Source organism: Pezoporus flaviventris, unplaced genomic scaffold, assembly GCF_033815535.1.
Source record: "Pezoporus flaviventris isolate CSIRO_AGI_PZ_B2104156 unplaced genomic scaffold, CSIRO_AGI_Pfla_v1 ptg000005l, whole genome shotgun sequence".
Lineage (NCBI taxonomy): Eukaryota > Metazoa > Chordata > Aves > Psittaciformes > Psittacidae > Pezoporus > Pezoporus flaviventris.
The window spans coordinates 20,485,001-20,762,690 of record NW_026892553.1 but is presented as its reverse complement, the minus strand read 5'-3'; the positions used below and the strand labels follow the sequence as shown (position 1 = coordinate 20,762,690).

Here is a 277,690-nt window from a genome sequence, read left to right as displayed (position 1 = left end):
GCGATATTCATGAGACATTTTACTAAAGGCTCCAGAAAGATTTTTCTCACTCAGATTCTGGGATGTTTTTCACATGCGCTGAACCAGCTGCTGTTAATGACAAATGAGTGCCAAGCGCTTCAGTGACGGCTTGAGATTGTTTTCATAAACGTCTCGATACAACGACCATTAAGTCTGTGGAAATATTTTCCATGGCTAATTTCTCTATCACAATTCATGCGGGATGTTTCCCAGGCTCAGCTGATGCCTTCACTGTTGTGAGTGCATCAAGCTAAAGCCAGCACAGACCAAGGTGAAGACATCAGTGCTGCCTGCAATTAACCTCTTAGACTATGAACTGTTTATCTGGAGAGCAGCAAGGGAGGGCAGGCAGCTCTTGCCGGGGGGACAAGGAATCATCTGACAGTGCAGAAGCTCAGGGGACCGTGCTGGGAGATGGCCCAGACACTGAGCACTGCTGCAGGGCTCCTCTTCCAGGGAAGAGCAGGGTGATGGGCTCCTCGTGCACCATCCGGTAACCCATGGGGAGGAAAGCTGGGTTATGACAGGGGACTCCAGTGTGGCTGACATATGGAGGTCACAGGCTGTCAGTGCTAACACTGGGTAGGGGGGAAGAGGGGGATGAGTACACCTAAAAGGCTTCCCTCCATGCAAACAGTCACCAGTAAACACTTGTTTTTAGCAAGTGCAATCTATTCACATTCTGCTGCGTTAAATTTACATGACAGAATAGCTCGCAGCATTGGATCACTGTGGGGAAAGATGTCTGGAACAGCTCACTGGGAGCTAAGGTCTCTGAATGGTCTGAAAAAGGCCATCCCTTGACCAGTTTTGAGTGGGGTCTTCTTTGTCCATGGCATTTTACCCTAAAGACATCATGCATAGTTAAATCCTCCCCCTCCATTCTTCATCCTGGTAGTCTTGCGGCAAGAGAAGAGATGTAAATCAACTCCTACCCCCTCCCAGTGTATAACATGCTTATCCTTCTGCTCGATAAGCCCCTGAGTAGCCTGGAAAGGAGTTTAGTAAAGGGAAAGATGCTTCTGAGATGTAATCGAGCAGTGCTAGTTTCAGGGCAGGGCTTTGTACTCACGATAACCGGTGGTGCAGCAGGGATGGAGAATTAGCTGCAAGGCAGTAGATTTGCTGGCTGATGGGGGCTATAAGTAAGCACAGCACCTGCATGGAGAAGCTGCTAGAAGAGGCTTCTGAAAACACCTTCCCAAACAAGGTATTTTGCCACCCAGGAGGCAGGAGCTCTCTCCTGTGCTCCCTTCGGATTGAGCCCAGCTCTGAGCAGACCACGGAGCACAGAGGGACTAGGGGAGCACAGGCCCCATCACTGGTAACTCAGCACCACCCTGGCATGGGATGGGTTTGGCGTCCATCCTCCTTTTCTCCTCCGCTTTAGCAGCCTTAGCTCTGCTTTCCTCCCATCAGAAAGCATGAGTGGAGAAAGCTGCTGTGACTGTAGCTCTTTCCGCTCCTCCTAACCTCTGGAAATGAATCTTTATCAGCATTATTGTCAGTCGTAATGAATTCATTTTCATCCCTATCACTAGAACAATTTTTGTGCCTGATAAACCACATTATTTTCACTTACATTTAGAGCTAATTGATTCCCAGTGTTTATTTTCTCCGGAGTAGGAAGAGCATTGCTCATTGCTGAGAAGCAGCTTTCTCCACCCTCAGCACTGCTCTTTCTCAGGGTGGCGTGGTCTTTCCTCTCCTTTCCTAATCAGCTAGGGGCAGATGAAGGCATTGTGGGTTCATATGAAGTGCAAGCTCCTGCTGTGCACAGCCCCGAGGGGCTGCTTGCCGGAGACACGGGGAGGTGATGGTGGTTTTGTACTGACACCCGTGAGACCCCACTGCGTGCAGTTCTGGTGTCCTCAACATGAGAAGGACATGGAGCTATTGGAGTCATGGTTTAGTGTGAGGTGTCCCTGCCCATGGCAGGGGTTGGAACTGGATGATCTTAAGGCCCTTTCCAGCCCAAACCATTCTATGATTCTATGCCACCAATGTCCTCCAAGTGCATAGATTCCCAGTTCCAGCTCAGAGTGTACAGGAGGAGCAAAGATCCCCCTGGTCTCTAGGTGAGTGTTATTAGCCCATAGCAGCTGCACGTACGCTTGCTGTTCTCTGCCTGGAAAGGCATTGTGTCCACGTATGGGAGCAGGAAGCTGAAGACAGATCAAAGACATTGCCCCCAGGCAGCCAACCTTGCAAATAGTGCTTTTTCTTGGCAGGAGAAAGGGGACAGAATGGATGTTGCTGTTGGATGTCTGTGTTCAGGAAAATGGTCTGGTTTCCTTACCCTTCTGAGTCCTTTAAACCCTTGTAAATGTATGGATCTGTAGAACAAAAAAGTGCATTTTTACTTGCTTTCTATATAAGCAGGATAAGGCCTTCAGCTGGAAGGGTCAGAAATGCGAGTGCCATGCTACAGCCTCTAATGGGCAGACACTGGAATCACATCCGAGGCTGTAATATTTGCCAGATGATGGCTTCTCATTTTTGTGCCAAAGAATAGGGCAGAAACGAAAGGAGGGGCACGTTTCTGTTGAAGTCAAAGGGACACGATGTTGATTTTTACATTTCTATAGCAACATTCAAACTGGTAACATGCACCGAGGGATCAGAAAAACAATTATATCAATCTAATATTAGAGATCAAAAGTAAGGCAAAGCAAGGGAATCAAGCGTGTAATTTGTTCATTGTTCGTTTATCAGCCTCCACATGAATATTTGTGTGTCTGAGGCTCGGGCTCAGGGGAGTTACATCCTGCAATCATGGAGCCTTTCTTTGAAAAGGGCTTTTTGCATTCCAAACCAAACAATAACAGCAGCAGCATCCTCCTAACAGCAGTTTTGTTTCCAGCACTAGAGATCGGTTAAGAGAATTAGTGTCTGTCTGAGGCATCAAGCTGTGTGTGATAATGAGATGGGTTATAAATAGCGTCATTAATTCACATGTCCTTCTAACACATGCCACTCCAGTTAATGTACAAATCCCAAATCCCTCAATGCAAAATGCACTGACCTCCTCGTTAAAGTATCTAGTGGCATGAAGCCTGGTTTGCACTTATCTGCTGTCTCTTGCTCCAGAGCAGGAATAATTACAGGGCAGCACTTCTGAGCTAAGAGGCAGAAATATTTCTGGCACTGGAAAACAAGATTTTCCTCACGTCTCATAGAAATCTTATCCTGGTTTGTGTTGGAAGGGACCTTAAAGCTCCTCCAGCTCCAACCCCTGCCACGGGCAGGGACACCTTCCACTGGAGCAGCTTGCTCCAAGCCCCTGTGTCCAACCTGGCCTTGAACACTGCCAGGGATGGGGCAGCCACAGCTTCTCTGGGCACCCTGTGCCAGCGCCTCAGCACCCTCACAGGGAAGAGCTGCTGCCAAAGAGCTCAGCTCAATCTCCCCTCTGGCAGGTTAAAGCCATTCCCCTTGGCCTGTCCCTACACAAGTCTCGTGCTGACTGTTCACATGTTGGGCTGTGTTACAAGGCAGCACATCTCCCTGTGTCCTGCAGGGCAAAGCTGCTTGAGCATCCTCTGAAACCTCTGACAGTCCCACAGCATCCCTTGGAATCTTGCTGCTGAATAAATCTAAAGCTAAATAGACCTTCCTCATCCCTCTGCTTACAGCACTAGCAGCAACCTTTCTGCCAGGGAAGGGCCAGTGTGATGGCAGCTAGGGCTCTATAGAAAGGGCCCGGTACACCTCAGTGTGCACCATTGCTGGTGACCAGCCTTATACTGGAAGGAAAGGCAAAAGCATCCATCTTACTTGTTTTCTTTTCCCACCATTTTTCTGATAGGCCCCTGGAAAAGGGAACATATTCCTGGAAAGTGCCTGGAGAGAACAACTCACAAACTGTTCTTTTGTTCTCTGGCAGCATCACATGAAGCCTGAGTAATACTTGTCCTGTTTCCATCTTAAGGGCAAGAACATGCTGGGTGTTTTCAACAGGAGGCAAACTGCAGCATTATGGCTTTTGTCAGTGGCAGTTTCCATGGTGTTCATGTTCTCTCGGTCTCAGAGTTAGCACAATTTTATTATCTCCAAAGTCACTGCTTAAGTTGGCCACCTTATTAATAAATTAAACTGTTAGTTTTGGGGTTTTCTAAACAATTGAATCAGGAGGATTCTGCTTTGATGGGAGACGTTTAACTGCAAGAGCTGGGTTTAGCGTGTGCTTATAGAAAGTGCGATCAACTGAAATGCCTTGTCTGGAGAGTTAAGGTCCTGTCTGCCCTGTACAGCCAGAGTCCAGCTTCCTGATGGGAAAAGATGCCTTGGATGGCCCCATTCAGAATGAGCTCTAGTTAGCCTGGCTATTGTTTGAAAGAGCTATTACAAATGCATGCTTATGTATTGGAGCAACAGGATGGCAAAGAGTAAATGGGATGGGGGCTGCCTCCAGCTCATCTGCATTTTGGAGGATTCAATTGCTCCAGTCAGCTTCCTAGAGGTTAAGCCATGGAGCCAGAACAATGTGAAGGATCCGCAGGGATTGAGGTTGCTGCTTTCTTTCTAATGACTTTCCTGGCACTGAACTCTGCTTCCTTCCCATCAGAGCCCACAGGCTGCTCCTGTAGCCTCCTGCACTAAGAGATCCTTGCTTTAGAGGGCACTTACTGCAGGATGCAACCCCACAGTCACCAGGCCACTGAAACACATCAGCATTTGCTTGTGCAGAGACAGAAGGGTCAAGCCTGTGGTGCAAATCTCCTTGTCTGGGGTTTTGGGAGGGGGATTCTGCTCTGAGACTGCTTGCCAAGCCCAAATGTCCTGCAATCATGATACTGCCTCAGAAAGCATGAGATGTAGAAAGTCATAGAGCTGGGGTTATTATTATTGTGGTTTTTCTTCTAGGATTTAATTCTTCAGAGAGCACATATTCAGGGTTTAGTCTGAGCTCTTCAGGGAAGCACAGAAGACATTGAGATAGATCCCCTTGTAATCGCCTGCCTCCAGGAGCTGCAGCTCCACTGAGTACTGAGCATCAGAAGAGCTGGCAAATCATGGAGGTTCAGGACTGGCTTGTGCATCTGTGGTGGGGGATACGTTCACTGCTGTGACAAGGAAGCGATGCTGGTGTTGTGCAAGAATATTCTGTGTGGCTCCCAGTGCACGCTTGCAAAAGCAGCAGCAGAAACCTGTGGCAGAAATAGAACAGGGACACAAGGGGTCTGTTTGGGCACCTCTGGGGCTTTGGGTACTCAGGGCAAATGGAGCAGGGAGGGAGCTGGGCTGTGAGCTTGGATTGAGGAGCCAAAAGTCAGCCCAAGTGACATCTCTAAAGCCAGCCTGAATTTGCAAAGAGCCAATGTCTATGAAACCTCTACGATGCCTCGTTATGTAAAATGATTCCCTTTTGAATCTAGGCTGAAGTAGTCTGGCTCTGTGATGGGATGCTGCTGGGTAGCAATGGCTGTGCCTGTGTTCCTGCTTGGTTTCTGCAATGCTGAGATGAAAATGAGTCTGTTTCTTGGCCTGGGACTAAACAGAACAAGTGATTTAATTCCTGTTCTGGCCTCAGCAGTTCCCCTGTGGATTCATTAAGATATTTGCCTTTTCAGTGTTTATAACCTTGTGCTGAGGACAGTAGACTTTGCCATGGGCCTGCCTTTGTCCTCTTCTATTGCTGCAAGCGCTGCCAGTCCTGGACATGGCGCAAAACATAGCTTTTTCTGCAAGAGATTAAATGTGTCTCTTTTATATTGGTAGGTGTCACCAACCAACTGGCCTATAAATAGAACTTTAATGCCTAAAAAAGGTGATAATCACCCTTATACTTGCTTAATAGCGTTTTTTTTAAAGCGAATTACCAAGGCCATATATTTCCTTCTTCGCCTACAGTAATGGGTTCTCCCTGCTGTATTTTATTACCTATTGTAAATTCATTCAAGCAGTATGTTTGCTTTCAGCGAGGTGCCTTCAGTTACTTTTTCTGTGCGGGATAAATTGAGATACATTCTGCCTGCGCCTGCCTTCTTGCTAATGGCATCTATCTTTGCCCCTGAAAAGTTGCAGCTGGAGTTGAACAGGACTTGAGGAATGATAACATCAGAGGGCAGCAAGTTACAGATCACCAGCATGCAGTCAGGCGGCGAGCAGAGGGCTCAGCGAAGCAGCCAGGGCTTTAACAGGGAAGTGGAAAACATTGAGAAATGTGAGGCATTCTCTCATGTTTCCACTGATAAAGTAATAAGTACGTTACAAGAAAATGACCTTAGTCATTTACCATGCCGTCGGAAGGTTATACAGCAGCATATCCCCCCAGGCACCACAGTTTGTCACTGGTTACCACTTTTGCCCTTGGATGTCTATGGATTTATTGCTAGAGCTATAGAAATGTGAATTATGGGGAGGGGGGAGACTTCAAATCAAAGAGATCTCCAGCCCTTTGCTGACAATTCCAAGGCTTAACAAATCTATCTGTTGTGGAGCTCCTGTGAAAGCAGCTTGATTGAAGGCTCTGGTTTCACAGCCATGGGAGTAAGATCATAGAATCCCAGCCTGGTTTGTGTTGGAAGGAACCTCCAAGCTCCTCCAGCTCCAGCCCCTGCCACGGGCAGGGACCCCTTCCACTGGAGCAGCTTGCTCCAAGCCCCTGTGTCCAACCTGCCCTTGAGCACTGCCAGGGATGGGGCAGCCACAGCTTCTCCGGGCAACCAGGACGTGACTCAAGGCTGGTTGCACTGGGCAGTGGCTCTGGGGAGACCTGCCCCTGGTGATGCAATCCCTGTCTTCGCATGTCTTGCAGGAAACCCTACCTGGTGCCCCTAGGTAATGCACTTTTATGGGTCCATCAAGCCCTTGGGTTGTGCTTCCAACTTCAGAAACCCCAGAAGCAGTCCACAGTGGGGTCCTGCGGCTTTGTTGGGATGGATGTTGGCAGATAGCCCATCACACCCACCCTCACTGCAAAGCAGTGTCTGCTGTGGCTCATAGGAGCAGCAGCTCAAATACAGAGCTCATATGGGTAGAAAAGTAGTAATTATTCAGGCCCCCAGCTATGGGGCTGCTTGTGGCCCTGGGACAGGTCATTGGCACTCGATACCCCAACCAGTGCTCCTGCAGCAGTGCAGAGCATCAGCACCAAAACTGTTCTCTCCTGCTCACCCTCCAAACTGTCGTTGTTCTCTCCTCACCAGCATGGTGGTTTATTTAAATGTGTTTAAATACGCCAGGCTCTTTGGGTTTGATTACTGGGGTTTTTAAATAGACAAGGGGGTGATTTTCTCGTTCCAAGGGAGACATGTCACCTTTTAGCTCACGGTTTGCTCTCAGTGCCAGGTTACCAAGCACAGGTAACGAACTGTGCAGTCTTTTAGCAAGGGCAACGGAAGCCTGGCAGGGCTGCTGCTCCCAGGGAGGCAAACCTCTCTTGTCGGAGCAAATGCATGAGGCAAGGGAAGGGAAACCTTCCGGAAGCTTCCGCACCTCTTATGGCACAGTGGTTCAGAACATCCCCTTGGGGATACCTGTGGGCATGGCTGGAATTCCCATTCAAACCTGACTCCTCCCGAGGCCAAGCAGTGTGTTAAAGCAGATGGCGTTCCCGGCTCCCTCCATGAGGGCTCACAATCCATTTTGCTTTGCAAATCTCTCTTTCTTCTTTACAGTGCTGATGGAAGGGCAGGTCTGCATGCTAGAGGGGACCAGAGCACTTGTGGAAGGAGATGCCTGAGCTCTGCTGGGCTGTCCCTGTTGGATAACCATGCTAAAACCTTGCGGGTTTATTCTGTCCACACATGCTGCTGAAGAGCGAAGAGCATTTCCTTGGGAGGTTTTAGCATTCTGTGAGTAAAATCAATTGATTTTTAGATCATGGGCTGAGATTTGAAAGCCAGTTGGGATAGATTTTTGTTTAACTTCCCTATTTAAATAGCTCATGCTGTTTGAATACTTATACTTGCCTTTTTATCAGCTCGCTAATGTTAGTGACTTTTATGTCTGAATCTCATGCCATAAGCAGCTGGCATGTAGGGCTATCAGGAAGTGTTAGCCAACATCTGGTGTAGAAAGAGTCGACGTTAGGGGTTCCCAACCCAAGCAGGGCACAAAGACCTCAGCTCATCAGGTGCCACTGGGACATTTTGCCATTCTTGCCAGCCCTTCCCACTGCTGATCCCTCTTGCATTCGGTGTCTTTTGGGCTTTCAAGAGCACCAGGGTCACTGCTGTGCTGTTGTTGTCTTGCAGTAACTCTACTACTGCTGCAGCAGCTGAGCTGGGAAGGGCAAAGTCACCTCTGATACTTGCAAAGCCAATTAGGTCTCGGTGAGCACTAAACTCACATTTCTCCAAGCCATTCCGTTTTATTGATCAGACACATTTTTGTTTCCAGATTGCTCCCTCTTGGGAACCATCCAGGTTTCCTAGTGCGAAGGACTGTGTAAAATGTAATGATTCAGCACTCCCAGTGTGGCCATCTGTGGATTTTGTTAACCTTGCAAGCTACATTTGAGATGCAAGACAGGGCTTGAAGAGCACCACCATATGTATCCGATGCTCTTCTGAAAGAGGTCTCCAATTTGCATTTCCCTCTTGTCCTCTTTAAAATCAAAACGCATCCTTCACCTCCCTCTTGGTTAAATCCTAGGGTTATTCCTGGAGGGGAGATTTCCAGCATGTCCCGGAGTTCAGCAGCCCAGACAGTGCCTGGACTCGCTCTCCTCCCCAGGATCTCTATCGGCTGGTCAGTTTTTCCCCAGGGACAATGGGTCTCAGCTCACTGAGGAGGCATTTGGGATGAGAAGCTGGAGCTCATCCTCGCGCACAGAAAGCACAGCGCAGCTATGTGCTGTCACTGCTGCTTTACCAGCCCTGTGAGTGCTGGCTCCAAGCACACACAGACATCGCTTGGAGACTCCAGCATGAGCAAAACAACTTTGCTGGCAATTTAATGCCTTTTTGCCCAGGAAAGATATATTCTTTTTGCCTCGACTGAATGAAAAGCTTAAGATCCCAAGGAAGGAAATACAGTGATTCTAGATCAATAGAGAGAAATATACGGTAAATGCTTTAGTATGTTCTGCAATAAAAAGAACCCTCATGCCTTATAAATCCAGGCGCTTAGCTTATCATGTGCATGCAGTCAGCCCTCCAGTATCCACAAGCGGCTCAGCCCAGAGCTGAGCAGGGCTGAAGCTGCATTTGTATGTGTTTCTTTCACTTGGTGAGATATGTTGGACAGAGAATGACTCTGAGAAGAGCCACTGTCATTGCCCTGGACCTGGGTATAGTGTGGGATGCGGGGCTGAGAAAGCTGCACTGGCTCTGTGTGGATCTGGCTTATGCTTAAAACCAGTTCAGCCATTCTCATTACACTAGGTAACACATTAATCCCTCTTACGCTGCCTGCACAGGTTGCCTGCATATAGGGAGCAGCAACAAAGACACGGGGGTGCAGAGTGATGGTTGGAGCATCTTCGTGTGAGGGATCTACATAAATATCTGCAGAGGCGAGAGGACTGAGCTATCTGCAGTTATTCTCTTAACCAAGCTGTGCTTCGAGGCTTGCAGGTTTTCCTTGCTGTTTAGCCAAATAATGCTACAGTCCAGTGAAATCTGGCTGATGGAAACCCATGCTGTCACACAGGGACAGGGCCAGGCACAGGGAGGAAAAGCGATCAGACTACACCACTTCCCTGCACACATAGGCTGGCTGTGAGCATCTCTGGGTGTACGAGGTGAGAATGGTGGCCTGCAAAGTGAAACAAGTGCCTTGCGTTTGGTGTGAGATGTATTTGAGATACTATGTCTTGTAAATCACAGATCCATGGGGACTGGATGTTTAGCTGAGTGGGAAATGGTGAATTACCCCACTTTCCAAGTGCTTTATTTACAAGCCAAGGAGAAGCTGATCCACACAGATTCCTGAGTTCACTTGCCTGATGCTCCCATTCCTCCTTCCAGCAGTTTTTAGTTTCTTTTGAGAAACAACACTTCCAGGTAAGGCAGCAGATAACAGAACATGAATCAGGGGAGGCTTTCTGCTGAATCCATCACATTGCCATGTTTCCAGTTCACCTCCTTGCCTCAGATTCCCTTTGTTCCCACTCCATCCTCCCACCACACTCCCTGTTTGTTCTTTTTCCTCTTGACTGCCCACTTTCACACTCGTTTTGACTTCCAGTCTTTTAATGCTGTATCTGTTCCTTATATTTACTGGAGTTTGACATTCTGTTCCGTGAGTCACCACTGAGGACAGAGTTTGAAGTAGATCAAAACACCCAAACTGGTTCTTCCAGCTCCCTAAAACTGGTTTGAATTGGTGCTGTTTTCCCTTAACAAACCTTTGTGGATCCTTTCCTCCACACACTCCCCCAAAAGATGATGAAGTAAACACATGTATTTATTGCACATGGTGGTTGTATGTGGGAAGGGAGGGGACCCACAACTGCGCTCTTATTCCCTCTGTGTTGGTGCTGAGCTAACACACCACACCGAGTCTGAACCGTGCCCTTCCCCAGAAGGTTGCTCTAATCCTTTTTCTTTTTTCCCCATTAATGTAGCTTTCTAACAGGGAGGAAATCCAGTGGTAGCAAACCCAGTACCCATCCGCAGTTACAGCCTTCCTTGGGAAACGCTGCACGGCAGCAGCACTGAACCCTCAGCACATCTCCGGTCAAAGCATACTTCTCCACACCTTTTCTTCCATCACAGACCTATAGAACCCCACCCTGGTTTGGGTTGAAGGGACCTTAAAGCTCCTCCAGCTCCAACCCCTGCCATGGGCAGGGACACCTTCCATAGAGCAGCTTGCTCCAAGCCCCTGTGTCCAACCTGGCCTTGAACACTGCCAGGGATGGGGCAGCCACAGCTTCGTGATGTATTGGACTTGTTTTCTCTAATACAGCAGGAATAATGTTGGTGCTTAGGGGAATGCACGCTCCCAAACCAGCTGAATTCTCCATGCAGCTTCACTTTAGCAGTTAATCACCTTCAGAAATAGTTCTTAAGCCTCTATATTCTCCTAAGAACATCAGTCTTTGAATAACTTTGTGCTGCGGTGGTGTGAGATTAGATTAGCAAGGATTTCTGTTGTGGTGTCATCGTAATTTTCATTAGCACAGTGAATGATGACAGCTTGTTCTCTGCTCCAGTTGATGTGATTACTCCTCTGAAACCCTGGCACATCTCACTAGCACCTGACATCTGCGAGAGAAAGGTGGGAGCCAAAGCAAGTTGCTGCATGATGCACATTGCTGGGCTTATTTTCTCCAGCAGCTGCTGCAGTCAAGGGTAACGGTCAGCAGAGCTAATGCGATTCCTGCAATGATAAAACAAATGGCTTTTGTGTCTAGTGATGGAAAAATACCATCAAACGCTCTGCTGTGCTGAATTAGCAGCACACCCCTATTTACATTAAAGGTAATGTGGCAGAAGCAGGTGGCCGAGCTGCAGAATTCAAAGGAACAGCAAGCGTGCACCAAGCGTGCATGTGTACATCAAACTGAAGGCCGTATCAGAACAGAAACCATTGCTGTAGCTTGTTAAATGGGAGAGCCTTCTACCAGCAGGGATGACGTCCTGTTCCGCAGCATTCAGCCTCCCGGCAGCAGCTCCGTGCGGGCCCTCGGCAGTGTGCTCCTGCGCAGACATATGTATCCCAACAGTCGGCACTGGGGATGAGTCTGCTCGCAGGGATCCCGGTCCCTGCGGGGTCAGCACGCCCCACGCACTGCCAGCGCTCCGAGGGGCCGACAGGAAAACCTGATCTGCGCTTCCTCCATTAAGCTTCTATTTCCAGCCCTGACAATTATGCTGGGTGACATCGGGCAGCCAGGCTCCATAAAGCAGTGTAGACAAGGCTGTCAGATCAAAGCCGTGGCAGAATGATCTGCCCTGACACTGAGGACACCACTGCTTGGGTGAGAATGAGCCCTGACGCAGCCAGGGACATGCACGAAGGCCCCCAACACAAGAGGGACGTGGAGCTGTTGGAGCGAGGCCAGAGGAGGCCATGGGGATGCTGCGAGGGCTGGAGCAGCTCTGCTCTGGAGCCAGGCTGAGAGAGCTGGGCTGGGGCAGCCTGGACAAGAGAAGGCTCCTGAAGGGGAGACCTGAGAGCAGCTCCAGTGCCTGAAGGGGCTGCAGGAAAGCTGGAGAGGGGCTTGGGACAAGGGATGGAGGGACAGGCCAAGGGGAATGGCTTTAACCTGCCCGAGGGGAGGCTGAGCTGAGCTCTTAGGCAGAAGCTCTTCCCTGTGAGGGTGCTGAGGCGCTGGCGCAGGGTGCCCAGAGCATCAACAGTCTTCTGCTTCCAATAGCTGCTGTGATGGTTACCCATCAGAGGAGGCAGGGAATAGCATTATCCAGCTAATTCTGGTACAGACAGCTCTGGGCTCAGCTAAGAGCAGCCAGCTTTTTGGATTCTCTATCCTCGAGTTACCAAGAAATCTCCTATAAATGGTGGGCGAAGGGCAACAGGAGAAGCCGGGCAGCTCTACCGTGTTACAGGGAAAGTCTGTGTCCAAATGCAGAGTCTAAGGGAAACAGGAAGAATGTAGATGTTATCAAGGAGCTTGGCAAGAGAAGCCTATTAGCATCTCACGGAGCCAATACAACACCTGACAAAGTGTAGGAGAGGAGATAAACTGGAAAGGAAGCCTTGTTAGTACACTGCCAAAACCCATGGTAATGGAAAAAGCCTCGTACGTGGAGCCACATGCGATGAATGTGGCAAGAGAAATCATTAAATGCAAGCCTGCAGAGAAGAGGAGACAAGAAAAGATGCACACAGTGTGAAAGGAGCAGGGGGCTGACAGCACCCCAGCGAGCCAGCAGAAACAAGCTGTGTCCACTGCATTGCCTTCAGGGGCATACCCGGCCCCAGAGCTGAGGAGGAGCCGCAGGGGGGTCCCTGCAGGGAGTCTGGGTGACTTACCTGGGAATGGGTGACCTCCACACCCCATAATGCAGCTCTATCACAGCTGTCCTATGCCAAAGCCCATTGTAAAGCAGAGAGAGCAGCTCAGAATTGCAGGCGGCTGCAGGGAGCAAAGGCAGATGTGAATTCACAGAGAAACCAAAGGGAAAAGAACCTCAGAAACCATATTTTTTAAGACATTTGTTTTTTTAACCTAATACACCAGTCACCTTAAATCCTTGAGTGCCACAGCTCCAAACATCCCCTCCTCCTTCCTCCAGCTTCATGTGCCGAGCATGACATCCCGTGGTATGGAGCATCCCTTAGGTCAGTGCTGGCTGTGCCCCCTGCAACTCCTGGTGCACCCCAGCTGAGTGAGGAGCAGAAAAGGTCTTGGCTCTGTGTAAGTGCTGCTCAGCAATCACTGTTACAGGGATGTGAGTGTAACATCCCCACTGCAGCCATAACATCCCTGTACCATCTACACTGCTCCCAGCACAAACCCAGAGCACAGCCCCATACCAGATCCTGTGAAGAAAATGAGCTCTACCCCAGCCAAACCCACCCGTGGCTGGGGTAGGTCTCTGAAAACAAGTTTTGTTGGGGCTTGCAATGCAAAGGACTCTTCCCACAAGGTTATTTAATACAAGTCCCATGACAACTCTTAACATTGCAAGCTGCTGGCCTGGTTTCTGATAAGAAATGCTCGGGTTTATTTACAGGCTACCATTAAAGAGAAGCTTTGCATCACATTATTGAACTAATATTGCTGAGAATGATGTGACCAGAATAGCTATTTATGGCCATAAATGATTTATACGGAGCCCACCTCCACCCGTCCCCTGTGCTGCCTCGGCTTCATGAATGTTTAAGGTAATGTCTGCTCTCATCACTCGTTCAAGACCAAACACAAGCACCCGGCAGCGTGTGATGGGCAGTTGCTGTTCAACACACAGCACAGGTCTGTATGTGAAAAGGTGATGCCTTCGAGGCTGCTCTGGGGTTGTGGGTTGTGTCGCTCTCACCCACAAGCCTTTGCTTGGAAAGTGAATGCAATATTGGAGCCCTGCTGCTGCCTTTCCTCATTCCGGTACAGGAATGCTTGCTGGGGCAGGTCAGTGCTGGTGGTGCCATCAAACGTAAAGGGAACCTGTTTGGCTCAGCCTCTGGTGGGAGATTCACTGCCCCAGAGGATGAGTGCAAGGGCTGAGCCTTTCAAACCCCAGGGGCTGCGTCGGGGTTTGTCCCAGAGCATATATATTTGCTATATATATAATACATGTATTTGTGCATATGATATATATATATTTTATATATATATATAAATAATACACTTATATAGAAGCAAATCCATTTCCCATACATAAAGCAAATTCTGCGCAGCTGTGTGTCTGTGTTCTTTTCATTGCAACCTCTTGGGCGTACTCCTGGCCCATGGTGGGGCTGTCAAAACCACAGTAACCCGTCCCCGGAGCCTGCAGGGTTTGTGCTGTACAGCTGCTGGGAGCCGCGCGCGGCGGAGGAGGGTCGGGGGCACTGGGGTTATTAATAGTACCTGCCTTTTGGCGTGCAGCTCCCTGGCAGAGCACCGCCCATGCAAAAGCAGTCTCCGTCGTGCACAGCCTGGGTGACGCATTGGGAATAATTCAGCCTGCGAAATCAGAACCGGCTCGAGGCGACGGGGCCGTCACAGGGCACTGTGTCCTGCCACAGCCTCCCTTGGCCTGCCTTACCCGGCCATTCCCACGGCCCTGCTCCCTCCTTGGCCGTGGGGATTCGGGCAGAGCTGCATGGAAATGGCTCTGGGCTAAGTTTCCAGCTCACCTTCCCCGTGCCAGTGAAAGGGAGGGGGATGAGGAGCTTCAGGAGAGGCTGAGCCAGGCATGCTGAGATTTCGGGGCCTCTCCTCATCGCTCAGCAGTGCCTGGGCAGCAGCAGCAAAGCTGGGCACTGCAGAGCCCCGGCTGTGCTCCAGCTCAGCCCCTCCTGGCACCCTGTGCCACGCAGCAAGGGAGAGCTGGTGCCAAAGCAAATGCATTAGCACAGTGCTCTGGCAGCTTGTTCTCTCCATTGCAACTGAGATGTTTGAAAAATATCCCCGGTTTTGTTCACCAGAACGTTGGGAACCTGGGGGAGCATCTCATGGGGAATAATGACAGGCTAAATGTTCCTTCCATTACAGCTGCATCAGTGTGATTACAGAAGGTGGTCACAGTGCAAGGGGAATTTTCTGTCCTCTCTCAGTTCTCCATGACTGGAGACATTAATCCACAAACAAATCCATCCCTCCTTCCAAAAATCTTACAGCTTTCATTCTCCTTCCCTGCTGCAGCCTGCGAGCCCTCAGCTTGCCTCCAATGACTTTTAAAACATCATCAGATGGTAGCCAGGGAGTGTTAATACGCAGGGATGGGTCCTCTGTGCATAGGTTTCCCAACGCAGGGGCTGCCTTCCTCACTACATACACACCAACTACATACTGAAATCCTTGCCTGTAAGATGGTGCCATGCTATTGTCAAGGCAGAGCAGCTGCTGAGCACTGCTCTGTGCAGACGTGCACTGTGCTTCACGTCCCTAAAGCAGCTGGAAATGGGCAGAGGGCCTTCCTCTTTCAGAGAAGGGAGAAAAAGAGCCTTTAAGTGTGAAGGAAAGAAAGACGAGGAGTGGCCAAGGGCAAACGGTGCCCAGGAAAATAATCACCCAAACTTAGGAGACAAGAACCTTGCAGGAAACAGAAAACTGAGCTTGGATAATTTTCCAACTGCTGAAATAGAGCAAGTTCCACACCTGGACCTGGCATCATTGAATTGAAGGTTTGAGTCACATTGACATCTCGCTGCCTAAGCCCAGCCCTCTCTACCCAGAGCAGGGAGCCTGTCCCTTTGCAGTGCTATCCCACTGCAGACATTCCCATCAGGTATCTCCAAGTTGCCCACACAGGATTTACTGCTGCCCTTTTGAACCCAACTCTGATTTCTGAAGCCACAGTACCTCATGCCCTGAAACCCTGGAGGTAAAGCAAGCATCATCTGCCTGCACAGAACTAACACAGCTTGGAAACGCTGCTGCTCCAGCTCTTCAGTCCCACTGAGATGGCCTGGAAATGATGCCCTGTGGCAGTGCTGGGCAATGAGGAACAGACCCAGAGCACCAGGCTGCAACAGGGCAGTTGGCTGTTAAATGGTGCAGCACGTAATTGTCTCCATCATTTCTGACAGCTCATAAAGTTTGTGGCCAGGAGGCCAAAAACTCAAACCCAATACACACAGTTAGTCACCCTCAGTCCATATTTAGGTACCTACCTACATTGCCCACTTTCCAGCTGGGACAGACAGGATTTTAGTTGCAAGGAACTGAGATTAAGCTTAGCAGGATGCCCACACATTTCAGCATCCCACACACTTATACCCATGATTGTTACAACACAGCGACTGGTCTGTAATTAGTACAGGCATTGCCAGAGCTGTCTTTGTATTACTTATGAGTCATGCTGCTAAAATACTCTTTGTTCATTATTCAAGTCCTTTTCATTCCAGTGCCAGCCATTACCACGTTGCAGGCTGCGCAGGACTCCGCCAGGCTTGTCAAAGCCAAGTGCTTTCTGATAGAGATCATCATATTTAATCTGACAAAGAGTTAGTTTACAAGAGGGGGAGATCAAAAAGGTTCATCTCTGCACAAAAGAAGAAAGAACTTACACAGCTCAAAGGAAGGGGTTTTCTCCTTGTTGCTTCTCCAAGCACACACCTACAGTTAGGAGAACCCCTTTCAAACACGGCTTAAATTGTTCTATTGGTTAATTCAATATTTGCATTTCAATACCTTTCTAGTTAACTCGTGAGGAAAGAGGCTCATGAAAACCTCAAATTGAACATGACACTGTAAATCTTTAATATAACATATGGATATACTGGTTTCAGCAGGGAGAGAGTTAATTCTCTTCCTCACAGCTGTACAGCGCTGTGTTTTGGGTTCAGTCCGAGAATAAAGCTGGTAACACACTGATGTTTTGGTTGTTGCTCAGTAGCACTCACCCTAATGAAGGACTGGTCAGTCTCCTGGTTTTATTCCTCTCTCTGTTCCTGTTCTTCTCTTCTTCTCCTTCTCTTCTCCCTTTCTTATTCTCCTCCTCCTTTTCGTCTTCTTCATAATAGTAACAACATAATAGTTACAACAACAACAACAAGAAGTTATTGAACTGCTGTTATCTCAACCCATGGCTTTTACCTTTACCACCCCACCGAGCAGGGTGAGGAGTTGCTGATTGGGGTTAAGCCACAGCTATGGAACAGAGAGGGGAAGATGTAGCTGAAATGTATTATGACAAGCAAATAAAAGCAATATCAGAAAATACCTTTGGGTAGATTCTCTTCCAGGCCACTAGTATTGACTAAGATTTACCTTTTTATTTACTACATTATTAAATCACTGGGTTGGAAAGTCCTTGGGTTATTTCAAACCACTGTCTCATTGATTTCTTACTCCTAAAACATCCTCAATATAAGATTGTCATTCAAGTTGATGACGATCTCTTGATTCCCCTTGGCAGTGGGCTGTCTACATGTTCTTGCTGTTGAAGAGGAACACTGAGAGATTAATTCCGGCCCCAAGATCGGGTCTGGGAGGAAATGAGCAGGGTAAAAGAAAAAGAAATCTGACATCATCAGGAAAGTTCCTATAAAACCCCACAGCCTTCAGGGAGTGCCTTGGCTCACTGACTCCCAGCTTGCACAGAGCCAGCGGGATGCAGGGAACATCTTGCTTGGAGGCTGCCTTAAAGGCAGCACCTTCTGGTGCTTTAGAGTGCAGCCACTATTTCTCACTGCCAGAACGCAAGCTGCAGACAGAGATGCCTCCCCTGAGCCCAGTATTTCATGGGAACGGTGGTTTTCCATTCGGTTAATGTCTCAATCTCACTGTGCTCAGCATTTCTAAAATGTTTTAAAGTTTTCCTTGATTATCACTGTTATTTTCAGGTTTAGCCATATTTCCTAGAGAATTCTTCGTGGAATTCATTGCTTTATGTTTGGGGAAATGCACTCTCAAACGTGTCTCCTTCTGAAGTTGAAAGAGCAGCTCCAGTGTGCTTCTGACATTCCTTGATTCCCTTTCCAATGAGCATTCAACCTTAGCACTGCAAACAGAAACCTCTGCGCTTCCCTGTTTAGCACATCTACCTGGTCAATGTCTCTAACTTCATTATTCTGCTCTATTTTCTACCCCTTTTTATGCCTTGCTCGTTTACTCAGTGTTTCTCTTTAGCCTTTGGAAACCTGCTGGATCCATGCTTCAAAGAGCATCCCTTCTCTTTCCCACATGTGCACCAGAGCTCGAGCATTTTTCCTGAGCCATGCAAGCACTGAAGAAGGGAAAAACCCAACCCTGATACCTGTTGGTGCAACACCGGACCAAGGTAACAAGATTACTGATGCTACTGAAGCCCGAGACAGACTGAAATGTGTTACCTGGGTCAGAGGAAGTCAAACTGCAGTCCAGAATCATCTCTGAATTATTCAGTTTAGCAGTCTAATTATTTCCCAGTTGGAAGGAACGTGGCAGAAGTGCAGCACAGAACGCAATCAAGAAGACAGAAAGAAAACTTCCAAAGCATTAATCTCAAAATTAAAATTAAATTTCTATTTTTAAGCTGAATCAATCTTCCCCCCCCCCCCCCCCCCCCCCCCCCCCCCCCGTGTCATCCGTCTTCTTCCATTCAGTAAGTCCCTGGGTGCATCCCTTTCTGACAGCACAAAAGCTCGGCACTAGAATGTACTTACTGCCTTTCAGGAGAAACCAGACTCAGTGGCAAGCATCACAGACCTGGAAAAACACATCCACATCTGCAATGGCACCAGCCCCTTCTCCCAGATCCAAACCCAGCGCAGTGCCTTGCCAGGGAGCTGAAAAGGCTGGGCCCTGTGCTGCACAGGAACACATGCACGTGGATGACTTGCCCATGCTGGAAGACCCCAAATTCACATCACAAAGGCTGCCAGATTGAGCATCAAGGGTCATGATCCCCATTTTGCTCCCATGTACAGAGAGGGCCTCCTCACGCTGGGAAGGCACCGCTGCACCAGCACAAGAAGGGACAGGGACAAAGCAACCGGGTGGGAGCCAGGGATGTGCTGGTTTTCCTCAATTGTTCTCTCCCTTTTGCAAGTGCTTTTGACAGGTACCACAAGCACGCAGGTTAAAGACCCAGTGGTCACTTTAGGGCATCATTTCGGCTGAGCAAAGAGAAGTAGGTAACCCAAAGGCTCAGCAGCAGGTAAGATCCCAGCTGCTATTCCCAAATCATGGCTAAAGGAGTTTACAATAATGGAAAATAATAACAAACTACTTTTGAGAGCCAGAATAAGCTCCCCTATAGCACTAACAGACAGCAAATGGTAAATGCCTTCATTAACTCATCTTGCTACAGAAGAAATAGGGTTTCAGAGGGAATTCAGAAATCATTGCTTCCACGTGAAATATGTGTGCACTTAATTTGTTGCATTAAACCATGGCTCTGAATGCTGAGGAGCTCTGTGTTAGCCAGATGATGAAAAGGCATCTGCCTTAACTGCTTTTTTCCCCCTTTAACTAGTAAAATATTTCCATTTCAGTGCTGAGATGAAAAGCAAAGTGGAGAAAATCATGGAAGAAATGAAGTGCCCTGTTTTCTAACCAAGGTCTTAGTGTAAAAGAGCTGATATTGCCAGAGTCAGGGCAAAAGAAAATGATGGGGAATTATTCTACAAAGCTTGTTGCAATGAACAGATACAGAAAGAGCATTTTTGAGGAGCATATAGCACACAAGTGGGATTTCAAAACAACATAAGGCACTCACAGATACAGACATACATCTCTTTCATTACCCAGACTGTCAGACTTGTCTTGAATCTAAAAACAAACACTGAAATGGGAGGATGCACAGACTTGGGAAACATGGGTCTGGTTTCCAAAGTTTTCCAGGGATTCAGAAGAAGGCAACTGGGAACTGCAGCCTCAGTATTGGGCCCAGCATTGGCTCTGCACATGGGGAGCATCTGCCCCACTGAAACTCCCTCCAGAAACACGCATGCAAGATGCTAGGCAGGGGGGACAGTGAGGTCAGTCTGAGCTTGCCCAGTTACTTCTGGTGCAGCACAGGAGACATTAAGGACCCTGAGTTTTCTTGCTTTATGCAGTGTCTCAGACACTGGGTTCTGACCTTGCTCGTTTCATGTAGATGTGCCTTTTAAAGTGAATTCTGACTAAAATGTTATTAAAGACTTTTCCCAACTGCTCCTTCCTTTTTCCCCCTCCACACGCTCACTTTGGAGTCCATTATGCCCAACACCTTACTGCATATAAAAATACATTATTGAATTCGAAGTGAAATCAGAAGGGTTTTAATTGCTCAGAGCCTTGGGAGTCCCCAGCCCCATCTGCAGCAGGAATGCATTCAGAGATTCAGCTGCTGGATTAATCCCATGGCTCAATGGATGGATCCGAGGTTCAAATTGAAGAGGCTTGGAATAACCAAGTTACTGAGCCCACGGATCCCTCCGCTCAGTGGGGTCTGCAGGGGCTCTCCCCACAGATATTCACCTGCAGGGGCTTTATTGCAGTCCTCTTCCCTGCATTCAGTGCAGTGCTCAGTGCCCGATCGCCCCACTGCTGTTGCACTGGGTGCGAGGGACCTGCAGCCCCAAATTAAGAGCAATAACTTAATTACTGTGCCAAGGCTTTGAGAGCTGAGAAATGGATGACTGCAGAGTATTGCTTTATCTTGCAGCCTTCTGGCAGTGTTGTAGGCACAGCAAGGGCACCATTCCCAACAGCGAGTGGAAGGGGCAACTGCTATCCACTATTTACTCTGCATGGTTAACACAATATTTGGGGCTCAGTCACACAGCAGCAAGCTCTCTTGGCACTGCAGATATTGCTTAGATCTCCTCCCTGGTGCACTTAACACATGGAGCGGGAGAACCAGCCCTCACAAATGCTCACGTATTAAAGACATAACATAAAGGAGCAGTGAAAACGAATGTGAGGGAGCCCTGACTGAATCCCCTGCTCCTTTGGGCGAGCTTCCAAAGCCTTTCCCTGCCTTGCAGCACTGTATCTTACTGGGAGATGGTGTCTCAGTGAGGTGCTTTGTGCTGTGCTCCGGAGGAGAGAACTCTGTCCCCACAGGAAACTGGCCATCAATATCAGACAAAGTAGGCGTGCGGATTTGTAGCTTCATTACCTGCTTTAGCAACTAGAGGTATCACAAGGAGGAGTTATGAAAGGAGATGAAGGTATGTCTATAAATGCCAAAAATAAGCAGAAAGCCACATTTGTCAGAACTTTTGCTGTAATTAGCTAAATGCTGTTAAAAACAGGATCCTGAGCATGCTATTTATCATTTCCAAACGCCACCCTGGCCGTCTCCTGCTTAGCTGCCACCTCGGAGCAGCCTGGATTTTCTCAGGCAGGAGAAATCAGAACATGCCAATTCATTTACCAGGGTGCTACAGGCTTTGCTGCGATCAAATTGCATCTGCCCATCAGAGCTTCTTGAGTTACAGGAGCACAAGGTAGTGCTAGGGAAGGGAGTATGTCCTAGGAAAAAGTTAGAGAAGTGATTGTGTTGGAAGCAGCCGAGCAGCACGGATAATGAGAGTCCTCCTTAAATATCAGTGGGCTGAGCAGGGACTCTCAGCCCATTGCTGGTGCAGCTCAGCCACCTCTTGCCATTTAGACGTCATCACGACGGTCCCTGTAAGTTTCTAATTGAAAAAATAATGAGGGGCACATAGAAATCCATCACTGGCCTGCACTGGGAAAGCAGCTGGACAAAATATAATAAGGACCTTTGCAGTGTCAAAGGGATATTTCTGACATGGTAATGACTAGTGGGAAGGGTTTATGTTTGTCTCTGTTCTGCTGCCAGCCTAATCAGATCAGCACACTAATAGAGCGTATTTCCCTCTAGCTGGGTTTGAGCTTGCACATGTGTTGTCCCCACTCGGCTTCAGGAGAGGGATGGCAGCAGTTTTTAGGTCCAAATCCTAACCAAGGTCCACAGAGACGTGTGGATGGGGTGGGCTCGCTGCTGAGCCCTGTCACACCCACCTCTGTAAGCTCTGCCTACGCAGAGAGGAGCTACTGCAGGTCCCTAGGCAGAGGAGCTCTACCCTGGGCATGGCCCTGGTGAAATGGGGCATCTGTGTGACCCATTCCGCCCCCCTCGCTGGCCCTGGGCTGCACCAGCCCCCTTGGGCACCCTCCAGCCTTGCACACATGGCTTAAATTGGAAATCCCAGCAGAGCTGATGTGTTTATCTTATTTCGTTTCCCTAAACCACTGCAAACACTGGTTTCATCAAGTACCTTTTGCCAGCCTAATGAAACACCGTTATCATTTGGGAAGGAAAGGCAGATGCACTGCAGATGAAGCCATCCAGGGAAGCACTGGTGACAGCACTGCAGATGCACTTAGGTGCAATCAATTTATGATAACAATGCTTAGCAAAGGAGCATATGTGCCAACCTCCCTGCTTGGGTTTCATTACTGCATCTCCCAACACCTTTAATCCCCACCAGGGCTGGCTAGGAGTATCGCCTGTGGCCAGGCTGATGGGCTGGAGCTGGAGGAGCTTTAAGGTCCCTTCCAACCCAAACCAGGCTGGGGTTCTATGCTGCCTTGGCCTGATTTTCTAGAATACTTGCCTGCCCATAGCTCCTGTTACAGCGGGGGCTGCAGTGTGGTGGACACCAAGAGGCTATTTCATGTACTGCTTCATGGCATCGCTTCGTTAAGTGGCTCAGGATTGTGCTGGTGACTTACAGCCTTTAGGCTCATTGGGTTTGAGAGGGCAGCTCAAGAGGCCACATCCCACTTCGGGTGCTCTCCCTAGTGAGGCTTTCCAAGCCAGCAGCTCCCTCCCTGTCAGGGCCATGCTCAGCACCGCAGGGCAGTGCCTCCCTGTGCTTCATGTCCTGTTCTCCCAAACACCTTTCCATGGGTCTGCTCACAGAGCCCAGGGTGCCCCACACACACTGGGACCTGCAGCACATTCTGCCTCCATCACCCAGGGGTTTCCTAACACAGGCCTGTGCCGTGGTCCCTTTGAATGCTTCCCCTCTTCCCACACTTGCTAGCCTAACCAGCCCTCCAGTATATATTCATTGCACCTAACCACCTGGGTGAAAACTGCAGCTGATGCCTGGAAGCTGGGAATCACCAACGTCATTAAGGGGATTTCAGGTGCTTCATCATCACTTCTGAAGATGAAGCTGAGCTGCCTATTTAGATGTGTAATATTGTGGGGCCACACATAGTGTGGGTATTGTCAGGGGGCACCCTATGGTAGCTACCCCTACAATGTCACATTCATGAAGTCAACGAGGATTTTGCCTCCTGTGATGTCTTACACTAGTCCTAAGCAGAGGAAGAAGAAGGAGAATAAAAGCCCATTTTGCACATCAGCTATTAGGCTGTGTCTGGTCACATCCCATCAGGTGACAGAATGCAAACCAATGTAAGCAGATCAAATGTGACACAAGCGTCATGTTGCATCAGGTTTTAAAGGCGTTGGCAGCCTTTACACCACAAAGGAAACATAACAAGTCCAACCATCATACCTGTAGGCCTTCAAGGTCAAGCAGTGCAGCCGCCCACCCCCATCCACGTGTTCATATTTGAGTGGCACATTTCTAGCTTATGAAATGACCGGTTTTACTCTCTGTTATGCTCCTATTGCTTCCCAAAAGGCACAGAGACAGGATCATAGAATCACAGAATAGTTAGTGTTGGAAAGGACCTTAAGATCATCCAGTTCCAACCCCCCTGCCATGGGCAGGGACACCTCACACTAAACCATCTCACCCAAGGTTTCGTCCAACCTGGTCTTGAACACTGCCAGGGATGGAGCATTCACAACCTCCCTGGGCAAGCCATTCCAGTGCCTCACCACCCTAACAGGAAAGAATTTCCTCCTTAGATCCAATCTAAACTTCCCCTGTTTCAGTTTTAACCCATTACCCCTTGTCCTGTCACTACAGTCCCTAATGGAGAGTCCCTCCCCAGCATCCCTATAGCCCCCTTCCCTGACACAGCACACACCAGCATGGAATTCATCTACTGAAAAATGGGGAAAACATAGAGCCTGTCTCAAAAAACTACAACAAAACCCACCCAAATCAACAGCAACCCTTCTATTGATGCAAACAGGAAGCAGAGGAAGGTCTCCATGTCTCAGTAAATACTTACTGTACAACTGATTTCCCACTAAAAGGAAAAGCATATGGGTCTTGTATTCGGGGGGGGGGGAGAAACAGAGCAGTTCTGTGTAACAGAGTACACAGATTACAGAGGAAGCAGCACTGAGTATCAAGTGCTAATCCCACGTTTGATTTCTTTGCAGTGGTTTCCTCATTTTCCACCCACAATGAAATTGTCACACTCAGGAAAGAGGAAGCCTGATGCTTGCACCAGCAGCAGCACCATGACCCTTTATATGGGCTAGAGCTGGCAGAGAAAACATGGAACATGGGCACCACAGGCCACACAAGGCACTGCCCCTCTCCTCACCCAGATTCCAGAGCAGAAAACAGCTCAGGGTCCTTTGGAGTTCCCTTACCTGTGGCCAAAGCAGTCACTTCAGAGCCACCACACGCAGGAGGTAGAAGCCAGACAAGAGTTCCCCCCACCCACAGCTGCATCTTATCCCAAGTGCTTCCAGCAGCCTGAGGGTATTTATCCTGCAGCGGCTTAGCAGGGTTCTGCCTTTACAGCAGGTCATTGGTGTGAGGTTGGAAACACTTGTGCCACACTAAAAGGACAAGGCCCCGGTAATGCACTCAGTCAATGAGTTTTGTTACAAGCCGAACTTGAATCAAAACTACAGAACTGCAGCCTGACAAAGGGAAGAAGGCAGCACATGGGCAGTATCAGCATTCACCTGCTCAGCAGCACCCACCTGCCTGCTGCAGCACCACCCGGAGGTGGGATTTTGTTTCCTGTGAATGCATCACCTGGACGATTTATCTTCCATGTACTTAATATCCTCCCATGATGTTATGTGCACATCAGGAAAGTTTTCCTTTCCTGGTTTGCATGTCAGGGTGAAACAGAAAGGATGGGTATCCCCGCAGGCGCAGGGATGCTGGGCAGGGATGCTGAGCAGGGAGCTGAACGTGCTTGTCAGAGGTGGCAGGAATGAAAAGGACACTGCTCCAGGACGTGGTTCTCTATAAGCTCTCAGTAACCTCCTCCTTGGCTTTGTGTCTACCCTGTAATAATGCTTCAGAAGAGGAGCCGTGTTTAACACCCCTATGCCACACCACCCATTTTGCTGTGACTCTTGCCTTTCTCCTTGGTGAGAGCAAAGGCTCATCTCTTGCTTCCTTTTATTCCCCAAAGGCTCTAATAGCTCCACTCCTCAGCCAGTGCTGGAGGAAGAGAGCTCATGCAGGGAGATGCTGGGGACAGAGGAGCAGCAGGATAATTGTTGAAGTCGTGTTCAACTTAGATTTCCAGTGTATTAAAAGGGTACCTGTGCTCTTCTCCAGGCTCCCACAGTGGCTGCTGTCAAGGACAGGCTGCACAGAGGAGAGACCCACATGGCTGAGGCCAGTGCTGCCTTTTGTACAGACACTGCAATAAAGGGCAGGAGAACAAACCAGGCACTCTCTCTGAAATGAAAACATATCCTTTTGATCCTTCAGATCGTTGCTCATTGTATGCCTGCAGGTGGACCAAAGCAAAGGTATTAATTCAGTAATGAATCCAGCAGTTTAGCAGTAGACTAAGACTCAAATTGCAAAATGATTCATCTTGGAACCTGTTTATAAGTGAAAAACAGGTATCTCGAGGCTGGCAATCTTTTAGAAGCACCACGGTGACAGATTCTGCCTGATAGGTTTGATGTTGATGCTGAGCGTTGCAGACTCCATCTTTTTAGCAGGTACATTTCTAAATCTAGAGCTGCACTGAGTGCAGCATCCCCCCGCCCCGTCATGGCAACCATGTGGTGCAGCTTGAGGTGTTACTCAGAGTCACTAGCGCTTGAAAGGACAAAGTTAACTGACAAGTGTTCACTCATGGTGTGTCTCAGGGGTTGATACGTTCTCAACCCAGCAGATCCGGGACCATCAAGAGCCTCTGACACATAGGGGAATGCACACAAGTGAGCAGGGACACGTGTGATGGCATTGCCTTCATTGTGGTGGGGGAAACAAGCCACCCCGGCACTGATGCTACACAGCTCCTCACCACCCTCACAGGGAAGAACTGCGGCCTTATACCTAACCCTGTTTCAGTTTGAACCCATCACCCCTTGTCCTACCGTACAGTCCCTGATGAAGAAGGAGTCCCTCTCCAGCATCCTTGTAACCCCTTCAGACACTGTGGCTCCCCACAGCTTCTCTTCCCCGGGCTGAGCAGCCCCAGTGTTCTCAGCCTGGCTCCATACAGGCGGTGCTCCAGCCCCTGATCGTCCCCGTGGCTCCTCTGGCCTTGCTCCAACTTAACTGATGAAACTTTATTCTCACTTTTTAAAATGAAGAATGCCCGAACCGTTTCGGTTGATGATTCGCCTGCCCTGCGAATCACCGAACGGTTTGGGCTGGAAAGGACCTGAAGATCACCCAGTTCCAACCCCCTGCCATGGGCACGGACACCTCACACTAGACCGTGTTGTGCCAAACCGAATTCTTTGGCCCGGTTTCTAAGGATAAATCCCCTCCTGAAAGCTGAGCACAGCCGCAGCAATCCACACTGCCCGGCCGGCTGAAACAAGGCGTCAGCATGGGAGTACCCCGAGCCCACAGCCGTGGGGACGCAAATGAAGCTGCCGTATAATTCTTTTGGGTTGGTTTATCTTTGCCAAGGCTATTCTGCAGTTCTGAGGTCAGAGCTGACATGGCCCCGAGCCAAAGGAATTGACTGCGCTGAGATCAGGTGATATTAGAAGTGACAACAGAACCTCACTGGGAAAAAATAGGAGCATTCCATAACGTATGAAGCAGGGATGAGCCGTTGTTTAAAGTACAGTAGCTGGAATGCTGGGGTTCTCTGTGATGCTGACAAATGGATGCAAGAAAAAAGAGAGAAAAAGGAATTCTGTGTAACAAACATTCTTTCAAAAAATTATGACCAGATCTCTATGAACAAACTTTTAAGGCTGGATTATACAGAATGATCTCACTGGGTACCATATATTAACTGCTGGTTGCCTGCAGTCACACACATCATTTCCCTTTGCCTCTCCTTTCTGTTCAGGCTGCAAATCAGGGAGTGTACCTCACTGTGACCTCATGCCCACGCCATAAATCAGTGGTAGTTGTGCTGCTGAGCTGCTGCACTTAAATCAAGCCCCATGTGTATCAATGAATATGAAACCATGTGGCAGCTCAGCGCTGCGATGCTGACGGGGCTCTGAGGAGCCTGGAGCAGGAGCACTGTACCCTGGTAGCAATTGCATCCTGGCAAGGCTCAGTTTGCTTCAGCTCGTGCAGATCAGGGCTCTTTAATCCCTCCTGGTGATGTATTTACATGCTGCTTTTCAGGGGAGGTCGTGGCACAGGCAGGACACACGATCAGCCTTTCTACAAGGCCTTGATCTTGCAAACTCCTTGCTCAGCGAGACCCTGGCGCGAGGTCCGGCTGCACTAAACCGGGGATGAAAGGAGCATCTCAGGGAAGAGCCCTTTGCTGCCACATCCCCACATCTCGCTGAGCAGAGCAAAGCTGCCGCAGCACAAGCCCAGGCTGCCCAAGAGCAGACATCCCCATTCTCCCAGCACAGCACTCGCTTCAGGCACAGTAACAAACACAGTGCTCGAGCCTGGAAGGAGGCTGGAGGGATCGGGATTTACAGGTGGAACTGGACCCCTGCAAGCACCTCAAACACCAGGTTTCCTGGTGGAACCATTTACCTCTTTCTGAAGATGTAAAGGCACAAACCAAGCTCTGTCAGTGTGGACAGTGAAGCATCCTCTGCTGCAGTGTCCCCATCTCTGCATGTGGGCACACGGCAGGACGGGGCACAGGCTGTGCTCCACCACACTGTGAGCAAGCTGTGATTGACTTGTGCTCAGCCTCGTCTCTCAGAAGGGATTCTTGTGTTGAAAGTACACAAAGACATTTAGTAAACCTCAGATATCTGAATCATAGAATAGTCAGGGTTGGAAAGGACCTTAAGATCATCCAGTTCCAACCCCCCTGCCATGGGCAGGGACACCTCACACTAAAACATCTCACCCAAGGTTTCGTCCAACCTGGCCTTGAACACTGCCAGGGATGGAGCATTCACAACTTCCCTGGGCAACCCATTCCAGTGCCTCACCACCCTATAGGAAAGAATTTCCTCCCTATATCCAATCTAAAACCTGAAGACTAAAAACTTTGCAACTCCACCATTGTGCTTTGCTGCAGAGGAGGGCAAAGAAGGAACTTCTGTTCTACATGATTCAGCAAACGATATTTGTACCTTTCAAAGAGAAATAGTCAATCGTATTCAGATGGGTTAAAACTGTGCTGGAAGTTCTTGTCTAGATTTATCACTTCAAGCAAAAATAGGTTAAAAGTCTTCCTTAAGGACAACAAAATAAAACAGCTTTGAAGGAAAGCAGATGGAACGGTTGTTCTATCAAGCAGCCAAGATCCGTCCACACTTTGAAAGAAAGAAAATACCCAACTTATTTGCAGTCTTTCTTCCACAAGAGAGAGAGGGTTTTGTCTCCAGCTGTAGAGCCAAGAGCTGTTTGCAGTCCATCAGAGAGGAGCTCTGTGCAGACCTGCTCAGCCACACAATCAGTTTCTGAGAGCAGCAGGCTCCTGTGAGGCTGTGTTTGCTCCATTTTTCCCTGGGTGAGAGTTTCTGCATTAATAGTGGTTTTACCAGTACAAGTTACGCACGTACTGATGTGTCAGGGTCTCTTCTGTGGGTTTCTTTCACACGCAAGAGCTCAATAGTGGAAACAGTGGTGCGTGTGCGATGGTCACCTGCTGTGGGCATCAGAAGACAAAGCTGAGACGAGAGAGAAAATAGATATTAGAGGGTCCTGCACAGGTGGATGAGCCAGTAGACAATCTGCAGGACTGTGCTCAATTTGGATCAAGATAGCTGCCGTCAGTGCTTTAAATGGCAAGATTTGGTAAGGGTGCTGGGAAGCGTACTTCCTATGCTGCCCATGATCCTGTCTGAATTCAGCTGATAGCAGCATCAGTGCTTGATGGAAGACATCAGCAGCAGTCCTCAGGTCTTACATTTCCTCCAGCCAGAGCTACTCATCACATACCAGGTGGAGAAGAGCCATCCTGAGAAGAGCACCAGGCACCACACTTAGTCCCTTTTGAGGTCAAACCCTTTGCTCTCAGCCTCATCATTCGGTGCGGTGAAGCAGAGGGAAGCAGTGCTGGCAGTAGGGGGACAGCGTGGCAAGGCACATGAAGAGCCCCAAAGCATGGAGATGCTCCTCAGCAACATCCATTTTCTTCTTCTTCTCATGTCTCAGGGGCCTGCAGCCCTCCCGGGTCCCAGCATGCAGCGAGACTGCATAAGAATCATTTGTAGAGGGATTTGCACTGGGAGCATAACTACGACAGAGAGCCTGAGGGAAGAGGTTTTTGTGCATCAAGGTGATCCAGGATGTGATTTTTCTTCTCTGTCCTTGTTGGAGTGAAGATACAGCAACTGCTTCTATCAGTGGGGAAGAAAACCATGGCAACAGAAACTTAGTTCATCCTTTAATTTATTGCCATCAAGATATTTACCAAGTGCCAGCTCCCTGGGAAAAATGCATTTTTCATCAGTGCTACAAAGAAATTAGCATCAGAAGAATTAATGCACTTAATAACTGTCAAGGAACACCGAGAAATGTGCCTGAGACATGAAGACAACTGCAGTTATGAGCCCCTTCAACCCATAGCACACATCAGCTGACCAGATAAATGTCACTGCAGGTTTGAGTCATGATTTGGTGTCATTTTACATGTAAGTGAGGCGAGGGTTCTCTTTATGTGGCTAACGCTGGAAGCGGCACAATGAATAAAGGGCACAAGCGCTTGTTCGTGTTGCAGATCACTCAGCCTTAAACCTGGGAGAAAGTGGAGGAATTTCCCAAGTCATAAGCAAACACGGCTGGTTTGTCCCCTGAGGAGAAGGGGGGTGGACCCCCTTTAGCCACACAGCCTTGGGACTTAGGCCATCTGCTTCTCCTCAATGCTCCTCTTTTAACTAAGCAAGGAGCCCTGAAGCCATTGGCATTGCCATGAAGGGTCTCCCAGTCAGGAGAGCTCTCATGCAGCACACGAGCCACCCTGCTGCTATTTGACAAGTGCCAAAGCAGCAGCATGGAACGTCCATGGGTGTCTACAGGAGATCCGGGAGCTGGTCTGCAGGGGCTCCCCAACCTGCTCTGTTGCTCCGTTCCCTGGCTGAGCTCCAAGGTTATCCTCTGCTATGCCACACTCCCAGCAGCACAACTCCTCATCGCTTTGGTACCTCCCCTCCCTCCAAAGCACAGCCTGTTAATGTGAAGTGACAGAAAACAAGCAACCAGCTGCTTCTTCAGGCTTTACATCCCTGTCTTGAGAATGCATGTCTTGGTTTTGGGCCAGGGACAAAACCAAGTAACTCTTTTCCCCAACACTAACGCCGAATCACAGCTAATGCATTAAATACACAGCACAAGGGCTTCAAATACAAGATGACTACAGGTAGAATCATCATGTTTCTGTGACTATTTTTGAAGGAGTGTCAGCTCCGCTTTTTCTTTCTGATGTTTTTGATACACTGGATCACCTACAGATAGCAACCCCTCCTGCCAGGCACGTCCTGCAGGACTGAGCCCTGGGGCTGCTTTCAGCACCTACAGAGACTTTAGGAAACCTGGACTGTGATGGAACTGTTTTCCTACCTGGAGCAAGAGCTCGTCCATCCCTTTCTAGAGGATGGTGGGGTCAGATGTCTCCTGATCTGAAGCCAGACTTCCTCTTCCAAGTTACTAAACACCATTCCCTTTCACTGAAGGCTGCATTTCTGACATTCATTCTGGGTATTAATCTGTAAGCTGGTACCAAACTGACCACTTTATTCAGCCTCCTGCTTTTACCAGGGAACATTATTTAGTGCCACATACAAACCAGCATCTTTTCTATGAGAAAAATAGCAACTGATTCATTGTTCAGCTGATGGGAGGAATTACCTCCACCACTGTGTGATTCATCTCGATACATCCCACGCCTGGAATCATGAAGGAATAATTTAAAGTCAACTGAACGCATTGGCAAACTCTAAACTAACTGCAGTGGCTGGGCATTGCCATGGGCTGCTGGGGAAAGCCTGTTTGGTACACATTGCTGAGGGATGGTTGCAGAGTAGCAGTACCGCAAAGATGAAAGCATCCTTAAGGACATGGATGCTGCTCCCTCAGGCAGGGTTCAGTGTGGAAAACCAGCCCCCAAGGGAGAAGGGAGAAAAAGCAGCAAGTGAGAGAAAAGGAATACAGTTTCTATTGTAGGCAATGCAAGATCTGTGCAGGGAGAGTGCCAAACATTGAACTGTTCCATGTACTGATGAGACAGGACAGGGCATGGCAGAGCACCCTGAAATAGCACAAAGCCAAAGACAAACAGAGGACGGGTAACTGAAAGAAAAGCATGCAAGCCAGAAGCAAATATGGGTGAAAGAGAGTTAGAAAAGCAACACCACAAAGCAGATACTCCAGGACCCAGTAACACTGAAAGGTAAGGGTAGTGAGAAGAGCAGCCAGGAATATGACTCAAAGATCAGAAGGACTCGGGTCCCTGATGGGCTGGGGTCACAGGGGTAACTTTATAGACAAATTGTGGGTATTTATCTGCCACAGAGCACTGTTGCTTTCAGGATCCTGCTATGGCCTGGACAAAGGGCTGCATGAGACAATAAGAGTGTCTATTGTTCCCATGGCACGGGTTTAGCATGGGTTTTATAACACTGTTCAGCACAGGCTGGAAAGCATGCCATGGTGCCAAGGGGAAGCTGCCCTATGGGGGCATGGAAAGCATGCCATAGGGCAGCCCTATGGGATGACCCAGCTTAGAGATTCACTAAGTGAATACTCAGAAATGCTGTAATTGCTGTCTGGGATGCAGTATTGCAATAGAAGGGTTTTAATGGACATTTAAGAGCAGCGCTGACCTTTAAACACACATTCTGAGGCTGCACCAGATGATTTTACACCAATTATTTATTAGCATTATAAGTAAATGAGTTATTATCATTCATGAATTCTGTAACAATCAATTTGTTTCTCTGCCCAGAGCCTTCAAGTGCCTATTCCACAATTTCTTAGAGATGTAACCATAGGAACTAAGTGGTTGCCAACATAAACCTTCATAATTAATGATGATGAGCTTTCAACCCATGGAGCGAGGCTGAAATGTATATAGAGACAATGAAACGCACCTCCTGGGCCGTGGGACCCTGAAGGCGGCAGTACATGGGCTGACTGACTGTATGTGACACTCAAGTACTGCCTGAGTGAGTACTTTGGCTCAGCTGTGCATGTTTGGAACTCTCACACAAAGCAGCGTTCTGTGAAACGGAAGCCCAAGGAGGCGGATTTTCTGCCCTGGAAAGCAGAGATCCCTCTGAGCTGTGATAAAGAGCAAAGGCAGCGCCCTGCCCCACTCCTGAGCATCACAGAGGAATGGGAAATGGAAGCAGAGAGCGGCCACAACCGCCTCCAGGGACTGCGCCAAGTCCCTGTCCCAGGGCAGCTGCAGCATTGAGGGGTCGTGCTGGGGGAGGCAGCTTGGAGCAGCCCCCAGCACTGGACCCAGCTCTCCTCCTGCCCCAGAGGAGGTGTTTACCTCTAGATAGCTCCTGTGGGGTCAGACACACAAAGACAGCCAAACAGCTCCTGTGGGGATCCCTCCTGCCCCTTTCACACAGGGATGAATATTTCCACTGCACTGCTATCTGAAGAGATTTGGTTTTAATCGTAAGCATCCGGTGCTGGGGGATCCACAGCCCCGCTGCAGATGATCATCCTCAAGTGGGTGTGTGGTTTCCAAGCAATAACGTGGCTTTTCCTAAGAAACTCTACAGAGACACCAACACTGCATCCCTGGAGGTGATAATTCTATATGCTTCTATACCAGGCCATCAAAGAGCTCTTTTGCTCTTTCTTGCCTATGACTGGGAAGGCACAAGACCTTCCTACATAGGAATTTGTTCAGTAACCCCACAAGTCAGGCTGGCAAACTGCTTTCTTGCCAAGGAGAGAATGTTCACTAGAAGTGAGGTGGGGTGAAGTCAGATTGAGCCTGGTACTATGGGCCCAGCAAGCTCAGCTGTGGCCTCTTCTAACCTGCATTTAAAAGTGCAGCCCAACCAAGGTGCACTGTCTGCTTGCAGACTGGCTCTGCAGGCACAAGCAACCCATCAGGTCTGGTGGAAGGTGTCCCTGCCCGTGGCAGGGCATTGGAACTGGATGAGCTTTAAGGTCCCTTCCAACCCAAACCATTCTATGAATTCCAGTGTGTCCAGCTCCATGTTTCACCCTTTCTTGGTGACCTCTGAGGACTGTAAGATCTCTATTTTCTCCTTCATATTCCAGCAGGAATAACCTGGAGGAATAATAATTTGGCCATATATATTTATATCCTATCAAATTATACTCTAAACAAATGCCTCTGGGTGCAAGAAACCACATTAAAATGTATGCAAACGAAGTTAACAAATGTCAGCTAGAGTCCCAAATACAAACTGTGCTGCTCAGCCCCCAGGCTGGAAATCTGAATAAACAGATGTTCTTTGCACTGTGCCTTGAAGGTGAATTTAACCTTTGTTAGACAAACAAGGGACACCGATGTTGTTTTCTAAACAGCAAGGGTTGATGGCATGTATAAATAAGGCTTGACATATTTTAGGTTAAAGATTTTAGCAAAAAAAGAGAAGCCATAGTATTTCTAGGAAAGGAGAGGCAGACAGGCAGTGCAAGAACACATCAATACATCTAGAGGTCAGAGGCATCCACTGAGAGACACCATCTCCCTGCTTCCATACCCACTTTCTTTGCAGTTCAGGGCCACATCAGTAGGAGGGATGATCTCAAAGCCCCCTTGAAGGAACGGCTCCTCCTTAGCACTGTGTTCCCAACAGGTTTCCAGGGTCATTCAGAGCAAGTTTTACTCTTTCACTTACCACTGAGTTAAGGTTTGGGAACTGGACACGAGTCATTCCACCAGAGATAAACCTTGTCACAAGTACTTTTACACATAAGAAACATATCAAAAGCCAGACCCATGCCCATGATGCGAATATCATAGAACGATAGAACCCCAGCCTGGTTTGTGTTGGAGGGACCTTAAAGCTCCTCCAGTTCCAAACCCCTGCAATGAGCAGAGACACCTTCTACTAGAGCAGCTTGCTCCAAGTTGCTTCCAACCTGGCCTTGAACACTGATTCCATGTTGTTTCCAGAATTCATGTGCAGAGACAATGCCTTGTAAACTGTCTGCAATAAGGCACGTTGCATTAGGAAAGTACAGAGCTATGACTGTCGATTGTCTGATTAAATTCCAGGCTAGGCTTGCTGTAATTTGATTTACTGATGGGTTCTGAGTGAATCACAAACATCTTGAAATAAGAGCCTTGTACGACAACTGTGCACAACGGCACAGAAAATAAAGGCCTTTCCCATGCCAACTGGAAATAAATCCACAGTTATTTAAACAAAGGTATGAATTATTTATGGCACTTCAACAGCACAAAGATGCTGATGCAGACACTATTATAACAGAGGATATAAAGGCAGAAACTAAATATGTGACTTCACCGCCAATAGTTCTGGAGCATGACTAAAGATGCAGTACCTGGTTCACTTCAGCAGACCTTTCCCCCAGCACACAGTGGACAGGAGTTCTATGCTTGAGTCATGGAATCAACTGGACTTCATCACTGTCTTCATACCAGATCGTTTTCATCCTACAGAGGAATCTCTGCTAACGTTATTCTATGGAGAAAGTATCTGTAGAATAAATCCAGGCAGATATGCCCATTCCCATCATAAGCTTCACAACAGTTTCAATGCCTCCCGCTGAAGAAGTCAGCATTTTGCAAGATGGAAAAAAACAAACCCAAGTTGAAAACAATCATAAAATACAAATTTCACAGCCCTTTCCAATGGGAACAAAGCGAGGGCAATTATTCCTTTCAATGCACAGCTTCCACTGCTCTGTTTTGAGTTGTGCTTAAATAGGGACTGAACTCATCATCTCCTCATTTCAACATCTGAAGTAGTCTAAATACAGGGCATTAGATCTGGATCAGAAATCTCTGCAAAAACACTCGTTGATATTTTGTGCAAATTAGAGCTAACTCCATTCTGTACATGGAGCCCTCTGCTCTTCCCAAATGATCTGGAGCAGGAGATATTTCTGCTAAATGGCGGCGTTTTGGCTGCCTTAAGTGAAAGGCTGATGTGAGGTGTAGTTAAATACTGGTTAAAATCAGGAACTAGGCTTGGGTGGATTCGAAACAGAATCCATGGCAAAGGGTGTGAGCTGCACTGCCCTGCTTCAGAGCTCCACTGCTAGAGCTGTATTATTTCAATTATAAGCTGCCCTGCAGCTATTAATAAAAGGACTAAAATTACAACCTGGAGATGTTGCACTTGCTGCACCCGTAGCATTAATGACGGTTTCATCCCCTCTGTAACAGGGCACAACTTAAGCAATATCCTATAAAACACAACTGGACTCTGCACTTGTAAGAGAGGGACTCAGTGCCGGGGTGGCCCCACCATGGTGGAGCTGCCACACTGGAGCACAGCAGCTCAGCATCGTTGCCAGAGGAACTCCTAATGGACTGCACTTGTGGAAGAGGCATCAAAATGTCCCCAAATGAGCACATTATTGCTTTTTTAATGTGCTGACAGTCTGCCCCCAGGTAAACCTCTCGCACACTAATAGTTTTTCTTGGCCAACATCACGAATACAGATTTAGTGTCTTTGCTAAATAAGAGGAACATTTACAATAGCTGCTGGCGAGAAAATTAACCAAGTGAACTCTTCAATTTGTCTGTCCCTGTCTGTCTCCCTCATTAATTTTTTATGGAAATCAAAGACTAATTCTGTCTCTCTGCTTGTAATCGCATTCAAAACATGCTCATGACTCAGTAATCTGCTTATGAACATTGCCGTTCTCTGCAGTCACTCTGCAGACTCCCACACTCGGGCGGGCTGAATGCTCACACAGCTTGCAGTTGCCAACACAGTGTTTTCTATCTTGCTGGTTTTGTCATTTCAGACTCTCCCCTCCGTCCTGGCAGCTGACGGCATGAGCAGGAAACCCAGCAAGCCAAAGTCAGGAGCCACAAGAAGCCATTCGCCAGACTGCAACCCCCCGGTGAGCAGTTTCTGATGGCTTTATTCAGAACCTAAAATCGCTGCTGGTGCCTCAGCAAAACAAGCCCAGCCTGAAAGGGCAGGTGTGAAACCCCACACTTGTAACCTCAGTGAGGGGAAATCTGACCCAGATCCAGTATTTTGGCTTGAGCAAATGCAGGCAGCACGGCTCCTCCGCACACAGAGCGCACTATGAATGAGGTTTAACTGTAAAATTAAACTAGTTGCCAAGATATTGAATTCCTGGGCTGTGTTCAGCATCATAATTCCCTGCTTTGTAGAGCAGGGCCATCCAGACATTATTCCTCATTGTGCCCCAGTCAGAAAGCCTCTGTGGAGGAACCGGGAGCAGGAATCACAGCACCTTCCCACCAGCTACGGGAATAGAAAGCGGCCGAGGTGAACCCACATTTAATGGCAATACCAAATAGAAGAGAGCAGCTTTATTGATTTTGTGCATCACCAGTATATATGCTTTTCCACATTCAAAACACGGACCCAAATCAACTATCCTGCACCATGCAAATGCTCTGTGGACAGCGCCAAGACACTGTTAGGAGAGGCTGTAGCAAAACGGTTTGAGCACCTCTGCCGAAAGCCTTACTCTGTACACAGCAAATGTACATGTATGTATTGCACAGAGCTCTGGTAATGTATTCGAATGTTCGCTCATGCTTCCTGCAATCACAGTCCCCAGAGCATAATATTTTGGAATAAGCTAATTTGTCATATTATCTAAAGAAAACAAGCACAATCTTCCCATCTCCACTCACACAGCAGCGCATAAAACCAGACAGGATTTCGTTATTCCTAAAGAATGAGCCCTACACTGCCTAAAAATAAGCTTTGAGAAGCACATAAAAATAAACACCACAAACATGAACGAGAGAGAATTCTAAATGAGACATTTATTAGATCCAGGAAGGCAAAAGAATAATGAAGCCACGTGTGCCCTTCTCTTCGGAACTGATTCTGTTCAATCTGACATGTTCGTTTTCCTGTGCTTACAGCAAGGCAGGAACTTGCTGAAGAGCTGTGCTGGTGGGGCTGCGCAAGTGGGTCAGAATGACACGTTTCTGCAGCTGAATCACAGCAGGTTTAACAACTACCTCCTGGAGACAGGGTAAGGACCAAAACCACACCACTGCCAGCTAAGCAAAACCTCTCCTGCAAGTTCCTGTGCAGAGCGCGCTGTGCTTCTGCTCATTTACCCCATGCCTTTGCTCCGTTTTGCATTCCCATATTCATCTAGAGCATGCTCATTTTCAACTTCAAAACTGGGTCAGCACACCCAGAAAATTCACGCCAAATTGCAGCTCCTGAGCACAGACAGGCAGAGTTGTCAAAATATTCTCATCCCTGAGTAAATCTGTGCTTCCAGCAAAACCAACAGCCCGGAAAACACAAGTGCCCTGCAAGCTATCAATTAGCCCTCGCATCAGGGTAAGCTTGTGTCAAGAGGAAATGACTCCCATTTTACGTGAAGAAATTCAGCTCTGCTTTGACTTAGCCAAAAGGTCATCTTAGGAAAGACTCCACGTGCCTGCAGAAAGGGTATGCTCTTGCTGTGCTGTTTGGTAAGATCCTATCCCCTCAGCGGGGTATGATTTAATCTGAACATCTTCTGCAATTTCAAAGATTTCCCATTTCCCATCAAGATGAAACAAAAATGCTCTCCGGACATGTTTGTTTCCACAAAACCCACAAGGTCTCCCCAGAGCAGCCCAAAGCTTCATGACTGGGGCAGCGATTTGGATGCTGGACTTCCCCCACCATGCCCTGGTCTCAATCAGATGTAGTGGGATGATAAAGCAGCTCTTCCAAACCTTGTGCAATTGCCTGCCCAAGGCTATTTGCAATTTAGAGGAAAAGCCTGTTTTTCAGGGAATGGGTATTTTCCAAAAGAAATACACCTCCAGACATCATATTGCATAAGGTGCTTGCTGCATCTTTAGGTGAAGCAGGGATTGCCCTCATCCCAAGTGTTCCTGCCAGGCTGTGTACAGCATCAGGGCTGTACGTTCACAGGGGAGGTACAGAGAGGTTTCTGCTCATACAGCTTGTCCTGCACTGGGCCTTGCCATTCCAGCCGGAACATTTAGCTTCCATGTGTTGTTAACCTGCTTAAGGAGCTGGCAGCATGAGCAGGGACCCAGCGTGTCTGGAAATGGGAACGACATGTAGGAGACCAAAACACAGCCGCAAGGGAAAGCTCGGCGCTGGGAGTAGCATGAGCTCTGCTCTTTCTGCAGTCATCCAAATGAGAGCACCTACCACAGACTGCTCCAGCCCCCCCCAAAGGGCTCCACTTTCAGGTAGGGTCCCTGCTCAGCGTGCACTCCTCACCAGGGACACATGCCTAGTTAACAAAAGCTCTGCAATGCTGGTACAACTCACAGATCCACTGCTCTTCAATGAAACCAGTTCTTCCCAACCGGAGGAGCCCACCTCCCCACAAATACCTGCGAGAGACCAGTGTATTTTTCCCCTTGCTTACAGCCTTCTGCTCCCATGAGCCCTTTGCTTCAGAATAACAAGGTGAACCAACTCCCTGAGCTATAACCTCACTAAAGCTGCAGGAAGAAGGCAATGTTTTAAGCTTTTGAAGTGTCTTTAATTTGCAATGGCTCAAATTGGACTTTCTGTCTTTTTTAAGCTTCTCTTACTGCCTCTAATTAAGGAATTCATTGTATTTGGCTGACACACAGAGACGTATTCCATAAAACTGCACCAGAACCACATTTTTTCATGAGGAAAACTGACATCTGCTGGGGTTTCTTTCAGACCCTTGGAACAGATCTAAAGCAAGAAAACAGGGGGAGCACCATTATCTGGGTTATGCTCACCAACCGTGCTTCTTAGCTCCATATCAGACACAGAGCAAGATGGCAATAAGCAGGTCAGCTTTTCCCTTCCTGTAGGTACTCACACAGTGTATGTGTAGTGTTGAAGTCTACTTAGAGGACACGAATCTAATAGTGGGTGACTCAGATGCAGTGATTACATCTTTATCTGCTTCTCTTTTTGCACCTGGAAGCCAGAAGCGAATGAACCTTTTCTGCACAGCGTTTCCCAGCCAGATGAGACAAGAGAAATCAAACCCCACCTCCCTTCACTTCCAATCCAAGGAGCTCTCAAGGTTTCCGGTCCTATGAGGAGACTGAACTCACATGGAATTTGCTCACATGGATTTTCCCACACCAGTGCTATTGGGTGTCATTGGCTGTACGTGGCTCCCAGCCCCAGCCCTGCCTGGCTGGTCTCCAAACAGCTCTGCAACACGCTTTGGGCTGAATGTCATGGGGTAACTGCCTTAGACTCCAAGGGGATTTAATGAACAGGAAAATAACCCTTTGGAAACAGCTCGTGGTTTTCAGGCTGCTGGATGGGGGGAACGTAAATGAAATGCTGAAGATCAGATGATTTAAAGAAGAAAAAGGTGGAATGGATAAACTCATCCCTAACAAGGTACATTTTCTTATCAGACACATACCCCCTCCCATGTCAGTACTGCTGATAGAGCACTACATCCCTTGGTATGGCACACAGGATGGATGGGTCGGAAGAGTTCAGTTCTGAACTTGTACAAAAGATGATGCTGTGTCTATTTTCCAGTTCTTGCCTGTGTTAAACTCCCCATATTGAGATATGCAACGTTTACCAGCATACACATTTGACATTTCCTGCTTTAAGTGAATGAACGCCCATTCCCTTCCTGCTCTGAACTGTTCCAGAGCCTGTTAACAAGGGAAAATAGAGCTGGCCAGGAAAATAAATTACTTTTTGAAGATGACCACAGTGGTGCAGACACAGTTCTGAGTAAATGGATTGAGGAAGGGACGGGAATTGCAAGTGATATGTTTAACAGTACAAATTGACTTTGCATTACAAATTGGGCTTGTGTTATTCAAAGGCATCAGTTTGTCTCGTGTTAATAGTTACTAGTTAATTCAAGTGGTAGTTAATATTCAGTCAGAGTTAGTAGTGAATGCAATAAAAACGAAAATAAATACTATTATTTATATAAATATTATTTCAAATGATTGTTTAATACAAACATTAGATAATGAAAGTCAATAATAGTTGATGGTTAATTCAAGTTACCTGTTTCATGCTTAAGGGACCTGTGTCCCTGGCACCACAGACCCCTACTCTCTCTCCTGCTTTTTCTTTAGCCCCTTCCACAGCAGCAGAGCACGAGGGAGATGGGTTCAGAGGTGTGAGAGCCCCCTCCCATAAGCAGCGGGATGCACGGGGAGGCTCTGCCTGGCTTGTGGCACCTCCGCTACCTCCAGCAATGCCCATTTCCAGGACAGAACCTCCTCAATTTGCCCAGCAAACACCTTTCTGCTGGAGCCCACAGTTTTGGATACAGCACTATGGATGCAGAGCTCCCCTCCTGCTGCCCCATGACCAGGGCCAGAGCACCCAGAGGTGCCTCCCCAGGGCTTGGGTCCCTGCTGGGTGGCAGGTTCCCCCTGCGTGCCCATCATCTGCCTATTAAACCTATTGGTTCCATCATCAGTTTCTCCTGCAAGGGCTGGGCACTGACAGGGAGAGGGATGAAAACACCAAACCATTCCTCCTCCTCTGAAAGGATAAAGGCCAATAAAGAATGGATATTGGCAGGCTGGCATGAATTACCAGAGGGCCTGACATTCTGAAACGTCCAGGCTTTGCCAGCATGCCTGACTGCTTCATGAACACTGAATAACATGACCCAAACACAACAGAAATCACTTGTGTCTGCAGAAATGATGGCAATCCATTCTGCAGTTCATTCAGCCAGCTCTGATCACCGCTTTTGCTTCAGCTGAGAAAAGGCATTAATCTGCCTAATTTTCCTCTTTGTAATTCAGATCAGACAGTCTCCATTTACTAAACGTGATTGATATATTCATTAATTGCACAACATTCATTCCTGACACTAGTTCCGAGCACACAGACTGGAAATAAGTCACTGGGAACCTCTATATGTGGAAGATAAATTATGGATGGTTCAGGGTTATTTTTGAGCTCAGTACCGGAGGAGGATTGAAAGATTGTTTAACCTTGTCCAGTCCAGTTCTTCCCCATCTTACACCTTCAACAGCTGTAAGATATCACTGCAGTTGCATGGCCAAGCACAAAGGCCTGTTTGAATAAATGTACTGCTTCTGGCAGAAAAATTCCCCTCCCCGTATGGTCCATGCTCTTCTGGCCTTATTCCAGTAAGCACAAGAACTCTTTTCTTTCTCTCTTTGAAACAATGATAGCCAGCAAGTGAAACAAGAATGTTTGCAGTACTGAATGCTTGCTTGCTTGTTGAGAGGGAGCATCGGAAGAACTAGATAGCACATAACAGGGGAGAACCTCACTGGGAAGAGGCAGCAGTGGCAGCACAGCCAGCAGCAGAGCCAGGCTCACAAGGAAGCAACACTTGCTCTTTACTAACCCTCACAGGCAGCCAGGACAGGCTGCGGTTCAGATGCACCCTGATTAATGGAAGATTGTTCCCTAAAGCTGATGAATCACTCATCGGGAAACCTGAAGCACATCCAGTTCCATCCCAACAGGAGGACCTTTAGTAGCTGCTCAATAAGCTTTATTACAGTATCCCCTGCAAGTTTTATGCACGCAATCAAAGCTCCAACACCAAGTTCTGCCCATTTTAAACACCTCCATAAAGCAATGCAACGACCTTCACAAAAAAAAGTTAATAAAGGCCAACAATAATCTTCACGTCAGCAAGGCACATATATTAACCATATGCAAATTGCACTGATAAACCTGAAAGGAGCAGGTGGTATCCAGCACTGCACATAGCACTACACACAGTGCCACTGGAGACACTGGGACCAGGGACATCAAACACCCCGACTGCCAGTCCTGCAAGACAAGACATCGGGTAGACATGCATCTCAAGTGGGGAAACTAAATGCAAATGTGCTCATAGGCCCCTTTTTGGCAATGAACGGATCGAAAAGGTAATTCAAATGTCACTTAATTTTTATGGCTTCAACAGCCAAACAAATGCCCTTTCCCAGGATTGGTTAAAACTTCTCTAATGGCAGACAATTAGGAAAGGCATTTAATAAATCAGTGCCAGCCCCTGCCTGCCGGGGGCTGACTGACACCTCCACACAGGTCCTTGCAGGCTGCCCTGCGGATAGATGGAGCTGGGAGCTGTCAGGGGGCACAGGAAGGGCTGTCCCGACGAGGACAGCATCGCAGGTACAGCAGCTCTCTGTTGAGCAGTCTCAATGATAGGGAAGCCCAGCAAAGTCCTCCCTTTCACTTAACCCAGAGTGATCATATAAAGGTGTACAGATAATCCCACAGCTCCTTCACAAAAAGAATGTTTGCTGTATCACTGTATTTGCTCCTGTCTGCCACTAGCAAAGGACCTGTACTCAAATGTCTCCATGGCATTTAACACATTTTGCATCTAGTTGCAACATTCGGCTGTTTCTCTTTGCACTGCATTACAAGCTCACCGACAGAGCAACAAGATCTGCTTCTTTTGTAAGTATTGATAAAACTGAAAATAATACTGTCATTGCATTATTAACCCCTTCTTCGTCCCTGCTCCTTCTCCTGTGCTGTGAGGATGCAGACATCCAACGGAGGAGGTGTTTGAGATGGAGACAGCTTACCTTCAGCACATTGCTTTGACCAGGACCGTGGGCTGAGACCACAAAAGGGATAAATTTCAACATCATCACATCAAACCACAGATCAGACTTAACCTGCTTTATCTGTGTACACCCAGCCACGCCAGAGGGAGCGTGTTACCACCTCGCAGACCCACCAAGGATCATCCCAGGACTAAGCTGCTCTGCCTGCATTCATACCAGCACAGAATCATAGAATCAGTCACAGACTGGTTTGGGTTGGAAGGGACCTGAAAGCTCATCCAGTTCCAAGCCCTTTCAAAGAGCAGGGACACCTTCCACTAGAGCAGCTTGCTCCAAGCCCCATCCAACCTGGCATTAGAAGAGGATGTTACTCATGCATTTCTGGTCCTACATGTTGTCACGTGCAATCCTGCAGGAGCCCATAGGACTTCACCAGTTGGAGCAAGGCAAGCAAGGCATTGTCTCTCCTTTCTCTGCAACCACCCACCCCATCCCACCCCATGATGAGGATGCCCGAGGCAGTTTCTATCTCCGTGCCCTTGGTGACAACAGCAGATCTCTACAGCTGGATGCTGACAGCTTATGCTGAGGTCAGGTTCTGCAGAAACAACCCAGCAGCAATAAGCCTGGGCTTTAGATAAACAATTTCTCATCCTGCCTCTAATTCCAGCCCTTGCTCCACTTAAAGCTGTGTGAGAGGTGACACTGTGGAGTCACAGACTGGAGAGCAGCGGTTCCAGAGGCCACACTGCCTGCGATTGCAGCACAGCCACAAATGATGTGCCTTATTCTGTGCTGCTAGTCTGGTCCTATAATTACATTTCAGACCTGAGTTGCCTGTCAAGGCGAAGTCTGCTTTCCTGATGGTGCTAATTTTCTCTTCCTTTCATACTGAAAAATAATACAAATAGGATGAGAGAGCCTTTTCTTTGCATCTAGGCTGCAGAATTTTAACCTCCAAACTAGGTCAGCTCAGAGAAGGAACATTTAAATTTAATCTGGTACAGTGATTAATAAAGCTGTTATATTGTTAAAGATTAAATGTGGAGGGTTTACCAGAATTATCAACTACTTGGCACAAAGGGTTCCTAGATGATGCTAAGGAAAAGCAGCCAGGATGCAGAGGATGGCAAAGAAAAGAGCCTGGCAGAAGCCCATCAGTCTGAAGCTTTGATATTTTGGACCTCTTATCACTCCCTGGGATTTGAAATTATGTCATCCCATGAATTTAAGAAATTCATCACTTTCCACATCACATATAATCCTAATGAGCAACATCAGAGATAGGTCATGGGTGAGGGAAGCCTTGTAGACTCCACATTAAGTGCAGCAGGGTTCCTATCTCCTGTTGCTAACTTACATCTTTTTAAAAGTAATCAGGAAGTGTAGCATCCAGCCCTTGAACATCAACAAAATTGGGAACAAAACCTTCTCCCTCCCTCCCTTCCTAGCATTCCTGGTGCCTGAAGACACAACCCCTCAGAGTCAGCAGTTTTGGGGTTGCTTGTAAGCAAAGTCCTGTCATAGAATCACAGAGTCTCAGACTGATTTAGGTTGGCAAGGACCTTAAGAACATCCAGTCCCAGCCCCTGCCACGGGCAGGGACACCTTCCACTAGAGCAGCTTGCTCCAAGCCCCTGTGTCCAAGCTGCCCTTGAACACTGCCAGGGATGGGGCAGCCACAGCTTCTCTGGGCACCCTGTGCCAGCGCCTCAGCACCCTCACAGGGAAGAGCTTCTGCCTAAGATTTAACCTAAATCTCCTCTGTGTAAGTCTGAACCCATCACCCCTTGTCCTGTCTTCATTTTGGCGAGGGAGCAGTAAGCCTCAAGCAAAAGACCACTGGAGGTATTTCAGCAGGGCTGCGGCAAGAGGCTGCCCATCAGAGGAGCAGCGAGCTGCACCGCTGTGCCCAGGCCAGGAGAACCCTTGCAGCAGCAGTGTTCCATAGCCCTCCGTGCATGCCGCAGGGTTTGCTGCCTTCTCCCACTCTCTCTGCTGGCTCTACTCATTGCCTCAGCGTGTCAGAGATGCTGAACAAGTGTGCTGGAAAGAGCCTGGAGCTCAGGCTGGCTTCCTGCGAAGCGCACGCCTCCATCAGCTTCAACGGGAAAAGGAGCTGACCTTTAAATATCACATTGCATTAGACTTGGAATAACTTTGAGCTCTTTCTGCATAATGATTTTCAAGTATATTAATTACATACAGCAATCCATGGAGTTTCTGTGTTAGTTCACTGCCTTCTTTCCCCAGACTGATTGTAAATGATCTCCTCCACATCTGGTGGTGCCTGGAGTATGGATGCTCTTCAGATGCTGTCCTCACCTCTTGCCAAGGAGCGGGGGATGTTTTACACCTTGCAGTCAGGGATTTTTGCTACCTTTGTAGATATGTTCTGCAAAGTCTTCAGGTGTTTTTAGGACTAAAATTAAGCCTCTTTCATTTGTGTTTAATTAACTTTTATTTGCTTGACATTTCATTTTTATTATTTTTAAGCAGTCTGAGGTTCTTGGCATTAAAAGCACATGTAAACTAATCCAACTGAAAGACTATCTTCACAAAGGACTTCTTTCATCACGCCACTAGGAATATTTTCCGGGGGAAAGCAACCACTTTCATTACCCTGGTACAACTGACACCATGCAAGGCAATAGCAGGAGGGGAGAAAGGACCTACCGAGAATGTGTAGACACTAAATCAGACACACTCTGCTGCTGATAGAGCTCCTCCAGACAACAGAATGTAGTGGAGTGACTGCAGAGTATCTATTTTGTTGGAAAGAAAGCACTGTGGCCTTTCAATATCTAAAGGGGCTCCAGGAAAGCTGGAAAGGGGCTTTGGAGAAGGGTCTGTAGGGGCAGGCCAAGGGGAATGGCTTTAACCTGCCCAAGGGGAGACTGAGATGAGCTCTTAGGCAGAAGCTCTTCCCTGTGAGGGTGCTGAGGCGCTGGCACAGGGTGCCCAGAGAAGCTGTGGCTGCCCCATCCCTGGCAGTGCTCAAGGGCAGGTTGGACACAGGGGCTTGGAGCAAGCTGCTCCAGTGGAAGGGGTCCCTGCCCGTGGCAGGGGTTGGAGCTGGAGGAGCTTTGAGGTCCCTTCAATCCAAACCAGGCTGGGATTCTGTGATTTATTTCCCAAGTGTTTTAGCGATTTATTTCCCTGATTTTAGCCTGGCTCCCCAAGGGATCAAAGGAGAAAAGAATCTCTGTGCTTCTCCACCTGGTTGATCCCATGCTCCTTCTCCCTCCCTCCCCATTTTGGTCACATTTGGGAAAGGACCCGGTGTGACTGAGATGTGAAGCCTCTTCTGCCTGGGTGGACATCAGTGGCCACACAGGAGCGGGAAGGTGAGCCTGTGCTTCGCCAGGGCTCCCTTGAGAGGACAGCTTTCACTGCAGCACCCCCTCTCCAGTGACCCCATCAGCCGGAGCATGAATCACCCAGGTGGATAAAACAAACAAGCAAATTAATCAACATGAAGTGTAAGCCTGAGGGGAGCGCAGCATCTACTGCTTTGGAGAATGCTACACGTATATAGAAACACATCTGAGAAGCAAAGGAAGAGTTTAGGAGAAACGTTGCATATCATAAAGAATTGGAATCAATGGGCATTATCCCAACACCAGCCTCCTGAAGTGCCCTCAGGAGAGCCAAGGAAAACAGTGTTTTGCATTTACAGATCATTTCAGCCCACAGTGATCTCCCCATCCATTTCAAAGAACTCGTAATTCAGCAAAGAGCGGAATCCTGGCCCTCAGTGCATAGGAAACGTTCTTGCAATGGCCCGGTTGGTATATAGATTACATTGCTTCTTTTTAAATATTTCAACACAGTCTTTGGCTAATGGAGTATTTAATTAAAGAGAAATCAACATTAGTTTTCAATTTATGGAATGCTCTTACCCGGATGGGATGATCCTCGCTGTCTTTGTGCATTTATCACTTGTACCAGACGCGGGGGATATAAATAACACCAGGCTCAGACTGGCGGCACGCAGTCACCCTTCAGCGCTTCAGGATGTTCTGCTGAAAGCACAGTGTCTCTGCAACGCCATCCTCCATAGCAGGCAGCTTCTTCTCAGGGAAATTAAAACCCACTGGGAGATGAGCAATGGGGGTACTGTTGTCATTATTCAGCTTTCTAGACAATGTGGCCTATTTGCATGATAATAAAGTCAACATGCTGCTTCCTGGGAATAGAAAACAATGTTTAATAAGCATCAGGTTTGCAAACACCCCATTTATTCCCCTTTTTAAAGTTAATTTTTGTTTCCATTTCCCATAATCTGATGGAGCCAAAGTGAAAACTGCAATTTGCCAATTCCAACCCCTACTGAAAAGTTATATTCCAGTCTGCATGGATGTGGCATAGAGACGGTCAAACACATCACTGCAGACAAACAGGCTCTTTGGAGCCTTTCTTGCCAACACCTCCACTGGAATCAAACCAAGGGAGCAAACCAACTTTTCCACTGCCTGACAATAACGTCAGACCTCATGAAACCCAGACAAGAGAGCACAGAGGTCAGGATGTCCCCTTGCCAGCACAGCCCCTGGGGTGGGAGTTGGAGCTGAGCTCTTGAGAGTAAAGATGAGGCTTTGAAAACCAGCTTTGGGCACGAGAGAAGACTGAGGTTGATTGGGCACAAAGGGGTTGTCTGGGCCACTGGTGGGATCTGAATGAAGACACATGCTTAAACAGTGGCTTTCAGAACGTGACAAGGCTGACACAGAGAAGGGACGTCCATGGTTTGAGATCCGTTCCAACATGGACCATAGGAAGGAGTCTGAGGCCTCCAGAGCTTCATCCCTCTCCTGGTGTCTGAGACACTGGTGACACTGGTCAAAGTGGAGAATCACACAGGGTCAAGGCAGAGACCTCCACCTAACAGACAGAGCTGTTTGCTCTGGGGGTGCTCACCAGATGATGGAGCAGGAACCTCTCCCAAGGCACCCTTAAGCTTTGGGCATGCCACTTAATGGTGCCACCATCACATGCTGAGGGCTGTCACCCGCCCCGTCATTCACACCATGACATTCCTAACTTGGGCACTGTGAGGTGTGTTTGTTCACCCATCTGCCAGCTGCATGGCCCAGGCGTCTGCAAATCATCTGGAGTCTGTGCCAGCAATTCCAACTAGTTCTTCCTATGCAGCACCTTGGTATTGTCAGCATTGACTTTCAAAGCTTGCAGTGCAGCGTTAACCAGGAGCTGCACTTTCTAAGGGATTTGTGCTGGCTGCTTTCCTTCTCCTCTTTATTTCTCTCGCCTCAGACAGACCTTTGGGAGAGAATGCCTCAGCACAGAAACACTTTGTTTGGGTGCCAACTCCTCCTCGCAGCGGGGTGTAGCCAGAAGGCTCGAATCCCTCTGCCAGAAAAACTCGTTGCTTTTCAGTAGCTCTCAAGCTCCAGCATCCCTCTGGCAGCCAAAGGCAGGAAAAAGCAACCTCACTCCCACCCCAAAGCACTTCATTTCTCCCCTCCACTGCAGGCTTCTATTCCACAAGGCGCATCCCAGCTCAGAGGCGCTGCTCTGGTCCAGCTCTCTCCCCACAGTGTCTCCACACAAGCTGCCTCCAATCTGCTGCTGTGGCTCCAAATGTAGCTTTCAAAATCAAGAGGAAAGCCAAGGCACGGAGGGGGGGTGAGCAGCCCGGCTCCTGCAGCACAGCCAGCCTGCCTGGTCCTCAGCACCGCCCCGGGGGACACGGCTCCCCCGTGCCCCTGCCTCGCTGCCCCCTCGGAGCAGATCTGGCATCCAGAAACAGAAGAGACTTGCTGCGTGCACCTCCTCTGGAGAGCTCTCGAGCTGCTCTGGGCGCAGCGCTCATGTAGGAGCTGGCAGGGCAGCCGAGCCATCGCTTTGGAAGCAATCGGCGGCGGAGGCGATGCTAGAAAAGGAACAGAGCTCCTGTAAGAGCAGATCCCGCCTGGGCAAATGCTGCTGTCAGCAGCGGCACAGAGAGAACCAGGACAAGAAACTTCTGCCTCCCGGGAGGGGTGGGAAGAGCAGGGGCTGCGCCACGCACTGTGCCCCACGGGCATCGCTCAGACGTGGAGGTGACATCTCACACAACAACCGCCCCCCCGAGCATCCCGCAGGCTCTTCCCCCCTCAGGCAGGAAGCAGAGCATTTGCCTTTCTTTTCTGCTTTTTTCCCTTGCCGTTTCTTGCCTGGTTCCCTTTCCCCAGCAAGGAAGCTAATCCGTAACAGCAGTGCATGACATGAGAGGGTTTTACTGCTTGCACCATGGCCCATTTCCAGTCATGGCGCTCTCCATCTTTCTTGTCGGCCCCTTTAGGCACCGGGAGCTGCTCTAAGGTCTCCTGCCAAACAAGCCCAGCTCTACAGTCATCCGTTTTACTCATTCTTTCCCATTATTCTTAATGAACGTCTACACAGATGTTGAAAGACAAGGAAAAGTAGAAGAAAAGAGATCAGTTAAACCTGCAGGAAAGGCTGGGTGTGGGCTTGGTGACCCAAGAAGGGCCCAAGGGGAGAAGCTGAGCCCCAGCAATCTCCCCTAGTCGGGTCCCACAGCCCTCCAAGCCCACAGCCACCACAGCCACTACCTGCGGAGCTGGAGCCGGCGCTGCAGCCTCCTCCCAGGTCGGAGTCAAACTGCAGCTGTTTTCTCCTGGAAACAATGCCACGAGGTTTTCAGTGAACACATCCTCCCGGGAAGGGACAGGGCAGGGAAGAGAAACTGCTCCTGCAGGATAAACATGAACCCCCCGCAGGCATGGGGACTGGCCAGGCCTTCTTGCACTTGCCACAGACTCACTGAGTAACCTCGTGCCGTTCTTCTTTGCTTTCCTTATTTTCTGCTTTCATTACAAAAATCCCTGAAGGAAGAAGGGAGGGGACTTTGGAGCTGGTAGAACACTGATGTGCAGCAGCTCCATCCTGCTCCATCCTCAAGTTTGCTCCCATCCCTGCCTCACCTGACAGCTTCTAGCTGTTGTTACTCTCAGCAGGCACAGGACAGATCCTCCCTCCCAAACCCCTGACAATCCTCCCTGCCCAAACCCCTGACTTCTGAACATCTCCCTAACAAGCCGAGAAAAGAAACCTCAACACATCACACACAGCCCTGATGGGGGCCGTGCTGGGAGAGCGCCCTGCAAACGCCCGCATTTCTCCTCATCAAGTTTGGTAGCAATGTGTTTGCAACAAAACTATATCAGGCCCCAGGAAAGCACTAACACTGCTTCAATCACTGGGGCTCAAGCATCCACCCGTGCAGGGCCAACAGCGCCGAGAAATGGAGCGTGCTGCACCATATTGCGGGCAAGAATGCCCAGCTCTGAGGCGCAGCGATGCAAACCAGCTTGCAATTTGCCTTGCTAAAGAGATCTGGAGATCGCAGTCAGCAGAAACACCAGAGGACAGAAGTCATCTGAAGACCCTTTCTTTCCCCTTGCAGCACGTGGCCCTGGGGAACCTGATGGCACCGCATCCATGCAGCACCAGTAGTCACTTGGGGGCTTGTGAAACTGATGGCGGCTGCAGCCCACCAAGCTCTGGACCCTGTTTGGCACGTTTTGGTTCCCCCCCATTCCCAGGCCCCCACATTTAGCAGATATACCCTAAAACCTCATTGGCAATTAGGGTTTGCACAGTGTTTCCTCTCAGATGTCTCTGGGAGCCAGGAGTGCCTTGGCAGGGAGTTTAAGGGGGCTTTGCCTCTGCTTCATGCCCTCTTTGAGCTTATCCAGGAAAGATCTGGTGTTTGCTTCAATCCTTCCCTCAGCACTCTGGGAGCTGAGGGAATCTCGTGCCAGGTTTGCACCGGGCTCTGCCAGCATCTACTGGTGGTGAAGGTTGTAAAAGCCACACTTTCTTCTCTCATCTCCATTTCTCTGCTGGCAAAATACGGAGTGGGGATGTGCAGCACCAGCAGGACCTGCATTTGCCAACAGACCTTGTTTTGCTTGTGAAACCAGCTTTGAAGCCATGCTTGTGCTCTGCTGCAGCGGCCAAACTCCTCAGCGCAGCCCAAGGTGAATGTCCAGGTCCTGGTCTGCAGCCTCTGGTGGTCCCTGCTCTGTGCTTCCCTCCCTGTGCTGATGGGGAGAACTGGCCTCAGGTGGCTGATTTCTCACCTCACCTACTCCACTTTGCAGCCTGTGCCAGCTAAATCTGCACTGCTTGCAGGTCTGAGAGCAATGGTATTACCCAGCAAAGCCCAACAGGACCCCATCAATACAACCCAAAACACATCATCTTCTCTAAGAAAGGCTCCGACATGAAGATGTATTTGTATTTTAGTAATAGCAGCAAGGACAATTTTAATCAGTTTTGAACAATTCAGTTTCTCCCCTAACCCCTGATTAATGAGCATGAAATAGCACCTACCTTATACCTACGCCCCCACACCTAAGTATGTTAAACAGCCTTTTGATTCTCTCCAGCTTTCTGAGTGTGTGTCAAGCTTCAGTTGAATCCAATTTGTGCTATGAGCAACTGGAGTTATCCTGCATTTGTCACTGTTGGCATTACATTTCTCTTAACCGTAATGAGGTGACACTGAATTATAGAGCTCTTGATCCTGTTTAAACACTGTGATCATCCGGGTGTTAGGACTCTGCAGGAATGTTAAGGCAGTGAAGCTGTACATCTGCCCAGATGAGAAGGCAGTCGTGTTTCCAAGGAATTTCTGACCAGGTAAATTCAATCACAGGTTAAGCCAGAAATGGCGCTCCTGCACTTCCCCTGCAGGCAGGCAGGTGTCTTCTGAGGGACATGCTAAACCCCAAGCAAATCTCAGCTATCAGCAGGAGCGAGACAGCTCTATGGGAAACAGCTTTTGTCCAGAGGCCCTCAGGTCTAGTGAAGCCAAGCACTGAAGGTGGCTACAGGATCCTCCCCGACAAGCTGAGGATCCAGTGGCTTGCTGAAGGTGCAGGGTGAAGCCTTGCTAAACCCCATAGATGGATACCCTTAATTCCAATGCCAACTGATTCCTCCCATCCTTCTCCTCCTACCTTGCGGCAGCCTTGGCATGCTCATCCCTTCTCTGGTCTTCAACCCTCCTTTTCCTGGCACACATGAAGGGCCAGGCACTTGGCTTGGACCATGCAGCCAGAACATCCTATCTACCAAAACAAATGCAAGATGTCTCCAGCGTGATTACAGCCTGGGCTTACCTTGGCGTGCCCACTAAAGGGCTCTTGGCAAATTCCCATCCTCTCCTGTGCTGTCCTGCAGAGGTGGTAACGTGCAGACACCGGGTCCACGTGAGCCAACAGGATCAGGAGCGCTGTATTTTGGCATCCAGATGTAGACATGTTCCAGGGTAGAGACAGAATGGAACATTCTGAGGGCACCTCTGGCCACAAGCACAGCACGTGCTGCGCATCAAACATGCACATGGATCGATGGGGCTGTTATTACCCTTTGTGCCAAGAAGGAAACCCGCGCTGTCTCCTTAACCTAGAGGAGAAGGCAAATATTCATGATAAAGCATCATCAAAACCCCTGCTAAATATTTTAATCAACTCAGTCTTCATATGAAACAGAAGTAATTTTCCCCTCTCAGGGCCGCATGGATGGGTGCACACCGGCTGCCTGATGCAGCAGCAATCATCTGTTTAGGCTGCTTTAGCTTCATGGCTAAAATTCAGCACTTTGACTTCCTGTGCTTCGGAAAGAAATTGTTCTACATTTTTTAAACCTTGAAATAGAGAGAAGCTCGTAACAGCAACAAAGAAGCGTGGGAGGGGGGAGCATTCAGTGCAAACCACAGCCTAGGGTAATCCAGAGGAAGCTTAGGAATGTTTCCTCTCATATTGCCCATTTCTTTCGCTCATTTAAAATCTCTCTTTGAAGATCCCCACAGTCCCTCCTAAACCTTTGTGTTCTCTACATGATGGCTGTATTATTCCCTATCCAGATCATTAAAGCAGGCACTGAGCAGCATGGTACCTAGGGCAGTAGGTGCTGGCTGCCAACCTTCGCCATGAAGAAAACCAGCTATTTCACCCCAACTTAGCTCCTTTGCTTGCCATTGCCTTCTGAATTGCTGATGTGCATCTTTTACCCTGTGGGATCCTCATTTCTCCAGCACTCCCTTGGCTAAGACCTCTGCCATGTGCCTTACTCAACAGCAAAGCAGGGAGCGCTGGTCCCTACCACCCCAGATTGGTTCCTCTATAAATAAATACATCTAAGCTGCACTTTTACTGCTCTCATTTAGTTTTGTTTGATCTGTGCTTGTATTTTCTAGTATTTACCGTGTGCTCATGAACTGTGTCAGCTCTTCCTTAAAAGCATTAATCTCTCTGTTAATCTAACTCAAGGGGGTTTTGTTCTCATCTACCTTCCTACTCCCCTTCCACTGCCAAGCAAACAAGAAGAGTGAGCAGGACCCTGCCCCCCTTTAAATGATTTCAACAGCAGAGAGCCTGGAAACAGACAATCAATCCAAATACAACCTGCAGGACACGTCATTTTCATCACCTTTCAGGCAAACCCCATTTCATTCTTCCCGGTAAATTTGACCTATTGAATCCATGAAACTAGTTGAGCAGTGGAGATAGATGAGAGAGGGAATGCAGAAATAACAGGGAAAATGTATTTTCAGACGGGATACAAAGAAGACATGAAATATCCCATAGCTCTGGGCTGCTTTCAGAGGTGCTGGGTACAGCGAAGCCATCTCAGCCTGACCCCTGTCTGTATCAGGGCTGAGATGACTGAAATGCTGCAGAAGTGGTCGGTATCCCTATTCCCCAGTGCAAGGCACCAACTCGCACATTTATCTTGGCTGTTCCTGAGTGGAAAGGCCAGCATGGAAAATGGGCTACTTGTCTAAGGAGAGCGTTCCCCTTTCCTCTGAAAGACACTCATCAGCCTTTATGTTTTGCTTACCAGGATGGTGAAAAATTCCACTGCGGAATCACAGCTGCTGACAGCCTGAAATGAGCTTCAACAGCCACGGGCAATTAGCAGCCTTCATGTTCATTACCAGGTTCATCATTTGTCATATGACCTGGGTTTTAATTCTCTCTTTGTGAGTGAATCCGAGTACAGATAAAAAACGCAATGAAAACTGAGAAGAAATCCAACCCAGCATCAACAAAACGCTACAGGCTGCATTGACAATAACCAGAAACTGGGCTTTTACACCCCCCTTTCTTTCTCTACAAAGTGCTCACCAACTTTCATCATCTTGCCCTGCTGGGGCTCGGAAGAATGAGGATGTCACGGGATGTATTCCAATTGCATCCACCAGAGCTCACGTTTGCTTTACCATTACTGCTAATTCAAATTTGCACTATTATAAAACACATACTGGAATAGTAACTTAGCCTGGAAAGGATTTCTGGGGTTCTCTAGTCCATCCCCTGCTCAAAGCAGGGCAAAATTCAGAGCAGTTTCTCAGGGTCACACACTCAGAATGAACATTCCCATTAGAAACCCTGTTTTGGGCTGTATTCAGACGGCCATGGACAAGTTTCAGATCTGCAGATGTATTCCCAGTCCAAGCAGATTTTCCACCTCACGGCCATGTTCTCAGCAAGCCTCAGTACAGGTTGGCTGATGGAGCAGGGGGAAACACGAGACTGCCACCAGCTGAGATGCTTTTGGCAGAGATGGGAAAAATAAAGCCCTGAAAGGGGTCTTGCCACAGAGCCTTCCCCACGGGCAGGGACCCCTTCCACTGGAGCAGCTTGCTCCAAGCCCCTGTGTCCAACCTGCCCTTGAACACTGCCAGGGATGGGGCAGCCACAGCTTCTCTGGGCACCCTGTGCCAGCGCCTCAGCACCCTCACAGGGAAGAGCTTCTGCCTAAGAGCTCATCTCAGTCTCCCCTGTGTAAGTCTGAACCCATCACCCCTTGCCCTCTCCCTACAGGCCTTGATGAAGAGTCCCTGCAATCCCCTGCCTGGAAAAGGACCTTTTTTGGCACCTGCATGGCAATTTCCAAAACGCACAAAAACCCAAAATACCCAAAGCAAAGCCAAGCCCTCGGTTTCCTTCAGATGGAAAAAAAACCAACCAACCCCAGAACATTGGAAAAATCACTTTTTCCTGATTTCTTCCCCATTTCCTTTGTACCTTTTATCTCCACCAATGTCCCCAAAGTCAGTTTTCCCTCTTGAGTTTTGCAGCAGTCCCAATCTCCACCACCAGCAGCCAGCCTGGCAGTCCATGAAGGAGGTGAGACTGAGCAAAAAAGCACATTTAGGGCTGCGCCTAAATCTGGATGTTTCCCTGGCAACGTGGAGAACTTGGTACATCTCATGACTTGTCACAGATTTCCTTCTGCAGCATCAGCCCAGGGACCTGCAGGGAACTGGCTGGAAACAGCAATTTCTCCAGGCACTGAACAGCATCTGGGGGCACACAGCCTCCTGCAATGGCTTGTGTCCTACAGAAGGGCAACCAAAGGCCATTACACTTGTCATGCTCCTCATGCCAGCACACAGCAATGCCATAAAGTGAAGAAAACAAAGCAGCAAAGCACAGCTTTAATTCATTTCCACTTGAAAGAAAATACCATTGTTTGCCTTTGAGGATTTGGAAAGCATCAAGAAATGGGGCTTTTGGGAGAGCACAGCCTATGAGAAACACGACCCCCAGATCCTAAAACTGCACAAATGGAAAACTCCAGCATGTCCTCACTAGGAATTACTCCCCAGTTCCCACCGCACAGCTGGGAGTGCAACACCATCTCCTGACCCTTACATCTCAGTGTGAGACCAACTACAGAGAGGCCTCCACCTTTAGTGATGAGTCCTGGCCTCACAGGCGGCAGTGGCCCAGGCAGTGGTGGTAAATGGGTATTTGGAGTCAGCGCTCGCAAGGGAAATGCAAGCGCTGAAACCAAATTAATGAGAAACCAGAAGAACTGACACGATGATGTACAAGAAATTAGCAAAAAGGAATCCAAAAGAAGCTCCTTGGCTGCTCCCACTGAAGATGTTTCAACATATTGTTCTCCAATACAATTCACATTATCAGCTGGCAGAACAATTATCTAACTAAGAGATTAAACCATGATTAAAGCCTAAACAATCTGCTGCACAAACACCTCCTCAGCCTTGCCTGAGCAGAATTTCAATTCCCCGCATGCTTAGTGCTTCACCCATGGGTTTTGCTGGTGCTCAGGGGAGCAGGGTGCCCAGCAGCACCTCTTCCCCTCTCACACGGATCACCATCCATCCCAGCATCAGCAGGAGGACCAGCACTTTGGCTGCATTTCTTTGGCCTGGCCCAGTCCATCATGCAGTCAGCCCATACTGCGTTTCAGGTTCCCGTCTATACGCAGCTTACTTCTCTCCCAGTGCAAAACCCAGGCAAGCCTAAAACCACATCAGCATGTACCCAAGACACAGACTGAAACACGATAGGGCACTCCAGGTATTTTCCTTCGAGATACTGCAAAATTCCCCACCAGTGCCATTAGAAATACGTGCATTTAGCAGACTGAAATGAATGTAAAGAGCACAGAAATTCCATTTTTGGATAAACAGCCTCGTGCCCCAGCAAAACCCTGTCAGGGCCATGCAGGGCACCCGGCTTGGTATCACAGCTGAAACGATGCAAGGATGTCACCACAGACGAGGTGGCATCATTCTTCCCATGGAGAGGCTGCAACATCCCCTGTGTCCAGCAAACAGCCCGCATGGCAGCTCTCTGCGTTGTCTTGGAAAGGACTGATGCATTCAAACAGGAGACGCTTTCCTGCCCAGCCAGCCCCTGGAGCAGAGCAGAGTTTTATAACCCTGTGTAATGAAAGAGCATCCTAATGAGTGATGGCAGAAGGAGACGAGAGCCAGTGCTCCTCCTTGCCACACGCCAGCTGTCCCCGGTGAGGCAGGCGCGGCTGACCTTTGGGTGGACAACAGGAGAATGAGCCCATCCGTTTGCCTGCTGCAGACGAGAGAATGCATGAAATTAGGAGGTTTATAGCAGTGAAATGTCAATGTGCCAACAGGCACTGGTGGCTTTCCACAGGACTCAGCACCACTTTCACAGCCCGGAAACATCACTGCCTTGTGGCAAGAGGCGCAGGCCTTCCAATGGCTCTATTTAAGGACCTGTGCAGCCACCCATCACCATGCTCATCATCGCCTTACCTGCTGCCACACACCCATAGGCAAAAAGCAAGGGTAATCCGTCGCTGAGGGCAATGAGAGATGCAAGCACAACCTGGGCTTACTACAGCTGACTTGGAAACAGCTCAGAAAATGCTGAAGTGTTCATTACCAACCCACTGCTGTGCCATGGGCGCAGCAGCTGAAAACAGAGATTAACCTGACAATCTGCATTCTGATTTATGGCATAGAAATGGCAGGATCTTCGCTTGTTGGGCTTGATAAATAGTTATGCAGCTTGACTTTGCAATTAAATTGTGACGACTATTTATTATATGACTATAAATTGTTTGGGTAACTGGCTATAGTAGGGAGGGATCTGAGAGCAAAGGCCAAGCAAAACAAAACCTAATAAAAATGTGGGGGTTTTACCAGAAAATCAATAGTAATTTCGGCACGCCAGGGGTCACAGCTCTATCTGGGAAGGATTGATCATCTCACAGGAACATTTGGCTGGTTTTTTCTGTTTTCCTGGAATCACCTTCTTTTGGAGAACTGGCACCAAACCGTTAATACATGCTGATTTCTAAATGTTGGGCTTGGCAAATCCCCCATGTAAGTGCAGATCAGGCAAGGGATGGGGAATATATATCTAAATAAACCTGTCCATAAGCCTGCTGGGAGAGGGGAAACACCCCACCACAACATGCCTCATATCCACATGCAGCAATCAAAGCAGCCTGTAATACCTGTTTCCCCACATGGGAATTCAATGCCAGGTAATAAAAATCAATACATCATAGAGGAGGATCTACAGGGCAATTATAGACCTGATTTTGTACCACTGGTGCAAGAAATAACCTGTTAACTTACAGCAATGTGAGGAGACTTTCATGCCCATTGGATGCCAGAAAACTGCAAGGAAAAACTACAGCTGAAGGGAGCAACTACGGAAAATCCTGTATAACATAATGCTGGATGCAGAACTGGGGATAGCTCCCACACTTTTCTGCATTACAGATGTACATATTCATTTAGCTGGATATCCCAGAACAGCAAAGAGAAATGTGAGCATAAAAAGATTTCATTTCTGTAAAGAAAAGCAGAAACATGTTAGGAATGCCTCTGCTTCCTTCAGCACACCCACACTCATAGGCAGCGATCTTCCCCCATGAGGACCACGTCTTGACAGATACAACAGGTTCAACGTAATCTCTTATTTATGTGCAAAAGTAAACAGAAAGAGCTGGGGAAAACTTTACATCTTCTGCAATATTAGCTGTGCAAGTCTAAGGAGTGAGGTTTACATGCTCTTGGCTCATTTAGTGTTTGCCAGGACCACTGAAACCATCACCACACCTAGAGCCTGGAAGCTCTGATTTATGGGAAATGTTTTGAAAGCAAGGCAGCTCTGAGCACTCACCTCTCCCTGGAACCCACTTCTTGAGTCTGGCTGATATTTGCTATTAGAAATGGTGCCTGCCACCTGCTTGAGAGCTCTCCCACCTCTGCCCTTTGCTGCCAGCCACTGGAATTCAGTAGAGAGGAGCCCGCAGCCAGACGAGGGCTTTTTCTTGGGTTCGTTCTGCTGAGAGCTGCCCATGCTCCCTCTGCTCAGGGTGCCAATGGCAATATCCTTTTGCAGCTTGACAAAGCAGTGATTAAATCCAAGTCTGCAATCTAAAGTCAGCCCTCGGCAGCCCCAGCCAGGGCCTGCCTGAACCAAGGCACCACGCACGAGGAGGGATGGGGAAGGCGCAGGCAGGGAGCCCAGCAGCACCTCCCACCCCCTTGGTGGGATTAACGTGTTCCTGTACCAAACCCATCCAAGGGTCTCACTCCCCATGGGCCCTGAACCAGCAACGTTTTGCAGCACAGCCTCAGCTCCCCTGCTCGGCCCCATGCGTTGCCCTGCTTTTGACGGAATCCTGCCTGATCTGTATTGCAGCAGAGGAGCTCCAGCCATGCCCAAGCGGTTTTCCCAGCTCACCCTCAGCAGGGAGGTGTTGGAGATCTAAAGGGGCTGGCAGCGAGGCAGCATCCCCTATAGGGGATGGGGGAAGGAATACATTTGCCAGCTGAACCTGTTCAGAGATGGACAGAGGATGCTGCGCCCAAGGCAGATGCAGAGATACAAGGACTCAGAGGAATGTTAATTTCCTAGCAGGCAGAGGCAGAACCTGCTGCTGTGGAGACAGTGATTATCTCTGCATGAAAAGGGGGGTCTGGGGCTTGTGAACGTCTGGAACACAGCTCAGCAGCCTCTCCAGACACACCACCCACGGCAAATGGGCTGCCAAGAACCAAGCGCATGTTGCAGCACAGCCCTGGGTGCCGAGCACGCCCCGACCCCTCGGGTGCTCTCTGCACCGCTGGTCTTGCACCGGGATGTACATGAAAGCAAATCCACCCGCAGCAAATACCTTTCCCAGGCCACGGTGCTCAAACCCCAGACCTGCTGCTCACCGTCTCCCCAAGGTGTTACTGCTATAACAAAATTAAGCAGTAATTTGCTTCTGTGGGAGAAGCGAGCTGCATTTTATTGCACCATCAGAAAGCATTGACTTGTGCAAAGATGAAAGAGCACCAGCGAACCAGAACGGGAGCTGGGGCTTCTCCAGTGGTTGTGATTCCTCTGGCAGAACCTGGCGAGACAGCAGAGACTGCACTATGCAGGCCAGATTCCTTCACTAATACGTCCCATCCAAAGGCAGGTTTATGAACTTCTATATGTTTTGAGGAGATTCCTACATCCACACTTGCATTATTGTGCATCCTTCTCCTCTTTACAAGCTGAATAGTGCCAATTAAGCTCAAAAAGCTGTGCAAGCTGGATCCATGGGGCTTCAAAATGGTCAGGTTTGGAAAGATGCCTTGCTTTAAACGTATTTGCTTTGCCCCTGTGCACAGAGCTGAAGGTGACTCCGCTTTGCAGCATATTCCAGCTGCTGCTACAATAGGAGCTCCTGAACAAGATGTGTGTGTAGGTACTTCCTTTCCTCCCAGGCCCTGTTTCACGCTCCTGACACATTCCAAGTCACGTTTGTGCATGCCTGAAGTCCCAAGGAGGGATTTTTCAGCACAAGGTTTGCAGGCTTTGCCCTTCACCACTTGCTGCAGAGGTCTGAAGGAATACCTGCAAGGCAGGATTCCAAGGAAAGTGGATGTAGAAACTCCGGGCTCTCAGCCTGCCAACTGGCAAAGCAGCAGGGAAGGGTCATACCTCTTGGCAGGAGTTCTATGAAACACTTCATTTTCAATGAATGGGCACCTTCAGAGGAGAGGGTGCTTCACCAGAGCATCCCCTTTAGCTCTAATGTGAAGGTACCCCACAACAGCCCCAATTGCAACAAATCCCCCAGGGAAACGTGCTCAGCTAGCAGGGCTGTCTGCCTGAAAGGTTATAGGAGGACCTGTACCAACACCAGCAAAGACGAGGTGACGTTAACATTTGGATTAGAGCTAATCCTCTGGAAATAATCATTTATTCAATCAACAAAACAAGATCAGTTCCATTAACCTTGAAAGATCTACAACAGCCACTCGCCAAGCTTCCCATGCACACACGATGAGCTTTAGCACCGGCAGTTCCCAGAATCTGTTTCCTCACTCTATTTTTACCATGAAACAGTGAAAAATATCCTCAGGCCTTTTCACTGCTTTGCTTCCATGGAATGAAATAAATGGGAGCCAATTTTCATCTCGTGCTCATGTTTATCACAGGCTTAACTTCAGCAAAGTGGCTGTTGTTCATGTAAAGACAAGCGGGGCAGCACCAGGGATTGAAGCCCGTGCACCCCAGGTTTTCAGGTACCCAGGAGACCTTCCCAAACCTGGGCATCACCAGGTATCTCTGGACAGAAACCAGCATGGGTTTTGAACTCCTTCTGCCCCAAAACCCACCCTGGACACAGGACTCACTGTGTTCTCAGCACGTGCTATTCCACACTGAACCAAACCCCTGCAAGATGAGAGCCTCTGCAGCAATCTCAAGCTCAGCAAGGCCGCTCCTGGAGCGTGGCCATTCCTAGCACTGGAGCTCTCAGTGACCACCCAATGGAGAAGTGCTGAGATCTTGGATATGACCCATCTTCGTGTGAGCAGCAAACACAGCACTGGAGCAGCTTGCTCCAAGCCCCTGTGTCCAACCTGCCCTTGAACACTGCCAGGGATGGGGCAGCCACAGCTTCTCTGGGCACCCTGTGCCAGCGCCTCAGCACCCTCACAGGGAAGAGCTTCTGCCTAAGAGCTCAGCTCAGTCTCCCCTCGGGCAGGTTAAAGCCATTCCCCTTGGCCTGTCCCTCCATCCCTTGTCCCAAGCCCCTCTCCAGCTTTCCTGCAGCCCCTTCAGGCACTGGAGCTGCTCTCAGGTCTCCCCTTCAGGAGCCTTCTCTTCTCCAGGCTGACCCAGCCCAGCTCTCTCAGCCTGGCTCCAGAGCAGAGCTGCTCCAGCCCTCAAGGAATACACCCACAGCAGAAATTGCCAAGCAAGAACGGTTCAAGCAGAGCCGGTGACCAGCTGAAGGCAGCAGAAGCTGCGGTGTGCCGCTGCAGCCACCCTTCAGCCACACACAACTGCAACAAGTCACCTTCGCTCATACCCCTGCAAGGCAATGGCAGTTAACCACCACCTACGAAGAGGCACTGGAATGGTTTCCTGGAGAGCTGGAACTACCTGGAAAGAGTCACCAAATCCAGCTGCAGAGATGCGTTTGAGTGCTGTACCTGGCACCTGGGGAGAGCAGGGTCCCGAAGGGTGCTTTCCATGACTGGTTCATGGTGATATACAGGAGCTGCCTGCAAACACACGGAAGGAAAGGAGATGTCGTGTGCTGGCCAAGACTTGGCCATGGCACTCACATGTCCAGGTACAAACCAAATCCTGAGGCATGGATCCACAGAGTGACAGGAGCTGAGCAGACTGGGTTTTGGCGCTGAAGTCCAAGCCCAAAGGTCAGCTCTTGGATGCTCAATCCAGCTGTGGCTGAAGCCAAGGGAAGGTTCATTCCGAAGTGCTAAGGAGCAAAGGCTCCTGCTGCTCATATTTATAAACACAGCATTAATGTTTCTGAAAGGTTCATTCCGGGAGCTCCAGAGAACAGCAACAGCAGAAGAAAGCAGAGTGAAGAAGAGAAAGGGGAGGCTGAGTCAATAACAGGGTCTTTATCAGCCACATATTTAACAACTGCATCTTTCCGTGCCGTCTCTAAAAGCAATCTCCCTGCTTTGCTGTCTCTGCAGTTGTGAAACACCTTTACTCTGCAGTCCTCTAGGAAAATAATTAAACTTAATAGAATCCACCCACATTCTAAAGCTGAAATGGAAAGTACTTATATTTAATAGAAACTACAGCTTCTAAATGATTATGCTGTTGAATTTGCATTCTCTTTGCTATTTCAACTGGGGCTTTATTAGAACAGCATTGTTGGCTGCGGTGTTTATCTTTTACCACCATTGTCATGATAAGGAAAACATGGAAAGCAGATGAAAACCAGGGAAAATGTAAAAAGACAGCGCAGGCAGAGGAGGCTGAATATTTGTGTTTAGGAAAAACACCTCAGATCTCTGCAAAGCTCAAATCCCCATTCACCCTCCCTGCGAGCTTCCAGGAAGAGAAAAGAAGATGTGGGATGTTGCTGGCTCATTTCCATGCCAATTAAACATCCTTTTGCTTCATCAGAGAGGAGCAGGCAGCCAGGAGGTGAAACCTCAGCCCTCCAGTGAGCTGTGCCCATTGGCACCAGTGGAAGAAGCTGCTCTTAGTCTTCCTCCATCCTCAGACAGTGGGACCAAAGAGTCCCATTTCTTCCTGTGCTCTCTCCCCTCAGGACTCGCTGAGCTCTGTGGGTTGGACCCGGTGCCAGATGTCTGTGTTTCTCCAGTTCAGATCCCCAGCCAGATTACACACGTCTGCACTCAGAGCATCGTCCTGGGTCTGCATTAATGAACCCATCACAGACATCAACAGGTTGTAACGCTGTGCCCAGCGCACCCAGAGCATCTGCAGGGGCGGATCAGAGCGGGTGAGCCAGGCCCAGGCGGGTGCTCAGAGCCCCCCTGAACCCACAGCCCCGCTCCAGCCCCTCCAGGCTCAGCCATGGGGAGCCGGAGGATAAACTGGTGGGGAAAGCTGAACAGAGAAGGCAACTTGGTCATAACCCCAGTAACCACCCTCTGAGCTGGCACCAAAGGGGTGAATGATTACACAGGGTGACAATGATGCTCTGCAAACAGAGCTGCAGCCTCAGCATCCACATTCCCCTTTGCTGCCGGCTCAGTGCCATTCCCCAGATGCTTTTGGAGAAGCTCCCCAGCACATTCCTTCTCCCAGCCCCAGTGCAGATGCACCTCTGCCTGCTTCCGACAGCACAGCACCATTGCACCCTGTGCACTGCTGTGGAGCTGCTCCGGGAGGGATATGGAGGAGGCAACTTGCCTGGAAATCAGCGCAGTTCAGTGCTACAATGAACTCTGTTTCTGATGAGTACAGGCTTGCTGGGAGAACAACGTGGCCATGGATGAGGTTTTAGGAGAAGGGAGAGGTTTGGCTCGGTGAACTGATGCTTTTGAGAACATCAGCCTTTTGCTCACTGCAGTCATGAGTTTGGACAGATCCCCACCGAAAAGCAAACTCTGATCCAGAACAACACTCACCAGACCTGGAGCAGAGCCGAGGAGAGCAAAATGCTTCTGTCCTGGGGTTCCTGCACTGCGATACACACAAACCATTGCAGACAGCATAATTCAGTTAGTAATTCAGATAGCATCGTTAATAGCAACTGTTTTAATTAACCCTTGTCCAACAACACTGAGCAAAGCACTGCAATAACAACACACCAAGGTTCATGCAGATTAAGATGCTCAAGATCTGCTCAAGCAGGTTGGCATCATCCTGGCAGGACATCCAAAGAGAAGAGGGTAACTGGAACATTTACGCAGAGACACATGAGCTTGCAACTATTAAATGCAAACCTAGCAAAGAGCTTACTAGAAGGGGCACGAGGTTCAGATCAGAATTACTGCCAACTGAGAACATCCCTTCAATGGTTTCTCTGTGCCTGCTGAATGTCAGACTTCAGCCCTTCTCTAAATATATTCCATGTCACCTTGGCAGAAATACTGGAAAGAAGAAAAGAGCTTCAGTACTTGAGGTCTTTCTTGTGCAAGGGCTGCTCCACCTCCACCCCCTTCTTAGATCTGCTACAAAAAGTGGGTCTGCTGAGGGGCTTTGCAAAGCAAAACTTCTTCAGATGCTGATACATGCCCTGGTCTGTGCTTGGTGCCGAGAGGAAACAAGGAGACTTCCCCTTTGAAGTCTTCCTTTGAGCAGGTCGGTTCATCTGACCAGAGGCAGGCTGGCTACTCAGGAGCAGGTTTTGTAGGGGATTGTAATGGCAGAGAAAACTCAAATACCCCATTTCAATGTATTTAACTGACTTGCAGTTATCCAGTGTAATTCATCCCTGGGATGGGACAGGGCACAGAGACACGTGTGCAGTGCCTGCACTGGCCCCAGTCTGCACCAGCAACTGAACTGGGACCCCAGCCCTGTCAGAGCACAAACCTTGGAGAAACGCAGAAGGGTTCAGCTCCTCGTTGTGGTTCCTTTCCATCATTCCAGCATGTGATGGGAACACCACAGGCAGTCCACAGGGTGTGCATGGCCAGGTCAGGTCCTACGGCCCATCTCTGACCTTAGGCAATGCACCAAATCACTCCACTGGTGTGGATAGTGAGATGAGCGAGGGGTTGCCACACGTGGAGGTGATGTCTGGAAGGTACCTTTGATGCAGAGGGGGTTTTCAATGCAAAAAGACCACGTCCCATTGCACACCATTGCTGCTGTCCCTCACCAGGTCCTCGGCTCATGGCTGCATCCACCAGGCTGCAGCCGTACTTTGCTCAGGAGTTTGTGTCCCCTTCAAGGTGAGCTCTTCCTTCAGGTTTAATGTGACCGCGCGGGCATGTTTCTGTGCTCAGAGTCAAGTGAAGCTGATTTCCCATGGCAATGCGCCAGCGCAGGAAACCGATGCACAAGCTCATCATTATCCATGCATAATGCAGAAATTATTTGCATACAGTAAACAGGCCATCATCCTGATGAAGTGTCAAATGAGATAAAGTGCTAATGAAAGGAGAATAGACAAGAGGAGATCATGAGACCGAGAGAAAGCGGGGGTGGGAAAACCATATCCTCCAATGAACTTTCCAAGTCTCTCCAGACTCTTGCGCATGGCAAGAGATGGGCAAACCACCTCGAAGCCCAGCCCCAGGAGCCAGCCCCTCTCCCACATCGGTGTGCAGGACAGTGCAAATACCCCCAGGAGCAAAGATCCATTTCCAGTCCAGCCCAGGGTTTACCTGGGTAGAAATCAGCTCTTTCCAATCAAACCAGAAGCTGGTTCTTCCAAGAGCTGGTAATTCAAGAGACCCATCATTGTTAGAGGTGAAGTGCTGCGTTATGAAAGGCTTCCCCACTGCCTCAGGAGGGCACCGAACCTCTTTGTGTGTATTATGTATGGTGGGATTATTTTAACCATTCATTTCACCCACGTCATTTCACTTCCCAGCCTCGCTCAAGTCTCTTTCGCTCCTACCCTCTGTCTATGAGGGAGACAGAGTCCCCACCTCCAGCAACTGCAGAAGTAATACCCTGTGTTACCAAGAGTGCCCGTTAGCAACATGTTATTCACTGAAGAATAAAGGGAGAAGAGGAGTCAGACTCCGATACCCCAGCACTGGATTCATTCACGTTTTACAGGGAGTGTCACACCCAGGGGAGAAACCCAGCTCTTGCTGAAAGCATGCTATTGGCAAGGGAAAACAAGCAAAGCTTTTTGCCGACAGGAAATGCTTCCCTTTGCAGTGCCCAGGTTCATCGCTATTACCTTCAAAGGTGAATAGTCCAAAAACGGGCTTTTAGCTTTCGAGAGTCAGAAGAAATGTGCCTCATTTGTAATGTGGTTTTATGTAGGTGAACATGTCTGCCAAAGCCTAGGTCTAAGTAGTTTCAACATTCACCTTAAGATAAGCCTCAGAGAAAACAGTGACAATCTCTGTGAGAATGATGTTCTTTAGGGCAATTTTTCAAGGTTTCATTTTAAAACCTTATTTTTTTAATCCTTATTGCTAACGAACCCTTTGGCAGAGCAAGGAACAGTGCAAAACCAAAACAGGCAGCACAATTCCTGTCCTGATTCACAGGGTATGACCCTGTTGCTTTGCGCACATTACGACTGGCATAAAATGAAATAGGACTGAGAAGGTATTACACCTTGTAGTAACTCCTGCTAGACTGAACGAAGACCAAGCAGGGTCTTTCAGGCTCACAGGGCCTATTGGAGTGGTTTATCATTGATTAGGTGTCATAAAAGGCCTGACTTTGCTATCTGCTTCCATTGAAGTGGAAATCAGTGGTATCTGCCCCGACTTGCAATGGATTTATGATACTTCCACCATGCTGAAAGCACAGCTATTATTAACGGCGGGGCAGACGACATCGTCACTAAATACAGGTACCAAAACAGTCATTATCTTTTGATTATATTAGGGTTTGCTCATTTCTGCTCTCACATCAAGAGCAGCAAGGCTGCGTTCAGAGGACAAGGAGAGACGGGCTTGCTTTGTGTGCATTCCTGTCCCTTTGCTTCCTTTTGGAGCAGATAACGCTGCCTCACCACAAAACCTGCTTACAATCAAGGCCTTGGCCTCGCTTTCTCCTCGGTTTGGTTTTTGGGGGGTATCTTTTCCCCATGAATGACTGCCAGGGGGAGCTGAGACTGGGGGAGAAATGCTTCTGCTGCAGTAGCGGGGAGCTGGCGACCGGCACAGCTCGCTCCTTCCCCCTGCTTTATGCATGATAAAAAGGCTCTTTCCTGGTGAAAATGAGGAGAGAGGAGGAGGGAGACAAAGTCTGGAGAAGGCAGGAGCGCTCTGTGATGTAAGAAGAGATTTCAGCACATCAGAATGAAAGACAGGAGCTTTCCAAGTGCATCGCTTCCAGAGAATTACATGGGATGTGGGTGGCTTCAAGGCTACAGCTCCCGCTCTGCCACAGACAGGTTTCAAGGTCAGAGTCTAATTTTACCCTGTGGTATCACACTTTGTTGTGAAGCCGCTGAGGCATGCCTGAACGCCTGCTTCCCAAAGGGAGCTGTGCCTCCCTTTCCTTCCCTCCCTGTTTTCCTGGAGCTGCGGGCAGCATGGGAACAGGGCAATTTGGGATCACTCGGGGACGGCCACACGTTGTCCCTGTGAAGTGTGTGTGGGACATGGTCACAGCCACAAGCACCACTGCCGACTGTCGGGATGGGGTAAACAGGGAGGAATGGAAGCAGAAATCTCTATGGTGGACACAAGCTATGGAGGATGCCATCTCTTAGTCCCAGTTGCCCCACAGAAGCCTCGGCGTGAAACTCAACCACTTCAGTGTAAGGACTAGAAGTGCAAGGCAAGGACATAACAATAGCAGTGATTTTGTGCTCAGGAATTCAGGAGCTGCTCTCCAATGAGCTTGGCATCACCCAGGGAGGAGCACTGAGATGAAATGGGATTTCAGGCAAACTTAACCAAAAGAAGAAAGCAAAGAGAAAGCAAATTGAACGTCACCAAGACAGACCTTGAGGAAGCTGATGCGGATAAACACGGTCTGATGTCTGTTCCTCATAGAGGAAAATGGGGTATGACAGGACCACAGGGCTGGCTGGTTGTGGCCTCTGAAAACTGGTCCACATCAGGGTGACCGGGGTGAGCTCCCGAGAGCAGGGCAGGCAGGGATCTTCACGTACGTGGCTCCTGCCTTGCAGCAAGCACGTGAGAAAACGACTTTCTGCATTCCCTGCCATTCAATCATTCCTTAATATCCACCAATTCCCTCTAATTTCCCTCGTGGCATCCACAAAGCATCCCAAGGAGACACAGGGAGCCCTGTGAAAGAAACCCAGGTAATGTTTTGCGGTGCTTAGAAGGCTTTGTCTGATTCTCTGAAGCATCTCCTGAAATAAATCCTGCTGTTGTTAGTGTTGTTTCTAACACAGCTTGGACAATTCCTTGGGAGTTACTGGTCCTGTCAGCCCTCAGAACAAGAGCAACAAAAGAACCCACCCAAACACAACGCTCTCTTGATTCTGGGAGACTTAGTGAACACCAGCAGAGAGATCGGCGAGGGGCCTGTGCTCACACACATTACGGATAGACCCAGCTGAAAAGAAACAATCGATAATCCCCTTTGCTCACACAGGAATCACTGCTATCAGCTGGGAGAGCTGTGTGGAGCAATTAGAAAAGGAAAAAGGAAGAAAAGGAAACAACGTCCCCCTTTGTTACTTCTGTAGACCACAGGCACGCACCAGTGACGAACACAGTTTGATTTTCCTTCATTTAGCTCCCAGACACAAACCTACAGATCCCCGGGCTGCGCAGAAGGTGCCGAAGAGCTGAACACAGCCCTGCAGCCCAGAGCTGCTGCTCTGCCACTGTCAGCCAGCGTCAGGGTCTGCTGTCACCACCGCCTTCCAAGGGCTGAACGGGGAGATGGACCCTGCAGGGTGCTCCCTCCGCAGTGAAAGGCGCTGAGCATCCCCTGAGCGCCCCGGGCTCGCAGCCTGCACACGCACGGCTTTATCTATGCCCTGCCAGCCCCGTCCCTCCTGCAGCTTACCGGCAGCAATATCCAAGTGATCTCCCGGTGACAAGCTCAGAGACAGGTTTTTTCCCTGCCTAAGCAAGATCAGCGCCAATTCCACCCACCACAATATCGACCGGCGCTGGGATGGGGTCACGCCTGGAGCGGGGAGACAACAGAGAGCTGCAGATTGGAAAAGACAAATTAAGTCTCCATTGACAGCTCTGGGCCGTGGCACAGAGGCAGCTTTTCCTCCTGCGCGGGGCTTTGCGAGGCTCTGCGCGCTGAAAAGAGCAGCAACGCGCGGCAACAAGGACCCCTGGGCAAAGGCAGAGCCAGGCAGGAAGCTGTTGCCTCTGCAGCGGGCTGGAGGAGGAGCAGGGTTTGCTGAGAGCTGTGCAGCCCCCTCGCCCTTCAGCACCACGGGCCGCATTGATGAGCTCGGGGTTTTGGCTCTAATGAAGCCACCAGACCCCCGGGGCAGAGACCCGCTGAGAGCACTGAAGCATCTCAGCAACCAGAAACCATAGATTTTCCTCTGAAACATCCTGCTAAAGCAAACCCTTCGCTAGCTTTGTATTTATCATCTGCACCGAACCTTGTACTTAGCTGCATTAAAATCAGCTTACTCCACACCAGTCCAACCCTGACTGCAATTATGCTGCTGATGGTTATAAACTCTCCAGGAAAGGGACACAAGGTGAGAGCCTCTCCTATAAATCCTTTTACCCCAATCAACCAAGCTTGTGAGCTTACTATAGAGAAAACAACCAGGAAACCAGTATGAGGTTTGCCTGACAAGGTTGCCTTGTCCTCCTTTAGTTTTACTGGTTATGAAGCAGGATTTAACTAAAGATGCCTGCAAGGTCCCTTGCAGACGGCAGAAGTGGCAAGGCAAGAGCTGTAACTGAAAAACCACCAGCAGGCTCACCACTTACTGCCTCAGCGCTGCAAAGGAAAAGCAAGCAGGGTGCGTGTGTGTGCCGGATGCTGGGGGTGCCCGTTTCCCAGTGGGACGTTCCTTGGCCATGGATGGCCACGTCCCGTATGAGTTGCTCAGGAAAGCTCCAAACTGCTCCGCTGTTTCCAGGAGCAAAGCCAGGGGATAGATGTCACTGTGCCTGCTAGTAAATCCCCAGTCACGTTTCTTTAATGCCTTTGGAGCTGGCTCATGAGGATTAGCAGGGGAAGGGCACTTACACTGGGAGGGAGCCTTTTGCATCCCCCTGACAAGTGACCAGGCTCGGCCCAGGGTTTCCCTCACCCTGAAGCGACGGCATGCAGAAAACCCGCACTCCCAGCAGCGCTCCCCATGGATCCGGGTTGGACCCATTCTCATTACATCCTTTCCCCCAGATTGTTCTCCCCCAGATTCCCAGGCTCGTGCAGGACCAGCAGGGCACGCTGCAGGGCAGGCTCATGATGCATGCATTTGCAAGGAGCTCTATTTGTAAGCCATAAGCATAAGGTCAGACCTGCATCCTCCAGGCCGCCTTCCTAAAGCATCCAATCCTCAGCAGCAGCATGGAAAGCTGAGGAATGAGGAGCACCTTGCCAAGCTTTTCAGCAGGGGCTGAGAGCGGCCAGCCTGGCTCAGAAGGGACGCAGAAGCACCCAAAGAAGTGGCTGGGATTTGGCTGCAGCGCTGCCCTCAGCCACAGGCTCCTGCATCCCTGCTTTTTGCACCCAAATCCGACCCACAAATTGCACAGCAGGGGAAGGGTGGGAAGCCAGCCCCAGGAAAGGGGCATTGTGTGGAAGGTAACGGGGTACAAGCAGCATCCACCCAGGAGCCGTTCTAGAACAATCCCACAGCGCAGATAAACTCCAAGGGAGAGCATTTCCCTTTAATGGCCCCTTCATTTCTCCTTCATTGCATCTGAAGTATGCAATAAAAGGAAAAACATTTGAAGCCATAAACAGCCACAGAGAAGCAGCTTGGCATCTCCTGAAACACTGCAGGGCTGGACCCATGGAGCTTCAGGAGGCGACAGGGTGTGGGTACAAAGGAATGGTATCAATGGGCCTGTTCCAGGGGAAACCTCATCATCCTTCGGGATCTCCATCTGAATGAAAACCCCACCCTGGCTGCTCCTCATCACTTGTTCTGCTCCAGAACGCTTGCCTGCAGGATCCATGGTCATCAGCAGGGACCACAGCCCCACCTGGGGAAGTGGAGCTGGTGGAGAGACACTGGGGTGCCTGCAGTGGGACAGGTCCCAGGGGTGTACCAAGAGGAGATGATCGACAAGGAATCAAACCAGTGAAATTCCACCTCCATGAACAGATATAATGCAATAACATCAGAGCATCCCTACCTGAGCTGCACCGCGCTGGCAGAACCTGTATCGGAAACAGCAAGGAACCCCACACTGTGTGTGGGATGCTTCAGAGCCCATCGAGGGCATTAGGACACCTGCCCCACGCAGTGCCTGGAGCAGAGCTGCAGGATGGGAGCACTCTGCTGCAGATGCCACAGCACTGCTAAAGCTCTGTGGGACCAGAAAACTCCAGAAGGGAAAGGTTTCAGATGAGGGTCTCAGTTTCAGGAAGGGCCAGTGCTGAGCTCAGTGGCTGCTTGAAGAACCTCATGTATAGCAAAGCCAGGGTAAGCAATCTCTCTGCCTGTACACGTGGGGCATGGCTGTGTGGGGGACAAACCTGCTCTCTCCAGCCCCAGCAGAGCCACGTTCTGCACGGATCATACACACTGCAGAGCCATAAAAGGCTTCAATTTGAGGGGAAGAACCCAGCCTGGCTGTGCTGTGCTAATGAGCAGTCACTATGTGAAGATGCCAGCATCAAAGTCAAGGGGGAGAGATCCTGGAACGGGGTGTCAGGGAGAAGCAGGATTGAGTTCCCTTTGGCAGGAGGGTGTCTCACAGTATGGCCTGAGAACCACCTAAATGAAACCGGTTACCAGCAGGGTAATGAGGAAGCAGCTGAGCCGGAGATGGAGCAGCTCCAAGCCAGCGGTTCTGATCCCTTGGCTCAGCTCTGCCTCCAGCAGGGAAGATGTCCACCGGCTGCATCCAGCCACACTGAGGACAGGGCTTGGGTTGGGGAGGCCCCGGTGCGGTCAGGTCTGATCTTCTCCCTGCTTTCAGCTCCTCATCTGGTCTGTGCAGGCTCTTGCTGTCACATCTTCCTCTTCCAGCAACAGGGAGATCTCTGTTACCCAAAGCTCCTTCTGCCTCCTACCCTTACACCAGCAGCCAGGGAAACCGGCAGCGAGCCCAAACGGAGCTGCAGTCCCTGACCTGGTGCTCAGGTGCTGGGGACAGGCTCCAGCTCCTGCCCAAGCAAAGCAGGCAAGGAGGGAAGGCAGGAGCAGGAGAGCCCTGCCTGGGGTCATGGAGGCAGCAGAAGCAGTGGGAAGGGGCTGAGGAGGAGGTGGGCACCTCCGGCAGGGATGTGGGTTACAGACAGGGCTTTCTGCCAGAGCCCATCTGCCTGGGTTAATCCTGCTGACTTCTGTTATTAAAAGAGCTTCGGACATCCAAGAAGGGAGCAAACAACACAATTAGCAAGAAAATTAGCCATTGCAACAAGAAGAGCGGATAGGGGAAAGGTAACTCACCGAGATGCATCCACAGGGAAGTCTCCCGTTGGAGCAGGCAACATGAGCAGCTTCTCAGCAACTCATTCCATCTGCATGAGTCACAGTGGGCTTGAAAGCAGGGAAAAAGGTGAAAGTTCACCCAGTCCTAATGGGCACCAAACATCTGAGCAGCCTCAGGACTGGTGCCATGACTACAGTGACATAAACTACGCTGGTTACCTATAAGGTGTAGAGGAAGATGTTAAATAGCATCTACTGCTGCTTTTATTTAGCTGTATGCTGTGGAATAATGCCAAAGTAGGGAAAAAAGAAACAAAACCAAACCAAAGCCAACCCAAAAGACCCGTTGCCACCCTCCAAGTGTCAGTAACCAAGGACATGAGGGAGTTTAACAATGCTATTTAGCGTAGATATGCATTGTGCTGTTGGTTGACCAGGCAGCAACACCTCATTGAACCAAACTGATTCACTCCACATGTCTAATTGGGAGGCACAATCTCAAGGCTGTGATATAATCACTCACTCCGTGTCGGGCTTTCATATGACACAGCGCTGATGACACTCACTTGTGCATGGCAAGAGGAAACGCCAGGGCTGGAATTGCAGCTTCCCTTTCCAGCAGATGTTAGTGCTTATGACAGCCTCGACTTTTGTGTCAGAAATTCACTGATCCTACTGCTGCACGCAGATATCCCACACCAAATCCACCCCAAAGCATTACCCAGTCAGCCCTTGGCAGCACCAACTCGGCGATGCCAGCCAGCCAAAACAGAACAACTTGGATCATCTCCTTTGCTAATTATGCTCCAGAAGAAGATGTAAAGAGGCTCCAATAGGATTATTATGCATGAGTTCATGTTTGTGCACAAATCACCGATTACCTGTAATGCTCTTCTCAGAGAAATAACATTGGAACTGTAAAGCTGACATTTTGGGCTGAAGACTATGACTTCATTTTGCCTTTCAGAGAAATTACCCTTACATTTATGGTCTTATTAACCCATGACCCTGAAAATGGCTGATGATCATCCTGGTCTGGTGGCTGGAAGCAGTCCTTGATCCAGATGACTCAGGGCAGAAGCAATAGGGCTCTGAACCGAATCCTTAACAAAGTGGTCTGGAAAACCACCCCCAAAGGCGTACAGGCACGAGTGTCCCTATTTTGTCGAGGAGAAAAGCTGTCTCTGGAGGATGAACACGTAGAATCTCTTTCCTTTTCGGATTCAAACCCATCCCAGGCAAAATGGGAATGCTAAAAGGGACAGAACTTCTGAAGGTGTTTGTCCAGCAGCATCCCCAGCTCGCCCCAAGCTCGCGACGTTCCTGCAGAGCCATGCAGGGAGGACAAAGAAACAGGGCTCCTGCAAGCAGCACCTCCACCTCCTGGATAAACAGAGCTCAGGATGCATAAAGCCGTGCCCTCTCCTTGGGCTTCGCTCACGATGTGCTCATTGTGCTCATTGCTTTGCAATGTCATTCCCTTTCCAAAGCCCTCCCTCCCCAGCATCTCTGGCTCCCCCCGTGCCTGTTTGGCCTTTTCTGTCGCAAAGTGTGAGGCAGTGACTGCGCTCAATCTCCCAGTGCCTTTGCACTTCTTTAACAGTGCATAATCCGATCAGGACACACTTCTTTGTTAATTAACCGTATTAGTATTTGGCTACTATTTTCTTCTGGACTGCTAGATACAGGAACGCCTTTGTAAGCCCATGGCACACTGCAAATGGCTTTAATTTGTACCCGCCAAGCCCCAGCCACTGTTTGACACTAGGAAGACTACAATGCTCGGAAGAGATTGCTGGTTTTCTGCAGTCTCTTCCAGCAGAGCTGGAAGGAAGCAAGATGAGAGCAACACAGGACAGGTACATCACCAGCTCGTGCTGCCGATGGCTTCGTTGGAGCAGAGCAGTGGTCACCAGGCTCCTCCCCTCGACTGGCTTTGTACACGTGCAGGAAGCCTCACCTAACAGCCATGAGATGTGTAAATCCCTAAATAACCTCCATGTCTCCTCAGAACAGTCCTCAAGCGCTGTCAGGTTCACCAACACACATTGATGCTGAGAGCCTTTGCTTAGGAAGTGGGGTAAGAGCACCTTGTCCCAGCTCGTCTCCTGCTCTGCATGAAAGTGCATCCGGACCCTAAACGTGCTGCTTCCCAATGGCAGCAGCATCCATGTTCTCCTTGACTGTGACATTCACAGCCTTTAACTACAGGTAGTTTAGAATGATATTAATGTCTCCTGTATTATGTAAGGCAGATTAGAGCTCATTTAATCTTGCTCATCCATCATTTATTTAACTTTGCACACTGTCATTCAAAGCAAGTATTTGAAAATCAAAGCTCCATTAAACCTCTCCAATTACCTGTTGTTCTGGATAACTGTTATTACTGGATGCAATAGCTTTTAATGACCGAAATAGAAGACTGCGAAAATAAAAGTATGATTGCTAACCTTGGAGCATCCCCACGTCCTCCTTTTTAAGCAGCTCAGGCCTTAATCCTACAACTTATAAATAAATGATTATTAAAAAGACCAGGAAAACCTGTATAAACAGGCAACTGAGCAATGTCTCCCATCACTGCTTTTGCCTTTTTAAGCAGGTAGGTCTTTCTTCCATGCAGCAAACAGAACGGCTTTGATGTTTCATGTGATGCTGTCACTCAGTGAAAGGCAACTTGGAGTTCAGCACATTCAGCCCGCATGGAGGGTCCAACCTCACAGCTTCTGCTCTCCCACTTAGGGATGTTTTAGAGTGAAGAGTATTAATACAGCTTGAAAACTATGTTCTGAAGAGACACAACTGGGGTGACTCAGTCTTAATCACTTTGTAATTAGATGTGGGTTTAGTAACTTCAAAGTAAGGGGAAATATTGATCTATTTCCATACCATTCTTACTCTATGTCATGCTTGTAAAAACTTCAAAGTGTTTAAAAACCCGGTCTGATTTCATACATCATTAGTTATGGAACTGATGCTTCCAAACAGGAGCCGGAGACAATAGAACCCACTGCCTGCATTTGGCAAGGAGCAAAAGGAGGCAGCAAGAAGCAGCTGCTAACCAGAAATCACCTCCCTGCTTTCCAGAGTGGGAAAAAACCTTGGGATGAGACAAACCGCATGGGCTGCACATCTTCAGGCTTCCTGTTTGTGCCAGGAGTTAGAAAGGAAATCAGATGGATTGAAACCTAGGAAATGGTCGGAGACAGGAGGTGAGACTCAGAAACACACCTGAAACTTGGAGGTGATCTGCTTCTAAGAGAAGATGCTCCCAGCCCAGCTCTCTGGAGGCCAAGGGTGCCTGGTACAGCACCACACAAGTAACTAATGACAAGGCAAAATTGTAAGGCTATGAAACTTCACGGTGCTTAAACACAGGCATCAGCTTAACCCAGGCAGTGTTAACCCAGGCCTGCTCCTTAACATGGAACCCCAGCCTGGTTTGGGTTGAAGGGACCTTAAAGCTCCTCCAGCTCCAGCCCCTGCCACGGGCAGGGACCCCTTCCACTGGAGCAGCTTGCTCCAAGCCCCATCCAGCCTGGTTCATTATGAGTTACCCTTCCCTTTCCTAGCAGTGGCCAACCCCACACCACCCAAATAGCCCCAGCCGCTCTCCCATGGACAGCAGTGCCTGCCCAGCAGAGCCGACCACCACCTCAGCAGTCTCTGGTGCAAAATCAATGCAAACTCCTATGAAGGTCTATGTTTTCCTGTTGTCCCTCCATCACAATGCAATGAAGGAAACCAGACCTTGAAAAGATGCACAGATGAGATCAGATGAGTTACAGGCAATATGAACAAGAAATAGGTGGGTATTGACTAACCTTCTTGCTTAAAGTAATTACTGCAGGCTGCAGCAGGGAGCTGCAGTGTCCCAAATTCCTCCAGCCATATCTCATTGGCCTCCAGCCTGCAAGAACCTTTTCAATCACAGGATGCTATAAAGGCCTATTTGGTTTCATAATGGTGATGAATCTGTCTTCTGACAAACACTGTTTGCTTGCTATGAGAAGGCCCAGCTCAGACAGTGTCAGCTTTATCCATACATTCGTTAGTGGTGTGTTAATCACTCTATTGCTTTATCAATGTTCCCGTATTGGGCAATTACCTCCATCTGAAGAACACTTGCTAATTGTCCCTGCCTGGGAGGCTGGGCATCCGTGATAAATCTCATTAGAACAGCGTTGCAGTGGCTCTCTCAGAACGCAATAATCGGCTCTATAACAGCTGTAACAGGAGCAAACCAGTTCAAAATGCTGCGCTCTCAAGTGTGGGACATCGCGCCCCAGACCATGGCACATCTTTACTTACGAGAAAGCTTCCTGCTGGGTGGGGAATGCGCTCGTCCTCAGTTATCCAGAAGGCAGCACGCAGTGCGATCTGCCTGCTCGGAGGTGGAGCCGCTGGGAAGCCGCCGCAGGAAGCCGCTCCCTGGGGATCGCCTGCAGGCCGTGCTGAAATGGGGCTTCCCGGAGCGAGGATGTCTGTTATGACGATGCTGTTCACAGTGGCCATTGCGGATCCTGGTCCACAAAGCAGCTCTGATGTTCACAGAGCACAGCAAGCTCAGGATCAAGGCAATCGCTGTCTTACAGAGGGAGACATAACATGAAACCTGTATAAAACTGCACTCGGTACCAGGCTTTTCTTCTGTTTATTTTCCTTTACTTTCCTTCCCATTCCTTCTTTCCTTCCCTTTCCTTTCCTCTCTTCTCTCCTCTCCATTTCCTTCCCCTTCCCTTCCTTCTCACCTCCTCTCCTCTGTATTTTAACCTCCCCACACTCAGCCCGGCATCCAGAGAGGGGTGATGGTACCCGAGGTCCTCATCCAGCTGAGGAGCAGAGAGCTCTGGAAGGGTCTTGCTGCTCTGCTCTGCCCCAGGCCCCCGGGGAGGGCAGCCAGGAGGAGCGTGCTTCATCTCCTGAAGAATGAAGGCCTGGGGAAAAGGAATGTAATCAGCGGTGCAATTTGCTTCTAATTCAGAAACTTTGGAGCTCTGCTGCTGTGAAATTGGTTATTATGAAGCAATTCCTACCCGTGCGCCGAAGAGGGCGGACGTGGGGGCCAGGAGCAACTCGAAAGCCACTCCAACAGAGTCATGGCTCTTGAAGAGCCATCAGCGCTGCTGCTCAAGTGCCTTCAGGGCATGTGAGGTACCATCCATCCATCCGTCCCTGCTGCGCTGAGCCAGGAGACCCAGATGGCGTTGGAGCTCCTCTCCTGGGGGACTTGGAGCGTGAGGTGCTCCCGTTTGCCTCCCAGGAAAACCTCACATCTCGCTAATTAAGCAGTGGAGGGAAATGGGGTTTATAAACCTTTAACAGGGTGAAGCTCTGCCTGCGAGGCCTCTGCCCCACAGGGGGCACCAGCAAAGGCTCAGCTGGTGCAAAGGGTTTAGTCCACAGGGAGGGGACAGCAACTGCTGCACTGAGCTCAGTGCTCACCCTCACGAGCTACCAATTACAGCAACAACCTGCATTCATGGTAATGCTCTCCCGCTTACGCCACAGTCACTGCGCTTTCACACCCCACTTACCTGATGGTGGCCACCGAGACAAACGGTGGCTTAATATTAGAGCAGTAGCATCTCTGTACCCCCATGGACCCCAGACTGGAGAAGCAAAGCTCAAGCTGGAGCTCACTGAAGCCCAGATGCCGCAGAAGGGATGCAGGGGAGCGTGGACCAGTGCTTGGCTGAGAGGAGGTGATGGCTTTGCATCGAAAACACAGATTTACAGAATGGTTTAGGTTGGAGGGACCTTAAAGCTCATCCAGTGCTGAGGCGCTGGCACAGGGTGCCCAGAGAAGCTGTGGCTGCCCCATCCCTGGCAGTGCTCAAGGCCAGGTTGGACACAGGGGCTTGGAGCAAGCTGCTCCAGTGGAAGGGGTCCCTGCCCGTGGCAGGGGCTGGAGCTGGAGCAGCTTTAAGGTCCCTTCCAACCCAAACCAGGCTGGGGTTCTGTGATGCTCAGTCCAGGACATGTCTTGAACCCACCTAGTTCTGCCAGCAGCTTCAGCTGCTCCCAGCCTGAACAGTCCTGGGAACATCAAGGAGGAGCCAGAGCAAATCATCAAGTTTCTAATAATGCTAATTATACTATATAATACTAATTGCAACAATACAAATACTATGACAATAATAATAATAAAGACATCATAAGGACCAGCACACTTCTGTCCCGCTGGGTGGGGGCAGTGCCTCAGCATTTGCCAGACACTCGATACCATTTTGCTTTATTACTGCAGAGCATCACCCAGGAGGCGGGCTGCAGCACTCCGAAAGCCTTTCGACGGGTTGATATTTAATTTAAGAATCTAATCTAATTCCTTAGTAGCCTTTCCCTTCTGTTAAATTAACACTTAATTCCTGCCTTGCTGTTTGAATGAATCTGTATCTGTGGTCAGCCAGAGAAGATGAAATTGGAAACTACCATTCTGGGGGTGTTGTGCTGCATGCAAGTAATGAGCACTGTGGGTTTTTACACCATTTTGAACGCATTAATTCCCTTTAATACCACTTCTTGTTGTGTGTGACAACCTCATCGCAACCTGGGGTCGAGGATCACAACCACGGCACACGCAGACACCAGGGGCGACCAGAGGGCTCAGCTCCGCTCCCAGTTCCAGCCTGTCTGCTGCGTGCCCTCCTGAGCATCACCAGCACACAGAGCGATGTCCCAGGCCATCCACACCCTCCAAAACATGATCCGGGAGCTGGTGCCATGGCAGAGGGGCAGCAGCCAAGGGCAGATGTGCCAGATGTGCCTTTGGAGTGATACAAAGGAACCTTTTCTTCTGCACATCTTCCCCTCTTGCTGAGCGCTCCCTCACTCCCATCACTGGGCTCCTTGTTCCTTCACTTCTTTAGGGCTCTCGCACATCCTGCATGGTGCAGCCAGGCTCGACCTTCCCCACCGCTGCTGAGCAGGGTCCTCTCCCAGCACAGGCAGCCCTGCCCCTGCTCGCACCAGCCCTCACCAGCTCCACTCTTCTCATCCTCCGAGCCAAACCCTATGAGCTGATGGATGAGTGACCACCGCACTGCTTCCCTGCAGACCCCACAGCCATTGCCTGCCCTGGTGGCTTGCTGGGATGTGCTCGTTTTGGTCTGTACCCATTCCAACCCAAACCCATTCCCTGAACTCTCTTGCTCGCTCATAGGTGTTATGCACTGGGATGAGTGCTGGCAGCTGGAACCCCCATGCCCCATGCACTGGATTTCATTGCAGCATCTTCCCCCAGGACAGCAGCCTCAGAGGGTAAAGCTTTTCCTCCCCAGCTGTGATCCCGAGCTCCCATCCTGTGGGCAATGCGCTCCAGGGCTCCAGTGGTCCCTTTGCTGCAGGTGGGTGGCACTTGCCCTTGCTCCACATTTGCAACCAGCCCTCAGGGACCATCCCGATGAAGGAGGGTGAGATGGGCTCAGTTTGGCCACCAAGGCACCGAGTTCTGCTCCTGCGCTCCCCAAACGAACAAGGCAGCTTTAATGTGGGGAAGGCAGCTTTAATCCTGCTGGAGGAGAAAACCCAGCAGGAGTTCATTTAGCGCAGCTGGGCAGAGCCCTGTATGTCAGCTCTCAGGCCATCGGTGAGAGCAGCTCCAGGTGGGAATTAACCCATTTGGCAGTTACTGCTAAGGCCCTGGGTATAAGTATTTCAAAGGAAGCATTTGAATCCTTGTTCCTGGTCTTCCCGAGAGATCTCAGCCTCAAGGCAGGCTCCTTTCTACAACGGCAGCTTCAGACCTTCTCTAAGGTAGGAGGGATCCCGAGCTCCAGGGGTCCCAGGCCATCAGATTCATCGGGTACCCCAGGACCATCGGTCTCAAGGGGCTTTCTACACACAGAAACACACCTTTTGTTCTATCGCCCTCTCTCCACTGGTGGAGCTGAAGCTCATTTTCCTTTATGCCAAGCCTTTATCCCTGAACAACACTGTCCTGAGAGAGGACGGAGGAGGACTGTGGAGAGGTTTGTTACCATAAAGTCACAGCAGGCTTTTGCCACCATAACCCACCAGTAGCGTGGCCAGAGACAGTAAATGACGTAAGAGTCTGACGTGGTCCATTAAATACCATTTCAAAGTGATACTCACCCAGCTTGGGACGAGGGCTGGATTTACAGCGGCTAATCCTTTGCAAAAAGCCTGTATATTAGAGAGCAATATTCAGTGCAACCACACATCCTCTTGGTGACCTCGTTAATCTATCCCCTTGCTAAAAATCCTCTTGGCTTGTCTCTGGGAATACAGTAACTCTCATCAGCAAGTCGTGGTTCTTCTTATCTAATACAACAGCACAGACAAATAGACATGGAAAATACATCAAAGGCACTAAAGGGTGGCTCTGTGCCTGAGCAGTAAACCCAATCAAAGCAATGAGCTATTTTATGGTGAGAATATAACAGGGAAAACCCAAAACCACCGCATGCAAGAGCTACCAATGGGACGGGGCTTGGAGCAAGCTGCCCTAGTGGAAGGTGTCCCTGTTTGTGGGAGGGGTTGGAGCTGGAGGAGCTGTAAGGTCCCTTCCAACACAAACCACTCCATGATTCTATGGTCCTGCACAGCTTTCTAAGGGAAGGGGAACCACTGAACAGACCCCTGCAGGTGATCAGCTCTTCAATGGGAATGAGGAACTTCACAGAACCGCGGTTTTCCTCCCAACATTCTTGTCCTGTTTCAAACACAGCAAAAGGGAAATGCTGTTCCAGGTGTCTCAAGTCACTCAGAGCTGGTTTCTTTGCACGGATACCGGCCTGGCCTAAGCAGGTGGTTTATGGAAACAAGCACTTTTGGCAAGTGCTGCTTTTTATCCAAATGCTTTTATTTAGGTACCATCACTGCAGAATTCACTCATTCAGGAGCTATGGAAAAAAAGGCAGCTGCTTCTCATCCTGACGTTGCTGGCTCCAGGTACTACGACGGGTTTACTGTTCAGGGAACAGCCTGAAAATGGAGGTGGAATATCTGCTATTGCACCTCTACAGCTGTGGATGCAGAGACGGAAAGGGTTTCTTACACTATGGCTAAAGGTGTTAATGAGCATCAAGTCATTTCACACTGCATCACAGCAGAAAACACTTTGCAGGTTTGGGCCAATCTCTGATGTTTGCTTTTCACTCCTGCCGGGGAGGTGTTAACTAACGACGCTGTGAACACTTTAATCCAGGGGAGGATGCAAGACAAAACCTCAAAGACGGATTTGACTGAAGCACTGCATTTAATGCACTCTGCTGTGCCCTATACTGATGACAAAAAGACATCCCAAAATCATTCTTCCACTTTAACAGATTATGAACCACTGAAAGAAACCTGCATCGTGGCCAAATGCCACCTCCTGGGCTACCCTCAGGGCTCAGACACAGAACTTTGATGGTTTTGGTTGGAAGGGACCTTAAAACTCATCCAGTTCCAACCTTCCACTAGAGCAGGTTGCTCCAAGCCCCGTCCAACACTGCCACGGATGGGGCATTCATAACTTCCCTGGGCAACATCCTGCCTTCTAACCATCTCATAATGGTTAGGTGGTTAGAACCCACCCCAAGCTTCTTCTGAACGAGGAACACCAGTGAACACCCACTATTCCTTAGGGAACAGTGGAGCTCCTCTTCCCCAGCATACAAACAGCAGCTTACAGCTACATTATCCAACAGGAGCTGCAACTACTTCAACTACTTTTTGGTTTAATTAATACACCAGGAATGGGTTTCAGGGGATTTAAACTCAAGCAGGCTCCAAAATCTTACCTCTGAGCTGGAAAAAAATGTATTAGTAGCACAGGACACCTCGATGACTGAGACAGGGTGAAATGACAGAGCAACATTTCCCATCTGGGGCTTGGCACAGCATCAGAAGAGCATTCTCAAGGTGACAATTCATATCGCCTGGGCTGCTTTAGGAGTATCCCCCGATCACATCTGCAGTGGTTTCCCAGCAAACCAACCTCCCCAGCCAGATATAATGCACATCCTGGGGCCAACGAGGCAGAGGAATCAAACCCAGTGCTCTAATGATGTAGCTCAGACTGAATAGCTGCAGTTAAAAGTTTTATTGAACAAAAGAAGGTAAAACGTGGTAGTCCAAGTCCACTGAGCAAAAGCAGCTCCCGCTGAAGCTGCACCTTGTGCTAAATAACCTTATTAACGGAGACTATACAGAGAACACGTTATGCAAGTTATCTCAACAGCAAAGGAGAAAAGGTAGATTCAATTCAATCCGATGGAACAATTTGGTCAAATTCAGTGGCTTAAGTTAATGTTTCTAGCCCTTATCTACCTATATTCAGTACAGGCATACAGCAGAATATACAACTGCACTGAATTCCCATTAGTTAACAGTGTGCTCCCATGCAAGCGGAAGCCAAGTCCTGAAAAAAATCCAAATTAAAAACCCCAAACATCTTAAATACCTTTTGTTTGAAGCATCATTCAACCGGCTCTGGAAAAACACTTGATGTATGCTATAAAACCCCCCCAGCCTCTGCAAGGTCTGCCCCTGTGTAGTGCCAATAGTTTAAATTCACTTTCTCTCTCCCCCCTGCCTCAGAAACTTCATGCGCTGAAAGCACCCACAGCTCAGGTGGGCAAACAGATATGTCAGGATGACTCTCTGAAGAGAGGGAGGTAGCTCAGGCCCCTTGGCAACCCCCTGTCACAGTTCACATCGATGTGGGTCTACCTCCCCTTGTCACCTGCGGTCAAAAGGGGAAGGAAAAAGGAATCAACTCTGAAATTTGGTGAAAGAACGTGGTCAATGCAAATTTAACTCGCTGGGCTTCCAAATGTCAGCTAGAAGGTACCTCACACCCAATACACAACATTAATAACGTACCTAGTGCATACATTTTATAGACAGTATCTTCTCATTTGTTAAACATTTGGCTCAGGTAAGTACACGGGGGTTTGGAACCACTTGACAAACATTCTAGGCCAAACAAACAGCACAAATAATGTCAGAGTCTTTTTGCTTTCCAGTAACCATACGAAACGCTGTAGGCTAAGCCTAACAGAAACTACTGAGGAGAAGGAACAGACTCCATGATGCAGTGCAGAGGGGTTACTACATCGTAAGTCAAGGGATGTTCTAAGGTGCTGACAGAGGAGACTCTCTGGACGGTGACCCTGTATTGTCCTCCGGGGGGAACACGGTGAGAGTGCAGGCTCGGATGCCGCCGAGGGACTCCGGAAGGTCAAACACTTTGTGCCACTCGTCCTTTTCAGGATCGTATTTCTGAACGATTTCCACCATGCACCGATTATTCCAAGAATATCCTCCAACAACATAGATCTTATTTTCAAAGACAGCAACCCCAACATCACTTTGCCCACGCAACATGGCAGCAATTGGAGTCCACTGGTCTAGAGTCGGGGAGTAATATTCACAGCTTAGAACATCATCATAATCACTGGTGCCTCGAAAGTGATTCCCACCAATGACGTACAGCTTGTCTCCTACAGTACACATGCAGTGCAGACCTCTGACTGTGGTCATCGGAGCTTTTTGAGTCCATTTGTCTGTGTCAGGGTCAAAACACATAAGTTCCTTTTGGAAAGTATCGTGGGTAATTCCACCTGGAGAAATAAAACACATGTTAGAGTATAACTCACCCCCATAAGCTCAGTTCTTAGAGGTCATCCCTTAACATGGGATGAACATACATAGTTCTGGATCTCTGCAGAGATCACTGGCAGAGAGCTCAAACCTCCTTTCAAAACTGAGCAGACAGCAGGTTCTCTGAACACCTATTGCTGCGGTTTGGGAGAGGCTGGAATGAAACTATAACCTCAGTGACATTGGGACCGAGCATATTACAAATGTAAGACCAGAGCAAGTATAGACATCATTCACATGTTGAGATTAAGATGAGAGCTCCCCCTTTTCCATTAGCTCAATGAAAGCAGATTTTCTTCTTTAAAGTATTAATATTACCAAAGCTTCCCAAAACGTTTCAAAGTGGATGTGTTCAATGGTTATCACTATGTGAATGTCCATGCGTGGTGTTGCCACAGAAAAATGTATTCTGACAGTTAAAGGGAATAATTGTTTTGGAATTCGGAGCTGTCATTTACCATGTAAATGCATAATATTAATCTAAACCAACTTCCTCTGACTCTGCAGTCTATCTGCTGCTTGACTGCCTTCATATGAAATTGCAGCACTGCTCATAGCACAGCAAACCTACTGCAACCAGAGACTAATTTTCACTGTCTCCCACTGAAAGAGAAGTCAGGTAAGTACTTGTTCCAGAGAGATAATGTGATCATAGGAATTACTTACCTGAAATATACATTAATCCCCCATACACGGTTCCAGCATGCCCATAGTGGGGTTCGTTCATCTTCGCGACGTAGCTCCATTCATTCATTCTGGGATTATAACATTCCACAGTGGCTGTTTAAAAGAGATGAGAATATAATGCTGTTGAAGCTGGCCTGGCAGTTTGGATTCAAGTGCAGTGGCAGTAATATATTCACGAACACAGGAAGCATCGATGAGAAACACTGTTCAGCTGAGAGAGCGCCAAGGGAATTATTGAGCATTATGTCGAGACATGATACAGGGAAAGCTCAAGCTTTGTCCCAGAGGAGCAAAAAGGAAGACAAAACCCTCTTGCATCTTTGCCTTCCACTTGCCTCATTCCCATTCCCACTTGGCACAGGACCTGCCCTGCGGGACAGCAGTGGGAATGGCAGCGGAGCTGGGGGAGCTCAGCTTTTGAACCCTTGCCTCGGGTACAAGCAGTGTCTGCCGCACAGAGAGGGAACGAACGTCAAACCTATCACCAAGGGGATCAGTTCATCCGGTAACCGTAACAAACCCAGGTCCTCAGCAGCATCCCACCCAGGCCAGGTTTCCTCCTTGGTATCACGCACGGAAATGCCCTCAAAGGGGGCAGCCACCACTGACCTCTCATTGTCCTGCATTCCCTCAGCAACATAGAGCCCATGTATGCAAGTCACCAATTCAAGCTCCCACATTCACTCAAGGAGATCAGTCCTTCACTGAACACTTCTCCTACAGTCCAGCCTCCTTGTCACCACGTTTCCCACCTCAGCCATTTGAAATGAGCCTGAAGCTGCCCTTCACCTGACACACACCTACAGGGAGAGCCAAGTCTGCACAAGGAAAGGTATAAAAGGCATTCAAGCATTCTTCTAGAATGAAGATGTTTAAAGTCAGGCTTCACTTGGAATATTTCGGTGGTTTTCCCACTTGATAACCTGCAGACTTTGCTCCCCACCAAGGACCTGCACAGCCACAAAGCCAGTGAATGCTGGGGACAACCTCTTGCCCAAATAAAGGTATAGGCACAAAGAACCAATCCCATAAATGACACCTAAATTAAAACCATGAGTTGTATTTGTGTGCTGCCATCTCGACACCACATGCAGAATCTGCCCAAAATAAACCTTTCTTGAACAAATTATTTACCCACTGCAATATTCTTTTCAGAAAAGGGAAGCTCCTTTCTACTCTGCTCTATTTAACAGGCAGAAGAAAACAAAGATGGGCAGAAATTCCAAGGACAGAGAAAACCAGATTCGATGTGCAAGTAATTATAGGTGTCCCAGCTCCCCCTGGGAGCAGACCCTGCTGACCTGCTGCTTGCTGCACCCAAATCAACATTCTGTCTGCTTGCACCAAAACAAAGGCATCTTCTGGCCCACAGTGCTTCCAGTCAGGCGCTGAAGTGAGGAGCTTCCATGTCTGATACACAGTGAGTTCAGGAAGAGCAGAGTATGTGAAAAGCAATGGCAAAGCCAGCCACAACCAGATCAACAGGATGTTAATACTGGACAACCACTCAGCTCACTCTGCACTACAGATTGCATTTAAGAGAGAAACCCCCGGCAAAGATCACTTTAGCAAGAGAAGATTAACACATGCAGACGCTGGTACACACTGCTGCCATCACTATCACCACATCATAAAGACTTCAGTTGTCTGAGAGAGGATGACATTGAGTCCAAGATCCCTCACTGTCTGATATGGCTTCAACACTCCCTTGAACACTGCCAGTACACTTGAAGCACAGTCTGACAAAACTGTTTGACACAATCCTGTTTGACACAATCCTGTTTGACAGTATTTCAGACAAACCACCTCAACTCCAACCTCAAATCTACCCCACAGCACAGTGCTGGTCACTCAAGCTGATAAAAGCCTCCTGTTTTCTTTGGTTGTTCATGGAGCCATCTCCCTGTTCCCTTGCAAGGTCATTCCATTGCTGCTTGGACAACATCTCCCTCCACACTGAAAAGGAAACAAGCATTTAAAATTCCAGCTGTTAAAGGTGCCCACCAATTGCAGAGAGTCACGAGGAAGGTCTATACATCATGTGCAGACAGAGCACAGCTCACAGGCACAAAGGAACTGCCACTAGACTGAACCTAAGTGTATGTCCTGTGTGGCAGGAGACTGCTGGATTCATCCTCCCAACAAGCATGAATGACTCAAATCAGCTTTATTTATGTTTGACAGTGAAACACCTGATCTGTTCATTACCATAACCCAGGGAGGACAGCCCTCATCTTAACAGACTAAAGCAACCTCAAAAAGACACAAAGCTTTGGCAGTCCCAAGGGATGCTCAGCCTGCACTCATTTTATAGTACCAGCTGTGATGCTATTTGAGGAGAACAAAGATATTTAGCACTTCTCTGTCAGTAGCTTCTAATGTGTCTTGAGGTTTCTTACAGCAGCACTTAGCAACAACGTGTGATGTCCCAAAGCCAAGGTCTTCATTTTGGTCTATTCTTTCTATAATGCAACTTGCTTCTGTAGAACTCAAAGCCGATTTGATTAAATTAAACAGAGTCCTGAGTAATTCTGTTCTTAACACAGCAAGGAGCCACTTCAAAATAAGGGATAATCCAGTTCCAACCCTCGGCCATGGGCAGAGACACCTTCCAATAGAGCCAGTTGCTCCAAGCCCCACCACAGCTCAGTTCATCTCCAAGATCCATTCACCACAGAGCGACGTGCACCACACGTGTGCACATCCACTCCTCTTTACCAATGAGCCCAAAGTTCCCCAGTGGCACGTGCTGTTCAAACAGCAGCCATTATTGCCACCAAAGCACATCCTGCTGAGGTGGAAAGGGGTATTTACAAGGTTCTCAGAAGTTTAAAGACATGAACACGCTTCTGGGAAGGCTGCAGAGAGGGTCTCAACAAAGTGAAATCGTCATTGCAGAAAATGGCAGGAGAAAAGGAAAGAAAGAAATTCATTTTAGTAACTTTAACCCATTGTCCCTTTTCCATAAGAGCTGATCTTCCGGAAAGCTGAATTCAGGTTTGGGGAATTTTTCTTCTCTAACAAGAGATTGAAATTAGTTTGAACCCAAGGGCAACTTCTTTAATACCTGTCCAACACATATCTGACCTTCTCTGCAAAGCTTGAGAGTTTCTCTCATCTGAAGAGAAGGGGAAGTTGAAGCTGAATTTCATCCTTCGGCTGTCAAGGTTTATGAAAGAAACATGAAAATGCAAAGTGACTTGCTTCACAATTAACAGGAAAACAGAAGCAGCCCCAAATCAAAGCATCAGACAGCTACAACATGTAGCATTTATAGAGTGCTCTTCCCCCCAGAATGATCCAGTGACGTTTCTCAGGGCTGTGGAAAGCACTGCAGCATTTTAATGGGCTTTTTACAGCAGAGTTTCAGACAGGTGATAGATTTTGTATTTTAATTAAAGCTGCAGAAGAGCTGAGGTCAGCAGAATGACACTGCTTCATCTCACTGAAGAAGAGCACTGCACTTGGAGCCGGCTGCACACACAGCACTGCCTCAGGGACACTCTTATTTCATATTGATTTGGTCAGACTTGAAACTTTTTCACAGACACTCTAATAAACCTGCTCTGTTTCACTGGTGCAGGACACAGGGGCAGCAATCTGGTTATCTGCCATCAATTCATACCATTAGCAAACAGCTTGATGAAGGGCAGGTTTTCTGATGCTCAAGATAAAGATCAAGACACATCAGTTTGTACATTTGGTATCCTGTTTGCTGTGAGGATGTAAAGTGACATGTAAGAAAAACCTCAGGATCTGCATCACAACATGGCTGTGTAGAGAAAACAAGTTGCTGCAACACAGTTTCCCTTGGTTTTTGGAAACAGGAGGCATTTTTAAACATCCCATTTCATCAAACATTAGAATGGATTTTCAACTCCTAGCAAACCCAGCCCAGTTTGTGTAGTGGAAGCAATGCACTATGTTTCCTAAGACAGACTGTGATATGATCATGAAACAAAGTGCATGTGTGAATGACTGAGACGGATTCATTAAAATAGTCACAGATGCTGCAGCATAGATTAGGTTCCGTGTTGTTTCTATTAAACACATTTCCCATTGCACTTGAAGATCTCCATGTGTTTCTAACAAATACATCTCAGCAGCAAGAGCTGCTTGCCACAAAGACTTGACAAGACACAGTTAAGTATTGGGCTGAAAGCAGCAAACAAAGTAACATTACATCTGCTTTAGATATAATATTATGCTAAAATCCAAAGCAAGATGACTGCAACATTTCCATTTTAAAGCACAAATTTACAACTGATTGTACACTCCGAGAGCTGACTGCAAATGTAACCCACTATGGCTCTGGAAAACGCAGTGCATTAACACAGAACATCCTCTGTAGACTTCTGTTACATTACAAGTTACCATCTACTTATTCTTTGTTTCCAACCACATTATTTTCCCAAAATCAATGTTTTGGGGTATTTTTTTGTCAAGTAAAACAAATCATCATTTGCAAGGGGGAAAGGAGGCAGCAGGACAGGGTCACATCAACAACTACGTAGTCTCAAAATCACAGGGAAGGTATTTTCAGTAATTAAGAAGTGCAGAATGTCAGGAGAGCCGAGCCTCAGGGATCTGTGACTGACACGAATCACCCAGTCACCAGCCTTCCAAAATGACTACTCCAGAAAAGCTGCACCCTTCACCCACCAGTGAGTTTCAGTCAGGAAGTCAGGATTCACTCAGGACTGAAACAAGTGGGTTTGGTTTCTTAGCTGAAGTCATGATGGGTTTTGTATGCATTTGCTGTACACACACTTACACATGCAGCCACAGCCTTACTGCGTGTTTGATGCTAAAGATGAAGACACTGGATATTACACATCAATACACAAAGTACACGTATCTGGAATTTTTGTTGTGGAAGCCCTCCTGAAATTAACACTAACAGTATCCAGACACATTTCTCTCTGCATTTGCAGTATTTCCAGACAGAAGGTGCCCAGCAGCACCTTCCACTCGTGTCCTCTCCACCCATTCTCAGGGCAGCATAGCATTTCCATGCCAAAGAAGCAAGGGCAGAAGCCATGCTTCGGGAGCAGCACTCACCTAGCTCACCCGCTGCGTTGCGACCACCGACTGCATACAAATGTCCTTTGAGGGCACTTAGGTGGAAGAAGGTGCGCTTCTCATTTAAAGATGCCACTTGCATCCACTTGTTGTAGCGAGGATCAAATCTGAAGACCGTGTCAACCGCCGTCTTCCCTTTTGTGTCGTAATTGCTCTGTCCCCCAACCACGTAAAGGAAGTTTCCGATCACGGCGATGCCATGCTGGTACCTTGGTGCATCCATGGGAGCCAAGGACTTCCATTCGTGGGCCTTCTCGTCATACATCCGGAGCTCCTTGCTGACAACCAGCTGCTGCCTTAGCACCCCCCCCAAGGTCACCAGGTGAGTGCTGTCCGACCGAATGGCAGTTCTCTCTGACTGCATCACCGGCTGCATGTACGGCATCATTTGGTAATTGCTGGCTTCCAAAAGCAAGTTTACACAGGTATTGTCAGTCCTCATGAAGTCCACTGTCTGAACATAGTTAATAAGATCCTGGGGAGTCATCAGTGGAAACCTGATGTTCTTCATCAGCTTCGCAGCGTACTCCATCCGGGGCTCCTCATACCGCAGCCAGCGACAAGCTGCCTTGAAGAGCTCGAGTTCAGTGCAGTGCTTAAGGCTATTACTTGAAAGCACAAAGGCAAGACGTTCAAAGGGGAGTTTCACAAATTCACCAGTACTTAATAACGCCGGGAAGTTCTTCAGGATGAAGTTATTAACATATTTATCCACTTCCGTGAGGTTGTATGTGTTGGCAATGCGCCCAACCTCCACACAGTTTTCCAAGGAAACCTGTCAAGTAAACAGACATAGGAATCAAAACACTTCCTTAATTCGGTGTCTCAATGACAATGTAGAATGTAATGAATACTATAGAATCAGCAGCATTTCAATGCTTCACAGTGCTCAAGGTGACTTACACATGAGCAAATAAATGTTCAATGTGATGTGGCAATATTCATGGCTGCAAGGGGAGACCCAACCTACACCTTCTTTTGAAGGAAGAAATGAGGCAAGTAAAAAATAGCTGATCTATGTTGTGTCAAATGCATTATACAGTGCTGGTACAAAGCAATTATACAGCACTTCATCTTTGAAAAGCTCTGCAAACATCTTTGAGACAGACACATGGAAAATACAGTTAAAGGAGAACTGATCAGCCCAAGGTTACACAGAATAAAGGAAAAGTAGGTCTTGCCATGGGACATTTTCTAACGTTATTAAAAATGCGTTGTCATAATGCAGCCAAAGACGCATTTCAGACAACCTATTTACAGCGTTTAATCCCATGAATACATTCCTTAGAAATGACCAAAATTAGATTTTTAGTAAATCAAGATAGTGCTCTTACAGAATATGCTCAACATTCAATACATGTCAAAGTTCAGGCAAAGGCAGGGATTTTATAGAGCAGTTGTAAATAGCATTATTATTTTTAAATACTCAACCTAGGAGGATTTCCCCTAGAAATACCCAGCACATGAACCACTTCAGCTGTATGGCTCACCCCTCATTTAATTCAACACCTGGGTGACCATCTCTTGGTGACCATCTCTTTCACACTATTGCGGCATCTACCTTTCTTACATCTTCAGCTCCTAAATTTCTAACGTCACTCGGGCCCTAAGGCTGAGGGAGGAAATCGACTGCAGGAAAGGGATATAACTTTAAGCAGGTCTTCCCTGTAGCCAGCCAAGTGATTTCAGCCAGCTTGATGGTACATATGCAGGGCAAGTCCACTTCCAAATGCTTCTTGCTGATTATTGCAGACTTTTAGCATTCAATCCTTATTCTAACCCAAGCCCCATTTACAGATGTATTTTCTAGCCTCTGTGCACATCAATCTTCCTCAAGGTCAATGACTTCCACAACTTTGTGATTCTCATTACATCTGCAATGCCCAAAGAATTTAAGCTTCCAAATCTCATGGTTATTTTTAAAAAGATTATAACAATTGAGGACTATGACCTGACTGCAGCCTAAGGATGCACAAACCTTCAAGTGACCTTCTGGGCATGACAGAGATTACAAGATTTAAATACTGTATAACTCAATCTGATCACTGCCCTTTAATACTACACAACTTCAGGGTCTAATGAGTATGGGAACAGGAGATTTTCTTTAATTCACTAGAAACTGATTTGCATTAGGCCATCCGAGGTCTTCGCTCACACATCCCAAAATGCCTTTAGAAAGTCAAAGGTTCAAATCTTCTTCTTCATCTCCAGGAACAGCAATCCTGTAATCAGGTCCTATCTATAATGAACGTGTGCAGACTGCCAAGAGTTCTTATTACAAAAATATGTGTGCAAGATACAGATGGAAATCATTTTTGTATTGCAAGACAGACCATACTGTTTATATCAAAATACGATGACATCAGCCAGCAGTGACCTATAAAACATTCACTGATGCTGAAGAAGCTTTTTTTACTTTAACTGTTTGAGTCTTCGTCAACCTCATTTCTGTACATTTCAGTTTAGGATTTTTAATTTAGAGTCACAGAACGGTTTGGGTTGAAGGGACCTTAAAGCTCATCCAGCTTCAACAACCCCTGCTACAAGGCACGGACATCTTCCACTAGAGCAGCTTGCTCCGAACCTGGCCAACCTGGCCTTGGTCCACAGTATTCAGGTTGCAGTGAGGCACTTAGACGTACTGCAGGACACATGCCTGTTATGAAGTGCCCAAGCACACACCTAGTTGCTGTATTATCCTCATCATGTTATACTGTAAATCTATGCAATGGAACGCAATCCTGGAATACTTACATTTAAGAAATGTATTGACATTTTATACACAGTCGATGACTGAAGAACACGGTATCAGCAGTTTCTGATCACCCCTAATTCTTAGAAAATTCACTTTATATTGCCTTAATTAAGGCACTGGAATTGTACCACACTCAGGGTTGTTATTTCCATACTATGACTGCAAGTACTCCATTGTGCACTTTGGCTCACTAACAAATGCCAGCACTCACCTCCAATCGAGGTACCATATCAAGTATCTTCTTAAATGTTACTTTCCTTGGCAAAAGTACTATTACTAATTTCACTGTGCTCTAACATAACAATCAATGTACCAGGCTAAATGATATTGCAAAGACTTCATAGTCATAACAACATATACTCTAGAGATTCAAGTCCTGAGCCAAGAAATCATCCTTCATAATGAAATGCAATAGTTACTTTGACTTAAGTATTCAAAATTGGGCAGCATTCAAGTACAATAATGCTAAACACTTAAATACTTCAGTTACTCAAGTGTCAATTTAAAAACCAATAAACAAAAAACCCAACAGTTTGCCTATGCTTTGGTACCTGTGAGAGGCACAGAATGGTTCTCTATGGAAATCAGTCAATCCAGAGCTCATCGACAACCAGAAGGAAGCACTGCTTCTGGAAATCCCACTGAGGTGAATGGGAGGAGTGGAAATGTAAGCCTGGCTGTAGAGCGAATCCAGGAACTATAGATCCTTGCACAGGATGACCTAAATGCTGCAACTGGTCAAACAGCTCAGCAGCTTCAGGAGAAATGAAGGATTTTACATGAACCCGATTTGATTTGGGCTTTGTTAAGCAGAGTTGCTCAGTCACACTGCTCACTGGAACTGCTCACTACAGAGCAGAAGTCGAAGTTCTAGAAAACACTAATAAGCTTTCACAAAAGGACAGATGAAGGCCAGCACAGCGTTACTGCAGCCTGAGAACCCAAGTGCAAAAGCCAAAGGATTTCCGTGAGAAAGCAGATGACTTCATTCACTGCAATTTGAAGGCATCAATTCCTAAGCTCTGCTAAAACTTCACCGCCTACAACATGCTACATAACTGGCCACAGAGCAAAATGAGAACCTTAGAGGACTGCAGTAAATGACAGGCACAGAAAATCAAGCCCTCGAGACCATTGAGGTGTCTGTTTCAGTGACTGTTAGACACTGGAGCACTTCAGATGGTGCTTCAGGGGGTCTAAGTTTAATAGAGCTTGCATTTCCTTGAAATCCTCAATTCTTCTGTGGGCTCCCTTACAGGAAGTCCAGAAATAACAACACAGAAACTTGACCAGCATCAGTCGTACCCTCACATCAGAAAAGGCGAGTTGCTGGTGGCTGGCAGAGCCTTGACGCTGCATCCCACACTCCCACAAAACTGAGACCATTTTGCTCCACCCTCCTTCACCAAGTTCCTGGGACAAGACAGGACTCCCAAATATTGACTCCAAATATTAGCCAATTTGCCAGTTATCATAGAAAGGTTTTTTGCTTGGAAGAGACCTTTAAGCTCATCCAGTTCCAACCCCCTGCCACAGGCAGGGACATCTTCCATTAGACCAGGTTGTCCCAAGCCCCATCAATGATCACAGCAATGGGCTATTTGACAATAGGGGTGCAAATGCAGAACACATAAAAGATCACTTACAAATCAACTACAACATACACCATTCTCTGAAGGTCTCGCTATGGTTTACACAAATTAAGCTGTTACCTTACGCTTATGTTTTCCTTTGTAAATATTTCCAATCTCCTCTTCTGAAGTAACACAGTTATATGATGTTTGACATAAACTGACTTCTATAATCTCTTTAATAATGGACTCCCAAGACAATTAAGCATGTGTCTGAGAATGGTCATGTCAGCTCTTGGATGCTAATGTCAGCAGAAATAAGCTCAAGACTCACTCTGAAAACTCATTTAAATTACAGAAATGCTTCAAAAATGGCACGAAACCAGTAGAACAGGGAATAATCTTTGTCCAACTCAGACATGGTAATTAAAATGACAAAGACCCAACCATTTGCTCACCAACTCTTGTTCCTGTTCCAACAAATTCAAAAGCACAGTCAAAAATTCTTTATACGAGGATGCTGAGAACACAAGCACGCTCACAGCACAAACTTGGCTTTGTACTTCCTCTACACTTACACAGTGGATGAGATTGTGTCCCCTCAGACACTGGTATAAATCAAAGTATTTCAGAGAGAATCCATAAAATTAAGAGAATGATCTTAATGAACCTTCCAATACACAGCGTCAAATCAGACGCTTCTTACTTGAACCAAACCAGTGACTGAGTCAGCATCAGAAGATCAAGAAGCTTCAGAACACAAGGCTTTCCTAAGCAATGAAAAAAAAAATATCCCAAATCACACTATTTAAGAGGAAAGCAGCTCTTTCCCCAGGAAAGCAAAATCAAGCAGGAGCTGCCCTACCCAGTGAAGGGGCAACACAATGTCCCTGGGGCTCATTCACTCCAGGGGAAGGCTGCTCCAAAGCCCCAGTTCAAAACACCACTGAGACTCTATTCCAAGCTGGCACTTATGCAGATGCATCTTCTGGCAAGGGAAAAGTACACTAACACAGAAGCAGCACCGGGAATACCTGCTGCTTTATTTCTCATTACAGATTAGCAGAAAGCTGAATTCCAAATATTATAATTCACATTGAACTCACCAGTTTCCCTGTTCCAGGGAAGGTAAGATTCCCAGTGAGATATATAAGCAATTAACATCTGCAAACCTCCAGGAAGCATTAGCAATAAGGCCAAAGTGTTTTCTCTAGGCAGAAGTGCTTTGACAGCAGAGCAGAGCTCTTACATAAAGTCATACAACCACTTGGGTTGGAAAAGACCTTTAAGCTCATCCAGTCCAACCCCTCCCCAGCACTGCCAAGGCTGCAACTAACCCATGGCAGTGAGGGCCTCGGCTCCACGGTGTGTGAACACTTGCAGGGATGGTGACTCCCTGTCTCACAATCCCTATAATAAATAAAAATGAACAGGGCAACTCTAAACCATAGACTGGACTACACTGGAACTACACAAAACAGCTTTGCAGGGCAAGCTTTTTATTCGCTCCTATTGCGCAAAAGCAATCATGTTACGTACGTATTATTCCTTTAACTACCCGTTATTGGTAGAGGGGAGGAGGAGAGGATTGCTACTTTGCGGCTATCCCCTGCTTACAAAAGCACTTATTTTGGTGATTGTGAAACAGTATTTCCCAGTAGGCATTCAAAGGCATTTTTAGTTCTAGCAAAATATGGCAATCAACATAAAACCCTTACAGATCCTTCTCTCATATAACCAACGTTTCTGTATCATCCCTATAGAGGATACATCATTCTAAAGGACCGTAAGCAAGCTCACTGGTTTACAAAGAAGATGTAAAGATCATCACAGAGACCATTACAATTGAGGGCTTCATTCCTCAAAGCAAAAAGATTTCAAGAAGTGCATTAACAGGGAGCAACAGCACCTTACTCTCCTATTATTTTTATTGTTGTTTAGTTTAACTCACTGAGTAGCTTTCTTATGGAAGGATCTGAAGGGTGAGGGCATCTACTAATGAATCTGGGAGCTGTGAGGATCACCACTGCAATCACACAGAGGAATTAGAAGAATTTTAATGTGATATAATTTATATCAAACTCAAACTGTAAATGCTACTCAGGAGAACAGCTACAAAGCAAGCTTGTCCTCTGTGAATCCAAATGGTGAATTATGGCAAGTTTTAGATTTCACTTGAACTGTTAAAAACCATACTGAGGCTTTAATCATTATAAGTGTGAAACAAGGCATAATTCTTACCCCAGAGATAAGAAACACTTTACAGAAGTCCAAAACAGGTAAAATCTGCAAAAAACTGGCAGCTTCCAGGGTGTCCTGAAGGTTGTCCATGTTAAGGGAAAGTTTTGCAGTATAAATGAAATCAATGATCTTCTTTAGGCCTATTTTATTCACACCATGAAGCTTAATGCACATTAAATCCTGTTCCTTCATTCCTCCTGAAAAAGACATGGAGGTAGTAGGTTGATCTGATCATTTTGATTGAGTTCATCAACTTAGATAAAATCCAAATAGAACTTTCAAGTTCAATTTAGAAGCCCAGATGCCACCCAACCACACAGAGCTGCCTGCAGTCCTGGACCGATTCACACAACTCTTAACATGTTTCAGAGCCACTGCTGGGACAAATCAGGGGGAGCAGCATGTGGTACTTCAACAAAAATCCCCACCTGTGAACATGGCCTTGAAGTAGTCACTGGCAGAAGCCATCATTGCTCTGTGGACTGGGAACACTTCATCGCCATCCCCCGGGACAAGTGTCACATCACAAAGCAAACCTTCCACCCGCAGCTGGTCAAAACCCTGCAAGAAGAGCACAATGCAAAGATCCACTTGATCTGGGAGGAGAGTAGGAATCTCCTTTGTCTCCCTTATGGAAATACTTTGTCACCTTACAACCATAATCTCCAATATATTCAATAATTAATTATTCATTGGAAAACAAGCAATGGCTTGAGCTGGAAGGGACCTTAAAGCTCCTCCAGCTCCAACCCCTGCCACGGGCAGGGACCCCTTCCACTAGAGCAGCTTGCTCCAAGCCCCTGTGTCCAACCTGGCCTTGAGCACTGCCAGGGATGGGGCAGCCACAGCTTCTCTGGGCACCCTGTGCCAGCGCCTCAGCACCCTCACAAGGAAGAACTTCTTCCTTATATCTAACCTGAACTTTCCTTGTTTCAGTTTAAACCCATCACCCCTTGTCCTAAATAAAAATATAAAGTAGAATAATTGTTATTATTTACTAGACATGGCTGAGGAATGCAAAGCACACCGGGCAGCTTCATTCTCCAAGCTGCTGGTAAAAGTGAACCCTTTAATTCCAGGAGAAGTTCCAGGACATGCCTGCCTGTGGGCATTGCCAGCACTGCCTAATGTCCATTATTTTGTGAGGCTTTTTAGGAATTACTGGTCTATTGAGAGGAGCAGCCCAAATTCTGCTGCAGATCCACAGTGACACAAGAGTATTTACATACCTGTAATACCACAGAACTGTGAGTGTTGCTGGTGAAAAACCGCGTGGTCCCTGTCTTCGAAGACTGTAGATGGGCAGAGACGCCCATATCGCTGCTGCCAAGAGACACTTTCATATGAGGATCCTCCTCTTCCACCAGAGATCTGAGGAGATCAGAACAAAGAAGCCTTAAGCCCAAACTCATTGTCATTCAGTGCTCTTGCGTACTAAACCCACAGTCTTCTGGATTGGACTTGGTGATCTTAAAGGTCTTTTCCAACCTAGCTGATTCCCTGAAGCATACATAACAGCACAAGTCAAACATCGGCAGATGACGGACTCAGTCCATAGTGGTCCCCCCTTCAGCTGATCTAGGAAAGTGAAGCATTAACAGCATTAAATTAGCATTAACAGCTAATTAAATTAGCTGAAATGATATCTACCCCATGCACATCGTTTCATTCCTACGTGTGCTTCCACTATTGTAGGATTCTTGCAGGGCCTTCATCCAGAAAAATCCCAGATGGCCAAGGAAAGCTAAAAGATTGAAAGTCTCGTTGTAATATCAAAGTTCAGTAATTTCACTCTCAATGGCTTGTGTTATCTTGCTCAAGTATGAACATAATATATATAGCAGAGTTTCGAGCTGTAACTCTCAGCTAACCCACAACAACTCCTTCCTTAGGACATCCAGTATCCTGCTTCTGCAGGCAACCACTTCAGCATTTTTAAGTTAAAACGTGTTAGTGTGAAGTCAACACTTCTGGTTTTCATGCCAAGCAATTCCTGTCCCCATCTAGATGGGAAGGGCTAATTTTAGGTAGAACTGTTCTGGAATTGCTGCGCTATTTTTAGCCTTCCATTTTAATCTTGAGATGCAAATGAGATTTGTATAAAGAGATCTGCATATGAGAGTCCAGCTCCCCTACGCTGCCACTATTATAAATAGTGATCATCTCCAGAAATATTAACGACAACCACTTCCCGTCACTGCTGTGATCTAATGCACTGTTAGCACTGCACTGTGGTATAATGCACATACACACAAACATTAGCAAACAGAAGCTGCTCATCCACAGACGAGGGCAGCTTCGTTACTCAGAAAGACTCCACATTTCACAAAGGATTCACGGCACTTTGATACAATTGCTGGATCAGATTGTCAAGATTTAAATGTGCATGTTCAGACACTGGCCTCCAAGGCGGTTTCAGAGATCACTGTCAGTAAGTGGCAGGAATGTGCTAAAACTCCCCCCAGCCCATTTACTTAAGGACAAATTGGGGATTTGAGGATGAAAAGTAAATTTCATATTTCCAAGCCCCAAATAGGTTCTGTTTCCAGAGAAAACACAGCCCCCCCCCCCCCTTCTTTGGGAATATGGACTACACAGAGCAGCTTCTGAAACCCACGTTCCCCTGAGAGCACTGATGTGCCTCGTTCAAACCCACAAGGACATAAGGTCAGCTACGTAATGTGCTCAGAACAAATTCACCATCCAACAGCGCACACGGGTTTCAAGCAGGGAGATTTTATGCACACAGACATAACAACAGACTGCAGGAACGAGGGAACATCCAAAGAGCTCTGACTTTGAACGCAGCAACCCTGTGCTCACACATCTGAAAGGAATTCACAAATGTGGGTGTACTGCAGCATGCAAGAACCATGTCCTTTTGGAAACAGAATTATCTACTTTAGAAAGCAAATCCATAGTGTAATTGAAATACTGTTATACAGGCTGCACCTGAGCTCTCCAAACTACCTTTGGCATCCCACAAACGCAGCCAAGGATGGAGCCCTGCAGCAAAGCAGTTGCTGGCTCTGTTCCCTTTGTTCTGGGGTGGTTTGGGGCTTTTCGTTGTTTATTTGTTTTAGTTTTAATCCAATCACATCAAGGGAAGAGCCTGACATAACTTCAAAGGATACCCAGGCTCTAAATCTGTACGCGTCTTTCTGAGGAGAAACAGAAGATAACATGGGAAGACTTGTAAGTGTGGGTGGGAAGGAAGCACAGCTCCAACTAGCCTGGACCTGACTGTGTGCTCCTGAAATGTCAGGTCAGATCACCATTACACCGAGGGGCTTTTCAAACACTGTTTATGAACTCAGAAGGAAACAGAAGATGTACACGTAGGTTAAAACCATTAGGAAAATAACCATACAAGTAAACCGACCCCCTCGCTGTTTGGAGTGGGGGTTTTACCATACTTGCCTATGCCCCACGCTACTTCAGCTCCTGACAGCCAGCAGACTTCCTAACCTGTACAAAGCCCTTCACCAGGATCCATCTGGTCCAAGAACAGCAGTGAGAATGGAAGTGTTGTACCGAACAGGCCACATTGCACAAAACCTCCCAAGCTTTGTCCTCAGTGGTCCTTTACAGAACCAGAGAGTACCACAGATTTCAAAGGACTCGCAGTACTTGTCAGCACACCCTTGACATGTTAGGTGTGGCTACAACATGGCACTTCTCTGCCTCATTTTCAGTCCATCCCAGGCAGTTGTCTTATGCCCACAGCACACACGTCAGCTCAGCAGCTCCCATCTTGATGCTCTCCTGCAGAAGAGATTGCCACAGAATCCCAGATGGGTTTGGGTTGGAAGGGACCTTAAAGCTCATCCAGTTCCAGCCCCCTGCCACAGGCAGGGACACCTTCCACTGGAGCAGGTTATTCATAGCCTTACAGCTTCCCCATTTGGGAAGGCCAAGCACTGTTTTCCATCAAGGGCATTAATCGCACTAAGAGCTGGCGAGAGCGCACTGATCCTGCGATCCAGCCTTGGGACGCTCACCAGGAGTGACCAGTTTGTCAGAGGCTTTGTTCCTCTTTCAGCATTTATCTTCACACAAGCAGAGAACCCATCTTTGTAAGACACAGTGAAAACCCAGCAGCTCCTCCACACCGTGTTGGTACCAGACACAAAGCAAAGGCAACACCCGAGCACTGCATCGCACACAAGAAAAACCCAGAGCTCTGTATTCCAGGAGGATGCCAGTGAGCAACCTGAGAACACACAGATTGACCTGAGTATCTACAGGACTTGTGTCGTTCACTGCTTCCAGTTCTGCAACTATCTCTGCAGGCTGTCTGCAGTGAAGTGTGGAGAAACTGCAGCATGTACCCAGCAGGAGAGCCACTACCCCAGTGACTGGGATGGGACATGAGACCCTGAGCTCAGACCCAGGATGTCAATCCGGCTCCCTCTACCCTTCACTGAAGGCTTCCCCCATCTCTTGTGGGACTGCTATCTGTACCTTCCTGCAAAGGCTGTTGGAAGTATTGGAACCTTCCAGCAAGTACTGACAAATATTTGTTAACTGGCTGGAGTCACAATGGGATGCAAAGACAAACTGCTTTCTAAAGCACTAAGCAAATACTAACCTGTTAAAACGGTCCATATGCACCCAGGTGACCCATGAGGAGCAGGGGTCTCTGGAAACTAAGACAAGTTTTTCCTCTCAACTAGAAGATTCAAATTATGTTGTTGCCATTTTGGATGGAGTTCAGTGGATGAAGGGAATAAAACAGTGTTCAGTGATGATGTTTTCTTCAGAAGTAGCTGAACTCATTCTGATGCAACAGGAACAAGGTGACTGTGAATATTATTAGGAGTTGGTTCATTTACATGGGGAAAGCATTGATCTGTTTGTCAGAGCATAACGCAGCCTTTGAAAGCAAAGGAAGGAGATCAGCCTACAGCTAGGGCTATTTCAGAGTGCGTGTTCTCTGATTTATTTAAAACCCACAGACTTTACATAACTCAGTAAAAGCCTGCCAAAGCCATATTGGCTACACAGTGAATTCTTCATTGGGTGAAGCTCAATAGCTTGTTTTTGAAAGGATTATAACCTTATTTTCTCTGTCAAATTACTGTTCAATGAACCATGACTGCAAGTGCTCTGGTCACTGGTAAACAGCATCTTCAGCAATCACGCCTGGCATGTGCCACTACCCTGGAATTTATCAGCAAACAAAGAACCACATTTCAAGTGCGTATGAAGATATTCTTATTACAGACAAATCTTTCCTATTTTAGGCTTTATCAAAAATGCTGGTGCATTACAGGGCTTTCCTATACACACAGCTATGCATGGATTTTGGTAATGAACCTACTAATGAGAAGGCCAGTGAAATACGATGAAACTTCTATTTACTATTAGATATAGAGTAATTCTTTACTTTGCATGCATAATCTGCAAAGAAGCACCGTACTATGCTTAGTCTGCCAAAAAAATAATGAAAGTATTGATTATTTTTACAGTCTTCTCATTAGGAACAGATGTTAAGCTTGGTGAGTAATGAATTTAGGAATTCCTCAACAAATTACACAGCCACCCAGGAACTCAATAAGCATAACTGATGGAGCGGTACTGCATAGAAGAAAATCTCATAGTGCTTATATTAAGAAATTTAGATAGTAATATAATGTAGATGAACAAATTACACAATCCCAGTATTTCACATAGCTTTCATTCCAAAGCTTCTACCTATACAATTGATGGAAATCCTTATTATCACAGTCACAGAATCCCAGTTTGGGTCGGGAGCCAACCTGTGCCAGTGCCACAGCACCCTCACAGGGAAGAGCTTCTGCCAAAGAGCTCATCTCCAAGCCATTCCCTCTTGTCCTGTCACTACGTGCCCTTGTAAAAAGTGTTTCTATTTACATTTTCAGCCTCTAGTTCATCCGTTAAAAACTGCCTTTAAACTCTTCAGGAAACCCAGTGACACCTAAGGCTGCTCGCATGACACTAGTGCTCATAAGAAAGGAAAAGCCCGACTGCTCTTCCTGACCCTTTGTGCGTATCCCATGGTGATTCAGCTCCTGCCTTCTAGTGATGCTCTTGTCTTCATCCTCCTTAGGGGTCTCCAGCAGCAGGACCTGGATGTCCCCAGAGCAAGGACTATTTTTTTGCTGAACATGTTGCTTGGTCTGTTCAGGGAGGAGTTGACTTGATAGAAATAAAAATGATCTTTTGTCTGTGTGTTCTCTTTCAGCTGGAGTCACGCATCTACTTTAAAATGTGAACTTGCATTCCCTATAGAAACTTTTCCTGTGATTTTTTTTACACGGAACCATTAACAAATTATGGATTTGGGTAGTTTTCTTGGTTACTGTTACCAGAAGGGAATGAAGGTACAAACTCCTGTTAAAAAAGGTAACTTCATTTTCAGAGGGTGCTGAGGCGCTGGCACAGGGTGCCCAGAGAAGCTGTGGCTGCCCCATCCCTGGCAGTGTTCAAGGCCAGGTTGGACACAGGGGCTTGGAGCAAGCTGCTCTAGTGGAAGGTGTCCCTGCCCATGGCAGGGGCTGGATGAGCTTTAAGGTCCCTTCAACCCAAACCAGGCTGTGGCTCTGTGACACAGAACCTTGTTCAACCGGAGCCAAGCTCAAGGGAACCTACTTAAGCTATTCTAGAAGCCAAGTTCTCAAGACTAGTGCGAAACTGCCAAGCTTTTAACCTTTCTTTTCACTGTTATTAACACAGCCAAGCACTTCAGCCACAACCACCTTGACAAAAAGTGTCTGCCCAAGCATGCAAACCCACGATGCCATGAATGCAGCTAGAAACACGCAAATTGAAGGTACAATCGCTGTTCCAAACACCAACAGAGCTGGGAGGAGAGGAGGACAACACAGAAATGAGCCTATTCCCAGCATCACTTGACTCTTTCTGTATCACTCCCTAACAAGGCCACACTGTGATCGAAGGCAGCACAAAAACCAAGTCCCACAAAGCCGGCAGTGGGCAACATCACCAGCTGTTTCAGAGGATTTCCCAAGGGTGAGCACCCAGGAAACACTCTCCTCAAAACTCCTTCTTAAACAACTATCAGAGGTCTCAAGCTGTTTGCAGCATAATTACAGCCTGCTGGTTAATTCAAATTTGTTTTCCCCAGAAAAAAGCAATATTTGGCTCAGTCACTGCTATAAAGCTTTTGTTCCTAACAGTATTTGGTCTCTCTGGGAGCCTTCCTCTCACATCCACATTTCTCTGGTTGACAGAGGGTTTACATTCATTGAGCCATTTGTAGCTCAACTTTGCAGACTCAGATTAATAATGCTAAATTAGAAACAGTTCTCTAATGACTTGTTGCCAAAGTTGGTGTTAGTCTATTGATTCCTACGATCCAAACCAGGAAAAGCAAAGCTAAGCCACATGCTCTGTAGCCTCTACAAAAGAGGCTCCTTCATTACCTTGACACTCAGAAAGGTAAAATCCAGCAGTGTTTGGGGGGTTCCCCAGGTCAGGCTGGACTGACACTGCACATCCCACTCTCTGCCCTTCATAGTCAGTCTTTGGCGTTCAGAAGGCAAGTCATCATTTTAGCTTAATACTGCTGGTGCCTCACAGAACAGTTCAGAACACTCTGAATGCACCAGTGGATCACATTCTACCTGATGGCTCTTTACAGCTGACAAACTGGCAAAGCTGACACTGACAGAACAGGCTGAGGAACTAATCCATGACAGCTCAATGAAGTTGCTTTAGCATGTCATGACATGAAGTCAATATCACAACACTGTGCTACGTAAGAGAAGGTAATTCTCAGGGGCTGTGAGCCCCAGCATCCCCTCTGAAAGGCTGCCCAGAGAAATCACCAGCACTGGGAGGCTTCACAATAATGAGTTTGTGTTTTCCCTTGGTTTTGCCAGTTTATTACTGCAGTGGGATTTCTCTTTGAATAACATACTGAAATACCTATTATTTAAAAAGCAAAAGTCACATCAATAGGCACAAATGAGAATCATATATACAAAATCACCGGGATTAAAAGCAGTCTCCTATTTATAAGATACAAGCCTCTTCTATTCCCCACCTACCCACTGATCTGGTTTTGTGCATTGCCAGTTGATAGAATAGCTGGGGTGACCTGCACATTGATATGAACATGTTGAAATCTGCAACATCTAGGAAGTAACTGCTTAAAATGGGAATGCTGCTGAAGACAGGAGAGCCTGGGCTGGAGTCAAATGCTCGGCAGCCCAACAGAAGGGGTGATTGACTAAAAATGACCAGTGAAGGCAGCAGAAGCACAGAGGGTGGTCCCACAGAAAAGCACTAATAGGGGTGGTCTGATTAATCCTGCGTACACACCTCCTCCCATTTAAGTGCACATCATTGTACAGCATAAATTCAAAGAGCTCGTTGTGGAGCAAATCAGAGATTTGCACGAAGACACAAAGGCATTAACCTATATAACCTATCTAAGCAGCTAATGCTAACACTGATTACTCCAGAGTATTAAGAATTCCTTCTACTTTTCTGCACAGCAACTGATTTCCCACTGCCAGGCAGTTCCCATTAGATAAATTTCACAAACACAGCTCAGGACAGCGTTACAAACCCTTTGATAGCAGGACAGGAATATTGCATTTGTCTGCTAATGTTATTTATGACAACACATGCAAAGGATAGTTTCCACTGAAAATATCCACACGCTATTCCATGTTAAAGGAGAGAAGGCACAGACTTTACAGACAGATTATTCTGCATTAAGGATTTTACTTCTTTTTAACTGAGGCATGCTGGAGGCATGCAGAGGAGCTTTGAAAATAGCATTTTTGCAAGCAGTGTTTTTGCACTATTGAGCTCTTCGCAGATGTCCATCACTGCACTTTAATCTCCAGAGCTCCCACAAACATCATTTCCATCCTTGTCAATAGAAGATGCGCTCAGCTTTGGAAAACCACACAGATGACACTGCTGCTGTGAATAACAAAGAATTCTCTTTGGTCTGAAGAGTGTGAGGTGATGTGACCCATGCATAGTAATTGAGATGCCTAAACAATAACTGGGACCCATAGACAGTAATTAAGAAGGAGGTGTTCCTTCACACCTCCAAGCTGTGTACACAGCCAAATGCCGATCCGTTCCTCACCCTCTCTCAAGCAGGGTGTCTGTTCTCTACCTCTGCTCTTGCCAGGCACCAGGGTTTTTGTTTTAAACACGTGCCTCTCAATACACAGCTATGATGCCAAGGAATAGTACTTCTGCAGCCGGGTATTATTAGTCCTGGCTTTGAGCAGCCTGCTCTAGTGGAAGGTGTCCCTGCCTGTGGCACGGGGTTGGAACTGCATGAGCTTTAAGGTCCCTTCCAACCCAAAGCATTCTGTGACTGTACGATTCTATCACCTAGGTCTGTCCCCACATGGCTGACACAACCACAAATACGATTTCACTAGCAGAGCATAAATTTGCTGTAACAGCTTTCACACTCATTTTAACAAGAGGAATACAGCTTAGCTTCTAAACCCCAATGCCGCACATGTCATGAAACCCACTGGAAAGCAGATTGACAAAGGCACATACAGCACATTCCCAACTTGTGCACTGAGCCAGGTTGCATTACACCTACACATGCTGGTTACACGCCAGTGCTTCAGTCCTAACATGATCTCATTTTGCCTATGCAATGTCACAATCTCCCATCAACTTGGGGAGAAAGCTCAAGATGCTCTGGACCAGTTCTCCCAGAAGCCAGGGTATACCTGTTCCATCAGAGGAACCCTTTGCCCTCCATCTAATATTAAGAGGTACCTCCTGCAGCCAGGATATCCCAAAGTTATCCCTAAAAAGTAACTGGAGGTGAAAAAAACCACCAGCCAAGAGGCAGCGATTCACTGCTGCTCCTTCCCACTGCCAGGAAAGCAAAACCAGACCCAGCAACAGCAGCACTAACAGAACCACATCCTCACTGCAAAGTCATCAGCTCGGCTGCAGCAGGTCCCTCCTTTCACATCCTACCTGGTCACAGGTTTCCTGCAGCAAAAACTCTCTAGGACCAGCTCTTTGAACACCTTCCTCACCTCGGGAACTACCACAAACCCCCTCCCCAGCTGCACAGCCTGAGGACAGTTACCTGCTCTCCAGTGGTACTTTGTACCTGATTCATCCCAGCAGCCAAATGTGTCTGGAACCACCAGTCTCAGCCTTTCCATACAGGGAAACTAAGGCAGAGCTCAGGTGTTGGCTACATGCACCAAATGAAACACTAATCAAACCTGTGTGTCCTGACAAGCAGTTTAAACTCCAGGTAAGGCACTTGTAAATCATAAGCGGGATGAAGCTTGTGAAGTTCAGTGGAACTTTACTAGAAAAACATGAAAAATTGGAATTTCAATGTAGGTACCTCCCAAACCCCCAACCCTTTAAGACCTCTCTGTGTTATGTTTAAAATTATACTACAAATCTATTCTACAAGGTTAAGATGTCAATTATTAAAGTGATCAAAAGCTCAGTTCTACCTTTCTATATCCTAGATCCAATGTACCAAGTACAGGGGTGTTCATCTGTGAATTCAGGAGTTTTATGGTCATTTATTTCCCATCAATACACATCCTGTTTCACACGCCACTTATTCCTGAATCTTTCACCTAAAACATAAGCTTTTTGCCAGTGTTCAGAGTACTACTTCGGAAAGAAAAGTCATGAATATGAATGTGAAAAGCATCGGATCACATGAAACAATAACAAATTTACCGTGATCTCTGCAATGAAGATGATTAATTCCATCACCTGCTTTACTGGTCAACCTAAATTAGATGGGGTGGGTTTAGTCCATATATATCCTTCCTAATCAAATAGGTGCCATTTTGTAATGTTCCTCATTCTTTATAATAAAGCGTATGAATGATTTTCATGTTAGCTTTCAGAGTCCTGCTAATGTCTGGGTTGCGTGCCAGGGAAGAAATGTCTCCATACGCACTGGGATACATGGACTCATCCTAAAAAGGTTCTTTGGGCTGCTGATCACATATTTCTGGTGCTCCAGATAAGCACAGCATCATAGAGTTCAGTGTGATCATTAAACCTGTCCCCACGCTTCGAACACACCGAGATAATCAGCTACATGATCCCGATCAGAAAAGCCAGAGCACACACAGTGCTGGATGAGCAATTTAAAGCGACACAAAAGCAGTGCTCAGTGTCAGCAGCAGACAGAGCAGACCAGGCTCCTTCTGACCTTTCTTGCATTTAGTAAGTATAGTTTAAAAGCCAAAAGCGTAATGTACAACACTGAAGACACTGCTTCCCTGAAACAGGTTTAAAAGCCTCACAACTCCCATCACGACGCTTCCTTTGTATTTAGCCAATATTTTGTAAAAACTCAGGGTAAGGAGCAGTTTACTGGAAATGGCTCATCTTCTGGCAGCCTTAAGCATCCGTGATGCATTCAGTGAGAGGAAAGGCTGAAATGAAGACTCATCCCAAACAGGTTAGCTGTCAAAGCCCAGCCCTTCCCAGCGAGGACAAGAGGGACCCCGCAGCCGCATCAAGCTGTTCCAGCCCCACTTCTCATCCAGGCGATGCACAGCAGCAGCCAAACACCACGATATGCAGAGGACCCCTAAAACCCCCTTTTTACAGCCGAGCCCTTGCAGGAGCTGAAGCAAAAACCTATCTGCAAGATGACAATACAAGCTTAAAAGTACTAAGTAGGTATTGGGCTGGAATATTATCGGAAAGTAATAGTCTTTATAGTCATTTCCGGATCAGGAAATCATCTACACAGCTATTTGTGCATTTTAGAGCAATTCTGCCTCATTTTGAAAGGGCTGCTTTCTTAAGGAAAGGCAGAAGCAATTCAACACCCTATTGCTTAGTTTGATAGCACAGAGGGGAAAAAAGCCACCTGTATGTGCTAACCCAGAGCTGGCAGCAGCAAAAGGTGAACAAAAGCTCCACCAAGGTTTGGCAAGACAAAGGCACATTGTTTCTGGGTGTATTAAAATGCTCTGTAAATGCTGTGAAGCTACTTTACACGGACAAACTGCAGCACCAGAAGTACTTAGATCTGGATGACTGGTACTGGTGGTTTAAGCTTTTATTGTAACTTTGTCACAAGACATTCAAGCTGTATTAAGGCTAAGGCTTTCCAGACTAAAAGACGACGAAAGCAGGTGATTTCTTCCGTACAAGACCTGACACGAACAGAAGTGCAGTACAATACGGCAGGTGATTTCATGTTGAATTTCTAAGTGCAATAGTCAGGAGGAGGAAACGTTAGCACATACACTAGAATGAAAGCCTGCTTCAGAGCTTTCCTTGTCAATTCAAGATCTACAGATTAACAGCAACACGAACTTTTCAAATGAACATATATCATATTATTACAAATATAGCTTAATCTGCACAATTTCTCTCTGTTTCAACAAAGAGGGAAAGACTTAACACAACATCCACCATGAAACATCCAGGATAAAGTCTAGGGGGGGTCTACACAGAAAACAAGGTAAGATTCCGAGTGCCAATGCCATTTAACATATAACAGGGTATTTTGCCACAGGGTAGTCTCACAAAAGCAATCCCACCTTATTATCCTCATTTCTCTCACTTACATGTATGCTGGAGAAAGTGGCGATGACCTGGATGTTTTAAGCACAGGAACTGGGAATTTCCAGATAGCAGGAGAGCTCGTTTTCCATTTCAATGGCATGTTGTCACCACGGTACTACAATAACAGCAAACAGCGTTTCCATAACAGGCTACCAACTAGGACTTCCATTCCACACACACACCACTGACACAGCAGTGCCTGCTGCTAGGAACAAGGAGCTGCTTCTGCCAGTGCCCTTAAACCGGTGCTCCCGAGCTGTAAAGCAAGGCTGCCAGCCATCTCCTTTTAAATCCTGCTGTCCCCTAAAGCGATGTGATGATTCTATCCTTCAACTCCACAATAGTGCCACCTCGTCAGGGAAGCGCTGACTGCAGTAGATGCTTAACCCCCCCCCCCAGACAGATGGACTGCACTGTGCACACCAGCACAATGCAGCTTTGGTTCAGAAAAGCAGCTAATTTTCACAGAGCTGTGTCGGATGCTATTGTTCTACCTGAACAGGGACACTGCAGCAGTGCACTCTATTCTCTTCCTATTAACCTCATTTCTGACCAATGGAAGCAGGAAAAGAAAAAATGGGTTTCATATGAAAACGAAACAACATACCTACTCAGAATACACTTGTCATCCTCTGAACATTCTTCTTTTGAGCTGCAACAATACAAATGGGATATAAATCTCAGCATAGCCTTAGGCCACGGCTAAGAGAAATCAGAGACTAAATTCAGCAGCCTGTTTTCCTCCTGTGCAAGCTCTGACCAAACAATACGAGAATGCCATTATGGAAAAAGCCCATTGCAAAAATCAGTCCTTCTAATCCATAGCTAGGAAGACAAAATAAAGCCCAAATCACTGCAGGTTTCTGCATGCTCTTCTAACAGCTTCTGCTTCAGGATGCTCTCATTTTCCTATTCCCACTTCCAAGGAGGATGAGCAAAATCTCATGCATTTTACAACACGCTATGGGAACACAAATACCACTGTCTCCTGCAGCAGAGAAGCAGAGAGGAGCACGCTGTTATCGCAGGCTTTGGAGGGATGCTATCAACAGCCTCATGCTCAACATCCCCCCCAGCAGCTCAGACATCGCCTGGAGAACTGACGAAGTCGATGGGCACACCGGTGGCCGTCAGGGACCACCCCACACCTCCACGCTCTGCCTGGGGACCTCCCGGGGCTGGTGACTGCAGGGAGCATGGGAGGGAACATTATGCATAGGCAGAGCAGGTTTTTAGGGAGAAGGCGGCAGAGCTTCAACTGCGCTGACTCCCTCAGAGGGGCAAAACCGAAACAAGCCACTTTCAATGCACTGCCACAGAAGACAACTCAACACGAGGGTGTTTAATCTTGAGATGTCAGAACAGCCTCTGTACAGCTCAGGGATTCTTCTGCTCATGAGGACAGCTCAATCCTCTCACAAAAAAAAGCCAACACCCTGTCACACTGCTCCGCAATAAAGGACAGAACCAGGCGCAGGATTCCTATAAACTGGAACATTTAATGGCATTTAATAGCACTCCGACCAGGTTTTGTAATGGTGAAACCTACGCAGTTCAGTTTATTTTGGAGATGAAATCACCAGGGAATAATTGCTGCTTCTGATCATTATTACTGCAAACGTTTGCCCAAAATAGTTTTGGGCAGTGGATGCTGTTACCATAACCACAGGCGAGGAGCTGCAGTAATGCAGGGTGGTGGGAGCCGAGGACTGATTCAAACCCAGATGCACTCTGACAAACAGCTCAGGAGCACTCTCCCACTCCTCTGAAGCTCCAAATTACACATGAGCAGCATTAATGCAGGCAACAAATTCCACACAAACTGCTCCAGGAAAGCAGAGCAGACTTTTGCTGCGCAGGACAACAGAGTTTATACGCTATAAACACCACCCTATATGCTATAAACACCACCCTATATGCTATAAACACCATCCTAAAGAAAGCAAGTATGTGGGTTTAGGCCAAAGAAGTGTTACTTTCAGTAAAAGAATTCCTGCATTCATATGCAAACAGCCATGCCTGTCTGCACACCCTGTAAATATTACCTGCAACAGTCTCATATATACACACATATATATACACATATAAAACACCAGACTGTTAGACCTTGCCTTCTCTGCACTGAAGGAAGCGCAGGCTGTAACAAATTTAACCCAAAGTGAAATCTGAAAGAGATGTCAGACAGCAGCTACTATAAGCACAAAGAAAACCATCACTGCTTTAAATTCATACATTCAATCTTGCTGTTGCATCTGCCATCATACAGAAGACGTCTTTAAATCTAAACAGCAAATGCTGTTACTGCCTACTGAATCCAATGCATTCAAATGGGAACTGCTCTTACAGTCTGCACCTCCTGCTCTGCTGACCCCAAGGAGCTGATGACACAGTTCATTTACTGACAGCAGCATTGCCAATATAAAACAATGAGGCTTAGGGCAATCAATGGGCCACTTTTCCAAAAGAGGCTCTTGAGCAGTAACCTAAAAACCAGCTAAAGCCACAGAGCCATTCCCAAGCACTGACTGGTATTGAAGTCAGTAAGAGCACACCCACAAATCAGTTACTTCTCACTTCTGACCCCAACAAGATGATTCATCTCCCATGGGGCAACAACACTCCTCAAACACCTACTCTCCTTTGGGGGCTACTGTTCCCATTCATTTTTCCATTTAGCTCACAAGCAACCTAACTAAAACCTTTACGGAAAACACAGCAACAGTAAGCGGCTGAAATCCATGAATCCCAAACCCAGCCCAGCTTCACCTCCTCATCGTGTCCCACACACTCCGCTTGACAAAAGAGCCATTGTGCAGGATGCAGAACTGAAGGAAGCAGCAATGCCAGGTACTCTAGAAATGCTTTTCACTTGCAGAAGAAGCACCACATGAGCAGTGAGTCACCTATCTCATACACAAAGAGGAAAACAAGAAATCAAATTCCATTCTTTTCCTGACAACCACAACTGGCTCGTGTATTCCCAGGGAAAACACCAGTGAGATGGGTTCTACGCTTTACATAAATATCCCTAAAACCACAGAAAACCGGAGTAGATTATTCTGCTATTTTAATTCAGACCCCAAAACAACAGTTTAATTACACCTTTTAAAATAGAGGGGAAAAAACAGCTATCTCCTGGAGCACGCTGCACCCTATCACATTCCTATTCATGTTCCTTTGCATTCATCCCCAGACCGAGTTCCAACTCATGGTGGTTTCAGTCCTTACACTGGTAAAAACTAAGCTGGAAAATAACTGCTCAGTGAAGTGATCTGCTGTGGTTAAAAGATTTGCTGTTCACCGCTACCCAGCTGCTCCCCTCTCTGCTTTTATCCATCTACTGAGGATCAAAGGAACTGAAATGTTAGGTGGAAACAGGGTGATGCCATATGGAAATGTGCTCAAGTCTGGCAAACCCTTTCTAGCGTGAACCGAAAAGCCTCCTGCACTTCCAGAACCCCAGGCTTCCTTCAGCTGTACAGGAGGAAACACGTTCAAAGTTACAGGGACGGTGTGAGTTACGTCTCCTATTTCCCCTAGACATACAGACAACAGAAAGGTCTAACCCACAGAATCCCAGACTGGTTTGTGCTGGAAGGAACCTTTTAAGGTTTAGCTCATCCAGTTTTAGCTTTAGCTCATCCAGCTCCAACCCCTGCCACAGGCAGGGACCCCTTCCACTAGAGGAGCTTGCTCCAAGCCCCTGTGTCCAACCTGGCCTTGAGCACTGCGAGGGATGGGGCAGCCACAGCTTCTCTGGGCACCCTGTGATGTGAATCGGATGATGTGAAACAGCTCAGGGAACAATTCCACTGCACACAGGAAGGACCCCTTCCTTCCATCCTGCACTTCAGTCAAACTACTTCCAACTTCTTAAGCTTTATAGATCTAAAAGCCAGCACAAAACCCAGAGTTTACACATTTCGATCAATAACCATGAGCGTACCTTTAAAAGGCTCCCTTAAACGTTAAGGGCTAAAGTGATCCAACTTTCCTTCGACCAAAATTTGACCAACAGCTTTAAAATCAGCCTAGCAGCATCCTGCCTAGTTCTTGCAATCAAAATGCTCTTAGGAAAATCAGTGATGCCACCTTCTGGCATTCATCAGAACTGCTGCACAAAACTAATACTGCTTTTCCCAAATTCCCATTTTTAATGGGGAAAACAAAAAGAGCACAACCAGAAAACTCAATTTTTATCGGACACTGGTGCAAAACGCAACCTTTTTTAAGCTTCAATACAAAACCATGCCTAAATGTCAAGCTTCCACCAGCAATTTCTCAAGCAGAAAAAGATCATCAGTGAAGGAAGAAAGGTGGCACAGAATTAGATATGAAACAACATTAATGACCTATGATGATAACTGACTCCAGATGTGCCAACTCTGATGCTCCACTGCCCCTCACAAGACAAACATTTGGTGACTCCCCAACCCTCACCCACCAAGCTGGTATTTCTGGCTATAATTTTCCACTTTGAGCTATACAAGTTTAATTACATGAATCTAAAATGGAATTAGTGAGTTTGGGGTGTAGGTATCAGACAAGCCTGCTCCCTGCTCAGGTACTATGTACATAAGCAGCAGAACCAACATAAGGCACAGCTGAAGCATAAGGACATCTATGTACATCCCCCCACTTGCCCATCACATCTTCCCCACAAGGCTCTGCATATTCCTTCAGCTCCCTGCAGTGTATGTTCCATTGTATAATCATTGTCCGCCTCTCCAAACAAAGCAGCACTTGTGTTAAGCAAAGCTTTGCTCTAAAGTGTTGGCACAATGAAGGGGTTTTACTCCTTCTTAGGTTCAGCAGTTCGGTTTCTGAGATGCTGTGACTGCCATTTTGCTGCACACACATCACAGACCATGACTTTGAGCACAACCACCACCAGCAGACATGCAGCAGAACCACTGCACTTGCCTGAACACCAGAAATACCTAACATAGCACCAAAGTTGCACAATAATACTTCAGAAAAGTCATTATGGCAAACTCAGACCAGGCCTAACGTAACTGACCTAAGTCTTGCTGCATATTGCACCAAGTGTGGCCTGGAAAATGCAGTGCTATAATCCCACATAATGAAGGGTTAAAGTAACCAAATGTACAAAAAAATAAAGTCAAGCACTGGCATCAGTCATGCCTGAGCTGCTCCTTTATTTAGAGCCATTTATAATTGCCACCAAAGAGACCTTTGCAGCTTAAGCAAAGCATTTCTTCACTCACTTGGAACACCAACTCTACATTTTGACCCTCGAAGAGACAGCCGTGTTGGGGTACAGTGGTTCAGAGGCACTCTCAGATTAACCCAGTACACTTATAATGCTGAAATCCTTGAGGGCTTTGGATAGCACGTACTAGAAACGTGGAAATGAGACAAAACTAATTGGGGGGGGCACCTAGGAAATCCTATGAAAAGTTCTTTCCCTGAACTACAGCCCCCAGATATCCTCCTGCAAGCAGAAAGCAGCTGCTGGGGACATTCTTTCTTTAAACATGACAACATTTGCTGGGTCCTGAAATGTGCTGTCCGGGATACAGGGGGGACCAGTGGCAATGCTCGATTTCAACCCAAAATGCTGCTTTGGTAGAAAGATCTCCTTGAAGACAGCTGGGCATGTTCTAAACAAACAGTTACATTCATTAAACAGGTAGGAAGTTGTTCAGGATCCTCAGCCATCATATCAAACACCTCAATGTAACATACCCACACCTAGTATTTGCAGAAAGGAGCCTATTTCTGATTATCTGTTATCAGCAACACAAAGCAGTGCCCAAGGCACAGTGTAACTGAGCTTTTCCTTCAGAGCTGTAATCTGCTGAAAGCAGACAGAATGCAAAGGGCAGGAACCTAATTAAAAGTATTGAGCCTCAGCTCTCTGCTGTTGAATGCACACAGCATGCACTCAAGGGGGACTGCTTTCAAGCACTGCATTGTGTTCAGGGGTTGAACGCGCTCAAGAGGGAATCTCTTTAAGCTGCCAGAGGGGAGACTGAGATGAGCTCTTAGGCAGAAGCTCTTCCCTGTGAGGGTGCTGAGGCGCTGGCACAGGGTGCCCAGAGAAGCTGTGGCTGCCCCATCCCTGGCAGTGTTCAAGGCCAGGTTGGACACAGGGGCTTGGAGCAAGCTGCTCTAGTGGAAGGGGTCCCTGCCCGTGGCAGGAGTTGGAGCTGGGGGAGCTTCAAGGTCCCTTCCACCATAAACCAGTCTGGATTCTCTAAATTCTTTGTAACAGCAAATTCCAGTAATACGATTCAGTTCATTTACTCTCTTTCTTCCTCCCTTTGCTCCCAAGTTCTGCATTGTAAATGGTCTTACAAGCGAGTACATTAACTGCCCAGACAACAAGGCCTTTCCTGTTCTTAAGCAGCACTCCTCATTCCTCCTAAGCCATGCATAGCAGAGAGGTGGCTTATGCTGCCTTCAGCTCCAGCCACATCACGTAATTACTCCTCACCCACCACCGCCTGTGCCACTGTGGAAGAGAAGCAATGACAAGGATTTCCGGCTGACAATGACAGCCCTGTGACGTCCTGGCAAAGCCCCTGAGCAAAACCCTGGATGGATACTCTGTGCTTCATGGGCCCAGCTCTAATTACGTGAGAACACAACTGAACACAGTCGCACTGGGGCTCTAATTACTGGGGAGACAGAGCAAGAGAGCAAACTGGAGCCCAGGCAACAGCCAAAGATGCTGCTCTAGCCAGGAGAGATCAGCTTTGCAGGCTCATCTGCTTCAGTTCTCATGTGCCACTTTACTCCCACATTGCTCTGACTCACCCAAGTCATGTCAATCCACGTCTAAGCAACTGCAGCTTCAGCTTGTCTATCCTTGTCCAGCCGGGGTACCACAGAACCTGCTGACCTGTTGATACATGACCTCTGTGCTCTTTGGGACAACAGAAGCAAACCGAGACCTTATGAAAGGTCAATAGATTCACTTCAAATTAAGCCTGCTTTCAGATCCTTGGCTGATCCACCTCCACCTCCTTGGCTGTCAGCTTTGATTCCACTCGCCTCCATCAGGTGAGCTGGAGCAGCAGAATGAAACCAGAAGTCTGGAATTTGGAACAGGGCACTTACATGCTGAAAACGTCTGGAATCCAATGTGACAGAGCGGGATGTGATAACACAGCTTGGGAAGACGCAAAGAGATTAGCTCAGGTTTCAGAAATGCCATAGGAAGGTCAGGCATAAATATACAGAGAGCATCGTCACAAGGCAGAGCAGCAGCAGCTACAGCTGGGGGGTTTCTGTGACAGACACACTTCTAGTGCAAATACAACCCAGCAGCTCTCATTCTCGCAGCACAACAGCAAGCCTGAAGCACAGCCCATAAACCACACCAGTTCCAGATGCAAAACCTACTGAGCTCCCCACACAGTGAAACCAGCAAACTGGGTGTCCTGTTCTTCCAGCACAGCCTCCACCACTGCACAATTATCTAAGATAGGCCTGATTTTGCATCCAGGTGAACTAAAACCTGACAGACAAACACATCCCAGCTGCTCAAGGACAAGGGAGCCATCAGAAACATGTTCCCAAGCTGCACACACCTCCAGCATGGAAAACTGGAACACGCAAGTGGGGTTGCGGCTTGGTTGGGGTTTGTAACACAAGGTTTTTGGTGTTCAGGCGTGGGGATTTCTTCCCCTTCAAGTAAGGCACAAATACACACATCCTGCAGTCATTTGGGGTTTTCTGTTCATTGGTTTCCAACTGTAGGAAATACTGAATGATTTAGCACCCACAAAGGTACACTTCCCTTTCCACAGCTCGCTGGCTTCTTTCCTTAGCAGCAAACTGAAATAAACCCGATCAGAGGCACCACCAGCAAGCTTTATGGGTTTTCTCCTTCCCTTTATGATTAAAGAACATGATTCTTCCCCAGTTGACTAGACGGGAGGACACTGATTATAGATGAACATTAGCATCACAAGTATTGTCTGGGAGTAAGGGATTTAGAGACAGCAAGATGAAAACTTGTACTTCCAGAGTGCTTATTTAGACGCTCAGCTGCTGGCTAAGGCAGATTCAACTGCCTATTCAAGTGAATCCTTTTTGAAACAACAGCAGTGAAGTCCTGGAGTGTTCTGTGCATTATCAGTTTCAGAACCATGCCAGTCTGTACCCACAGGGATATGCCCAATCGAAATACATGGTCACAACAGATAAATTACTTGCAGAAAAACAAATCCCATAGCCCCTCAAAGGCAGAATGCTATACATACTCAGTAGATTAGTTTAGATTTAAGACTCTAAAGCACATTACCATAAGCATAAAGTCACTTTGAATAAAGCCTCTCTTGAACTTGATGCACTGAAGCAAACCCCAAAGCGAGCAGGGAAACAGGCACTTGTGACACTGCAGCCACCACCTGACACCAAGGGAACAGCTACAGCCAACACAGGAGACAGATACAGAACTCAAACGGGAAGAGTCAGCATAAGGCAACATTGCACTGCCAACAACATGGCCCCGTGCTGTCTCTGGCTTAGAGAGCTTGGTGATAAAGGGTTGACATCTTATGCAGAGTACCTGTTTTTGCTGACAACCCTATTTTGTCTGATCCTGGGAGAACATTCCAGGGTCAACCTTCCCAACAAGTGCTCCCCAGGGAGCTGTGCAGGGGTTGGAATTCAATGAGCTTTAAGGTCCCTTCCAACAAAAACCAGTCTGGGATTCTGTGATAATGTTTTGGTTTACCTCCGTACACCAGTACTGCTCATCAGGTCAGTGTTTAAACAACATCATCTAAGGAGAGCATCTGTCAGCCCAACACGGAGCTTACTTCTCACAGCACTAAGAGCAGAGCATCTTTAAGTTCCAAAGACTAAAAGATCTAAACTTGTCACAGAGTGAGTCGTGCACACGGATGGAGTAACAAAGAGATCTGCTTCATACGGAAGTGCATCAATTTCTTCAATGCGTTGGTTTGGGTTTAGTTTCACTTTACCTAACACAAAGCCCCCTCCCTGCAGAAGGCAGTGCCCAGAGCCTCTCAGCAAGAGCCAGGAGCTGACAGTGCCCAGGTCAGAGTTATAAGCACAAGTTGTTAATGAACTTCATAATTAGAAGCAGCAGTTGTTATTGCAGCACGTTGCTCCTGCAATCCCTGTGCGAAAAGCTGATTCTCTCTGATCAAAAGCCACCAAAACTGAACATGACAAGAACTGAGCACTCTGCAGCACCACCACAGCAGAGGCTCAGGCCTGTCCCATCCAGCTGCAAACACCCTGTGCAACATCTGTTGAGCCAGGGCTGCTTAGGAGCTAGCATTACAGAGGGCACCACAGAACCAGAGAAATACTGCCCACAGTTTTCTCTTTGAAAAGACTACAACAATGTTCCTCCCTACATCACAGAACCCAATGTACTCTGTGCAAAGCTGTTCTGTTTTGGGTCCTTGAAGCAAACACAAGCGCTCATCATTAAAACCAGAAAGCTGTGTGAAACTGTCCAAACTCTAACATTTCAGGAAGCTTTCTTACTAAAAACCCAACAGCCCTCATGCTGCGCCCAGAAGCTGGTTAACATCCAGCAGCAGATACATGCAGGATCACTCCAGAGCTCCTGCAATGCCCTTTACCAGCACTGTAATTCAGGTGAGCCACATGCACTGAGAAGGAAGAAGACTGCGTTACAGAACGGGACCCACTACCCTGATCTTTGTAACACTAATCCAGATTTAAACTCGGTGCAAGTTAATTCTTGCTTTATGTAAACCATTCTACAGCAGCTCTAGCTTGTGCAAGAGAGAGCACCATCAACACGACACAAACATCTGGCTTGGGAAAAACACACTCTAATATGCAGGCTGAAGCTGGCAATGGAAATCATTCCCAATGTGTGGAGTGTAAAGCTCCAAGAGATCAAGTGCTTTGTCCTCATCACAGAATCCCAGCCTGGTTTGGATTGGAAGGGACCTTAAAGCTCACCCAGTTCCAACCCCTTGCCATGAGCAGGGACACCTTCCACTAGAGCAGCTTGCTCCAAGCCCCTGTGTCCAACCTGGCCTTGAACACTGCCAGGGATGGGGCAGCCACAGCTTCTCTGGGCACCCTCTGCCAGCACCTCAGCACCTTCATCATCCTAGAACACATCCCATAATGGTCCAGGACACGTGCACCAAATCAGAACACAAAGTGTTTCACTGCAGAACCACAGCAACCATTAGTAAGACAATGAGCAGAGAGCAGAATAAACCTCTAGAGCCACCACAGGGGGAGAGAACCACCTTTAGCCAGTCTGAGTGCAACCAAACCTATCATCTCAAAACCATTCTGCAACTTCAACCTCTGCAGAACATTTGCAGGAACACAGCCGTGCTTCTGTGCTCCAGAGCTAAACCAGGATTACTTCATGGCCTAAGTACCCCAGGATCTGTGCCTGACGGAGCTTGGCTCCCAAGTCAATCCCTGCTTTGGCAGTTTCAGGCTTCCCAACTGAACTCAAAGAGCAACAGGTCTGACAATAACAGACTCGCTATTGCATTTCAAAGTGAACATATATGAAACTTGATGTAACTAACATCTAAAACCAGCCCTGTCTGCTCATACACCAAGTGACATGTAGGACAATACCTCATCCACATCCGCAGGTCAGGGCACTGGGCAAGGCCAGCTTCAACCCACGGTCCTGAGAGAGCCAGGCAGCACAAAGCAGAGCTTCTGCAACACTAAGATGTTGTAGCAAAACACTGCTGTAAATGAAATATTATTTTGAACAGCAAGTCAGCCGATCACTGCCTGGATTTGCACAATGAACCAAATGTGAATTCTCACACATTTACAGCAAGATGGATCAAAACCTGATGCAGGTTATCAGATGGCCAAAAAACTTCTCATCAATTTGATGCGTTCTTAGAATGTTTGAGTCCTTACAGAACTACCACATCTTCAGTGCTCTGAGGACTTCCATGTGCCACCCTTCATCAAGCCTAAGTCATCTATGGCTACAACTTCAGCATATTCCAGCTCATTCATCACCACCTATACTAAATACATTCACACAGGTGAAACAGACTTCACTGAGAAAAGGTCGGTTAGATAAGCACTGCATGTAAAAAAGCCCAGCCCATAGAAGCAGTCCAGCAGTGGAACACCTGTATTGTCTCCAGGAATACAACAGGACGTACAACATTTGGATCCCACCTTCTCACTAGCAGAGAGAAAACCCCGGTACGAAACCAGCTGCTGACCGACAGCTCTTTTCAGAAGACCAAGCTTTATGTCAGGGAAAGCAAACAGAACATATTAGCCCATTCAGAAGGAAAATGAATAGCTGAGATACAGAGTGTCCCTCCGGTGTTCAGCTTGTCACATACACCCTTCATGTGCTGATTACCCAGGACACAGCTCAAGTGCCCATTCCTATGGTACAAATTAGACTCACTCAGACTTGGGCAGATGTCAAGTAGAACAAGGCACCCTCATTCAGCCTGTCAGGAAGAAAACGGCACAGGGAACGGGTGTGCATCCCTGCTCTGGGCCAAGGACTTGATTTCCACACTTCTAAGTTCAGTATTATCCAACATACTTAGGGATTCACGTTGTTTGAAGTTTATGAATGCAGGAGACAATACTATTAAATGGGAAAAGTTTCATTGTACATTCTCACTTTATTAGCAAAGCCACTTTTTAACTAAGTGGACTAAGTTGCAGTACGTATTTTAAGCTCTTTAAATCTTCTGCATGAGTATTCAAAAGGTAAACCATTTTTCCACTTTATCCAGAAACACTACACAAGCAGAAGTTCACAGTAATAACCATGATAAGAACAGCAACAGATAACAACAATTTCACCCCATAAACTGTATATAACTGTATAAATACCCTTCACAGAAACAGATATTACAGCACAGAGGTTAAAGCCAAGGTTATGATCATGTACAAGTGAGAAATCAGTCCCTGCACCTCCATCAAGGAGTATACTCCATTCACTTCCCAAACTACCCATATTCACCCTTGCAAAAGCCCCAAGAGAACTCATGAAACCAGGCAGGCATTACCTGTTACTGCAGCTCCTAATGCTGACACAGAGGAGCCTTAATGTAGGCAAATCCAGAAGCACTCTTCAGAGGGTGTCACTGGCCATAAGCCTTATCTGCTTCCTTAAGCGTCAGAGCACAACCTGCCCCAGCCATATGCTGAAGCCTGTGAAGAGCTGACTGCTGTGCAACCGAAAGGTCCTTAGCAGCAGCCATCTGTACAACCCCAATGCCAGCCCCACAAGATAAGGGGGGGGTGTCTATTTTTCAGAGCCTGTTCTGCAAATTACCACATAGAGTTAACATCTGTAAATACACTCAAAGGAATCTGTTCTGTCTGATCAGTAACTGTGGCATCACTATGGAAATATTTCAGGTATGAGGGTGATACTTGGAACATTTATACCTAAACTCTATTTCTTGTTAAAAATAAGTAATTAAGAAGGAGATCAATCAAGTTCTAATCTTATGAAGCTGATAATCACAGAATCCTGGAATAGTATGGGTTGGAAGGCACCTTAAAGTTCATCCAGGTCCAACCCCTGCCGTGGGCAGGGACACCTTCCACTAGAGCAGCTTGCTCCAAGCCCCTGTGTCCAACCTGGCCTTGAACACTGCCAGGGATGGGGCAATAACAAAGATACCTTATTAAAAGAACACAAATAAAAGGAAGTTATTGCTCACCTGGAACTTCTTCCAAGCTCTGCAGAGTGACACCCTGCCAGCACATAAACACCTAACACACTGGAGCTGTCTAAAGTACAGTAAGCTTCTGCAAGCCTGCACAGATCAGGCCACACAACCTCTACTTCCTTCCTCCCCCCTTACACCTTCTAGAAAGCTACAGCAAGAGCTTGAAGAACTTTTTTTCTGGGCTATTAAAAAGCTCCTTTGTCCTAAGGAAGCAGCTTGGGAATTTGAAACAAAAGCAACTGAAGCAAACCAAGCCTTTGGTCCCATCCCCTCACTGCTAACTGCAGATATCTCTGCTGGTGAGTCTGGACCATTTAAGCACAGACTCTTACGAGAACAGTGTCATCCACGAAGGAAGCAGCCCCCTGAGCAAGTCCTGCCTGACTTACTGCCAAAACAAGCCTTTCTCAGGAACAGACCAGAGGAGCTGCAGAAGAAAGCTCTGCCCAGGAGATGATGCCGGGATTCTGCTTGAGCCCTGACCAGAATCTCAAAACAAGGAGAACAATGCATGCCATGACCAGAGAATCCACTAATGCACTGCTCTGCTCACTCACAAAAGGTATCACAGAACCTAATTTAATACAAATATGAATCATTATTCCTAGAAGTTACATTATCAAATAATATTCCCCATTATCGCTGCTACTCAGCCAATGGTGGCAATGTCTTCCTGCACTTCGGCCACCGGACAGTGATCTCCAGGTCAGAGCACATCAAATGGACACTGTCTCCTGGCTAAGACAGCTGGATCAGCACAAGGATTTCTCCTGCTGCTTCATAAAGAAGCCAGCACCTGGCCAGGACACAGTTAGGAAGAAATCCTCCCACAGCCTTCCTGAACTGGCAAGCAGAGCCTGGAGGGAGCCAAAGGAAAGAGGAATACAAGCCAATATTGTCTGGAAGCAGATTTTCTTCTTGAAAGGGAAGACAAACTACCAGCCCCTATTTGCACATGCAGAACCTCATCCCACAATGAGGAAATTCATCACTGTGGATGATTTTTTGTAAGTACTTACTAAATCACAAAACCATCTCTACGCAAAGGGCTCCAGGAGGAGGAAAGCCTAAAAACCACTTAAACCCCTTCTCCTTAGAGCTAGGTCACAAAAAAGGCAAACTCCATGTTAAAACCCAAACTGGTTCCTACCTAGCAGTTTAAGCAGTTGTTAACTAACCAATTCATAGTCTATTATAAAAAAGTCTATTTTTCAATTAAAAACATCATCATTTTCACGGTGTAGGATTAATACCACAAATGCAAACTAAAATCAGAAGTGGAAGAGCCCAAGGTAATAGCAGTTCTTTAACTAGAGCTCTTCAGTGCTAAGAAAAGCACTTTGAAAAGCTGCCCACAAAGGCACCATTATCCTGGATAATGAAGCAGTAGCTCCAGAGTATCAAAGCTCATGGTTTAAAAGAAAGCACTTGAGACTGTGCTACTTGTATTATACTTTAAAAATGAAATAAGCATGAAGACTATCATAGAAAATCCTAAAATAACATACTTCTTGAAACCCCAACTGTTCCTGCTCTGTGCCCTGGGACTAACTGCCCCAGAGCAGAGAGCTGGCTGATGATGAGGCTGCAGCACTAGAACCAGCCTATTTATGGAGTCCATCTGACAACTAAGACATTGCATCATCTAATTGTGATCATAAAAATGACCTTGTTTCCACAGAAGTAAATCCTTTAAGTACTTCTTTAGCTACAGTTATGTTCTGCCATAGAGGTTCTTCCTTTCCTGCAGTATTTTGGGAACACAGTTTAAGTGTGTGCTCCCAGAATAACTTTTGTGTTCCAGTGGACAGGAAAGCTGCTATTGAGTGCTATTTCCATCTCTTTTAGAGTAAATGTATGACTTAAAATCAAAATTAAACAAGGACAAGAAAGTGCCAATAACCTGCTATGTAGAACAGGCAGCACCTTTAACTTACAGAGGAGTAACAAGTTATTTCTGCAAGTAACAAGTCAACCCTAGTACAGGTTCCCCATCTACCCAGTGTCAGGGGGTTTACTGTGTCTAGAACATGTTGAGCAGTCAACAGCAAAAATCACTCCAGCATCACAGTTAATCAGTTCTGAAGCCATTCACATTCTGGTGCTCTGCCTTCCAGCTCTTCCTGGAAACCACAGACAAAGCTGACTGTCAAAATAAAGGGCTTCATATTTACATCTTTCTAGACCCAAACGAAACCGTTGGACAAGTTGCACAGTTATTCTAAGTTGGGGGGAAAAAAGAATGGTCATTCCCACACAGGCATTTTGGGCTTTTTAGAAAGCCCCCCATCAGATACTCACAAAGTGTCTCTCCACATCATCTCTGGTACGTGGAAATACCTCCTCTGCTCCTCATGCACCTGCGGTCAAACAGAAAAGAACTGAGGCAGAGTCGCAGCCAGCCCGACACAGCCTCTGCCTCTCAGCCCCCATGGATCCTCTCCAAAGGAACCAAGATCCATTCTAAGCATTGACACACAACATGGCTTTTCCCCCTCTTCGCTGTGGCCAGTAAAATGACAAGAGATAAAGGAGCACAGAAGAAAGGAAACTGTTTGTGTGCATGTATCCCACTGCTCCGGCTGCAGGATCAGGGCTGAGTTATGAAAAGCAATCAAGGGAACAGGGAGCACATGCCCTAGATTCTTCAAATAATCTCCTGGTTTAACCCAGTTGCTACTGAGCCTGCCTATCCCATAGACAGTTCACTGAAATGGAAGCTCTGGCTCATTCAAGCCACCTTTACAGCTCATTATTTATGTGCAAGATGTAACAACATTCATCTGTGCAGAAGAGGCCAGATTGTTAATGAGTTCCAGTTTCAAGATCTAATGGAATTGATAAAAAAAAAACCTTGTTCCCCTTTTTTGTGCCTCAAGAGTGTGATATCCCACAACCATTACCCAAACCAAATGACTACAGACTATATCCTAGTTTGTGAACTTGTACTTCCACTTACGGGACAGTGAGAAAGCTCTCATCAGATTGAAATGTCACATCATTAACAGCAAGTGCTGCAAGACACAGAATCATAGAACCCCAGCCTGGTTTGTGTTGGAAGGGACCTTAAAGCTCCTCCAGCTTCAACCCCTGCCACGGGCAGGGACCCCTTCCACTAGAGCAGCTTGCTCCAAGCCCCTGTGTCCAACCTGGCCTTGAACACTGCCAGGGATGGGGCAGCCACAGCTTCTCTGGGCACCCTGTGCCAGCGCCTCAGCACCCTCCCAGGGAAGAGCTTCTGCCTAAGAGCTCATCTCAGTCTCCCCTCGGGCAGCTTGAAGCCATTCCCCGTCTTCTTGTCACTAACACTTACTTAGTGTTAGTAGCTCACAGTAAATTTGTGCTGTACCCAGCAAAACCAGACCTGAATTCCCGAACAGATCTGTTTCACCTTCTTCCAGAGGCTGCTGAACACATCAGACAGGCCAAACTATTCACATACAGCCAGGACTACCTCTAACAACTTTAATCCTGCTGCCCAGTTTCAAAACAGAAGCTGCTACACTGAAAACCCTTCTACCTGTGCGTGGCCTCCCTCCCCTGAAGATTGCTCCGGGATGAGGTTTTAGCAGAACAGCTTCTGTTACCTGCTCACGTTACTCTGCTCAGGAGAGAAAGCTGAGCCAGATACCCTGCAAGACGAAAGCCGAATATGTCTTCTTTGGGGGCATTTGTTTAAAACCCACTGCTGGTGAGGCAAAGAAACAGCTTCTCTGGAGCCACGTGGCTGGGCTGCAGTACAAAATCATGAGAAATGCCACAAGCACGTTTGCTTTCTCCTGTCCACAGGAGACCAAAGATTACAAAGATAGCACAGGATGGACAAGCTGATGTGCCCAACAAAGACACGATGGACAAGCTGATGCGTGCAAAGACAGGACAGGATGGACAAGCTGATGGGCCCAAGATAGGACAAGATGGACAAACTGATGTGCCCAAAGATCTGACAGGATGGACAAGCTGATGCTCTCAAATAGGACAAGATGGACAAACTGATGTGCCCAAAGATCTGACAGGATGGACAAGCTGATGCTCTCAAATAGGACAAGATGGACAAACTGATGTGCCCAAAGATCTGACAGGATGGACAAGCTGATGCTCTCAAGATAGGAAAGGATGGACAAGCTGATGTGCCCAAAGACAGGACAGGATGGACAAGCTGATGTGCCCAAAGACAGGACAGGATGGACAAGCTGATGTGCCCAAGTTCTACAACTGGCAACTGATGGATTTTCTTCCAATAAAGTACAAAATTCAGCAGCTGCATGAGGAATATTTACCACATCTCCATGCCACCAAAACCCAGACAGTCCAATTCCATGGCAGACAAACTTTTCATCCTCTGAAGAGCTGTGTTAACGGTTAACTTTCACCTTTAACATCCTCCCCATTGATTCTACATGCCCAGTACCCAGATGAGAGACATTCACACCTCTGCTTACAACTGCACAGCTACTTACTACATCCACAGACAGGACACACCTGATCACCCGCACGGACCTGCCTCCCCCTGCCAAGAGCTGGGAGATGGATTTCTCACTGCTCTGCAGGTTCCTCAGGTCCCTGGTTTGTGGTGTTGCTCTTGTTGCTGCTATTACAACGCCGGCACAAGGTGCCCAGAGAAGCTGTGGCTGCCCCATCCCTGGCAGTGTTCAAGGCCAGGTTGGACACAGGGGCTTGGAGCAAGCTGCTCTAGTGGAAGGGGTCCCTGCCCGTGGCAGGGGTTGGAGCTGGGTGAGCTTTAAGGTCCCTTCAACCCAAATCAGGGTGGAATTCTACAATAATCTGCCTCTAAATACAGAGAAGTATATGCCTAAGAAGGCATTTTTATCTTACAAGTAGGGTGTAGAACAGCCTGCTGTATGGAGTTGTCACCCTGAACTTTGGACGTGTTTCTGGATGTTAGCATAGCCTCAAGGCTTTTATAACAGGCAGAGTTGCATTGCACAAGAACAGCATTAACATATATCAAATATCACCTGATAATCAATAATTAACAAGGAAAACCATTACTATTCTCCACCCTCAAACTAGAAGTACGTAAATACTTCAACATTTTCAATAAACATCAAGTCCCCACACAAACCAAACCCCTTGTCTTAGACTACACAAGACCCAGTTGAAGCTACCACTTGGCTTCAGTCAGCCAAGCTCCTGCACTGTGAAAAACTCCGTGTCATAAAGGAAGTCAATAAACTGCTGAAATACAACTCCAGGTAGCAGAACAGATCTTATCCTAATGGAGATTTAGTGACTGTATTAAGTGAAGAAGTTTTGCCCATGAAAAAGCAATGCTCCCCTGCTCGAACTGCGATTACACCACAGCCTTTGTTAATGTACTTCCAAAATATGCTCAATAAAAATTACTCAGCCTATTTTAGGAGCACAATAAAAAAGCTTCAGCGTGTTCATACAGGCTTAGGAGTCTTCAGTAATGTTTCGTGTATAAAACACAAGCTCCTCAGTATAGTATTTCACTCACAGAGCAGGAGAAAGTTCCCTGAGGAAGCCTGAAGCATTAATATGCTGCTTATACACCACACCAAGGAAAACACCTGCAGGTCAGAAGGGACCACAGACAGCAGGGAAAGGCTGAGCCACAGTGGGTGCCCTTGGTGATGCTCTCAACACTGGGAGCTTCCACAAGAACGGAACAGCAAAACCCAACCTCCTCAGGGGAGGAGCAGACAAGAGCAGCTCCACACACAGCAATCCCAGCCTGGACTAAAGGAGAGGGGTACAGGAGCTGAAGCCAGGTCATGGGGAGCTTTCTCCTCACCCAACCCCAAGTCCTTCTCCTCAGGGGGGCTCCATCCCATCTCCCCCAGCCTGTGTCTGTACTGGGGATTGCCCTGACCCCACTGCACGACCTTGCACTTGGCCTTATGGAACTACATGAGGTTCACACGGTCCCACCTCTCCAGCCTGTCCATGTCCAGACTATAACACAAGCATCCTCCATGACACTCCTCTATCAAAGGCACTGTGGGCTTCTGTCTCTGGGCTTATGACCAGATGAAGGGTTTTAATCACGATCTCTCAAGAGCCCTGAAAGTATAGAGTTACAACTCATAGCACACATGGATCACTCCTGGGGAGTGTATGCCACAGATTGAGAGGCATCAACTAAACACTGCTCTGTAAAGGGTTAACAAAAAGCTGAAAACATCACAGCAGGAGGTGAAATCTTGTGAAGCTTCTTAGTAAAATAACAAACACTCCAGTAAACCGAATCTTCCAGTGTTCAGAAGTGACTTCTGGGTAGCCAGCTTACACTACCTAACAATAACAGCAAAGAAGCTCACAACATTAAAGCCCACTTTCCCATTTTCTGCTGTAAAACCTTCTGGTACCCCTCTCCTATATCACACACCAGAGCATCACCACCTGCTTCACTCAGAAACTAAATCCATGGTATTTCCTTAAGCTACCATTCAAGTATCCATGTGACAAGGCACCTTGGAATCACTTTCCACTGAACTCTGAGCCTTCCCACCTGCTGTTACTTCCATCACCATATCCTTTACCTGCAGGCTTCATCTAAACCACTTCCTTGGGAAAAAAAGATCTACATATGCAAATAGAGGCCTGGGAAAAATGCTTTTGGATCAGGTTAGTCAGCATGATCCCAAACACCCATCACTGTCGGCAAGTTACTGGTTCTGGAGTGCTGTTAGTGGGTGAAGGTGGAAGCTCAGGGAACACCAGGCTGCGGATCAACTCAAAAGGCATCACTTCTCCTTTGCTTTCTAACAGCTATCTTGAGCATACCTTAAGAGGACATAGCCACTGAACTGATAATGCAGGAAACACCAGGTCATGAGCCCAGCATCACACACACTGCTCACTGGCTTACAGTGACATGAGAGCTAAGTAAGATGTATTTCACCTGTTGGTGATACAGCTTACTACTTGGTAACATGTGGACATGTTCTAACACTACAGGATTAACAGCCAAGATGAGATTTGGATTTCTAATGCTACTCGTCCTAGAAACGGACATTAAGGACCTCCCAAACACGAGGACCTTGAACACCAGGACAAGAGCAGCCCAGCTCTCCTGGCTCCAGCAACCACCTCAAAAAGAGGGGCCAAAAGCCATACAACTTTTAGATAACCGACTGGCAAGAAACAAAAAGCCCAAGATCATTCTGGATGTCCTGACTTGTACCAAGAATCATTTCCACCCTTAAAACTCCTCTTCACCACGCTGCACATGCACAGTTATTCTTTGATGTTACATTTGCTCGACTCCACAAGAATCACAAGGATTTGTCAGAGCAAAACGTGCGAGCAGCCAAGTTCCCTCCCTACCTTTCAAAGGGTGAAGGCTGCTAAACAGGATACTTCTAAATGCACAGTTTGAATTGTCAGCTCAGTCTATCCAGGCTCAGGAAAAGTCAGCTGAAGCTTTAGCTGCATTCTGCTAAGATTTCAAAGCCTCTCAGCAGTCTACAAATACATACATTTACCTTCTCAGCTAATCTGGACAAGCTCCTCAAGAAGCTGAAAGCCATCAGCCTTACAGGATCTCCTTGTGTTCCATACACTAGTGTGTACAAAGAACCAAACAGCTTCCTGGGTCTTTATCAATTGTTCTAACAACTGACCTGAGGCCACACAATTTGCTCCCCAGCAATTAAACAATTACAGTATTTCATCAAAGGAGAGGGCTCAGATTTTCAAGCCATGAACACTGCAAGGCAGGCAGGCAGCCCTGGGTAAAACACTGTTCCATGGAAGAACTCAATGACACACTCAAAGAGCTCTACAAAAGAAAATGCAATCTTTCCCATCTGAACATTTGCATGTTAAGCATTAAACTGCTGTGTAGATACAAGAGTTCCCAAGAGCTGTTCATTTCCAATTGCCTATTTCCAAATCATGATATTTAACAATACAAAAGCCTTCTCATTTCAGTTCTAGCCAAGGCTGACAAACAACATTAACAGCATCTGCTGAACATTTGCACTTTACCAGCATACTACTCACCCCCACAGGCTCTCTTAAGTCATCTATTTTGTACTGGGAAAATTCAGCAGAATAATTTTCAATGCCTCAATTGATGCAAGGATGCCTCCTGCAACATCTGCAAAGGGCTATATAAGGAATACAGAGCATGCACATACAGAAATATTTATGTATCCTTCAAACTAGAAAGTTTCATGCTACCAGCACCTGAGGATATTGTTAAAGGCGGCTGCTTTCTTGATACGTGAACCATTTAATCAACATCTACTGAATCCAAAGTTTCATAGAAGGAAATGAAATACAAAAGGTCAGACAAAGACCTACTCAGCCAGGCTTCCTGCTGAACAGCAGCTGATCCAGGAGCAGCAGGAACAGAACAACACTGCACCATAGCAGCCTTCCTCCCTCCAAAGCCTTCCCAGTATTGCTTCCCAAACAGCGCTCCCTCTACTGATGCACTGCCTCTTTCCTGCGTGAAAACCTGGGACCACATCCACAATTCAGCTACACAAATCGTTGCCCAGTTATGTTAATGGAACAGGAACAGTTTCACCGGGGTTTAGCATCAGAAAACATTATTTGCATACACAAAGCATCTCAACTTTCTTACTGTTCATGGCAGGATCCCAGGGCTATGTTTCGCCATTCCCAAGTGGTCCAGGTTAATTTTGACATCTAGAACAAGGTTCAGGAAAAGAAAAAACATTGTCACACACATTTGCACACTGTTATTCACTGTAGATGTTACTGTAAAGAACTGCAGGGTACAGCATCTCCCACAGAGTTAACTATTGGCTTCTGCAGTTCTTTGAGCTCCATCTCTGCTGTGAGTGGAAAATCGGATAGCCCCACTTCTTGCCTAGAGGGAAAGTTCACATAACTCACTGCAGAGCTGGGGCACCCTGCTCTTGCCCATGTATACTGCGTGTTTCAGACCCAATGCTGCAAGACCACAGCTCCAAATAAAAACCAGTTTTAACAACAGTGCAGAAGAAAGAAACTCAGAGCTCATTTCTGCTTTCAGGCTACTCAGTCTGTATCTCAGAAGTAGAGCCACCATTTCATGCAAGTCACTGTATGAATACCAGTCACAGAAGGGACACAAGTCCTAACAAAAGCAACACCTTCATCATGACATTAAGCCAAGCTTTCAGACATTCACCCCCCCCCCCGCACTCGCACTGGAAGCCATTGGCCAAGCTTGCAGGCAGGGCACCAGGCACAATGGGCTTGGAACAGCACTGAGCTGCAGGATCTGGCAGGAGACACTGCTCTGCTTTTTAATGCCAGGAAGACAGCCATGTCCCATTGACAAGGAAAAAAGCAGGCAGTTACCCCAACACACAGGGAGCAAGTAGCTGCACTGTTACCTGCAATGGCTGTCATGTGTTCAACTGTTCTAACGTAAAGCAGACTGAGGAAACACTGGTGACAACACCATTGCTTCTGTTCCTCTGCACTTGCACTCCAGAAAGAAGGAAGTTGTTTAGTCTGCAGAAGAGAAGGCTCGGGGGGGACCTTATCACACCCCACAGTTACCTAAAGGAAAGCTGTAGTGAGGTGGGCTCAGTCTCTGCTCCCAAGGAACAAGGGATGGGACAAGAGGAAACGGCCTCAAGCTGCACCAGGGCAGGTTTAGGTGGAGCTGAGGAACAATTCCTGCCCCAGAGGGTGCTCAGGCATTGGAACAGGCTGCCCAGGGCAGGGCTGCAGTCACCGTCCCTGCAAGGGTTCACACCCCGTGGAGACAAGGCCTCAGTGCCATGGGGCAGTAATGGCCTTGGCAGTGCTGGGAACGGTTGGACTGGAGGAGCTTAAAGGGCTTTTCCGACCTGGTTGATTCTAGGATTCTACAGTTCTATGCTGAAGCATCCCATGTGCTCACGTTCAGGCAGCACCAGCAAACGAGTGTCACTGCTGGAACAACTCAATGAACAAACTCCTCAGTGTCAAGCCCTTGCCAAATGATAAAGCATCAGTAACAGCAGTATCACACAGGAAACCACAGGTTAACCAACAGTAACAGATAAAAAGCACTATGGGATGTTCAAGCTTCTGAGCCAAAACCAAAAGGAGTTATCTTGAGATTTATGAGGCTATTGCAGCCTATTTCATGAAGCTTTCTTCCTTTTATGCTCCTCCTTGAAATGTGTCAGATTATTTGGCTGTTTGCATATGCCCACCTATGCCTGGAGCCATCACAAAGACCCACGTTCCAGAATACAAGTATTAAGGTGTCAGGAGTGACACACACAGAAACCTCTTACCCAGGAGCAAACCAGAGACACAAGAAGTTAGGAAGTTGTTTCTGATGGCAAGAAGCCCTCTAAACCCAGGAGGGGGTCCCAGGCTTCCCCGCATCCCCTGGCAGGGCACTGCAGAACCTGCATCCCTGCAGTGCCGGGCAGGCTGCTCCAGTGACGCATGCAGCACCACACTGGAGGGCTTGTGAGAGGCTCTGGGTGATGGAAACCTCACACAATGTCAGGCTTGTTCCGCACATCTGGGATGGCCCTGACACAGTGAAGTCAGTACAAAGACAGCGTTTTTTCCTCCAGCCCACTCTTTTTTCCTCCTCCCCCCATTTCTTTTTCCACCATTATTTATCCCTGACTCCCGGTTAGGAGCTGTGAAGTGTTGCCATGCAACCTCTGCTCTGGCACATTCACACTTCCCAGCCAAACCCCCTCCTACTGTTAATTTTCCTAATGAATAAACAACCTGAACTAATAATGGAAGCTGGTGACAACCACAGCCCAGGCTTCTCCATAGGGAAGATAGGCCACTTCCCCAGCAACCCCACAGCACCCGCCAGCACTGCTGGAAGAGCATTAACACAACTGCCATCCCCATAAACCATGTCAAAACCTAACCGCTTCTTTCACTCCACGCCAGCGGATCACTACAGCCTAAGCAGGAAATGCACTCATTCCCTAGGAGGATCATGAACTGGATGCTCTGATTTCACCCATCCTCACAGAAGCCACATTTCTGCCTTTTGAGAAGCATTTTAGGCTGTGACCCTCTGCCCTGGGTTTGGATCTCCTCCTCTAGGAACACCTGTGCCATGAAGAGCTCAGCACCTTCAGCTGTTTGTCCCTGCTCCACGGCACAAGGCTGCCAGCAGACCTGCTCCCACGGACTTCCTAACCTAGTGACACAGGATCAACTGATACAAAGAATGATTCTTTAGGCTGTTTAAACCATTCCACCTTATTTGGGTTGGCATTGTGCAGAAGAGCTCACATAAGCATCTAAGCTGCCAGAGGCAAGGTTTACAGCCCCCTTACTGAAACATTTCCTCCTTCTACATACCAGGAATGATGGCCAGCTGCAAAACCAGACAAGAGTCCCTGGCAGCATCCCGAAAGAAACAAGGGCCATTGGCCAACGGTGTCACCCAAGGAATGAATTCTAAGAGGAGGACAAGTCTTGCCTACACCTGCTCAGCCCGTTCCAGGGCAGTCATTTCACCCAGCTCTCAGAGCTCCTCGTGCTGGGACAGCCACACGAGCACCTATGGTCACACTGTGCACAAGCCTCGGCCCTTGCAGGAAGGCGAGAGATGCTGGTGACATCCATCGTGTTGTCCTAAGGCTACAAGTTCTGCAAGATCAAAATGCCACCACCAGAGGCTGGAGTCAGACTATGTGCTTACTGAGCGGGGCTGTATTACTGCACAAACCCCAGGAAAACAAATGTGAAGACTACAGCAGCATAACAGGAGTTGGGAACAGAAACCACCTTTTTCTTCTGTGCACGCCAAGCAGCATCACACCAAGGTCTCAGTCCATGACTGTGGATCTTAAACACCACCAGGTATGCAGATCAGCAAGAAGGACAAAAAATGAAGCTTAAGGAAAACAAAACCTCAGGGTCTCCATCTCCAGGATCCATTTAGAGCCTCACAGCAAACTCCTCCATATATCCAACCTTCCATTAAGACAAGCTCCTAAACCAGTCCTGAAAAGGATTAGCCTACTTGCAGAGAGAGGAGCCAGGCTCTGCCAGCACACACCACCACCACCAAGGTGGAGGCAATGCCTCTTCCACCAACAGCAGGGTAGCTGATACCATGGTTCTCTCACTACTGCTCCCCTCTAAAGTCCCTGTTTGGGCATCAAGGACAAAAAACTGCCAGACTCAGGGGGTAAATGTGGTGCCAGGTCTCGGAGGTGCAGAGCCAAGGGAGCACTGCGCAGCAACTCAAGCCACTGAGTAAATGCAGATTCAGGATTGCTGCATTAGATAGATTTACCCTTTGAGTCTCCTGTAGCTCAAGTGTTTAATTCCTAACTTCCACTCTGAATGTGTAAGTTTGCAAAGTCTTTAATTTATATAAAATATCTCATAGGGCACACACCCTGATGGAAATATTTTCATTCCACTGTATAGCAACATGCTTAGGACAGCAAACACAAGAGCCCTGCTTAAATCGCTAGATATAACATCACTGCTAAATTACAAATTCAACATGAAAGAGAACAAAACTGGTTACGTTCTGTTCCTGTTAAAAGCCTCCCACATAAACAGGCAATAAAATATAGTTGTTAAGAGGCAGCAATACAACCACGTATGTGTTTTTTAACTTGGAGTTGCTACTACTTCAAATGTTACCCACTAGCCGTGAGCAGAAAGATGATAAGGGAGGGGGATAAGCTATTAATACAAGTCTTCTACAACTCTGGCACCACGGTGGATAATCAGCTTCTAAAAAAATATATAGCTACAGAATAGATGCCAAGGTCTGTAGGATTCCAGTGTCACGGCTTTAAATAACAGATGTGCTACTCATTTCCTCTGCTTTATTCCAAACCTGGGGGCAGCCATAAACTTGCCCAGAACCATGCCCGTTTCCTAACACTGAAGCTACTCAAGTCAAGCACTGAGCAGCCAAAAGTATTCAAGGTAGAAGAGCAACCCATTTTTCCTGCATGGCTTCCTTCAAGAGCCAGGTATCATCTGCCAACGTTCCAAGTCCTCCAGAGGTGAGACAAAAAGCTTTCCCCCCACCTTTCTGTAGCACAAAAGTCATGCTTTCATGTAAAGATTTTACTGAAAGCATGAATTTACACGGATCATTCAGCTTCTGCACAGGTGAAAAGCAAGCTGGAGAACAGGAGCATCTCTTTAAAAGCATCTGGAAACTTGGGAGCACTGCCCTGGTCCTGCTGGGTTGCATTCAACGCATCACAGAATCACAGAATGGTTTGTGCTGGAAGGGACCTTAAAGCTCACCCAGCTCCAACCCTGCCACGGGCAGGGACCCCTTCCATAGAGCAGCTTGCTCCAAGCCCCTGTGTCCAACCTGCCCTTGAACACTGCCAGGGATGGGGCAGCCACAGCTTCTCTGGGCACTCTGTGCCAGCGCCTCAGCACCCTCACAGGGAAGAGCTTCTGCCTAAGAGCTCAGCTCAATCTCCTCTGTTAAGTTTAAAGCCATCGCCCCTTATCTATCACTACAGTCACATCCTAGACCTGCTGAGAGAAGCAGTCCTGCTCTCCCTCCACTCACCTCCAGCCACGGCATTCCTGCTCCTACCTGCGTGAGCAACAGCAAGGTGTAGCCACAGGGTGAGTTGCAGCCTGATCTGAACATTACTGAGTGGGTTAGTTTCCCATGAGATAAGAGCATGAAAGAAATCACCCAGCAATCACAGCAGCTCTGCCAAGGGAGCTGAGGAGGAGATCAGGTACCAGGCAGGACCACCCAGAGATGCAGCAGATGAGGTTCCTGCAGCACCACATTGCCTCCAGAGCCTCTGGCATCAGATTATGCCCTCCAAGTGTGAATCTTCTGCTTCATTTTCCATCTATACCAGGTTATGAAGAAGTTTCAAATTTAAAAGAAATTCTTTCCATTTATTTCTTACAGAATTGTTTGAACACATAGAAAATGTGCTACAAGAATGTGTAACAGAAATAGAGTTTCAGCTTCAGAGAGCTGGGGTTTGTGCCACTCCAGTAACAACCTGCTGGGTATTTCAGATCATCATCTTAACAGAGGGCTGAGTATTCCACATTAGCATTATCAGATAAGGTCAGTATTCAAAAGAATCAAATTCCCACGATGGTAAATGAACTGCACGTGGAACAGATTCAACTTGAAACTAGCACAGACCACTCGCATGGAGATCCCAAAAGCAGGCAGGAAGCAGGAACTGGGTCAAAACTCACGTGTTTCTCCTTGCTTTCTTCAACCTACAGGAGTCTCTAATCACCACCACCCATACACCTCAAATTGTGATCTGTTCTTTTCAGGACATGGATCCTCACCTTCCTCATAACAACAGTTTGCACAGGACCAGATGCAGGTGTAACCGAGCTGGTTTACAACTTATCACGGTTTTCATTTGTTGTGTTACTAAATCCCAGTCTGCAATTTCTGAAGGATACAGATCGTTAAATCTGCCCCTTTGCGGTTGTTCTCCTCGCCAAGAACAAAGGAAACAAAGCCCTCCCTCGCTTCCCTGCAAAGATGGAAATTCACATTCAGAACACACGGAGATGCTGAGCACTGCAATACCTGTTAAAGCAGTTAAAGAACTCAGAGCCAGCGCAGGCTCTCAAACCGTCCCCTCCCTGGTTTAACCACGCAACCTCCGCAGCACATTCCCATACGCTTTAGTGGTTTTCCTCTCACAAGGTGAAACAGCTTAGGCAGGACCTCTGTCCTAAAGCAGCTTATACCTCCCACCTCCAGGCAAGCGGACTCGGAGAGGCAGGACAAGCAGTACACAACCAGCAAGCAGGAGCTGCAGGTGTCTGACATGGTGGGTAATAGTCCTGCTGCTGACAACTGGTTCCACTGCTGGGCTCAGCCACGTTTATGGATGGGATCCAGAGGGACCTGGACAGGTTGGAGAGGTGGGACCGTGCATGCTGGGCTGCCCCCCCAGAGTGTGAGCAGCAGCTCAGGGGGGGATTCTCCTCCTCTGCTGCTTTCTGGGGAGATCCCCCCTGCAGTCCTGATCCAGCTCTGGGGCAGCAGCACAAGAGGGATGTGGCAGGGGGTTGGGACTGGATGAGCTTTAAAGTCCCTTCCAACCTAAACCAGGCTGTGATTCCATGTACATCACTGGCTGGGCACCCCCAGAGCTGGTGCCCATGGAAAGGAACAGCACAATGCATGACCTGACAGGGCACTGGGTAAAGCTGATGCTCTTGAAGATTGAAATGCGAAAAGGTTTTAAGTTTTCCCCCAGATCTCAGCAACTACACTCTGGGGCAAAAGCTCCAAGAACTTCTTTTAAAGCAAAACTTCCGTTCATGATCCATTTTCATTACGACTTTCACCTCTACCAGCAGATATTTCATATGAAAGAAACCAAGCAGAACAGTGTTGGCATTGCCAAACATCTCTCACATTTCTCAACTATAACACACCACCAAGCAGCTGCATCAGTCACAAAGAAGAAGATAGAACAAAAGCCTCAAGAAATCATATGACCAGAGCCATTAGTATTTACAAGGAAGCACTGTTCCCACAAAGGAAACCAAATGACAGATTCCCCACAGCTAGCTGAAAGCAAAACCATTGAGAATACACATCAGTAACTGGTGCTCTCTTCAGAAGATGAGTACACCTGATTCACTCCAAAAGAGCTGCTCGAAGCACGCATGGAAGTCATCAAATCCATTGTAGGAGATGGGAAATTGCTTGAATTCCCTTACTGTTGGTATTCTGAAGCACACTGGCTGATGAAAGGAGTCAGACTTACACTTGCAAGTTCCCCTTGGGTTCCAGCAGATCCCTTCCTACCTCAGCAGCCAAAAGGTATCTTCAAGCAACCCCCTTCTGAAACGCTCCTGTCACCAGTTCCAGGTCACACACACCAATTCCCTGTATCTCAGTGCACTTACAGCTTGTTTCCTCCTTGGGTCCTGCCCACACAGGACTCAGGCTATCCACACACTGTGTCCTCAACCCGAAACCAGCAGGTTCCTCAATCACCCTGAATGCCCATTGAACACATGCCTTATCTTCCAGAGACTACAGCCTAACATGGCTTCATTACTTCCTAGTTTTTCCAAGACACTTTGCTTCGGGAGAGCAAATACACCAAAAGAAATTTCCTCCACACTGTTGCGTTTGAGTTCTCCATAAAGCTCTGATTTCCCAACTTTAAGAAACCTTTTGCATCACCAAGAGTTAAAAACATGAAGATGTTTTCCCTCCAGTGCTCTGACAATGCAAGACACTGGGAATACAAAAATCTGAGGGCAGAGAACCTGGAAAGGAAAGCAGAACGCATGCTGCCCCATGCAGTAATGATCTTACCTCCCACTCACACTGGCATCCACACACACTGCACCAGATCTGTGATAGAGGCATCCACCCCTGTGAACCCAGGCCACCAAAGTCAACTTTCATAAGCTGTAAGAGTCACTGGCAAAGCGTTTTACTATGGAGAGTGAAACAGCCAAACAGTGAGCACTTTGAGGCTGAGAGCTCTTAAATCCCAGACTGGTTTGCATTGAAGGGACCTTAAAGCTCCTCCAGCTCCAACCCCTGCCACGGGCAGGGACCCCTTCCACTAGAGCAGCTTGCTCCAAGCCCCTGTGTCCAACCTGGCCTTGAACACTGCCAGGGATGGGGCAGCCACAGCTTCTCTGGGCACCCTGTGCCAGCGCCTAAGAGCTCACCTCAGTCTCCCCTCTGGCAGGTTAAACCCATTCCCCTTGGCCTGTCCCTACAGGCCCTTGTCCAAAGCCCCTCTTCAGCTTTCCTGGAGCCCCTTTAGGCACTGGAAAGCCACAGTGCATGCTTTGCTATAGGTCATTTTCTGCCACAGTAAGTTTTGCCAGCATGGACAGAACAACTAAAAGAGTAGACACAAAAAGCAGGTTTTACACATCACAGGTGCCTCAGCAGTGGGACGACCATGCAAAAGCAGAGCATTTTTGACAGCTTTGCTTGTGATGGTTGTGGAAGTGATACAGTAGAGCTCACAGAAACTCTCCCTGCAGTACACATTGAACATTCAGAGTCCTAGTGTGGACTAATTAACCCTTCCTAATAGCGGGACCACACTATGAACACACAGCCCTTGAGGTACTTCGAATTCAGACAGCAGAGGTAATGCCTTTAGATCCAGACATCCCGGGCTTCATCACCACTGCCAAGGAAACACAGACAAGTACTATGTTATACTGAGATACACTACCAGTTTGTTGATTTGGGGGTTATTTTAAAGGGCTCCAACATTTTCTGAGCTTCTTGCTCAGAACCAAAAAATAAAGAAAACCCACACATTTAGGGTTACTGGAATTCCAGGGGCAAGCAAGGCTTCACTTTGTAGGCTCAACCCCATGTGCTTCTCTCCAGCTCATGTGCCAGAACAAGAGCTCTGTTTGCAGCAGCTTCATTTCACCTCACCTCTGAGCCCCCTTAGAGCTCACTGAAGGATCCATCACCAACCTCACACGCTGCCTCTGCAGCGCTATGAGCCGAACACACTCCCTTCTCTGTGCAAGCCAAACCCTGACAGGCTGGTTGACATGATCCCTGTGCCCATCATCCCGCCACGGACATGCTCTGCTCTTACTGTGGGAACACGCTGGGTCAGGGAGTCTGTGCATGGCCCTGTTTTCTGGCTGGGCAGGTTCAGCGATCTGCTTCATTCCCAGCATCACCAGAACATGTGCCAGTGGTACCACAAAGCACACAAGTCCCCGAGCCACTATCACTGCTGCAGAGTAGGTACAGGTGAGCCGCAGCCTCAGGTGACTTCGGCTCAGTAAACCTTCCACACAAGAGCAGAAGAAACCTTTTCAAATGATAATAAATAACAGCTGGCTGAGGCAAAGCCACCTGAATTCATACCGGAGCCCTGGTGCCAAGCCAAGGCTCACTAGAACTCTTGGTGCTTTGAAGCAGAGCAGCATGCCAATTCATGCTGGGAGCTCACTGTAATGGGTCTGAACTCCAGATGGGAAGGAAAATGTTTAGAAGCATGATCCCAGCCCCACAGGGACCACAGAGGTACAGTCAGGGTGGCATTTCACTCCAGCTACTACCCACACTTACGACAGATTTTTACTATCACCTCTCTGCAGCCTGTTCTGGTATTAAAGCAGACTGCAGAACAGGCTTTGCATGGAAGCACAGCAGGGGGAAGAGTGCCCTGAAGGTTCTTCATTAGCATTATCTCTGTCTGCAGCTCACTGGGGAAAGAACAAGGAAACTCCTCCGTGGCGTTCTATTCAAACGCATGAGCCACAGTTAAAGGAGAGACATTTCTAAAGCAGACTTCACAGCAGGGCCAAGCCAGCATCAGTTTCATTGACACTGCGAACACCCGAGCAAAAGAGCCCTTTGCCACACGGAACTGCAAGCGATGCTCCCCGCAGCTCCTGAACGGCAGCCAGGACCCGAGCCACGGCTCCCGAGTTAACACCACGCTTCTCATAGGCACAAAGTCCCGAGCAGCGAGTCCCGAGTAAAACATAGCTTGGCCTAAATCTGATGCGAACAGGGAGAGGAGGAAACCATCAAGTTAATGACACCCTGCGTTGCATCCCTGTTTCTAATGGCTGCATCTCAGAACTAAGCCCCTAAACTCCAGACCTCGACCGGGCCAACAGCGAAGGGGAACAATGAACACCGGCAGCAGACGGGGCCGCGGGACGGAGAACGCGGCTGCCGGGCTCCGGGACAATGCCTGGAAGCTGAGAGCTGGAGGCGCTTCTCCGCGGCACAAAGCCCGCTCCGGAGCACGCCGGGACCCGCGGCCCTGCCCGCGCTCACCCCCCCCCCCCCGGTTCTCCCCCTCACTAACCGGGTATCCCCTCGGCAGCCCCCGGCCGCACAGGCCCCGCCGGACACAACGGTCCCCGGCCCCACCGTGCCCTCGAACCGCGGCACGGCCGGAGGGTGCCCCTCGCCCCGCTCTCACCTGCGGGCTGCGGCCGCCCGGCCCCGCCGCGGGCTCCGCTCCGGACCGTCCCCAAAGTCCCGAGCGCGGCCGCACGCCCGGTACCGCCCCCCGGCACCGCGCGTCACCGGCAGCGCCAACATGGCGGGCACGCCGTGCGCATGCGCAAGTGGCCAAGCGACGCGCGGAGAGAAGAGGCGGGGCGGGTGGGCGGTGCAGGGGGAGGGGTTAAAGGGAAAGGGGGCGGTGCTATGTGGAAGGGGCGTGGTCTGAGAGAGCTTTGGGCGGGGGATGGATGGATGGATGGATGGATGGATGGATGGATGGATGGATGGATGGATGGATGGATGGATGGATGGATGGATGGATGGATGGATGGATGGATGGATGGATGGATGGATGGATGGATGGATGGATGGATGGATGGATGGATGGATGGATGGATGGATGGATGGATGGATGGATGGATGGATGGATGGATGGATGGATGGATGGGTGGATGGATGGGTGGATGGATGGGTGGGTGGGTGGGTGGGTGGATGGATGGGTGGATGGATGGGTGGAGGGATGGATGAATGGATGATGGGTGGATGGGTGGATGGATGGATGAAGTAGCTCTCTAACTCCAGCTTGGTTCCAGCCATAGACGGGGCACTTCCGAAGCCCACTGACTACCCTGGTCCCCATTAATGCACAACAGATCCTACAGAGCTGTTTTTTCCAAGTAATCGTAATAACTTGGAGTAAAAACTACCGCCTGCTGAACGCAGACAGCCTGTCCGTGGCTGTTCCCACAGGCTGGCATCCCATCCTGAAGGCTACAATGTGCTGATGGAAGCTGCTCGCCCGCCAACCATCTGAAGAGGCTCTGTGAGAGTTACTCCAGCCTCCAAGAGGGAGGAAGGGATCTGAGGAGCAATAAATCATGTTTGCTGAGGCTGGTGAAGCCTCATAAAAAGTCTCCTATGGGCAGAGCATGCCCAGGTCCTGTTCTTACTGTTTGCCCATGGTGTGAATTGGAAATGCCCCCTGGGAGGTGACTGAAACAAAAATCCCTAGAGGGAAATTTGGCCTCAACACTGGAGTGGAGAAGCTGTGGCTGCCCCATCCCTGGCAGTGTTCAAGGCCAGGTTGGACACAGGGGCTTGGAGCAAGCTGCTCCAGTGGAAGGTGTCCCTGCCTGTGGCAGGGGTTGGAGTTGGAGGAGCTTTGAGGTCCCTTCCAACCCAAACCAGTCTGGGGTTCTGTGGTTCTATGAAATACACTGTCCCAGCAGTGCTCTGCCGCATTGTCCCACTCCATCTCCCCACGTTTCAGGGCAGAGAAATCGGCACCATCCTTCTTCCCAGGCCAGCACAGTAAGATCAGCTCAGCTGAGGTTCACCGAGCCCAGGCCATGGCTACTTGGGCAGAAAACAGCACTAAAAGAGGTAATAAAGCTTCATGAAAGGGGTATTTGAAAAGCCTCTCCTTGCAGAGTCAGTGCCTTTAAACCGTAAGACATCAGAGTTCTTCCCTGTGCTTGGGAGAGGAAATAACTGCCTGGCACATGCTGGCACACATAAGCATTTACATTAGAACTGTAACACAGATAGGCCCTGTGTGTGCATCCTGTGTTTCCACCTTGTTTCACCATCCACAGCCATTTCCACAAATGTAAAACTCCAACCTAAAGGCTAATTTTTGTTGGTCCCACTTTTAATGTCTCATTTCTCTTTGCCCTCCATAGATTTTCCCACCATGGACATGATAATTACTGGAGCAGCAGAGAATCACAGGCTCTTTGCCATTCCCTGCAAGGCAAAATCACAGCAGAACAGGGAAGAAGTCAGCTGAAACATCATCTCTCTTCACAGAGAAACATTTCCAGTGGAAATGGAGCATCCCACTGGAAAGGTGCAGTCAGAAGATTAACATATGTAGGAAGAGGGAATTATATTGGCCACTGAGCATTAAAATTCATCATGTGTGGGGGTAAAAAAAAAAGGCAGAAAACATTCTAGGTACAATTGATCCGAGCCTTAGGAGCTGGGAAAGACAAATGAAATGTGAAAGGAGTGGAAGGAAAGATGGGAAAGCAGGGAAGGTGCCTCAGGGGGCACAGCGCGTAACTAATGTTCGGGCAGAAAGGAGGCCATCCACTGCAAGCAGAGCGGGAAGTGCCCCAGGGACTTGGAATGGCTGCAAAATTAAACAGAGCAGCTACATTAACAGTATCTGACCTAAATAAGGCACTTACATCCTTACATTATCCATAGCTTTATAGAGAGTATTATAACCACTAGAAGAGGACCAGAGCATGCTTCTCTGGGCACCCTGTGCCAGCTCCTCAGCATCCTCACAGGGGAGAACTTCTGCCTAAGAGCTTATCTTAATCTCCCCTGTCCAAGTTTTAACCCATTGCCCCTTGTTCTACCACTACAGCCCCTGATGAAAAGACTTCTCCTGCAAGCCCCCACTGCGGTTCTAGTTTGGGTGATAACTGCAGCACCATGCACAGGGTTACTGGTGGCTGCAGATAAACTACCCGTACCTCTGCAGGCTGTGTATTCTCCTGGCTAAACAATTTATCATTGCATGCTTACATGCTTTTCTTCCCTGGCAAATGGTATTAACTCCTCTCTCTTCTGAGTGCAGATCTAGGAGCATGGAAGGATTTAAAGAAGAATTCCCAAACTTCAGTAAAATCACCTTGCTTTTGACTCCTAAAACTGGTGATGCAGGGCTGGCTTATCAGAAAGAGGAAACAGGGAGCGTGACACTTCTCACCCTGCCTGGAAGGCAGCAGGATAAAGAAGATCACTTTCGTTTTCCTTCCCATTCCCACAGGCGGGGATGGACAAGGAACAAATGCCAGCGGAGGAAACGGCTCCAGCCAACACAACCCAACCAGGATGCAGAACGGCCTGTGCCAGACGGACGGCTTATGGACGTAAGTCCCACTGGAGCAACAGGGAGAGCAGTGGCTTTTGATGGGGCAATAGAGCAGTGCACCATGGCACCATCCATATGCCAGCTCGGCACCTGGGAGTTTCTTTCCATATAGAAGAAAGCAATGCCACTTTGTTTCCTTAAAAGCAGTGCTAAGGTTAACAACCCCGTCTGTCTCAATAGATGAGCAGGTTTCACCCTGATACCAACACAAATACAAACTTCTGCCCTGGATTATTTTGACCATCGTGAGAAAAAGCATTGAAAAGCCAGATTTTGCTTGCCTTGTGCAAACACTCCCATTGATTTCTGGAGCACCGCTCATGGCAGGGTCCTAGGGTCTGACCAAAGCTGGTTCTGATACAGCCCAGCTACATCCTGGCAGAAGAGCTGCCTCTTACCTCCCCCAGCATCGCACAACTGGTGCGAGCAACTGCGTTCTCTTGTTCACAGTGTGAGCTGGTAACTGGGCTTTCTGCAGCAATCAATAGTTCTTCTACCCGAGTGATCCATCTTTAGGTTCACTCCCAATCAAAGGTCACAAAGAATATCAATTAAATGATTGATTGCTGCCAGGAAACACATTAATAAATCTGTCCCTGAGAAAAGAAAACGGCTCAAAGCTTCCAAAGGGAGCAAATTTAGTAACTGTCAGTGATGTGGAAGTGCTCCATTCATCAGCCAGGCTCACCCAGGAGTAAAGCATCTTAAGTGCCACCCAAGCTACTCCTAAGCCTGGTCAGGGGAACAACGTGGGATTATCCAGTGGATATTTCCAAAAGCATGGCTTCAGGGAGAAGTTCCAAGTCTGCATAGGGCAAAATGTAGTGGTGTCATTGTAGTATTCCTGGAAGCAACGGGGCACGGGTCAGGCTCGTGCTCTCCTGCCCTGCAGCAGATTTAGGTGCACCTACTGGGGCTGAACAGCGCTGCAGGAGCACAGTGAAGGGCTTCTTTGTGAAGTTATTTCTTCACAGATAAAGAGACCATTGTGCAATGTGTTTGTAACTGGGTTTACAAGCATCAACGAACCTCATTTAGTTTTGCTTATTATTTCAAGGGATTCTTGCTTTCTTAATGCTCCGCAGTTATCTGTGCTGTAGAAGAGACAAAGCTATTGCTCTGTTCTCAGTCGTAGCTATTTATAGCTTGTAATAACACTTCTCAGGCTACAAGGAACGAAACCAATAGTGTAAAATTAGGACAAAGACACAACCTCTGGGGCCTTTCTGCCCCAAAGCTGTCACTAACATTACCACCTTGCTTTGTTTTCCCTGCTGCCCTCCTCCCCTGCAATCTCTCAGGGAGATGCTCTTTAGTTCTGTTGATTTAAGCTTAATTCAAAGCAAGAGGAGCCTGTGTCTTTGGGGGGATCGGTCCCACATCCAGCATGAGACACGCTGACACCCCGAGTGACAATAAACCTTGTAAGAGCTGGGAAATCAGAGGCAGGTTTTGCCACGCTGGTCAGGTAACACCCAGCTCTGCCTTTGGGTTGGGCTGTCCGAGCCCCCCGGTCCGTGTGAAGGCTCTTGCTGGGGACTGATTCCCAAGGGAGGAAAGGGAAAAGAGGCCCGTGGAAACCCAGCCCCATCTGAGCACCGGGCAGGCACTGATTGTGCCTTTTCAAACGCTTCCTCTTGAAAACCACAGCTTGTCTTTCCAGGAGTTTGTTGAGATACTGCTTGGCTCCCCCAGGATGTTTTTCCCTTAACGATTCCCTAAGGAAAAACTGGCTGACAAAAATAAGTACTCAGTGAGCCTTTGGAAGTCAGATGTGGATGCTCTTCCCTTGATTCTCCACTGCCAAAATAGATGTATTTGTAGCACACAGAGAGCTCCTCCTGCCAGCTTGTATTCAAATGATTTTCGAGTTGTTTCCCCTGCTATTAAGCCCATCTGTGAGAGTTTCACAAACAACATCAGAGGTCCTGCTCCTTCAAAATCATTTGTGTGCTTAAAAGTGACTCATGTACCCAGATGTCCCCCAGTGTGTTAGAGCATTCAGGGCTATTTTTATCCCTCCCTGTTTTCTACAATGATTAAAGCTTTTATCATGTAACCCAGCACTCTGAAACTGCTGCTAGAGCAGGACAAGGCAGCTCAATGCTCATCCCACATTAACCTCTCCCTGCCTGCAGGGAGCTGCTGCCTCAACCCCTCCGGGGAGATGGGGCCGTGCTCAGCACAGCCACAGCACCGCCTTCTCTGGGGTTCCTGTTGAGAGGAGACTCCTCGGGATAGGGACAAGCTGCCTGGTGTCCTGCCAGGTCCCCTTGGGCCTGAAGGAAGCCATGGATGTTCCCACCTGCCCTTGCATCGTGCCTGGGGGACACTTGTGCCCAACATCACGGACCAGCCAACAGTTCTGCAGCTGCCAGATGGGAAAATGACCTCAGCTCCTTCCCTTCCTCCTTTTCCTATGGGCTTTTCTTTCAGAACATAGAACCCCAGCCTGGTTTGTGTTGGAAGGGACCCTAAAGCTCCTCCAGTTCCAACCCCTGCCACAGGCAGGGACACCTTCCACTGGAGCAGCTTGCTCCAAGCCCCTGTGTCCAACCTGGCCTTGAGCACCGCCAGGGATGGGGCAGCCACAGCTTCTCTGGGCACCCTGTGCCAGCGCCTCAGCACCCTCACAGGGAAGAGCTTCTGCCTAAGAGCTCATCTCAGTCTCCCCTCTGGCAGGTTAAAGCCATTCCCCTTGGCCTGTCCCTACATCCCTTGTCCCAAGCCCCTCTCCAGCTTTCCTGCAGCCCCTTCAGGCACTGGAGCTGCTCTCAGGTCTCCCCTTCAGGAGCCTTCTCTTCTCCAGGCTGACCCAGCCCAGCTCTCTCAGCCTGGCTCCAGAGCAGAGCTGCTCCAGCCCTCGCAGGAGCTCTGTGGCCTCCTCTAACAGAGGTCCCTCTAGCTCACTCTAACCCAAACCATCCCATGCTCCTCCGGTGCTTCCCAGCACACCATGGCAGGACAGCTCGTCCCACTGCAGTGATGAAAAGTTCTGGCATTCCCCAGTTTACTCTTTATTTTTTTCCCTTTTTTTCCCATGTAACAAAGGCAGCATAAGTGCACAGTGACCTCATCTGGCACAACCACAAACCGAGCTGCTGGCCTCTCCCCAGGCCTCCCCCCAGCACTGCTGCCTTTGCTGAACAAAGAGCTGCTGGAGCATCGTGCCCTGAGACCGCTCTTGGCTGAAGGCACAAACTGGAGCTTGAGCTTTGCTGGTGGATGGTGCAGCCCAGGGCCCGGTGGCAGCAGGGACGGGCTGGTACTGGCTCCGCAGGACATCTGGGAGAGGGTGCAGGCTCATTTGTACACTGTTATGCTATGGGCACGTCCTGCTCCATGATTCCTGAAGCGACTCTGTGGAGCTGCCGTTGTCTTTTCTACAGCCAGGTATAATTTGTGGTTTCTTGTTTCTAGTGTTGGCCCACAACAAATAAGCAGCAAAAGTCACATTAGCATTTTCCCGTAACAGCATCCATGGGAGCCAGGGCTGTGGTGTCATCTGCACCTGAACAACAGCCAGAGCCAGAGCCTGACGTTCCCTTTGATCAGGGAATATCGGGACCTTGGCGCTGCAACAGGAGTGCCCACTGCACTGGAGAGCATCTGGGCATGGTTCAGTCCCCCAGCACCTCAGGTTAGTAGGCTCAGAGCAATTATTGCCATAGTTTCACATTCCTGACTCGTGTTGTGCCAGTGAACAGCAGCATGAAACCTGGGTTAGTCCTCAGGTTGAAGCAATGCGGTTACTCTTTACATGGACCTACAACAGGCAGGAATACAGAAATCACAGTAAATGGAATGCGAGGGGCTGGGGTGACACCGGGGTCTGAATTCCAGCATGCTGAGGGCCACATGCATCCAAGCAGAGCCCAAAAGCTGTGCTTCCAAACCAGCTGCTGTCCCCAGCACACGCTTGGAAACACAGACTGGGCTGAGCAATGTGCTGCATCCCTGCAGCCAGGGCTCTGCCACCGCCACCCCTGTGCAACTCTCTTACCATCACCTACACACATGAGTGTGAGCAGCTCATGTGCAGGGGCTTGCATGGGCTTTAAGCCTCACTGAGCTTGCTTTCTTCAGCCCCCGATTAATGGGAAGTGATTTGAGCACTGGCCTGACCCTCCTTAGCAGGAATAAGGACTGTCAGGGTTGCCATCAGGAGAAGCCCCTGCCTGGCCCGGCTGCTGCAGCCCAGAGGTTTCCATCCTGTGCACCTAAGCAGTGCAGTAAGCCAGGCTGGAGTTTTCCTCTTGTAGACCAAAGCTCTGCTCAAATGAATTAGATTTGTTGCTCTTTTTTGATGATGAACTTGAGGTTGGAAGTGAACTGATTTGTTCTGGAGGCACAAGCGAGTAGCTGGCAAAGCACGCAGCATGTTTCCAGCATGGCAAAGCACGCAGCGTGTTCCCAGGCTGGCAAAGCACGCAGCGTGTTTCCAGCATGGCAAAGCACGCAGCGTGTTCCCAGGCTGGCAAAGCACGCAGCGTGTTTCCAGCATGGCAAAGCACGCAGCGTGTTTCCAGCATGGCAAAGCACGCAGCGTGTTTCCAGCATGGCAAAGCACGCAGCGTGTTTCCAGCATGGCAAAGCACGCAGCGTGTTTCCAGCATGGCAAAGCACGCAGCGTGTTTCCAGCATGGCAAAGCACGCAGCGTGTTTCCAGCATGGCAAAGCACGCAGCGTGTTTCCAGCATGGCAAAGCACGCAGCGTGTTCCCAGGCTGGCAAAGCACGCAGCGTGTTCCCAGGCTGGCAAAGCACGCAGCGTGTTTCCAGCATGGCAAAGCACGCAGCGTGTTTCCAGCATGGCAAAGCACGCAGCGTGTTTCCAGCATGGCAAAGCACGCAGCGTGTTTCCAGCATGGCAAAGCACGCAGCGTGTTTCCAGCATGGCAAAGCACGCAGCGTGTTTCCAGCATGGCAAAGCACGCAGCGTGTTTCCAGCATGGCAAAGCACGCAGCGTGTTTCCAGCATGGCAAAGCACGCAGCGTGTTTCCAGCATGGCAAAGCACGCAGCGTGTTTCCAGGCTGGCAAAGCACGCAGCGTGTTTCCAGCATGGCAAAGCACGCAGCGTGTTTCCAGCATGGCAAAGCACGCAGCGTGTTTCCAGCATGGCAAAGCACGCAGCGTGTTTCCAGCATGGCAAAGCACGCAGCGTGTTTCCAGGCTGGCAAAGCACGCAGCGTGTTCCCAGGCTGGCAAAGCACGCAGCGTGTTTCCAGGCTGGCAAAGCACGCAGCGTGTTTCCAGCATGGCAAAGCAAACCTCGGAGCGTGTTCCCCTGCCTATACACCCAGCACTGCCCAGGCATGGAGGGTGCCCCAAGCCTGATGCTGTTCCGCAGCCATGCTCATCCTTACCCCTTTCCATATGCAGTGAGTCCTGTAGCGCCTGCTCCACAGGCACTGGGGGAGGTGGCTCTGCCTGGCTGTGCTCAGCATTGGGGTGCTGGGGAGTGAGCCCCACAGCTCTTCCCCTGGGGAAGCTCTGCTTTTCTGCTCTGAACAGCTCAGTGGGAGCTCCGGTGCTGCTGCTCTGTGCTGGGAAGCAGCACATTGCTGACACTCCATGCACTGGAGAAGGAGGAGGAATCATCTGCTGTTGGTTCAGGATCATCCTCAACAGCCTGAGCTGGAAATTAGCTTCTGCAGCAGGTCCTGCACATTGTGTTATGATGGGAGGATGCTGGTGGTGGAGCTCTGCAGAAGCAGCTTCCATTTTCTCCAAGAGCTCCCAGGGCTGCTGACGATTTCAGCTTTACTTATTGTAATGTGTCCTTTACTGTGGTCATTTGCCTTGCTCTTTAAGGGCTCCAGTCTGACATTTGGTCTTCGCTGGGTTTGCACTGCTTGTGAGCGGAAAGGTTCTGTCTGCTTAAATAAAGCTTCATCCCAGATGCTATTTACAAGTCTCTCTTCTCTCCTCCCCAAGATGTCAATACTTGCTCTCACTGGAGGCTGGCGGGGCACCTCACACTGCTGAATGCATGTGCTCAGAGCCGGCAAGCTCCTCCGGGAAGGGCCTGGCTCTTCACATCAAAGATCATGCAAGTAGTTACTCACTGGGCTCTTTACACACAGATATTACCTCTTGAAGTGTTTGCTTCTGGTCCTTGACATATTTCTTTGTGCTGTGTGCATGGGGTTTATCTGCCTGGGGATGTAACCTCAGCCCCAGGAACGGCAAGCTTTTCTTTATGGCCTTGGTAGAAATAGCTGCTCATTTTGCTGCTGTAAAAAACAGGGAGCAGGTTAAAATCTGCCTGGCATTCCCAACAGGGATTGTGCACTGCAGCAGTGACCGTTCTCCTCATGCCAGCATCATGCTGCGAGCACCGTGCCAAGGAGGAGCCACCACGGAATCCAGGCTGCTTCCAGCAGGATTCAGGCTAAGCTCCAGCAGCCGCTGTGCTGAGTGTTCTGGGTCTGCTGCTGCTCTGGCTCCAGAGGCAAAATGACCATTGGGGTCTGGCAGCAGATAGCCCCTGCCCGCAGAGTGACTGCTGCATCCACATAGACAGACACTGGCCTGCGCTTGTGATGAGTCAGTGTCCTTCCCACAGACCTTACAAAACGAGATTTCCTTGATTCCTTGGTGCTCGGGATGCAGAACCAGGCTCGCAGGAGTTAATCTATTTAAATGAGCCTATGCTAGATAGTCCAGAGAACAGAGGCACATTCATAAGAGTTAACCCATTTAAAACTGATTTTGCCTTCCTGCAGTGGCTGTGCAGCCGAGCCTGTGGGAGAGAAAAGAGACAGCCAAGCCAGACGGTGCTTGGGGCCGAGCTCAGCTTGCTTTGCTGCAGACACCCCGCATCCAGCGTTTCGAGCAGTACCCAGGGACCAAACTGCTGGAAACAACCTGGGAAAAGCCACCAGACTCTTATTTCTTGCAAAGAAGGTCAAAATAACCCCTGCGAGCCACTGCAAAGGCAGGCAAATGGAAAGGACCCATGGAGTGAGCATGCTGCAGCTCAGCCCTCGTGTGGAGGCAAAGAAACAGCTTTGAGTTAGCTCCTTTTGCCTTTCACTGCAGGCAGGTGTGATCCGCTTTCCCTTAAGGATGGCTTTAGCTATTGGATACCAGTGGCAGGAGCAGGACATGGTCTCTTTCCCCTTAGAGTACCAAACCATGCTGACCCAGGGGAATCAGCGTCCCAAAGCCTCCAGTGGGGTCTGCAGCTGGGGCTGAGCTGTGGAGCTCGGCCAGGCTGGGATGGGTGCTCCGAGCTCTGCTGTGGGTACATGGGCTCAGTGCCCTGATCCTGCCCATGCCCAGGCAGTGGGGCATTGCACCCACCCTACAGCAGGGCTGTGCCTGTGCCGGGCACCTCTCCAGGGGCTGTCCATAGCAGTGCTCTGCTCTGAACCAAACCAAGGTCATTCAGAATAGAATCATAAATCCCAGCCTGGTTTGTGTTGAAGGGACCTCAAAGCTCCTCCAGCTCCAACCTCTGCCACGGGCAGGGACCCCTTCCACTGGAGCAGCTTGCTCCAAGCCCCTGTGTCCAACCTGGCCTTGAACACTGCCAGGGATGGGGCAGCCACAGCTTCTCTGGGCACCCTGTGCCAGCGCCTTCCTCCTCTCACTCTGCAGGGAGCAGCGCTCGCTCAGACCCCTCCAGCCGTGGTTCCTCGCCGTCCCCTTCCTCCTCCGGCCTCCTCCTCCCGCCTCCGCCGGCCCAGGACTGGCCAGGACCCCGCTCTCAGCTCATCCCTAACGCTCAGCACCGCATTTTTCCTGCCGCGCTTCCCTTTGCCTCCATCTCTCCCTGTCTTCAGGGACGCTCCTGACACCTCCAGGCCGTCTGCAGTGGCTGCTGTGCATCTCCTGCTCCTCCGCTCGCAGGGGCCGGCAGGGATTTGGATCACGCCAAGTAACAGCCACTGGTCATTTCTTAGCAATAAGCTGTTAAAAGAAGGTGGATTTACAACGATTCTTGCGTTTCCTGTTCTTTTAGGTAAAGAATCTGAGGCTTTGTGAGGCTTTTCCTAAAAAAACCCTCTGTGATTTCATTTGGCTTGATCTCTTTCCACAGAAAATGGGTTTCTGTTTGTTTGCTTCCTGATCAGCTCCAGGGAATCACCTCCAGGAGGAAGGACACTGCTGCAGGAGAAGGGAGCCATTCTGTAGCACAGACATATACAAATGATGCTCATACCAATAGATATGCTGAGAACAAATTACCCTGTAACCTCAGTAACATGCCATGGATGTATGTCGTACCTGCTTCTAAAAGACTCCTCTTGGTATTTATTGTCCCTTTCAGGATTAGCTGAGAAAGGAAATGGGAGTTTGCCCTTGCTGGCATGTCACGAAGGCAGCTGGGCTGCTGGGAAGGAAATGGAAAGGAGATGAGCTGAGAGCTGCAGCCTCCAGCCGAACCATGGGGTGGATTTGGCTCCCATGAGGAGCGTGGCAGCTATGGGAAGACTCAGCATTCCTTGGATACAAGTTTAAAGCCAAATCAGCTCAGTGGAGAGCATTTCTGCTGCTTCCTTCCATAGCCACCAGCCCCTGCCCAGCCGCGAGCTTGGATGGAGATTCCCAGTGCGGAGCTGGACATGGTGACAGGCTCATGCTCAGACCAGCAGTGACAAATGCACCGTGGTGTCCCCAGCGCCTGCAGTGATGTGTCCCTCACCCTGCGGTGAAGTCCCCACTGTCCTGCACACCAGGACCTGCAGAACGGAGGGTCAATAGGCTGCTGGAGAGAGCATTTTCCCTCCTGTGCTAAATATGGGAGCAGACATAAGTAACCCTCTTGTTCCTCCTGGGGTCGACTGGAGCACAGGAAAGTCTGGAGGAGGCTTTTCCTTTGCCTCCACTCCCAGCTGCTTCCCTCCCACTGCCGGCAGAGCAGGAGCCGGCAACTCAGGGATGGGTGGCACAAAACACCCCTGTGACCTACAGACACTGACCGCAGAGCCTGGCCTCCAGCTAGCCCTGCACAGGGACACAATGTGCAGCCACTGCCAGGTACTGAATGGGATTCCTTCCAATGGCTCCATGTTCCGGGGAGACCAGCGATGAGTCCAGAGGAGGCCACGGAGCTGCTGCGAGGGCTGGAGCAGCTCTGCCCTGGAGCCAGGCTGAGAGAGCTGGGCTGGGGCAGCCTGGAGAAGAGAAGGGTCCTGAAGGGGAGACCTGAGAGCAGCTCCAGTGCCTGAAGGGGCTGCAGGAAAGCTGGAGAGGGGCTTGGGACAAGGGATGTAGGGACAGGCCAAGGGGAATGGCTTTAACCTGCCCGAGGGGAGACTGAGATGAGCTCTTAGGCAGAAGCTCTTCCCTGTGAGGGTGCTGAGGCGCTGGCACAGGGTGCCCAGAGAAGCTGTGGCTGCCCCATCCCTGGCAGTGTTCAAGGGCAGGTTGGACACAGGGGCTTGGAGCAAGCTGCTCTAGTGGAAGGGGTCCCTGCCCGTGGAAGCTGGAAGAGCTTTGAGATTGTCTTTAAGCAGCCAGGCTGCTCCTGCGCTCCCCTGCCTTGCAGAGCAGCACGGGCAGAGCCTCTGACATTGAACTGGGACCTTCGGCTTTTGTGGCTGGAGCCAAACCCTTCATGTCCCTGAAGGCAACCCCCGGCCCGGGTGTGGAGACAGTGACTGTGAGACTGCAGAGACAGCACACAGCAGCTTTTATTGACAAGAAATGATGCCATTTAGATCAGAAATGTTTATTCAGAGCAGCTTCCAGGGTGTGAAGGGGCCTCGGAGGGTGCCAGAGCGGGATCCTTCATCAGGGACTGCGGCGACAGGACAAGGAGTGATGGGTTTGCACTGGAGCACGAGAAGTTCACTTGAGGAATGAGGCGGATTCTTCCCTGTGAGGGTGCTGAGGCGCTGGCACAGGGTGCCCAGGAAGTGGTAAATGCTGCATCCCTGGCAGTGTTCAAGTCCTGGTGGGACAGAGCCTTGGGAGCCATGGTCTGCTGTGCAGTGTCATTGCCCATGGCAGGGAGCTTGGAGCTAGAAGCTCTTAAAATCCTTTCCAACCCTAACTATCCTACAACTAAACTAAACTAAACTACAACTATCCTATAATTCTAAGAAAAATTTATTCTAGAGAAGAACAAACAAAACAGCTGCTTAACCCTATGCTAACCTATAACCTATTGAAACACCTATAGCAATAGTAACTTACTCCTATCCTAACCTATAACCTATAGAAACACCAACAACAGTAACTTACTCCTATCCTAACCTATAACCTATTGACTTACTCCTTAACAGTTACTTACACCTACACTAACCTATTCCCTATCTCTACTCTATGGCTGTTCCTATCTACCTACGCCTACGTTTTGGGGCAGAGGGGCCATTGGTGACTGTTGGGGTGGGTGCAGCAGCCCCGCGCCTGGTGCGGGTGGAGCGGGTGGCTGCAGAGGGCTGGGTGTTGTGCTGCTCCTCTGCAGCTCCTGCACCAGGCTTGAGGAGTTCAGACTGGTTTTGTTTTTCCTGGTGTTAGTCATGCACGCAGATGGGAGCCTAACCTGTAATTCTGGCTTTGCTGCTGCTATCAAACATTCACAGTGTGCCCTTCAAAGCCAGGAGCAGAAACCTCTTGTTTAATTCTGCTTGAGGAGTTTAATCCAGGACTATGACATTTCAATTACTCAGTAATTACTTTGTAATGCAGATTTAACATTCAGCTGTACACATCCCAAATTAAACCAAGAGAAGGAAAAATGCTGTATATAAGCAACTACAGGGCTGGAAAAGGCCCACAATAAAACTGGAGAGGGGCTTTGGACAAGGGATGTAGGGACAGGACGAGGGGGAATGGCTTTAACCTGCCTGTTCCCCTCAGCGGCAGGAGGCTGGAACTGGATGAGCTTTAAGGCCCCTTTCAAGACAAACCAGCCTGGGATTCTATGATTCTATGTGGTTTGGTTTCATTTCCATGGTGGTGGATCCTGGGGATCTGAGCCCTCCGTGCAGGGTGCTGCAGGGAAAGCAGAGGCAGTCCCTGGAGAACCCACAGCGTGGTGCCAAGAGCTTGCAGCGGTGAATGAGCAGGGGACAGCTGAGGAGCGCAAAGGGATGAAGGAAGAAATCCTGCCAGGATGCAGCGGTTTGGAAGCTGCCCCGTGGAGGCGGCTGCTCGGGGGTGAGGAGCTCCCTGGCTTGGGCTCATACACGCACTGGCCACCACGTGCAGGATGCAGCTGGGTTCCTGCACTGCCTATAGATCCCGAGGATTCTTATTCTTTTCATTAACACAGGAAATTAAGGGAGGTGGGAAAGAAAGTGCAGATGTCAGCAAACGAGCTGCTTTGTCCCTGCTCACCCAGAGCACAGCAGGGACCTGGAGCTGCTGGATAAGACACAGCAATATCCACGTTAGCGTCCTGGAGCTGCTTTCACATATTACTGCTGATTTCTAGCTTCCACAGCAGATACCCACACCTGCAGAAGGAAAGAGATTTGTCCCCACTAATAAGGCATTTCTCTGCTAAGCCAAATGCTGGTAACTTTGTCTAAGAATAAAAGAGATAGATCACATAGTGCCCTCTTGAAGCTCAGATGTGGTGGTTGTGATAAACTCACCACCACTGAGACGGGCAGAGTGCTCTCCTGGCTGCCAGAGCGCATGATGGTGATGTGGTCCTCAGAGGTCTTTAAAGGAAAAGTAAATACCGATTCTTATTAAATATAATAACTTATAATAAGGTGACACTCATTTACTCGTTGCTTATGGTATTAATAGCAGATATTGACCCAAGTGTGGGAATAGCCTTTTCCAATGTTCTATCATCTAACATTAATCCTTCTCAGCTCTGTGGCTGGGTTCAGATTGTCCCTCGGGTATGATTCCTGGACACTATCAAACAAATAAGTCGCTGGTTAGAATTAAGGAGATGCATTCAGCAGCAAAGGGACCCAAACGGAAACGCACATCAGGAAACGCTGCACCCGGTGTTATCCTTCAAACAGAGCACCACGGCAGGACAGGAGCAGCAAAAGGTGGCATGGGAGGGAGTGTGAGCAGCAGGGGGAGGGAGGGAAGGGGGGTCTCCCTCCCTGTTAAACACAGCCTGACTTGCTGGTTGCAGCCCAGCCTGGGTTCTCCTGACCCGCATCAGAGAGGCAGCGACCAAGGCAGCAGTGACACGTTATTGACTATGGGTGTGATGACCAGGAGCAGAAGTTTTCTCAGTGCTGCCTGGTTCGTGGTGGTGGCACATATAAAGTTACCACTTCCAGACACCACAGGACTTTGTGGTGGTGGTGGTTTATCTTTAGAAACCTAATGTTTTTTTTGTGAGCGTTTTTGGTGTGAATTTGGGTCCAACAGAGAAGATGCAGTGTAATCCTTTCTATTTCTACTTGCAAATACAAATATTCTGTAGAACCATTTAGTGAAAGCTACAGATTGTTTCTCATTCAACACTTACTTACATTCATTTTGGATCTGTTTTAATCTTCCCTATTTAAATAGGGAGTTTAATAGCAAACTCCCTATTCAAACTTAACAACATTCACTTCAGAGCAGGCTGCTCCCAGTTCTTTCTTACAAGGACAGAAAAAGCCTCCTTTTTCAGCATGCATTGCTTTGATCATGACTTTTGGGGAGCTGTGATAAGCAACATGAGTACATCTCCAAATTCCACTACACCAACTCTGATTCATAAATTATGAGGATGCTTTTAGGCAGTTAGAGACGGAGCAGAGAGAAAACAAAAATGAACCATTCCTACATACAGCACACAAATCCACTGAGCATCTTCAGACTAAAAGGAAACGTGGCGATTCAGAGGACCTGGGTGAAGGCTGAAACACAACTCACCTGCACGTCAGTGTGCCAGGGGGGATGATTAAAGAGTGTGGCTGTAATTAAATTGGTTTGTTTGTAAGAGCAGATGATGTAGTGCAAGTTACGGCAGCAGGAAAACCCTCTGAATACCAGTCCCTGCACAGCCTGACTTTTGGGAGGGCACCTGGAGGGACAGAGGGGCCTTTCCCAAGTGTTCCTAACTCCATTCAGCAGGTACTGAGTCTGCACGTCACGTTCGATGTGGGAGCTGCCCTCCATCCCTTCACACCACACAAATAAGGCTATTTCACCTCCAACAATCCAGTTTGCTGCTCCAGCTCTGGAAGCAGGGGAAAACCCCAGGCAGTGACAGTTCTGGTCAGCCCAGAACTGACTCCTGCTTGCAAAGGACCAGCCATCACTGCTGCCCCGTCCGTGGCAGTGTTCAAGGCCAGGTTGGATGGGGCTTGGAGCAACCTGCTCCAGTGGAAGGTGTGTCCCTGCCCATCGCAGGGGTTGGAACTGGATGAGCTTTAAGGTCTCTTCCAATCCAAACCTATGTCTATGGTTCTATGATTCTAGGCTATTTGCTGTAGCAGAAGCCACAGGACACCTCTACAGACACGGCCAGGCTGTTGAAAGCTTGGTGCGCAGTCAAACCTCATCCTACATCATGACCCCATGACACCTCCCCGTGACCCCTCTGCCCCGGGTGGCACAGAGCATGAAGTGACACTGCGTGATGGCTGTGGCTGTGTGCGAGCAGCAGTTTGCAGCGCTGGGAAAGAGCAGTTCTCATAAAGAGCACCCAAAATCAGATTTACATCAATGAGCTGTCAAACGGGTTGGCAAAGATCAGTGCTGCTGCGTGATGCTCGAGGTATGTGGCTTTTCCTGTTCTCCTGCTCCTCGTTCATCAGCATGGGGTTGGTCCTCAGGACTTGGATCAGAGGGGATCACCCCCCTTTATCTGACCAGCGATGCTATTCCCAAGCCACATCCCGGCTCCACATAGCTGTCACCTCTGGTCATCCCTGTCTCTCCTACTCTCACCAGACTGTCAGGGAGCAAAGTTTTACACAGGTGAGGACCCAAGGCCTGGGATGCGATGCAGGCGACCTCATTCAGTCACGTTTTGAGCATGACTTTGACCCTCCCCTCCCCGGCTGGGCTGCAGTAGGGAACCAGCCCCAACCTCTCTCTAAACATACTTCTTGCTCTTATTTGTTTTAATACAATGATAAATAATAACCTTGCTTTAGAACCTCGTGTCCCTGGGTGACCGGATGAGTCAGGAGGCTGGTGATACTCTGCAGAGGCTGCAAATGTACCCTCTATCTCCCTGCAGTGGGTTAGGATTCAGTGGGAACTCTCTGCCAACATCAGCAGCGCACGGAAATGAGCTGGGGAACGAGAGAGGGACTCCTGTGCTGTCCGGGCCTCTGAGCTAGAAGAGCAGCAGCAGCACTCATGCAGACACAACCCCTTTATGCCAGAAGCCAGCCTGGCAGCGGCAGGAGACCAAGGAATCCTTCAGTGTCCAGCCTGTGCTCACCTCTGTGACCTGGGAGCAAGTTGCAGAAGCCAGAAAGTAATTCAAGTAATTCAAGTAATTGAATTGTGGATGGTTTTATGTTAGAAAAGCCTGGCGACTGCAGTACCCCCCGTGCCAAAGAGCCTGCCGTCCATCAGAGGTTTGACCTACGATCTCCTCACTCACATGGGTTTGGCTTTTGGGACAATTGGCTCAGAAGCAATTTTGGGAGTGGATCTGAGGACTTAGCAGCCCAGTCACACAATCACATCATAGAGATCATCATAGAACAGTTTGGGTTGAAGGGACCTTAAAGCTCCTCCAGCTCCAGCCCCTGCCACGGGCAGGGACCCCTTCCACTGGAGCAGCTTGCTCCAAGCCCCTGTGTCCAACCTGCCCTTGAACACTGCCAGGGATGGGGCAGCCACAGCTTCTCTGGGCACCCTGTGCCAGCGCCTCAGCACCCTCACAGGGAAGAGCTTCTGCCTAAGAGCTCATCTCAGTCTCCCCTCGGGCAGGTTAAAGCCATTCCCCTGCGCTGCCCAGCCCCGCACCAGGCTGACGGGCTTGCACCGGCCGCACTGGGCCGCAGGGGGCGCTGTGTGGCGCTCGTCTCCACTTCCGCCTCTGCCCGCGGAGCCCCCGGTAGCCGCGCCGCGCCCTGACGTCACGAGCCGCGCCCCTCCCGTTGCCCTCTCACTTCCGCCCGGCACGGGGCGGGGCCCGGGGCCTCTCTCGCGAGACCCGCGCGGCCCCCGCGCCCTCCCCGCCCCGCCCGTCGTGCCCGCCGAGGTGGAGGCCGCCCCGCGCCCGCCATGGCCTCCGACAGCGACACCGAGGAGTTCTACGACGCGCCCGAGGACGTGCACCCGCCCGCCGCGCCCCCCGGACCGTGAGTGCCACCGCCGCTGCCCCCCCAGCGCGGCCCGGAGGGACCGCGCCCGCCCCCCCCTCCCCCCGTCTCCCCCATCGCCGCGTCCTGTGGGGAGGGAGTGGGGTTCTGATCCCTTCCGCCCTGCCCCGCGGCCCGGAGCGCGCTGCCGGCGGGCTGGGGGGGAGCGGGGATGCGGAGGAACGGAGCGGGTCTGGGTGTGCTGGGGAGGGTCGCAGGGGCTGTGGGTGAGGTCGCATCCTCGGGCAGGCTCTTTGGGGTTAAGGCGAGCGGAGGTGACCCGTAAATACCACAGAATAACAGGTTTTCTGAGGGAGAAAGGAGCGGGCGTGAGCTTCTCCAGCAACAGGCTGCAGCTGTGTTTGGAGCTGCTTCCAGCGTGCTCCCTCCCTTGGTTTTCGTGGTGTTGATCTGATGCTGCCGGTGTTTGTGCAGGGCATGGTTCTGTGCACGGTCTGAGCAGCGGTTACCTCGGGCTTTCGGTATCGCAACCCTGTTGATGTTGGCCAGATGCGCTCCCTCCTTTTAAATTATCCATATCTCTGTCTGGCTTTGTGCTGAGCAGGTGCTGGCTTCTATCAGTTCTGGTTTTGTGTTGTCTGGACCAAACCAATCCATTGCTTGACCTTGTCGGGTAAGGTTTCATGCAGGTTTTCCAGAAAGCAATAAGATATGGATTGTGGGCTCCATCCATTCGAAGCTTTAATAATTGAATAAGGGCTTGTTTTAATCTGTCAGTGGTCACTGGATGCCTAGAACAAAAGAAAACCTGGATCCTTCCTTCTCAAAAGGATCCTTCCTGCACAAAAGCTTTTCTGAACTTAGGTTTTTACATAGCCTGGTGAAAAGCACATCCCAGAGTGTGGCTCGGCAAGATGTGGTGGGCACATTGACAGTGCTCGTGCTGGAATGAGGTTCTGCTCCCGCTGCTTGCCTTGCCCTGGCACTGCCAGTCAGGAAACTCTCCTATGAGTAGCATTAACTCAGAGTCATTGAAAAGAGCTGAAAACTAGGAACAGCAAAAGCTATCCGACAGGTCAGATGGCTGGATCCTGGCAGGATGGGGACGGGGGAAGGGTGTTGGATTTGTCTGGCAAGAAGGGGGAACCAGGCACATCCTAGCTGCTCATGGCCTGACTTTGCAGGTCTCCGCCACATGTACCTAAGCAGAACTTGGGAACATGAAGTCACTCACTAGAAATTAAAGTGAAAGATGCTTTTAACTTTTCCGTTGCTCTTCCATAACCTCTGAGGATACATTACTGACTCCAGTTAACAGAGTTCTGTCAGCCTGAGTAAGGTAAGGGGGTGCCCTCAGAGGGCTTAGTTTGCAGTGCAGGTACTGAGTCTGGAATTTAGTCTGCTCTTGAATCTGTACTGACAATGTGGAGAGCATTTTCTCTTAAATAAGCTTTGAGATTCGTTCAGAGCTAATTTCACATCTACGTTAGATGCTTCTCAGAAGCAGGGTTGTCAGTTGTCCTTTTGAGACCCAGGCACTTGTAATGGCGTTGAGTTGGGACCCACAAATCAAGTCAAAACATTCTCATGGGAGAAAGAGCAACTGAAAACAAGTTCATGTTGCCTTCTGCAGCTGGAGGCATTTCCTTGTGTTCTAATGATCATCAGCAAAACCCCTTGGGAATTGTTTTTGGCAGCATATGCTGTAGCCAGTTTCACAAAGTGGCATGGATATGTTTGCCCTCATTAAAAATGTGGAGTCTGTAGCTTCCCCGCACCCTGAGTTGCAGGTGGGAAAGTTTAATAAGTGCTGATAAATTCAGCTGTTTGTGTAACCTGCTGACTTCTTTGTTGTTGATTTGTTTTGTTGTCTCCTGCTGTGCAGGAGTGGAGTTTGCAAGTTGCATGTAAGCTCCTAATTCCCACCGTAATCAATAGGTGCTGATGCTTAAGCCCCTCTCTCAAGAAAAGCACCACATCTGCATGCTCAAGTGCAGATATAACTGGTGTTCTCTACGAATTAAATAGCAGACATCACAGAACTCATTACAAAATGTTTCTTGCAGGTGGTAGTGGACTGAGGTTGCTCTCCTGGATCCATGAGGTGAAGTGTGTTTAAATCACGTATTTGGAGACCATGGTGTCCCTTCTGTATGCCGTACTTCTATGGTAGATCTTGCCTTTTACATGCAGTTCTACTGAAAAGGCACTGGATTTGAGATACGATGTAGATCATGAGAAATATCCTCTAGTACCTTCATCACAGTTCTTGAATTCTAACTTCCGTAGTCCTATCTGTTTGAAGCTGCTTCCATGGTTTTTCTGAAGAATCTAGTTTTCCTCTCTGTAGGAAGCTTGATGGTGTTAAGTTGTGCCCTGTTGACACATGGGACATGCTTAGTACAACTTTTCTTTCTGTGCGTGTTTCGGGCAACATCCAAAACTGATCTTGGCAGCTGACTGATGGAGTGTGAAGTGTTGGGGATACTGCTGTAGGGACTTGCAGCACTGCAGATGTGTTTCTGAGTTAGCTTCCCAAGGGCAGCCTGAACAGGGCATTGCAGTAGTGAATCCTTGCGGTTTGGAAGGTGTGGGCTGCCACAGAGAGCTGCAGCAAGAGTAATTGTAGCTTCCAGGCCAGCCACAGGTTAGAGAGAGAACACGTCATGTGCAAGTGGAGGGACAGCAGGAAATGCCCTTCCTGGGCTGGTGGCTGAACCTGTGTGTGCTGTGCAGTGTGCTACTGCTCTGTGTACACCTCACATCTCCTTCTTGTCAGCACGGTAACAGTGTGCATCTCCTGGGAGAGCCAGCAGTGTGGTCCTGGGTCCGACAAAGGCAATCCTGTCACTGGGGGAGGTTTTGAAGGGCTGAGTGGTTTATTTGACATACGATAGTTGAAAACGTGAAGCTTGGTTCACATAGGTACTGGGCTGGGACTACCTGATAGTGGGAATGGCGGCTTCCTAGAGTCTGGGCAGGGTGAGGATGAATTGGACAGCTGAATAAATAAATAGTAGTTAAAAGAAGTTCTTAATGGGTTTATTTGCCATGAGCTTGACAAGGCACCAGGTTGTGTTTGTGCAGGTGAAATGGGATTTTACTTTGAGTTTTGTTTAATGTTTGGAGATAACCTTGAGCCCCTCCTCTGTTAAACTGCTGTTACAGTGGTGTCGTGTAAGAAAACAAGTTAGAAGTATTCCGTGTGAATGTGGTTTGCAAGCTCTATGGTTACCAACTTCTAAATCCCACTATTAACTAAACAGTAATACTAGGCAACAAAATTAAGGTTTTGACGTATGTTTTCTGTGGCATATGTCAGTCTCCATGTTCTGCCTGCTAACCCTGGAAAGCTACAGATCTTTCAAAGCAAAATCAAGGTTTGATGGACCTTCATACAAATATTTTCAGACATTTTTGCCACCATATATATTCTTTTTTAAAATGCAAGCAGTTCAGATACTGCATCTGTAAAACCAGTGGCCTTAAGGTAAAACTGGGGACTGGAGAAAGCTGGTAACTTCAGGAAGGAAAGACCATTCCAGAGGGAAGTTCAGTTACAAGAGGCTGCCGTTACAAAACTTACTCTCTATCTTGTCTGTCTGAATGGAAGAGCACAGAAGCAGCAGCTCATCATGAATAAGGGTGCGCTGGGGCTTATAAACATGACGCTCAGATAGTCTCAGCAAGACACCAGACTTACTGGCTTTGTTAGGAACTGATCTGAAGGTGATGTTACTGCCAAATACTTGTAACAGCTTTGCACTGTTTCTAAAGCTTCACCTTAGCATCAGAGGTGTATGTGTGCGATACTGAGCTCCCAGCACTGTTACATTCTACACCTGTGAGCTCTGTCGTCTCTGTTACTGGAGCAGCCTGGTGTGGAAGAACCCTCAGAAGATCTTGTGGCCCAACCTTTCAACCTCTTGCTATGTAAGGCCCTGCAGTCAGTGTGACTCAATACTTGAATATCTTGTAGAATTCTGCAGAGCTCATGGGAAATACAAGTTCAGGATATAGGGAGAGTTGAGTGCTCACTGCCTAGAGTGAGCGGTGACCTGAGGAGCAGTAATTATTTGATACTGTTCCCTTAGGACACCTTGTTCTTTCATGTAATTAGTGACACAAAGGCATGTGTGTGAGTGGATGCAACTGCGTATTCCCTGTTTCCCAGGATGTATTTTGGGAAGTAGTGGAAAACTAGTTCCCTCCTGTTAGAATGTCAATACTGATGTTTATTCTGAATGTCATGATTAGAAGCAATACTCACTTGCGTGAGTTGAAGGTCAGAATGGTTGTGATAGTGTTGACTGTGTAGATCAGGGCTCAGGCACTTGGTTTGCAAGCCACTAGAGCATTGGTACTTCTGATTTCTGAGGGTTTTGGTTTCTTTGATGTCTATCTACCCTGTGCCTCCCTTTACATGCCAACTTTAAACTCTGTTTTTAAACGTGTACTTGGAATAGCATCAGTTTATTAGGAAAGGGTGATGGAAACAGGATTTGTAGAAGATTCTGCTGGGAAACTTCCAGGGACTGTGGAAGCTGTGGATCTATGTGTTGTAGGCACAGCTGGGTATTCAACTCTTCTTGAGTAAAGGAGTGGTATAAGAAACTTACCCTTTGTTGCTTGTTTGAAGTATCAAGTCCACACTTGTTGTAGAGCAGGACTGTATTTCAGACTGTTCAAGATGAAGCTTACTGTCCAGAGATCTTTTCTCTTTGCACTCTACCTAAGTCTTGTATTCTCTTTCTAACAGGTCACCATCAAAAGCTGGATCCCATATGGTAAAGGTGAGTGTCTTAAAATCAATCGTATGCTTGTTGCTAAACCCAGTGCTGAGCATTTCTGCCTAAAGTAGATGTACTATGGGAGACCTAACATCTGCAGATGGGAAATTACAGGCTTTCCTTGTTGTAGGTAGCAATTGTGCTTATGCCTCTTGAAGTTCCTTGAACTTTACCTTTATTTAGGGTATGTTAACATGTCTCGAAGCTAATTTTATTCTGGAATGTGTAAGTGCAATTGAATTGACTCAGTTACTAGACTGCACTCTTTCAAGTGGTTTGTGAGTAGTAAGCAAGTCTCTGCAGCACTTGGATGTTGGTTATTTATATGAAATACTTGACTTTGCTCTCTTCTGTCTTTAAAATAAGAAAAACGCTGGGCTTTGTACTTCCAAAGCCTCCCCTTGAGGTTATGTGAAGATAAAACACTATATTTAACTTAATGAGACAGCGCTGCCACGTCCCACGCAGGTACTTGGTATGCTGCATCTGTGCATGGTGACAGTGCAGCTGAGGCTGGCCCACATCTAATAGGTGAGGAGTTGGAACCTTGTACAGCAACCACTTGTTTCCTGGGCTCAGAAGGGACAAAGGTGATGCTGTGCAACACATTGTCATAAAGAAGGCTTGACATTCCATCCTTAAAGGGTTGGGAAATCCTGGTAAAAAGGGTGTTTCTGGTTTGTCAGTAGCACTCTCTTCTGAATCAAGAATCTTTTTGCAGTATCTTATGGTATCTCATATGGAACAGAGACATAGCCCCTATTTCATGTTCTGCTTAATGTTCCTTCAGTGATTAAGTACAACATGTGAAGGCCTTTCACAAAATAGTGCCCTATCATTATGACTACATTCGGTGCAATCAGTGAATTTCAAAGCTAACTTTAATATCTTCTCTGAATTATTGGCTGTGGAGTTCTGTATGTTGCTTGTAGGTGGGTTGGGTTTTTTTTTTTACGTATCTTTTTAAGTCACTTGTTCCAAGCTGTGTTTCTGAAGGTGGAAAAAGGAGTTACTTTTCTGCTTGGTACAGTATCAGTTCAGTGAATGTGTGACTAATGGTATCATTTGTCTTGGAATGAGCAAGAAATATTTCCCCAGTCCAAAGTTTAAGAGGTGTGTGAGGTTTGTGTCAACAGAATTAGAAATTAATATAATGGCCTCTGTAGGCACTGATTGCACTAAAGGGTTTTGAGTCCTCACACCTCTGAAGGGAGATTTTAGTGCTAAAGCAAAAGAGAACTTGCATTTAGAACAGAGAAAATGTATGGAAGGAGGGGGGGAGTGGAGAGAGAAGAAGAACTATTCTATTACCATAGCTCTCTGCATGATAATGTTCTTTCTTGAGGTCAGAACTCCAGGATGGATGTCTGTAAAAGCTGTGTGGTTTTCTCCAAACATAATATGTTAGTATGGTATTAAGATTTTCTTTGATTAGGTGGGTGTCTAAGAAGACTCTAAGGAGAAATTGCTTAGCTCTCTGTCCTAGGCAGTCACTCTGAATCTTGTTTGTAGTCCAGGAAAATATGGGGAAGTCTTTTAAAATACCTGTTTACCATGGAGATGAGGTGTCTTCTATGTATCCAAAGCTGTAGAAGCAGAATTAAATTAATAGCTAACAAAAATAGCTCATAATGGTAACAGCCAGCTTTTGGGGGCTTTAACACTAGAGGACTGCTGACTTCAGCAGCAGAATTCTGGGTCTGTAGACAGGAAGGAGGAGTAGAACAGCAGTTTTGTGTCTCAACTCAGGGAATCAGCTCGTCATAGAACTGCAGCCTGATTTGGGTTGGAAGGGAGCTTAAAGCCCATCCAGTTCCAACCCCCTGCTGTGGGCAGGGACACCTTCCACTAGAGCAGCTTGCTCCAAGCCCCATCCAACCTGGCCTTAAGATGGGAGTTGAAATGTTTGGTTTTTCTTAATGTTTCCAGCTCGGTGACTTAATTCTGAGTCAGTTGTGAGTAGTTTTTTTGTTTGTGGGACAAATACAGGCTTTTATCTGCAGCTTTGGTCACCAAATAGCCTGTGCAGGATGGTCAAAGAGTGGAACAAGTTCCTCAGAGATCATGTGCAGTCTCCATTCTTGGATATAGTCATAACCTGAGAGACACATTTCTCAGTTGTCTCTGTTTTGAGATGCTTGACATGCCCAAATTGTAACCTAACTCTAATATTCCTGATTCCTAGGGCTGCCTGCCTTAACTATGGGGTTTGTGGGGTTTGTTTGTTTAAATTAAACAAGACTTAGAATTATTAAAAGGGTATTTTCTACATTATTTTGGCACACAAAGCCACCTTTAGCAAATTGTTTTCATTAATTCTTCGTTTGGTAGGATGTGCCAAAGTGTTGGTGTTGCTTGCGCATCTCAAAACTACACTTCTTCAACTTGAAGCTGGCTTTACAGCAGTACTATAATATCCTAGGAGTGTTGATTATAAAGAATGAACAGTATACTGAGCTTTGAATTTTCATGCAGTTTTTCATCCAAGTGTTGTTGGGTTTTGCTTAAAGTTGGTCATTTCATTTGTTCTGGTGCAGTTTATTCAGATGCTGGAAGGATCTGCATGAAAATGGTGACTAAAATAGTGTGCACTAGGGATAATCGTGGAACATTAAGATTCCCTGTCAGCACCTCAGAAGTGTACCTGTGACCCCTTGGTAGATCTGCCTGACTTAACCTGGAGATGTCTGTTACATATGGTGGTAACACAGTTCCTGCATCCTTTCCACAAGCTGATAGAGAAGGAAATATTTTAATATGGACTTTCCTTGTTGCAGGTGATGGAATGTGGATGTTTCTGTAAGCTTCGTGCTACCTTCAATTTGAGTTTAGTTGAGGTTGAAACCTTTTGAACTGCTTTTTTGTTTAGTAGTGTTCAGGCTTTCTGTGCATGGAGATGTGAAATACTCTCCACCTGCACTGTACATTGCAGTTCAAACATCTGTGACAGCACAAGGTGTGCAAATGGAGCTGAAGTCTTGGCCTTTATGCTATTTAATGTGTTGTAGCTGTATTTTTGTTGGGTCTTACTGAAGAACTACCATCATCTTATGTCTTTTTCCCATAGGATGTGGACAGTACGATACTCAAAACTGGAAATGAAACCTTTGTCCAAGAAATGAAACAAGATGATTCAAAAGAGGTTAGTGTTCAACCCTGATGCTTTATGCTTCCAGCATCACACTAGAAATATTAAATAATTGAGTAATCGGTCTTCATCTTGACATTTACATAGATCAGAATTTGTCCTTAATGTTAGTAATAATGTTCATCTGAAGGGTAAAAACCAAGCTGACTGATGAGTGCATGCTTGAGGTGGCTGCTGTTTAACAGGCTAATGCTTTGGGTTTGTTTCTTTAGATTATCGACAGTATTATAGAAGAAAGCCAGAAGGCACAACAACTAGATGATGATTCTTTAGATCCTAGAGGAAAAGATCTAACTGTTCCAACTTCAGACGCAAACGCTTGGATTTCTGGAGCAGGTATCGTTAATAATATTCCAGAAGTACTACCTACTAAAATACCATTACAAGAAGACCCTGGAGAGCTGGTACATCAGAGTGTGTGCAAGGACACTGAGTTGGAGTCTGGGAAGCCTTTGTTTGCTTCTGAGAAACAGGAAGCTCCTAAACTAACAAAAGTAACAAATGCAACTGACCATAAAATGGATGAAACTGAAGCACAGAAAGAAGCACCCAAAACTGAGGACTTAACAGACAAGAAAGAGGCCAGTACTTTAGAACAAGTGGCTTCAGATTTATCGACCAAAGACCTTTCTACAACAGAAGAAATCCCTCCAGCAAAGCCCCCACGGCAGCTCACTGTAGAGCCGGACATAGTTGCCAGCACAAAGAAGCCTGTCCCAGCCCGGCCACCACCTCCAACAAACGTCCCCCCCCCGAGGCCACCCCCACCTGCCCGGCCAGCCCCACCACCACGGAAGAAGAAGAGTGAGCTGGATTTTGAAGTGCAAAAACCTGGCTTAGAAGGCAAGTGTTCTATTTTGGATGGGTTTCGTTATCTGCATGGTTGCTATTTTTGTGTTTTGAGTGAAGAATCATTCGATCTTGTGATTTTAGTTTAGTTGATATGTAAATGATAGGGAAAAAAAATAATTCTTCCACAGTCTTGGCTTCTTACAGTGGAGAAATACCCTTTTGCATTCCAAGTGTTCCTAATTCATAGACTCTGGTAAACTAACACTTCCTACCAAGGTAGCTAATTATAGAATCATGGAATCACAGTATGGTTTGGGTTGGGAGAGACTTTAAAGCTCCTCCAGTTCCAACCCCTGCCACGGGCAGGGACACCTTCCACTAGAGCAGCTTGCTCCAAGCCCCTGTGTCCAACCTGGCCTTGAACACTGCCAGGGATGGGGCAGCCACAGCTTCTCTGGGCACCCTGTGCCAGCGCCTCAGCACCCTCACAGGGAGGAGCTTCTGCTTAAGAGCTCGTCTCAGTCTCCCTTCTGGCAGGTTAAAGTACTCCAAGTAAAACGTGTTCAATCTTCAGCTGCATAGAAACACAAGTCAGATGTAGCAAAAGAGAGTAGTCGTGGGTTAGTTAAAGTAAATTACCTTTTAAAAAAAAAAGAGAAGTTAATGAAACTTCAGAGGACTAGGCAGGAAATCGTGCCTGTGCCTCCACCTATGGATGAAGCACGTAATTGATAAGGCAGATTTGGTGGCATTTGATATTTAAAATAAAATTACACTTGTCAGCAAGGGTGTTCAGGGGTGTAAGGGTGTTATTAGGCCTCTGACACTCTGTAGCCTATGGAGCCTATGGCATCGTTATGCTCTTGTCTCTAATGTGATTTTTCTTTGCAGTTTCTCGAGAGCACTTCTCAGCTGGTGATCTTCTAACTCCGAGTACAGTGGCAGAGGGAGTGCCCAAAGATTCTCAGCCTTCTTTGGACCTGGCAAGTGCAACTAGTGGAGATAAAATAGTCACTGCACAGGTATTGGAAATGGCTCTCAGTTTGAGGACTGTAACATTGGCTGTTACTGTGGTGTTACAACAGAGATAACTTGTTCTCTGTCTGCAAAACTTCAGGAAAATGGGAAAGCAGCTGATGGCCAAACAGCAAATGAAGTACTTGGACCACAAAGACCTAGGTCTAATTCTGGAAGAGAGCTCACAGATGAGGTACTAATGCATGTGGTCTGTGTATGGTACATTCTTATGCTCGTTTTTCCAGTCTGTGACATGAATTGGAGTAGTCTCACATCACTGTGCTCTGACCCACTGCATTCTGTGACCAGGGGTGCACACAGGAGGGCTGGCATGCTGGCTTTGTCCGTTCTGTGGGCCCTGAGTCATAGGTGGTATTAGTGTTTGGAAGTGTGAGCTGTAATAGATCTGAAATGCTCTGAGTTTGTGTTTGTTGCTGTGCAAGCACGTTACAAGGTGTCAGTGAGAGGGAACACAGCCGACTTGACATTTTGTCGCTTATTTAAAAGGGGAAGGAGTCAGCAATAGAAGAACTGTTTTCCCAATGTTAAAAAACAGTTTCTTCAGTTAATAAATTCCATTAATCTGATGAAGTTATCAGGCTGCTGCCAGTCTTGTGTTTGTCTGTATATAGCTGCTTTAACTATTGCTGAACAGATGTGTATATTCATGAGATGGTCCAAAAACCCCTTTTCCTTTGTGTAATACTAGTTAGGTCTAAATGCTGTTTTTCTGCAGGTAAAGGTTGTCTTTGACTGAATCAAAACTTCAGCTGTTAGAATATCTGAAAGGAAAAGAGTTCAACCTCTTTTAATTACATGTTTGACATGGAAGGTGTCAGGCAGTGGCTGATGTCTCTGTAACTGCATTTCTGATCTATGGAATTGAGGCTTCTGGTGGCATGTAACTGTTCATTTCTGTATAGTGGTTGCTAATGTTGGTGCTAACACACTAAAGCTCTCCTAACTTAAACTTAGTCCTTGTAAAATAACTATATAGTGAGCTACAGAATTTCCCATTAGGATAACTAGTTTGTAAGGTCAGATGATTCCTGAGCCTAATAAGGTCATTGTGATTTCCTATTTTCTTTTCCATAGGAAATTCTAGCAAGTGTAATGATAAAAAACCTCGATACGGGTGAAGAAATACCCCTGAGTTTGGCAGAAGAGAAGTTGCCAACAGGCATCAATCCTCTAACTTTGCATATCATGAGGAGAACTAAAGAATATGTCAGGTATGAATGATGGTAGCTTTCACCTCTTTGATACTGTTGCTGTCATAAGTTTTTGTATATGTGAAGGCTGCTCTTGTGCCAGAGTCCTGATCCATCTGTCTAATTTGAGTGCTAACTCCCAGCTCTCTCTGAAGTAGGCTGTTTATTGAATTATTTTAACTAAAAGTTGAAGGTATTGCTGGCACTTGACAGGCAAGTATGTCTGAGAATGCAGCTGAACTGCACTTAGCACCTGGTGTGCTGCATGCTGTCATTTCTGTAGTGAATTAAGCACAGCTTATATCCAAGCACTACATGTTTGTGCTGTCACCTTCTGTAGCTTTTTCAGTGTTTAAATTAGTAGACTTTGGTCCTCTGAAGATCTGTTGTCATTGGTATAGCTGGCTGCTTTGTTTCCCTGTTCTCAACAGAGCTTTAGCCCTTCCAGTGTTTAAACCTGAGTCTTTTTGTTAACTGATAGAAAAAATACAGTTTCTTAATGATCGGGGAATTGTGGCAGTCTAGATGTTGATTTCAAAGGCCTGGATTTATGTGAATTTATACATCAGACAATCTTCAGGGGTTTTGCTTTGCTGAATTATCACTGAAGAGCTCACTTGTGTAGAGCTGGGCTCTTCTGTGTACAAACTTCTGTTTAGAATGAACCACTGTTAATGTATTTGATCTAAGGAAAGCAAGGTTTGAGAACACGGTGGCATGTTACCAGTTCCTAGTACTTGATGTAATTTGCTCTTAGCTTTCAAAGCATCACGGAAAGCTGAAGTTTGCAATCTGTGGAAAGGGCTAATATATCTTTGGCCTCTGGAGAGGAAGTACAGTTTTAGTATCAGGATGCCTAAGAATTGTAAGATCTGCTTTATTGATTCACATCACCTCCATGTTTTTCCAGTGTGTTGCATGAAAGAATAAAGATGGATCCAAAAATGCAGATCTTACTTTACTGATGTTTCATTCCCTTCAGATTCATTCTGATTTCATATTAAACAATCACTTCTGTATTTCCTAGTAACGATGCAGCACAGTCTGATGATGAAGACAAAATGCAGACCCAGCAAACTGACTCCGATGGAGGGAGGTTAAAACAGAAAACGTAAGATGCTGTTTCATGTCCCTACAAAGAGAAGGCAGGCTTTGTTTTTCCAAACTGAAGCTCCCCTTCTGACCTGTGAACAAGTTAACTTTTAAATACAAGTGATACCCGCGTTTACATAAGCCCATTGCTCTGCAGTTGAACTGAAGGTTACCTGCTTGTTTTGAGAAGCAGTAATGGAACGAGATAATACTGCGTTTCAAAAACTATTGATTCATAATAGCAACAAATGAGAATTTGTCAGTGTTGTGTTGAAAAACTGCCTTTGCTTTTTAAGGACCCAGCTGAAGAAGTTCCTTGGCAAGTCTGTAAAGCGAGCAAAACACCTTGCTGAGGAGTACGGCGAACGTGCTGTCAACAAAGTGAAGAGCGTTCGAGATGAAGGTAAGTGACACTGATTCTTTTATATAGACATACATATTTTTAATAGGATAATCTCTTTGTTTGAGGGCTTCTAGGACTCAAAGCTAGCTGAGGGGCATGCACTGCTTATTCTACCACTGTACAGTTGCTTAGGGATTTTGAGACCAGCAGATGACAAGAAATGATTCTTGTCAAGTAATAGTTGAGAGACCTTTTCAGCTAAACCAGTTGAATACTCTCATTTTTCTTGTGCTGTTAGCAATCTGCCTGCTGTCAAAATGTAATTTGAGGGGGGAAGTTGTTGCAGCAGAGGTAGAAGTGGGGGATTGTCCTCATTATTTCAATAAGATCAGATTGGTTTTGACAACCAGTGCCACCGTTAGAGTTCTCATATAGCTTGAGCTGCTGTTAGATTTCCCAACTACAACTGAATTCTCCTCTTGCTTCATCAATATTTCCTTCAGATAGACTTCTAGTACTGCAGTAAGCCAAGCTAACCACAGCCTGAGCTGAGTGCCATAGAACTGCTGCACTTCAGCATCTTGCATTGCCACTGGCTGTTTGCACCAGCTCTTTTGTAATTCTTATGCTTTGTGGGCAGGTGACCAGGCCATTTCGGCCTCTTCAGTCAGAAGAAACCAATACAGTCATTTTCAGCACACATTAAACTGACAGAAGTCACTTAGTGCAGCATCTGCTGAATGGCCGATGGGTGCAAAGAAAGGGGCACAACAAAAATGGATAGCAGCTCTTACTTTGAGTGTTCAGTGTCTGGATTCACGTCAAATCAGTGTAGATGTATTTTTAGACCTTGACACAACAGTACTCTTGTTTTGCTTTAAGAGCTTAAAATTGCCTGGGAAAATTTGCTAATTCAAGACTAATGTGCTACCAAAAAAGTATTGGCAAATGCTCACCAGTAGATAAGATGTGTATGTACTGCTGAAATTGCGTTCCTCTTAGTCTTCCATACAGATCAGGATGATCCCTCTTCCAGTGATGATGAAGGGATGCCGTATACAAGACCTGTTAAGTTCAAAGCAGCACATGGCTTCAAGGGACCTTATGATTTTGAACAGATTAAAGTTGTTCAGGATCTCAGTGGAGAGCACATGGTAGGTCTCAAATTTCATCTGTGGTTTTACTGAATCTCTTCATCCTGAGATTCAACTTTTAGTTTCCATCTACTTGATGACCTCCAGAAATGACTGTCAGGTTTTTTTGCTCTTGATGAGCAGTTTCATTCTGGAAAATAATATTCTTGCAAGAAATTAAATTTTGGCTGGTTTGATGCCTTTTTCAGGGAAAAAAGAATCTGTAGATACTCAGGATTCAGGGATTCTCCAGAGCTTTTCCTTGAAGAGTTTTGGTATGAGTGTTCCTCATAGTTTTGGTTCCTTCAGTTCCAAATTTAGGTTGAAATAAGCAGTGTTCCACTACCAACTGTCTGGCACCAATTGAAACAGTCCCCCAGCTCCAGGTGTTATGCTGAGGACAATGATAGCAGCCAGAGCTTTCAAGCTTGTCACCCATAATTGAAGTTTCCAGTCCTATTGGTAATCAGTCTGTGTTAGTTTCTGTCATGCCAGTATTTGATTTCTTAAAACCTAGAAAATTCATAAAAAATACCCCAAAATGACCCTAGGTTGGTGGTTTGATGCCTAATAACTCTCCATTATGACAGGAAGAAATGGAATACTACTTGTGTGGTACTGTGCTCTGTTGACTAATGACTCTTCAGACTTTGCAATGGAAGAATTGTTTTCTTCACAGGCCTTGCAAAATCCTTGTGCCAGTTCTGAATTTAACAAATAGCTGTAATGCTCATTTTGGCTGCCAGAATTGATGTGACCAAGCTGTTAGAAAAACAGTGTTAGCACAGCTTGTGCTAACTTCAAGCGCAGCCACAAATACTTGCCAGTTCTACAAAGCAAACAGCAGGTTGTAAGTCACTTGGAGCCCTGGCTGGCTCTCACCCACTATGCTGGTTTTAATGTAGAACACTGTGGTCATCTGCCCTCTGTTCCTTTCAAACTCTTTTTGCACAGTCCACCAGCCTTAGCAACCACTTTCCAGTGTTTTCATCTACAATTTACTTGTAGTATCTTGTGTATGTCTTGAATCTCGTCAAGTGTTCTAGAGAGGCTTTTTGGTATGGAAAAAGGCACTTTAGGCTAATGACCTCTCTGTTTTGACAGGGTGCTGTCTGGACAATGAAGTTTTCTCACTGTGGTCGATTACTTGCATCTGCAGGACAGGACAACGTAGTAAGAATATGGGTTTTAAAGAATGCTTTTGACTATTTCAACAACATGCGGATGAAGTACAATACAGAAGGTATCTTGCATGCATCCCTGGAGCTCTAAACCTCTAGAAATAGTAGGTTTTTGGGAACTTAAAGTTGATCATGTTTTTTCTGCCTGCGTTCTAGGCCGTGTCTCTCCCTCTCCATCTCAAGAGAGTCTGAATTCTTCCAAGTCTGATACCGATACAGGGGTATGTGCATTACATACATGTTCTGTAAAGCCAGATCTTCGCTGTTGCTTTATCCAAACACACATTAAAGAGTTCTTGGCTTGTCTTTTTGAGGCAAACTATTTTATCAGTAGACACCTTCAGTCAATTTCAAGATGTTTCACAGTCCATTGTGTTGAAGTTTACTGGAGTTGTTTATTAGTGCAGGGTTATTTTAAAGTCATAAGAATCGTTCTTCACATTGTTACTGGCCCTGTACTTTTGGTAAGCAGTAACTGCCTATTGTTCACATTCCAGATGACATTTTATAATGTTTCTGTCCATTTCTCTGATAGATTTGCAGTGGAGTTGATGAAGACCCAGATGATAAAAATGCCCCATTTCGGCAACGACCATTTTGCAAATACAAAGGGCATACAGCAGATCTTCTTGATCTTTCCTGGTCTAAAGTAAGGCACCTTAATACAGGCTATGCAGCTCTTTTGTGTTTTTATTGTTTTCCTTTATTAATTGCCATTGGAACCATACAGCTAAACAACATGAAACAGTCATTGAAGTTAAGAGGAAAGGTTTGTGGAGGCAACACGTATTCTGCCTGAAACAGTCAAAGTGGACGCATTCTAAAGTTGCTGAATAGATTATCTTAAAATTAGAGAATTGTCTCGTGCTCAGCTTTCAAACTGTTTCACATAAAACTTACTCACTTAATTCCCCTCATTGGAATACAGTTGTAATTTGAAGAGCACACTTTGGCTCTCTGGCTGAAGGATCTTAGGCAGGAGAGACTCTCACCTCTTCTCTGAAGCCTGTTGTGCTTTTTCTTCTCTGAATACTTTAACTGCTTTCCAAATGTTCATTTCCGTTGAGAGTCTTCCAGAAAATCTTCTGTGAGCATCAGTGTAGGGATCCTAAGGAAAGCAATCAGTAACATCTTATCTGAAAGCATAAAATGTTGAATTTCATGGCTAGGGAAGTTGGTGAGGTTTTACCAATCAGACTGCTTCTGTCTTTCCTGTTACTTGTATCTGTTAGTAACCATGGAATGCTCTTGTTTCACAGAATTACTTCTTGCTTTCTTCTTCTATGGACAAAACTGTCAGATTATGGCACATATCAAGAAGAGAATGTCTCTGCTGTTTCCAGCACATAGACTTTGTCACTGCTATAGCATTCCATCCAAGGGTAAGCGCAATTGGCCTCTTTCTTCTCAAAAGCCAGAATTTGTAAGAGTCCTCGCCTGTGTGTGTAATCTTGTAAAGCATCTGTAATGGATGGAACTCCATTTACCAGTAGTTTTTATATTATCCTTTCAGTCTTAAACATAATCTACTCCTCTGAGAGCTCCTATGTGGGAGGTTCTGGAGAGAAGCTGTTTGGCAGTGGGGGGGGAAGCCTTTAAGGAAGGCAGGCATACTTGAAGCGCAAGCAGAGACTAATGTAGTGTCTCCTCTCAGGATGACAGGTACTTCTTAAGTGGTTCATTGGATGGGAAGCTCCGGCTCTGGAACATTCCCGACAAGAAGGTGGCATTATGGAATGAAGTAGATGGGCAGACAAAATTGATTACAGCTGCCAACTTCTGTCAGAATGGCAAATATGCAGTCATAGGCACATACGATGGGAGATGCATCTTCTATGACACTGAGGTAAAGCCTTTTGGAGACTGTATTTTTTAATGCTACATAACTAACAGATTTCAAATGCTTATTGGAATATCAAGGAACAAGCATTTTAAAACTTGTTTTCACAATTATTTCAAATACCTTTTCAGCACTTGAAGTACCATACGCAAATACACGTGCGCTCTACCAGGGGCCGAAACAGAGTTGGAAGGAAAATCACTGGCATTGAACCCTTGCCTGGAGAAAATAAGGTACAGACTTTCAGGGAAGCTTTAGCTCAGTTCTGTAGTCTGGTATTTATGTTTAATGCTTAAGAAGTTTGTGTTAGGTCTTGCTTGTAGTCACTGACTTAAATCCTTTAACACTACTAAAGACTAAGAAGTCTCTTAACACTACTAAAATGAGCACTGCTCTTTGCTGATATAGGCTAATACAATACTAAGTAGTGGTAAATTAGAGTATATTCTTTTTAAGTAACATTATGTTCTGATTAATGTAAATGTGAAAAAATCTTCACAGATGGCTTTCAGTGAAAATTTCTCTGGCATAAGTAACCTCTCAAATTTAATACTCATTTGGGAGTGTGCTTCATAGAGAAGCTGAAAAGATGCTGAAAGCTCAGAAGCTGTTATCCAAACAAGTGTATTTCAGAATCAGTCATTCTGTTTAGCTTCAGTCTAAACTGAAGCCCTGTGAAAGGCTCAAATTCTTGTCATACAAAGTACATGCTGTTGAATGTTAAACTCACAACCTGTAGCTGGGGAGTTTCTCTCTTTTATATAAAGTTTCAGGGGTGATGTGGAATCAACAGCTGGGTCTGTCAGAGTAGCAGACCACCAGCTGCTATCACCTGTATCGTACTCTGATCAATGTCAGAGAAATCATTGAATCCCTAAAACACGCAGAAGATTCAGAACTCAGTAGTGCCTTTGGGTTTGCCTCAGATGTGTGCTGGCATGTTAGATGGTGTAATAAAACACAGCTCAGCATGAACTCTTCTGAAAACAAGCAGGAAGATCTGTAATGTGATGGTGGTCCAAGACTTGCTCCAACTTTGCTGCATAAAGGGTCAGATAAGTGGGGCTCAGTATTTGACTGCTCCTCTGCTATTCCCTTGTCCTAGCAGCATCTTGAGGCTCACTGCTAACCTACAGTCTGCTCTACTTCTAAGGTACCACGAAAGGGCTCATCAGCTCAATGCCCTTACGCATTTTGACAACCCTTTTCATAGGCTTCTCTGTTCCTTACAAGTACGTTCAAGCTCCTGATCTGAAACATATGAATAGGAAGCATGCTGGCATGGACTAAGAAAAGCCCAGTTCGTGTATGTAGCAGATAATGGCCTCTGTTTTGTGCTTCATGAGTGATAGGTTACAACTCGCCAGGAATTTACCTCACTAGAAAGCTGCTCTGCTGCATTATTGGGGAATGTGCTCCAAAATAGCCTTTGCAAATTGACGGCTGTTCTTTGGGCCCACGTTTTACTTCAGTAAAGAGCAGCTGTTCTGGTTCAGACCAAGCAGGGTGATCTTGACAGTGAACCTATGTTCTGTCCATTGACAGAAAATGAGAGAGAAGACTGTCATTGCCCAATCTTTCTGCTTCTTTGGGGCTATTCTTTGTGTGTGTCACTTTTTTGATCCAGAAGAACTGAATTCTGACTCTGAATGAGCTCCTTCTTAGCCGTGCCCGTCATTTCTGCTCCTAAATTTTATCTCTTTTCCAGATACTAGTGACATCAAATGATTCCAGGATCAGATTGTATGACCTGAGAGATCTGTCTTTGTCTATGAAATACAAAGGTTATGTCAACAGCAGCAGCCAAATCAAAGCTAGCTTTAGGTAAGACAATATAACAATGGGGTTGTTGGGTTTGGGAAATGCTGTGGCTGAAGTACAGAGGCTTTTGCTTTATTTGTTTACCTTGGTATGAAACTGAGCCTCTGAAACATCACTTGGCTCTGAGTACAAAGGTGACTGAAGGCTGTGGTCAGGAATGACAGAGCTGCCTGCAAGCAGGAAGCTTCTGTGAAGGATTGAGTCCTTTTGTATTGACAGCACAATGCATGTCCATTACTGCTGCTGTAAATGCAGGAACTCTCCTAGAACTGATGGGGTTGGAACACTGCATCGTTTCTTTCCTCCATGATAAACAGGTTTCGTGTCCTTAGTTTTGTCAGGTATTGCTGCAGATGTGTGGGTCACCCAAGTGCTACCCAAGGCTGCTGGTCACTGCCCATGCATCATCACTCTCAAGAAACAGCCTGCAGATCTGAGTGGGAATTCTTTCCTCTTTCTCTATGCAAGCCTAAGATGCTTTCCTGACTTTGAGTCTATTGCTGTGACTGCCATGGGAATACCAGGGGTTTAAAGTAGTAAAAGAGGGGGAGTAGAGGGAGAAGAATGTTTGTTCTATTCTCTTTTTGAGCCTTGCAGAAGCCGAAGGGAAAAACGCTTGTGCATCTGTTTAACCTGGCTGTTTGAACAGAGGAGGGCAGCAGTGCTTAAGGAATAATGCTGAGTTTAATCTTGATGACCTCTGAAAGCATCTTTAAGGCTGATCCATTATTTCCCAGGATGGCTGAGGTTGGATGGGACCTCTGGAAGTCATCTTGTCCAGCCCCCTGCTCAAGATTAACTTCCAAATTGAGTTGTTTCTACTGACAGAGCTGTAGCACAGTTGGGGTAGGGTTTAGCTATGGGGCATACTCACACGGTAGGGAAATCCAAAGTGGATTTGCAGGGGTGGTTCTGTCTCTGTCAGTGTGTGTTATACAGTCATTTAGTTACAATCTTGTTGAATGTCTTTCTTCTTCCACCTGTGTGGATTGTTTTGCCCATGACTGTTGGTAGCAGTTCCTGTTGCACAGTCTGGTGCTCACACAGGTTCCAGACTCAGATACAAATTGCCCTTCAAGATGATGCCATTTTCATGTTGCTCTTCTGTGCCAGAAGCTGCAGGAGAACAGCTTCTGTGTGCTCTTCATGAGACCTACCTTTTCCTCCCAGCAGGAGAGCCTCAGGCATTTGCATGCACACACATTTAAGTGGTTTTTCATATTTTTTAGATTTTTTTGAGTTGCAGTCACTAAAATAACGCATCAGTTTGAATGGGGACCTTGGCCTGATTGCACTTGTAAAGCTGCACGTCATCTGGAGAGCTGCTGTAGTGGGTGCTTGAACAGCCAAGAAAAGTAATGGTTTTCCTTCTTTGACTCTTTAGCCATGACTTTACCTACATTGTGAGTGGTTCAGAAGATAAATACGTTTATATCTGGAGTACATACCATGACTTGAGCAAGTTCACTTCTGTAAGGAGAGACCGTAATGACTTCTGGGAAGGCATTAAAGGTAAGAAGCAGTCTTTGATCTGTGTTTTATCAAAGCTCTCATGATTTCAAAAATGAAGTCTTTTATGTTCTCCTTTCCATTTGCTCAGCAGTGCTGTTCATTTAGTTTGAACAGATTGTCAGGAAGACGCATTGGAATTGGGGTTTCAGTAAGCGGCCTCTCAGAAAACCTTGTCCACAAGAAACTCTGCAGATGCATGCTTGGGATGGCAAGAGGCAGAGCAGCTAAGAACATGTCCACTTACAGTGAGGGAACTTCAGTCAGGTTCTGCCAGCAAAACTGATTAAGAGCAGTAAGAACATTGTGCTGGCAGAGCTTGCTTGTGTAAGTGTAAAGATTGATCCTTAGGTCCTTTATGGGAGAGTGACTGAAAACAGTGCAAAAAAGGAGCAACTCATCTGCACACACACACAAGTTTTGGGGCTGTGTTTGTATTAAACATGTTTCAGAGCCCTTACCAGTTAATTTGGGGCTTTTATTACCAGTTAATAATTAGAGGAACTTCTGAGCTCCCCAGGCTTACAAACCAATGACAGTTTCTGAATGATGAGCTTACCTGGTGCCAGCAGCACTGAGATCCTTGGATAGTTACTGAAATGGATGCCTGCTGTTGTTGTATAACAGTTCCTTGCAGCCAGGTAACCAAAGTTGGGTTTTCTTTCTGAAGCTCACAATGCAGTGGTCACATCGGCCATTTTTGCTCCCAATCCTGGTTTGATGGTGGCACTGGAAACTTCAGAGAAGCAAGAAGCTGAAAGTAAGGGAGAAGATTCTGAAACGTCAGACACCATACCCTCTGGTAGGTGTTTGAGATGAGCTCTGCCTGATGCCATAGCATGAGGAGGAAGGGATTATTAATCTGGGGAGGGGGTTCTTGAGAAGAAAAGTCCTTGCAGTGGCATGGGTCCACATTCCTACCTTAGCAGTTAAACATTTTGATAACTGCTGTATTCTTAAAACCTGAGAGAATGTGAAGTGAGGAGCAGAGCTGTTGTCCTCTATACATTAGGGTTCTTTCTGCATTTGAGCTGCTAGGAAGTTGAGTTCTACCAGCATAGAATCCCAGCTTGGTTTGTATTGAAAGGGACCTTAAAGCTCATCCAGTTCCAACCCCTGCCACGAGCAGGGACCCCTTCCACTAGAGCAGCTTGCTCCAAGCCCCTGTGTCCAACCTGCCCTTGAACACTGCCAGGGATGGGGCAGCCACAGCTTCTCTGGGCACCCTGTGCCAGCGCCTCAGCACCCTCACAGGGAAGAGCTTCTGCCTAAGAGCTCATCTCAGTCTCCCCTCAGGCAGGTTAAAGCCATTCCCCTTGGCCTGTCCCTACAGGCCCTTGTCCAAAGCCCCTCTCCAGCTTTCCTGGAGCCCCTTTTTAGGCACTGGAGCTGCTCTCAGGTCTCCCCTTCAGGAGCCTTCTCTTCTCCAGGCTGACCCAGCCCAGCTCTCTCACCCTGGCTCCAGCCTTCTAACATAAGTTCCCCTTCCAAGAGGTGCAGATGTTCCTTGAAGCATTGGCTGGATAACAGGAATGTGATAAAGGAGGGGAGGTGTCACGGCAAGAGTTTAGCTTCTGATGAGAGCTTGATCTTTTAATACATTTTTGTAGATGAACTAACAGTTCATTCTCTTTCCTCCTTAAGGAGCTTTGAAGATAGATCACACGGAAGTGCTTTTATCAGCCGACTTCACTGGAGCAATCAAAGTCTTCATTAACAAAAAGAAATATGTATCTTAGTTGGTCTGCAACTGACAGCACAAAGCTATGGTACTGTGGGATTCACCCCCAGAAATAATGCGGGCAAAGCAGAGTATCTAATATAATAGTGTTACAGGCTGAGTTCTTCTTAAATCTTTCTTTTAAGGCTACTCAAATATTGGATCCTGGGAAAGCAGCGTCTGCCTTTAACACCTGGGCTTTAGAATAGAGAGGAATGGCTAAGAATAGTTCTGCCAAACATCAGACTCTAAACGTTCTATGAGCAGCTGTTCTGCACTGGCCTTGTGAGCCTGCACGCGTTTCTGCACAGTAACACACCTGTCTTGGGTACATGCACTCATTTGAACAGGTATCAAAAGGATTCCCGTGGTGCCAGTGGCCACTAGATGTCAGGGATGGGAAGGGAAGGCTGGGGGAGCGCTCTGGTCTGCTGTTTGCACAAGATTCCATTGGATGGGATGTTGAATCTGTAGTCGCTGCTGTTGCCATGTTTAAGTTCTGGGAGTTTGTGGTGGGTCAGCAACGTGTGTAAATGTTTTTATAAATCCCTCAACTTCAGAACGTGGAAAACCTCTTTTTTTTTTGTTGTCTTTTAATTGTCGTGGACTTTGGGTTCCTTTCTTATCTCTGATTTTTTGCACACTGGAGCACAATACTTGTGTAAAGAATTCTCTCATTCCTTCTTCACGGGCACCAGGATATAGTCACCTTCCAGGTAAAACTGAGCTGCATTAGAAAGTTCTTCTATTTTACAAGTATGTAAAATAAACTGTTTACATTTTTTAAGCATTGTAGCTTAAAGTTTTAAGTTGTTCTCATTTGTTTTGTGCCACTGAATTTTGAAAGTCTTTGTAAATATTCATATATAAAACACCTATGAAGTAACATTCTGGGCACTGGGACCCACACAATGTTATTGATGGTCGAGTGGTTCAGAACAGATGTATCATTAAACTTGGTCACACACTTGGAAACTGTTGCTTCTTTTCCATTTTGATTCATAAATTTGCCTTTTGTGTGAGTGGTTTTGACCTGTTTCTCAGATCATTGACCTTGCATGCACTGGTTAACTCCTGAGTTCTGCTTTTCCTGATCTTGGCACTTCTTGAGTGACAGTTTTCTTCCTGAAGCAATGGGGACTGGACCACTGCAACTGGATGTGTAAGGAGGAGGCTCCCAAAGCGTATAAAGATTCCTTCCCATGTGGTTCTGGGCAGCCTGGTTGCCCTGCTCATTGCAGGGAGGTTGGATTAGATGAGCTTTGAAGGTCGCTTCCAACCCAAATCAGTCTGTGAGTAGAAGAATGAAGGCAGGGAGGAGCAGGAAATGAGTCTTGCTCCCCTTTTCTTTTTACTCAAGTGAATTTGAGCAGCTCTTTGTGTAAAACTGTCTTGACCGTGAAAGGCTGCTTGTTGCAATAGGAGCATCACCCGCCAACATCAGCAGTACATACTGATGTATAAAGCGATTTTTCAGTTGACACACTTGGAGTAAGCTTGACTCAGGTTTGAAAGTACCTGTATAGATGAGATGGGCTAAAATCACTCCAGATTTTAGCGGAGCTCAAAGTAATGACAAATGGACAGAAGTGAGGAGATGGCACAAGACAGCACGTGGTTTGTGACTCCAGCCATGAGTTTCTGTATCAGGTTATGTATGTGGAGACTGACTGTGATTCCTGTGAGCTGATCCAAGCCATTTCTGGAGTTTGGTGCAGCTGCTCTATGTATTGGGTGACAAATGCAAGGTAAGAAGTTGCTTTGTGCAGTGCAAACACCATCACTTCACTTACAGGTTCCTTCTCTCCACTGTCTGGGCCTAAAACCAGGTTGCTCAGTGTTTAGAGCAGTGCTGGTGCTACAGCTGGGTGTCTGAGCGCACCTGAAGTGCTCAAGGTTTCATTGAGCACTGATGTCTGACCACATCACCCACATACACACCATGACCATTGCCTTGATGGGAGGCACGGGCTGCATAAAAAGCTTTGCTGGAGGAGTTCCTCGCTTGTGGCCCTGGAGTTGCCTGGTCTTGGCTTTGTTATCAGGAAAGGTACAGGTGAGTGTGCAGGCATGAGTATAAGGCCGTATCTGAGGTACTTGAAATCCATTAAAGCGTTACAGCTCTATCCATATCCCACAGGAATTCTAAAGCTGGGACACTGCAGGTGTAATGGCATTTATAACCCTCTGCCTTCTCAGCTGGAAAATGTGTCTGGATGTGGGTTACTGACCCCATGGGTCAGTGCAGGAATGCTGGCTCCAGTCCAATGGATGAAGTACTGGGGTTAATCACCTGCTTAAGGCTAATCACACAGTGAAGTGCTTCTCTGGGCTAGGCCCATTTACAGGTGATGAAAGGGCTCACAGACACCCAGTGCAGGCAGGGTAAGATGGAGTGTTATTCCCTAATGCTATTAAGAGCCTTTTATCTTGGATGGCTTATGAGATATTAAAGCCTAAACCCTTCCAGTTACAGGGCTGGTCCCTACGCAGGGTTCCAGCCCTTACAGGAGCATCAACTGCACGAATAGATGTTAGGAAAGAAATACTCATTCTTCTTTACTGCACCCTCGGTGCTATAATGCTGCAGGGGAGTAGGAGGGACTCTGCCGTCAGTCTAATGCCATGTCCCTGGCTGCCTGTGCTGTCCCTCCAGTCAGGGAAGGAGGAGGCGAAGGAGTTGTTTTGCCTGTGTTGGCTGCACCTTCCAGTGTGACTCCTCCCTGGTCTCTGCAGCCCGGGTAGGGCTGGGTACCCTGAGAGGTTGGGGAGCAAACCCCAGGTGCTCTGAAGCCTGGGATGGATGTGGTTAAGAATTTAACTTTGTAGGAAGTCACTTCAGGATGCGGTGTTGTCTTCTGCAGGTACCCCTGAGAGACCCTCGTGTGTCCTTAGAACAGAACCTCTCCGGTCACTGCTCCCCAGACCCAGAGATATTCCAGTAACGAGGACATGATGTGTGTGGAACATGCTGCCCTCCCCTTCCCACACTGCTTCCCAGTCTGGGTGGAAGAGGAGGGTTTCTTTCCCATCCCGTATCCCCTGTCTGTGTGCCGGTGCTGCCCCAAACCTCTGTGAGATGGACCTGTTGTATGTGTGTGCCTTCAGGGTTTGCCTCCAGCATCGCCCTTACAGATTGCTTCTGGTTTGCTCGCAACAGATTCCAACTAAGTCCGTGTTGCACTGTATTGAATATTACTGTATCTGGAAGAAGAAGATCTTTGGCTGTAGATGATTTCCAGCTACTGGAGGGAAGACCAAGAGGCTGCTGCAGGAGGTGGAGGAGGCTGAAGAGGAGGTGCTCAGTTATTCCCCACTTGCAACTTTGGGACAGGAAAGGGCGACTCCGCTCCCAGCACTCCCAGTCATCCCAGGTTTCTGCCACGTGCCCGTCCTCACCATCCCATTAAAGCACTTTTGGGCTCATCGGTGTTCAGGGGAGCTCACTGGGGCAGGCTCAGGCTGACAGTTGGCCTTTGTGCTGGATGTAACACATTCCCCCGGGCCCGGGCCCTTCCCAGACATTTTAAGCTCTTTTTTCCCTTCCGCTCTCCTCCGCCTTTTGGGAAGAGGAGGAAGCAGAAGGAACAAGGCAATAAACTCTCTGGTTTACAGACCCTTGGCAGCCCCGCGTTCTGCCACACTGGAACCTAACAGCAGAGCAGCAGAACCGGCGCCAGGCTCCAGAGCAGCCCCGTGGCGGCGGTGACGGGAGTGGACTCCCCTGCCCTGAGTGCCAAAGGGACTTGGATTGAGCTGCACCTTTACAACCAGCTTCCACCCCAGCCATGGGCTTTGTTTAAACACCGACCTGCCCAAACCCTCCCAGATCAGAAACTCGGGAGCTTGGCTTGAGGGAGGTGCTGGAATTGTCAAGAGGAATCACAAATCCCCGCGTGTTTTCTGACTTCCAGGGCGCTCAACAGCACTCGGGGCAGGAACTCCCATACAACGATCCACTGCCGCCAGCAGGAACAACCACCCTCGGGCTGAGCTCCGCCGTGTCATTGATTATGGTGCTGATGTTATTGTTGTTTGTAGTAGTTGTATTTCATTGTAGTAGGAGCAGTGTTACACTGTTCTTCAGTGGTAGCGGTAGGATGCTGTTGTACTTTAGTTGTTAGTAGTAGTAGGTTATACTTTATATATTATTGTTGTTATTAATAGTAGTAGTATTGTGTTGTCTTTTATTGTTGTTATTGTCAGATGTTATTTGTTATTATTACTGTTGTTCTGTCATGTTATTCATTGCCATTATTCTCAGTCTTCCACTGCACTGCACTTATTAAACTGTTCTCTCCCAACCACTTGTGTTTCCCACTCTTCCCGTTCTCCTCCCATCCCTCCCGCAGGGCACAGGGGCTGAGCGAGCGGCTCCGTGCTCCCCAGTTCCCACCTGGGTTCAGACCTACCCGGCTCCGGTGCAGGTTCCCTCCTGCCTCTCAAAGGGCTCCACGCGGTCGCTCCACGCCAGGGGCTCAGGATCCCAAACGCCTCTTCCCGGGGCAGCCAGAGGGAAATCCCATGGGCTGCGGGCACTGCCCATCCGCTCAGGATCCATCCCGCTGCGGGTCTGATCCTGCCCGGCGCAGGCAGGGGCGGGCAGGGCCAAGCGCCGGCATCAGGCGCGTCCCATGGGATTGAACAGGGCGAGGAATTCCCGGGCGAGGGGCCGGGCCTGGGGCTTTGTTCACAGCCCCGGGTTGATTGGATCGGACTGGCCGAGCCGTTCCCTCGCTCGGTCCCTACAGGCCCCTGTCCAAAGCCCCACTGCAGTGCCCGGTCCCTTCACCCGCAGCCCGGTGCCCTTGGCTGAGCCCATGTGCTCGGCGGGGCCGTCCCCGCAGCTCCCCCCGCGCCGCACCTGCGGCGGGGACAAAGCCGATCCGAGCTGATGCAGGGCGTGGCGGACCGAGCCCAGCAGAACCGAACCGGGCAGCGGCCTCCCGGTCCCCGCCCCGCGGCTCCGCCCGCCCCTGGCCCGGCCCCGCCGCGCCCGCCCGCCCGCAAGGAGGCAGCGGCTCGGCTCGGCTCGGCTCGGCGCGGCCCCCGGCTCGGGCCATGTCGCCATGTCGGAAGTGAGGAAGTTCACGAAGCGGCTCAGCAAGCCGGGCACGGCGGCCGAGCTCCGGCAGAGCGTCTCGGAGGCGGTGCGCGGCTCCTTCGTCCTGGTGAGCGCGGCTCGGCTGGGCTCGGGGGGCGCCGCCGCCGCCAGGAGCCGCGCCCGGCCCGGCGGTACCCGCGGGGAAGGGGCAGGGTTGGGCTAAGGGATGCGCTGAACAGAGGAAGAGGAAGGGGGTGAGCGGGGCCGGGCAGCGCCGGGCGAGGCAGGGGATGGGGATGGGGATGGGGATGGGGATGGGAAGGGCAGCGGTCCCTCCCCGCCTTCCCTCCCCGCGTTCCCCCCATGTGCATCCCGCCTGCCCCCCCCCCCGCCACCTGCCGGCACCGAGCCCGCCCCAGCGCCTCTCGCAGCCGGGGTTCTGCGGGGAACCGGAGCTGGGGCCCGCGCTCGTGTGGAGGGAGCGGGAGGGAACGAACGGGAACGGGAACGAGCCGCGGGGGGAGCGGGCGGACAGGCACGGAGCTCCCCCCGCCGCGGGTCAGGCGGACAGCGCAGGGCCTGGCAGCGGGAGAGGCACCGGCGCCGGTGTGAGCCGGGAGCGCCACCGACACGTCCCGGGAATGCCGTGCCCGGGCGAAGCCACGTGCGTTCGGGATGCGCTCCCTGCAGCAGGTTGGCTGTGTTGTGCTGCAGCGTTTGTGCCCTGCTCGGGCGGGCGCTGGGCCCCAGAGCCGCCGGCGCTGTGCTGGATGTGCCGCTCGTTGGGTTACTCCAGCGTGTGATCAGTTTGACCTTGGTGCCGATGGAAGGGGAGGCAGTGAGATGTGCAGAAAGTGTGGTACAAGTTCCGAGTAATTTCTGTTGCAGAGTCACAGAACCCCAGCTTGGTTTGGGTTGGAAGGGACCTGAAAGCTCCTCCAGTTCCAAACCCTGCCTTGGGCAGGGACACCTTCCTCAAGACCAGGTTGCTTAAGATTAGTTCTCTACCATCACATCAGATGGCATGTGTTGTTAAATAAACAGGGGATTCAACTGTTCTTTTAAAACCAGAGTTTTCTTGTACATTTGCTGATTTCTGAAGCTGGAAATAGCCATGGTGATAATCCAGTCAGATTTCCTAGCACCATGGCTATTGCCTCCCATGTGCTGTTGTTCAGGGATCCTTACGGGCTCCGTGCACTTTGCTTTCCTTCTTTCAGCAACAATACATAGGAACAAATGCTTTGTGTGCAACCTGATGGAACCTCTCATTAAAAATGAACTTGTTTGGGTAGGACCTGAAGAGCTTTGGTATCCTGCAGGCAAATGGTTCCTCAGTGCCTGCTGTCAGCATGGGGAGGGATGGGTGGGACTGCAGATGAGAATGAAGAACACCTTGACAGCATCCCGAAGGAGCCAGCAGGGCCCAGCATCCATCAGCAGCCGCCCTCCTCCTAGTCCTCTCCAGGGTTTCATTGCCCATGTTCCTGCCAACCTCCCTCTCCTTTGACAGGCAAATCCCTCGGAGCTGCTCCAGAGGAGGGCAAGGGCAGGTCTCTGACTCCTGGGTCTTGGCAGTTTCCTGCTTCTGACAGTTCAGCAGCAAGGGATAAATCCCGGCGCCTCTGCATCACCAGAAGAGCCATAGGACACTGCAGTGTTCAGGGAGGGAGGAAGGAGGTGGCATAAGCTTGTATGACTCTCAGGTGGCACTTCCATCGTGCTCAGTAATTAAGGATGAGGTTCATGCTTTCCAGGTTGCTCAAAGAAAAAAGGTGGTTCCTCTCCATCCACCAGGTCAGCACCCTTGTAAAGAAGGCTGTTGTCTGTGGCTGCTGGGAGGGTGGAGAGGGCGTCCTGGAAGGTGATGCTGGGGAGTGGCTGAGAGGGGGAGATGAAAAGCCCTTGTTTCTGATCCCATTCCCAAGGTGAGGCTCAGCCTTGGCGCTGCTGAGCTGGGCAGCTGCAGAGCACAGTGTGGGCACGTCCCCTGCTCGCCTGCACCCTCCTTGAGACCCAGGCCCCAGCATGGGGAGCAGGGGCTGGTGCAGGCTGCAGCATGCTGTGTCCTGAGGTGGTGTGAGCTGAGGCTTTCAGGCTGTCTGAGGCAGACTGGAATTGCATGTCCTGGACATCCCATCCCCTTCCTGTGGCCTGGGTACAGCAGGAGATGGAACATCAACAAAAGCAAGTGAACACGGAGCAACAGGCCAAGGGGAATGGCTTGAACCTGCCCGAGGGGAGACTGAGATGAGCTCTTAGGCAGAAGCTCTTTCCTGTGAGGGTGCTGAGGCGCTGGCACAGGGTGCCCAGAGAAGCTGTGGCTGCCCCATCCCTGGCAGTGTTCAAGGCCAGGTTGGACACAGGGGCTTGGAGCAAGCTGCTCTAGTGGAAGGGGTCCCTGCCCGTGGCAGGGGTTGGAGCTGGAGGAGCTTTAAGGTCCCTTCCAACCCAAACCAGGCTGGGGTTCTGTGATTCTATGAATAGTTTAACGCTCCCAGAGCCTTTAGGGACACCCTGCCTGTCCCCCGGTGACCCTGTCGGGTACCTTGGCTGTCTCCAGCAGGGAGCAGAGCTAATGCTGCAGGTACCAGCACATGCAGCTCCATGCACGGAGTGGTCACTGTAGGGCTGTTTCAGTGCGTACACTGAGCTCAGCATTTTGGGCCTTCAGGGTGCTCCCTGGAGACCAGGAGCCGTCTGGAGTGAGGAGCCCTTTGTGGGCAGTGAATGAAACACTCGTAAATGGAAATGTCTCAGTGAGGAAGGCTTTCGGTGTCAGGGACGCAGGCAGCTTGCGTGGAGCATAATCTGTGCTAGAGGAGACTCATCCAGCCCGGAGCACTGTGCTCTGCGTGACCAGCCTGAGCAGGCGTGATGTGCGGGATGATGCAGCTTCAAGCCTGCTGTCCTGCAGGTGACGTGAAGTTCATGTCGTCTGATTTCTGTTCCTGCGTTTCCATTTACGCCTGTCCGGCACCGGGAGGATATTTACACTTCTCTTTGGGCTGCAGGGAAGTTGGTGGCAGAGTCAGCTCCTTCATGTGTGTGAAAGGGAAGCACTGGATGTGGCGCTGGTCGGGCACCAGAGGAAGGGGAGGTTGTGCCTTCCCAAGGTGTCCTGGGGTACCCGTGTCCCACGCTTTGGACCAGTGCTGCTCCTGTCGTGCTATCAGTGGAGCTGTGATCCAGAGCCATAGCAGTGAGAATAAGTGAGGGCTGCGGTGGGGAGCTCAGAGGAACTTCAGGCCCTGTGGGTGGGGGAGGATCACGGTGTCCCAGACTGGCTTGTGTTGGAAGGGACCTTAAAGCTCATCCAGTTACAGGCCCTTGTTCCAAGCCCCTCTCCAGGTTTCCTGCAGCCCCTTCAGGCACTGGAGCTGCTCTCAGGTCTCCCCTTCAGGAGCCTTCTCTTCTCCAGCTGACCCAGCCCAGCTCTCTCAGCCTGGCTCCAGAGCAGAGCTGCTCCAGCTCTTGCAGCATCCCCATGGCCTCCTCTGGCCTCGCTCCAACAGCTCCACGTCCCTCTTGTGCTGCTGCCCCAGAGCTGGGGCTCTTTTTTTCCCTTTAACTGCACTGGTGTTCCAGCATCCTGGGTGCTGTTCCAGCCGTGTGTCGTGCTCACAGGCAGGCTGTCTGAGGGAGGTCTTGGTGAGGAAAAGGAGTTCAGGAACCCCTTGTGAGCAGGCAGAGCCCTGCGGAGCGGAGCTGGGAGCAGCCAGCATGTGGGAGCCGCGGTGCTCGGTGCGCCTGTGCTGCGGCGCAGGCTGTATCAATGGCAGCTTCCAATGGTCCCTGATGTGTGCTGCAGATTGGAGCTCGGGGACGGAGTTTTGGCAGGATAACTGACAGCCAGTGTCACTGTTTAAACAAACAGACAAACGAGCAGAAGCGTTGAGTTGGCAGGTGGGATAAATGGCATGCGAACAGAGAGCAAAGTGAAGATTAGGGGAAGGAGGGGAGCAGCCAAGCCTCAGTGTGATAACTTAAACCGTCCTTCACCAAGAGATACCCTGGGCACCACAGTAAAACCCTGTGCCAGGGTGCGAAGTGCTGGGCAGAGCTGGGAGAGCCATGAAGGCTCGACCTCAAGGGTTGCAGCCAGGGACCCTTGGCAGTGGATAGACAGGGGTGGTTTTGGCTCAGACCTTCAGTGCAATCTCCCCCTTCCCATCCTCTCCACGCTCGGGATGTTGCTGAGTGTTAATGGGAAAGTCGTGCAGCGAGGCAGGAGGAGCCAGCGCCGAGGTGCTGCCCGACACAGGACCTGAGCGGCCACGAGAGCGTTGCAAGGCACAATCATAGAACCACAGACACAGGTCTGAAGGGAGCTTAGAGCTCCTCCAGCTCCAATCCCTGCCATGGGCAGGGACCCCTTCCACTGGAGCAGCTTGCTCCAAGCCCCGGTGTCCAACCTGCCCTTGAACACTGCCAGGGATGGGGTATTCAAACCCAGCGCCTGCTCCCTGTGCTGTGTGGTGCTGCAGGATGTGCCCCCTGGAACCCCTCACCATGGGCACTGTGCCGGGAGGAGCTGGGTTTTGTTTGATCCGGGCTGGGCTGGGCTCGTAGGGGGGGCTCAGTTTCAGGCAGGCTCAAAAAGGCGATAAAAAGCTCCTTAATGGTGATACTAAGAAGGTTTTGACTGGAGGCAAAAAGGCATTTTGTTCTTTCTGTGTGTTTTGGTTGGTTTTTTTTGCAGCTTAAACTGTATTATTAGTGTCTGAATTTATGCCTATGCGGAAGAAATCAGCTTCCTGCATAGAATCCTCCCTTAATAAGCTAAATTCACTTTGATCAATGTGAAGACTTTACATGCAGCGTTTGTAGCGCTCTTGGCACTCAAGAGAGACACAGAATACGGGCATGTGTTGTGTCCCCCCCCGGGGGTAATCAGCATGCTGTGTTTGCATAGTGTGCATGGAGAAAGAGATGTGCGTGAGCACGGGAGGAGCTCCTGCCCCCGTGTAAGCGGTGCTGTCGGTCCAGGCAGGGCAGGCTCTGCGGAGGTGCTCAAGGGGAGATGCTTGCTCACAAGGGTTTACTCCAGAAACCCTTCAGTGCATTCCTAACATTAATCACGTCCTTCCCTGACGTGGGGCTCGCTGGGTGCTGGAAGGGGCTGAGTTTTAGGTGGGTGCTGGCTGGGTGCCGTGGCACAGCGTGTGCCATGGATGTGTCCTGCGCATACCCCGGTCACGCAGTGGATGAAGGGCGCTGTTCCATGGAGGGGAGCGCAGCCCCGAGCCCACGGTGCTGCCATTGGGGGCCACTTAGCAAATCCCCAGCGTGTCTCCTACCAACACCCAGTGCAGGGGGAAGGAAGCAATCCCTTGCTCCCCCAGGCACACCAGTGCGCAGAGGAATGGGTGCTGTAGGATGAGCTGTAGTCAATGCATCCATTTCTTGAGGTTTTTGGAGGCTATGACAGCTTTTGATGGGCACTCGATCTCATCCTTCCCCAGCATCACTTCAGTGGATGTGTCCTCCTGCCCACTGTAGGCAAGCTCTGGGAAGGAACTAAAGCACCCAGGCCTTACACGTGTTTGCATAGATTTCTTCCCATGTCCTGCTGGCCGTGTGGCTGGGGCTTTGGCACTGGCTGGGCCAGGCCGAGAGTGGTTTGTTCTGTGTTAGGGCCGGTGTCGTGAAGATGGAGGAGTCCCTGCACTGCCAGCATCTGCCCTCCCACCGTCAGTGCACTGAAACGCCTGGACCAGATGGCTGCTGGTGGTGCAGCAAATGCCAGCAATGCGGCTGGGGCTTTGGTGCACCCTGCATCCGGTGAGGGGATGCTCTCGGGCTTTGTTTCAGCCTCCTGTGTTATCTGGAGATGTTTGCAGAGATCCCTCCCAGGACCAGAGGTGTTTGAGCATGGCCTGCCTGCTGTCATGCCTATTGGGGAGCCCTTTATAGCTGCAGCTCGGTGGCTCTTGCAGCGTTTCGCTTAGCCCTTTGCAGCTGAGTTATTACCTCTAATGATGCAAAACTGCATGAAGCTTTTGACGTTTCCATGGCCTGAGAATGCAAGTCACGGTCACACTCAGCCGCTGAACAGCAGCCAGGCTGGGGGCACGCGTGTGCTTTACATCCCTGCTTGATTGGCCTCGCTCCTGTTGTGTCCAGGGAAGGAAAGGGTAGCTCAGTATCCATTACGGCCGCGGCTGTCATCTTCGGAACGCTGGAGCACGTTTCCTGCCACCAACACCCTCCATCTCTTTCATCCCTTAAAAGGTACAAATCAAAGCTCTTCCTTGCTGGCTCCTCTTTCCTTCAGCACAGCCCTAACTTGTCTTTACAGCTTCTCCCTGCCTCCCACTGGCTCTCTAATGGGGTCAGCTCTGCTCCTTCCTGACCCTTTTCTCACCTCTCTCTGCTTTCTTGCTGAAATGCGGTTTTTTCTCTCCCCTATTAATATCTCCTGCCACGGGGCTGGCCCTTGGGAGCACTTCCAGCTGGAGGGAGATGCTGCCTGCTTCGGTCCAGGGCAATCCCTGCTCCTGGCTGAGCGCTGGGAGTGCATCCCCACTGCAGCCTGGCCCCCAGGGAGGGGACACTGCGTGGGTGCAGCCAGAAGGATGAAGTATCTCCTGTGCAGTGTTAGGACCTGGTCATCTCCAAGTGCCACAGGACCACAGCATGGGTTGCGTTGGAAGGGACCTTAGAGCTCATTCAGTTCCAATGCCATGCCATGGGCAGGGACACCTTCCACTAGAGCAGCTTGCTCCAAGCATCTGTGTCCAACCTGGCCTTGAACACTGCCAGGGATGGGGCAGCCACAGCTTCTCTGGGCACCCTGTGCCAGCGCCTCAGCACCCTCCCAGGGAAGAGCTTCTGCCTAAAAGCTCAGCTCAGTCTCCCCTCGGGCAGGTTAAAGCCATTCCCCTTGGCCTGTCCCTACATCCCTTGTCCAAACCTCTCCAGGTTTCCTGCAGCCCCTTTAGGCACTGGACCATCCCTGAAACTGCTGAGGAGAGGAGGGTTTGATGCTGCAGCCGTTGCCTGCAGCCTGGAGATGGAGCCAAGATGGAGGCTGAGGCCAACAACTTCCTGAGCTGCTCAAACCACCAGCACCATCTCTGGGGTTTGACGTCCCCGCTGGGCTGTTTGTGCTGCTGAGGCAACCCAGGGCTGTGCTGTGGCTTCCTGCTCTGTTCTCCCCTGCTGCTGCTGCAGGGGCTTGGGCAAGTCCTGCTTGAGCTGGGGAGGCCATGGAGATGCTGCAAGGGCTGGAGCAGCTCTGCCCTGGAGCCAGGCTGAGAGAGCTGGGCTGGGTCAGCCTGGAGAAGAGAAGGCTCCTGAAGGGGAGACCTGAGAGCAGCTCCAGTGCCTAAAGGGGCTGCAGGAAACCTGGAGAGGGGCTTGGGACAAGGGCCTGTAGGGACAGGCCAAGGGGAATGGCTTTAACCTGCCCGAGGGGAGACTGAGATGAGCTCTTAGGCAGAAGCTCTTCCCTGGGAGGGTGCTGAGGCGCTGGCACAGGGTGCCCAGAGAAGCTGTGGCTGCCCCATCCCTGGCAGTGTTCAAGGCCAGGTTGGACACAGGGGCTTGGAGCAAGCTGCTCTAGTGGAAGGGGTCCCTGCTCGTGGCAGGGGTTGGAGGTGGATGATCTTAAGGTCCCTTCTAACAGAAACCATTCCATGATCGTATGAAGCCTCTCTCTACTGCCTGGCTCCCTCCATGTCTCAGAGGAGCTGGGGAGCGTTTCTCCTGCTTGGCTTGGCCCCTGCACAAGTGGTTTCTTGAGTGAAAAACAAGAGTCTTGAAGAGAGGCAGGAAGGGGAGGGCTGTGCTGTTGTGATTAATGGCTCTCAGATGTTCTGAAGCCGGCTATTCTGGAACGGGATACTAAATATAAAACTGATACTACATAAATAAGTGATGAAGTGCCAGTGACATCTGAAAAGCACTTTGGGATGCGCCAGTGAAGAACTTGTATAAATAACATGTATTATTGTCATTGTAATTACTGTTTTCCTTTTTTTAGCGTGCCTTTGCTTACAGAATGCTTTGAGGGGTTGTAGCCGGCAGCAATTTGGCCGTCCCATAGAACCCAGTGCTTTTTCCACTTCCTATCAGCGCGGTTATTTTGGGAGGAGAGCGTCAACGCTGTGCCGTGTCCCCGTGTCTCTGGTCTGCGGCAGATGCTCAGCTGGATGCGGGAGCAGCTCCGCTGACGTGGGGCTGGACCGATCCCTCTGCCCGCTCCTCGTGCGGCAGGGCTGGATCTGAGCCAGGATGTACGTGGGCAGCGAGGGACACGTGGGACTGCAGGGCACTGGCAATGCTGTGGAGGTCTGTGCTGAGCTCTCACTCAGTGAGAGGTAAAAGGGTACCAGAAGCAAGCCCAGATGCTGGCCCTAATTCAGTGCCCTGTGGGCACCCATGCTGGACCACCTCAAGCATCGCCTTGTGCCGGAGATGAGCCGTGCCCCAGCTACCGCTCGCCTCCAATGGTGCTTTTCCTGTTGATTTGCTCAGGGCATCGTTTTCGGAGGTGCTGTAGCAGCTCTAGCACTTCACTGCAGTTTCTTTCTGAGGGCGGTTTCCTTTGCTCAAGTGATTACTCCAGGATCTTGAGCTTTCAGGAAGAGAACAGCATTCCTGGCCCTCGTGGCTGCAGAGCTAGGTTTCAAAATGCGATCTCCTAAAGGATGTGAAGTGTGGAGTCCACTTCTGAGTGAGTGGAAGGGAAATGAAGAGCCATACGCTGATTATCCTGACTTCCTGTGATCTGTAAGCCAATTTGAAGACATTTCAAAGCCTGAATTAGTTCTATTTGCCAGGCCTAATAACGACAGGTAGATGTTTGTGTGTCAAATGGCTGTTTCTTCAAGACTGCCTCAAGCTGGCATCTTGCACTGATGCTGCGCCACGCTCGGGGGCAGCGCTGATGACTGCAGACACTCGCTTTGTCACTGCAGAGTTGGGCATTACACTGGGAAAAGACATCCCAGTCCCAAAACCCAGCCCCCAGCCTGCCCGTCGTGGTGCCCACATGAGGTTCTGCTGCCACCCATGGCCGTCAATGCAGGAGGGAGGTGTGGGTCTGTGAGGTGCTTTGAGACAACCTCCCCTGCCCGCAGTTCTGATCCAGCTCTGGGGCAACAACACAAGAGGGATGTGGAGCTGTTGGAGCGAGGCCAGAGGAGGCCAAGGGGAATGGCTTTAACCTGCCCGAGGAGAGACTGAGCTGAGCTCTTAGGCAGAAGCTCTTCCCTGTGAGGGTGCTGAGGTGCTGGCACAGGGTGCCCAGAGAAGCTGTGGCTGCCCCATCCCTGGCAGTGCTCAAGGCCAGGTTGGACACAGGGGCTTGGAGCAAGCTGCTCTGGTGGAAGGGGTCCCTGCCCGTGGCAGGGGTTGGAGCTGGAGGAGCTTTAAGGTCCCTTCCAACCCAACCCAGGCTGGGGTTCCATGGTTCTCAAGCTCAGTGGTTTTGTGCCTTCAGCACAGCCAGGGTTCCTGTCTGGGAGTTCCTCCTGCTTTTTTAATCTTCTTTCTCTCTGGCCAGTGTAAAAGTAGTTTTGGCCTCCTCATACCCAGCTTCATTGATTACTTTTCATCCTTGTGGTTTTACCACAGCCCATCTCTGCACATCCCACCCTGGGCCCTGCTGTTCCATCCACCGAATCCTGGGTGTGCAGCAAGCTCATGGGCACAACCTCCCCATCACCTGCTGAGAGCTGCTTCCTCGTCTCCCTCCTGATTCCCTCTATGGGAATCCACATGGCTTTGCTGAGGAGCCCACAAACCTCCTGGCAGCAGCAGGGCTGCATCAGTTGTGCCTGCTGCCATGTGTGCTGACTCACACTGCCTCCGCTTGCTCTGCCTCCCTCGCTTCCCATTCCACCTCTTCCCTCTCCTGTGCTTTTGAATGCCAAGTCTTTGGGGTACAGACTTTACTCTGCCTTTGCACAGGGTTGTGGTGGTTGCAGGCACTGGATGACCAAGCTCAGGGTACCCTGCTTTTCATTGTTCTTTCTTATGCCTGGGTTGCTGGAAGGATGAATTCTGTGTGCAACTCAGCTCTGCATCCTTCCTGCAAGCTGGAATCGGAGCAGAGCCATGGGATCAGATGGGAGTGCAGGAGCTGGGGGCAGAAAAAGGGAAGAGCCGCAAATGTGCTGTTTAAAACCAGAAAGCTGTTAAAGACCGCATGATTTGAGAGAGCCCTGAGTAGAGATCTCTGTATCCCTGCCTTTGGAAAGCTTCGCTGTGGGTAGAAATGTCTCAGCTCCATGTGCCCATGCTGTTTGCCAAGTGAATTTTCTCAGTTCCATTTAAATTCTCCCATGTCCTGCCAGGTTCCATGAGCCACATAAGAAATGGGGAGTTCTCTTTGGTGCCTGCAAGGCATCCTCAGTTTCCAGTCTGCGCATTGCAGTGGGGAATGGTCCTGTTCTGCCCTAGGCTGCTGCCAGCCTCGGGAGTGATGATGGTGACCGGTATGTCCAAAGAGTACTTGTACGCTTCTGGTTTTGTCCCCTCTATGTTTGAACAAGTTCCCCAGGTTGCCTTTTCCTCCTGTTTTCTGTGCGTTTCACCTATTTTGCCCCTTGGGAACTGTTTCAAAATCAGGCCTTTGCTGAGTTTTCCACCTTAGTGCGTTACAGGGTTGCAACAGCAGAGGCAGGAAATAGGGGAGCTGTAAAATGCTTGCTAAATTATGGGGCAGTGTTGTAAAGCCTGAGATAATACATTAATACGGACCCGTGGGCCATGTGATTTCCTCCTCTCCTTTTAGCTCCTCTAAAGAACCATCAATTTAATTGCAGAACCCCAGCCTGGGTTGGGTTGAAGGGACCTCAAAGCTCCTCCAGCTCCAACCCCTGCCACGGGCAGGGACCCCTTCCACTAGAGCAGCTTGCTCCAAGCCCCTGTGTCCAACCTGCCCTTGCACACTGCCAGGGATGGGGCAGCCACAGCTTCTCTGGGCACCCTGTGCCAGCGCCTCAGCACCCTCACAGGGAAGAGCTTCTGCCTAAGAGCTCATCTCAGTCTCCCCTCGGGCAGGTTAAAGCCATTCCCCTTGGCCTGTCCCTCCATCCCTTGTCCCAAGCCCCTCTCCAGGTTTCTTGCAGCCCCTTCAGGCACTGGAGCTGCTCTCAGGTCTCCCTGGAGTCTTAATATTCCTGTCCCTTGTGTCTGCAGGTACTTTGTGAGCTGGGTGCATGCACGGGGTAGAGCTTTGTTTCTGAGGAAGTGAGAAAACCCCATGGCCTCAGGGCTGTGCAGAGGAAGGCACAGAGGAAGCACTGCAGGGCTGGTGGAGCTGGGTGGGGATGGAGCCGTGCGTGTTGGTGTCTCTGTGCTGGCTGTTGGCGCCCTGAGATGCTGAAGTTGATGGTGATGCAGCTCCCGTGCTGGGTCAGGGTTTGCTCTGGGCTTGGCTTCCGCTGTACAATGGGAAACATGCGGTGGCAGCCACCATGGAGCTTGTGTCAGCGCTTGGGGACAAGCACATTGGTTAAAGGTGCCCCCCCCCGGTGATGCTGCGAGGGCTGGAGTGGCTCTGCTCTGGAGGCAGGCTGAGAGAGCTGGGCAGCTTGAATTAAACATTTTTCATTCACTTTTCCCATACGTTCACTTCACTTGGATTGTACCTGTTGTAATTGTGGGAGCAAAGAGTCACAGAAAAACACTGTCAATAGAACCCCAGCCTGGTTTGGGTTGGAAGGGACCTTAAAGCTCCTCCAGCCCCAACCCCTGCCACGGGCAGGGACCCCTTCCACTAGAGCAGCTTGCTCCAAGCCCTGTGTCCAACCTGGCCTTGAACACTGCCAGGGATGGGGCAGCCACAGCTCCTCTGGGCACCCTGTGCCAGCGCCTCAGCACCCTCCCAGGGAAGAATCATATTAATGTCAATTAATCGTATTCTTATAATGAAAATACCAGCATGTTTGTATTATATACAGATGCGGAGCTCTAGAACACAGGTGGCTGCTGGTTTTCAGGCAATGAAAGCTAAAATAGAAATGTCCTTTGCTGTCCTTCCCACGTGAATGTTCTCAGCTGTCGTGAGCCTTTGTTTGGAAAGCAAATACAAGGAATTTTATAAGCTTTGCAGATGGATGCAGAAAGGTGAGAAGCGAATCTGACTTCTAAAGATTTCCCCCCTCTTGGGTACTGGTAACTCCCTCGCTCAGCCTTTCCTTCAGGCTCTCTGGTGGTTTCTGTCTAGTGAGGATTTGTGCTCAGGCTGGCAGAGGGCAGCACCACAAGCAGGGCACTGAGGATCAGGACCTTTCCTTGGGGTTTTCCTTGTGCCCCTGCTTGGCCAAAGCCGAGCCTTGCGTTGGTGTCCGTGGGCATGTTTCTGTTGCAGTAGTTTCATTGAATTTCCTGTTCAAATGTCAGCCAGCTTGCTTGGTGAAGAGTCACTGCTCTAATAGAGAGGCTGTTGTTTCCCTCTGTGTTGTCCAAGGGGAGCCTCGTGACCCAGCCTGAATGAGGCCTGCGACCCTCTTCCTTGTGCTGGGGGAGGCAACGGTCTCAGGGCAGATGCAGAAGGGCAGAGAAAGCAGCATGTGTTTTGGGGCACAGGCTGGTATGGGGGGCTTGAACCGGTGGTGAGTGATGCTTACCTGGAGGTAAGGAGGGGGTGAGTGATGCTTACCTGGAGGTAAGGAGGAGGTGGGTGATGCTTACCTGGAGGTAAGGAGGGGGTGAATGATGCTTACCTGGAGGTAAGGAGGAGGTGGGTGATGCTTACCCAGAGGTAAGGAGGAGGTGGGTGATGCTTACCCGGAGGTAAGGAGGAGGTGAGTGTGCTTCTCCGGGCAGGCACACCGTGCTCCTGTTCTCTCCCTTTAAAATCAGGTTCGGTTTTGCCCCCGTGAGGTGTTTTCCCACAGGTTTTGATTTTGATCCCGGTGCTTTGAGCTGGGGGCTGCTGCCCCTGTCTAACCTGATAAATCCAACCTGGACTTCCCCTGTTTCAGTCTGAACCCATCACCCCTTGCCCTGTTTCTACAGCCCCTGATGACGAGTCCCTCCCCAGCATCCTTGTAGCCCCCTTCAGACACTGGAAGCTGCTCTGAGGTCTCCACTCAGCTGCCATGTGTGTGCCAGAGAACCTTTGACAGCACTGCACGTGTTTTCCTGCAGACACAGGCTGATTTTGTTGCTGGACTGGCAGCCTCTCTTTGTGCCTGGATATTGGCTTTCCCCATGGAGGAATTTGTGGTTTCTAAGACTCTAATTACTTTAGTGTAATAGTTTTTCCTCTGCTCTGATAATGACTGTGATGGGTTCCATCTGCTGCTGTGACAGCAGCGGGCAGCGCGAGGCTCCTGGATGCCAGGAGGTGTGTGCTTCAACCAAGCTCTTCAGCAAAACTAAGACTCTGAAAGCTCATTTCCAGGGCTTAAAGCTTTATCTCCAGCCATGCTGGGACACGGGGCACTAGGGTGGGACAAAGGGCAAAAGGTATCTATGATGTCTTCCTCCTTACTCTGCCGGTCTGTTTGCAGGGGCATGAGCATGGCTGGCCCCACTGAGCAGCAGGCATGGATTGGGAGGGATGGAGAAGCCTGTGTTTCCTTGGTGGCAGGCAGGAGACAGGACACAGCCCTCTGTGAGCAGCTGCTTTGCTTACAAACCTCTTCTGGCTTCCCTTTAGAGAAGCTGCGGCTGCCCCATCCCTGGCAGTGTTCAAGGCCAGGTTGGACACAGGGGCTTGGAGCAAGCTGCTCTAGTGGAAGGGGTCCCTGCCCGTGGCATGGCATTGGAACTGAACGAGCTCTAAGGTCCCTTCCAACCCAAACCAGGCTGGGGTTCTCTGACGTGTAGCACAGATAAAAGTAATTCAGCAGTGACTGTAACGATGCTCTGATATTTTTACTGGGGATTTCGCAGCAGTTCCTCTTGCTTCCCAGAAATGTAAATGAGAGCAAAACCAGGCCCCAGATTTTCCCAGCCGTTGGCTCTGGCTGAGGTGTGATTTATGGAGAGGGCTTCCCTGCATTTCCAGGGGGATGCTGTGCTTCCTTCCACAGGCGAGATGCCTGCCCCGGAGGTCACAGCAGCCGCCTTGCTCTCATCCCAGCAGCGCCAGAGGCTGTGTTTCCTCTGAGCAACACGGATGAGCTGCTCCAATGTAAAGAGACTGAAGCAGCTGCTAAAGCTGTGGCCTGCCCAGGAGCATTTCTTGCTCCATTAAGGAATTAGAGGCTGTGCTTGGACGAGAGCAGCACAAAGCTCTGTTTCTTCCCATGGCTTATTACCAGGCACAAATAACTTAGCCCCTCGTTTCCCTCTCAGAAGTCATGCACATGGGTCGTTACCTGCCTCGCCTGTTGCTGAATTAGCGAGCAGTCCACACCGTGCTGTGTAATTGTCAGGCTAAATTAAGCACAAGATCTTAGTTACTGGTTATTTTATTTATTTTATATATATATATATTATTCTTCATCTTCTTTCTTTTTTTCTCCAGGAAAAAACGAAAGTGGTTGAACCCTTGGACTATGAGAACGTGATCCTTCAGCGCAAGGTTCAGATCTACAGCGATCCCCTCCGGGACCTGCTGATATTCCCCATCGAGGATGTATCTGTGAGTTAGTGCTGGCTCTTTCTCGTGCTTGAGGCTCACCTGCCTCCAGTCCTGCTTCGTTTGGAAGGTTTCTGCTCTTTGCCACATGTTCGTGTTGGCTGCGTTTCTGACCCCTAAAGCCAAAATGACCCACTGGCGATTTGGGACCACAGTATTGATTTAAAGCAAGTATCGAGCCCTGAAGACCCAGTTTGCACTGAAAGCGTGTTCTTTTCCCTGCAGATCTCAGTCATCAGTCGACAGAGAAGGACTGTCCAGTCGACAGTGCCAGAAGATGCTCTAAAGAAAGCTCAGAGTCTCTTCGTCAAAGAGGTAGGGACAGGAGTCCGCGCAGCGCCTTCCCTCAGGCAAGAGGAGCAGCCTTGGTCAGGCCTGTTCCACTTGTGCTTCCCTCACCCAGCAGTCTGTAGCCTTTCAGCCTTGTGCATGGTTTTGTTTTGCTTGCTGTAGCTTTCAAAGAGCTGCATTGTTTTCCTTTCAGTGCATTAAAACCTACAGCTCAGACTGGCACGTGGTGAACTACAAGTATGAGGAATACTCAGGAGACTTTCGGATGTTGCCATGGTAGGTGTTGTGCTCCCTTGGAATATTAATGCATGGTCACAGGGCTGGGGTTTGATGAGGCTTAACAGGACCCTTTCTGATGCCTGTCTCACAAGCAGCCTTCCCTCCAGGGGTATGTCACTGGGAAAGCTAGAGGGCCAGAGGTTCATGTTATCACAATGCTGGCATTCAGCTCTGCCAGGGAGATGCTGACAATATTGTCAGCATGGATCATAGAATCCCAGGCTGGTTTAGGTTGGAAGGGACCTTAAAGCTCATCCAGTTCCAAGCCCTGCCATGGGGATCTTACTTCATCACTTCGCATCCTGTCCACCAGTGTCTGTCTGGGATGAGGGTGCCCCACAGACCGGCCTTGTGGCAGGATAAATACTGTTGGCAGTGTCTGCTCATCCCAAACTGAGAGCCTCCTTGTCCCCCTGGGCTGATGTTCTGTGTGTGCTGGACATGGTGTGCTCGTGCCGAGCAGATCTTTGTGCCCCTGTCATTTGGAGGGTGTTGGACAGCTTCATTTGGGGATGCAGTATTGCTGTTAATGCTGCAGTGATGGGGAGCCGTGTGCTCCAATGGAAGATAAAGTGGCCTGCTGCATCTCTGTGCTGCATAAATGCAAGTCAGCAAAATCCCTGCAGAATCAGCTAACAAGGAGCAAGCTTATTACATACAGCTTGTGCTTAATATCCATGAAATGCACTCAGAAATCAGCTTCCTGCAGCTGTACGGGGACGTGCCTCCTGCAGAAGGACAGCTCTGATGTGCTCTCTAGTCTGCAGTTTGGCTCTTCCTCCTGGATCCAGCATCGGCTGCTGGCCTGCAGGACCCTCGTGTCCCAGTCATGGTAAATAACAGTGTGTTGTGTTTTCAGCAAATCCTTCAGGCCAGACAAGATTCCAAGTCATGTGTTTGAAATCGATGAAGACTTTGAAAAGGATGAGGTGAGGAGGTACTTGCTTTGTTTTCACCTGTTCCACTGTAAGTTCTGTTAAAAAGCAGATTTCACAAGGCAAAGTCAGAATTCAGTTCCCAGCAGTGGTGTTCCGATGAGATGTTCTGTGCTGTGAAGATGTGACCAAAACTGAGCCAGTGACATATTTCAGAGTATGATATGTTTCAGGGTAATCTCTTGGAGCTAAGGGTCTCCTATATCTGCAAGATTAGCCCTAATATAACGGTTTTTACTTGAAACAGTGCAGCAGAGGAAATAAAAAAAGGAAGGCAAGCAATGACTAAGTAAATTCTTCATGTCCAGAATGAAAAGTGGGCAATTTGGTTTCCAACCACACTGTGATATCGGGGTCCTCCTTTAGCACATAACCTGCAATTCCCAAGCAGTCACCCCGACCCCAGGTACTCGGACGTGTCAGTCCTGTTCCCTGTATGCTGTGCCAGTGTTCCAGGGGTTTGCTCCCTCTGGAAGTTGCCTGTTTGCACTCAGCTGGTCGCAGGGAAGATTTGCAAGCCTGGAGCAATTCCCTGAGGTGAGCTGGGGGCTCTGGCAGTGGGGACATCCCCATCCTGGTGCTCATTTTGGAGGATGCTGTGTTTCCCTCTGCAGATCATGTTTGCTACAAAAGGGAGGGGAGCATTTTTCTGTCCCAAGTACCACGTGAAGCCTAATTCACACCCATGGCATTAGGAAGTTGTAGTTTACGGTGGGAAGAGCTTAGCTCAGCTGTTTAAAACCCACAGGGCACTGAGCTGCTGCTGCTGAGGATGAAGGAAAAGGGAAGTTTCTTTCTTGGGGAGCTGAAGATTTGAAGGGGCTGTTGGCTGCATGTCCTCCCAGTTGCTGTGTATCTCTCAGTGCCCCTCGGGTTGGACTGGGATGGCTTCTTTGGAAATGGAAATGTTTTAGTTTTCTCTTTTCCTATGTAGTTGGGTTGCATTACATTGTTAACTTGAGGTGGTACCTCTTTAATCATACCTAATATGGGCTGGAGACAGAGCTGTGCAGTATGGTAATAGCATAGAATGATAGACTGGATTGGGTTGGAAAGGACCTTAAAGCTTATCCACTTCCAAGTCCCGTCCAACCTGGCCTTCGACACTGCCAGGGGTGGGGAAAAAGTGAAAGGACACAAATGTGCTATCAAAATTGGGTGGAAACCTTTTTTCTTCTGGTCAGTGTTCACAAAGTGAAGTTACTGAGGTTGGTTGGCAAGGAGTAGTCCAAGTGCTTTGGCAGCTATTTTGTCATTTATATGTTTTGGCATGGCCATATCTGAAGGATTCTGTTACAGTTTCCTGACATTTGCATTAGAATTCTGTAATGGAAATTTGAGTAAAAGCAGTCTCATGATGGAAAAAGGTGAACCAATATAAAGGAGGAATCACGGGTTGTTTTACCCAGGGAAATAAAGCACCAGAAAGTTTACTTTGTCATTGGAAGTTTGACAAGAAAAGAGTGAAAACCTGCCATTCGGGACGCAGGAGGCAATACAAACCATTCCCTTCACAGCCCACGGGCAGACAGCCCAGGTCCACCTCTGCTGCTGAGTCACTGCAAGTCCCAGGGCAAGTTTTCTTCATCAGTCTGGGATCTCATTGCCTTCCCTCCCCAGTGGGGATCACAGTTGGGTATGGATGGAGAGCTGTGCTCCCTGGCTGGGACCACGGGCCAGGAGCAGAGGTGCGCATCCCAGCTCACACACCAGGCACAGCCTGGCTGCTCACTTGAAACTTTCTGGTTCATCAGATGTGCAGCTATGTTCCACCTGTTGTGGCCTGGGGGTTTTCACCTAAATGTAGAATGGAGAGTTGGTTTATCCAAAGGGAAATGACACAATAGGGCTGGAGTTCTGCATTTTGCAACCTCCATTTTGGTAACCTCCTTCTTCCCCCAAGCTTTTGAAACGCTGTGTAAGAACCACCGTGCGTTTCCTCACTGCAAACTGCTGTGCAGCTCTGGCAGTGTAGCTGTAATTTGTCCTTTTAAAGGTGACCCAAACTAGCCTGTTTTGCCTCTTTCTTGGAAAGAGATAACCCTGATGGTTTTTTGTGAGACCACTGTATGTGTAGCTGCCCGTGTTACACACATATTGTTGTACACATGTGTCGTTGTATCACTGTAATTAGAGCAGTATTGTTTCCCAGGGTGGAGATAATCCTTGTGTCCAAGGGGAAGTTTGCATGGGAGGCAGTTCACCTCTTTTTCATAGGATCACAGAATAGTTTGGGTTGGAAGGGACCTTAAAGCTCCTCCAGCTCCAACCCCTGCCGCAGCAGGGACCCCTTCCACTAGAGCAGCTTGCTCCAAGCCCCTGTGTCCAGCCTGGCCTCTTTTGCTCTCTTTCAGGATTCCTCCTCCCTGTGCTCGCAGAAGGGTGGGGTGATAAAGCAAGGCTGGCTGCACAAAGCCAATGTGAACAGCACCATCACTGTTACCATGAAGGTGAGTTTAATCCAGCATTGTGCTCATCGTGAACAAGGCGCGAGGTTAAGCTCAGACCGCTTCAGGAGTGCAGGCTTGCGTTTGGATGGGCATCTCTCCCTCTTGTGGAGCATCCCAAGGTGGACTGGAAAACCCAGTCTGGCAAGAGCTTTTCGCCCCTTCCCTCCCCAGAATATAAGACCCATGCACTTCAATTCGTGACAAGCAAGCTGAACAGAAAGGCCTGTTTCAGTAAACCAGGGTTGTTTCTGAATGAGCAGCTGAGGCCCAGAAGAGGAAGGCGATTTAAATAACTGAAACAGCTGCCCTGCAGAAAAGACTCCTCTGAATTGATGGTTTCCTTGCTGGTAGGAAAGATGTATGGAGGCCAGCTTTAAATTGCAAGCCAAGTCTTAGCTGGAAAAGCAGGGGTGATATCACCGAGGAGATGGAGCTTTACTGACCTAGAAGCAGCAGCTGCATTGTCTCCTGTTCAACACTGCGCGTGATCCAGCATGACAGGGCTCACATTGAGCAATGGAGGTTTTCAGCAGTTCCAGCTCAGGTTTTTGCTGTGGCAGTGAGCCTGTCTCTTCTCCCACCCTGCAGCTGCCTCCCGACAGCATAGAGAGGATGAGGGACTTACCCTCCACTGTGCAGCTGAAGGGTGGCTGCAGCGAGGCTGCTTTGTGAGGATATTGTTGAACCGAGCTTTTTGAGATTTCCTGAGTTCTGCTTTCATGAGAGGTGGAGCAGAGCCATTCATAGTGCTAAATTTAGTGGAGTTTTAAACTGATTACTCATGAGCCTGAAGGCCACGCGCAGAGCAGGGTTTTCTGGTGCTCTGCTTTTCCAAGCAGCAAGGTTGAAGCCATTTCTGCTCCTTTAACTTCTGGATGAGGTATCATACATGCTGAAAGTAGTCAGTTGGCTTCGTTCTTGACTGAGCCTCTTGTGGTGTTGTTGGCATCTGTGCTCAGCACCTCAGACCCACCCTGCAGAGATGTTCTCTGAACTACACTGGCTTCAGTTCCATTAATAAGATCCACAGTCTCTTGTGAAACTCAAAGTACCAGCCATCGGCAGCTGTTTTCTGAGCTGGTCCTGGTCACTTCTGTATCTTACAAAACACCTCCTAAGGCACATGCAAGAAACCTGAGGACTTCGGACGTCTTCGGCATTATCACCATGTTGAGAAGCTCCTGTGCCATAGCAGAAGCACATGCATCCATCTCTTGGGTGCTGGCTGTTCCATCGCTGCCACGTGCTGGGTGGTTGGTACCTCACATTGTTGCTGACCATGTGGAGAGCCAGCCCGTGAGCAAGCTGTAAGTAGGGTACAGCCATCAAACCTTGATTTCAGAGTAACCTTTCCTTTGCAGAGAGCTTCCCTGGCTTGGCCCAGCTCTCGCTGTCTGCTCTGCAGCATGTCAGTGTGCTGCATTACAATCAGGGCATCAGTTTTCTCCTCCCTCCTCTCCCTTTGCTCCCTGCCTTCCCTAATGGACCTCCCCAGTTCTGTAGCCATCCCTCTGCAATTGCAGTGCTCACCAGCAGCATCTGTAGCCCGATCAGAGCGGATGTTCCCCTCTGTTCCCAGGTTTCTAGTATTCATTTCAAAAGAGCGTAGTTTTCTGGCAATTATTTCTGACAGCAGTGCTTACAAGGGGAAAGGATCATAGGAATAGTGTTTGCTGCTTGCTTCTACATTTCCTTTGGAACAGAATTCAGAAGATGCCAAATGGTTTAGTGTGAAATCCCATACCCACAAGGGGTATCAACCCTGTAATATCTAAAGAGAGATCTGTCATGGGTTTCTGTAACATCCACTGCCAGAGTTTCTGACATTGATTCAGTGAAGTGCTAAATCAGTGTTTAAGCTGGCTTAATGCTTAGCATACTTAGCTTTCCATGTATTTTTATGCTTTGTTGGACTAAAGGTTTAGGTAAATCTTATTAAAACAGCTCTTGGAGCAGCTCTGTGGCTAAGTAGTCATCTAAATGATGCCAGAGGTTATCATTCAGAGCACAACACTCCCTTCCAGTTCTGTGTGAGTGGTTTTGTTGAACACGTGCTCGTGTCAGCAGTGGTGGGAGCAGGAAATTACCAGGAGTCTCCCATCTGGGATGAAAAATGTTGTGTTTATTTGTAGATCTTCCAGATATGCAGAAGAGTGGAAAATACTCACAGTGCTGCTTGCTGCAGCTTCCTTCATGGTTCTCCTAACACAGATACCCAGCAACTGTGAAATGCACCCTGCTCCTTACAGCCTGACAGCATATGGTGCTGTCATAACTGCTGCCAAAATGTTCTCCTGAATTAAAGTCCTGAATTATAGCCAGCCTTTTGGCTGACAAATGTGAAGGGAGATGCTCTGAGATAGTGAAGAGCTTGGTTTTTTCATAGAAGTCAATATCTCAAACATAGATTCACTTCTCCCAAGCTTGCTGCTTTATGAGAATTGAACACTGAGCCAAGCCACTTCATACGAAAAATAGGTGTGTGTGTATATATATATATATATATATATATATATATAAAAAACACAAAGCAAATCGTAACAAAACCAAACAACAAAGCCCCAAGCCGTTGAATGGATTAGTGTCCCTTGGCTTGCATTTGCGTGCTAGGAATTTCCACATGTCTGTTCCAAAGTCTTCCAGAGAATTGCTTTGTAATTCTAACTAAGGTCTTTATCAAAAAGGCTCTGGCAATACCTGCTCTAGGCTGGGATGCATCTTCAAGCAGTGAGCTGATCTGAATGTACCATGCTGCATTACTTTGTAAAGATAAAGGAGGCTGGAGCCAGCTGAGAGGGGAGCTGAAAGCTTTGGGGCTTTGCTTTAGATGGACAAACTTATAACAACAAGGACATTAGAGTTAAAGAAGATGATGAAATCCCTACGAAAACCAGTTGTACTCAAAGGGGTGAATCACAACACTCCAGGGTCTTAAGTGTTTCTTGTTCCAGTGTTTTCTCAATAGCAGGAGGGCACATCCTGTGGCTGCAGTTTATGGTATACAACAGAGTGAATACTTGCATTAGCAAGACTTTTTTTTCTTTTGCAGGTGTTCAAGAGGAGGTATTTTTACTTGTCACAACTCACGGATGGTTCCTATATTCTTAATTCCTACAAAGATGAGAAGATTTCCAAGGAATCCAAAGGCTGCATTTTCTTGGATGCTTGCAATGATGTCGTTCAGGTGGGTGTGCTTCCTGCATAGCTGGACATGGGCTGATGCACTGCTAGCTCTGAGACAGACATCTCTCCAAGGTCTGTGCCACTGAGGGGTGAAGATACGGATTTGCAAACTAACCCAGAGCTGGCTTGCTCTGTCAGTTCATCCTATTAAAATGCAGGCAGGGCAGTCCATGAGGGTGCCATACTTCTGGCCAAGAAGACAGCAAGTGGAGAGCTGCTGTCGGAGTAAAATAGAAGCGTTTCTTCACTACCTCATCTGCTCTCTCCCTGGTCTGTCCATCTCCTTTACCTGGTTATCGTAGCTCAGGTGCCTTCCAAGACGGCAGAGGGTTGAGGCCAGTAATTGGTGTGACTTAGTCTTGAGCACCTTCCTCCTCTATTTGCTGCTTACATCAGCTTCTTGTTTCTTCCGTTACATCCCGATAAGTCCATGGAAACATGCAACCCCTTGGGACTTTCAGCCTGCGGTGGTCTTGTAGGGTTTTAGGAGCAGGTATTTGTACAGAGCTTAAACCTGGGTTTGTTTTGTTATGCTGAGAGCGAAGTGCAGCAGTGGATTGCTGCTTTGCCTTCTGCTGCTGCCTCTGCGGAAGCTCCAAGTGCCATGGAGCCAGTACAGGGAGCTTAAGTTACTCACTTCAGCGTGGGTGAATTGGAGCTGTGTGCTTCCTGAACACAGGGTCGATGTCTTTCTGAACACAGGAAAAGCAGCAGTACACATGCCTCAGTGATGTATGGGTGTACATCAGGTTTGCCTTGGTTTCCAGTTGGAAAATGCTGTTTAAAGGCCAACAGAGCTCAGAGATGTTGTATTGAACCACTTGCTTTTAATTAGGTGCCTCTAAGTGTCCTGGGGTGCACCATTACTTACTGTGTCAGATAAATCCAGCTCCTTGCTTCTCTGGGTAAACATTAAAGGTCTGACAACAGAAGAAGGAGCTTGCTTGGGCTCTTCAGTGCAGTGTCTGTGGTTCAGTCTGGCTCTCTTCCACTTTCAGAGTAGCTGTCAAGCGTGGAGCTGCCAATGGCTTGATTGCAGCCATGAAGCCCTTCGTGATTGCTGCAGAAGAGGCTGCACGGTGTCAGCAAGGGTGCTGGCATTGTGCCTCATGGTGTTTCAGTTCAGGATGCTTCCACAGAGAGGTGCTGAGCAAAATGTAACACAGATCTTTCTCGTTCTTGTTTCTTTTCAGTGTCCCAAGATGCGCCGTTACGCGTTTGAACTGAAGACAATAGACAAGTACAGCCACTACCTGGCAGCTGAAACTGAGCAGGAGATGGAAGAATGGCTGGTGACTCTGAGGAAGATCATCCAGAGCAATACTGAGAGTTTGGTGCAGGAGAAGAAAGACACTGTGGAATCTGTGCAAGGTCAGCTTACAAATAAGCAACCTACCTTCACCCCTGTGCAGGAGGATGTGAGCAGTGTGCTTGGAGAAGCGTGTGTTTGTCTTCCTGTATCAATAGCAAGAATTGTGGCTGACACATGATATCATGTGAAAGGGCTTAGTATAATGGAGACAATAGTCTGAGGGATGAAAGTGGTGGGAAATATGACCCTCCTTCTGGATGGGAAATCCGTGGCAAATTTTCAGGACTCCTGGAAAATTGGCTCTGTGCTGGAGTTCTGCTTTGGAAAGACCTAGCAGGCTGTAATAACACTCTGGTACTGGTAATGTATGGAAAAATCTCACTTCAGAGGAGTGGAAAAGTCCCCATGAAGTGTTTCTGTGCTATTCTAAGCTAATACTGCAGGATCCGTTCTGGCAGAGCAGTGCTCCTGCAGTTGTTTTGAACATCTGCTCTTTGTGTCCTTGCAGATGATGAATCGGGCACGCAGGGAAAAACGGAGAACATCCTGGAGAGCCTGGAGAGGAGCATGCATCCAGAGCTGATGAAGGTATTGTGTGTGCAGAGGACGCTCTCCCAGCCCGTAGACAGTTGTCTCCTCCATGTCTATAAAAAGGGGTTTTCCATTTCTGTGTCTTCAGCTCTGGGGGAGCCATGCAGGCTCCAAGTGCTGGTGGGGTCCCTGTTCTCTCATCTGCCTGTCTCATGGATGGAGCTCTGTGATCTGAGGCTGCATTTTCCTTGCCTCCAAGCGTAGAGCGTTTAAGGAAGAGCCAGTTAGAGCAAATGAAGGGCTGTTGTGGTCAGTAGTGCTCATTCCTGCTCAGCAGAGGTGGCCGTCCAGGCCATGAGAGCAGAGGGGCAGTTAGGTGGCAGCCACATTCTGTTTATGATGCATTGTGGTTCCCTGCTTCTGTCTGTTTTCTCATCTGGCAGAGCCACATTGCTCTACTGCCACTGCACAGCATTGGTGGCTACAGCTGAGAAGTACAGAGGAGGCCATGGGGATGATCAGGGGCTGGAGCATATCTTATATGGAGCCAGGCTGAGAACACTGGTGCTGTTCAGCCTGGAGAAGAGAGGCTGCGTGGAGACCTCAGAGCAGCTTCCAGTGTCTGAAGGGGGCTACAAGGATGCTGGAGAGGGGCTCTTCATCAGGGACAGTAGTGACAGGACAAGGGGTGATGGGTTCAGACTGAAACAGGGGAAGTTCAGGTTAGATAAAGCAGAAGCTCTTCCCTGTGAGGGTGCTGAGGCGCTGGCACAGGGTGCCCAGAGAAGCTGTGGCTGCCCCATCCCTGGCAGTGTTCAAGGCCAGGTTGGACACAGGGGCTTGGAGCAAGCTGCTCTAGTGGAAGGGGTCTTTGCCTTTGGTAGGGGGGCTGGAACTGAATTATCTTAAAGTCCTTTCCAGCCCAAACCAGTCTGGGATTCTATGATCATCTCACGTACCACAAAGGAAACCTGAAAACTTCTATTTTGTTTTGCTTCCATTCTTTGCAAATAACGAGTGTTTGCCCTGTGTGGCCAGGCAGTAATACCAGTGCTTTCCTTTGTCCTAGTACGGAAGAGAAACAGAGCAGCTGAACAAACTGAGCAGAAACGATGGAAGACAAAACCTCTTTTCTTTCGACCCAGAAGTCCAGGTAAACATCCCCATAGTTGTAAATGCGAGGTTTTGTTCCCTGGACCTGCCTCCCCTCTTCCCACTGTGTTCCAGTGGGCTGTGGAACAGAAGGGCAGCTCATGCGAGAGCTGAACATGTCAGTGCTCAGGTGATAGCTCAAATAAAGGGAAGAGTAACAGCAGCCCCACACGTGGCCTCCCTCCAGCTTTGCTGGCTTCTGTATGATGCTTCTTGATGCTGCTGGATTTCAAACCCATCATCTGGGTGTCTGGGAGGTTCTCATGGCTGCAGAAGCAGTAGAAGTATTGCAAGGACACCTGCAGCCCACGTGGCCTGAGCATGTCTGGAGTCTAACAGTGATGTTAAAGACCGTGCGAGTGGCTTACAGGGAGAGTCTCAGTCTTCGGAGAGTTCTCAGATGTAGGGCCCATACAACCAGGAAAACCACCCCGTGCTGCTCTCGTGCTCTGGGGCAGGAGTTCATTGGCTATTGCCTTGCTTTCCTCTCGGCTTTGACATCTTTGCTAAGCTTTCTGCCAAGGTCCAGGTGTGGGATTTCAGTGGAATGGGCTGCAATTGTTCGTACAGTTGGAGAGAATCGTTCCAAGTTACTTGGTGGTTTCTGGTTCTCCTTCTGTGACAGGCTTTGGCTTGTTCACAGCTGTGAAAAAGAACTTTCTGGTTTAACAAGGAAATGTAATTAGTCTTTACAAGGTTTAGTTCTGAGCTTTTCTCTTGCTCCTTCTTTAAAGTCTTTAACAGGAAGAGGATAAGCATCCAGGAGACCATGGAGATATTATTCAGCGTGGAGCATCTAAGATCTGGGTGTTTTCACCTAACCACCTGGTTCAGCTACATTCATTGTCCTCCCTCTATACCCAGAGCTCTTCATTCTGCTGTGGGTCATCAGATCTGCTGCAGCACTTGGCATCCAGAATCGCTGCTCTGGTCAATCCGGGTTTGTCTGTGCACCCTTGTACATCTGGTGCTAAGGAAACTGGGAGCAGGACCATAGACCTAAAACATATTTTCCTCATTGAAGAGAAACAGGGGAAGCAGTGGGAAGAGTTTCCCACAATCAGATAAGCAGTTGCAGCCTATTTTGCTGGAAGGACTTGACTGGGAGATATCAGCTCCCTAGGTTTGGCATGCGGGTTTGTGCAGGATAGTCTCCAAGAGATGTGCTGCTATTCAGGGGTGTTTGGTAGCTGTGTGTGCCCACTGCCCAGTATGATGGGTATGGCGAAGGTCTTGTCTAGCTGGTGGTGTTTTGGACACGTGTATCTCTTCTCCAAGAAGGGTGGATGTTGAGGCACAGACCAGGCACGGGTGTTCAGGGTTAGAAAGAAAGGAGCTGATTATAATCAAGACTGGGTTTTCTAGCTGGCTCTGCAGGCAGTCTTTGTTGTTTCTAACTATGGCAGTTATTGCTGTGCATCTAGAAATGCCTCCCACTTTGAGGAGGTGTTCACCATCCCAACGGCATGTGCCTTCTCTCTGTTTCAGGCACAGGAACCACCTCTTAAGCTAGTCACATCTTCAAAGTGGAAGATACTTTCCTGAGGGTAGCGCCAGCTTATGTTCTGCTTTCTTCCCCAAGCTCTAAATGGTGTTTGGGAAGATCCCCAGGGTTACAGCAAAGCAGGAAGGAACTGAAATCATCCTGAGGTTTAGTTTTCTGTGCTCTACAAACCAGATTGCTAAAAATTGATACATCCTCATGAATTCACGCCGTGAATACGTTTGTGTAACATCCCCAAATGGCGCTCATTTGTGAATGTCTTGTACTTTCTGTACGACTTGAACAAAAGATTATTAAGATGGTATTGGCCATAATGTGACCCCTTAACATTATTCAGGCCTTTGTTTTCTTGTTTAATGAGACCAGATTTGCTTGTTTGCTGTCTAGAGACTGGACTTCTCAGGGATGGAGCCAGACGTGAAGCCGTTTGAGGAGAAGAGCAGCAGGCGCTTCGTAGTGATCTGCCAGGACTTCTCCCTCAACCTCCTCGCTCAGCTCAATGACAGGGCCGAAGGAGGACCCACCAACGTAAGGGTTGCTCTGGGGTGTTCTGCTTTGTCTTCTGTATCCTCACTGCCAAGAAGAACCCTCAGCAGGTTAACCTGGGTGGATAAAAGCATCCCGTTGGGGTGGTTCCGATGGGACCTGGGCAAGCAGTGAGCACTGGCGCAGGGTCATTGAGGGGTTTATCTACCTTGGTAGTCTGGTGTTCCAAAAAGGTGTCTGGGGACAGGGTCCATCCTGGTGTGCCTCAGCCTGCTGGGAACATGGACTGCTGGGAAAGCAGCACTTCAGAGGCATGGGGAATGGGGAGTTTGTGTCTGCCATGTTCTGGATCCCTGTGAAAGTCCTGTTGGTAAATGATTAAGCTCTATCTCCAAACCACTCACTTCTGTGTTTTATTTCATTTCCCCTTATGGCAAGGGATTTCCTTGTTCCGAAACCTTCTGACTCCCAGACTAACTGTATTCACAGCCCAGCACTCCCAGACAACTGTGTTCACTTTATTATATGCATTTGTTACCGTGCCAAAGTTGTGCCTTAGCCTAAAAACCTCTTCCTTGTATTTGCTGAGGCTCTGATGTCTGCAGACAGCTATCACATCTCTCCTCAGCCTCTGTTCTGCCAGGCTGAACAGACCAGGCTCCTCCAGTCTTTCTTCCCAAAACATAACCCCTATTATCATGTCCTGCCTTTGGAGTCAGCCCTTTATGTGAGGGTGCTGGAGCAGCAGAAAGCATCTACGAAGCAGCAGCCCTGGCAGTGCAGATGGTACCTTGTCTGGTGCCTGTTAGAGCTGCAAAGGCTTTGCTGGTTCATTCTGGCAGTTCAGAGCTCATGCACCAGCTCCTCCTCGGTAACCCCAGCAGATGAATGTGTCACTGAGAGCAGGGATTCTTGTTGTTCTGTCCCTAATCGGGCCAGAGTCTGACCTAACCAGCATGTTTTTAGTATTGATGTAATGCCTCCAAGTCATGCTGTAATGTCTCAGGCACGCTACAGTCTTGTCTTCAGGCCTTTGTTTGTATCTTTGCATGCACACATGCCTGCTAGGATGTGTGAATTAAAAACACATGGAATTATTGCTGCTTGCCTTGTGTGCTCAAGGTCAGGAGCTACAGAGGAGTTGGCAGGCTTGGCACATGCAGCTCCTCAGCAGTGCTGGCCTGTGCAGTGGGGTTTTCTGACGCGTATTCAATCACGCTTCCAGGTCGAGCCCTTTTTCCTGAGCCTGGCGTTATTTGACCTGAAAAATAATTGCAAGATTTCAGCTGACTTCCACGTGGACTTGAACCCCCCGTCTGTCCGGGACATGCTGATGGATAACGCTGCATCCAGCGCGGAGGGCACCAAGGGATGTTCTCCAGGAGAGAGCCTTGTGCACGGGGTCCCTGAGGCTTCCCTGCGCTACATAAAACGGGTAAGGAGCTGACTTTCTCCTCAGTCTGCATCCCTTTTGAGGCTGTGGCTGGTCAGTAGTATTGCAACGTGGTGTAGTCCACTGTGTGGAGAGGCTGAAGTCACCTTTTCTCTTGAACTGGGGGGGTTTTGGTCAGTGTCTCAAGCCAGTTGCTGCTTTGGGCTCACTGGCAACGATAGGCAAAGCTCCAGGTAGAGCTTTTCAAGACTTGACCATGCTCAAGCCCTGTGAGCCCCCATGGCCCGTCCGCAGCAGCAACCAAAGCAGGGGCTGTGTGTGCTGTGGGCAGGGCAGGGCAGGTCGGGTGCCCTGCTGTCTGACAGCCTGCTCTCTGCCTCTTGCAGGGGGTTTTCTCTGTGACCGACCCACATGTGGAGATCTTCCTGGTGGCCCGTGTGGAGAAGGTGCTGCAGGGCAGCATCACACACTGTGCAGAGCCGTACATGAAGAACTCGGACCCGGGGAAGGTATTGGATGGGGCTATGAGAGTTTCTGCTCAGTAATGCTGTCTGCTGCTGCAGGGGGTAGTGTGGTCTGAAACGGGGGCTGCTCGTTCTGACAAATGGTCTTCATCCATTCAGGTACTTGTGCTGCTGCAGGGCTGGCTTCGGCTGTGCTGTGGGGAGAGGTTTGGTTCCTTCGCCTGAAAAGAGGCAGAGGAGTTTTAGACAGAGCCATGTGGTTGGGGCATGGGGGCCTGTTCCCTATTACACTTCAACAAGGCAAAGCCTGGGCTGGCAGCAAGAGTGAGACACTCCAGGGCTAGAGAAGTGGGCTGCACTGTTCCATGGTGCTACACACAGTGTCTTACCCCAGCACAAAGAGGGACGTGGAGCTGTTGCAGTGAGCCTAGAGGAGGCCACGGAGATGCTGCGAGGGCTGGAGCAGCTCTGCTCTGGAGCCAGGCTGAGAGAGCTGGGCTGGGGCAGCCTGGAGAAGAGAAGGCTCCTGAAGGGGAGACCTGAGAGCAGCTCCAGTGCCTGAAGGGGCTGCAGGAAAGCTGGAGAGGGGCTTGGGACAAGGGACGGAGGGACAGGCCAAGGGGAATGGCTTTAACCTGCCCGAGGGGAGACTGAGATTAGACATTAGGAAGAGGCCTTAGAGCTCATCCACCTCCAACCCCTGCCACGGGCAGGGACCCCTTCCACTAGAGCAGCTTGCTCCAAGCCCCTGTGTCCAGCCTGGCCTTGAACACTGCCAGGGATGGGGCAGCCACAGCTTCTCTGGGCACCCTGTGCCAGCGCCTCAGCACCCTCACAGGGAAGAGCTTCTGCCTAAGAGCTCAGCTCAGTCTAATAGCTAATCTCAGTCCAGTGTTTGCTATTGCTCTGCAAAAGTGACAGCTGTGCTTGGTGTGCAGTGACAGGGATGTCTCTCAGCTCAGTTGTGCCTTGCAGCGTACGGAGAGTTGCTTCTCCCCGGGGAGTGCAGTGCTTCCAGTTCCTCCCCCGGGGCTCCATGGTGCTCACACTCTCCCCTTGTGTTTTGCAGACTGCCCAGAAGGTGCATAAGGTGGCCAAGCAGGCGTGCAGCCGTCTGGGGCAGTACCGGATGCCCTTCGGCTGGGCGGCCAGGTCAGTCACCGCGGGCTGCACCTCGGCTGCAGCCAGAGCCGCTGCTGCAGGTTATCCAGGACATGACCCGGGACACGGTCACAGTGGGTGGGCAAAGCACCGAGGGCTTGACGTCGGTGAAGCTGCAGCTGAGGGCAGAGTCTGGCTCTGGTTCCCAAGGCAGAATGGGGATGGCCTGGAATGCTCTGTCTAGAATTAGAAATGAAATCTGAAGGAGTAAACAGTGCTGGGAAAGCAGTAACCTCCTTGCTGACCTGTAGCTGCTGGCCTAAGGGGCGGAACGTTCCGGGGGCTGATGAATAACACCATCCTGTGCTGCTGCGGGAATCAGCGCAGAGATTCCCTCCTGGCACCAGTCATTGCCAGGGCAGGGAGGAGAGTGCTGGACCTCCTGGCCTGGCAGTGGCTATCAGCTGGAGCTTGGCTCCTGTGTGGGGCTCTGCTTTAATTAATGTTCTTGGGACTGACCCCAGGTAGTGATCCCATTGCCGCACTGTGCTTTACTGGGACTGATAAAGCATATCAATGCTCGTTCCCTGAAATCACACATCGGAGGAAAGCCTGAAGGCGAGTTCAGTCCCCTGCCGCTGCCTCCTATCGCTGAGTTGCTCTGTGATGCTGACAAAGGGATGGTACTGACATGGGAACACCAAATGGCTATCGCAGCAGGCAGGGATTTGGGGTTGTACAGGGATTTTGCCCTTGACATTGGCTGCTCGGCTTCAGCCTGGTGTTTCTGGGATGCAGCTTATTCCTGGGAGCCAGCACACAGCCCCTCAAGGGCAGCCTCAGCCTAGCAGCGGGCTCTGTTCGGGCATTGACTTTGAGAGGCTTCAGATTTGTTCCTGCTGGGTAAAGAGCTGCGTTTTGAGACCAAGGAGTTGAGTGGCCTCATGTGGGGAGCTGCGTTGTCCTGCATCCCTAGAACCGTTTTCCTGTGAGTTTCAGGGGAAGGTGCTTACACAGAAAGGGAATATGGATGCTTTAATGTTCTTGCTGTGCACAGACATCCGCAGCCTTTATTTTCAAGGGTAATAATACCAGTATTCATTCAGGGCAGAATCCAGTCTCCTGCTCTGGGTTCAGGAGGAAGCTGATGTCTGTCCTGAGACTGGTCTTCATTGCACATTCCCTTCCTAGGAGAATTTCCATGCTCTGACCCTGTGTGCAACTAGGAAGATACTTCACCACCTGGTGTTAGTGGGGGGGATTGAAGGGTTTTGGGGATTGAGGACCAGTCTTGGAACTGGACTGTGTGTGTCCTTCTCACACTGGAGAGAAGGGACATGGTGATGTCCCATGCAGTTATGTGATGTGGGGGATTGGGGGGTGTGTGGGGATGGGGGAGTGCTCAGGAGGTCTGGTGTTGGTCAGAGCAGTCACAGGGCACTGAACCTGCCCCGCAGCCTGATGGGTCAAAGACCCCAGGGTCTGCTTGCTCACCAGCATTGAAGACAGGTGTCTCCTCTTTTCTGCAGGCCAGTTTTCAAAGACTCCCAGGGCACTCTGGATGCTGAGGGGAAATTCTCGCCTCTGTACAAGCAAGACAGTGGCAAGCTCTCCAATGAAGACATGCTGAAGCTTTTAGCAGAGTATAAGAAGTAAGCGTAAGAGACTGGGGCAGGGGCTGAGCAGGTAATAGAACAGTTAAGCAGAAGCATGAGAGGACAATTTCTACAATGCTCTGAGGGTAACAGAAAGCTGATGTGTTCAGCACCTGAACATTCAAGGTTCACACTCTTGTTCCTTTCTCTCTAACCCAGACCAGAGAAGAGTAAACTACAGGTCATTCCAGCCCAGTTGCGTATTGTCATCAAGGACGTCCCGCTAGACTTAACAAGTAAGGATCTTGGATCTTCAAATGAATCCTGGTGGCTCTAGCCTCAGGAGTTAATCCCTGTATGGGCAGTTTTGCTATTTCATTAACAAGAGCACAACCTCGTAAGTCCTTCTGTTGGGTTCTGTGGAGGGATGTGGTCCAAGTGCAGAGGTTTACCTGTGTGCATCTTGTCTGCTGTTTGGCCATTACATCCTAAACCTAAAAGAAGCCACTTGCCTGCTTTTGCTGTTACTGTTACACCAATCTCATATAGCAATTTGGATCTGTTAACACCAGAGGGCTTCACATATGTGGTCAGTGTGATTCTTTACTTTGCATTTAAAGAAACCAAGACAAACATCAGGAGATGTTTCCAGGATTTATAAAGCAGTAACTTCATGGGCCACATTCCTGGCAGGCTCGAGGTGCGGGTCCTGGGCAGAGCGGCCGTCCCTAGTCAGACATGGGTCATTCACAAGACCCTTTGACTCTGCCCAGAGCTACAGTAAAGTGCCACTTCTGCAGTCCCCCTGGCTGGGAGAGCAGAGCCCTGTGCTGTCCTTGCACCCGTCTGCTCCTGCTATTGCTCCTGCATTTTGCTCCATGGATGTTGCATGATCAAGGGGAGAATTTTCCCTTAATCATTTCAGCAGGAGTGGTCCAAATCCTGCTGCCCGGTCAGCACACACAATCCTCAGGTGAGAAGTGGAGCAGGGTTTGAGACCCACGAATTTCCTTTCATGTAGGCTGTGCTCACTCACCCAAGCTTCCTTTCTCTTCCAGATTGTGTGACAGCTTCTTACATTCCTATAAAGCCTTTTGAGAAGAGCTGTGAGGACGTTGCGGTTGAAGTGGAAGAGTTTGTCCCAGAAGTCACTAAATACTGTTATCCCTTCACCGTCTACAAAAACCATCTCTATGTCTACCCCTTGCATTTGAAGTATGAGAACCAGAAGGTGTTTGCAAAGGTGGGTGACCTGGAGAGCAGGCTCAGCATGTAACGGGGTGATGCTGCTGACCTGCAGCAATGGCTCATCCTTCTGTTCTCCCCCATTTCAGGCAAGGAATATCGCTGTCTGCGTTGAGTTCAGGGATTCAGATGAAGCTGATGCCAGGCCATTAAAGGTGGGTACTGTTAATGGGGCTGCCACTTGCTGCTGTGTCCTGTGTGCCAGCCGGGCTGAGCAGGACTACAGGAAAGCTGTTTTCATTTGGCCAGCTCATTTAGGGTGAGAGCAAGCCTGAATTCAGCTCTTCATTTGTGTTCCCAGTGTATATACGGCAAACCCGGAGGGCATCTCCTGACCACAAACGCGTACGCTGCTGTGCTGCATCACAACCAGAGTCCAGAGTTCTATGATGAGGTAAAAATGCAATGGTGGGAAATACCAGGTTTTCCTGGGTGCTACAAAGCCAAGGGGCCTTTCAGAAGGCATCTTTTTTCCAGGGCTGGGTGGACTAAGGGTAAAAATAATGACCAGCCCTTTGCCTCAGTGGAAGAGCTCAGCAGAGCCAGGGACTGTCAATTTTTAATGCCAGTTTGTTTTGTGCTGTCTTTACTGTCACGCTTTGTGCACTGCAGTCACACACCCCCATTAATAAATAATGTGCTGATGTGATGAACATGTTAGCCAGGAGTTATTACGGATTGGTAGGAATGTGTTTAGTGTAACTGCGTACATAGCATTTGTGAAATAGAGCTTAAAATACTACTCCACGACTAAAAATACAGTCTTATCTATCATGGTATCATTTTAGATTAAAATTGAGCTTCCAATTCACCTCCATCAAAAGCATCATTTGCTTTTCACCTTCTATCATGTCAGCTGTGAAATTAATACAAAGGCAACATCGAAAAAGCAGGACACCGTTGAAACTCAAGGTACGTTCAATGCTTCAGTTACTTCTATTGGAGTCCAAGATAAGATGAACAAAGGGACATGAAAAAATACTTGATTAAAATACTGGACTGTCTGCATTTTGGCTTTTTGAAAGCATCCTCATACAAATCTTGGGTGTAAACTGGAATAAAACACAACGTGTTTAGTGTATATCGAAGCTCTTCCTGCATGTTCTTGACTTGGTTTGTGTGAATGGGCTCTTGTCAGTCAGGTCACCACCAAAACCTTGATGGGAGATCAGAGCCTCAGGGGCCGATCCTGCCAACCCTGAGCATGTATAAGAAACTGAGCACCCCCAGGTCCTGCGGGCTGGGTTGCCTTTCCATTCAGCAGGTCCTTGGGTGCACAACCATGGCTCGCAGGCTGTTTCTGCCCCTCCAACCCACTCCTGGTCTCGGCTGTGCTGGGTGTGAATGTGCTCACCAAGTCACCAGGTGAATGTGCTTTACCAAGGCTGATGTGGTCAATCCCAGCCTTGCTGAAGCCCTTTCCACAGCTGCGAACCTGATCTCCCCAGGGTGAGGCACAGCTCTTTTTGGAGATGGGTCACTGGGTGCCACCTAACTCAGGTCTGGTTGCCTCCGCAGTGGGGTACGCCTGGGTGCCGTTGCTGAAGGATGGACGCATCATCACCCTGGAGAGGCATTTGCCAGTTTCATCCAACCTTCCACCTGGCTACCTAGGCCTTGGAGACCCAGAGGCACGAAGGGTAGGAAGGCCATTTAAAATGGACTTAAATGTAAAAGGAAGAGGAAGGCTGAGCTTTTGTTATCACTGTAAGTTCTGGGCCCATGTTAGTGCTCTGCTCAGCTGTAAAGATCCCAGCTGCACGGCAGCTCCCACAGCTTAAGGCTCTTCAGGATGGGAGGCAGGACTTCCTGTGCTTCTGTGGGTTGCAGAGAGTATTTCTATGGGAGGCTGGACTGTCGCAGATGGGGCAGAGCAGGGGATGGGGCACGTGCTCCATGTGCCCATTCTCTGCCCTGCTGAGGCTGCAGTCAGGTCACTGATGTTGGTGCAGGAGGGGAGCCCATTGTTCCACCCCAACCTGACCAGTGTCTGTCTACACAGAGCCACCTTCTCACTGCAGTCTGAAACCAAGTGCTTGAATGTTGTCTGTTCACAGCAGCCCAGCGTGGATGCGAAGTGGGTGGATGGAGCAAAGCCACTGTTTAAGATCAGACTCCATTTGGACTCGACCATTTACACCCAGGTAAATGAGCATCTCACTCTTCAAGACAAAGGAAGTGATTGCTCTATCTCTACTGCTGCTGTGGGGAAGAGGTATTTGTTTGCAGAGCAGCACAGAGATCCTTGTGCAGCAGCAGGTCTGGGATTGCTTGCAGGGATCTGCTGCTTTGCCTGGCTGTGATGAGCAGTTGTGTGAAGGAGCTGGGGAGAGGCTGATGTTTTCTTGGCCAATTGCACTGTAAGCGGCACTGTAAGCTCATTTGAGCAAATGAGCTGCCCCGGTGCAAGAGAAGGACCGGTGGCAGTGCGAGGTTTTTGCAGATATTAGTCTGTTTATTAAGGTTCTTTTAAAGGTTTTCCAACGTGAGCAGACACCAGAAAACACGAGTCCTGATTTCCTTTTGCAACCAGTTCAGGCTGGTTTACCAAGTCCTTGTGTCTTCTGCTGTCCCACGGCAGTGATGGACTTCCCCAAGCTTCATGTGACGTGCAGCAAAGTGCTCTGGGGCACCTCCTGTCAGCACTGCTCATGGGGAAGTGCCCTGGGCAGGGCTGCTTGTCCCATGCTGGGTGTAATCGGCTGCATTTACATTCACAGCAACTTGCTTTCAGCATCATCCAAATCTGGTTTAGGGTCTTATTGATTCTGGACAGCACTGAGAGCAGCACAGCGGCTCCATTTCCCACCAGATTACATCCCCAGATGCTTTTCAGGGTTAAATAACCCAGCAATTAAATGTACCTATGGAGGAGGAGGGAGAGAAATGGGAAGGGAAGTGCCTCATGTGGGCAGTAGGTTGGTGAGGCAGATGGAGAGCCGCAGCTGGGAGAGGAAGGCTCCCACTTATCCAGGCCAGTGTTGGATGGGGATCAGGGCTCAGGGCAGCACAGCCACAGGAGAATTTTCACACTGCTGGAAGCTTTGTGCTTAACCTTGAGATTATGGGAGCCAGGGGGTGGGCAGGGGCTGGGTACATCAGCAAAGGCAGGGAGCAGTACTGTAGTCCTGGGAGTGGGGACCAGTGGGGCCATTGACAGGGACATAGGGCTTGCTGGGGACACCTCTGCCGCGGGGAGGTCAGCAGGGTTTTGAGTGCAAGCTGCAGAGCGGGGGTTGACAAACACTGAGGGTGCTGCACTGAACAACTTTGTCTCTTCCAGGACATGCACTTGCACAAATTCTTCCAGTACTGCCAGCTGGTGCAGGCGGGAGCTAAGGAAGTGCCAGGAGAACTTGTGAAATACCTGAAGGTGAGCAGGGCCTGGCAGTGGGCATCAGCTGGGCGCTTACAGACTGGCAGGAAGTAACAGAGCCTGCCCGCTGGGAGCACAGCCTCACTGCAGAGCTGGGGCTGGTGCTTTGCACGCTGTCCTTACCTCTGCTCACTGACAGGGCTGGCTGCTCTGTGTGCTGCTTCACTGCCCTTCATAGAACCACAGAATGCCTTGGGTTGGAAACGACCATAAGATAATCCAGTTCCAACCCCCTGCTATGGGCAGGGACACATCACACTAGACCATGTAGCCCAAGGCTGTGTCCAGCCTGGCCTTGAACATGCCAGGGATGGAGCACATTTACCGCTTCTTGGAGCAGCCTGTTCCAGGGCCTCAGCACCCTCACAGTAAAGAACTTCTTCCTTACATCCAACCTGAACTTCCCCTGTTTCAGTATGAACCCATCACCCCTTGTCCTATCGCTACAGTCTGTTTCACAGCAGATAATACGAGAGCATCGCTCTGCCGTGCACGTGGCAAACCCTCCTCCTCGTGCCCGAGATCTGATTCAAACCTTTCAGCTGCAGCACAGCTCCTTCCTCTCAGGATTATCCATTCAAAATGGGGTATTTTATCAGGCTGACAGAGATACGTGGCATTATCAGTCAGTTACGTTTGACCACAGATGACCTCCGACCCGGCGTTTTGGCAATCACTGCTGCATGAGTAAGGGTCTTGGAGCTGGTCCAGCAAAGGCTTGTGCAGGGAATACATTTCTTGACTGTTTGCTGTCCTTGTGTCCTTCCACAACTGCCTGGTTTTGAGAGCGCTGCTGTAGCAACAGCTCCGCTGCCAGTGGTGGGGATTTGTCATCACAGACTTGCTGGGTGTGTTTCAGAGAGGGTATAAATACATTAAGGAATAGAAACAATGGCAGGTTTTGAAGCCAGGCACTAAAAGAACGCTTGCTTTGTTGTGAGCATTTTGTCAAGGGGCTGGGTAGGTGCAGCAGGGAGATATTTACGTGTAACCGCAAGCAGGGGCTTCTTAACCACCCGTATCTCTGTAATGTCAGTGATTTAAACATCGAGATACAGATTTAAGACCCTTTCGTTGTCAGCTTTGAAAACTGCAAATGAAACACACTGTCTTTCGAAGGCTTACATCCTGAGACCCAGGCAAGAGAGCTCTGTGGGGTGCGTGGAGGGTGTGTGCACCTGATGATCTTGACCTTCACCAAGTCACTTAAATCCCATTGCCAACAGCAAGCTGGGCTCTCTCACTGCAAGCCATCGGGCATCGGACTTCCATGCTCCAAAGGCTTTGGGGTAAACGGGACTTGGTCCCTTCAAAAACCTGCCACAAGTGACAAGGTTCAGGAGCAAAGCTTCAGCCTTAAGTTCTGTTATTGGGGGCAAATCACAGCATGGGACCTCTAATAAAGTCATAGCAGCCTGGGCACATCAAAGGGGAGGATTAGTGCCGTGAGTGGTTGATGCTGCTCCCAAAGGCACTGAGCGCTGCTGCTGTGGGGTCAAGACCTCGGGTCCTCTGGCAGGATGAAGCCCAAACCCTGCCCTCTTTGCTAATGCCTGTGCTATTGCCACAGGAATGTCTGCGCTATAAACATCTCACATCTGTGGAATGTCCAACTAAAAGTGTGTTTTGAACATTCGTTTTAGTGCTTGCACGCCATGGAGATCCAAGTAATGATTCAGTTTCTACCTGTAATTCTTATGCAACTATTTAGAGTCCTCACAAATGTGACCCAGGAGGATGAAGTAGCCGTCAACTGCACCATGTGAGTGTCTGCTGAACCCTCTGGTTTCCTTCAGTTACAAAGGCAAAGCCACAGACCACAGTGCAAAGCAGGGTGTGGTTTCCTGGTACGAGGTGCTGAGTGACAATGGTGGCTGTCTATGCTCTGCTGTGGAGCACTGGCTGCTGCCTTCCCCTGGCACATCTGGTGGCACTGGCGTTGCGGGAGCTGTGTGGGGAAGAATTGTACAATCATGGACTGGTTTGGGTTGGAAGGGACCTCAAAGCTCCTCCAGCTCCAACCCCTGCCACGGGCAGGGACCCCTTCCACTGGAGCAGCTTGCTCCAAGCCCCTGTGTCCAGCCTGGCCTTGAACACTGCCAGGGATGGGGCAGCCACAGCTTCTCTGGGCACCCTGTGCCAGCGCCTCAGCACCCTCCCAGGGAAGAGCTTCTGCCTGAGAGCTCATCTCAGTCTCCCCTCGGGCAGGTTAAAGCCAATCCCCTCGGCCTGTCCCTACAGGCCCTTGTCCCAAGTCCCTCTCCAGGTTTCTTGGCTTCCTCTGGCTCCAGGATGTACTGTGCATCTCTGTACCAGAAGCATCTCACTCCCATGAAACGAGGTTGGAGGCTCAGTCCTGGTCCCCTAGAGATGTGCAGCCCATTGCAGCCATGGTCCTGTGCCACGTGCTGCAGGTTGTGGGGACAGCTCCTGTGAAGAACACTGTAATCCCACTCTGCTGGAATCACCAGAGGGCAGGGACAGGGAGCACCCAGGTACCTGCTGGGTGAGCGGCTCCCACCTTCACTTCCAGAGGCTTTATCAGAGCTTGGCCTGGTGCTTCCCAGTTTGTCAATAGCTTTCCGTTCCAATGACAACTGTTTTCTCCTGCGACTTTCAGAGTGGAATTTAAAATCCACTTGATCTGATAAATGGCTTGTAAACTCCTCCCTGTGGTTTGGCCTTTGGGGTCCGTGACAGTGCAATAGTTTGTTGTTCCCTCTGGCTGGGATTGGGATGTAAACCCCAATGTTGGCTGGGGAATCCAAGCGATTGCTGCCTTCGTCAGCTGCCTGGAGCGCTTCCAGAGGGCTGGCATGTTCTCCAGGGCCTGCCTGTCCCCAGTGAACTGCAAGGCAGCAGCCTGAGAACATCCCAGTGCATGTGGATTCCGTAAGGAAAAGCCTTCTGGAATGAATAAATGCAGGGGACACAGAAAGGTATCAGATTATAACAACAATGGAGGATGTTTTACCTGCTTCTCATCAGATTCTGTGGGGGTTGTGTTCATTTTGCAGCCCTGATGCAGTGCTCTAGTTGTTCTTTCTCACTTGTATTCTCATGAGGAAAGGGCTCCAGGTCAGGATAGACTCAACACGTAAGCTGTGTGGTGTGGATGAACCTATAGCTTCTGCAGGAGGGACAATGAGCTTGTGCTCCACACAGCAGGTCCATAGGTGCAGCCAGAGAGAATGGGGTGCAGAGCAGATGAGCTTAATGGGTTTGTTGTCAGTTTACCTGACACCCGAGCATTGTTCAGGTGCATGATGCTCACTGCAGCTGCATTTCAGTACCAGCAGGCTTTAATCCTGGCATGCAGAGAGGCCAAAGAGCAAGATGTGTTACCCACAGAGAGATGCTGCCCCTCACCTCCACCTCCTCGTGCAGCTAGCCTCTAGCATTGAAGGCAGCTGGGCTGGGAGACACCAGCACCACAGTAGGGAAGAGGCTTTGGGCACCTCTGCTCTGAGTGGTCTGTGAAGGGGCTGTGCTGTGGCATTGCTGGTGCAACCACAGGAGCTGCGAGGGATGCTCAGCCTGCCAGTGTGGGCTCTGCAATGCCAGCAGGGAGGCTTTTGGGGTTGAGATGGTTGGTGTGTGCTTTCGCAAGCCAGAGGAACTTGCTTTGCATCTCGTGCTGAACACAAACCACATTTCTCCCCAGGGTTCTTCTGCACATTGTGTCCAAGTGCCATGAAGAAGGTCTAGATCACTACTTGCGTTCCTTCATAAAGGTCAGTCGTGACACATGGCTCTGCAAAGCTCCCTGCTGGGAGCAGACCCAGGCTGACCCTGTTCCTCTTGCCTTCAGTATGTCTTTCGAGCTGAGAAACCCAGCGTCACCCAGGCGAAGATGACCCATGAAATCCTGGTCCTTTCCATGGCCACGATCTTGAAGCAGTCAGCGGATTTTCTGACCATCAATAAGCTCCTCAAGGTGAAGTATGGGCAGTACTTGGCTGCTGAGGCTGCAGGGGAGGAGAAGGGGGTCTGTTGTAAAGCCCAACACTTTCACCCATCCAAACCCACCACAGGAGCAAAACTACCAGGGCAGCTCCTTGCATCCACATCCTTGAGGTTCTCCTGTTGCAACAGATGGATTCTTGCAGGGGATCTGGCTGTGCTAAAGCTCATGGCAGGACACAGCAAAGGGCTTTTCATTTTGCCAGTTTTCATAGAATCATAGAATCAGCTAGGTTGGAAAAGACCTTTAAGACCATCAAGTCCAGCTGTTCCCCCAGGGCTGCCTAGTCCACCATTAACCCATGTTTTATCTGTTTTCCTCAAGCCCTATGGCTCATGAGAGCAGGATGGGTTTCTGCCAGTCTGGGCTTACGCCCCATACTGCTGCATTGGGGTGCAGAGGCAATGGAGCTATTCCCACCCCAGACCGGCAGGGCTCCTCTGGGTGCCAAGCTGGCCGTGCAGGCACTGCCCAGCTTACAGAACATCATCTGACCGTGAGCTCTCCGTCCCACACTCTGCTTCCTCACACAGTTAAACGTGTTCAGTCCTGCTGAGAAAAGTGATGGTGTTCTCTGTTCCTTTCAGTACTCGTGGTTTTTCTTTGAAGCACTGGCAAAGTCCATGGCAATGTACTTACTGGAGGAAAACAAAATCAAGGTAATGAGTTTTGTTTGATGCACGTTCCAGAGCCATCACAAGCTGTCCTCCGAAAGCTTTCCTGGAAAACTACCTAACTCTTATTTATGAAGTCTTTGACAAGCAGAACAGGCAGATCCTTCCTTTTTCACTTCTCCCTTCTTCCCCTTTTCACTCTCAGTTGTAAGTCAGAAATTCCTGAGCTTCTTATGGCTCGTGCAGCCTCCTTTTGTTCCTAGCTCCTGCCGTTCCAGCCAGTGCTGTCCCGGGAAGTGACACACGTGCTGGAAGATGCTCCTGGCAGCACTGACCGGGACGTGCTCTTGGTTCCAGCTGCCCAGAGGCCAGCGGTTCCCCGACTCCTACCAGCATGCCCTGCACTCGCTGCTGCTTGCCATCATTCCCCATGTCACCATTCGCTATAACGAGATCCCTGAGGAGTCCAGGAATGCCAACTTCAGCCTGGCCAACTTTCTGAAGGTCAGCACTTTCTTTTTTTCTCTCATGCTTTTGTCAGGAAAGAAAATCAACCCAACCAATGAGAAATAAGCAGCAAGCAAACAAACGTGTGTGTGCTTTATCACCTCTTTGGTTTCTTAGAATCCGAGGCTGGTTTGAGTTGGAAGGGACCTTAAGATCATCCAGTTCCAACCCCCTTCCCCCACCTTCCACACTAGGCCAGGTTGCTCCAAGCCCCATCCAACCTGGCCTTGGTCTGAGAACTCTGGAGGGAACAAGGTTTCCTAGGAAAGAAACTTAATCTTTCCAAGAGAGAGACTGCGATGCTCTGTGTTACGTAGGGCTTTCAGTCGTGCCCAGCAACTGTTCGGAGCACAGGGGGAAATATGGGAGCTCTCATTTAAATATTTCTGTTGTCCACTGCAGACTCGAGTGAGGGCATCCAAATAATTCCAGAGAAACAGGGCCAAGTACATTTGGGAAGTCAGCAGCAGCCGGGAGGGCCCAATGTGGCTGCTGGCAGGATGGGAGTAAGGAGCTGATTTAGGATGACTGCTTCTATTTGTAATGCTCACTCACATGCTGCTGCTTTTTCCCCAGCGTTGTTTGACCTTTATGGACAGAGGATTTGTTTTTAACTTAATAAATGATTACGTTTCTGGATTCAGCCCCAAAGACCCCAAGGTAAGCTGTGGCTTGCAGTCGTACATATCCACATCAAAGTCGTGCAGTGATTAGTTTGTGACTCTTGGAGGCCTTTTAGACCCTGCTCCTGCAGAGTCTTCTGGAGGCAGAAACCTCTTTTGGCTGAGAGCCTGAATGCAGCTAAGCTTTAAATCAACGTAGGGTCAGAACTAAAGGAAAGATTTGCTGATAGTCTGGGTGAAAAAGGTGAAGAAGTCCCAAGTGGCAAATCCATGCAGGGACACTTAGGGGGAAGAACACCAAAAATTGCCCGTTATTACTGAGTTTCATCAAATGCTGTTTAGATTCCCCAGTCCTGAACTGGAAGTAAACGAATCAAACTGAATAGTTTCTGTTTGTCTTTTCTTTTTCCTTTTTCTCAGCTGCTGGTTGAATACAAGTTTGAATTTCTTCAAACCATTTGCAATCATGAGCACTACATTCCTCTGAACTTACCAATGACCTTCTCCAAACCCAAGCTGCAAAGAGTTCAAGGTATGTCCTTTCTCAAGAGACTTGTTAGAGAGCTGTAATTTATTAGTTGTGATGGCTTCTGACCAGATGGGATTGCTTTGGTGTCAAGGAAATTTATGTCCTGGTTAGCCTGATTTACATTAACCTCAGGAAAAGATGCTGTTCTGGCAACTTTACATCATTGTGCTCCAGTGTGGTGTCCAATCCATCTTCTCAATGTTTCTTATATTGAAGTTTGCATGGGACTAAGAATAGCAGAAAGAAACTGCCCCTATTTCAGTAAATGTGCAAGTGTAATCCTTTGTTCCCATAAGAGTCAGCATCCCCTGAGGAGCAGAGGGTCCCCACTGACCAGTGCTGTAGAGAATGGAGATACAGGGCAACAGAGTCAATTCCCTCTGCATTGCCAACTCTCTCTGTGAAGGTGATTCAGGTTACCTTCTGGTTTCATTTTGAACAAGAGCATAACGGTGCACTGAAGCCTGGACTCAAACCTGGGCTGAAGGCAGCCAGCAGAGAACCTGAGCTCATGCCAAGCCTTAGCACATACCAAGGACATACATAGTGTGGCACCGCCACCCTGTCTCCAGGCTGCTCACCCCATGTCCCTCTTGGTCCTGATGCTGCTCCCCACAGGGCAGGTGGGGTTTGCAAGAGGCTGAGGCCCTGTGCAAATGTGGACCATCACGCTCCTAAGATTGCTATAGACATCGCCTCATGGGCTAGGTAAGTCAGGTAAAGATTGCCAGGTTTGGGTGCCTGGCCAAGATAAATACGGGAGAGGAGAATCAGGTTTGGGATTCCCCCATGTGAAAGCCCAGTGGGTTTGTCATTCTGAGATTTATTCTGGTAGAGGCAAGGGGATGTTTGATTGTGCCTCAGGGTGCAGCCATACAAGTCCCAGAGTGGTTCCACACACATCCAGATAGCAGAAGCAGAAGTCACTGTGAAATATTCCTCATTTTGGTGTATTTCTGACTGCTCAGAGCTTTCTGAACCAGCTGCTAATCTCTTATATCAGTTTGGCTACTTGTCTGGCATAGTTTAACAAAGTGCACTGCTAGAAACGGCTGAAAACTCACAACCACGGTGCCTTCCCACTGCTTATTTGTGGCATGATAACATGATGATGCTCTTTCTTGCTTCACATTCACCTTTGCATTTGCAATGCTTAAACTGAAAAGCTATAGGAGCAGCTTCTCTTTTCTCCTCCGTTTTACTGTGACTAGAACCTACCAGCTGAGGTTCACACACATCTTGTGACAGCAGAGCAGCCAGAAGTGCCCTTGCCATGGTGCCGGTGCTCTGCCTGCCATGGTAGACATGTGCTGATGCATCTCCACTGCAGGCTGGTCTGGTTTAATGGACAGACCCTGCGGGGACAGCAGGCTCAGAGATGGGGAGGTGTGATCCGGCCCAGGGGCTCCCCTGCTGGTGTACCTCACCTCATTTGGATGAAGAGCAGGGATGTGCCCGGCACATCCTGCTGTGTTTCTGGGAAAGGAAGGAATAGCCCCCAGGAAGGTGGATAGAGACCTCCTGCAGCAGACAGGCCTGCAGGCAGAGCCTGACCACATCCTGCTGGGTTGAAGCGTTGCATCTTGGAGCAGTTTCCCTGAACCATCTCAGCTGTGAGGGCTGGTTTCTGGTCTCCATCCCTGCTGCCTCACCCCAGGGATGTGTTTCATCAGCCAGAGCAAGGCCCGGAGCCCATCCTCACAGCCTGCAGCACAGGATTGGTTTCGCAACCTTGTGATAGCAAAGAACTCAAGAGGTTGGCAGGAGCTGGGGGTTAAGCAATAGCCTTACAAACAACGTTAAAACATGACGTACTGTCCTGTTTCTCCAAGATTTAGAGAATTATTTATTCCTGCCTATTTTTGCTGTCTTATTTGTCCCTTTTCACACAAGAATTAGAGTCTTTTTCGTTTGCTGTGGGACGGGTCACTGCTGTAGGTAGGCCCAGCAGGGGTCATTGAGCTTTCTAATGGCAACTTCAATACGCAGCTTCCAATCAATCGGCTTGAATCCAGCTCATAACCTAACCATGATGTGAGACGCTTGGGCTTTTACTAACATGACTAACAGTGAAAGCTAGATAATGCTGCAGCTTGCTTTCCCTTTCCTCTGAATCACGCTTTCACAAACCACTACATGCTCCATGTGAATCAACGAACTCAACCCTGACTTTTGCAGCCCCAGAGCTATTGGAAGGCTGTGGCTGGGATTTTCAAAGCTGTGTGCATGCTCCCTGCCTTACCGTAGGGAAGCTTTCACACCTATGGGGTTTTCAAGGACAGAAGTGCAAGCTGAGCACACAGCATTTGTACCTTTGGGGGAGAGCACACAGCTTGGGGGGTATCCCTCTGGGAGGCTCAAGGCAACAGTCGACCGCTGCCTGTTGAGGCTCTAGTTAGATGTATGGGTTGTCTGACAGAGATAATGGTGTTAGGGCAGGGTCATTCCTAGCAGCTCAAGAGCACGCTGGAATCTGTGTCATTCCCCTGCTGTGCTATCCAGGCAGGTCAGTGGAAATGCTGCCTTACCCTGGTGCCTTTACCCTTGCTGTCAGAGGAGCAGCCACTCCGTTGACCACAGTCTAGAGCCCCAGTCTACATGAGATACAGGGTACAAGTTAACCAAAGCAATCAGGTACTGAGCTGCCTTTCTCCTGGCAGTCAGTGTTCCCTACCTGCTGGAGGAAGCAAAAGGAGCCTCAGTTCCTGGCAAGCTGCTGCCTGGAATGCTGCCCTGGCTCCCTGGTCCTTGCTGTGTAAACTGCTGGAGGATGCAGTAGTGGCCACCTGGCACCGTGTCCTTGTTTGCATCCCTTATCTCAGCAGGAGTATTTGCCTTTTCTCTGCTCTCTGACCTGGTGAGAAGGAATGCAGATGTCACGGGACATGTGGAACAAGCTGCAGGAAGGGTCCTGCTAGGGCTGGGCAGCCCTCATGGGTGCACCATCCCCACTGCCCATTGCCACCCTCAGAGCTGCTTGTGGAGGCTGGTACCTCGGCTGCCTGGGTAGTTTGGGGTTTGCAGAGTAGCCCAGAGCCAGGACCAAGCAGGCCTCGGGCTGTGAGTCCATTGAACTTCACAAATCGCTCTGGAGCACTGAGCTTTGTAAAGCATCACCCTGCAGAAATCCTTTTCTTTAGCTGCTGCTGAAACAGGGAGCGCTGAAATTAATCCTAGAATAGTTTGGGTAGGAAGGGACCTTCAAAGCTCATCCAGTCCGGCCCCCTGCAGTGAGCAGGGACATCTCCAACTAGACCAGGTTGCTCAGATCCACATCCAGCCTGGTATGGAATGTCTCCAGGGATGATCAGCCTGAGCTGGAAGATGCCAAGTTCTTTGCTATGACTCGACTTAGAGGTGGAGGAAGCTGTTGTCAGAGCAGTGCACTGCAGGGGACAGTGATGAGCCTGCAATCAGGCTGTTTTGGCTTACCTGACCTTTTGTCTTGCTTTGACCAGCTCCTCGGAGCAGTTCCCTTAACCATTGCCTTGCTGTTTCTTCCAGATGTCAATCTCGAATACAGTTTAACTGACGAGTATTGCAGGCACCATTTCCTCGTGGGGATGCTTCTGAGAGAAGCCTCTGTTGCCTTGCAGGACAACTACGATATCAGATATACAGCCATCTCGGTCTTAAAAAATCTCTTGATAAAGCATGCCTTCGACAACAGATACCAGCACAAGGTCAGGCATTTTCTGTTGGCTTTTAAACATGGTGCTCCTGAATTCATAGAATTCAAGAACATGAGCAATGCAGTCAGATAACTGTAGGGCTCTTATTCCTGCTGAGTATTTAATACTAAAGCCCTGAGCCATTAAGGAAGTTGAGTGTCATTAGCCCAGAGGCTGTTCAACAAAATTAAGCAACGTTGATGTTGTTCTGGTACCGGGCTTAAATTCATATCCTGCATTAATGTACCGTAATTAGGAAACAGGACTGATCTCTGTTACAATCAGCTGCATGTTTTACTAACTGGTGAATCAGAGGAGAGGATCTGTGGGTAAATGCTGGGTTTCCACTGGGGGATTCTTCAGTCAGAGGCTCAGCATTGCTGTTGCTGAAAAGCCTGGAATTGGGCTGGTTTTCTTCCCTGATGCTGCTCACTGCTAACCCGTACATCCTTGAACGTGCCCAGCTACCTGTGCAGACACTACCTGACCTTGCTCTAGGCTGAAAATATGCCTCTGTTTAGGGTTTACCTCCTCAGATTGCTCCTGGTGTGCTGCATTGCTGAGTTTTATCTGGGAATGCAGATGCCTTCCTGGGCATGAGGGGTAGAAGTGATCTGCACCCGCATGGACGGGGAGCCAGCTCCTCTCATCTCCTTCCCTGCCTGTTTGGAAGGGCTGGGCAGGAGGTGCGCTTGCTTTTCTCTGCACTGAGGATCCATGGTGACTTGCACAGCCTGGAAACAAAAGTGCAGCCCATGGCAGGTGCCAAGACTTGATATTTCAGGAGAGCTTTGCCAGTTCCCTGTCAATACTGAGGCTGTTTCTGCCTCTCCGAGTGCCTGGAAACCCTCGCATGAATGCAGGAGCTGCTTGGCTGCTGCGCTCTCCCTGCCTCCTCCAAAACACCACCCGGCTTGAAAGTGTCCCACTGGATTTCTGTACCTGTGTTGTGCTCCAGGCTGCACGAGCAGGCCACTGCCTGGAGCCAGGGCAGGAGGCTCGGCTGCTGTCCCAGGACACCAGGGCAAGTACCACAACAGGGGCAGGGCAGGCCGATTGCTGTCATCTTTTGTCATAGGGAGTCAAAAATCTGGATTCTTGTATTGATCAAAATGTGCCATTTAATTGGCAAGCCTGAAATGTCTTTTTCTTTTAACCTTTTTGTCAAGTGCAGAAGTATAAATTTTAACAAAAAGAGAATTGCATGTGAAAGAGCCTTGCATTCAGAAAATGTCAACCAGACCCTTTTTGATCTGTATCACTTAATCCAGATTAATCTGTTCCTACAGACTGTTTAATCACTCTCTCTGAGCACCATTCTCTATCGAATGATGGACTTAATCCAGATCTTGCTAGGAAAACAAACTAAGATGGAAAAGATTATATGGACATTATTTTTCATACTACATTGTCATGTGTATGGTTTGCAGAAGGTCTTTGGCTGGGTGCGGAAGAATGAACATTTGTTATTAATAATAGTACAGTAAAACAAAACAATGATATCTCAAATGAATGTTTTAACCAGAAGTATTTGCTATCAAGAATTCCTAACTGGCAGCACTAGCCAGCACCAGGCAAGGAGCAAATGGTTTTCCTTCATTACTCCTGGGTGTTGGCGCTCAAAACTCAAGTTATGGGAGTGAAGCACCAGTTAAAGGGCTGGGAAATACGGGATTCAGTTCCTCACACATCCTGTATGACTGGGAATGATGTTCAGCCCCAAAATCCCCGGGTACCCCAAGCTTGCTGTTAAAAGGGTGCTCGCCACCTGGCAGCTCTGAAGTGGAGATGAGAAGCCGGATCAACCCGTGTCCTCTGACACCGTGTACAGTGCGCAAACACGTACCTGCGTGTTTGGCTCAGGTCTCCTTTCACCCTGCACTGAGAGCCCGGGCTCTTCCCTGCACCTTTCTCCCTGTCTCTTTGCAGAACCAGCAGGCAAAGATAGCGCAGCTCTACCTGCCGCTGCTGGGGCTGCTCCTGGAGAACCTGCAGCGCGTGGCCGGCCGCGAGGTGCTCTACTCCTGCACTGCTGCCTCCAGCCCCGTGAGTCCAGCCCGGCCTGGCCTCTCAGCCTCCTCCTCCTCAGTCCTCCCCCCGCACAGCCCTGTGAGCTGCCGCTGCCTGCAGCCGGGCGCAGCTCTGGCAATAAGTGTGGTTTTCTTCTCCACACAGCCCCATAATGGGTTCACTGCTTTTAATGTGCCTTTTCATAGAGCCATGGAATGCTTTGGGTTGGAAGGGACCTTAAGGTCATCCTGTTCCAACCCCCTGCCACGGGCAGCGACACCTCCCTCTAGAGCAGCTTGCTCCAAGCCCTATTCAGCCTGGCCTCGAACACTGCCAGGGATGTCTCTGCCTTTTCGCTTGCTATTGTTTAAAGTGGTGTTTCATGGTGTGTGTAGTGCCATGAGGTGAGGTAAGTCCCTCCAAGTGCAATGAGCTGCAACAGGACTCAGCCTTGGACTCCAGCACTTGTTCTGGGGAGCTGCCCATCTGCCTGAGGCTTGTGTGTGGTTCCCAGGCAGGCTTAGCCTTGCAGATGAGACTTTCCTCCTTGTTCGGGGCAAAGCGACAACAACAAAAAGGCATTTGAGGAAAAACAATTCCAACGTTCAACTTCAATAATGAAACCCAAAAGATAAAAGAGCTCTGACTTACTCTGGCATGTTCTGCGGTGCTGTGTGCTCCTCCCCATGTCGTTTGTCTCCTTATTATGGATTAAAGAAATAGATTTTTTTTTTTGTTTTAATCTGCATTTTTAAAGCTGCTTTAATTTGCCTTTTTCTGTTTCATTTTTCTCTTCTCTAAGAGCATCGGTGTTCTCTTCCATTGGTCACAAAAACTTTACGTTACTTTGCAGGCATCCAGGGATGAATTCATGTACAGTTTTGCATCTCCCTCAAACAGATCCAGCCTCATTGCAGACAAAGATCCAGGTAAATTCCATTCATTTTGAACATAACTGTTACCAGCCCCAAAACCTGAAACAGTCGTGGAATCAGGACCCCAGACTGGTTTGGGTTGGAAGGGACCTTAAAGCTCCTCCAGCTCCAACCCCTGCCACGGGCAGGGACCCCTTCCACTGGAGCAGCTTGCTCCAAGCCCCTGTGTCCAACCTGGCCTTGAACACTGCCAGGGATGGGGCAGCCACAGCTTCTCTGGGCACCCTGTGCCAGCGCCTCAGCACCCTCACAGGGAAGAGCTTCTGCCTAAGAGCTCAGCTCAGTCTCCCCTCTGGCAGCTTTGGCATCTTCCATTCTCTGTCTGTGATGAGCTGAGTTGTGCTGGTGCAAAGGGGCTAATTGTGGTGTTTGGGTTTTTTTCAGCCTGTGGGGCAGCACTTCCGAATGGCCATGGGATAAAGCGGGAGGACTCCAAAGGATCCCTGAACTCGGAGGGGGCAACGAGTAGTTCCCCGGATCAGAGTGAAAATGTAACGTATCTGGGGTTGGAAAGAGGGGTGCTCACTGCTCCCCTCTGTGCAAATAAGGGGGAGGGAAAGGAGGTCCCTATGGTAGCGGTCGTCAAAAGCCAGCTTAGAAATACCTCTGCTTGGAAGCCACCCGATTGCTGTTGAAGAGGGGAGGTCAGACTCATGGCTCTGGTATGTTTACCCTCCTCAAACATCTCCGAGCCAAAATAAAGCTGGTGACAAGTTACTTATCCGAGATGAAAGGCAAAATCTGTGGGGAAAGTCTCTGCTGCCGTGGTGCGTTTGTCCATACTCAGGCGTGCTCGCCACATGTGTGCCGTTGGGTGTGAGCCTGGCCAGTGACCAGTGCATGGTGCTGGGAACTGGTTTCCACGCAGCTGGAGGCAGAGCATCATGATATGGGATTGCTGGTGACCACCGGCTTAAGAGGAAGGGAGGTGTTGGTAGGAAACCCAATAACCACAGCCCCACAGGTGACTGCGGTCACACCGCGAAGAGCTCTGAGCCCGCTCCTCAGGCAGGGTGTGCTCTCCTTGTTGGCAGGCTGCACACATGGAAATCAGGTATTTGTGCAAACCAGCTCCTGGTTTTCCTCAGGGCGCTCTCCAGATGTCTTGGGTTGGCGTGAATCATTAATGCATCTTTAAATACTTTGGCCCTTCCAACAAGCAAGGCAAAGGTGATCTGGGCTCCCGCTGGCTGTGTCCTGACATGCTTCAGGAAGGTGGGGCCTCTCAGGCTCTCCCACAGGAATCATGAGGCTGCAAGGCAAAGTACAGCCAAACACTTGGCTATCAAACTGTTCATCTTCAGCAGTGAGCATATGCTTCAACCCTGCTGAGCTTGCAGCTTGGCTCTTCCCCACAGCTAGGCATCCTCTTCTGTGTCCTTGCACGTAGGTTTTACAGGGTCATTGGAACGGCTCTTCTGTTAGGGAATGCAGAAGCCACAAAACCCTTTAGAAGCAATGCTACATGGAGGAGCAGCTCTAACGCTGCTCTGCAGAGGTGGACACGTTGCTTGTCACCCGTTCCCCTCGCGTGAGTAGTGTGACTTGATAGTTTGCCATGGTGAACAGCAACGTTCTGGCTATAGCAGTGTGTCTCCAACTCTAAACTGAATGTTTAGTTCCGTTTGATTGTGACTCACATCCACAGCTTGTCCCAGAGTACACAACAAAGAGGGGCTGTGGATCGCTCTGCAAACATGTGAGGCACAGCTTTAAGAGGAGCATCCTGCTTAGAGCTTAATCGTATCCATTTGTCAGAGAGTAGAGCTAGGGCGAGCTCAGAGGGCACCCAGAAAAGTTGGGAAAGCTTTAGAAGTTGTGTTTCTACCATATGGTGCCCAAGCCTTTCCACATGGATTGGACCAGCAGCAGGATTTCACTTCTTCACATCAGTCCCCGATGAAGAGTCCCTCTTCAGCATCATAGATTTAAGAAGCTGATGTATTTCTCAAGCTGAAATTTCCCAGGTTTTTGAGAGTTTTTTGACATTGTTGGGTTTAGGTGTACATCTTTAACAGAAAGTGAAGATGCTTGCTTCAAACCATGACAGCTGATGAATTGTTTTGTTTGACAAGAACTGACTTTAAAGCTGCCCAGGAGCTCAGACACTGCGGACAGGAGCAGGGCAGTGAACACGGGGCTGATGGGGCTGACCCGTGTTCTGCTGGATAAGCCAGTGTCCTCTGCCCAGGCATCTCTTTTCTGGGCAGAGAAGCACTTGGCCGCGTGTCCAGGGTTTCCAGACTGCTCATCACTGGGTGAGATGTCTCCCAAGCGTGGTGCTGTGCAGGGGGGCAGGAGGAATGCTGGCACGCATGGTTTGCTGTGCCCACGGTGCATGGTGCTGTGCTCAGGCACAGCCCGGGCAATAGGGCCATTGGTTCCATGTCACCTCCGTGTGCCAACAGATCCGCAGGAGCTCCACGAGGAGCAGCGTGTCTCACTGCAGCCGGCTGGACCAGTTTGAGATCCGGACGCTCCTGATGTGCTACCTCTACGTAGTGAAGATGATCTCTGAAGGTTGGTGGCTCTTGCTCAGCTGGGGGGGCAGCCCAAAAGACAAGAGGCAGTTGCCAGCTCTTCTGGTCTGTAAGGTCCCCCTTTGATTTGTTTTACATCGTAGTACACTGTGGGCTTTTCTCTTTCAGATACTCTTTTAGCTTACTGGAACAAATTCTCCCCCCAAGAGCTGATCAATGTCCTTGTGCTTCTGGAGTGAGTATCATGAGGTTGCAGTTCAAACACTGTGCTTTCCTGTGGGCAGCACTGTCCAAGAAGGCACAAGCGCAGGGTGTCCCTCAGGATGCGCAATCCTCTGCAGCACTGGGGTGTGCAGCCAGGGTGTAAGGAAATGGTCTTCCTCCCCGTGAGGAGGAAGGGTGTGTATGGAGGGAGCGGGGTGCAGTGGCAGTGCCCTGTGCTCGGTCCGGGCTGTCAGAGGGTGTCCCACGACCCGTGGGTGAGCAGGCTCTGGGCATAGCCTCTGCTTTGCATGGGCTTGTGGGACAGATGGCTGAGGAGACAGGGATGTGCCATAGGGTTTGGAAACCAAGAGTGTGAGGTCAAGTGACGTGTAAATACAGACCCAAACCTTCATGCACAGAGGAGTGTGTCTGCTGACAAGGACAAGGGTGTATTTTAAACCACACAATCCCAGGCTGGTTTGGGTCGAAGGGACCTTAAAGATCATGGAGTTCCAACCCCTGCCACGGGCAGGGACCCCTTCCACTGGAGCAGCTTGCTCCAAGCCCCTGTGTCCAGCCTGCCCTTGAACACTGCCAGGGATGGGGCAGCCACAGCTTCTCTGGGCACCCTGTGCCAGCGCCTCAGCACCCTCACAGGGAAGAGCTTCTGCCTAAGAGCTCATCTCAGTCTCCCCTCGGGCAGGTTAAAGCCATTCCCCTTGGTCTGTCCCTACAGGCCCTTGTCCAAAGCCCCTCTCCAGGTTTCCTGGAGCCCCTTTAGGTGTTGTGGATGTTCCTGATCCGCAGGATCTGTAACAGGTCCATATTCTGTTTTCTTTCTAGGGTGTGTTTGTTTCACTTCAGATACATGGGGAAGAGAAATATTGCCAGGTACTGTATTCTGCCACCCAGGCTGGGGGGCTGTCCCCATGCTCCCTGCCGAGGCCGAAGAAGCCAGGCAAACCAGGGCAGGCAGGAAGCCTGCGGGGCCGGGGCTCTGCTCAGCACCATGCCAGTAGCATTCCCTCATCCTTCCTGCCGCTTCCCTCCCCTCCAGCTCCTGCATGAGACCCCCCAGCCCTGGCGCTCCCGGCTGCCCGCACAGGTTGGCAGCATCCCCTGCGGTGAGCTGCAGGTGAGACACGAGCCTCGGCTCCCGAGCAGCCCCACTGCTGTGCCCGTAGCTCCAGGGCCAGCGGGTGTGGGAGAGACGGGGCAGCCTCGTCAGTGCCATGGGATTGTCCGGGATAAACCGGATGAGTGTGTTGGAGGGAGGCCAGTCTCTGTCCTGGTGCCGCATGTCATCCTGCCCCTCATCCCAGCCCACAGTGCTCACCTCCCCTCGCAGGGTGCACGATGCCTGGTTGTCCAAGCACACGGGAGCCGAGAGGAAATCCCAGACGATGCCGGTGCTCCGCAGCAGAGCAGGGGGGATGCAGGTGCGGCTCCAGCATCTGGGCAGCTTGGAGACCTCCTTCACGCTCAACCACAGTACGTACGGCAGGGAGGTAGCCTGCTGAAAGCTGCATGCACCCATTGCTCATTGCTTCAGGCTGTTGAGAGTGCACAATGACAGCGGTCACTGCTTCTCCCTGCAACATTCCTGAACTGGTGTGGGTGATATTTAAGCCAGCCCCTTAAAAATCCCCCCTGGGACATAGGGCTTGTGTGGCTTTTTCCTCTTGCCTGTCTTGGCTCAGCTCCTGGGCTGAGTGTGGTTCAGGTGACCGCGTGTGGGTGGTGAGCAGGGGAGAGCTGCCCCACACAAGGACCTGGGCCACCATCTGCCCTAAGCCTCCCCTGAGTTTTGTCCCAGTTAAGCAGCTCACCACTTCCCCTCTGCGGGTACAACTTAGACACCAAGTTCTCTGTCTGGCTTTAAAGGCAGTGAGATTAAGGGGAAATGCCAACATTGGTTTTCTTGGTTGGCATCAGGCAGCTCCTCTGACTGGAGCTGGGGAATTCAGCCTCTTGGTATTCTTACCTCATCTCCCAAGTGAAGTGCAAGGGGAGAAACTTACGTATATCAGCATTTAGATACTGTGAGAGCTGGAGGGTTGAACACCATTTTCTCCTGATCTGCTTTCCATCCACAGATGCCGGCACCTCAGAAGCAGATATCGTGCACCAAGCATTGCTGGAGGGCAATATTGCCACTGAAGTGTGCCTCACAGTCCTGGACACCATCTCTTTCTTCACCCAGAGTTTCAAGGTCAGCATTGAAATCAAAAGTATTGTAGGGAAGTGGCTGTGTCTCTGTCTGCATGTTGATGGTGGTGATCCATTCTCCTCGAGTGTCACATTATAGGAGGCTTTACAACAGCAAATCCTTTTGTGGTTTATTCTCTGCTATAAAAGTAGTCTCTGACCAGCCAGTGCAGGTTTGTTCTGGTCGTCACATTAATAAATGGTTTTTACTGTTCCTTATCTGCCTTAAGAATGGATGTGATTAATCATACAAAGTTCTCTCTGTCCCTTCCAGCTTCAGACACATTTCTGTGACATAAACTCTTGTTGCTTTCCAGACCCAGCTTTTAAGCAACGATGGCCACAATGCCCTCATGAAGAAGGTTTTCGATATTCATCTGGCTTTTCTCAAAAATGGCCAGTCAGAAGCAGCTCTTAAGCACGTGTTTGCCTCTCTGAGAGCTTTCATTAGCAAGGTGTGTAATACGTATTAGCAAGGCTTGTAAGACATGACTCCAGAGGGACAGGACGATTTATATAGGTATGATAGAAGAGAGCAGTGCACTTAATCTCCTTTTAAACTTCCCCTCACCTGCCCCTATCACTTTAACTGCTGTTAAACATTTAACATCTGTTTGACCAAAAGCTGGTGCTTCTTGCATCTTTGCCCTGAACTGACACTATTGCTGACAGTGCTATTGCTTGAGTGATACTTGTGCTGACAAGCCGCTCCTCTCCCACTGCATGGGAAGGAGGGATAGGACTTCCTGAACCTCTTTCTACCCTTTTCTGAGCCCTGGTACATGGCTCTTTAATCCCCTGAGCTCAAGCAGCGTCAAAGCCGCAGCTAAGCACGTAAGAGCACTGACTGATGCTATTGCTGACATTTCCCTTCGTGCTTGTCAAAACCTGCCGGTTCTTACAAGCACCTTTTCAAGACCAGATGTGCGTGCAGGCTCCATTCCTCCCCAGCTGCACAGTTCTAATAAATTCAAAAGGAATTACAGCCTCTCAAATCACTTGAATGCGGCTCATCATTAATGAGTTAAATCCGCGTGGCATGTGATTGCAGCCAGGAAGAGCACAGTGGTGAATGATAACGGCGAAGTGTTACTTCCAAATGAAGTCTTGCACTAGTTGCTGGGCAAAGTTTGATTAGAGAGACTGCTAAACTGTTTTTCAAGGGTGGAAGCTATCTGTGCCATGTGCATTTTACTGTAACCTCACAGTGAAGCTAAGCGCTGCTATGAGTATGAATTATACTAGAACACAGTAGAATAGAGCTAGAATGAGTATGAGTAGGGCTGAACTTTGGTTTGTATGAGTATGAATTATACTAGAACAGAGTAGAATAGAGCTAGAATGAGTATGAGTAGGGCTGAACTTTGGTTTGTCCTAAGCAAAGACATGGGAAGCAGAAATGCAATTTTGCTGACTACCTGCCTGCCTCCAGACAGTGGGGTCTCCTATGAGATGTTTTCCATGGGGCTTCTTAAAAACCTATCAGGTTGGCCACTAGCACATGCAAGGAAGGCTGCTTCCCAGCAATTTCCAAGAGGGATTCTCCATTTACTATATGTATAGGTAGCACTGCTGTAAGTTCTTGGTTTCGTTGAAAAGCTTGTCTGTCACTGGGACTGAAGAAGCTACACAAGAACCTTTGCCTGCTGTGTTACGTAGATGCTAGTTCTGCCAGCACAGGGCAGCGTGGCTCAGTGTTTCCAAGGTGTCTTTCCTAACGTTTGCATGCCTCTTGTGAAGTTCCCCTCAGCGTTTTTCAAGGGAAGGGTGAACATGTGTGCTGCCCTCTGCTACGAGATCCTCAAGTGCTGCACTTCCAAGGTGTCCTCCACGAGGAATGAGGCCTCCGCTCTTCTCTATCTCCTGATGAGAAACAACTTTGAGTTCACCAAAAGGAGAACGTTTCTGAGAACGCATCTTCAGGTCAGTGACTGGGGAGAAGCAGGACAACAGGGCACAGCGGGCTTAATGACCGGATAGCTCAATACAACCGTGTCGCCTCATGTCTGCAAAGGATCTTGCTTTTGGCATATGGCCAAAAATCCTCTTGATTTCCAGGCTTTGCCTAATTCCTGATCCAAGTGATTGGCCCAGGGCCCTTTGGGTGAAATTCGCTGCCAAGGGCTCCAAGCTGTTGGGTTTTTGGACTCGCAGACACAAGGTGCATCTCTGCCCCAGAGGCTGGCTGGGCTGAGGTGGAAAGGAGAGGGAAGAGCTGCCTTTGAGGCAGGAGAAGGGGTTTTCCTGGAGCTGCTTTTGCAGCACTGAGTTTTTGAAGCAAATTTAGCCATCTAGTGAGGCAGATGAATGTCATCTGTGTTGCAGTGAATCACAGGGGAAAGTGACTGATGTCCAAACAGGGATTTGCATTACGACTGTGCTGTTGTTAATTGTGAACTCACTGCTCAGCAAAGTAGTTGAGTCCTGGGGAGTATTTGTCCTGGGGAGACGTGACAGCAAAGCCACAACAACCATCGCTTGCGTTGTGGGAAAGACGCGATGTTTTCCTAGGAGCATTTCATATAACTGTGACAATAAAACTCCTCTATTAGGGCTATTAAATAAAGTCCCCACCCTGTCCCAACAGATCATAATTGCAGTGAGCCAGTTAATAGCGGATGTGGCCCTCAGCGGTGGGACGAGGTTTCAGGACTCCTTGCTCATCATTAACAACTTTGCAAACAGTGACAGGCCCATGAAGGTAAGTTGGAGACATTAAATCACACCATGTGCTATCAGCCTTAATGAAAGACTGGGGCACACTCAAGGAAATTGTGTTTAAGGGTAAAGCTGATGATTGGAACTGTGCTTTATGAGCTCCTGTGGGCTGTGTTTGCTCAGTAAACCAGTATTACGCCACCAGTGATAGGGCCAGCTGCACAGGCAGGTTATGCTCTATCCATGTGGCCTCACACCAAGACAAAGGAGCTCTGCAATCAGCTTACACCTGGCAAAGTGTTCTGCTTGCAAGGATGGCCAGAGAGCTTTCCAAGAACTTCCAGCTTTGAGAGGAGTGACACAGGAGAGCCTGGTCCTTCTGTTGCCTGAGGGTAATAATTAGCAGGAATTAATGCTCAGTAATTGAGTGTCAGCAAGATTAAGAAAGCACTCTTTCAGGGAGACTAATGGTTTTATTTCTTTGGAAAAGAACTGTCTTTGTGCTAGAATGAGCAGCTTCTACCCAGCCCACTGAACAATGTGTCAACACTGCACACATGGGATGGGTTCTGTAGGTGCTGAATTGTTCTGTAATGAATTTATAGGTAGGATATACCTGGCAAACCCCTCTGTTCTCTTCTGTACAATGATGCCTATAAGGGTTTCACTGAGCCATACTTTGCTACTCATATTTTACACTGCAAGGCCGTTATATCCAGTTCATGTAAGTGCAAGAGTACAAGAGAGATTCCAATACACCGGAAAGGATGCCATGAACAGCTTACAGATAGAGCAGGGGAGCAGGAGCCCAAGGAGAGGTGAATGTCAACCAGGCTCATCACAGAGGAGAGAAAGTTGAGGGGGACCTAACTGCTGCTTTCCCCTACCAAAAGGGAGGTTACAGAGACAAGGAGGTCAGGCTCTTCTCAGAGGTGGGGAGTGTCAAGACAGGAGGCAATGGGCACAAGCTGCTGTGAAGAAAAGTCCAACTTTACTTAAAGACTGGAAAAGAATTAGTTCCCAGAAAGGAGGTGGGATTACTGTCCTTGGAGATGATCAAACTTGGCTGGACAAGCTTGCTTTAACTTGATGATCGTCTAGCTCTGAGCAGGGGGTCAGTCTGGAGCCTGTTTCATTCTCTATTTATTACATTCCTGTGGTGGGAACCTCTACAAATGCTTTCTCTGCTTTAGGAATTGGAGAGTGACCACATCAGAGACTTAACAAGCGGATGTTGAATAACATGGAAAATATTTCAGGCATGGGTTATGGTCCCATCCATTTATGTTGTTTTACACGCACAGAGCACTTCTGTCTTGCTCTCGCACCAGCTCCTCAGGATGCCAAAATACCTGCATTGCTGCAGCACAGAACCCCAGCCTGATTTGGGTTGGAGGGGACTTTAAAACTCAAACAGTTTCAACCCCTGCCACGGGCAGGGACCCCTTCCACTAGAGCAGCTTGCTCCAAGCCCCTGTGTCCAACCTGCCCTTGAACACTGCCAGGGATGGGGCAGCCACAGCTTCTCTGGGCACCCTGTGCCAGCGCCTCAGCACCCTCACAGAGAAGAGCTTCTGCCTAAGAGCTCATCTCAATTTCCCCTCTTATTTCAGTACTTGCTTCTAATTGGATTTGTTTTGTGTCAGGCAACTGCTTTTCCTTCCGAAGTCAAAGATTTGACAAAGAGAATCCGTACAGTGCTCATGGCTACTGCTCAGATGAAAGAACATGAAAAGGATCCAGAAATGCTGATAGATCTGCAATACAGTTTAGCCAAGTCTTACGCGAGTACCCCAGAGCTCCGGAAAACGTGGCTGGACAGCATGGCAAAGATCCATGTGAAAAACGGAGACTTCTCAGAGGTGATTCTGGAATTAAACCCACGGTGTTACCCAGCAAGCCAGAGGCACAGCTTACATGTTGATTTTCCTTTGTCCTTTGCAGGCAGCCATGTGTTACGTTCACGTCGCAGCCCTCGTTGCCGAGTTCCTGCACAGAAAAAGTAAGTGTGTGGTGCTTGGAAGGTTTGATGGGGTTTGGGGGATCAGAATCTTGTTAAAGACAAGTTTCTCCTCGGTTGGTAAATGATTATGTTAGAAACAAACTAACCAGTGGGTAAAGCTAGAAAAGGATGAGTGTTTTTAAAGAGGGAATCCAATGGTGTGTATACAGGCATTTACTAGGCTGGCCAGGACCGCTTAGGCAGTCATGTTGGCATGTTGCTGAGTGAAATACAAACTGACACATCATGTCTTCGTTTAAATGTTGTTGTGGTTTATATTGGGAGCTGTACTCACGAGGGGAAGCCCATGTTAAAAACTGGCTGTCAATATGTTCGTCAGGAGTGTCACCAGAGGCAGTATAGAAAACTAGAGTAAAGCAGTCAAAATGCAGTCAAAAAATACTACTATAGCCTAACAATACAAATAGGTAAAGAATACTAAGGAAGGAGGAGAGTATTGTGATTTGATGCAAAGCAGGAGGGACAGGGCAGGCTTGTGGGTTCTCAAGTAACACCACTCTGCAGGATTTCTTTTAAATGTCTGTTCCCCAGCTGATGTATTGACCCCATTTCTCATTTGCATGTAAGGGTGTGATTATTGACACAGACACTTCACCTATCAGAAAGTTAAGGCTGCATAAAAGCCCATTGAGTGCCTTGACTGGAAGGGTCTGAAGTGCTTTGCTCAGGTGGCTTCGGGCACCTTTGGAGTCCCTCCAAATCCTGTACTTTGTGTTGGCAAAGTGTGAAAACTCAGGACTGGTTTTTCTGATCCCTCTGCACACTTCATTGGCTGCAGAAGGGAGAGTATTGTTGGTAATTCTTTATTTGTCCCCTGGAGGCTGCTTACCACAACCAGTGGTAAAGGAGAACTGCTAAAAAGGAAGAGGAACAAATCCAAAGGAATAACAAGTGTATACACTGAGTTCTCTCTGTCACTGGTGCTCTTTACGTTTATGTAGGCTGAAAAGGGTTCAGGAAAGGGTACATAACTGTGCTTTCTGCTAGGAGTGTACAGTCCTGTTCACTTCCCACCCAGCTCTCCAGCATCCAGCAATAGCTTTGTTCTTCATGTAGATAAGGCCCTTAGGAACATGGGTTAGTGATGGCTTTAGCAGTCCTGGGGCGATGGTTAGACTTGATGATCTTAAAGGTCTTTTCCAAACTAGCTGATTCTATGATTCTTGCATCTTCTGTGCAAAGATACACCTATGTTCTTCATGACTTTCAGTTGGTTGCAGCTGGGTAGGTTGGGGATTCCTGATCCAGGGAAACCTGTTGTGCTTGGTGTTAGTTGCTAGGAATGACTCCCGTGGCAAATGGCTGGGGAGGTTCTGTTGTGTTCAGTCTCGTACATTCAATAGTAAAATGAGAGTCAAGTCCGCTGCTGCTTGTAGGACTTCACTGTCAGCCAGACTGCTTCCCAGCCATTAAAGCGTGATGCATTTGGGCTATGTTATTCCACTAATCCATGTGCTTTTGTCCACTACAGAACTCTTCCCCAGTGGATGCGCTGCCTTCAAGAAAATCACTCCCAACATTGATGAAGAAGGCGCAATGAAAGAAGACGGTGGGATGATGGACGTACATTACAGTGAGGTGAGGTCCTGTAGTATGGAGCAGGGGATACTGGGCAGCTGGATATGATGGGTCACTCACTGAGGTGATCAGCTCCAGTGCAGACTCGTTCCATGAGGGCATCATGGAATAGAGGGATTCTGTGATTATTTTAGACTTTGTTTGTGCAAGCTGTAACAAATTACAGTTGGGCACTGACGTCTGTAAGGAAAGCTGCTTCCCAGCAATTTCCCAAGAGAAATCTGCTTTGAGGGATTTTCTGTGTACAATACAGAACTGGTGAAGGTTCTTGGTTTCTTTGCAAAGCTTTTCTACTAAAAGCTCTTTCTACTAAAAGCTTTTTCTAGCACTGAGACTGAAGAAGCTGCACAAGAATCTTTGCCTACCGTGCTTTGCGGGTGCTAATTGTGCCAGCACAGAGCAGTGTGGCACAGTATTGCCAAGGAGGGACAACTCGCAAGTCAGGTTTCACTGAGTGAGGGTTTATAGAATCACAGAACCCCAGCCTGGTTTGGGTTGGAAGGGACCTTAAAGCACCTCCAGCTCCAACCCCTGCCACGGGCAGGGACCCCTTCCACTAAAGCAGCTTGCTCCAAGCCCCTGTGTCCAACCTGGCCTTGAGCACTGCCAGGAATGGAGCAGCAACAGCTTCCCTGGGCACCCTGTGCCAGCGCCTCAGCACCCTCCCAGGGAAGAGCTTCTGCCTTACATCCAACCTAAATCTCCCCTGTTTCAGTTTGAACCCATCACCCCTTGTCCTATTGCTACAGTCCCTGATGAAGAGCCCCTCTCCAGCATCCTTGTAGCCCCCTTCAGACACTGGAAGCTGCTCTGAGGTCTCCACGCAGCTTCTCTTCTCCAGGCTGAGCAGCCCGTCTTGTGTTCCCCTCAAGCTAGGGCTGTGCTGCAGGACACCACATTAGCAGAACAGCCCAGAAACCACAGCAAGGCATTGAGGAAGTGGCTAGACTGTCCCGTGAGTCAGAAAGCCTCACAATGACTCTTGTACCATGCCTTTACCCCTGCGCTGGGGGGGCCACATGGCTGAGCTGCCCCATTGCCCATTCATCAAGACTAGGCTTGAGGATCCTTAGCATCACATCCCACTGCTGGTGCACACCTGTTCTTGGACGTGTTGCTCAGATACCTACTTCTGAATTCCAGTGCTGCCATCTCCATACCCTCCCAGAGCTTTGGTGTTCCCCTGGGGAGGAAGCTAAATAACCAAGGCACACTTGCTGGCTCCTGTGCCAGTGATAATAAAGAATAAAGGAACTTTCAAAAAATAACTTCTCCTTTTTTCCTTTTTTATCTTTTGTTTCCTTCCCTTTGGAAAAGCCAGACCATGGGCTATAGCTGTGGCTGCTTGTACTGGGACATGTTAAAGAAACTGAGAATAAAATGGTTTTCCCTTCCAACTTGGACTGTTACTAACACCACCATTCGGCTGCTCTCGTAGGAAGTGCTGGTGGAGCTGCTGGAGCAATGTGTGGATGGCCTGTGGAAAGCAGAGCGGTATGAAACCATTTCTGACGTGTCCAAACTGATCATTCCTATTTACGAGAAGCGGCGTGAGTTTGAGGTGAGTGTTTTGAACTAGTTTGCAGATATGCAAACAGACATGGTCTAGGGTGAAGTGTCCCTGTGTTCCATCATCCGGGATTGGAACCGGATGACCTTAAGGTCATTTCTAACCCGAACCATTCTGTGATTCTATGATATAAGGTAATTTTCTAGATCCCTCAGAAAAAATGCAAGAGGCTATTGTATTTTTGAAGCTATGAGTCACTGAATTGATGTCAGTAACGCCCACGTTGCGCTTCATTGCTGGTCACTAAACACATGAGCAAAAGCAGTGGTCTGGAGGGTGATTGTTACAGCTAAAGACACACAAGACTCATATTTAGTGAATAATTCCCACCTTCCTTCCCCTAAAACAAAGCTGTCATCATACCCTGTGCTCGTCAAAGCCAGGTTCTCTTTGAGACGTGAAGACTTTAAGAGTTAAAAGCACGGTGGAGTGTTCAAAGAAAGGACTAGATCTGCAGGTAATTCCATGCAACTGGGGAGGAGGGAAGGAAGCTTTCCCAGCCCTTCACCTTGCTCCTCCCCGGTGCCTACTGTGACCTGTGCTTTGGGGAGGCTGCTGTACTCCTCTTTCCTTCCCTTATCCCATGACCCCCTCCACACCAGGGCAGGATCCAGCTGTACAGCTGAAGTTAGTGGAAGCCTTAATCTGGTTTTGATCAAAACCGGATATCTGGGTAAAATACTGCAGGCTGCTCTACCCGTGAAGGCTTGGTCAGGGGGCATGCAGGGACAGCATTCTCCCTCAGGATAGCTGCAGCCTGCAGCTCCTCTCAGACCTGGAGCTGAGCATGTGCTTAAGACTGAGGTTTTCAAAGAACACTGCAAGCGTTCCACCTCCTTTGAAATCCACATCTGAATTCTCCAAAGGGCCGTGATCAGATCTCTCAGAAGCTGCCAGTGTCGGCTAGGATGTTCTGCTTGCAAAATCCTGCTTTAACAATGTCAAAATCTGATTTCCAGAAACTAACCCAGCTATACAGAACGCTTCATGGAGCATACGCCAAGATATTGGAAGTCATGCATACCAGGAAGAGGCTTCTTGGAACCTTTTTTAGGGTGGCCTTTTATGGACAAGTAAGTACATATCCCACTCACCAGTCACCCTTCACCAGGCATTCCCTAAAGCTGCTGCTCTGCCAGACCTGGAGCTGGGAAGCCTGTTGGCTCCTCTGGAGCAGGCACTGGCGCATCATTGTGAACGCTTCCATGTTCCACCCTTGAGGGTTTGTGTCTCTCCGGGAGCAGCTGATTTATTGTAGTTTATGATTCTGCTCGTGGGCTTCCCATAAAACCCCTCAGCAGGTAGGAAATGGCTTAATGGGTTCAGTGGTGGTGACTGTAATTATAGTTATTATAAACTACACAAACACAATTTAGCGTGTGTAGTGTGTACCAGTCACAGTATGTAACCACTGTGTACAAATAGTAGTAATAACATTTTCTTCTACAGACATTTTCTTCTACAGACAATTGCTACTTTTTTCTATGTATTAGTGGAGTAAAAGGTTATTGGAGAAGCTGGAGGCAAAGTATCTCAGTATTGGTTGCATGCGTGTAGAGAGAGTATTTTTGTTAACTGAGGTAGCTGGAAAAAGTGGCCAAGGTCTGGGGCTCAGCGTCCCGAGAAGGAGCATGATCTTCTGCCTGATGAAGTCTTCTGAACCTGAAAGGAGTTGTGCTTTTGTTTTTCTCCTCCAGCTGTAGCAGTTAATCTAATAAAGTGCCTTACCCTCATCTCCCTTGTGTCTCTGAACTATCTGCTTTTGGACCTGTAACCATGGGTGAGATGCAGGACCCCTCTTTAGAAATACTGTGTAAATTATATTAGCTCTGTCTTTCCTCATTCCTTCTTTTAAAGGAGGTGATTAATACCCCTGAAACCATCTTAGGCTGGTACCTTTGAACACCGCTGTCATTACATGCACAGCATGTTGGAGCATTGACTTTTGCTGCAGCAAACATACCTTTTATTTTTGTCCTCATCTTTGACTTTGGTATGTGAAAAGTGAATGAGGTTAACGATAGAGAAAAGGAAACAACTGCTAGCTTAGTTTTCTAAAAGCTGTAGAAATAACTGGATCAGCCCCTAAAATTCAGCAACGGATCATCCTGACAACCAGCACTTGATCCACTTTTGCACTTGAAAGCTTTGCCAGCTTTATACGCCGGCTACACAGACATAGTTTTAACACTCTGTCACAACTTCCGATGGGAGCAGCTTGCCAAAACATGAAGCTTTCGTGCTGTTCCCAATACAGGAAGGACTGGTGATGCAGGCACAACCTTTAATGCAATTTTGTCTCTACAGCAAATACACCAAGTTCCACTTCCCTGAATACAAGAGGAATCAAAGCAGAGGAAACCCATTTCTTTATTTACTGCTTCAAGTGCCTTTAGCCTACACAAAATCCTTCAGACTGTTCACATGGCTCTGCTATCAGGGCTTCCTCCACTTACATGTCTCTCCGCTCCTTCCCTATGCCTTATTTTTGTGGGTTTTCTCCTGCTGGCCTCTTTCCATCCTTCCACAAAGTCAAGTGCTGGCCAAACCCAGCTTCCACAGTGTTTATATTGCTCTCTGGTCATCCTCCAGCCTTTGTGTTCTGCAATGACGTGTTGGCTGAGGAAATTCATGGCTTTTTTACGCTAATCTAAAGGAACCCATTGAAAGGCGAAGCTCAGTGAGAGCAAGCTGTAGCCTTCTGAACCTTCTTGGCTTTCTGAAATGCCAGTGGAAACTTGCTTTCAAAGTAGGAAATCTAAAATACAGTTTTCCAAGCAAAGAAACCCAGTGATTCCTCACTACCTCTTTGTGATTAATGCTAGACGTTCTTTGAAGAAGAAGATGGGAAGGAGTACATCTATAAAGAACCCAAGCTGACGGGCCTCTCGGAGATCTCATTCCGGCTTCTTAAACTTTATGGAGAAAAATTTGGGTCGGAGACTGTAAAGATTATCCAGGATTCTAACAAGGTAGAGTTCAAGTGCATGAACAAGCTGATGAAATGCGATTAGTGGTGAACATCAGGGCCATATTACGTGGCACGGGTTGGAACTGGATGAGCTTTAAGGTCCCTTCCAGTCCAAACCATTCTGTGAGCCCTCTCTTCCACCCTCTTACAAGCACCTTGCTTCCATTTGCTCCTGTCATCCCCGTGCTCCTGTGTGGACATATTGCATAGTTTGACAAGTTTTGGTGCTGATCTGGCACCCTGGAGGAAAGAAATGAATTGGGAATTATGAATGGGAAATGGCAATCCACATCTCCCTTGAGCCGTGTTGTTGGGAAGCACAGAGGAGCAGATGATTGGAAGTGGAATTGTTGTTGCTTTGACACTGCAAGGCTGAAAGAAAATCTTTTGGGGCCTTGCAGCCTTAGCTCCTTCCTCTTCCTATGGAATACCCATTTATGCTCCCTGCAAGGGCTGTTCGCACCCTTATCTTGCAGCCCCAGATGTGTCTGGGTTACCAAAGACATTGCTGGTGATCCCAAAGCTTGCTTTGGGCAAGCCTGCAGATTTGCATGCCGCAGCACAGCACTGTAGGAGTGCTAATTTATGGTCTGGAAGCAATATGGTCATACTAGAAGGACTGAATAGCACAGGCATGTGCTGCATTGATGGACAAGGTGATAGGGCTACCTGTTGCAGATGAGGTATTTCTTGTGCCCAACCTCCTTGTCTTGTGTGTCTGGTAGTGGATGGTCTAGACATCACGGCTGGGGTCAGAGTGAGTGTTTGGTGTGTGATGCACGGCATGCAATGGAGCTGAGTCAGCAAGGAATCAGTTTAAATCACACCCCACATTAACCAATTGTAAGTCAAGTTATTAATCTTCATTCTTCTAGCGAGTAACCCTCTTATTTCACAGGTCAACATTAAAGACCTCGATCCCAAGTATGCCCATATCCAAGTGACTTACGTGAAGCCCTATTTTGAAGACAAAGAGATGTCTGAAAGAAAGACTGAATTTGAAAGAAACCATAACATCAATAGATTTGTATTTGAAACTCCCTACACTTTATCTGGAAAAAAGCATGGCAGTGTGGAAGAGCAGTGTAAAAAAAGGACCATTTTAACGAGTAAGTACGAATGTGAGTCTGTATCAGCCACTATTTTTAGACTGGTTAAGCTCATTAAAATATCCCAAAAGAGTCGGAAGTTCTCTCAGCTATTTAATCAGATCCATGCTACGATATTCTGGTTGGGAGGGGAATTTGCCTTATGTGTAAATGGTCGTAAAATAACAAATCATGCTGGTAAAATAGTCTTGTTCAGGATTTCGCACACACCAAGTAAAACCCAGAGGACAAGGATCTGCTTGTGTGTGTTCCACGAAGAGTTGTCCCCAGTGCTGCATGACTTTTCAATCTATGATTCCTTTGCTGTTCCTGCTAGCTTTGAACTCCTTTCCGTATGTAAAGAAGAGGATTCCAGTCAATTATGAACACCAGGTTAATTTAAAACCAATCGATGTGGCTGCTGATGAGATAAAAGACAAGACAGCAGAGCTGCAGAAGCTGTGCTCCACCGGTGATGTTGACATGATCCAGCTGCAACTCAAACTGCAAGGCTGTGTTTCTGTGCAGGTAAGGCTTGATGCTCATCCAAAATCCCAGTTACAGCTGACTCGGGGAGTTGTAAGATGACTCAGGGAGTCATCTTCTCACGACACAGCACATTTACTGTCCAGAACTCATTAACTACCTTGTTTGCAGCACGACAGCAAACACAAGCACAGCTTGTCCTGCGCACACAGCAGTATGTTAGCAGGAGGCTCATGGCAATAAGCATTTTGTCATTGGTTGGCCATGGGTGAAAGCTGAAATACACTTAACTCTTGGAGATTGTATGGTCAGTATCAGGCACAAATAGCCTTTTTGTGCACCTGAATTCTCAAGATGGATAGATGACCTTAAGGCTCAGATCAAACTGCCATCCCAAATGGAACTAGGAGGTAAGTATGAGGAACCAGGTTCCATCTCTCTTTTTACCACCATTTATCTTTTGGTCTTAAAAAGCATAGGAAAACTAACACTCTGGTTACATTAGTAATGCAGAGCTGGTGGCATGCAAATAATATGCTGAGATTGGTTTTGTGGTAGATTTCTTAATATTGTTGTTCCCTTCACAACTGCCTTTAGCAACTCAGCACAAGTTCTACCATAAATGATTTCTGCCTTCTCTGGTTCTAGGTTAATGCTGGTCCCTTGGCGTATGCCAGAGCTTTCCTAAGTGACAGCCAGTCCAGCAAATACCCTACTAAGAAGGTGAATGACTTAAAAGAAATGTTCAGGTAGGATTTGTGATGTAATAAAACCTGGCTGGAACATGGTACCCGCTTTGCTTATAGTCCTCTCTGTCTCCAAAATCAGATGCTGAATGCTTAGATGTGCCTTATAAAGATCCTGGTGCTGGTGTCTCCCATTTCACCCAGGTCCTTTCAACCCAAACCAGTCTGTGGTTCTCCCAAACACTGGAGAAAAAGGGGAGAGGGGGATGAAACTTGCCATCTGTTTGGTTGCTTGCTTTTGTAGAAGACTGGGCTATTTTAATGGCTGAAGTTCACTGCTTCCCTCCTCAGGAAGTTTATACAAGCCTGTGGAATTGCTCTGGAGCTCAATGAGCGACTCATTAAGGAGGATCAAGTGGAGTACCATGAGGGGCTCAAGTCAAACTTTCGGGATATGGTGAAAGAGCTTTCTGACATCATCCACGAACAGGCACGTACTGCACGTCAGGAGCCCACAGAGGCGCTCTCTGTGCTTGGTAACTCGCACTGAAAACTAGCTGAAAACTTGGTTGCTCTTTGTGTTATGTAGCTAAATGCAGAAAGGCGAGTAACTGAACTTGAAAAGTAAATGATAGACTTGGTGGGTTCCAAACACCATCTGTTGATGGGCGATCTCAGTGTGTGCTTCGGGGTGGAGGCTCTGCTGACACAAGCCATGAGTTTCCTGGTGCTGCAGCCCCCCAGAGTCCTGTGCCGTGTTTTGCCTCACGTTTTGTGCATCACAAGAATCCTGTGGCAAGATCGAAACTCTCTGGCAAAATTCCCATTTTGTAGAGGTGCAGGAAGCTCAGAGGCTGGCAGGAAGCTGGATGTCCAGAAACTGGTTACAATGGCCAATGAGCTCCATTTCCCTAATGTCACACATTGAGGCTGACCGACCTGCTGCCTGCTGAATCACAGGGTGAAACACAAATGCAGTCACTCTAGAGCAGTTCCTCCACTCCAGTGAGATCCTGTGTTGTAAGCCCGTCCTTCAGGTTGTAAAGTACAGGGCCTTGCCACATGGCACAGATGCAGTGAGTGCTGCATTTAGCTGCATTTACTCCCTGTGCTTACAAAAAAACAACCCAGAGTTCTCTTACTGCAAAGATACAGCAAATTATTGCTCTACAGAGAATTGTTTCTTTCCTATAGAGTTGTAACTAAAACTGATCCAGTAGGACACAATAATGTGTATATGAATGCTACAGAAATTGCTTCATTCTTCTTTCTCATTTCTCTATTACGCTGCCTTTGTGAAACAGCTCTGAAGACAAGGTTGGCTATTTCCTTTGCATATCTTTTCAAATACCTGCATTGCAATCGTGACCTGGAGCCTTTCCTGAAGCTCTAATTCTTCTGTTTCCTCTAGATCTACCACGCAGATACGATGCATTCGCCCTGGATGCACGACTCCCTCCATGTCTTCTGTGCCATCAGCGGGACGTCTGGGGATGGAAGTTACTGTTCACTCAGACCCACTGCTGAAATATAGACGTACACTCCTATTTCACAGAGCTTTCTCAGGAATAAGTGGAACTGTACGAAGGATGCTTAAAGGAATCCATGATGAGCAAAGATGCAGTTCTTTTTCCCCCCAAAGTTGCCATGCTTTCAAACAGGGTGCTTGCTTCTTTTGTTGAGCAACATTGAAGTGCCTGGACACTGCACCACTGTGCTTCTTTTCTACTGTGTTTTTTTTTAAAGCTAAACGTGTAACAGGACATGGAAAACCATCTAACTAGGTATTGAGTTGTTGAACTATGAATGGGAATTGGAACGGTACTGTGTAAAGTTGTACAATGGAATATAATAAAATGTAAAACTACTTTGTAAATAGAAGGAGTCTATAGAAGTTAGCATTGTATCATATTTGCTGCTAAAAGCTTTGTTGGACAGGGAACGTGAAGAAGAAATCGTAGTCACCAGTAAGAGATTTTCTTCCTCTTCTAAAAAGTAACTTGGGGTCCAGATGCCCCCATTGCACTCAGACCCTGAGAGGAGGCTTGTCCTGGTCCGGAACAGCTAAAACCCCATGAAAGCTGAGCTTCCTACAGCTCATTTCACCCCTGGCCAGGGGGTTTCTCTCTGGCAAGAGTTCTGTCATTTGAGACGAGTTTCTCTGTTTACCACTCATGGTCTCACAAATATAAATTGAGGGCACCTGAAGTGGGGAATTATAAATATATAATTGGGAATTATATAATTGGGAATTACAAATATATAAACACCTTTCAGGAAAAACGTCCAATAATCTGTGAGATGTGCTGAAGGAAACCCAGCACATCAATATAACTCGTGCACAATTGAGGGGCTTTTACCATCATATGGCATCTATGTTCCCTGCTGTTAAACAGCTCTGGTTTCTGAAAGAAAACTGGTTTTTATCTGACATGTGGTTGAAGATCATGGATTTTCTGGAATTCTTTGATTCCTTCTTCCCCTCCACGAAGCTTTAATATATTATCTCTGTCTCTAGTGAGACCCTTTCAGCTGCAGGAAGAAGAAACCAGATGAGGCATTCTTTTATCCAGCAATGTTCAGAATACCCATGGTTTTCAAATCCCATCAATTGTAAATATGGTTCCAGTAGTTCGTATGGGAAGGAGGCGGGGGGTTAAGGCCATAATAAAAGGACTCCAGCTGGGTATTTAGCTTGGCTTAAGTGTCTATAAAGTAATAATCTTCTAATGTCTGTAACAAAAACTATCTTCAAATAGTTTTTGACCACAATTCAAAATGTTTATTATGCATGTTTCTAATTACCTAAAATGACTCCTCTGCTGAGAACAACAATGTTGTGATCCATAAATTCAGCCATAAGCAAAATACAGATGTGCCTCTGTAACAACCAGACCACACTTCTGCTTGTGTGTGCTTTTATGCCAGGCAGGCTCTAAATTTAGCTTAACAGAAAGAGGAATTGAGACTGCAGTGTTTAAATACAGTTACTACCTTATTGATTTTCATCTTTCACCAAATCCTATTTAAAGGTAGATAGTGAGAACGTTCCAGATTACTAAAAGGTGGTGAAGCTGTTTAATAGTGGATACATTACATTAGGTTTTGGAGCTAGTTAAACCCTAAACATCAGTCCTAAAGGTGTACCTTGAATGCAGTCAGCAAAGATGAGATGTGGACACCAAGATCTCTTGCACTACAACTCTTTTAAAAACTACACCTAATAGTTTTCCTGGAATTGAATTGAAATTCTTACTCATGTTTCCTGATGTCTTTGATGTCCTGAAAGAACAGTGTTGGATGAATTTTCAGTTGTTATTCCTTGGTTTTACTGGAATTACAGTGAAATTCTTACTCCCATTTTTGGATCTCTTTAATGGTGCAGGATGAATTTTCATCTGAACATCTCAATTAATTGGTGGTGGTGTCGTTGTCCTGTCATTTCAGTTTCATTTACTGGAAAGCTGCTTCAGTAATTCAGCTAAAAAATGTGTTTAATACCAGCCCAAATAGAATACATACAGTCGGTGCAGTTCAGAACACATGCTTCTGTGCAGTTTTGATGAGTAACAAAGATGATGGTGCTAAGGATGTGCTTCTGTCCTGCAGGTAAATAATTCAACTGGATTTGTAACATCCAGTTTGTCCTTTTGAGATGGGTTATAGTAAGACTGGAACAAACAGGCTGGTTTTGCTTTCCATTGTCACCAATCTAGAAATGATAGGGCCTGGTCAAAGGCTGTTTCACAGCTGTAGCTGGACACCGGTGCCAAGAAGGTGTTCACATTCTCTGTGCCTATCCTTGTTCTGCATTATTGTCCCAGTTTATAGAAATCCTCCAGATTTTTGTTTATTTCTGGCTGAAATAGCTGAATGCACAGATACACATGGGGAGTGCTGCATAGGTGTGACTAGTACATGCAGCTGGTGCTCACAACGGGTACTTCCTACTTACTACCTTTTCTGAAGCAATATAAATGTTTAATGTTCATTAATACTTTGGGGTTTTCTTACACCACCTAAAGCAGTGCAGGAGGGTTTTGGTCTGTAGAAGTCAGTGGATGCATTTCAAATGACAACCTGTGCAGTCTCTATCTCTAGAGCTACAGATACATCTTTCCTATGTACACCTCTAATTACTTTAACTGCAAACCTGCTGTGTAACACATCGAGTCTTCAGAAGGGAGGTGTTGGCAATTCTGCATAAAAGTAGAAATAGGATGAAGGATCTGCCCATGAGGATTAAGAGCTTGTGGCTACTCTTGGCATCAGGACTGGTTTGAATAGTGGGATTGGAGCCAGATTGTTTGCATATCGGACATAATAAAGCAACACAGGTTCTGCCAGCACTTCATGTACACGAACATGCTCCTAGAGATTCCTGCTCCTACACAGTGTAGTACAGTCCTACCAAAGTGCAAGCATTCACTCTGCTTTGATTGCTTTTCTTTCTGCAGATTAGAAGTGGTATTTTAAGCCTGGTAACTTCAGTGTTACTTCTTTCCCCAAAAAGAATCTGGAACCCAGAATTTACTGCAGCCAAGGATCTATTTCTTCATTACTCACTGTTCTCAATGTCTTCTGATAGCAGACATTGTCATGAGATAGGCCAACAGATGGATGTGACAATACCTGTAGCGTATAAAACGTGTTTATTTTGTTCCAGAAGCCTTTTTAGCATACACCACGTGCTACTTTGATATTGAATCACAGTTTGCATAAATATAATGCCTTTTGTCTCAAAGTAGATAGAATCCGTTCTGTTTGCCTTCCTGTAGGGACAGAGTCCTATGGATTCACAGCTGGCTTAAGGATAACCCCACAATTTGATGTACCATAGCCCAAAAAGAGCTGGAGGGAAACGTAAGTGGAAGTCATAGGCTCAAAACCACAAGTGAAAGCCCATCCTACTCAATGTAGCCACTGGAGGAGAGTAGTCTGTGTTCATCTGATGCTCACTGACCTGAGTTGTTTTGGTTAAACACAGGGTTCTTACCGGCTTGAGCAATGCTGTGTTCAGCTCATTAGTGTGCAACCACAGCCTGTAGTACTTAACCTTCAGGTAATATGCTCATGTCAAGCAAGCATGAACCAGTTATGATACAGACATAATACAGCAGTTCTGGGTGTTATTTACTCTCTTTTCATGTAAATGCAACACCTGCCACTACATATTTGTAACAGAAGTGCTTTTATCATACGTATTGCATGTATGTATGACGTTCTGTTCTACGATTCTATGTGTGTTTAACCTTCTGCATGTGAAAACCCATTCATCTCAGTTGTTGACCCATGTAACACTGAGTATCACACAATGCTGCTCCAGAGCTTTCCAAGACCAGCAAACTTAGAGTGCTCTAATACTGGTGTAAGATTCATGGCACTAAAACCTACACAAATGAGCTATCGCACATGCTGCCTCTAAAGAAGATAACTGCAATAAATCTTAAATGCATAAATGCACCAAATGGAATGGTTAACACTGACTTACTCAGTGGCAAATAGGAGATGTTGATTCGGAAATCCTGAAGAGCACAAATGCCACATGTCCAGCTCGAAGGATCCCCAAACCATGGTTCATCAGAAAATCTGAGACATAGAAATGGACCTGCAGGGCCATGCCAAGGGGAATGGCTTTAACCTGCCCGAGGGAGACTGAGATGAGCTCTTAGGCAGAAGCTCTTCCCTGTGAGGGTGCTGAGGCGCTGGCACAGGGTGCCCAGAGAAGCTGTGGCTGCCCCATCCCTGGCAGTGTTCAAGGGCAGGTTGGACACAGGGGCTTGGAGCAAGCTGCTCCAGTGGAAGGGGTCCCTGCCCGTAGCAGGGGTTGGGACTTTGTTGCTGACAACAATGTTGAACAGGATCGGTCCCAACACCAACCCTGAGGAACACCGCTCATCACTGATCTCCATTTGGACATAGAGCTATGGACAGTGACCCTTTGAGAGCAACCACCTGCCCAGTTCCTTATCCCGCGAGTGGTCCATCCATCAAATCCATGTATCTCCAATACAGAGACAAGGATGCACTGTGGGACGGTGTCAGAAGCCCTTGGTTGTGTGGGTGGAAGCAGCAGGAGCGCAGAGCCAAGGGCAGATCACCAGCACAATCGTGACTCAACGTACAACAAGCGCAAAGCCATATCCCAAGTACCTCTTCAACAGATCATTCCAAAGATACCTCAGGTGTGTCTGTGTGTGTTCAGTCCCTGCAGCACTGTGGATTGTCCAACAGGAACAGGAGGTTTGCAACAGCAAGATGCAGGACAGGACTCAATGAGACGGGAACCGGGAAGTCTCGAGTAGGTGTCAGGGATCAGAGGCTTTGGCAGGAGTTCTGACCGCCCTGTGCCGGGAAGGGAATGTGACAGGGACGAAGATTTCACCCGCAGCCAAAAGGACTGGAACCATTGGATGTGTGCCTGGAGAGGGGAGGAAAGGAAACAGTGAGAAAACCGAAAGCAAGAGCGAGGAGGGTGATTTGGGTCAGCTTTAGCGGTGTCCTCACTCGCAGGCAGAGCCCCTGAAGCTTGAAGGCACAATTCTCCATTCAATTAGAATGAACCAGGAAACTGTTAAATCCTCTTCTTTTTCCAGGAGTACAGAAACAAAGTGGAAGAAACCAGCAAGACCCGCGTTCACCGTGGGATTCCCTGCCCTCTCACGGAGATTGCTTCCCTTTTCTGAAGTGGGTGTCCCAGCAGCAGATGAGCTCTTGCAAAATTCCTTGAAGTGCTGAGGAAACGCTGAACCATTCTGCTGGCTTCGGAATAACCAATGTGCATCACGAACGTGGGGTTGCCAGAGCTTCCTCTCTGCTGGGCCTGTGCTGATGTTAACACCTGTATTTGGGTGGTGAATGGGAGCTGCCACAGCAACCCAGCCCGGAAGGGAAAGCCTCATCCCCGATGTTTTCTGCTCCTGGAACGCATCAAAAAGTCTTTTGTGTGATGTTCCCGCTTCTGTGGGAATCTGGGAAAACCACTGGCTGCATTGCACCCGTGAAGTGAGGGTGTCGGGCCTGGCAGGGGCTGGAGCAGAGGGCGCTTGGGGGAGTTTGTGGGAAGAAGAAGCTGTGGCAGTGGATCAGAAAAAAGACCCAAATGCGTGTTTAGTGCAGATGAGAGCTGTGGAAGTGACTGGGATTTGCAGGAGGGATTTGGGAAAGAGGAGTTCTGCCAGGGGGGTGAACTTCAGCATCAAGGTAGGGATGTGCTGACGGATGGGGGTGCTTTCCTGGGGAGCGGACAGGAATGTCCCGGGCACGTTTCGACAGCAGGAGCTGAGCGTGGGGCTGGTGGTGAAAGGAAAACGACTTCGCCTCCCAAAGCGAGATGTGGCCACGTTTACACGTGGGGAGACAACGAGGGGTGACCCCCGCGGGAGGGGAGCGGGGGGGCGGACCGGACCGGACCTGGACGGGGCGGCGAGGACGGGGAAGCGCGGACCGGGGGGAGAGGGACCGGGAGGGGACCGGACCTGGGGGCATCGGAGGGAGCTCGAACCGGCTCGGCTCGGACGGGGACCGGACCAGGGGGCGGGCCGCTGCCGCCGGTCCCGCCCGGCTCGCGTTACCTGGGCGGGCCGCTGCCCGGCTCTTCCCGTCTAGCCCGGCCCCCGCGACGGGAAGTGGGAGCGAGGGACCGCGCTCGGACGCCGGAGCCATGGATCTCGCCGCAGCCCCGGTGCGGGGACGGCTCCTGCTCGCCGTCTGCTGGGTGCTCGCCGGGAGCCCGGCGGCAGGTAGGGACGGGAAGGGGCGGCGGGACCGCCGGGACCACCGGGCTCCGGGCGGGTTCGGGCGCTGCCGGCGAGGGCTCGGTGCGGGAGCGATCGGGAGCCCGGTGCGACGGTGCCGGTGCGGGTGCTCAGCTGGGACGGTGCCGGTGCTGGGTGCGGGTGCTCCGTTGGGACGGTGCCGGTGCTGGGTGCGGGTGCTCAGCTGGGACGGTGCCGGTGCTGGGTGCGGGTGCTCAGCTGGGACGGTGCCGGTGCTGGGTGCGGGTGCTCCGTTGGGACGGTGCCGGTGCTGGGTGCGGGTGCTCCGTTGGGACGGTGCCGGTGCTGGGTGCGGGTGCTCCGTTGGGACGGTGCCGCTTTTGTCTCAGTGAAGCGGCGTTTGGCAGCGGAGCTCTGCTGGGCTCCGTTTCGGTTCCCGGGACTCGAGTCCTGCGGGGCGCGGCGGTGACACCGGATTAAACAGGATCTCCCTGAGCACAGGGACGGTCACGGACCCGCTGCCCTCGCCCTGGGGCTGCCGGTGCCTTTGTCCTTGCTTTTAGGTTCCCCGCTTCTGGAAGAAGCAACGCAGGGAAGGGGGGTGGCTGTGAGGGATGCACCGGACCCGAGCTCGGAGCTTTCCCGGCTCTGCCTTGGCAGAGGCCGCGCACAAACCCTGAGCATTGTTATCGTTCAACAGGCTATAACGCGGTTTATAGCCACGAAATCAGCCTTAAGAAAACACAGGAGGACAAAATACGAAGTCTTTTATGACTCTTTACAACGCTTTTAAGATACTTGATGTAAAGTGTTTGTTGATGTTTCCACATGACGGCTTTTACAACCAAAACGTTTTCCCTTCGGGGTTACCTCAGCCGCTCTCTGCTTTCTTAGAAGCATCACCATGGGTTTGGGGGTTAAAGCTGAAATAGGGCCTTGGGTTTGGGGGTTAAGGCTGAAATAAGGCCTTGACCGTGGTTTGCCCTTGGACTTTGGGTTGTTCTGAACTGTCATAGGGTGAAGTTTTAATAACAAAAGTATTCGACCCTCTGTGTATTTTATACAAGTAAAGTACGAGCCTGGCCGAGCCGCTGAATTAAAGCAAATCTTCAGCTGAGTCAAACATTAGAGCTTCTTAAGGGAGAGATCAATCTGAAACCTATTTGATTTGAAGTTTTCTCCTAATCCAATGTATTGAGTTCTTTCTAAACCTTGGATATTCTCACTTCTTACTTTGTGTAGTTAGAAATGTGCAAGCTTCGGCACAGTGACTTCTAATCAACCCTAATAAAAGGAACCTTTAAAACATTGATCAGGGATGACTGTGAATGTTTTTAATGGCTTGTGGCTTTTGTATCTAATAAAAAGCTCGATTATGCCAAGACAGAACACTTGGAGCTGTGTGGTGGTGTTAGATAAGTATTTATCATGCTTTTATGTGATGTAAAGGGCTCGGTATTTGCACACTGTTGCTGTTCCTAAAACCGGTCCTTGGTCTTTGTTAGTGGAATAGGCAACAGGCAGAGATGTTCTGGTGAGGTTCAACAGAAATTCCTCTTCTCTATCCCTGGGCTCTAAAACTGAACAGAGAAGTCCCAAAGCTTTGAGTATTCCAACAAGCCAAAGACAGTGAGACAACCCAGTGAACCCTTGCACTTGTTCTCATTCTCTATGTGAGCATGTGTTGTCCATGTGGACACACAGATGGTAATAGTCATAGAATCATAGAATAGTTAGGGTTGGAAAGGACCTTAAGATCATCCAGTTCCAACCCCCCTGCCATGGTAATAGTGCTTCATCTCTACCATTGCCTGGCCTTTATGCAAAGGGAAAGCTCCAGGAGTTTGAATTTCCTTCAAGCTCTGGCTCTTGGGAAATGGAAGGTGATGGTGTGGTGGATGCTTTGAGCAGAATTCTTCCTGAACTAAGTTGCTTTGCCTTTCCATCTGCCCTCTTCCTGGTGCTGGAAGAAGGAAACGGGGCTGCACCGTGACCTGGGTGGGAAAACTGATCTGGATGGGGTTATATTGCCCTTTCCCTGTGCGCTGCCTCAAACACTGGGGCAGGCTGAGCCTGGTTTCCTGGGAAAAACAGGCTCCCTGGGATGAGCAAGACCTGCAGCACCAGTTGGGATCGGACTAAAGTGGTTGTGAAACTACTGTGTGAGAGGGGCACTTTCTTTCCATGGACAAATAGGTGGTGGTCCCTCACTGATGGTACCCGTAGACACCCCGAGAAGCTGTCTCATTTGGCCTCTTACTGAATATCTTCTACTAGGACACAGAGTAGCCTTTTAAAACCCCAAATTTCACTTTCACTTTCTTAGGGAATTACCACTTGTAATTTTCTCCTCGTGTCTGACACATCCTTTGCTTTTTCCTGGCACTGTTCTATTTTCCACCGTATTTCCCTTGGTTTTCCAATAGCACCTTCAAGCCGTGTGACTGGGTATTGAGTAGGCTGTGACTGAGTAACAAAGGGTCAATACACGAGTGGTTTTATGCCAGCAACATTCTGAGTCATGGCTCTTCCTCTGCTTCTGTCTTCCTTTGGAGGAGGTGAAAAGCAGCTGGCTGAGGTGTGCCAGCAAGAAATGTCTCTTTGTCCCACTCTGGTTTTGCTGCTGGGCCAGAGCAGAGCAGTCAAAGTTTAATGGGCGAGTAATTGAAAAACCAGTGTGGTTTCTTTGATGTTGTTTGGCGTAGTCGGTTTTGCTTGGCTTGAGCTGAATCGAGGCTCTGCCCCACAGCTGCTGCTTGGATGATGGAGTCGCTCTTTAAAGCTTTCTCTCTAAAACCGCATTGAGGGATAATCTGGGAGGTAGAAGCAAGTGCTGCTCCATAAAACGTATGTTCTATTTCGAGTGAAGGTTCAGCAATGCATGATGCAAACCCACAGCAGCAGAGACATGGAAAATGACTCCTTTTCCTCCCAGACATATTCCATTACTGCAGCCACCGCACTGCTGCATGCTGTGGTTCCTTAAAAATGACTGTTCAGTGTTGTTCGATGTGTTTCTTATGACTATTTAAACAACCGATGGACCGAGATAACCTGGTGAATTGTTCCTACTATTCCTGTTACCTGGTAGCAAACACGAGCAGAGAAGTCATCTGTATTCTTTTCTGTTGGAGAGTTAAAAGTCTGTCAGTATTGCTCATGGTAAAACATGGACCTGCAGGATTGTTACACTGATAGCGTCTTTCTTTTAGGAGCGAATGTTCTCCCACCTCCATCCAACCTGGAATACTCATTTATCCAAATCTGCACCCTGAACTGGACGTGGAACCCCCCGGAGAGCGTCAGCAGTGACTGTGACCTGGAGTATTCCAGCGACATCGTGATTGATGAGGTCCCTCAGGACAACAGAGTAAGTGCATCGCCTCTTTAACCTCTGCTGTGCCCTGGGAGATGCCTTGCTGTGAGAGGACCGTGTGTGCAAGCCCATATACACAATTAAATATAGAGAAACACAGTTTTAATGCAGCCTTTAGTTCTTGTGATGGGATCAAAACCTCAGCAATGCGTCATAACAGCATGTGGAATCTTCAGATGACAGAAGTCTGCCTGTCGCTCTCTGATAACTGAGCTGCTCCCCATAACGCAGAAGTACCACGGTAACAACGTGAAAAGACTTGTTTCAGGCTTTGCTTTATGCAGCTTTCTAGAGCAGATGAAATACATGCAGAGCAGTCTGCGACCTGCAGCTTAAATGGGAATTTGCAAGGGCTGATCTCCTTCATCTGCCAGTGTTCAAGGGGACACAGGGGCTTGGAGCAAGCTGCTCCAGTGGAAGGTGTCCCTGCCTGTGGCAGGGGCTGGAGCTGGAGGAGCTTTCAGGTCCCTTCCAACACAAACCATTCTATGACTCGATGATGATGAAGAGGTGTGCACATTAGCCTTGGTGTTGCTGTGATTTGACAGCATAGTGTCTTTTGAAGGTAATGCCAAGTGTCAATGTTCCCACATTTCCCCTGTCCCCATTATTCATGGGGATTGTGTTCTGAAGATAATATGGAACATGGTTTTGGACATGGTTAATGTCCTGGGTTCAGCAGTAGCAGTCATGTTTCTCCTCCTTGGTAGCTGGTGCAGTGCAGTGTTTTGACTTTCAGCTCGGGAACAGAGCTGATAGAGATGTTTTGGTTTGGCCAAGGACTTTGTGAGCCTCATGCTCTGCCAGGGAGGAGGGGAAGCTGGGAGGAAGCAGAGACAGGACACCTGACCCAAACTGACCAAAGAGCTATTCCATACCACAGCACGTCATGCCCAGGATGTAACTGGGAGCCGGAAGGGCTGGGAGACTGCAGGGTTGGAGGAGGTATCGGTCAGAGCTTGGTCGGGCTTGGGGGGCGAGTTATCGGTCAGTGGGTGGTGAGGTGTTGTATTCTCTTCCCTTGGTATTTCCTTTATCATTATTATCACTGGTGGTAGCAGTAGTGATTTGTGTTATACCTTAGTTACTAAACTGTTCTTATCTCAACCCGTGGGAGTTGCATTCTTTTGATTCTCCTCTCCGTCCCTCCGAGAGCAGGGGGAGGGCAAGAAAGGGGGGGAAGTGAGCGAACGAATTACCTGACTGGGTTTAAACCACGACAGTTCAAAACAACAAAATGCCTCTTGAAACAGTCCTTTGTTGTTGAGCCCTATTATAGTTTCATGGTGATTGCTGAATTCTGATAGCTCCAGGATATCCTGCACTTGAAGGCTGTTGTTCTGCCAACAGCTGAGCTGATTTAATGGCTTAACACTGCTAAGAGTGTTATACTATGTCATTTTTGACAGCCTCTTCTCTAATAACCTTCACTGGACCTTTAGATGAGCCAGTCAGACTTGCTAACTCAGCAGAAACCTATTTACCTCTTCTGATGGGTCCATTAACTAATGAACAAGTTGAAAGCCCCTTTAGTTAACGAATGAGTCCATGGAAGGTTCCAGCAGATGGGAAGGTCAGCAGCAGTGAAGCTGTAGCATGAACAGGCTTATTTTGCATTATCCATGAAGACTTCCTCTAGAATCAACTGGAGTAGAAGTGCTTTTCCTTTGAGTTCCGAGTGTGCCTGATGAAGAAAAAAGAGAATGGAAGTGATGCTGGCTTTTCCCATGTTGTCAGACTCCCTTGGCTTGGGGCTGCAGTCTTTCTGAGGGGCTGCCATGTGTCCTTACACTGATAGTAATTCCTGTGTGTTCTGGTCTTCTTTCCCCCCAATCTGAACGCAGAAGTGGAGTAAGAGCCGCTTCCGCGTGACGGATACGTTCCTGAATGAGGAAATGCGCTTCAAAGTGAGAAGTGAATGCAAGAACGCCAACACCAGCGAGCCCAGCCGGTGGGTGGAGGCCTCTCTCCTGCCAGAAGGTAACACAGTGCCGTGGCCAGACCCAAGGCAGAGCAGCCCCGTTGGGCTGAGGAGATGTGGCCCCGTTTTCTCCGCTGTTTTAACCAAACACCATAGAAATATCTCAGAGAGCAATAGGGAGGTGGCAGACACAAGGGTCAGTTCAATTGATAGAGCTTAAACACAACTATTATACTGCATTTAAACACAACTGGAGCCTTCTGATACTTAAAACCTTCTGGGCAAGCTTGTAAAATGTAAATGATCTTCCAAGGCAGCAGTGTGATTCCTGTCATTCCTCTTGGCCCTGCCATGCTGTGAGATAACTTAGACTATGTTAAGCTGCTGACTTCATGACTAACATCTAGGACAGTTTATTTTATATGGGTTTTCTGTACAAACAAAAGTCCCTGAAATAACTGGAGGGATGAATCCAGCAAACTGAAAACATGTTGAATAAATAAGTTAGTTAAATGATTGTTGTAAAGTTCTCTTTATTTCAAAAGACATGGCTGGGTTCTACAGAGCTGTGCACAGCAAAATGAACAGAGACAAAGTGGGTTTTGTTTCTTGACATCCAGAAATAAGGGTTCCATAGCAAGATTGTTAGGAAGCAGACTTTAAGGAATAATGTGTTCTGCTGGATGCTGGGAGTTAGGAGGTACAGCAAGGAAATAGAGCCTCTTGCCCTGAGTTCTAAAAGTCTGTCTGACCCAGGAGTGTGACTTGATGTGGATGAAAACCACACGTGGACAGGAGAGTCTGAGACTTCACCACCTTGTCTGCACTGCATCAAAAGGGTGCTCTAGAAGATCAGGGAAGCAGATTGTTAGGACAGCAAGTACTAACCAGGTTGGGGCTTTTACGAGTGTGCTTGATGTAGAAGGTGGTTTGGGGTTTGCTATGGATAAGTCTGAACTGTTGATAGAATTAACATGCATTTTGTTTTTAGTTCATGGAGATGTTGCTACTCATTACAAGGAAAAAACTTCTAATATGCTATAATACCATAATACAGTATACAGAACTTGTACCATAGAAGATTGAGTATGTAAGACTGGATTCCACGACTGCTCTGCCCGGGAGATACATTGATGTCTCTGTTCACAATTGCCATGTGCTCATTTGTACTTATGTGCTGTAATTTGAGATTTCAATGTGAAGAAGTTAAATGTCCAGAGATATAGGGATCTCAGTTAAAAATTCAGCTTACCCCGTGTTGTGTTTCTCCATATTTGAGATCTACAGGTATTTCTGTATTCAAAACACTGAGAAATTAATATTGTATCTGCAGAAGATAACTATTATTAAATGCTGACTATTTCCAGGGTTATAGTTTTCTTATAATTGGCTTGGCTTTCTTATAGTTATCCCTATAAGAAAGGGATATATCCCTATATACTTGGCTTTCTTATAGTTATCCCTATAATTACCAGTTACTTTAAATCCTCTTTAAAGTATCTGTAGTGTAATAGAACAAAATATCTTCCTGACTCAACACCTTAGCACCAGGTAACTCCAAGTAGTAATTCAGCCACGGTGGTAACTGAGATTCACTGTTGTGATTTACTTGCATCTAGAAGTTACTGTGCTGAGATTTTGGCTAGTGCAAGTGGTAAACAACTGGAATCCATCTTGAGGGACCTTTCCAACTTGCCTTGCAGGTATTCCAGGTACTGCTGCTGTCGACTTGAGCTGCGTTTGGCACAATTTGGAGTACATGGTTTGTACGTGGCGTCCTGGGAGAAACGCAAGCGATGCGACCAATTATATGTTGTTCTACTGGTTCGTATGAGCTTTTAATTCCCGACTCTGAAGTGTTTTAATGCTAATCTTTAGTTTTACATTACATATTTGACTTGTCTGCTTCCCTTTGCTTTGAAGGGTCCCTGTGCATTGTGTACAAGGTAGTGCTCAGGCCTGTCCAACAGCTAACTTCCCTGCTGAAGGGTCCAGGGGTGCTGCTGCTGGGTCTTCTGGGGAAGTTGATGGAACTATTATGTGAAGCACTGGCTGCTTCTGTAGCCTGTTTTCAAACTACTGCTATTGCTTTCTATTTGTTTTCTAATTGTGGACTCACAGAGGGAAGAATTAAGAATTGAGCTAGACCAACGTATTAATTGTTTTCTTTGCAGCCCAGCAGACATGGGCTAAGTTGGAATCACTCACTATTGTTTGTACAAGCTCTCAAATCATTGGGAAGTGGTTTGAAAGCATTAGGAACACTTAGAAGTAGTCCTGTTTGTGTCTTTGATGTCATAAATAACCGATTCACCTTGAATGTAATGGAGAACATCTTTTTGTCATCATCCTCGCTTGCCAGCAGACTGCCATAAGTAGGCTCTTATTCCAGAGGATCAGAGTCGTGCTGTGAGCAAGCACTTGGCATCAAGATCTGTGCACGCTCATCTATGCATACTTCTGCAGATTGATGGGGCTTGGGAAAAGCCAGATTGCATTAGCTGCTGTAGAGATATTGAGGCTTTCTTTCTGAAAGCCTCTTGTTAGAGCTTTAAACCAGCTTTCTGTCTTACCTCAACTAACTATACTTCCTCCTCTTTTTTTCCAGTGGCAGTCTCACTGGCTGGTTGTTCAATTTAATACGTTTGGACAGCAAACAGCAGAAAACTCACTGCTCTAGTTAAATGCGGGGAGGGCTGTTCTGTCTCTCAGCTGCTACTCAGACAGATTGTTTCTTTATTGCAAGAACAGTACCAATGAGGCACTGGAAGATCTGAATTTCTGGGTATATGGATACTTACTGGAATAATGCTTTAGATTGGGGCTATATATTCCAACTTGCCCCTTAATTTTAACGAAAGATGTAGCTGCAGTGACAGCACAGTGTTTTAATTCATGCTGTGTAGAAAGAAAAATACCTTTTAGATTTTAAACCTGAAAACTAAGGAAACGGTTGATTTTTGGACTGGAAAATGCATTTTCCATAATGCAGGTGAGGTGAGTTTGGGGAGCTTTTGCTTTTCCTCTAGAGCCCTATCTTTTCATCCAAAGTGAATGTGAATGTAATGTTAGCTTAGAACAAACCAGTTCAGTCAGTGCCGAGTAATACTTGCTGAAACAGAGGTTTACAAGAGCAGGTTGATGCATGGCAGGGTGCTCTCTGCTCTCAGTGCTCCATCTTCATCAGCCCCAGCACAGGGAGGTGACAAGGGTGGGTAGAAAGAGGTTTGTCCTGGGAATGGGACATGCAATATTGTCTTCCCCAGGCCCTGAAACGGGAACATCCCTCCTGTTGTGCTCTTACATGAAGCCGTGATTTACTCTCTCTCACCCTTAAATAACTAACTAACTAGAAAAAATCCATTTTCTCATTTCTCATGAGGAACAGTTACTGGCATGTTTTCATTGGGACTTAGGGAGCAAAGAGGAGCAAGGGAGAAGGTTCTCCAGCCTCTGAGATTGAAAGTGAATACTGATGTTCTGAAAAGCAAACACAGGCAGTGGGCGGAACTCAAGGGCTGAGGTACCTGAGGCACAGCTAAAGGAGATGGAGCAGCTCCGTCTGGCACAGAAGTGAAATTCTGTTGATGGGAAGCGATCCAAATATGTGTCCTTGATAAATCATTTCTTTCCTAGGAATAGATTCCCAATTGCCTTTGATGTTTCGATACAAAGCAGCCCTGCCCCTCACTGCTACTTGGCACTCCTCACAAAACCAGCCTTCTTTCTAAGGCTTGAGATGAATCAGAAGCTTCTCACTTTGCCTGGCTTGACTTCTGTACATGCTGTAGCACAGCTTTAGAGTTTGTAACACAGGTTTCCAGACAAGCTGACCCCTTGCTGTCCTGTTCTATTGACGTTTCAAAGCAATGGTTTGATTCCTCTAGGTTTGATGGTATGAAGAAGCATAAGAAGTGCAGCAACTCTTCTGTGCACCAAGGAGTCTTTGGATGCGTTTTCAATCTTAGCTTCCCGAAAGTGACCAGTACTTACCCAGCTGTAAGGATTCTGATTAAAGATGAGTCTGAAGAAATTAGGCCTCTGTGTGCAAGTAAAAACCCCACCACCCTGGGTGAGTTTAACACCACATTTTATAATGTGGCGTTATAAGAAGTAATTAAACCAGAAGTTTGTTGGTACGTTGTTGTGTTTGAGAAGCTTGCACCTCATCAGGCATGGAGGAGACAACACGATTAGATGCTTCCTTTGTCTGCCAAGCTTTGGTTTGGGAATTATATAGAGAGGTTTTGGGGTTTGGAGGGTGGAGGGATCATTTCCCACTCATTTTTACTTATATTCTTTAGTTGTTTTCATTATTTCTTGACTTCTTTTTCCGCCTTCTGTTCCCAAATTGGTGCAACTGTAATATTGTGCAATACACAGCTTGAACAATTTTGTGAGCAGTGAAATATACTTTTCAACTAATTCTTCCATGTTGTTTTTCAGTAAAACCTGCTACCCCGAGACGAGTTACACTGTCCAAGGTGAATGATGAGATATATGTGGAATGGAGTGGATCAGAGCCCTTCCCAGAAAACTGTTTGTTTTATGAAGTTGAATATCACAATGGTGACGTGGACAATGCGCAGTTAATCAAAGTAATTTTTCATTCCTTATGTAGGAAAGCAATCAATTAATTGGACCTTTTATAATTGGTGTCAGTAATCACAGTACCCGTTTGAAAACGCTGCATGTGAATGGGTCTGGCTGCTGGCTGAGCTGTTGTGTGGAGGGCAGATTTTTCTCCCCATCTACTGCCCCATCCCTGGCAGTGTTCAAGGGCAGGTTGGACACAGGGGCTTGGAGCAAGCTGCTCTAGTGGAAGGGGTCCCTGCCCGTGGCAGGGGTTGGGGCTGGAGGAGCTTTCAGGTCCCTTCCAACCCAAACCAGGCTGGGATAATATGAGTAATATCAACATTCCTCAGGAAACTGGCATTTTGGATCATAAATAAATGAAGTTCAATCCCATCTATTCACTCAACCTTTGCTATGGTCAAAGTTAGATCAAAGTTGCTGCCCTGACAGGGAGGGGAAGGCAGTGTGAATGAGAGATTTTCACACACTGTTCCAGACACCGAGTCTTAGTTTAATCACTGATGCCAAATGCCGCAGTGAGTAAGATTAAATCCTAGCTTTGGAATCTCTGCTTATGCAGTCTGTGATGGTTAAATGCTACTGTGTCCTTTTTTATGAAGTTCAATATTCATAAAAAGATCTTCTGTCAGAACATTCAGAATACATTAGCTGCACAATGAAAACAGGCTTGTGAATGACTGAGAATACATGGCAAATTACCTTTTCTTTTCACCTTAGGTTGAAAGTAATTATACCTCAATACCTAGTGTTGATCCTAACAGCAAGTACATCTTCAAAGTGAGAGCAAAACCAAAGCCTGAGTGTTACAGCAGCAACTTCTATAGTGACTGGAGTGAAGAGGAGAGCATTGGTGAGAGCAGTTCCTGCAATTTGTTGCACTTTGTTCTTCATCTGTAATGACTCTACTGTATCTGCTAAAGAAATGGGAGTCAAAGATCACCTTCCTATGGATCTATTTAATTTTAGGTGCAAAGAGGGCAAGAGAGTTCTAGTCTTTCACCAATGCCATCAGTTACTGCCTGTGCTGCTCTGTGTGTCGATGGGGTTCCATCAGTGCAGTGACCCCTTTCACTGCTGTCACTCTTTCAGCCCTGGGTCTTGTTGGTTTGCTTTTTCTTGCCAAATGTATCTACATTAGAATATGCTTTGCAAAACGAGACCTTGCCTACCAAACTGCTGGTGTATTTGAGCACCATTCCACCTAGGAACAACTTAGACAATTAATTTGTTGTCATTATTCCTGAAAAACCCTCTCAAAGCATCCCTAAGTTTCTACAGTTTTTGTTTTCCAGGCGAGAAGATGGACTCTACGTTCTCCTTTGCTTTGATAGTCACCATTCCAGTAATAGTGGCAGTCTCTACAATAGTTCTACTGGTCTATCTAAAAAGGTAAGTAACCATCTCCATTCACAGCCCACTAATTCTGCTGGTCTGTGCCTTGTGTTACAGTTCATCTCTCTTGCAGGTAACTGTCCATCAGTTGCATGTTTCAATAGCAGCTATTTTATCCATAACATCTGCTGCACAACAAAATTGACTGCACCATCGTGCCTCAGTCAATAAAATTGGGTTTATAGGCCATAAACATGCTCTGATTGCACACGGGTAACGTTGCTTGTATCTGCTTGCAGGCAGATTCTTATTGCACAGCTGTTGTATCTTGTCTCTAAGCAGCGAGGTCTACATTCAAAATTAAGCTTGTCTATATTTAACCAGAGTTCTCTAAAAAGTCCACATTTGGCGCTGTCTTGGTCAACAGTGAAGGTTATTTAGAATCTGTCTGTGGGAACAATTACGTTTCCTTTTGATTTGGGAAGTAAAACTAGGAATTGGGTTACACAGAGCATGAGGGCTGAACAGCGGTGCCAAAGCTGACTCCACACATTCTCTTGTCTGCAGCCAAACATGGTTTTGAAATGGTGATGTTTAATACATCTTCTGTCTAAATCTGTCCTTTCTCATTTTCTGAAGGCTGAAGATACTGATTCTTCCACCAATTCCAGACCCTAGAGAAATTCTTAAGCGCATGTTCGGAGAGCAGAATGAGGATTCCCGGGTTAGTAAGAACCTGTTGGGCCAACTAATCTATTGAACCCAAATGTCTGTCTTAAAGCCAACTGTATATAAGTAAATATATTGTAAAAGGATTAAGGATTTACAACAGCAAGAGTTGTTCAGAAGCAGTTACCCAAAGCTGAGGGGGATTTTTTCCCCCTCAAATTGCATCTACTTCTCTAGCTACAGTAGTGGCATTGCATTATTCTGTTCTCTCAGAGCCTGCTCATCTCTTAAATATGTTTGGGGTTGGGGTTTTGGGTAGGAGTTTTCTGGTTGGTTGGTTTATTATTTGTGGTTTTTGCAACTCCATTGAGCTGCTTTTCATGAACACTCAAGCCTTTCTCTGCTAGATGCCCGTGTTTCTGGTGATGAATAAAGCAGTTACTTCTGTCAACCAGGCCGAAGCCATGTCCCTAATAAGCATAACTTGTTGCCCAGCTACCTTGGCTTTCCCACCATAATATAGGGCTACATGTTGTGAAATAGGTCTTGTCTTACTGGGCTGAACAAACCATGCTGGCCATGGACTGCTGTTAAAACGCTGTTCTTCCCTTTCAGAGCTGTGCAAAGGATGATCCTGTGAATGCTTACGACCGGTTAATAAAGGAAGAGGAAATTCATTCTTTGATTTTAACAGAGCCTCCAGAGTGCACTGATTCGGAAACAAAAAACTGATAAGCTCTGCTTTACCAGAGAAAGGTGAGGAAGCTCATTCCTGCTCCTGTACCGCAGGTGCCAATGAGGATGTGAAGAGGCCTCCAAGACATTCACCAACTTTCACCTTGCTGAGTCCTCTCTGAGCCTTGCTTTGATGCTCAGAAGACCCATCACTAACAGTGGCCATTCCTCCATCTCTGCTAGAGATACTCATCTTGGATCATTCACGATGAGCATGTACATACATTTCATGTGACTGCATTGCAGCATCTCTCCTGGCTCCAGCCAGCTCTGCCCTGTTGCTTGTCGTTCGCACTGGTTTTGTGCCTCAGACTGGACTGTCAATGTTTTTTTTTTGGAGCAAGAACTGTGACTTCTCAGAAGTATTTGGCTCTGTTCTGCAGCAGATGAGCTGGGGCTCGTTTACAGTGGGTGGCTCCTTAGTGCTGCTGTGGAACTGCTGCCAGGTGGGATGCCAGAGCATGGACACTTTGTGGATGGCCTTTTCCATGTGCACCAGGACACTTTCAGCAGGACATTTATGGACTGCCTTTCTTGTGCTTCTGGTTGATGTGTGTCAGCAGTGGCCTGGCAAACCCCATTAGAGAGTTGTTTTCTCTTTACCAATGTGTGTGAAAAGCCTCACCGCTTTCCAGCTGGCATTCAGACTATTCATAGAGAAGGCTGCTTTTTGTCTTTTCAAGTACCTGTTCTCAGATGTCTTCATGGACTCCTTGCCTTGATTATACTTTCTTTAAAATGATGACTGTAACCTTTTCACTTGTGTTGTGCAGTGGCAGGTAACTGCGTTGAGTCTCAGCAGACTCTGATTCTACCTTGGCCACATTGGCCTGAAAACAGCTGATTTTTGGAAGCTAAGTCATCCTGAGTCTGTGCAGCGTAATTCCCAGGATGGATGCGTGAGTCTAAGGAGCTGTGGTCAGATGAGCAAGTGCCAAACCATAGAAACTGAACTGATTCAAAGGCTTCAAGAGCCATCCTCACTGCTGAGCTGGTGGATGTGGGTGAAGAGGGGATGACAGCCTTGGCCTGCTTTCTGAGGGATAAGCTTTATTCTTTCATTAGTGATGGGGCTGGGATTCGAGCTTCCCCTCTAGGAGCTTAGCAATTGAAAACCAGGTGCTGATTTGACTTCCTATCAAACCAAATTTCTTCTGTGTTTTGCTGCAGCAGCTTGGTGACTTTAACGGTGAATTGATTTGATCCTTTTGTGATGGTTTTGTTTTGAGGTTGCTTTGCCCAGCAAAGCTCAACAGATGTTCTCTGGCACAACATCGACAGTTCTCTGCTGTGCATTCTGAGCACTAGTATTTACCCTGCAAGGGTGTTTACAGCAGTACCTTGATTGTGCTGGAGCAGAAAATAATGTCATGGAGAGGAGGGGATCCTTGGGCAGAAAGGGATCCATGCAGGCTGCCTGTGGTTAGTGTTCAGGAATGTCGTGTTCCTCCCAGCTAAGTGCAGGCACGTTAGTCATTGATACAGTGGGTCTCAGCAGACTGGGAAGAGATGTGCTCAGGAGTCTGCCAGGAGCAAGTTCCATAACCAGTGACCTTTCAAATTTCAGCCCTGTCCTCAAACTCCATTCAGGCAGAAATCTGGAGTGAAATGTTAGAGCTTCAGAACACTTTGTTCTCCGAGAAGTAGAACGGAGCTTGCTTTTTAGCTACACATTTCCATCCTTTGCCTTCCTGTGTACTCCCTCCCTCTCAAGCCAATTCTTTCTCCAGTCCCCACTTCTCAACTGTACAGTTTCATCTACATCTCTTGTCTACCTCTCGTTACTGGTGGTAGAAAGGAGAGGAGAAATGCAGCAGGACGAGCAGCCCCATGATAGCTTCAATCTTTTGCCTACAACCAGGCTGAAAACCAAAGAAGTCTATAAAAAACTTGGTTCATGAGACAAATGAGAATAAAGCCTCAGGGATTTCAGTGAGCGAAAGCAAAACTCAGGTTGTACAACGCCAGCCAGCAGCACTGTCTGATAACACAGAGGTAAAGGAATAGCATGGGGGAAAGGGTAATTAAATCCCTGTGCCAACTTCATTCCCTCTCCCCCGCAACAGTTATGACAGCGATAGAGAGACTTCTCCAATCTACCTCATCTAGAATCTTGCTCATCATAGAGCACTCACCAGAGAGGTATGATTTCAAGATAAGTAAGCATAACAGTGTAATATGAACTCCTGTGGCTTTCAGTATGGCAATCTAGGAAGATGAGCCTTGGTATTCACCCTCCATTCTGTTGACTTTTGTTTTGGGGCTTGCGGTAAAACCAAAGCTCATTTGTTTGAAAACCAAAAAGGAACCCCGAATTTATAAAGCTAAAGGAGTGGAAAAACCAGATGGGAGGTGTTGAGCAAGAGGAGGCCATGAACGCAGAGGATGGTTTAGATCACTACAGCAAAATGGTTTGGGTAATGCTCTTTCAAATAATAGGCACTGACACACTTCCTCGTGGATGGATTTCTTGAGCCTGTGTCTTGGCCTGTGAAGTGTCTGAGGGTATTTTCACCCTCAGTGTGTCTTGTTTCTGGTTAGGGGGGTTTATAGCTTGGCATCTTCCAAGTTTTGCTGTCATTTGTTCATTCTTTGTTGCAGTTACTTGGTCTAGAAGCTTGTGTAAAGGCTGAATAAAGATGTTTGAATGTTTTTCAATAGAACTGCATGGCATTCCGTTCTGGGGTTGCAAAGATAAACTGGGATGGAAGAGATGGCAGTGGCTTAATGAGAAAGCACGTTTGAGGCTTGCGGAACCCAGAGTTGAGTGTTGCTTTGCCCTCTTCCCTTTCAGAAGTGACCTGGAATTAGGGGGGGAATGCAGCAGGTCCTGGTTTCTTGGCTGGGGTAACGAAACACAGGTGGAGCTGTGCACAAGCCTCGTGTTTCCCCCCTCTGGGTACTCAATGCCACGGTACTTTGTGGCAGGTCATAAGGCTGCAAGGAGTTAACATATGCTCAGACTGGAATTTGGCTGAGGTTGCTGCAGCCTTCCCAAAGGCAGCTCCAGTGTTTTGTGTCTTCTGTTCACTGCTGAAGTCCTTGAAGATGCCAGGTTGCTAAACTGACAGAAGCCATTCCCTAGCTGCTTAGATCCAAATGTGTTCAAATGCCAAACGAACACGTTAGCAATGGCTTCTTTGAAAGCCTGCGTGGTTCCCTCACTGAACGTCAGCAGATCACTCTGATAACTAATAAGGCATATACTGATGTTAAAAAGCAAGCCTTTGAGGATTTATTTCTCCATTCTCCAGTTTTGGTGGCAATAATGACCCTCGATGTTGTTAATGACTCCCCATGCGTGACCTTTTCCTATTTTAATACATTATAGGGATTTAAATGTTCCGTATGAAACCCTTTGGTGAGTTTTCATTTATTTCAGTGAAGGAATGCCAGGACATAGCTGGACAGCTTTAAAAGAGAAAGACTCAATAGATCAACACACCGAATTGTGAGCCCTGGTGTTTCAGTGCTTACTATTTAGAGACTGGGTATTTCCATTCACTGGAAAGTGTTCAATAAGCTTAGTTCTGAGTCGGAACCTCAAATACTCAGAATTTCCCCTGAAAGGGAAATGTTGATGTATTTTTTTCATTTAAAAAAAGGAGAAACTTTCAGTTTTGGAGGGTTTTCCCCTCACCCAAGCAAGAGCAGGAGGTAGGTGAGTGGAAGCCCAGGTATGGTCAGGGCACTGCAGAAACCTCCATCCTTTTTTCTCCACCCCAGCATCACAGTGGGGATTTTCAGGTCCAGGAATGGGCACGGTGGGGTTGGGAGGAGCAGATCTGCCAGGGCTACTGATGGTTCACTCGAATACCTGTTTTACTCGATGTTTGCACAGTTAGTTTTATGGCAGCAAGCACCATACGCTGCGTTGCCACAGTAGAAATGTGACTTCTAGATAACACTTGAAATCCAAACGCAACATCAGATTAAGATCTACTTGGATGATTTCATTCTGCCTGTGTTGAATCATGGTGAAAGCAGGAGACTTGAGATCACTTTGATGTACCTAAATCCACGCTCTCACCACAGCAAAGCGATATGGGTTTGAGTGGGAGGCACGGGACAGAGCCAAACTTTCTTTCAGGTCCGGAAACTCTGCCTCACGTGTGTAGCACGTAGGAGCCTGAAAGCTTGTCGATGACTTCTGGGGGGGTTTTTTGCTCTCTTTTCTCCACCTGTGTTGCTCAGGTTAACGAAATCCTTTCTCTTTTGCTTGTGAGCCTTGTGTTGTTTTTCACTGAAGCATCCCTTCTACAGCGGTACTCTGGTCACTGCCCAGTGTGTTCTAGTAGGGCTCTCAGCTCCGTTGTCTGCCTTTTGCCCAAGTACTGCAATGGTTTTGATAACTCTTACACAAAGCATCTGCAAAGAGATGCTTTCCAGTCAACCAGTACTGCCAGTAATCAAACTCTTACCTTATTACATTGAAGTTTTTCTCTATTTAATTTGGCTCAGATTGCTAAAACTGTCTCGGCAAAGGGCATGAGGAGGCTGAGAGCTCAGTGAGAATGGGGGTTTTGTTAAGCTCAGGTGCTGTCACTTTTTGGAAGCTGGACAAAATTTACTAAGCTAGAGCAGAGTTAGGAGCAGGTTGAATCAGGAGTTAAACTAATGCCTTGCTTTAAAAGTAGAGCTGGCCCTACATCTTCACTAGTAAAACCAAACCAGAACAATCCAACTGAGTGTGCTTTACGCTAGGAACAGACTGGGGTGTACCATGGGCAGCCCTTCCTGTTGGTCTCATGGTAGATCAATCAGATCCCATGCTCTCAGCAGTTCCCCTCGGGGCTCTTGGCACATACACAGCGGAATTCTGTGAAGTCTGAAACACCAGAAATGAGGCGCTTTAAGGGCACTTCAGTCACTGCCACTTCTCCTTAACCTGTTTTCATGCAGCAAGTTGAAACAAAGTCCTCTGGGGTTTTTGACAGTGGCAGTGAGAGCACCGAGATGAGCTTGGGTCTGTTTTGCCTTTCCTCCCCCTGCACTTCAAAGCCTCTCAGCCTCACTGGTTTCCTTCCTTCACACGAAATGTCAGTGTAGAAACTTCAAAAACGCCCGCTTGGTACCCTGAAAACTGCACAGGCCCTCAAATGTCAGCGTCAGCCACAGGGAAAGTCAGCCAGGGGATGGCTATCCAGCTGCAGCTTCACATCCCATCATGTTCTGGGTGCCAGCCTTGACTCCATTGGCAGGTACATCAACTGACATTTCTCTACAGCTGATTTTCACAGTGCTTACGTTGCGTACCTAAGGCATTGTAACTTGTCTATTAGGAGGAGTAAAAGGTAGAAGAGCTGGTAACACACCAGTCAGAGAGAAAGGCTTCTGCCGGTCTCCTATGGAGCTGCTGCACCACCCCCAAACCAGCAGAACAATGTGCTTCTTTGCCCACGGTCACCCAGATCAAGCAGCTTCTCCTTCTCCTGTGTTGCTGCTCCTCAGTTTATGGCTTTCTACGATTCCGGAGCATTTTAGCAATGCTGCTGCCCTGTGAGATGCTCCTCACTGCAAACCCGATTCCACCTGCCCAAGAGGAATGCTCTGTACAGCTTCACTGGGTTGCATTTGTGTCACTTGTGTTGCTGTGCCATCGGGAAAACTGCTGCAATGTTTCAATACCCTGACTGTGTCCTGAGCACATTTTCTAAGCATCCCTCCTTCGCTATAGTCTAGGAGTGCCTTCTTTCACACGATCACGTTGTTTAAAGCCCTGAGCATAGCTGTGAACCTGGCCGATTCCTGCAGAGCGGCAGGCGACCAAATGCTTTTTAAGAGCTCCTTTCCTTCCCAGCTCGCAGCGTATCCCCCTCGGTGATCAACTGTTGTGTTTCC

General features: G+C 48.3%; 4 protein-coding genes across 18 annotated transcripts; 3 read left to right on the top strand and 1 right to left on the bottom strand.

Moving 5' to 3' along the window:
• Positions 1-82,128: 82,128 nt before the first annotated feature.
• On the bottom strand, positions 82,129-140,280 carry KLHL13 (kelch like family member 13). 9 transcript variants are annotated; one of them, XM_061446252.1, is made up of 10 exons: positions 140,149-140,169; positions 129,861-129,925; positions 123,581-123,639; positions 100,633-100,821; positions 97,271-97,412; positions 96,470-96,602; positions 96,042-96,238; positions 89,454-90,249; positions 84,372-84,485; positions 82,129-83,665 (listed from the first exon to the last, which is right to left on the bottom strand). In XM_061446252.1, the coding sequence occupies exons 4-10, from the start codon at positions 100,647-100,649 to the stop codon at positions 83,178-83,180; spliced, it is 1,887 nt and encodes a 628-aa protein (XP_061302236.1). In that variant the 5' UTR covers positions 100,650-100,821; positions 123,581-123,639; positions 129,861-129,925; positions 140,149-140,169; the 3' UTR covers positions 82,129-83,177. The 9 variants fall into 9 exon arrangements, with proteins under 9 accessions (XP_061302236.1, XP_061302233.1, XP_061302232.1 ...); XM_061446249.1 differs by lacking the exon at positions 100,633-100,821; XM_061446248.1 differs by lacking the exons at positions 100,633-100,821; positions 123,581-123,639 and having other exon boundaries at positions 140,149-140,280.
• On the top strand, positions 91,772-180,783 carry WDR44 (WD repeat domain 44). Of its 2 annotated transcripts, XM_061446242.1 has the most exons (20): positions 158,113-158,250; positions 162,971-163,004; positions 166,069-166,143; positions 166,362-166,992; positions 167,833-167,963; positions 168,059-168,151; positions 169,054-169,190; positions 170,197-170,280; positions 170,558-170,664; positions 171,607-171,758; positions 172,842-172,980; positions 173,075-173,139; positions 173,454-173,567; positions 174,178-174,300; positions 174,573-174,764; positions 174,890-174,991; positions 176,467-176,582; positions 177,964-178,091; positions 178,759-178,890; positions 179,733-180,783. In XM_061446242.1, exons 1-20 carry the CDS (start codon positions 158,174-158,176, stop codon positions 179,825-179,827), a joined length of 2,727 nt encoding a protein of 908 aa, XP_061302226.1. In that variant the 5' UTR covers positions 158,113-158,173; the 3' UTR covers positions 179,828-180,783. The 2 variants fall into 2 exon arrangements, with proteins under 2 accessions (XP_061302225.1, XP_061302226.1); XM_061446241.1 differs by lacking the exons at positions 158,113-158,250; positions 162,971-163,004 and adding an exon at positions 91,772-91,775 and having other exon boundaries at positions 166,089-166,143.
• Positions 180,784-184,804: 4,021 nt separating this feature from the next.
• On the top strand, positions 184,805-253,383 carry DOCK11 (dedicator of cytokinesis 11). 6 transcript variants are annotated; one of them, XM_061446238.1, is made up of 55 exons: positions 184,805-184,979; positions 199,287-199,403; positions 199,626-199,715; positions 199,885-199,967; positions 200,830-200,899; positions 203,260-203,355; positions 206,405-206,539; positions 207,732-207,909; positions 208,359-208,438; positions 209,451-209,534; positions 211,425-211,565; positions 212,749-212,958; positions 213,303-213,425; positions 214,450-214,532; positions 216,011-216,133; positions 216,296-216,372; positions 217,135-217,319; positions 217,411-217,476; positions 217,623-217,715; positions 218,110-218,233; positions 218,840-218,961; positions 219,379-219,465; positions 220,605-220,694; positions 222,341-222,459; positions 224,362-224,431; positions 224,509-224,634; positions 225,249-225,320; positions 225,633-225,779; positions 226,359-226,442; positions 226,826-226,937; positions 230,439-230,617; positions 232,535-232,651; positions 233,469-233,544; positions 233,935-234,041; positions 235,959-236,070; positions 236,199-236,265; positions 237,078-237,125; positions 237,292-237,369; positions 237,583-237,725; positions 238,331-238,446; positions 238,760-238,897; positions 240,183-240,365; positions 241,030-241,143; positions 242,747-242,962; positions 243,045-243,102; positions 244,595-244,701; positions 246,140-246,262; positions 247,231-247,344; positions 249,097-249,243; positions 250,141-250,351; positions 250,668-250,858; positions 251,465-251,565; positions 251,854-251,992; positions 252,807-252,819; positions 252,914-253,041. In XM_061446238.1, the coding sequence occupies exons 1-54, from the start codon at positions 184,878-184,880 to the stop codon at positions 252,810-252,812; spliced, it is 6,180 nt and encodes a 2,059-aa protein (XP_061302222.1). In that variant the 5' UTR covers positions 184,805-184,877; the 3' UTR covers positions 252,813-252,819; positions 252,914-253,041. The 6 variants fall into 6 exon arrangements, with proteins under 6 accessions (XP_061302222.1, XP_061302219.1, XP_061302218.1 ...); XM_061446235.1 differs by lacking the exon at positions 252,807-252,819 and having other exon boundaries at positions 219,382-219,465; positions 251,854-252,005; positions 252,914-253,383; XM_061446234.1 differs by lacking the exon at positions 252,807-252,819 and having other exon boundaries at positions 251,854-252,005; positions 252,914-253,383.
• A 5,643-nt stretch (positions 253,384-259,026) lies between these two features.
• Positions 259,027-274,512, top strand: IL13RA1 (interleukin 13 receptor subunit alpha 1). Its single transcript, XM_061446233.1, has 10 exons — positions 259,027-259,244; positions 262,433-262,590; positions 264,441-264,576; positions 266,221-266,341; positions 268,405-268,589; positions 268,964-269,115; positions 269,831-269,963; positions 270,406-270,502; positions 271,085-271,169; positions 271,730-274,512. Exons 1-10 carry the CDS (start codon positions 259,166-259,168, stop codon positions 271,844-271,846), a joined length of 1,263 nt encoding a protein of 420 aa, XP_061302217.1. The 5' UTR covers positions 259,027-259,165; the 3' UTR covers positions 271,847-274,512.
• The last annotated feature ends 3,178 nt before the right edge of the window (positions 274,513-277,690 follow it).

Excerpts from the sequence above, each read along its gene's own strand:
- WDR44 (XM_061446242.1), top strand. The coding sequence starts at position 158,174 with ATGGCCTCCGACAGCGACACCGAGGAGTTCTACGACGCGCCCGAGGAC. Across the intron at positions 166,144-166,361 it reads AACAAGATGATTCAAAAGAG|ATTATCGACAGTATTATAGA; the intron begins GTTAGTGTTCAA and ends TTGTTTCTTTAG. Across the intron at positions 174,301-174,572 it reads CTATAGCATTCCATCCAAGG|GATGACAGGTACTTCTTAAG; the intron begins GTAAGCGCAATT and ends GTCTCCTCTCAG.
- DOCK11 (XM_061446234.1), top strand. The coding sequence starts at position 184,878 with ATGTCGGAAGTGAGGAAGTTCACGAAGCGGCTCAGCAAGCCGGGCACG. Across the intron at positions 208,439-209,450 it reads TGCATCCAGAGCTGATGAAG|TACGGAAGAGAAACAGAGCA; the intron begins GTATTGTGTGTG and ends CCTTTGTCCTAG. Across the intron at positions 251,566-251,853 it reads GACTTAAAAGAAATGTTCAG|GAAGTTTATACAAGCCTGTG; the intron begins GTAGGATTTGTG and ends TTCCCTCCTCAG.
- IL13RA1 (XM_061446233.1), top strand. The coding sequence starts at position 259,166 with ATGGATCTCGCCGCAGCCCCGGTGCGGGGACGGCTCCTGCTCGCCGTC. Across the intron at positions 262,591-264,440 it reads AGGTCCCTCAGGACAACAGA|AAGTGGAGTAAGAGCCGCTT; the intron begins GTAAGTGCATCG and ends ATCTGAACGCAG. Across the intron at positions 264,577-266,220 it reads GGCCTCTCTCCTGCCAGAAG|GTATTCCAGGTACTGCTGCT; the intron begins GTAACACAGTGC and ends CTTGCCTTGCAG.
- KLHL13 (XM_061446243.1), bottom strand. The coding sequence starts at position 140,270 with ATGTTGGCGCTGCCGGTGACGCGCGGTGCCGGGGGGCGGTACCGGGCG. Across the intron at positions 96,239-96,469 it reads CTTCAAGGCCATGTTCACAG|GAGGAATGAAGGAACAGGAT; the intron begins GTGGGGATTTTT and ends TGTCTTTTTCAG. Across the intron at positions 84,486-89,453 it reads CAACGCAGCGGGTGAGCTAG|CCACTGTGGAATGTTATAAT; the intron begins GTGAGTGCTGCT and ends TCTTTTAAACAG.